Below are 288,358 nucleotides of genomic sequence, written 5' to 3'. Positions count from 1 at the left end.
TAAGATTCTTATCTTAACTCCACGTGCGGCAATTATTGGATGCAAGAACAGGGTTGCCACCCTGGCCTGGAAGAATTTACTAAATCTGAGCGGAAAAGTTTACTAAATCGAATCGGTTTTTACTAAAAGCTCAAAAAAAAATTTTTGTGCGTGCGGCTGCCGCAGCACGCACAAAAATTTTGATGTACTACTGGATATGCTTCATATTCCAGATGCGGTGTATCCAAGACGGCAAACAAATGTCTGGAATCTTAGATTCTGGAAATCCTGCTGGTGAAGCCCGGCTTTAAATTTATCAATGGTCTTCAGGTCATAAAATTCAAATATATTGAAAAATTAAAAAACAATCAACGAATAAAAACTGCTTTAACTCATATTCACAAAGCAACTCAGGCAATGAAATGCTTAGAATCTCAGATGTTTTTGAAACTGACAGCTTTTGAAATACTCCCCCAAGTTTCCGTTTTTAGGTTTTAAATCTAAACCCTTCAAATTTGCATTTTTATGAGGAAATTTTCCAGTTTTAAACATTAATTGGGCTGGTCTTTAAATAAGGGATAAGCTGCTTACAAAGATTTCGGGCAAATTTTAAAGCAATTAATTTAGGATTTTTTTTAAACTGATTTTTTCGGCTTCTCTCATTTATATTCAAGGGAATCAAAAACCAATATAATCTATGTCACTTCAAAACGGAAATGATGTAATCAGCTCCAAGTTTAGTTGCAAAAATATATAAATTGAAAATTACGCCTCAAATTTCAGTAAGGCTGCCAAGAAAAAGAAAACTAATACGACATACAATAATTAGTTTAAAAAAATAACATTTTTCCAATAGTCTCCAGGTCAGACAAACCCTACAGATCGAAAAGCAAAAAGCAAAATATGTAGTCAAATTTAAAAAAAAGTCGCACTTAAAAATTTTTAATCGTCCTCGGCGTCATCCGAATTTAAAGTATCCATTAGTGTTAAATTCTGACTGAAGGGGTCTACTTGTTTCCATTTCTTGATAGCCCGAGTCAAATTTCTGGGGATCACCCAGTCATGTACTCCACTTGAAGACCTGAGAACAAGTTGCTTCGTTTTCATAAGGGACGAAACACTCGAAACATTTAGCATATTCTGGTTTTTAGTTTTGATGACCGACAAAATCAAGAACTGTCTCTCTGCTCCAGCACTTGAATGGGGCAAGCTGCAGAGAGTCAGAAAGAATTTGGGCAGGTATGGAAAAAGTTCGTTTCCAGCAGCGTCTTTAAAAAGGGACAAGGCTAACTAACAAACGTGACAGCTGTTATGAGAGTCTGGGAAAATTTTCTGAAAACAAATTAAGCCGGCATGCCAGGCCTGGTTTTAAATAGTTTGCCTTTCAAAGTGAGTATCAAGAAGAAGCCGAAAGAAAAGTAGAGATTTTTAAGCGCTAAGGTTGACACGAAATCGAAAAAATGAGAGTAATAGTAGCCATAATGTCTAACGTAATTGAAATCAGATTTTTTAATGAATGGACCCTGGTTTTTTCCCCTGAATTCATGGAAAATAACAAAAGTTTTGTTAACTACAAATCATGACTTTTAACTAGATTTCGGGAAATTTACTAGATCCTCTAAATTTACCAGATTATTTTTGTACTAGATCTAGTAAAATCCTACTGACGGTGGCAACCCTGTGCAAGAATCTTTCTCTGCGGTGAAAAACGTAAACGTGTTTGTATCTATCTGTGTGTGAGAAATTTTTATATTCTTATTCTTATCACTGATAAGCGAAGATCACCCAGTGATTTTCGGTACGAAATACTTGGTAATGAAGAGGAGAGAGACAGACATTTAACTGAAATGTGATGGAGAAGCCTTCAATTTTTTTCAGTTGTTTAGTTCGACTATTTTCTGTTGTTGCAATAATTTGTAGGCTCATAGACGATAAGTCAGTCAAGCGGTTTACAATTTTGAATTCAATTTTTATGTTTTATTAGTTGAGGGTTGACTTCAATTCAAAAAAGAAAAGAGCAAGAAAACCTAAGAGTGTGTTTTTGCGCCAATATGTTAATATCTGCTACTATGTTAACCAGTCACTGGGCCAGTGAGTGCTTAACTACGCGTCTTTTCATTGATTTACGTGACTGGAGCTCTTGAAGCCCAGTGACTGAAAATTTCACTGGTGACATCACACAACGACTCAGCAACGCAAAAACATCCACTAAGCTCACTGGTGTCCCACAAGAAGGTCTAGTGACTGGGCCAGTGACGCAAAATGACCAGTGACTGGGCCAGTGATGCGCTCTTACATTTCCGTTCATATTTTTCATATTTTTTCTTTGAACTCTTGGCAATGGACAAATGAATAGTCATACATAACCATCATACTAAAAACAAAATTGATACAAAGCTTCCATTATCTTTTGTCCTATGCAATCATTAGCAAAATCACAATCTAATTTCACTTTTTTTTCTTACTTAAGTTTATGTTACATCATTACATAAATTGAATTTGGACGCACTTCCTCATTTTAGTTATTTCATTCCCACTAATTTTTGATTGTAAATGTGCTTTCACGCTGATACTCTAAATGCTCTTGTTTTATTATAAAGGTGCTTTCATATTGATACTTAAAATGCTAGTTGACTGTTCCTATGCCCTTGTCTTTGGAGACATCTTATAGAAAAATTTACTATGAGTGGCGAGAGTTCTCGTGAAACTTATTCAATTCAGGTTGTGATAAACAGATTAGATGATATAGCTGTTTTATTGTTTTCCCACTAATTTTTGCCAAATAACTTATTTGAAAAATTTAGTGTCTGAACCACTATTAGTTGTGTTTATCATAGGGTCATCCATAGCTACGATCTATGTTCGTGGCATTAACTTCAGCATTTTCGAAAAAAGAAAAGTTTCAAGCACCTGAATGCACTGTAATAATCCAGATAATCCATTTTATGGAAAAACTGGTTGAAAAACTTTCAATGTAGACGAGTATTGATGTCCCTTTTTTAAGTTTATCAAAAGAAAAAAAACTGAAGGTTTTTCCTCTTTTCTTTTTCCGTTCCTTTTTCACGCTATGAACAATGACTTCTCAGAAAAAAAGAGAAGAAAGTACTCTGTGGAACGAGTTCCCATTTTATACAGTAAGCACCATTTGCGTTTTAGCGGATTTTAGGAGGGGGGCTGAAAGGCTGACAAGATTGGAAGTGCTGCACAAATCTGGAAATCAGCACCGATTAAGTAAAATCAAAATTTCTTTTTTATAGTTGATAGATGGCATTAGATCCGACATTTCATGGATGTGGGAAACCACGCCGGGGGGATCCCAAGTGGATTGGCCAATATTTTCAATTAGACAAGCTTGTTGAGATGAGCGCGAGCGACGCGAAGCGTCGCGAGCGGCAAATTTTCGGAAAATGACACTTTTTATACAAAATTGACACTATTTTGCTAACCAAAGGGGCACCAAAAAACCGCCTGGGCGGCAACCCTGGACAAGAATGAAAACGCATCTTTGGTTTTACCGCCAAATCCAGAAACTGAATTCACATGTGTCTTTGTTTATCTCTTTTGTTTGTCAGAGAAAAAATCAGCATATCTTATTTCTATTTGCTTTAAAGATTATCCCAGGCAAATAAAATGGGACTTACAGATGACTACGAAAATGAGACTATGCTTCACAAATACACTGAATTATGTGCAGACCTCAATATGGACAAAATGACAACTGAGGAAGCCTGGCAAAGTTTTGAAAACATTTCACAAAATTACACTCTTGAGGTAAATTTAGTATCAATTCTAGTTTTTCAGCTAGTCTAAGTGACCGACTGCTTACCCTTAGTAGGTTATATTAAGTATTTATATGCTAGGCTATGACAACAGCAATGGTAAGCAGAATCTTGTCATTGGTAGGCTAACCTATGCTGTAACATAGGCTAGGTTGATGTAGCCTAAGGAACTGATTAACAGCACCCAAAAAGGGGGTAAACTTACAGTATATTCCCTGGCTAGAACAGAAATCAAATAGATAAAATAGTCCTAGCCTATGTTTGGTTCCCTGTTCAATGCTCTTTTTAAACATAGGGTAAGATAGCCTACCTAATATTTAGCCAGCTAATCTACTCTTTAACAGCTAATTCATTGCAAAATCTCTATCATAGCCTACTACCTAGAAAGTGGGGTAAATATTTACCAAATCATATTAGCCTAGGCTATTGACTTACAAATAAAGTGAATATACAATTTGATGCCTTTTTTATGCTCTTTACAAATATACTAATCATTTTTGTTGGAAATAAATTTTACCCCCACCCCAAATTTACCAATTCAGGGTATATAGGCTATTTGCACATTGGGGGGGGGGGGTTAATTTGATTTCTGATGTAAATAGGAGGTAAGTTCAAACTTTACCCCTACCCCCTAATGTGCAAATATATAGCCTACCCTGAATTGGTATATAGGGGTGGGGGTTAAATTCATTTCTGACAAAAATGAGTATTATATTTGGAAAGAGCATAAAAAGGCATTGAGTGGTATATTCACTTTATTTGTAAGTCAATAATATGATTTGGTAAATAGCCTATTTACCAAAAGTAGATTGTTTCACCATTGAATAGGCCTATGTCAAAATTTTCTTAACAAGTAGGGCTAGGCTCTGTGATTTGCTTGAATATTTTAACTAGGCTATAGCCTATACAACACTCACAATTTCAAATATACTGATAGAAAACAGTGAGCCTAATCATGGCCAAATATTTAAAGCTTGAACCTAATCTTAGAAAATATTGTCCAATCTTTGCCACAGGTTCTTAGAGTTATAGCCTAACAACATATCCTAATCCCAAACTCAGTCAACCTTGGGTAGATTTAATCTAAGAAAAGTATTGTAAAGCAGAATAATTGTATTTAAATAGGCTAGATTGTAGAGTCAACTTTTTTCCAAATTCAAATGTTTGAAAGCCAGATTTTTTCCAAGATTTTAGTCAGTCAATCCCAACTGGCCTAGTTATAACCATAAGGGAATCATATCTATCTAACCCTATACACATATGGTCCAAGATTAGGAGCCTACTCTGTATGTATAGGAAATACTTTTTAATCTGAATATCTGGCCAAGAAAAGGCACTGGCTGTGTACTAGGAGTCTTACCCTTGGCTAGGACTAGGCTAACCAGCCTTAGCAACTTTAATATTTTTCCAGTATATTTAGCTTACTAACACAACAGTCTTAAGCTCTCAGTAGTAACCAATGATAATTGTCTAAATCTTCACTTTCTTACATGGGTGTAGGGAGGGGGTGGCTGCCCCCCCCCCTAGACCTTCAAATTTACATTAGATATGGCTGAAAAAGCAGATGGTTGGCAAAGAAGTTGATAAAAGGCCCTCCATCACACTATCAACTGCCCCCCCCTTAGACAATATGCTGCCTATGCCCATACTTTCTTAGCCTAGCTTTTATTTAGGGAGGAAAATTCCTTATTAGCAACCTTGAATTCAATTTCATTGGTTATTCCATGCTTTATATACAGCAAAACAAGGTTTGTTGACCTCAGCTGGCTCATACTTGATTAGAGGTAACTCTTAATTACTCTAGTTTCAACTTTGAAAAACTTATCTTGCAGTTGGCTACACTTATTCCAATAGCCAAAAACAATACCAACATGATCACCATGTTAGGAATACCAATATTAACACTCTATTGCTAGATCAACTTGAAAGGTCCAAGTAGGCTAGTCATCCATCAAAACTGCTGTCTGGTCTTGAGAAACATAGGTGAACTTGCAAAGCCATCTTCTCTTGATTTGCAGCTTGTCTTTGATTACTTCCATGTGTGCTGGTCCTTTACTTTCTTCCACTTTGAACCCTGGATTTGTATTGGGATTAGTGGGTGGTTATAATATCTCAGCAGAGATTTTGGTCAAATTCTAGACAAGCTACTTTTTGATATCTTGGAAAGGGGTTAGGTTAGGATAATGAAACTTTCAATAAAGAATCCTGGGCCAAAAACATACTCTGGGAAGGTATTGGCAAGTTACTCCTCTGATTTTTATCTTGGAAAGTGGTTTTGTTAGGAAAGATGAAACTTTCAGGGATGGACCTACTGACTAAAACATATCTTGGGAAGGTATTTTGAAGTACCTATCTCTCCTCCTTGTAGAGGGCGCTGACCTTTAAAGATCTTTGTTTTATAAAAGTGAGACCTTGCAAAACTGAACTATAAGAAAACTGTTTTCAGCCTCACAACTTTGCTCAGTCCCAATTTATAAGGTTTGAAAGGCCTGTAAATACATTTCCTAAATTTAGAAAAAAAACTATTAATATGGCTTTAAATTTTACTCAAATAACAAGAATTGCATTTTCAGAACTAAAACCAGAAAAAAAGAAACCAAAATTTCTTCTATGTCATGTTGTTTTGCTAAAATTCCAATAGGCATAGACCTGTCAAGTAGACACATTTCCAAGACTTAGAAATTAGAAAAGGGTTAACATAGTAGCTTGGCAATACCTTCCTGGAGTATGTTTTTGGCCCTGGATTCATTACTGAAAGTTTTATTTTCCTAACCTAACCACTTTCCAAGATAGCAAAAAGTAACTTGTCTAGAATTTTACCTAAATTTTCAGTTCTCACTTTCTTTTTCTCTGGTTTTATTTTTGAAAACACAATTCCTGTTATTTGAGTAAAATTTTAAACCATATTAATATTTTTTTTCTAAATTCAGGAAATGTATATTGCAGATCTTTGAAACCTCATAAATGTGATTGAGCAAAGCTGAAAATGTTTTTCTTGTACTTTATCTTAAGAGAAAATATATTTTGCAAGGTCTTGCTTGTGTAACACAAATATTCTTAAAGGTCAGTGTCCTCTAGAGAGAGAATGAGAGGTAGATACTTCAAAATACCTTCCCAGGACATACTTTTCTCTACATCCATCCCTGAAAGTTTTGTTATCCCTGAATAGCATTAAGTAGCTTGTCAAAACTTTTTCTCAGATTTATCACTGCAAAATTTGGTCAGGAGAGCTTGATGATTCCACTGTAGCACATTCAACTTAGGTACAAAACCATTTTCATTTCTCAATCCAGACCATGCTATACCACCATGTTTCTAATGGATGTTTTGATGTCTACACAAATTGGGGCTCAATCTTCTGTTGTCATAATATACTTTAGAATTGGTACTCCACTCTTTTTTGTTGTCTTCTCTCTGTGCTACCTCCAGGAAAGAGATGTCTGGGGCAGCCCCCCCCCCCCCTTCGGTCTACATAAAGGATTTTAACTCTGTCAATCAGTTTCCCTCCAACTTCATAGGTGAGCTCACAATTGCTCTTGGTTGCCAGTGACCAAAAAAGTATCTCAAACTTAAAGGCAATAAGTATCTATTTTAACTTGGTTGTGTGAATCAGGCCCTTATGGTGATTATTTGTCTCTGAAATTTGGTGTTTTTCTGGTATTCATTTGGTGAAAGTTTTCTCTTTTTTTTTTTGCTAAAAAAAGGAAACAAACCAGCCATGGTCATTCAACATATACAAAGATTGCATAGTCAGTTTCGGAATGCAGGGTAAAAGATTGAAGTTTTTTTTTTATTGCCCTTTAAGGGATGCTGTCAGCTGGACATGATGGTGCTAGTGCATCCAATTTCACCTTTCTGATTCTTCTAGCATTGATAGATTCCAACAATTTGATGAGATATGCATTGCAAAATAAAATGTCCATCAGATGACTTAGTACTGGGACTATATGAGCATCAAACCATGTTTGTAGCACCTAAGCAACTAAGGATATTACTTGGGGATATTACCCTCTTTTTAAATAGGAAGGGTCACAGTACACATATCTAGACAGTACAATCATCTCCTATTCCAACCGTGGCCTTGGGAAGGCATAGAGGTTTTGAGAAATGAAACTCAGAGAGGAAAGAAACTAACAAAATGAAAAATAAAATAAAAAAAGGTGAAAAAACGAGGATTTTGTCAGCCAGTGGCGAACCATCAAGAAGAAGAAATAAGCAAATATTTCGACAAGGACCTCTGCCATGTCGTCCTCAGTGTTAAACAAAAACGAAAATCTAACCTTTCAAAGTTTACCCAACAAAGACAGAAAAGAACAGGTCTAAGAATTTATTTAAGAGGTTTTGGGCCCAACTCATTTTAATTTCAGCTCATTTTGGGTTGGACTCGGTTATTTATTGTAACTTCTGTTCGTTTTGGGTTTCATTTATTTCTTGATGCTGATTTGTGGTAGTTTTGCCCTTGGTAGATTATTTGATTTTATTTTTGCTCATTTTTGGTTTAATGGAGTTCTTTAATTTTCTTTCAAGAACTTATTTTGTGGAAAAAGTTGTTTTAATTAAATTCTGTTCATTTTATATTGACATAGTCTTTTCAGGGAAAAAGAAAATAATACTTTAATTCTTTTCGTTTTTTATGACTTTATAGTTTGGCCTGCTATTTGTATGCTGAAGAAAAATTTTCAGCAATTTTTAAAACATACACCCTTTTAAAAATCTGGACACAAATAATATTGTTTAATTTAGTTTCATACTTCCTCTAGTTGACCTGTAATGGAAAACTTGATATTATTCACAAAAAAATCTGTTTATTTTTTTTGATAGCTTGGATACACTTATGCTATTTTGATCTGTTTAAATTTTAAGAGCAGAAGTAGCCCCAAAAGTTTGAACATAATACCCTCAGACATTCTTGTGATACTGCTGAGATGCTTTATTGGGGATTAGCATTAACACAGTGAATTTTGATTTAATATTAAGGTAACATTTAGTTTTTAAATGTGATGGGCAAATGGGATGGTGGGTGTGGGAGGGGGATTAGCCTTTCTATTTTCAATCAAATGAGTCCTTTTCGAAGTTCCTACAACAACTCTTTTGATACAAAGTGCCATGGTTTTTTTGATTTTCAATTGAATGAGCCCTTTTTGAAGTTTCTACAACAATGCTTTCTATAAAAAACCTTATATGCCACCAGGGCATAAATTACAATCCTTGCCCTGAGGGCTGTGGGAGGGGGGGGGGGTTATCATCCTCAAAAACCTAGTTTCCAGAACTTTCAACTACGTTGAACAAAATGGCTATCTCAAAATTATGATTGGAAGTGTTTGGGGAAAAGTTGGGTGTGAGAGGAGGATTACTTGCCCTCCAATCACTTTCAACTATTAAAAAGGGCACTAGCCCTTTGAATTTTCAATCGAATGAGCCTTTTTTGAAGCTTCTATGACAACGCTTTCTATAAAAAACCTTATATGCCCCTAGGGCATAACTTAGAACCCTTGCCCTGAGGGCTGTGGGGGAGTGTCCTCAAAATATAATTTCTATCTGGAAATCGACTATGCTGAACAAAATGGCTATCTCAAAATTTTATTGGATGTGTTTCAGGAAATGGTGGGTGGGGAAAGGGTGTTAGTCACCTTCCAATCTCTTTCGACTATTAAAAAGGGCACAAGCCACTCCAATTTCCAATTGAATGAACCCTTTTTGAAGTTTCTACAACAACTTCTTTGATACGAAATGCACTGGTCTAAAGGAAAAAAAATAATAAGTAATACTTTGTGCCAACATTGTTCTTATATGCCCCAGGGCATAACTTACAACCCTTGCCCTGAGGGTTGTGGGGCACTGTCCTCCTAAAAAACATAATTTATATCTGGAAATCAACGATGCTGAACAAAATGGCTATCTCAAAATTTTGATTGGATTTGTATTGGGAACTGGTGGGCGTGGTAGGGGTGCTAGTTGCCTTCCAATCACTTTCGGCTATTAAAAAGGGCACAAGCCACTCCAATTCCCAATTGAATGAGCCCTTTCCGAAGTTTCTATGGCAACTCCTTCGATACGAAGTGCCCTGGTCTAAGACCAAAAATAAATAATACATTATGCCAACATTGTTCTTTACTTAGGCAGTGCCATTGCGCTGCCTATGATGTGTATTTGAATTGTCTGTTAAAAATAGATAAAAAAGAACAAAATCAAATTAGAAGAAAAGTTACCAAATGTATAACAGGGAAAAAGTATCACATGTCAAAGAGGAGCTAATCCCTCTCCCCCTCTTGATAAGTTTACTATGAGATATAATCTGTCTCTGCTTAAGACATAAGATGAAAACATAAAATGCAAGAAGAATTTTAGGCATAACCCCTACATTTTCTCCATCACTTCATGTTTAAATAAATGTAAGGTCATATCCTAATAATTTTGACAGGGAGTGGTCAAGGGAGGTAATTCCTGGTAATTTCTGCTTGTTTAAGCTCATCAGTTTCAGTATTCACTTGTTAAGTGGGGCTGCCACGGCGTCAATAAACTTAATAAAACTGTCAACAAAGTTGTTAAGCTGTTTTCCTCACATAACTTTGTTGACTTTATTGCAGTCGGAAAGAAGTTAAACTTTATTTAACTTTTTCAAGAAAGTCCGCTAAGTTCAACCAATAGCAGAAGATGTGTGGAAAGTTTCAAATAAACAAAATACAAATTAGTTTCTAGAAATATCATTGTGTAAACTTGTTTAAATATTTAGCTTGGTTAAAGAAACAAAAAATGATTTCATTTACTATTAAAAGAAAAAAATGCCTAAAAAGAGGGTTTTCTCAGCTTCATGTATGACTACTTCAGTTACTTTCTTTGAAAAATTGCTGTTAAGTCAAAAAGATGAAATGCTTGTGTGAGTGGGACAAACTTAATTGTTTGTACTTTCATCACAAACTTTATTGACGCCATGGGAGCCTCGCATTAGTAGTAGAAAAGAGTCTGTTCCAGAAAAAGATTCTGGGTGTTGGTTTTCAATAGAAAAAGTTTACAAAAACTTTATCAACATATGCAGCCAAAGTGTTACGGGGAGGGCTATCAAGAGGATATACGATGAGAAGGAGAGAGGGTTCGACCCCTTCCAAAGAAAGTCGAATTTCAGGGCCAAAATTATAGATTTCTCTTTGATGGGCTGGGGGGGGGGGCTTATTGGCAAAATCTTGGAAGAAGATTTTTGTTTGGATGTGCCATACAATATATATATATATATTTTTTTTTTTCAGTATTTTACAGTCATTGGAACAGAAAGAAATTTTAGCCTAATGTTTTCTACCTCTTTTAAAAGAAAAGTTTGTGTCATCTTGGCTTATTTCCAGTCCTTGTATTTTCTAGGGCAATAAAATGCACTGGCTATGTTGTGCTCTGTATGTAGCCTGTAGAAGAAGTCACGTGCCTGCTGTTGGTCAGCGTGGTCTTATTGAAGGGAACTGCGTCAGTCTTACTAGATTGCTTAGAATGTGCAATTTATCGTAAGTTTTTTTTTGTGTTATAACCTCTGATTGTTTAAAACCCATATAATTGGTTTATTGAACAAACTTGCTTGATGATTTTTGGAGTGGGAGGGGGGAAAACTTTAAAATTCCACTCAATATTATTCACCCAAAACAAAGCAGTTGACATGGGAAAACATGTCAATTGCAGATTTTAGCGATAATTATTAGCAATAAATGTCTGTTTGTATGTAGAAACACAATTTGCTTGGTGGAAATTGTTTGTTTTATTGGAAAAAAATCAGCTTACAGCTATGTTCAGAATAAATTTTGTATCAACGTTGTGGTTTGGCAAAAAAAAAAAAAACTCTGGATATTGTTCAGTCTTATGAAATTGTAGAAGATTTAAATTTTCTGATTTTCTCACTGCAGATTTGTCAATACTTGTATGCCTTTTTTACCATTGACTCATAGTGTATAACTAGCCAAAAAATATTTTTTTTTGTAAACCAGAGAAAAAAAATTTGTTGCCTTCACTCTAAAACAAAGTTCCAAGTCTCCTTACCCCTCCCCCCTCCAAGGAAAGAAAATCCTGAAATTGTCAACTCATTCCTTTGCCAGGAAATTATCAATCACTTTTGCGCATTGGTATCTCTTCTCCTTTTTTGTCAAACGTACTTTTTTGTATTTTTACCACTCCTTATTAAATTGTCTCATAGATTCCTCCCCCCTTAAGGTTCAAACTTGTGTGCCAAAGAATTTACAAAATATGACATGAGCAAATTCCAAAATATAGCCATTATTTAATTTGTATAAAGTGTAATGTGGTACATTGAATTTGAAATTATAGTTGGCCTATTAGTCGTAGGTGTATAAGTTTTCCTTAATTTTTAGGATCATTCAGTTTTTCGAAAAAGCCAAAAAATGGGCAGATATGGCAAATTTGCCTGAAGAATTTCGCAATCGATTGGACAAAGTGGAACGGAATTTTGCAGTTGCCCATATTTTATACAAAAAATATGAAGCTCTATTTGCGGAAATATTTACCATGCCTTTAGACAGTGGAACACGAAGTCATAGGTCACGAAAACAAAAGTAAGTTCAAATAGGATAAATATGTAGAAGCTATGTGAATGAATAAATGTTTTATTAACCAATGTAGCTTAACCTAGCACAAGCACGCTGCAAATGCAATCGAATCTACACTGCAACAATTATAAATAAATCTGTCATGATGAACCTTAACAATCAAACAGTTCGTGGTAACGAGGTGTAAGTATGGAACGACGGCTCAATAGTAACCGAAATTCTTAAAAAATGGAATTTAATATCAATACATAAATCAAAAGAATCAGCTTATCTTGGTTACTCCAAATGTATAAGTTTCATCAAGTTTGGCGTTACTCATCAAAAGTTACGAACCAGAGAAAAATTGCCTGATTTGTTAAATAGGGGGAAACATCTCCTAAAATGCAAGGAATCTTGATGAAAATCCCACGGTCAGATTTAGGGTACCTGAGAATCTACTATTGAAGTTTCAAGCTCCTATATACAAAAATGTGGAATTTTGATATTTTTGCCATAAGTCAGAGCTCGGATGCATGTTTATTTGTCTTTTTTTTTTCAGGGGTGATCGTGTTGAAATAATGGTCCTAGAAAATCGAGAAAGGGCGCATTCGAACGGAAATTGGAAGTTCTAGTGTCCTTTTTAAGTGACAAAATGGTTGGAGGGCAAATGACCCTTACCCATCCCATTTATTTCCCTAAGTTATCTGATCAAAATTTTGGGATAACCATTTTGTTTAGTATAATTGAAAGATCAAACAACTATGTCTTTAAGGGTTAAATGATGCCCAACAGTCCGTGGGAAGAGGGCTGTAAGATATGAAATTTATCCATTGTTTACATATAGTATTTGTTGTTGTGGAGTATACAGACATTTTTCGGTAGGAGGGGTATTTTGTGCTTGGGGTGGATTTCAATTGGGAGAATCTTCCTTGGAGAGGGAAATTTTCCAGGAAAAATTTTACACTGGGGGAATTTGACAGAATTTCCACACGAAATTCTTTTTAGTTGTCGTATTTTCTCTTTGACAACTCAATTTTACGTGATGTTCCAGAATATTATAAAGATGTTCCGGAGGCAATACTTGGGGGTATTTTCCGCGTGTTTTGATTTCCAGAAAAAAAAACTCCACGGAAGGGGACATTTCTCGATTGATCAAGAAACCGATTAGATATTGAAGTCTTTTTCAAATGAAAGTATGCTAAGAATAATTTTTCAAGTTGAATCGTCCACAAGAAATTTTACAGGAATGGTGGGGGGGGGGTGTCAGCGAGGATGGAACTGTCTGGAGGTAACCTGACGGGGGGGGGGGGTGTACTTCACGTCGGATGAAATTTCCAAAGAGGAGTTTCCCATGAGGGGGGTATATTTTATGGAGGATGAGCCAGATTTACCTGCATTATTTGAAGAACGAACAGAAATTAAATGAAAACAAAACAAAAAACAACAAGTTTTTTAACTGAAAGTAAGGAGCATATTAAAACTTAAAGCGAACAGAAACTATTCCGTATATGAAGGGTTGCCTCCTCCTCAATACCTTGCTCTTTTCGCTAAAGTTTGACTGTTTGTCCCATATTTTTTAAGAACGGCTTTTGGAATATTAGAATAGGAAGCTATTTTTTTTTAAATTGCTAACAACTTTAAAAAAAAACTGTTAACAGTTTTAAAGCTATAGAAGATAAAAGGTCAATGTGGAAATCTTAATGCTTGATTTAGCTAATTTTATTCACTAAATTTTTCATGAAATTTGATTTAGTGGTGTGAAATTACGTATCTGCTATTGTGAAGGATGGGCAGGGGTGTAGCAGATGCCTAAGAACCGCATTTTCAATTCCCAAAATGTCCATTTTTCCATGATCCTTCAGATAAATAGAGAAAGAGGTATGGGGAGGGGAGACGGAGTTAATCTCTCATTTTCCTTCATTTAGACTAAGCCTGAATAAGTGTACTGCGGGGGGATGTCTTCCTTCTTATTATAGAAAAAATTGTGACATTCATAGCTTCGTTTGACTAAACTTATTTCATTGTCTTTCATAAAATTTTAAACAGTGATGCGCAAATGCATATCAACTATTAAGAAGGAGGGTGGTGGGTTATTTTGAAGATAAGGGAGGGGGGCAGATACGTCAGTGAGTCGATTTGAGGGCCTAGTTATTCTAATTCTCATTGAGCTTTCATATAAATACAGAATAAATTTCGGGAAAGGGTGGAGGTGTGGTAGATATTGATATCTAATCTCTCTTGTTTTCATTGAATGTTTTTAGTCTACGCCATTATTATTGATGCTAGGAGGGAGGGTAATAGTACCCCTCTTATTGCGATAATTTTTTTCTATGTAGCATAAATATTACATTTACCTGTCTGCCGGCACAGAGGTAGAAAAGGCGAGGTAGAGCATCATAAGCCTTGCCTTCAAATTTCTTGTGGGACAAGGACTACCAGGAATTTGGTTTTCAGCGATTTTATATGGTAACGTTTTTCTTTTCCTGTTTATGTATAATGTTTCAATGTCTGTAGCATTTGTATACAGTGTAGATTATTAAAATCAGAGAACCCTGTTGTAGAAGCCGCGATGGCTTCAGTCCCATAGAAGATCAAAAGTCACGCAGAATTTCCATCCATATGAACAATAATACCCTTTTCTATCCGCCCGAAATTCTGTAGTAAAAGTATCATTAAGGAATTATTCCACAAAACTGCTGTTCACCAAACACTTTGACTAAACATTCAAACTTTGTCGGAAATTATAATTACCATCTAACATTTTAATTCTGAAGCAGAAAACTGAAAAAGTGGGACGCTACCGATCAGTTTACAATTACCGATATGTACAGTTTATCAGCAAGATACCACGGGTCTATAGGGCCGTTACTCCGCATGATATCTTGGTTAGGCCTGGCTATGATTCGAAAAATGATCGGAAATTAAATTAAAAAAAAACAAGATTTTTCAGCTGAAAGGTAGGAGCAATATTAATACTTAAAACAAATTGAAATTATTCTGTATAGAATGGAATTGTCCCCTCCTCAACCCCTCGCTCTTTACGCTAAAGTTTGAATTTTTCCCCCAATTCTTTTAGAACGGCTGAAACACTAAGACCGTCGAATTCGAATTTGAAGCTTTTATTAAAGCAATAATAATTTTTAGTATAACGAGCAAGGGGTTAAGTGGTGTCCTTTAATTTTATTTGCCCTTCCCCCTAGATTATGAAAAGTCCCTTTTTTGAAGGAATTTTCAACTGTAAAATACGTTTTTTTTTATGTTTTCATTGTAAAAATTGAAAATGACAAATCCCCCCTCCAGATTTTGAAAAATACCCCCCCCCCCCCAGTTTTTGTGAATTGATACCACAGTATTTAGTGTAAAAAAGGGGAGATGAAAGGGAAGAATAAAAAAACGAACAGGTGTTGAAAACGAAAAAACAAACTCGTGTTGAAAAGCTTTGTTAGAAAAAGAAAAAGTTAATCTTGAATGTTTGGAAATTTTTTTGGAACCAATTTATTAGTTTCTAATGTATATTAATGTATTGGAAACTACTGCCTGAGTTTAGTTTTTAAAGTTTCATGATTTGGTTAGTTTTACCTTCATAAAAAAGCTAAATTTAATATATTTACATTGATGGAATTCTTTTTGTCAACCATGGTTAGCTATCTATACACAATTTCTAGGATTCCTGAACAAAAACTTCCTTGTAAAAATAACCAGTCTTTAAAAAAGTTCCAAAAAGTCAAAACAGATTTTCAGTTTTTGACTCTCCTTAATTATTCTTTTTGTGTAGCATACCGGCCTGATCTATTTTTGTCACATCAGGGGAAATAAGAATTAGTCTGATATTTAACTCGTGCAACATTGGAATACATTCATTATGTGTGTATTTGTCATAAACTGCTGTGGCCTTACTACCATTAGTCTAAATTGTCATTTATTTGGTTCACAGGCTTATTTGTGTATGTGTGTGTGTATTTGTGTAGGCATGTTTGTGTATTTGTCATAAAATACTTTGGACTTACTACAATTGGTCTAAACTGTCATTTGTTTGGTTTACAGGCTTATTTGTCTATGTGTGTGTTTGTGTAGGTGTATGTTTGTGTAGGCGTATGTATTTTTCATAAACTACTGTGGCCTTACTACCATTGGTCTAAATTGTCATTTGTTTGGTTTACAGGCTTATTTGTGTATGTGGGTGTATTTGTGCAGGAGTGTTAGTGTGTTTGTCATAACGATAAAATAAAAGTTTAAAATAGGGATAAAATATTTTTTAATAGACAGTGTATAGAAATTCACAAAAATACCAGATATTTCGGTCACATATACAGTGACCGTCATTAGTAATAAAACAGTTTTACTACTTATGACGGTCACTGTAAATGTGACCGAAATATCTTGTATTTTTTGTGAATTTTCTTTACACTGTCTATTAAAAAGGATTTAATACCTATTTTGAACTTTTATTTTATCGTCATGGAAAGGCAGTGTGGTCTCCGAAATTATATATTTGTCATAAGTAATAATAATAATTTATTTATAACCCACTTCACAAACAATATGATAAAAAGTGGAGTAAAGAGAAATAAAAAAGAAAAATAAACACACACAGCACTTAAAGTAAAATAAACAAATAAAAAGAACATTCGGTTAAACAAACGAATAATAATATTATATTTCTTACCACTTACTAAAGGGAAAAAAGTGAATTACCAGGAAAGAAAACAAAAAACTACAAATGAGCAAATAATACACAAAAAAGAAACAACAAATTAGCTAAACAGGCGGATAAGACGATGGTTAGGACCAAGACGGATTGGTGCATCATCAATTAAATTTGAACTTAATTTTTCCACTGAATGAACAATATCTGTGTCCTGATTAATGTGGACTAATTAACCTCCGGTTCCGGAATGATCGTGGTAAATAAAGTAAAAACTTGCAATAGCGATAGTAATCCGTCTTGGCCCTTTTTACGTCACCTTTGTACAGAAGCATATATACAACAGAGTAAAACAACACGGAATGGTCGCAAAAACTCGAGTACAGCTTTGTTAGCACTTTTCGCCGGAAATGCCCATGATTTCCACCAATTTTAGTGTATCCCAGTTTAAGCTTATTCTTAAAATCACGAATTGTCTGAAACCGAAAAGAACGTAGTGAATTGCAGACAGTGATCCCGGGCCATCGAAAAGAGGTGACTTGAGGTATAGAAAAAGAGCTACAATTCAAAGGATGAGACGAACTAATCCCACTAAAAATAAGATATTCATATTTATCAACATTAAGGAATAACCCAATACTTGCAAATGCAGCGGCAACGGATCGGGCAGAACGCGTTAAACCAAACTCAGTTCGGCTAATAAGAAGCAAGTCGTCAGCATAAGGTAAGTATGATACGTATGTGAATCCCCCAAGGCAAGAACTACGTATACCAGACAAAACACGTTCAATAGAAGCAATAAAAATATGGGAGAGAGAACTACCCCCTGCCTAACTCCACACTTAACTGGTATATGTCCAAAAGAATCCCCACTTCCTGACTTTAATCTTAGATATGAATTTGAATACCAAAACTTTAGAACAAGAATCACAGACGCATTCACACCGAGTTGACTAAGAGCATAGAAAGCTTGGGCATGGCAAATACTATCGAATGCTTTAGATATATCAAGGGTACAAAAATTAAGACTATAACTATTTCGAGTGGCTTCCTTAATAAGTTGCGCTAAAACGCTGTGAGCATGTTTACAACTCAACCTGACCTGAATCCAAACTGGTTAGCCTCATAATTTGCAAATTCATCAATGTGTGGAAGCAATACATACTCAAATAATATACTTAGAGTACAAGCGACAGTAATCGGCCTATACGAATTAAATGAATGTACATCTTTTCCTGTTTTTAGTATAGAAGTAACGCTTCCACATAAAAATGAATCAGGGACAATAGACCGAGAAAGGCACGTTTGAAATAATAACCTAAGATGCGATACAAGTTCAGTGGAACGCGGATCAAGATGAGCCGCACAAATACTATCAAGGTCACAAGCCTTTGACTTCAACCGTCGAAAAGATTTCAAAATATTAGATTTTTCAACAGAAATAATGTCTTTGGCTCACCCTATTAGGAAGAACCTTTGCCAGTAAAGCAGAAAAACGGCTATGGACAGCATAATTAATCCCGGAAAAGAAGCGAGTATAGTGATTAATCCACGACAATCTTGGAATAATATCAATGGAGAAAGAATCTTCGAGTTTTGACGCATTCAGCACACTTTTCCACTGTTTACCATTAGACGTGAATTCAGTGCCCAAAAACCGAACTGCACGAAGATGACGCTTATAAGCCGATTTTGTTTTCTGCTGTATGCTAAAAACTTGCCCAATAGAAGGTCTATCGCAAGCAATCTACAACTTTAACCAAAACTTGGCTTGTTTCTTAACTTTCTTAAGTTCCGGATCACACTTCCAAAAAGTCTTGCGGGTGTTAATTCGCACGCGAATAAACGGAACAGCTATTGCTTCAGCTTGTATAATTGAAGAGATAATATTTCTATAGTAAACATTTAGATGACCACGGACATCACTGACAAAATAAGCGGCACCAAGAAGATCGAAAGGCACAGATATAATGGATAGCAGCAAAGCGAGCGCCGAAAGATAGTGACCCATTTGCATTACCCCAATCACGTTTGCAAGTCCATTTTTGAGGTTTAGGAGGAGCATTGAAGCTGATTGTAGAGCTAATAGATAGATCAAAAACAAGAGGGAGGTGGTCATAGTCTCTCTCCTCATTGTTGACATGAACATCAGAGGAATGAAGAAGGTGCAAACACACACAATGTTCTGAATCAGAAACTGCACCACTATTATGGATATATGAGAAGCTGCAATCTTTATTTATAATCCTATGCACAGCTGTTAGAGCATTTAGCAGGGTCTCAGAACGACTAAATGGTAAGTGAATGTTGCAATTCAGATCACCAGCAAGTAACCATGAGTAGCCAAGAGATTAGATGCCACTAATTAGACCTTGTAGCTTATCACAAGTCTTGGTATAGCTCGAGAACGACTGTACCGACTTTTTATCATGCGGCAGGTAAGCATTTATTAGCACAGTGTCACAAAGTCTTACAGGTAGAAAGTGCTCAGATGAGTGGTAGCACACCAGGGATAAATCTGCAAGAGTCCGTCTGATATAACTCGCGAGATCACCAGAAGGCCTACCCTGAGTCCGTCTGGCGTTGGTACTAAACACAATGTGATCACGATTCCTTCGCAAAAATTTCACGCTACAGGCAGGAAGCAAATGTTCCTGCAGGAGAAGGACATCAAGACGGCTCAACGTTTCTTCCAGGCTTGGCACTTTATCGTTAGTCCCGTTAATATTAAACGAACACACAGAGATTTTGCGACAGTTCATCTATGAAGGCGCCCAGTAACGTTCTTAGCAAGAGCTTGGAGACGGGGACAGTGAAAACTAAATGCCATATGATCACCTCCGCAGTTTGCACATTTTATAGGATTTGTACAAGGGGTTTCCTTGCAGTACTCATGAGGACCGGAGCATCTGGAGCATTTATGGGAGGTACCGGGACAGTTAGCAATTAGATGCTCAGGAGACTGGCATTTTCTACAGCAACTTGGGATTTTCTTAGATTAGATTTTCTTAGATTAGACGGATCAGCTCATATTCAACTTTCAGTTCCAATCTAAGAGCCGAAATAAGAGATCCTTGATCACTAAAAGCATTCTTGACTCACCGTGAATTGCCAGTCCGGGTGGTTTCAATAACCCCAGAACAGTTCTTGAACACAGATAAATCAAACGAGTCGCCAATCCCTTTCGCGGTTCCGTAAAACTTCTTTTCCACAACCTTCACGTCCGATCCGCGCAAAACCAAACGGGCTGAATCGCAAAAGCCACTTGCCACGATACTGTCAATATTCACTATTATTCTGTCCCCCGAGTCGCGAATAAACTCAACACATTCATGTCCGGCAATTTTATCAGTCACAGCTTTTCGTTTCGACGGATTGTCAAGATCACGCGGTGTCTTCGTGATAACGATTGTCGCTTTATTCGTTTCAACTGGAACAGGAGCACCATCGTCCATTGGTAACCTAGACAAATGTAGATCATAAGCTGTCACCTTGTCTTTAATTTGCAACAAAGTCTATTGAAGAGTATTAATTTTTGCCGTGAGCCTAGAATAGGCTACTGCAGGTAAAGATGGAACCTCTGTGGGGAACGTATCACGAAAACGAGCAGGATAGGATTATACCCAGTTTTCATTCTCTGAATCAGTTCTAGCATGTCTTTCAGGTGATTCATTGGAGCATTTGGTCCAGTACGTTTAGGACAAGCCTCCGAAATCAAAAGCTTTTCCCACAGCAATTTCTTCCCTTTCGCAATATTGGTCAGCTCAAAAAAGTCTACAGCTGATTTCAAAATAACTGCATCTTCTGCTCCTCTCTCTAAAATACTTTGGACTTCGTACAATTGGTCTAAACTGTCATTTGTTTGGTTTACAGGCTTATTTGTCTATGTTTGTATTTGTGTAGATATATGTGTGTGTGTATTTCTGTAGGCTTATGTGTGTATTTGTCATAAACTACTTTGGCCTTACAACCGTTGGTCTAAATTGTCATTGTTTGATTTACAGGCGCCCACCGTGCACTTCTACGGAATTGTTTGACTTTACATGGACATTATTTTCATTGGTGAGAGCCTCATACCCCAGTGTGAGTGACGATTTGGTAAACTCTTTTCACCTCCTGTTATGCACTTTGGATTTATTGTTGTCAAATGTCATTGTTTTGGATAGAAGAGATCTTTTGAATCCAAATTTTCCAGGTAAGATTATTGTATAAATAGTAGTCAAGTATAATTTCTAACAGAGGTCTCACCTTTGGAATAAAGACTTCTTTTATATTTGTTGGCTTCAAATACATGGTAAAAAGATTTTCGAAGTAACTATTTTACCTATTTATCTGGTGTTTAATTCATCTTAAGCGATAAAAAAAGGCCTATTAAGTTCACTGTCTGATTTTTTGGAACTCAGAAGCTAACATTTAAAGTTATTTTTTATTATTGTTATTATTATTGCAGATATTAGTGTATGTTTGCCAAATATAAAATTTTTAAAAGAAAATATATTTATGTTTGTTGAAATAAAGCTACCTTGTATTTTTTTTTTTTTTAACTCAGTGACATAACTTAGCTAGAGTTTATATAGAGCCAATATTTCATTTTTTATACTCTTTTTGATGGTCATGCTAGTAATGTCTAATTGAAATATTTTGGAATTTCCTCTGTTACAAACAAGGTCTCTAAAAGTGCTGAAATTTCAATCAATTTCTAACAATCAATGAATTGAAAAAAAGAAAGAAAGTTGCTGCTTAAAGCCCTTTATTTTAAGGAATTAGCCTATATTTTCATTGAAAAAAAACATTGTGTAATAATGTTAAGGCTGGTAAGGATAATAGACTTTGATTTCAGGGTCCAAAGATGCAAAAGTCATGCTCTCATTTTTTCTCATCATAGTCACTTCAGGCTACCATCATCCCCAATGTCAGGTTACTTTAAAAAGGTCAGGAAAATAGATTAAAACATTATCTGAGAGACCTTTCTAATTTAAGTGGTCTATCTTTCTATTTTAGACAGTCTATCTCACTAACGTTTTGGTTCGGGAAAAGCCTGTTTTTGACGCTAGGGTCACTACAGTTTTTCCTGTAAATTACCTGACACTCTTTTGTATGGCTGGCTTTATTGGTGTTGGTAAACTATATATCTCTACTTAGGATTTGAATATAAGTTGGATCCACTAATCGTGGAAGCCACAAAAACACGTTGCCATGATTGGAGCCAACAATAGAATATCTTTTGGTTAAAGTCTGTAGAACATAATCTCATTTCCCTTGCATACCAGATTCAATTCAAAGAGCCATACTAAAGCATAAAACGATCAGAAAAAAATTCTATAGTAGTTCAATCGGAAGCAATCACGAATTACTATGTATGAATAAATGAAGCCCAGAGTGAGCAGAAAAAGGAATAACTCAGCGATTTTCACTATTATATCCCATTTTATTTTAGTTTCTTTTTTTAATTATTCTTGCTTATGTATTATTTTAATTTACATTCAAATTATATCCATATCGTAGATTGCATTTGGTTAATATTAAATATGTTTATACATTATTTTTTTTATATATATTTGTTTTATTTATACTAATACTATTGCTGGCATTTCACCTCATAATCGGACCACCTGAGGCCAACACAGCTATACACGGTCCTCCTCTGTCCTCGTCTATTCAAAACTTTTCTCATTACACCCGCCCACAAAGTTCACATTTCCTTCAAATCTTCCTTTCCCGCATCTTCCCACCCCAGACGAGGAAGACCTGCTTTCCGTTTAGCCCTAAATGGTCGGCCGAAAAGGACAATCTTTGGCAATCTGTCATCCTTCATCCGCACAATATGCCCTAGCCACCTCGGCCTTTTTTTCATTATAGCCCTAGAAAACGGTATTGAACCACAATTTTTGTACAATCTGTTGTTTGGAATACGATCAGTCAGCCGGGTACCCGGAACAATCCGTAAGCAGTTTCTCTGGAAAACATCTAGAGAATCTTCATCCGTTTTTCGAAGCGCCCATGCTTCAGAGCGATTTTTGACCACTGTCATCACTATAGCTTCTAATATTCTAATCTTGTTTTGCAAACTTATCTTCCTATTCGTCCAAACTTTTTATTAACTGTGAAAAAACACCCTGAATTTATTATATATGCGCCCTACTCGCCTCCGCAGTTATACCACTCCTGCCCCTTCATTTGTTTATTAATATTTTTCGTAATATCTTATTAACGGTACCGTTGTAAATGATTGGAACAGGTCATAGTAATCTTTCTTAGTATTACGCTAAAAACTTAACATAACATCACGCTGGCTATCTTCTGGAATTACATTTTCGAGTTTGTTTTTTTTTTCGGGAAATTTTCCCAAACATTTTGAAAACACATCCCTCTCGATTTTTAGTTTTAGTGAGGGGAAAGGAGAAATCATAAGCAGTGCTTAAATACAGAATGTTTTGATTTTGAATTGAAAATAATGAACAGTTTTTCAAAAAAATCTGAATCTCTTGCTCAAAAACTTCTGTAAATATTCGGATAAAAAGAAAAGCTCCTACTCAGCCTATTTGAGGATCGGACTTTCAGGATTTTGTCTAACTGAAAAAGGATGGTACTTGATCTTATGACGGGGAAGGTATATAAGTGAAGATATTGCAAAGAAAATATAGATAATAAGAACTTTATTTAGTCTTCAAATTTGTGACATTCATTTTATGGTTTTTGCAATAATACAGCGTCTTTATTTTTTTGTAACATCTGTAAATTCGTCGCTAATAGTATTTGCTATTACAACCGTATCACTAAAACAGAAGTTTCCCCTTATTCAGAGACTAGGTAATCTAATTTGGAAGAAATTTGTTCTTATTTTCTGTACATAAGCAATTCGTCAATGATTTGAATTCCGTTCATCAAAATTCCGTTCATCAAAAGTGATTGTCGGTAATATGCACAGAGACAAGTCAATTCGATGGATAAATTGACGGGGGAATATTTTAATTGAACCTAAATTTAGATCCCTATTAATTGCATTGATTTCAAAATTAGGAGATGAATTCTTTCTTCTTGTTCTTCCCCTCGGTTTTATTTGAGATTATTTTTATTCTTCAGTTTAGCAAGATTCGCAGCCCTATCAATGCTTTATGTGCGACCAGTCTTTGCATTGAGCACTTTTCCGTATTAAACAGTTGAAACAACTTGACAAAAGTTCCAATTAAGAAACAAATGTTTTCCAGAAATACAAAGGCAGTCGACAGCCTTGAGGTGTTTTCTTATATGTAACGGTTGGAGCAAACGCAAAAGGGGATAAAAGTAGCTAAGGTGTTTAATCATAAAGTAGGATAGTTCAAGGTATGTGTTATTGTTACCTGTAGGACCGGTGTGGGTGTTTTTTTTTTTTTTTTTTTTTTTTTTTTTTTTTTTTTTTTTTTTTTTTTATATGCTAAAACAGACGAACTGTGCGAAATTTATATAAAATGGCTGGGGAAGCGGGTTAAGATTGTTTAGATCTGAAAATATCAGGTCAGGGGACCGGGTGAAGGCCATCCACCCCTCTCCTACGTCTATGCGTACGTGCCACGCCATAAAGTGCCAGAAATAAATACGTACTATTATCTCTCTTTGTTTTCAGGTTTACCATCTAGCTTCAACAAACCGTATTATACCCCACCTATTGACGCAGTTTGTAATATTGCCATCCTTTGTGGAATGACAGATGGTATAGTGGTTGAAGCCAAATCAATTAAGGAACATTTCTTATATCCTAAAGTGAAAGAGTTCTATGAAAAAGGGGTAAGATATACTCGGAATAACACATTTCTTTTGATTAGGGGAAAAAAGAAATAAATTATGTTTTCCAATTCAAGAAATTTTCGTAAGTTTGAAAAATGTCATTAAGTAATTATGTTCATTTTTTAGTGCTTTCGGGCTTTTTTATGTTAATCTTGCTAAATGGTGGATCTAGAGCAAAATCTGAGGGGGGGGGGGTGTTTGGCAATGTGACAAGGGTGCCAACAATTAACCAATTTGACTAGTTTATTAAAAAAAGTGAAATAATGAAAAAGGACACGGAATGAGGGCACCAAAAAATATTTTGGAGGGCCTTGGGTTCCCCAGGCCCCTCCGCCAGTGCCCTGTTAAATGGCTAGACACTTTCTAATTCATAGAGAAATGTAACATTCAAAAAAGAAAAACACATTTTCTGTTTTTCCTTGTAAAACTAAGTGTTTTTGTTACTATTATTACTTCCAGTATTATTTTGAATTGCAAGACCCTTATTTTTTTATTTTCTAAGTTTTAAGGGAATCCAAATTTTCAGAAAATCTGGAATTTTTTTTTAAGAGATATCACTTTATTTACATACATATTTACAAACTTCCTGAAGCCTGGTCATCTAGGCTTGTCAGGCACTATCTCCTTTCAACTTAACATCCTCACATCTTAAAAAAAAAAAAAAAAAAGACGAGACACTTCTTGCTCACTCGGTTCTCCGACAGGTACCGTTTATATTCACTACCAATCCTCATACTCTTTGGCACTACTTGAGAAAAAAAAAGAAAAACATTAATCAGAATCATAACAACCAACACAATGATGACCCCTTAGCAACCTAGGGAAATCGAGTATAACCGTCTGGTCAAGAATCTCACCTAGTGGTCTTTCCCCTGTTAACGGAAGCTGGTGTCTGAGTGAGAAACCAGACCGAGTCGATGGTTTCCTTGATTGTTGAATCATACCTGTGTTACGAGGACCGTATTGATGACGTTCAGAAACAGAAAAAAAGATATTATCCAGGCAATCCGGTACTACCTTATTCAAAATATAAAACATTAACTGTTCTCTATAGAACTTAAATAGACCAGAAGTCGGTAGTATATGTAAATTATTATACAGAACCCTTACCGAAGAACGAGAATCATTATCAGAAAGAATCCTGATGGCCCCATTCTGGAGAACACGTATCTGCCTAAGATGTGCAATGAATGTGGACGACCACACTGAACAACAGTAAAGTAAATAGAAAAATAAATAAGACGCAGTATTCTAACAGGAAAGAAATGCTTTAATTTACGCATCATTCCAACATTACGGGCCACTTTAGAAGATGCACACTGTATATGTTCTACAAACGAGAGGGTCTCATCCAGAATAACTCCCAGGTATTTCACCGTACTTGTCCGAGATATCTGGGACGGACCAGCATTCAGGGCTGTTGACCATGGATAGTAATTCTTAGATCTCCCATAAATAATCCAGTTAGATTTATTAAAATTGATAGCCAGTTTGTTCGATGTCATCCATCGTTCAGTATTATGCAGGTCACCTTCTAACAATCCGACCAACTCTTGCTCCGTACGAGTAATAATCTTGAGATTTGTTTCATCTGCGAACAATACAAGGACCTTCATTGGTCCTCCAAAATCTGAACTTAGGTCATTTGTTAGGCCAGACACTGCGTTGCGTAGGTCGTTAATATAAACATCGAACAGCAGTGGACCGAGCGGGGATCCTTGAGGAACACTGCACTGGATTGGGTAACGGCTAGACGCGATACCTCCTATTTCCACAAATATTGACCTATCCGCTAGATAAGATTCAAATATCTTAACACATTACCACTGACACCACAATTTCTAAGCTTCCCTAACAAAATCTGGTGGTCAACGGTATCGAAAACTTTCAGTATATCAAAAAATAATGTAGCCACCTTCATGTGAGCATCTAATCCATCGTTTACCTTTGACACCATAAACTGAAGAGCATGTTCCGTCGAATAAGCCTTGCGGAATTCAAATTGATTGCTAAAATAAAATTATTCTTGCATAAAAAAGAATTCAACCTACAATACAGCAACTTTTCCATTATACGAGAAAGGACCGGCAAAAGGGAAATTGGCCGATAATTGAAATAATCCTGTTTATCACTACCTTTGTGAATAGGTTTTACCTTAGCTATTTTAAAACAAGATGGGAAAACACCAACCCTGAAACAACTATTAACTAGCTCAACAACTTTGGAAGTGATTCTGGCAACACTTGTTTAATAACTTTTAACTGACAAAAAATCGGCACCGGACGCCGATATTTTCATTTCTTTAATTACTTTTTCAGCTTCGGAATATGTAACTTTACTCAACCAAAGGGTTATTTCACTCACTGGGGGAAGGTATTCTTTGAAAGGTTCACCATCCGGTACATCTCGTTCAGTCATTCCTCTCGATCCAACACGAATATTCATAAAATGTTCCGCCATATTCAAAAAATGAATATGCCATATTCATTGGTACAAAAAACTTCAAAATGCGTTTAACTGCGTTTTTGTTATGCTTTTACGAGTCAAAATTTTTCTTGAGAGGGGGGGGGGGGTTAAAAAACCGGTACCCGCCTTCCTGGATACGGCCTTGGGGATTAGTGACATGAAAACATGATATAGATTTGACAATTAAGTCATTGCGGATTTCGCGGTAATAAAGTTTAAAACTAAATTTGTTTAAATGGCTACAAATAATAGTGGACAATATTGTAAGTGAATCTGTGGATGGAAATATTAGGCTTTGTTTATTTTTTAAAAATGCACATTGAATCAACAATTACCAAATTCTATGGTAAAATGAATCAATTTTTTTTTGTGATGGCTCGCTGGCAATAGTTCTTGATTTCTAAATGTTCATAGAGCCAGTTCGTAATTCCTTAGTTGTTTATTTCTATACTTGTTTCAGAAAATTCGACTGGACCCAACAGCGTTTATTGGATTGCTTGAGCAGGTTAACTTTGACATGAATTACAAGAACATTGGCAAGATGTATGAAGAATACGTGCTTTCAGAAGGGGATTTTGACGAAAGGGTCTTCCTCGGCGAGAAAGACATGTCTTCAGACTTGTTCACACCAAGTAAACAGACTTTTGACTCGGTCAGTGAGGAAAGCCAAAGACTTATCGCTAAAAAGAATTTGTCGCACCAGTTTGAAAATGTAAGTATTATTCAGGTTAGGAGTTGTGGATCTGGTAATTTTGAGGACTCTGAAGTTGGAATTGTCAAGTTATTTCCGGTGACTAAGCAAGAGCTCGGTAATTTTTTTACCGACTCCACATCCCTGACTTTGGTGCTGTTATCCAATATTATATAATATTCCCGCAATATTTTTTGTTTCAGAATAAATTTAAAAGTGAAAGAAAACAGAAATAAAATAATAGGCGATAAAAAGAAAAAAATTAAAAAATAGACTAAGACTACAAATATTAGAAAAATTGACTACAAGGAAAAATATATGGTCTTCCTGAGCAACTTGTCTTTGATAAAAATTATCGTATTAGTATTGTTGTTAATACATTATTTTTAGCTGATAAATGCAAATTGTATTGTCTATAGTATGGAGTGTAATATTTATTTTCAAAAACATGTTATGCGAACTACTGTCAAATATGTGTTGCAATTGGGATCATATGTCACTCTTGATTTTATTTTTTTTTTTTTTATGATTAAATAATATTTCTTGGAATCTTACTGAAAATAATGGTTGTGTTACTTTACAAGATGTGGACGGCTTCCCGACGAAATAAAGCCAAAAAAAAGAGTTTGATTGATTTGGTCATTATTTGGTCTTGTCAAAGGCTATACATGATAGAGGACTTGTTTTCTTTATTATTTGGTAACCTAACCTGTAACCTGACTTGTCAGTAAATATCAAGGATACATGTAATGTGGAATAAGTCTTTTGTCTGTAGGATTTTCTTGAAATAGAACTGATTTGTAGCCCCCATACTGTTTTGAATACTTTAAAGATTATTTGTCAACGACCTATTCCTTATTTCATCTTTTTCTTCTTCTTTTTGTTCGTCGAGGACATCAATATAAATGCGGGTGGGCATATACTTTCTTTATATTGTAGGCAGTGGAAACAAGATTGAAGTTGCTCATATTTGACATTGTATTCTTTAAATGTCTCTTTTCTTCTTGACATTGTTCTTGCTTAATCAGTTTTATGTTTCGTTCTAGTTCCATCCTCAGTCCTTGGTTCCCCCGACTCCGTTGACAGGACGATATTATTTGAAGTCAAAAGAGCCGAGCTTTGATGATACACCTGTTTCAACTGCCACGCACTGTGTTAGTCGTCTTCAAGCATTACTTGCTGGAAGAAAAGCAGAACCCAGTGACACTCTATTAGCTATATTGCAGTAAGTAGGGCTTGTGTTTAAGTTTAATTATGTTTAAGGGCTTGTGAGATTTCTGACAAGTCCTTAAACATAATTTGCCTCCCCTACATCCCAAAAATCACTACAAATTTTTAAAAAGTTTGCACAAAAAATAATCTGTATGTAGTATTCACAAATAAATTTAAAATCATGAATTTTCTAAATTCTGGTAAAGATAAAACCCCAGTTACTCGCGAAAGAGGGGTCTATCAAATACCATGCGATTGTGGCAAATATTATGTAGGTAGAATTCACCAGAATTTAGAAAAGCGCATACAACAGCATAAAGATGATATAGTCATAGTTCTAACTTCTAATATTTCCACTGTTTCATTTGATTCTGCATTAGGGAGCCATATTTTTGAAAATCCTAGCCACAATATACTTTTTGATTAATCCGCCCTTATTAGCAATGACCTAGGCATAATGCAGGTAGTCCGAGAATCAATTGAAATCAGACTTAAGATTAATAATAATATTTCCTTAAATAGGGTTTGGGGGATTATACAATAAATGCTCTATACACAAATTTAATTAAAAATGATCTTACAAAATGTTTTAAAAAACCAATAGACATTAACACAGAACCGGTCACAAAAAGACCTTTGAGCTTAGCTGCCAAAAAGGCTGGATTAGCAATAAGAATGTGTTTTTAAATTATTTTTCTTTCATCACAGTGAATCGCTTTTTTTAACTCACTTTTTATCAGTCCTGGCTGAACTTCGCTGAATTGAGGATGCTGGGGCTATTATGAAAAACTTTTAATTTTTGGTTTTATTGGTCGCATGTTGTTGTGAGTCTTTTTTCTTTTATATATTTTTGTCTTGCTAAGGACGGCCCTTGGACATAGGACCGAAATATTTTCAAATTATCTCCACCGTCTCGCAAAAAGATTTCCCTATAGTTCTTCGTGCTTTTGTTGTTTGACATTGAACGTAGAAAATGACAATCAGCCGCCCACTACTACACGCCGAAAACCTTAGACGTTTGATGCCATCAAAAGTAAGCACAGCACATGTACTTTTCTATATCCGAAAATCAAAGTATAATCACCTACGGAACAAGTACTGACAAAACTCTCCAAAAGTGACCCCGCGTACCTCAGCGCCTCTAGACAAAAAATGCTGGACGCTGTACTTCTTAATAGCTCCGAGCCAAAGTACTTTGCTACGAGCCAATAAATTATGCTAGAGCGTGATTCAGGCGACGAGTGACCGGGAAAGTTGTATTGAATTGTGTAACTACGGCATTTAGTTGCCAGGTTCGCATAGGTATGGAATCGTCTCCGGAGACGCGGACAAAGGGTCACTTTTTTGTGTGGAGAGAATAGGTTTTGTCAGTACTTGTTCCGTAGGTGATTATACTTTGCCGAAAATCAACCGCGCAGTAAGAAATAAAAATCTACAAAACGAACTGTTTCACGGATATTCATTAACAGCAATAAATAGCACACAGTCTTAATATAAGTAAAACCAAAGCAAAGTACATCGCCCAATAAACAATGCAACAAACGATTCCAGAAAAACGATGGCCCAGAGACATGAGTTGCAAGTTGGCATTAAGCAGAAAAAAAAACAAATAAAGAAATTCTTACAGTATTCTTCAATTAAAGCATTGCTAGAATATTCTTCACTGTAGAAGCAGTCACAGAATTTGATTAATATAATTTAAGAAAGTAATTAAAAGAGTAACGAGAAGTGAAATGTTTGGTAAATCAGAAAATGACAATTGGTGCCTTAAATTGGCTTTCTGATGCTGATTAAATAAAAAAAACAAGTTTTTTGAACTGAAAGTAAGGAGCAAGTTTTTCGGCACTTTAAAAAAAAGTTACTTATTGTTTTGATTGAACGACCTTTTTGTTTCAGGAGTCGCTTTTGAAGAATTGAGACAAAATTTAAACTTTAGCGTAAAGAGCGAGGCGTTGAGGAGGGGACAGTCTCTTTCATATACGTATATTTATTACTAATAAAAACGTTCGTAAATAAAATTAAACAAGTTTCGAGAAAGCCATTTACGATCACCCCTGGGGAAAACAAAAAAATAAATAAACACGCATCTGTGATCTTTCTTCTGGCAAAAATTACAAAATTATATATTTTTGCAGGTAGGAGCTTGAAACCTCTAGAGTAGGGTTCTTTGATGCGCTGAATCTGATGGTGTGATTTTCATTAAAATCATATGACTTCTAGGAGTCTTTCTCCCTTTTTTCAAAAATTTGACAAATTTTCTCAGGCTCGTAGCTTTTGATGGGTTAGACTAAACTTAATGAAACTTATATATTTGGAATCAACATAACAATAAGTGCGTTTTTTAGAGTTTTGGTTACTATTGAGCCGGGTCGCTCCTTACTTACAGTTCGTTACCATAAACTGTTTGAAATTGATCTTAGACTGAGTCCAAAACTTGGTTGGTGGTTTTTGAGCCCTGTATTAGACTGATATCGACATTGTTAAACTTTTAGTTTTGGGTTCAGTCTAGGACAGACAGTTTCTTAAGGCAAATTAAGTCAGATTTTGTTAATACCGGTGAATGCTAATCTCTAGAAAGACTGGAATTCAAATCCGTTTATAATAGAGATTTAACTGGTTTCCAGAAGCAAACGTAGCTAATACTAAAGTTCAATTGAACTGGTCTCCAGAAGTAAGGCTAACTAATTAAACTAGCCTCCATAAAATGCTGGTTGGCTTCAATTTAAACAAGCTTGAGATTAAAAATTGTGAAATTGGCTATTATTGACATGCAATATTGGCATATAAAATGCTGTTTGGCTTCAATTTAAAAAAAGCTTGAGATGGAAAATTGTGAAATTGGCTATTATTGACATGCAATATTGGCATATAAAATGTTGTTTGGCTTCAATTTAAACAAGCTTGAGATGGAAAATTGTGAAATTGGCCATTATTGACATGCAATATTGGCATATAAAATGCTGGTTGGCTCCAATTTAAGAAAAGCGTGAGATGGAAAATTTTGAAATTGGCTATTATTTGCATATAAAATGCTGGTAGGCTTCAATTTGCAAAAGCTGAGATAAAAAATAGTGATATTTGTTTGTTTCTAAATTTAAACAAATATTAAGATAAGGCTACTTCCAATCTGAAAGTTTGCATGTGATTCATGCCTGCGATTTAAACAATATAGAGTAAAAATTTAATCCTTCTGTCTATTTTATATTATTGTATCGCCATTCCTAATTCCTCTTTTTACAGAATCTGGGGTTTTTAGACGTGCCTTATGCTGCCAGGCATCACAATTCGTTTATTCTTTTTCTTTTGTAAGTTTTTTTTGCATATTATGTATTTTATAGTCAGTCTAGCGGTAATGGTGTTTAAGCTCACCTCAGCTATGGAATTCAGGCCTTAGGATGTGACTTTCAAGCATTAATTTAACTGGACCTGTGCCAAATCCGTCATTTTTGTCAGCATTTCCATTGTGTTTGAACAATCGGGGAGACATTAGACAATATTTAGTAGTCAATCGACATTAATCCTTAATACGAAAGTCACAATCCCTTAGAAACCCTGAGTACCATAAATGGGTCTGTTGTCAAAAATGGATATCAGAATATTTTCTTCTTTATAAATTTCTTGTTGTAAATCACATTTATTCCTGGGTAGAAAAGTCAAACCATCTTATATAGTAACAGCTAATATTTCGACCTTACAACTGTGACTTTAGTAGCAACTTCACCACTGGGAATAAAACTAAATACACTTAGGAGTGGTACTCGGTATCGGTTTAACATGTTTTCTGAGTGTCGATAAATAAGAGTATTGGTTCGTATGATAAGGGATTAGAGCAAAGTAACTTCTACATAAGGCACCATACGACAAGTAGTGTTTCAATCTTCGTGTTAAACCATACCACGGCCCTATCCGGGTGGGTTGGTGGGTTTGACCCCCCCCTCCCTCTCGAAATGTTTGTCTGACTCGTAAAAAATGTAACAAAAATAAACATAAACATATTTTTGATGCGGTTTTTGTACAATTCGGCTAAAATCGGATCACAAAGATGTGTCTTCATACAAAAACAACAAACTGTTTGTCGGTTTTTAGTCCGTTTATCCGTCTATAGTTGCAAGTACATGCTTTATGACGGTTCATCCGTTTGGGTTGGCATTTTGCAAGTTCGAAAAATTTCTTCTGTTTTGAATTTTGAAAAAAAATTTGGAAGCTCCTGCGGATATATTATATCTATTTAACTCTTATAGTATAGAAACATCTTTTTAACAAATTAATTATTATATAATGCCAAAAGTAAGAGTAAACATAACCATTTTTCCTTGATCGAATTAGACAGGAATAATTCAACGTTGTTCCTGCCCCCGTCACCCTTCAGTAATCAGCGTCTGAACAAAGACGCTGCTATAAGAACTTAGGCTAATAGTTTTTGTATGCTTCCAGGAATTGCTCATTAGACTTGAAACACTCAATTATGTACCGAATATCGGAGCTGGGTGAGCGTTTTGTTGCCAAATATATCGAAGGCGAGGATATGACAAGTGCTCAAAGCGTTATGATTGCACAACAGAGAAGACAGCTGGCAGAAACCTTGTATTATAGAGCATTGGAATCTATATGCGAGGAAGAAAGCAAAAGAATTGATGAAAGGAATCTTGGGGTAAGCTGTTAGTTTCTTTCCTCTTGTTTTATTTTTAAGTATTGTCATGGACTCCTCCCTAACTTCTTCAAAAAAATATATCTTTTAAATTCTGAACTACGAAAGGAATCTTATGTTTCTTTTTCTCTCAGAAACAAATTGGATATTTTCATTCATAAAAATAAAACCATAAGACCAGATTCTAATCCAGTTATATGTTGTGGCTTGATATTGAATTTCCTACTTATTAACATGACCACCTCCTATGCCTAGAGAGTTAGTTCTCTCCTTCCTTCTCGTTTTTCCCTCGATCTTTTTTTTTCAATTTGTTTAATCCTTTTATTTTGATTGGCATGGTTTTTTTTTTTTTTTTTTTTTTTTTTTTTTTTTTTTTTTTAGTGCTTCTATTTAATGTAATGCTTATTCTTCCTCTCTAACAGGCCAAAGAGACTTTGTGGGAGCTTAAAGCTATGAAATTTTTTTCTCTATTTTCTTTAAACAAATTGACTTATTTTTATGGGCTATTATACCTCAAAGAATCTTGGGATTAAGTGCTTAGTCTTTATCTGCTGAGTGCATTTTCAGAGGCGTATTTACTTCATAAGAGGGAGTAGGGACAAGGCAAAGTGTTTCAGTATCTCTAGCTCAAAGATTATCGACCTTATATGTTATTTATCCAAATGGAGCTGTACTATCTGATTGTACTGTACAACTTTTATCGATACATTCTTATCTAAATTTTTAAATTGTAATTGTCCTGGTGACAAGATATATGTAAAGGCGAAGTGCTCTCTTGTGAAGTCATTGTTCAGTTGTCCCAGGTAAATGAAACTTTCAGCCATGGGTATGTGACCCAAGCTAGAGCATTAAATGGCATTTCTAAGTTCCTGTCTTCATCCTTCTCTGCTTGTAACGCATGAAGAATTCTATGAAGACGGATATTAGCTTTGAAAAATAATTTGGCTTACTGTCTGCCTTTTCTGGACCATTGGCCTTGGTCCTGATTCCCAGGATTTGTGCTGGATTTCAACCAAACTGGTCTTCTTTTTTTGCATGAAGCATAGCCGCGATTCCTAGGATTTGAGCTGGACTTTAACCAAACTTGCCTTTTTTTTTATTGCATGAAGCATGGTCGTGATTCCCAGCATTTGAGCTGGGTTTCAACCAAACTGGTCTTCTTTTTTTGCATTAAGCATAGCCGCGATTCCTAGGATTTGAGCTGGACTTTAACCAAACTTGCCTTTGTTTTTAGTGCATTAAGCATGGGCGTGATTCCCAGGATTTGTGCTGGATTTAAACCAAACTGGTCTTCTTTTTTTGAATGAAGAATAGCCGCGATTCATAGGCTTTGAGCTGGACTTTAACCAAACTTGCCTTTTTTTTTATTGCATGAAGCATGGTCGTGATTCCCAGGATTTGAGCTGGAATTCAACCAAACTGGTCTTTTTTTTTGCATGAAGCATAGCCGCGATTCCTAGGATTTGAGCTGGACTTTAACCAAACTTGCCTTTTTTTATTGCATGAAGCATGGTCGTGATTCCCAGGATTTGAGCTGGATTTCACCCAAACTGGTCTTCTTTTTTTGCATGAAGCATAGCCGCGATTCCTAGGATTTGAGCTGGACTTTAACCAAACTTGCCTTTTTTTTTTATTGCATGAAGCATGGTCGTGATTCCCAGGATTTGACCTGGATTTCAACCAAACTGGTCTTCTTTTTTTGCATGAAGCATAGCCGCGAGTCCTAGGATTTGAGCTGTACTTTAACCAAACTTGCCTTTTTTTTTTTTGCATGAAGCATGGTCGTGATTCCCAGCATTTGAGCTGGGTTTCAACCAAACTGGTCTTCTTTTTTTGCATGAAGCATAGCCGCGATTCCTAGGATTTGAGCTGGACTTTAACCAAACTTGCCTTTTTTTTATTGCATGAAGCATGGTCGTGATTCCCAGAATTTGAGCTGGGTCTCAACCGAACTGGTCTTCTTTTTTTGCATGAAGCATAGCCGCGATTCCTAGGATTTGAGCTGGACTTTAACCAAACTTGCCTTTGTTTTTATTGCATGAAGCATGGTCGTGATTCCCAGGATTTGAGCTGGATTTCAACCAAACTGGTCTTCTTTTTTTGCATGAAGCATAGCCGCGATTCCTAGGATTTGAGCTGGACTTTAACCAAACTTGCCTTTTTTTTATTGCATGAAGCATGGTCGTGATTCCCAGCATTTGAGCTGGATTTCAACCAAACTGGTCTTTTTTTTTTTTGCATGAAGCATAGCCGCGATTCCTAGGATTTGAGCTGGACTTTAACCAAACTTGCCTTTTTTTTTTATTGCATGAAGCATGGTCGTGATTCCCAGCATTTGAGCTGGATTTCACCCAAACTGTTCTTCTTTTTTTGCATGAAGCATAGCCGCGATTCCTAGGATTTGAGCTGGACTTTAACCAAACTTGCCTTTTTTTTTTATTGCATGAAGCATGGTCGTGATTCCCAGCATTTGAGCTGGGTTTCAACCAAACTGGTCTTCTTTTTTTGCATGAAGCATAGCCGCGATTCCTAGGATTTGAACTGGACTTTAACCAAACTTGCCTTTTTTTTTTATTGCATGAAGCATGGTCGTGATTCCCAGCATTTGAGCTGGGTTTCAACCAAACTGGTCTTCTTTTTTTGCATGAAGCATAGCCGCGATTCCTAGGATTTGAGCTGGACTTTAACCAAACTTGCCTTTTTTTTTATTGCATGAAGCATGGTCATGATTCCCAGGATTTGAGCTGGATTTCAACCATACTGGTCTTCTTTTTTTGCATGAAGCATAGCCGCGTTTCCTAGGATTTGAGCTGGACTTTAACCAAACTTGCCTTTTTTTTATTGCATGAAGCATGGTCGTGATTCCCAGCATTTGAGCTGGTTCTCAACCGAACTGGTCTTCTTTTTTTGCATGAAGCATAGCCGCGATTCCTAGGATTTGAGCTGGACTTTAACCAAACTTGCCTTTGTTTTTATTGCATGAAGCATGGGCGTGATTCCCAGGATTTTAGCTGGTTTTCACCCAAACTGTTCTTCTTTTTTTGCATGAAGCATAGCCGCGATTCCTAGGATTTGAGCTGGACTTTAACCAAACTTGCCATTTTTTTTATTGCATGAAGCATGGGCGTGATTCCCAGCATTAGAGCTGGGTTTCAACCAAACTGGTCTTCTTTTTTTGCATGAAGAATAGACGCGAGTCCTAGGATTTGAGCTGGACTTTAACCAAACTTGCATTTTTTTATTGCATGAAGCATGGTCGTGATTCCCAGGATTTGAGCTGGGTTTCAACCAAACTGGTCTTCTTTTTTTGCATGAAGCATAGCCGCGATTCCTAGGATTTGAGCTGGACTTTAACCAAACTTGCCTTTTTTTTATTGCATGAAGCATGGTCGTGATTCCCAGGATTTGAGCTGGTTTTCAACCAAACTGGTCTTCTTTTTTTGCATGAAGCATAGCCGCGATTCCTAGGATTTGAGCTGGACTTTAACCAAACTTGCCTTTTTTTTTATTGCATGAAGCATGGTCGTGATTCCCAGGATTTCACCTGGGTTTCAACCAAACTGTTCTTCTTTTTTTGCATGAAGCATAGCCGCGATTCCTAGGATTTGAGCTGGACTTTAACCAAACTTGCCTTTTTTTTTTATTGCATGAAGCATGGTCGTGATTCCCAGTATTTGAGCTGGATTTCAACCAAACTGGTCTTCTTTTTTTGCATGAAGCATAGCCGCGATTCCTAGGATTTGAGCTGGACTTTAACCAAACTTGCCTTTTTTTTATTGCATGAAGCATGGTCGTGATTACCAGCATTTGAGCTGGGTTTCAACCGAACTGTTCTTCTTTTTTTGCATGAAGCATAGCCGCGAATCCTAGGATTTGAGCTGGACTTTAACCAAACTTGCCTTTTTTTATTGCATGAAGCATGGTCGTGATTCCCAGGATTTGAGCTGGTTTTCAACCAAACTGGTCTTCTTTTTTTGCATGAAGCATAGCCGCGATTCCTAGGATTTGAGCTGGACTTTAACCAAACTTGCCTTTTTTTTTATTGCATGAAGCATGGTCGTGATTCCCAGGATTTGAGCTGGGTTTCAACCAAACTGGTCTTCTTTTTTTGCATGAAGCATAGCCGCGATTCCTAGGATTTGAGCTGGACTTTAACCAAACTTGCTTTTTTTTATTGCATGAAGCATGGTCGTGATTCCCAGCATTTAAGCTGGGTTTCAAGCACATTTGCCCTTATTTTTTGCATGAAGCATGATCGCGAGTGCCAGGATTTGTGCTGGATTTCAACCAAACTTGGCTTCTTTTTTTGCATGAAGCATGGTCGCGATTTCTAGGATTTGAGCTGGATTTCGAACCAAACTTGCCTTTCTCTTTTCGAAAGTTAAGATTGTGCGGAGACGTAGTCTTTTTCGTTATGTTGGGAATTTGAAGCTACCTGTTTTCACAGAATCTTCTGGGCCTAACAAGCAAGGAAAGTGTAAATGTAAGAAATGTAAAGAATTCGCTAGGTTGTACTTTGTGTTGTACATTAACTTGAAATTTGGTTTACGCAGCACAAATAATTTCCCACGAAGAGGTTCGAATGCATTGTTCTTGGGGTTGCGGTGGTGGTGGCGGGGCCTTGAAAACATTATTACGGTATTAATTTTGCCGTAGATCCATTGCCGACAGTTTCGTTTATCAAGGGCGAGTAGAACGACACTTATTTGGAATAAATCATCCTTCTCTTATCATACTTATTTTTGTTTTCTCTTTATTTTTTAACGTTTGCAGATATGCTCATCTGCTATGGGTATGATGATGTCTTTTGAATAATAGAGAATGAAAACATTTTCTTTTGCAATCACTAGTTTAGACATGCAGAAAAGCAGGCCTGCATGTCCAAAAAAAACTTTAATGGCTTTTGTAAGTAGAAAATAAGTCTAGCTAAACATTTTCTTTCTCTCCTTTTACGTTCATTTTAAGCTGATTCTTTCCTAACGACTACGTAACGAGCCATGTGTCAGGCTATTGGACAGCCCAGAAGAGTATTATTTAGTTATGTATGCTGTAAATGCTTTGTTCAATAGAATAAACCTACCAATTATTTAAATATAAAATAAAAAAGAAATCGATGAGAATACTTTTGTGATATTCTGCTCCTTTCTTCAGTGAAGTAATCAGTGGTTTGATGAAAGATGCTTTCAGCTGTGACAGAGGTCGGTGCCAATTTTGACAAGCGAAAAGCACCAAGTAACGCTACTATGTTGATTCTGACTCGTATCTCTTATTGAAAGCAAAATCATCGGTTTCAGAATTAATAGTAAGCATGGAATAGAACATGTATCTAGTCTACGTGTACTTAAACCTAACATACCCTACAGTCAAATTTCATAAGGCAAAAACGACCCAGTGGCGTTCCTAAGGGCCCATTCAACCTGATATTTTATAATATCAAAATTTAGCTAGGGCTACTTTGAGCCAATAAGATTTTTCGTAGAATTTCCTGATTGGCTGAAAAATTTGGATTGGCTCAAATCAGCGCTAACTAAATCTCGGTTTTAGTAAAATCTCATTGTGATTGGGACTTCGGTGAATTCCAGCTGGCAAATCTGAGCTACTGGCCTCCTGAAGCGTAAGAGATGGACCTACGTTGTCACGTCCTTCGTGTACCAAGGGACTGCCTCCCAACCACAGTATATGAATGGCACCCTAAGGGGAGGTGCAAAAGAGGTTGACAAGACACAACCTGCAATGGTAATATGACTGGGACCAGATATGTGTCGAGCTGTCTCTTTAACCACAGCGGGAGGATATTGCGGTTTTAGCTTAGTTCGTAGATGTCTGGCAAGACTGTAGACGCCCTGTGCGTCATTCGTGGTTCTGGGAATGTAAGGCAAGGTCAAGTCTGGTTAGAAACGGAGTTTGTGAGGTCTTCCTCGAAAATCTGTATAAAAAAGGAGATAAACGGAACTAAATTTCTTCATTTAGACGTAAATGAAGAAGTATTAACACTTTGTTATTCACATTAATATGCTAAAAGTGGAATATTCAGGAAAATATTAGTCATTTAAATTTTAAGTAATTTTGTATAGTTGATATAAATTGATGTTCAAATCTGGAGTATATCTGAAATAATAGGAAACATTTGTCTAAAATTTGAATTAAAAAATACGTATCGAAATGTGTGCAGATTACCCTATGTTTAACAGACTTCATTTTTTTAGGCTGTTTTAACGCAAGACTTAATTCATCGAAATTTGTTCGCCTGTTGTCTAGATATAGTTTTATTTTCTTACAATACAACCAAAACGTTTCCTTGGATATTGCATGCTTTACAGCTTGAGGCGTATGGTTTTTATCGGATCATTGAAGTGTTAATCAGAGCTGAAGACCAGTTGTCAAGGGATATTGTGAAACATTTGAATCATGTAAGTATTATTAGGTGTATTTTTTGGACTCTGAATCCCACGGACCAGTTCTGTCGTAGGTGAAACCACACTTTTCTTGCACAGCATTTACTCGGTCAGTGTGGAAAGAAAATTTCGTTTAACCAAGGAGAAAACTTAAGATCTCACAAGTCTGGTGTCGAAATAACGCTCTTATTGTAATTACTTGGCCAGTGTGAAAAGAAAACTTCGTTCCAGCTAGGGGAAAACTAAGACCTCCGAACTCTGGCGTCCAATCAACGCACTTATTACTATTACTCGGCCAATATGGAAAGAAAATTTCCTTTAAACTAAAGGAAAACTAAGACCTCAGGATGGCGTCAAAACAACGCACTCATTACTATTAATCGGCCAGTTTGGAAAGAAAATTTCGTTTAACCTAGGGGAGAACTAAGACCTCGGAATGGCCTCGAAACAATGCACTCATTACTATTACTCGCCCAGTTTGGAAACAAAATTTTGTTTAAACCTAGCGAAGAACTAAGACCTTGGAAGTCTGTCGTCCAAAGAACGAACTTATAACTCATACCCGGCCACTTTCGGAAGAAAATTTCGTTTAGCCTGGGGGAAAACTAAGATCTCAGGATAACATCGAAACAACGCACTTATTACTATTACTCGGCCATTGTGGAAATAAAATTTCTTTTAACCTAGGGGAAAACTAAGATCTCGGAATAATGTCGAAACAACGCACTTATTACTATTACTTGGCCATTTTGGAAATAAAATTTCGTTTAGCCTAGGGGAAAACTAAGACCTCAGGATAACATCGAAACAACACATTTATTACTATTTGTGGAAATAAAAAAAATTTTTGACCTAGGGGAAAACTAAGATCTCGGAATAATGTCGAAACAACGCACTTATTACTATTACTCGGCCAGAGTAGAAAGAAAATTTTGTTTAACCTAGGGGAGAACTAAGACCTCGGAAGTCTGTCGTCCAAAACAACGAACTTATAACTAATGCCCGGCCACTTTCGGAAGAAAATTTCGTTTAGCCTAGGGGTAAACTAAGACCTCAGGATAACATCGAAACAACACACTTATTACTATTACTCGGCCATTGTGGAAATAAAAAATGTTTTGACCTAGGGGAAAACTAAAACCTCGGAATAATGTCGAAACAACGCACTTATTACTATTACTCCGGCCATTGTGGAAATAAAATTTCGTTTAGCCTAAGGGAAGGCTAAGACCTCAGGATAACATCGAAACAACACACTTTTTACTATTACTCGGCCATTGTGGAAATAAAAAATTTTTTGTCCTAGGGGAAAACTAAGACCTCGGAATAATGTCGAAACAACGCACTTATTACTATTACTCGGCGAGAGTAGAAAGAAAATTTTGTTTAACCTGTGGGAGAACTAAGACCTCGGAAGTTTGTCGTCCAAACAACGAACTTATAACTAATACCCGGCCACTTTCGGAAGAAAATTTCGTTTAGCGTGGGGGAAAACTAAGATCTCAGGATAACATCGAAACAACGCACTTATTACTATTTCTCGGCCATTGTGGAAATAAAATTTCTTTTAACCTAGGGGAAAACTAAGATCTCCGAATAATGTCGAAACAACGCACTTATTACTATTACTCGGCCATTGTGGAAATAAAATTTCGTTTAGCCTAGGGGAAAACTAAGACCTCAGGGTAACATCGACACAAAGCACTTATTACTATTACTCGGCCATTGTGGAAATAAAAAATTTTTTGAGCTGGGGGAAAACTAAGACCTTGGAATAATGTCCCAACAATGCACTTATTACTATTACTCGGCCAGAGTAGAAAGAAAATTTTTTTTAACCTAGGGGAGAACTAAGACCTCGGAAGTCTGTCGTCCAAACAACGAACTTATAACTAATACCCGGCCACTTTCGGAAGAAAATTTCGTTTAGCCTAGGGGAAACTAAGACCTCAGGATAACATCGAAACAACACACTTATTACTATTACTCGGCCATTGTGGAAATAAAAAAATTTTTGACCTAGGGGAAAACTAAGACCTCGGAATAATGTCGACACAAAGCACTTATTACTATTACTCGGCCATTGTTGAAAAAAAATTTCGTTTAGCCTAGGGGAAAACTAAGACCTCTGGATAACATCGAAACAACACACTTATTAATATTACTCGGCCATTGTGGAAATAAAAAATTTTTTGACCTTGGGGAAAACTAAGTCCTCGGAATAATGTCGAAACAACGCACTTATTACTATTACTCGGCCAGAGTAGAAAGAAAATTTTGTTTAACCTAGGGGAGAACTAAGACCTCGGAAGTCTGTCGTCCAAACAACGAACTTATAACTAAGACCCGGCCACTTTCGGAAGAAAATTTCGTTTAGCCTAGGGGAAACTAAGACCTCAGGATAACATCGAAACAACACACTTATTACTATTACTCGGCCATTGTGGAAATAAAAAAAATTTTGACCTAGGGGAAAACTAAGACCTCGGAATAATGTCGAAACAACGCACTTATTACTATTACTCGGCCATTGTGGAAATAAAATTTCGTTTAGCCTAGGGGAAAACGAAGACCTCAGGATAACATCGAAACAACACACTTATTACTATTACTCGGCCATTGTGGAAATAAAAATTTTTTTGACCTAGGGGAAAACTAAGACCTCGGAATAATGTCGAAACAACGCACTTATTACTATTACTCGGCCAGAGTAGAAAGAAAATTTTGTTTAACCTAGGAGAGAACTAAGACCTCGGAAGTCTGTCGTCCAAACAACGAACTTATAACTAATACCCGGCCACTTTCGGAAGAAAATTTCGTTTAGCCTAGGGGAAAACTAAGACATCAGGATAACATCGAAACAACACACTTATTACTATTTCTCGGCCATTGTGGATATAAAAAATTTTTTGACCTAGGGGAAAACTAAGACCTCGGAATAATGTCGAAACAACGCACTTATTACTATTATTCGGATAGAGTAGAAAGAAAATTCTGTTTAACCTAGGGGAGAACTAAGACCTCGGAAGTCTGTCGTCCAAAACAACGAACTTATAACTAATCCCCGGCCACTTTCGGAAGAAAATTTCGTTTAGCCTAGGGGAAAACTAAGACCTCAGGATAACATCGAAACAACACACTTATTACTATTACTCGGCCATTGTGGAAATAAAAAATGTTTTGACCTAGGGGAAAACTAAAACCTCGGAATAATGTCGAAACAACGCACTTATTACTATTACTCGGCCATTGTGGAAATAAAATTTCGTTTAGCCTAGGGGAAGGCTAAGACCTCAGGGTAACATCGAAACAACACACTTTTTACTATTACTCGGCCATTGTGGAAATAAAAAATTTTTTGTCCTAGGGGAAAACTAAGACCTCAGAATAATGTCGAAACAACGCACTTATTACTATTACTCGGCGAGAGTAGAAAGAAAATTTTGTTTAACCTGTGGGAGAACTAAGACCTCGGAAGTTTGTCGTCCAAACAACGAACTTATAACTAATACCCGGCCACTTTCGGAAGAAAATTTCGTTTAGCCTTGGGGAAACTAAGACCTCAGGATAACATCGAAACAATACACTTATTACTATTACTCGGCCATTGTGGAAATAAAAAAATTTTTGACCTAGGGGAAAACTAAGACCTCGGAATAATGTCGAAACAACGCACTTATTACTATTGCTCGGCCATTGTGGAAATAAAATTTCGTTTAGCCTAGGGGAAAACTAAGACCTCAGGATAACATCGAAACAACACACTTATTACTATTACTCGGCCATTGTGGAAATAAAAATTTTTTGACCTAGGGGAAAACTAAGACCTCGGAATAATGTCGAAACAACGCACTTATTACTATTACTCGGCCAGAGTAGAAATAAAATTTTGTTTAACCTAGGAGAGAACTAAGACCTCGGAAGTCTGTCGTCCAAACAACGAACTTATAACTAATACCCGGCCACTTTCGGAAGAAAATTTCGTTTAGCCTAGGGGAAACTAAGACCTCAGGATAACATCGAAACAACACACTTATTACTATTACTCGGCCATTGTGGAAATAAAAAAAATTTTGACCGAGGGGAAAACTAAGACCTCGGAATAATGTCGAAACAACGCACTTATTACTATTACTCGGCCATTGTGGAAAGAAAATTTAGTTTAGCCTATGGGAAAACTAAGACCTCAGGATAACATCGAAACAACACACTTATTACTATTACTCGGCCATTGTGGATATAAAAAAATTTTTTACCTAGGGGAAAACTAAGACCTCTGAATAATGTCGAAACAACGCACTTATTACTATAACTCGGCCATTGTGGAAATAAAATTTCGTTTAGCCTAGGGGAAAACTAAGACTTCAGGGTAACATCGACACAAAGCACTTATTACTATTACTCGGCCATTGTGGAAATAAAAATTTTTTTTGACCTGGGGGAAAACTAAGACCTTGGAATAATGTCCAAACAACGCACTTATTACTATTACTCGGCCAGAGTAGAAATAAAATTTTGTTTAACCTAGGGGAGAACTAAGACCTCGGAAGTCTGTCGTCCAAACAACGAACTTATAACTAATACCCGGCCACTTTCGGAATAAAATTTCGTTTAGCCTAGGGGAAACTAAGACCTCAGGATAACATCGAAACAACACACTTATTACTATTACTCGGCCATTGTGGAAATAAAAAAAATTTTGACCTAGGGGAAAACTAAGACCTCGGAATAATGTCCAAACAACGCACTTATTACTATTACTCGGCCAGAGTAGAAAGAAAATTTTGTTTAACCTAGGGGAGAACTAACACCTCGGAAGTCTGTCGTCCAAACAACGAACTTATAACTAATACCCGGCCACTTTCGGAAGAAAATTTTGTTTAGCCTAGGGGAAAACTAAGACATCAGGATAACATCGAAACAACACACTTATTACTATTACTCGGCCATTGTGGATATAAAAAATTTTTTGACCTAGGGGAAAACTAAGACCTCGGAATAATGTCGAAACAACGCACTTATTACTATTACTCGGCCATTGTGGAAATAAAATTTCGTTTAGCCTAGGGGAAAACTAAGACTTCAGGGTAACATCGACACAAAGCACTTATTACTATTACTCGGCCATTGTGGAAATAAAAAAATTTTTGACCTAGGGGAAAACTAAGACCTTGGAATAATGTCAAAACAACGCACTTATTACTATTACTCGGCCAGAGAAGAAAGAAAATTTTGTTTAACCTAGGGGAGAACTAAGACCTCGGAAGTCTGTCGTCCAAACAACGAACTTATAACTAATACCCGGCCACTTTCGGAAGAAAATTTCTTTTAGCATTGGGGAAACTAAGACCTCAGGATAACATCGAAACAATACACTTATTACTATTACTCGGCCATTGTGGAAATAAAAAAAATTTTGACCTAGGGGAAAACTAAGACCTCGGAATAATGTCGAAACAACGCACTTATTACTATTACTCGGCCAGAGTAGAAAGAAAATTTTGTTTAACCTAGGGGAGAACTAAGACCTCGGAAGTCTGTCGTCCAAAACAACGAACTTATAATTAATGCCCGGCCACTTTCGGAAGAAAATTTCGTTTAGCCTAGGGGAAAACTAAGACCTCAGGATAACATCGAAACAACACACTTATTACTATTACTCGGCCATTGTGGAAATAAAAAATGTTTTGACCTAGGGGAAAACTAAAAACTCGGAATAATGTCGAAACAACGCACTTATTACTATTACTCGGCCATTGTGGAAATAAAATTTCGTTTAGCCTAAGGGAAGGCTAAGACCTCAGGATAACATCGAAACAACACACTTTTTACTATTACTCGGCCATTGTGGAAATAAAAATTTTTTGTCCTAGGGGAAAACTAAGACCTCGGAATAATGTCGAAACAACGCACTTATTACTATTACTCGGCGAGAGTAGAAAGAAAATTTTGTTTAACCTGTGGGAGAACTAAGACCTCGGAAGTTTGTCGTCCAAACAACGAACTTATAACTAATACCCGGCCACTTTCGGAAGAAAATTTCGTTTAGCGTGGGGGAAAACTAAGATCTCAGGATAACATCGAAACAACGCACTTATTACTATTACTCGGCCATTGTGGAAATAAAATTTCTTTTAACCTAGGGGAAAACTAAGATCTCCGAATAATGTCGAAACAACGCACTTATTACTATTACTCGGCCATTGTGGAAATAAAATTTCGTTTAGCCTAGGGGAAAACTAAGACCTCAGGTTAACATCGACACAAAGCACTTATTACTATTACTCGGCCATTGTGGAAATAAAAAATTTTTTGACCTTGGGGAATACTAAGACCTTGGAATAATGTCCAAACAACGCACTTATTACTATTACTCGGCCAGAGTAGAAAGAAAATTTTGTTTAACCTCGGGGAGAACTAACACCTCGGAAGTCTGTCGTCCAAACAACAAACTTATAACTAATACCCGGCCACTTTCGGAAGAAAATTTCGTTTAGCCTAGGGGAAACTAAGACCTCAGGATAACATCGAAACAACACACTTATTACTATTACTCGGCCATTGTGGAAATAAAAAAAATTTTGACCTAGGGGAAGAAAATTTCGTTTAGCCTAGGGGAAACTAAGACCTCAGGATAACATCGAAACAACACACTTATTACTATTACTCGGCCATTGTGGAAATAAAAAAAATTTTGACCTAGGGGAAAACTAAGACCTTGGAATAATGTCCAAACAACGCACTTATTACTATTACTCGGCCAGAGTAGAAAGAAAATTTTGTTTAACCTGTGAGAGAACTAAGACCTCGGAAGTTTGTCGTCCAAACAACGAACTTATAACTAATACCCGGCCACTTTCGGAAGAAAATTTCGTTTAGCCTAGGGGAAACTAAGACCTCAGGATAACATCGAAACAACACACTTATTACTATTACTCGGCCATTGTGGAAATAACAAATTTTTTGACCTAGGGGAAAACTAAGACCTCTGAATAATGTCGAAACAACGCACTTATTACTATTGCTCGGCCATTGTGGAAATAAAATTTCTTTTAGCCTAGGGGAAAACTAAGACCTCAGGATAACATCGAAACAACACACTTATTACTATTACTCGGCCATTGTGGAAATAAAAAATTTTTTTACCTAGGGGAAAACTAAGACATCGGAATAATGTCGAAACAACTCACTTATTACTATTACTCGGCCAGAGTAGAAAGAAAATTTTGTTTAACCTAGGAGAGAACTAACACCTCGGAAGTCTGTCGTCCAAACAACGAACTTATAACTAATACCCGGCCACTTTCGGAAGAAAATTTCGTTTAGCCTAGGGGAAAACTAAGACCTCAGGATAACATCGAAACAACACACTTATTACTATTTCTCGGCCATTGTGGATATAAAAAATTTTTTGACCTAGGGGAAAACTAAGACCTCGGAATAATGTCGAAACAACGCACTTATTACTATTATTCGGATAGAGTAGAAAGAAAATTCTGTTTAACCTAGGGGAGAACTAAGACCTCGGAAGTCTGTCGTCCAAAACAACGAACTTATAACTAATGCCCGGCCACTTTCGGAAGAAAATTTCGTTTAGCCTAGGGGAAACTAAGACCTCAGGATAACATCGAAACAACACACTTATTACTATTACTCGGCCATTGTGGAAATAAAAAATGTTTTGACCTAGGGGAAAACTAAAACCTCGGAATAATGTCGAAACAACGCACTTATTACTATTACTCCGGCCATTGTGGAAATAAAATTTCGTTTAGCCTAGGGGAAGGCTAAGACCTCAGGATAACATCGAAACAACACACTTTTTACTATTACTCGGCCATTGTGGAAATAAAAAATTTTTTGTCCTAGGGGAAAACTAAGACCTCGGAATAATGTCGAAACAACGCACTTATTACTATTACTCGGCGAGAGTAGAAAGAAAATTTTGTTTAACCTGTGGGAGAACTAAGACCTCGGAAGTTTGTCGTCCAAACAACGAACTTATAACTAATACCCGGCCACTTTCGGAAGAAAATTTCGTTTAGCGTGGGGGAAAACTAAGATCTCAGGATAATATCGAAACAACGCACTTATTACTATTACTCGGCCATTGTGGAAATAAAATTTCTTTTAACCTAGGGGAAAACTAAAACCTCGGAATAATGTCGAAACAACGCACTTATTACTATTACTCGGCCATTGTGGAAATAAAATTTCGTTTAGCCTAGGGGAAAACTAAGACTTCAGGGTAACATCGACACAAAGCACTTATTACTATTACTCGGCCATTGTGGAAATAAAAAATTTTTTGACCTGGGGGAAAACTAAGACCTTGGAATAATGTCCAAACAACGCACTTATTACTATTACTCGGCCAGAGTAGAAAGAAAATTTTGTTTAACCTAGGGGAGAACTAAGACCTCGGAAGTCTGTCGTCCAAACAACGAACTTATAACTAATACCCGGGCACTTTCGGAAGAAAATTTCGTTTAGCCTAGGGGAAACTAAGACCTCAGGATAACATCGAAACAACACACTTATTACTATTACTCGGCCATTGTGGAAATAACAAAAATTTTGACCTAGGGGAAAACTAAGACCTCGGAATAATGTCGAAACAACGCACTTATTACTATTACTCGGCCAGTGTGGAAATAAAATTTAGTTTAGCCTAGGGGATAACTAAGACCTCAGGATAACATCGAAACAACACACTTATTACTATTACTCGGCCATTGTGGAAATAAAAATTTTTTTGACCTAGGGGAAAACTAAGTCCTCGGAATAATGTCGAAACAACGCACTTATTACTATTACTCGGCCAGAGTAGAAATAAAATTTTGTTTAACCTAGGGGAGAACTAAGACCTCGGAAGTCTGTCGTCCAAACAACAAACTTATAACTAATACCCGGCCACTTTCGGAAGAAAATTTCGTTTAGCCTAGGGGAAACTAAGACCTCAGGATAACATCGAAACAATACACTTATTATTAGTACTCGGCCATTGTGGAAATAACAAATATTTTACATAGGGGAAAACTAAGACCTTGGAATAATGTCGAAACAACGCACTTATTACTATTGCTCGGCCATTGTGGAAATAAAATTTTGTTTAGCCTAGGGGAAAACTAAGACCTCAGGATAACATCGAAACAACACACTTATTACTATTACTCGGCCATTGTGGAAATAAAAAATTTTTTGACCTAAGGGAAAACTAAGACCTCGGAATAATGTCGAAACAACGCACTTATTACTATTACTCGGCCAGAGTAGAAAGAAAATTTTGTTTAACCTAGGGGAGAACTAAGACCTCGGAAGTCTGTCGTCCAAACAACGAACTTATAACTAATACCCGGCTACTTTCGGAAGAAAATTTCGTTTAGCCTAGGGGAAAACTAAGACCTCAGGATAACATCGAAACAATACACTTATTACTATTACTCGGCCATTGTGGAAATAAAAATTTTTTTGACCTAGGGGAAAACTAAGACCTCGGGATAATGTCGAAACAACGCACTTATTACTATTACTTGGCCAGAGTAGAAAGAAAATTTTGTTTAACCTAGGAGAGGACTAAGACCTCGGAAGTCTGTCGTCCAAACACCGAACTTATAACTAATACCCGGCCACTTTCGGAAGAAAATTTCGTTTAGCCTAGGGGAAAACTAAGACCTCAGGATAACATCGAAACAACACACTTATTACTATTTCTCGGCCATTGTGGATATAAAAAAATTTTTGACCTAGGGGAAAACTAAGACCTCGGAATAATGTCGAAACAACGCACTTATTACTATTATTCGGATAGAGTAGAAAGAAAATTCTGTTTAACCTAGGGGAGAACTAAGACCTCGGAAGTCTGTCGTCCAAACAATGCACTTATTACTATTACTCTGCCAGTATGAAAAGAAAATTTCGTATAACCTAAGGGAAAACTAAGACCTCAGGATAACATCGAAACAACACACTTATTACTATTACTCGGCCATTGTGGAAATAACAAAATTTTTGACCTAGGGGAAAGACCTCAGAATGGCGTCGAAACGACGCACCCATTCCTATTACTCAGCCAGTGTGGAAAGAAAATTTCGTTTAACCTAGAGTAGAACCTCGAAAGTTTGTCGTCCATACAGAGCACTTATTACTAATACTGGGGCACTTTCGGAAGAAAATTCCGTGTAGCCTAGTTGAAAACTACGACCTCAGAATAACGTCCAAACAACGCACTTATTACTAATACTCGGCCACTTTCGGAAGAAAATTTCGTTGAACCTAGGGGAAAGCTGAGACTTCAGAAGTCTGGTGTCCAAACAACGCACTTAATTACTATATGGTGTGATCAAAATTCGAATCGATGAAGTCCACTTTCAATATATTTTGTAGATTTTAGTATTAGGATGTATGTTTTCTCTTTACGCTGCTTCTTCATAGAGAAATTCTCTAAAAATAAAGATTTGATGTTATAGATTGTAAAAAAAATGCCATCGAGTATTAAATACTTCGTTCAGAAGCATATTAGATCGGTTAAGATTTTATTTAAATCTCTCTGTCACTAGCTATAACTGGCTGCGTTTGGCATTTTCTGCTAGAACGTAGTTAAGTTTATTTTTTATACTCAAGCACATTAGTTTACACTAAAAAAAACTCGGAAATCTCTTCCACCAAATGAATCATACGTTTAAAGAAATAGGAGCCATGAATTTTCTTTTGGAATTTTCACCGTTGTTGGTTTAATGGACATCGTAGGCTTGGCTTCTGAACGGCTCTTATGATTAGTAAATTATCAATTTTACAACATTGTAAAAAACTTTGAAGGACAAGTACACTGCCGTGTTCAGCTTAAAAGACGAATCTTCATTTACTTTTGGTCGCTCTTTTTGCACATTAGGATGTTGAGAAGCTACCCCACCGTTTCCCTATGTTGAAGAGTCATGTTCATTACAAACTCCCAAAAGTATTAACTGGTGAAGTGTCTGAATGTTAGTAATAAAGAGTTCAAAAATACAAAGCACAAGGCTTTAAAAAAAATCTAAATTTAGTGAAAAAGAAAATACTTGTTTCATTAATATTTTTAAATTAAGTAATATATTCTTAGTAATATTATTTAAATTATCAATATATTCATGTAAGAATTGAATAGTAAAATTTTATGACGACGCTGTAGGCAATAGTTAAGAAGATAGTTACATCAACTGCGAAGACTATTGGTCTGAGTTCCAGAAACTGTTTATTAATTAGAGGTTTAACAAATAATATCAATATTTGTAAGTTACTATTGGTCTGAGTTCCAGAAACTGTTCATTAATTAGAGGTTTAACAAATAATATCAATATTTGTAAGTTTTCCAAAGTGATTAGGGTACACTATTGGGCTTGAGAAAAAGAAGTGATCTTTTGCAATTATTATAGTCCTATTAGCTGTTCGTAATGTCAACAATGTTGAGCCCCAACTATTCTTAATATACAATTACCTCTCATACTTTATGGTACTTATCGAAAACAAAAACAGACGGATGTAGCTAAGACCATGATTTACGATCTAGCTAAATATACGTTATAGGGTATCTTTTATATATCTACAAAGATAAAGTTATAATTAAATGTAATGCACCCGTTGGGGGTGGGGGGTTGGTGGTGATGAAGCCTGGTCAATAATCAAAATGTGAACGTGTTTTTCCTTTTTAGAAAAGTAATTTTTTTTTCCTTTTCTCAAGAGCAGCAACAATGTAGGTTTCTGCTGATGAGTAAAGATGAAATTATATGCTGTTGCCGACGAAAAAAGAAAAGAAAACCGGGCACTGTCCTATTAGCTGAGAGCCATGTGATATATTGTATAGGGAAGATGCTAAAGAAACTAGTCAAACTGGTTCTTTAAACAAAGAATTCCTATCCCGAAGATTGCAAGCAGTGGTTTCTCGCTGCGTTTGCAATATTTAAACTTTGTTTTTTTGGGGTTTAGGGGGGGAAAAGGTACGTAGGTTAGGTTTGGTTAGGTTACGTATTTCATATGAGCTATTCTTTCCCCTCCCCTCCTAATGTGCAAATATATAGCCGAAATCTGTTTCTAAAATATTATATTTTCATCATATTTTGTTTTATTTCATTGTCATTAACCAAACTTCACTTCTCGCGTGGCTCCCTGCTAATCGAACAGTACAGAAAACCTTATACGACAATTGACTATGGCTGTGAACTCTAGCTCTGTCACAATCATATGATGTCTAACGGTGGGGATTAAATAGGAACTTTCAAGGAAAGTTCTTTTGAAAGATGAGCAAGGGGACTTTTAAATCTGTGTTTGGGGGGAAGGGGCTAGAATTTTTCTGCTTTCCTTATACAAGAGTATACTCTATGGGATTTTGGACTTGTCAACTCTGAGGGCTTATGGTCTGAATTATTAAAGAGGCGTCAAAAAGCCGGTCTTTTTATAGTCCGGTTTAAGCCAGTTTAGGGTTTGTGAGAGAAGTGGGGCTTTTGGGCAAAAAAAAAAAAAATGAAATTGAAACTTCAATTTCAATTGAAGTTTCAAATGGATTTTCATTCGTTAAATACGTTGCTTAATAAGGAATCTTTTGGGCAGTCAAATCGTATGACGTTGTACAACGTCCTATGAAGTTGCTAAATAAGTGCCTGATCAAACGGCCTGGCCCGCCAGCAGCAAATAAAAAACACAAACGAAACAACGCTTACAACTATCAATGACATTGAACTTGTGAGCATAGTCACTAGTGACAGTAGCTACTGTTTTAAATAAGTTTTGTACGCTGATGAAATCTAAAAGTGCTCAAGGGATTCATGAAATAAGAATTCATTTTTTCTTTCACGGAAAATGAGAGTGGGTCGAATTCATAAAAATGGCAAAAATGACAATTTTATGAAAGTATGGAACGGAGAGGAAACATCTTGACTTTGGATGTTGGGCTTGAGACCTCCCTTCTCTGATGAGAGGCTTGTTAACTTATTTGTTCTAGCTAAATTCAACTTAGAGATAGGTGACAGATCCAAATATTTTTCTTCAATGTACTTTACCGATAGGAGAAATCCAGAACTGTCAAGCCAAAACGAATTTTAAGGTCTAGAATAAAGTTTATTGTCTGTAATTAATTTTCATGATATTTACTAGATTGAAGAGATGGTGCTAGAGTCAATGGCTTGGAAATGGGAGAGTCCTCTTTGGGATTCAATAAAGACCAGTCGACTTCCAATTCCTCATTGCGAACAAGTGTCACCCCGAACTTTAATAAGGGCACCCGAGGAGCCGAATATCAGAAATGACACCAATTTGCTGAACATGCAGTTGCTGACCATGTCTCCTAATGTAGCTAGACATCCAGTTGTAAAATTGGATGAACAAGGTACTTTTCTTCTTTTTTAAAGCAGACCAAGTACGTCCAAGCAAAATATATCACGATAAAAGTAATATATAAAAATGGAAAGATTTGTTAAATATAGACTTCAAAGCCAAAGAACTTTTCCAAGCGGGATATAAACTTTTTTTGTAGTTTTGCAGGGATTGTTTTTTTTCTGGGGGGGGGGGGGGGTCGAAACTTCTCCTATGTATATTTACTTGTGTTGTTGGATATTGTTTTATTTTTTGGACTTTTAAGCGTTTCAACAAACTTCATTTATTTAAATGAGGGCAGTTGATTTCAAATTTCTTATTTTGGTCAAATGTCATTACTATGGCTACTCAAAGAGCCTTTTCTATGCTGTTCAAATTGGATGATTTAATTTTCTAGTTAGATTCTTCTTTTTAACATAAAACTTTTGACTTAAAGTATTCTCAGGTGCTGTCAATAGCTGTATGTTTGAACTGTCTCCGGAATCCACAATAACTAGATAGCCAAAAAGTCCTTTTTTTGCAACCATTGTCCTTCATTCGTTAAATGTACCCTAACTATCTTAACCCTTTTTATTCTTTGCTCTGATCGAGGCATTGGTTTACATTTTACATAGGTTTGATATACAATCGCTCAAAAGAGTACGGTGGTGCCAATTGGGGGGTGGAGTGGAGGGTGTATGTGGGACGTTTGCCCCCCCCCCTCCTACTAGATTTACAAATACAATTCATATTTTCATTGAAAAAAAAAAATTATTTTGATGTTTTAATTTTAAAAATCGAGAATAAAACAAAATTGCCCCTCCTCCTAGATTGTGAAAAACATTTCGCCCTTTCCCCCAATATTGTCGCGAATTGGTTCCACTGAAAGAGTGTTTACCATATTAGGACCTTAAAGGCATTCAAATTAGGACCTTGTAGGTCGACTTTTTGGAACAAACAAAAACTAATTTAGGGCTTTTCACCTGGACTAGCATATACATAATGCTGTACAAAAAATGAATATTTTGATCATTATCTCTTCGATTTGAATGCTAATAGAACAGAGTAGAGGACTTGTGAAGAAATGCCCACAACATGAGTATTTATTTGATTTAAACGACCGACAGGGTTATTGCTTGAGGCGATATCCGTTCAATTAAATTTCAGGATTTTGTCAAGATTGCACCCTTTGTCGCAGCTTAAAAACTGCATATGAAAAAACTCTTGGCTGAATTTCGACTAAGATGTCAAGTAAGAGGACGTGTTCGGCACTCAAAGACCGCGAAATCCTACTCAAGTTGCGGAACTGCTCACGCTTTAGAATCATGACCTTGTCCTTTAATATCCTAAGGTTTTAATGTTTATCTTTCTATTTTCACAACTTTTCCCCTGCACAAAACGAAAAACACCCTGTAAAAATTACAGTAAAGATGTCCTTGATTCTTAGAACAGTCTATTTTTTATTTTGCCTATAGAAGAACTATAAATGTATTATGCCTGATTCTATTAATTTTCGTTTATTCATACTTCTTTCCATTATTTGCTTAAGGTGCGAATGCACTGGACCGAAAGAGGGACAACGCCAAAAATAGAAACACTTCTGCTGGGGCGAGCAGCACGTTAAAAACTGTTGGTGATGAAAATGAGGGTAAACGACCTGCTTCTCTTGCACTTTTCTTTAGAAAGGTAAGAACAATCTTAAGCATCATTTGTCCTACAGTTTGTGTTTGTTCTGTTAAGATTTTTAAAAAATTGATCATGTCTACCTCTACTTTTTTTTTTTTTTTTTTTTTTTTTTACTAATTAAATTTATGTATTCGTAGGTTTTTTTATATTCTTTTGACTAAGTCTGAGAAACGTCCGAAAACTTCATCAACGATACTCCATCACATACATTGTGCTTAAACATTTAAGCTGAGACCAAGAAATCCTGGTTTATTTGCCCACTAGCTAAATGGTCCCTTCATTAAAATTAATTAAAACAAAAAAAACTTTCCGACAAATAAGTTTTTCGAATAAAAGTAAAGGACATTTTAAACTTAAGCTCAGGAGATACAAATACCTGTTAAAATTCAAACTCAAAACGACCAGAAATTACTATTAAAGAATAAATGAAACTTAAAACGAACAGAAATTAAATAAACAATCAATGCGAACAAACATACAATATATATTTATGTAAATGAATAAATAAATCTTAAAACGAATGAAACTTAAATTGAATATGCAAATCAAGCTTGAAACGAACAAAAATCACTACAAACAAGTGTTTGGGTATCGCCTCCTTCTCTCACTGCAAAAGTCTAAAACCTACTGCGTCATTGGCGCTTTATTGAAAACCAATTTCAGTTTGATGTTGTTTATACTTTCCAAGACTGTTCAAGACGCATATAGTTTTCAGTAAAGCGCCAATGACGAAGTAGGTTTTAGACTTTTAGAGTGAGAGAAGTTTTTACGAGCATCCCTTCCAAAACAGCTATATATGCCCCCAGGCATAACTTACAACCCCTAACCTGAGCCCTGAAGGATTGTGTCGACCTCGGAGTTTCGTTATATGATCTTTGAACCATTTTGAAGAAAATGGCTCTCTCAAAGTTCTTATCGGATGGATTTGAGGAAAATAGGGCATGGAGAGGGGGGGGGTAGTTGCCCTCCGATATCTTTTGAATCTTAAAAATCTCTCTAGATCTTTTTATTTGCAATCAAATGAGTCCTCTTCAAAGTTAAGGAGAGAATTCCTTCCCAAAGAGCCTTATATGACCCCAATGTATTGGTTGAAACTCCTACCTCCGGGCACTGAGGGGATGTGTTGACCCTGGAGTTTTCATTATATGATCTTTGAATATTTTTTTTTTAAAAACGGCTATCTCAAAGTTCTTATCGGACGTGTTTGAGGAAAAAAGGGCATGGAGGGGGGGGGGCTAGTTGTCTTCCGATTTCTTTTGACTCGTTAAAATTGACATAGAACTTTCAATTTCCAATCAAAAGAGCCCTTTCCGAAGCTTATGCGAGCATCCCTTCCATAAGAACCATATATGCCCCCAGAGCAATACTTACAACGCTTGCCCCGGGCCCCGGGGGGTTGCGTCGACACAGGAGTTTTTCTATCTGACCTTTGAACTATTTTTAAAGAAATGGCCATACGTAAAGGAGTATTTGCTATACGATCTTTGAACTATATTTAAATAAATGGCTACCTCAAATTTTTTACCAGATGTATTTGGGGAAAAGGGCTTGGGGGAGGGGGGGGGGCTAGTGACCCTCAGACCACTTTTGATTCTTATAAACGGAACTAGAACTCTCGACTTCCAATTGGGTGAGCGCCCTTTGAAGTTTATACGACGACCCCTTCTATATGAAGTGCCTCTGGGAAAAAAATAAATGGAGTTAGGGAGGAGGCTAGCTGCCCTCCGATCACTTTTGACTCTTAAAAAGTGAATTACAACTTTCAATTTCCAATCAATTGAGCCCTCTGAAGTTTATACTCCGAATTTTCAACTACGTTGAACAAAGTGGCTATCTCAAAATTTTGATTGGATGTGTTTTGGGAAAAGGTAGGCGTGAGAGGGGGTTATTTGCCCACCAATCACTTTCGACTATTGAAAAGGGCACTAGTCCTTTGAATTTTCAATCGAATGAGCCCTTTTTGAAGTTTCTACAACAAAGTTTTCTATAAAAAAACCTTATATGCCCCCAGGGGATAACTTACAACCCTTGCAATGAGGGATGTGGGAGGAGTAATAGAAAAGATAGTAATAGAAGTTCTATAGTAATATAGAAAAGATAATTTCTATTTGGAAATCAACTACGTAGAGCAAAATGGCTATCTCAAAATTTTGATTGGATGGGTTTGGGGAAATGGTGGGCGTGGAAGGGGTCTTAGTTGCCTTCAAATCACTTTCGAATATCTCTAGCTTTCGACTAGCTCTAGCCTAATCTTGCAGTCTAATCTGGGGGGAGGGGATAAAACTGTCACTATAAAATTCTAAAGGGTCTTAACCTGGGACAAATGTCTGAAAAGCGTGGAATGTAGTATTGATTAATGAGAAGAATGGGACATGTAAAAAAAATTGAATCCTTTACTTTCTGTTACAATTGTGTACTACCCAATATGCTAATGCAAAACTCATTAGTTATGCTAAGGATAAAAAACTTTACTTAAATTTCAAAATATAATAAAAGGCAGCACGTATAAATGAAGACCAAACCAGGTTTATTCAAAGCTCTTTAGTAACAGCTAACATATCTTGGCAGATGCACCAAGTCTTAACGTTAAGTCTTAGTTCATAAACGTTCTGAGAAATTCCGTGTTTCGGCCGTGTTAAGATAAAGGTGTTTGAAACGCCAAAACATGTACTTGATCCACTTTCATACTATACTTTTCACATATCGCGTTAGAAATTTAGACTAAGAATGAGTTCCTCTTTTATTTATTCGTTGCCTTTTTTAGGTAAACGAATGAAAAAAAGAAGTCCAAGCTACAAGCAGATATAAATTTAAATAAAATAAATATGAATAAACTTGTATATAACTAAAAATGGGACGTAAACATACTGTACAGAAAAAGTAGTCTAAGCAACAAGCAGAAATCGATATAGATAAAGTAAATATCAATAAAACAATAAAAATAAAATAATATATACATAAAAGCAGTAGTTACGCCGCAGCATTTGTACTTATTGTGTATTACCATTTTGGCATCAACGATTCCATGCGACCCATCGCCAAGCAAAAGGAAAATGAAGGAGATAAGTGAAATAAACTCAAATAATGTTTGTATGCATAATTTTTGCAGCTATACTTAGGGTTTTACTCCAAAATATACTGTACATTTCGTACATTTTCTGTACTTTTTGTTTTTATGGCAATGTAAGGACTCTCGGTGAAACCGAGGGGGCAGATGACAATTTGATTTTCAGTATGATCGAGTTGAGTAACTCATTGTATAAGTGTAGTATAGTCTTTGATTTGTTTATTTCAGTTTTACAATTTGGCGGCCGTACGGATTGAAGAGCTTTGCAATTGGTTGAAATTAAGCAAAGACGTGGCAGTTAAAATATGGACCTGTTTTGAACATGTAATTGTCAGATACCACGGTATGATGCGTGATCGCCATCTAGATCAAATTCTTATGTGTACCATATATGTTATTTGTAAGGTTAGTATTAGTTTCATAACGTTTTGTTTTTGGCCTAGGGAGAATATCTGTACTAATTCAGGGTAAAAAAAAAAAAAAAATGAAGGCCTTGAGTGGACATTTAGAAAAATATTATCTCTTTAATTTTTTAAGTCTTTCCACGCTCTTATTTAGCAGGAGATGGTAGAAGTAATGTCTGTCGACATAACTGCAATTGTAATAAAATATACACTGTGTCAACCAGGAAGTTACAAGGGCTTGTTTTAAACATTCAGGATCGTTTTCATTTGTCAGATTCAATATAAGAAGGCACCTCCGAGAGCAGAATTCAGGGCAATGTTCCAGAATTTTTTTTTCCATCTTGACTAGCCACAACAACAGCAGCATCCTCTCTTGCTATATATACATCAGAAAACTTTTCGTTTTTCCTTAAATTTTTCTCACATGGGAGAATTTTTCGCGTTAGAGATTGTCATATTCTCCCGTCAATTTTTTTCAAATGTCTCGCCTTTTTGTCGCCGGACTTGAGGCGAAAAAAATGTAAAAAATATGTAACACCGGAATGGATTGATCTTTGCTTTTCCTGGAGATATGGGACCTATGACTACTACGACTATTAATGCTACGATTACTATCACAATGGCTACTACTGCGACTGTTGCTATTATCCAGGAGGATGATAGCAGGATGTATCAAGGGGAATACGGGGGGGGGGGGGGGTTTAAACCCCTCTCCTCCCCGAAATTTTTGTTCAATTAATAAAAACTTGACAAATTGCATATAAAAATCCTAAAAAGGCTTATCTGTCTTGGCTTTTTTACAATTAGCCATGTCTTGATGCCTGCAAAATACTATATGTTAATTCAAAATTTAAAAAGTCAAGTAATTTGCAGGCATCAAGACATGGCTAATTGTAGAAAAAGCGAAGACAGATAGTCCGAGTTATTGGGAGGCAAATCTGGGATAAGCCCTTTTTAGCATTGTATAAAAATAATGTCATTTCATTTGTTTATACGTTTTGTGAGTTTTTTTTACGTATCCCCCCCCCCCGAACAAAAATCCTGGACACGCCCTTGCCTGTAGTAGTTGCCTTCGTTAAAATTCTTTCCACTTAGATTAGTGGGGGGTTTTTCGGGGGGGGGGGGGAGATCTGCTTGTGAAGCTCAAGAGGACATTTCAGGTCTCAACTGGACTTGTTCCTTTTTGTAAAAATCGTAAATCGTTTGGGCATTATTTTAAATTACTAAGAAATTGTAGTTAAGTATGGTAGGTAGGCTCATCAAAATGTTGATTGCTCAAAAATTTAGTCGATTTGCTAATTACAACAGTTTTAATAGGATGATTGAGATTGGGATGTCTGTTCACAAAAACATTTTTTTAAGGTGTCGAAGCTTGACGTAAGTTTTACAGAAATAATGCGATGCTACAGGTCTCAACCTCACTCATCCTCCCATGTGTACAGATCGGTGTTATTGAGTAGTAGAGAACGTCCGGGAAGTGGTGCTAGGGCAACTTCGACGAGTCCAAATCAAGGGGAAGGCAATGAAGACAGTAATACCAGCACTGGTCCAAGAGGTAAGAAAGTTATCCTTTTGTTTTCATAGTAATATAACGACTGACGGGTTCTTGTTCAATCATGGTTATTACAAATATCTCACTATTTAACTTCCCCTTCCCCCCTCCATTTATCCCAATCACCTATGTGTTACGAAACTTATTCTTTTCATAGTAAGTTAATGCTCCATAATAAGGTGATCGATGTGAATGTTCTACATGACCTGATTCTGATGGAGCACAGTCATGTGCTTCCAGGTAACCTACTTTTTTCTGGCTATTGCCTGCAATTACTGAATTTTCACCAAACTAAAGTATTCGGTTTTTTTCATGTGCTATCATTTTGATAATTGATAATTGAAAGGCGTTTAGACACGTAACAAAAACTCACATAAACAAATGGTTGATGCGTTTTTCAAATGTTGTTTCCCCCCCCCCCAAAAAAAAAAGAAGTGCTTAACAGTTCTTGGTTCTATTTAATGGTTTATTTAAGCCTCCCGTATCTTATTTAGCTCTCAAGATGCTTGGACATTTCTAATTTTACCAAAAATGTGTTGTATTCCCTTTTGGCATTCGTAAAAATAAATTAGAAAAAAGGAACTGTTTGTATTAAAATTGCTTTCTTTTGTATCCAATAAAACCTTTTTGTAAAAACGACTGCATAATAATTGTGTAAAATGTGAAGTATTTTTTTTTTTTTTTTCGCTCTCTTGTAAAACTTGAGTTCGGTAACATTGTGCATTTTGAATTACCGCAGAGAAAGTGTCAATTACGAGCTACAACACAATAAGAAAAGTACATGGGCGCTAGTTGTTGGTAGTTTGGAAGCTGTTTATGTTCTGTTCATATAACGTGTTGGCTCGGTTTCTCAAGGATATTCTAGCTTAAAAATCTATCTGTCTTCCAGGATCCAATCTCACCTAGTCCTATAATAATTTTTTTGGGGGGAGGGGAGGTTAAGCCACCGAGAAATATAAATATAAAAGTACGATCGTGGGTTGCATCAGAACAAGTGCATTGTTTTCAAAAATATTGTATTGATCCCATGGACAAGGAGTCGGCCAGAAAAATTAAACATTTATTCATGAAACAAACTTCAACATGTTCAATTAAATGCGCATACAAATGCATAAGTATAGATTTATAAATTGAATAAGCATGTATCAATAAGCTAATGAGATAATTAGGTTTTATTTAAAAAATAAATCATTTGGCTCAAACTATATTTATGATAAGTCTTCAAGCGACCGACTCTATTTTTTCTCTTGGGGGGGGGGGCAGTAAAAGGCTGAGAAATGACGATTTAGTGATTACTGTTAGCTCTTTCCAACTTGGACACTGTCGCTTTTGTAATGTGCGTGGCGTTTTCTACTCTGGTTTTTGCGTCAAATACGCTCTTATTTAGAATCTCTTAACTTTTAAAAGCTTATAATTGGCCGCTCAGTTTTCAATTTTCTAAGGAAATATAAGTAAAACAAAAAGTAAAATAATATTTTTCATTTTTTAATTATTTTTATTTAATAAATAATATAATATTATTACAATAAGAAATATAAGTAAACCCGGGTTCTTTAGCCTAACCGAATTCTTTCTTTAGCCTTATTCTCTCTTGCGAGAAGGAAGTCTCCTTCCCTATTCTCTATGCGTTCATGAACGACTGTTTTTTAAAGCTGTCTTCAGCTGCTGAAGTAAAGAACACAAACAATAAAAAAAAAAAAAGAACACAAACAATATAAAACAATTACAAAATCTCTTCATTGACACTACTGCTAGAGGAGGGACAGCCCCTCGTGCGACAGCTTTGTTTTGAAATTGTCAATCAGTTTTTGAAAGGCCTGACATGGTTTGTAACTTCGCAAAAAAAAGATTAACGTCTGAATCCCGTGCCCACAACGGGGAATTTCAACAAATACTTTGCGAGACAAAAGTAGTTTATTTTGAAGCATTCTCCAGAAAGGTGCAACATACAGAATATGCGGCAGCGCAGTCCCGTTGCATAATGTTGCTAAACTCATACGATTAAAACGGAGTTTGTGTGCCAAAGTGCTACCATATGACGCCGAAATTTGCTTTTGTAGGTGGGCAACTATGAACGAGCGGGTAGCTCGCGTGGAAAACCCGACGGGGAGGCCCAAATAAGGTGTCCATATATAATGCTTCTCTGGTTATGAGAGGCATGTTTTTAATGATAGCTAGGGAGCACCAGAGAACTAATTGCTTAATTCTTTGGTGTGCTAAAAATCTGAAAATTCTTATCACTCAAGAAGTCTCTGATGTTTGTTTTTGCTTTTTGTTCTTTTTTCTTTAAAGAAGTGGAAACTTGTTTGATAGCTTTGTCAAAATGGCATGACAAAATGACTTGATTTGTCAATAAGGATTAGTCATTTTATTCGGCTTTATTGTTGCTTTTTCTTTTACTTATGTCTTATTAGCTGAAATAGTCTCATGTATTGGGTGATATATTTTTTGTTTTATTTGGTATTTGCTAATTCGTATTTACATTCGTTTATTTAAATAGCTTTAATAGCACTAAAACAAGAACGTTAATTATGCTACTATAGAATTACAAACAATACATGAAAAAGGATCTCTTCTTAAATTCACTGAGAAATAGGGCACAAAAAAGTTTGCAAATCTACTCGTACGGTACTTGACGGTTTGTAGTTTTTCTGATGATTGTTAAGTCTGCTGACGGTGCGGAAGACGGCACTTAACGGATTGTAGTTTTCTGATGATTGGTAAGTCTGTTGCTGGTGCGGAAGACGGCACTTGACGGATTGTAGTTTTTCTGATGATTGGTAAGTCTGCTGATGGTGCTGAAGACGGCATTTGACGGATTGTAGTTTTTCTGATGATTGGTAAGTCTGCTGACGGTGCCGAAGGTGGGAAAATAGATAGACGTTTCTCATTTGCCTATATCGCTTTTCTGAACTTCATTATTATCCTAGTGTTCAATAAGCTCATTCCAATTGGTTTTGTAATTGTTGGTGTTCAATTGTCAATTGCAATTATTGGGTAGCATTCAAAAGAGCTTATCTAAACCTATTTTATCAATTAATAGTTTACTGTGCTTCAGAGCTGAATAAGGTGCAATTCCTCTTTTTACAGATAAAAAATTCTTGGATAATTATCTTACTTGTATAAGCTATCAATATTTTCGGTTAGTTTCAAAGTTTCTATGGATTTGCTGCATTTTTTGAATTTTTTATTTATTTATTTATTTTGTTAGAAATTCATTTTATTGTTCAAATTGCGCTCAATTACGCCTATTCGCAGTGGCGGTTCTAGGCCTGGGCAGGGGGGAGGGGGGATCTGCCAGTCCAACTTTTCTGACATCTGGCTCTAAATTCCTTTTATTTATATACCTCGGTATACCTGGGTATTACCTTACCCCCCCCCCAGATTATGAGGTCAAAAACCGCTACTGCTTATTCGATTAGCTATTGTAATAAGCTCTGGTGAACGTAGGATAAATCGTGTCTTCGATCGAACAAAGTGGACAAGTTTAAGAACTCTAGGGCACTTTCAAAGTTGCTATATCGGGCATATAAAGATTTATTAATGACTCTCAATATCTATTCCTTCGGGTACTTCGTAAAGGAAATTACTATCAAGGTGATGTTACTGGTGTTGATTATATTTTTCAAAGTTGACCACATTGTATTTATCAACATTGAAGGGAAGAGCCATACATCAGCCCTACCTCTAAGATTGTCGGAATCATTCTAGATAGATTGGTTCCTTTTGACAAGGGCTGCTCTTCGCTTAACAAGCTATTACTACAAATCCTTTGATCCAAGGCTCGCTTAAATGGAGGAGGGATGCATATGACTCCCTCCTTCAACCCCTGATATTCAGATCTAATGTTTGATTTGAATGTATCGTCCTCCGATTCTTTTTGTTTTAGTAGCTCGTTTTGAGCACATTTCTATTTCCGCTGAGAAATAAACTAAGTTTGGGGACCTCAAATGCGTCAATAATACTCGAGGATAGGCCTGAAATTTGTCGTATACGCAAGTAAGAGCTAACTATCTGAGAAGCCCGTATTGCGAATGTCAAATTATGGATTTAGCGGTGGTCCCAAGGCCGTATCCCGGAAGGGTGGGGGTTAGCGGTTTTGACCCCCCCCCCCCCCCCTGCCCCACGAAAAGTTTGTCCGACTCGTAAAAACGTAACAAAAATGAATATAAATGAATTTTTTATTTCGTTTTTAATTTTTTTTTGTACCCCCCCCCCCAGAAAAAGCCTGGATACAACCGTGAGGGGTCCTTTCGTATAATATTGTCGACATGCAGCTTAAATAAGCAATCGCTTGAAAATGTTGTGGCTAGTTTTGTTGCAGAGGAGATTGTTGGAAACGACAGATTTGGGGTCATCATATCTCCCTTGAATGGATTAAGTCGTAGAACTTTTGATTTTTGTTCATTCACTTGTAGACTATTTAATTTACACTGGTTGATGATGTCCATGGAGAGTATTGGTTCCATCTGCTGCTCCGGTGCTGTAATCTCAACTGTATACTTGAGAATTACAGACAAGTCGTTTACAAGCTTAACACGCTTCTCAAACTCTAATTGGGTTATGAATTAGGTTTGGGTTAGTAACGGTAATGAATAAAAGAGCAGTTATTGTCGTTCCTCGGGGACAGCCGCAGATTAGTTCTCACCTCTCAGAGCAGCTGTCTTGGGCGAACAATGGGTAGACTGATTGCCGTTTATCTCGCAGAAATTGTCTCACGAATAGTAACTTGTGTTTTTTAGCTCCCATCTCTTTGAGATTTGTCAGTGTGGCTAAATGTTCAAGCCCTTTCTTGATGCTGGATAATAGTATAAGGTTGTGTCCTCTTTAAAGAACATGTCTGTTATGGTTTCAGTAATGAAAACATGCTCTTTCCTTTTTTGGATCTTGTTCTAATTTTTAAATTATTCTTCTCATTCTAATCTGCAATTAAAATTGTCTTGTATTAAAAACCTTTTACTGCTATTTCTCATTTTATTTTCTAGTGTCTATGATTTTTTTTCGATCTTGTACTTTAAATAAATAATTATTAATTTAGATAATATAGCAGGGGTGCGTTCATCAAGTACAATTCCCTTTGCGCCATCTGGTTCTTGCCCTCCGACTCCAACGCAGATGGCAGGAACAGCTACAGTCTACCCGGGTGAAGAAAGAGGAGACCTGATTAAGTTCTATAACACTGTTTATGTCAAATTAGTTCAAGACTACGCGGTGAAATTTTCTACACCTGGCCCAAATTCGAAGGTGAGCAGTTTTTGCTAAGACCTTTTTCGGTTTGAAAACTTTTCATTTTTATGTTAGCCAGATATTTTGTATAGTAAAAAAAAAAAATTGCAGATTCAAGAGCTTGGGCAGTTTCCTGTACTTTTTATTGCTATTTGTTAAGTAAACTAGGGGAAATGTTTTCTTTTTCCTTTTTTTTTGAAATATTAGCTAGATATTCGTTATACTTAAAGAAGAAAAAAAAATATCGTGGTTACCAGAGCTAAGATACAATCACTTTACTTCTTATTGATATTGTTCAGGAAACTAGAAAAAAAATTTCTATTTTTTAGAATTTTTCAGGGATTTTCGCATGTTAGATTTTAATTTTTCTCCATTTCAAAATAATCGAAAAAATATTTGATTTTTTAACAGTAACCGGTAGCGAGCTACAAACAGGAGATTGTTTTAAGAAATCTCTGAGAAATCTTGTGGAATTTGAAAATTTTTTGACTAAGGAAACATTTCTCGCCATGGGACATAACGGAGTAGAAGACATAATGAGGAAATTTCAGAATTTTCTGTCTCTTTCTATTCAGTTTGAAAAGCCTGTCATTTTTACGTTAACTAGACATTTGTTATGGTAAAAAAAATAATAATAATAATAATTGTTTCGCGGATACCGAAGCTAAAACAGTGTCGCCTTGCTTTTTATTCACATTATTTAGGAAACTAGAAAAAAAAATGATTTCTAGCTCTTTTTTTTTAATTGTGCAGGATATTTTGGAAAATAGATTTTTATCTCCGTAACAGAAAAAAAATAATTGATTTTCTGTTATTAACCAGTACCGAGCTACAGATTAGAAATTGATTGAAGGAAACTAAAAAAGAAAGCCTGAGAAATGTTGACTAAAATACACTGTGCGCTGCGAGACATTACGAATCTGCATAATTGATAGATAATTGGTATGTTAAATAAGTGAATCTTTCCCTTACTCCTTTCCCCTACCTATTTTGCTAATCCTTTTGTAAAGTTTATTTACTAATTATGCACGTTCTACTTGTATAGCCCATCTTTATCTTATTACTTAAAAACTTTTATCCTCTGCATTACCAAAAAATTAATAACCCATCCCAATAAATTGTCTCTTCCTTGCTATTTATACCATTTTACTTGTTTATCCCTTCTTTCGGTCTTTGCTATTCAGTTTAATTCCTTTATTAATTCTGCTAGTTTTTTTTTTTTTTTTTTTTTTTTTTTTTTTTTTTTTTTTTTTTGACCCATCTTAAAATATTTATTTTTACTGCTGAATTAATATTAATGAAATATTAAATAAGTCCATCTGGGCTTTTGGTAGTCTTCTTACCTAATATTGTGAAGTAGTGGACATAGCACAAAGACTGATTGTGCTCTTCTTCCTCTTTGGTATTTCTTTTTGAAAGCTTTTCACTATCTGAGCTGGATATTTTGTTTGCCTTTCCTCTTGGAGTAGCTCTTCTAAAAAAGGCTATTTTGTACGTGTTTGTTGTCTTTTTTAGAAATAAAATAATAATAAATAAAATGGCTTTTTTTTATAGAATTTTAGAATGAACAGGCTTGATTTGAGCCAAAATTTAAATTTGCATTTTTAGTTTATTTTATTGTAATATCGCAATGACGTTCCCTTTAATAAATCTACACAATAGTCTCGGAGATGAAGTTCTAAAATTGATTCATCTCTTGTTGCAACTTTAGAATGGGGAACTGCTTTTTGTTCTTCTGGTTTCGCTTTCTGGTTATAACGAAAATTTAAAGTTCGGTGTTGAATTTTTTGTACCGGAATATCGTAGTTACATTCTTTCAGCATGCCTTTAGAACTTGTGTGATAAGAATTTGGATTCTATTTCTATAAAAGCTCAGAAATGGACAAAGGATAAAGATCCTCTAGAGTCATTGATGGTGCATAGGGCGTCGACAGGTTAGTGTTGACGTTTCAGTCGTTGGGTCTTTTTTACGGTGACAGTTATAAAGCATGTTGCTCAACCTTGTGGCAGCGGGAATTACCAACCAAGGCATCAATCCATTGTGCTACCACAGATTAGCTTGGGAATGTGGAGTTTGGACTTTTAAAACTAAAAAAAATGAAGAGTATTAATTTGGATTCAAATGTCTTATTAGAATATAGTTTTATAATTTTGCTTCATAGTCTGATTGGACCTGTCGATATTTGCATACATTTAGGGCTAGGCGTTTATCTCCTTCCCCCTCCCGCGGCTGGTTGGTCTCCGATCACTTTCGGCTTATAAAAAAAAAGTCTAGAACTTTCGATTTCTGATCGAATGAGCATCCTCTAAAGTTTCTTCGACCATTAGGCGGAGGTTGGGATGATCAAACATTTGCATATAAGGGCTGTAAACCTCTACAATGGTTTCCTCTGGTTTTATTACAGTTAGGCAGGGAGGAAGATACACCGAAAGGTGTATTTTAATGCCAAAATATTCCAACTTTCATTGAGCCTTCAGATAAATACATAATTAGTTCTAAGGGGGAGGTGAGGGAAGGGTGGAGTTAGAAATTGATATACAATCCCCAGGCGATATCCAAAACTTGTTTGGAGGAGAGGGGTACAAAAAAAAAAAAAAAAAATGTGAAATAAATATTTAATCCTTCTTGGTTTCTATGAACGTTTCTGGTCTGACCTGCCATTATGAAATTAAAGAGTAGTAGGGGACTACCCCTTCCTTATCCCCATTTCCACCTCATGCTCACAGAAACTTCGAAGGGTGCTCAGGACGTAGTCGGAAGCAATTTTGGGCCCTCTTCCAAGGCGAGTTCTAAGCCTATCTCCAAGAAGAAAAGCTCTATTAATTTCTCTTTATTAGTATCACCGTTGAAAAATTCCTAAACAATTTCGAATCCAACCCGAGGTCTCGTATTGCCACGAGGCCTGCAGTAAGTCAGCTTGGGAATGAGGAGCTTGTTGTTTTGTTGTTGTTTTTTTCTAAAACTCGAAAAAGTGGAAAGTATTAGTTTTTATTCAAAGGGCATATCAAAATATATTTTAGTTCTTATGTTACAAAACACAATTTTTTACTATTATTTTGCTTCGATGTCTGATTGGAGCTGTCAATATTGGCATAAATTTAGCCTTTTTAAATTTTTTTATCCTTTTAATTAAACTTTTGTCTTTATATATTTCAGTCTGAAGTAAGTTTCTCACCTCTTCCAAGGCGGGTTCTAAGCCTATCTCCAAGAAGAAAAGTTTCTATGAATTTCTCTTTGTTCGTATCACCATTGAAAAATTCGAAAACAATCAACCTTGCTGATCAAAAGCCCATGGTCTACAATTTTAATAGGAGTCCTTCAAAGGTGAGGCCACTTTTTTCGTTTGTTCTGTACATCTAAATTTGTCGGTTCTGTGACATATGATCACAGTTCACGGTTCGGTGACATATGATCATAGTTCACGGTTCTGTGACATATGATCACGGTGTCACGGTTCTGTGACTTACGACAAATGATGACATATGTGACATCTGATCGAAAATATTCTAAGATTTAAAGTTGTTGGTTGTAGCACATTTATACTAGTGTATATTACTTTAAGGTTCATGACTTTTATAAGATTTAAGGTTAACGAGGTGAAACCTCTTTGGCGAGGGGTACTTTTTTAATGAAAAATGTTTAATGAAAAAAATGACTTTGTTTTTTTTTTGGATGCAACCCAACGATCTTTTAATTTTTGTTTGAAAAAAATACGTATTGAGAGCGCTGTAGAAAATTACTCAGGTGGCATGTTCAATTTATCTGACAAATACAAAACATTTGATTCGTCAGACAAATAGTGTTTTTTAGTATGGCCCCGAACGATTTCGGTTTATTCTTAGATGTATATACTCACAGGAATAACCGTTACAGATGAGCATTAATACTCCAAGAGAGAACAAACTTTTTTTTTGTCACCAAATTCTAACTCATTTATTGGAAGCCATTTAAAACGCACCTGAAATCATTATCCGTACTAGCAGGCTTAAGGAATAGCATCAATTTTTTTTATTGTTCATCTTTTCCTTTTTTTACATGTTTCTTAGTTTTTTCAGTGTTTGCTTTTCTGCCTGAGAACATAAAAATTCTGTATATAGCTTACACTAAGCTATTGGTAAAAAAAACTGATGATAAATCTTTCTTTTTAACTTTTCATTTTTTATCTTATGGGCTTGTAAATATTTTTGAACTTACTATGCTCTGCCTACAGTCTTAATTTTTGTGATATGGGTCACACGAATTCTATCACGTGACCGTGTTACGTTGTCGGTTCCGTTGTGCTGCGTTGTCCTTCTTGTAACTAGCTAGTCCATTTGTGGAGTTAATTTCTTTCTTTTGTTATTTTTTCTTGATTATCCTGAAAACTCAAATAAAGTAGGAATAGATCGACTCATATAGCTTATAAGCGTTCTTTTTTATAAATGAACAAATAGTTAATTTCATATTAAACTGCAATTGCAGTAGATTAATTAGCTGAAATGATCATTTTCAAAGGATGCAGTTTCTTGAGATGCGAGAGCCATTTGATTAACTCCTGCCGATGGGAAAAAAGAATTGCCATTGATTTATGCTTGTGATCATACAGATTTCCATTCTTTGCACGATTCGGGTATTTACTAAGAAGATTCCACATTTTCTACTAAATTAAAATGTATATTAACTCACTGTACAAAATAAATGTAAATAGTGGAGTAGCACACGCAAAAGAAAGAATAACATAAATAATTACTAATAGAAAATCCTATGGAGCCGCGATGGTCAAGTCTTTTGTGGAAGCACTTTTTCTACCTGCCAGCTATTTCTAAGTGGCTATCTCGCATTTTTTTTTATCCAATACTGCGAGGGGTGCGTATGAGGGGGGCTGGTTGTCTTCTGATCATTTTCAACCCCCCTCCCTAAAAGGGCACTAGAATTTTCGATATCCGATTGAATGAAGCCCTTCCAGGTTTCAACAAACATCGATTTTGGACGAAACAACGATCATATGTATTTATCTGCCCATTTTATTTTAATTAGGTCCCTAGAAGAAGTCTCTAAAATACCTGGGAGCAATGGTGTGTCCCCACGAAAAAAACTAATCTTTAAATTCTCCAAACTTTGACAATTACTCGTAAAATGTTTCAGATATCCCTCCATACTCCCCAAAAAGGGGGCAGTGTCTCCTACGTAATGGCATTCAATTTTCTCGCACCTGCGACCAACACTTAAGCGCCCTCGACGATAGGTTCAGTCTCGAGTAACACGTGTCTCCATACACCACTTAAATCTGCTTATAAAACCTTAGGGTGCTTGACATCTCAAGACTAGTAAGCCAAACCTGAATCTCCTGTAAAGTACATTAACTGCAGAGACTAATTGTCTCACCACAGCGGTCATCACAACTCGTTACCATAATGGGCAACTGGTGGGACTTTAGTCATGAAAATGTACTTATGTTTGTTCATGTTCTTAATTCCCATTATGTGTTTTTGTCGGAGTAGAGCACATGCTGCTGCCTTTAAACGAGAATTCACAAATTTAATGTGTCCGATCCAGTTTCCATCCCAGCTCGAATTCCAAGTACTTATATATGGGGACTACTTTTACTGACTTAGCTTTGTAAGTAAATGAGTAATAATGGTCTCCGTCCGGCTTCCTACTATGGAAGATGACAATCTCTGTCTCGCATGCGTTTAGCTTCAATTTATTGAATTCTAAGTAAGCTTCAGCTAAATTCAGGAGAGTTTGGAGCCCCTTGACTGACTTGGCCATTCAAGCTACGTTAATAACGAACAGTAAAGTATTAAAAAAGGGTATTTGCTAGTGGGACAACCGGAGCCCTTCTCTGTTCAAGGAACTGCCAAATCATTAATACACAAAGGGAAGAGCTTTAGCGACAGCGTACCTCCTCGAAGGATTCCTCTGAAAGTTCTGAATGGCCTAGGTACACCTTGTTGGTCAATGATAGCTACTGATAAAGTAATCTCATACATACTAATTAACAATCTAATAAATGACATTAGTAGCTCAGTCTTAACAAGGGAACGAAATAAAGTAAGCCTATCAATGCCATCGAACAATTTTTCGATGTCGAAGAAGGCAACATAAAGCTTACCTTTTCCCCTGCAATATTTTGCTATTAGAGCTTGGACTTTAAAAACGCGATCTGTAGTTGAAAGGGCTGTCCGACATCCACTTTGCATCTCGCTGATAATGTTACTCTTATCTAACCAGCACCCTAATCTAACATCTAAAACCCTTTCCAAGAATTTACTAATAGTTGGCATTAGGCTAATTGGGCGATAATTACTATGCATCATGCGGTCACCCTTTTTAAATAACGCTTTAAAACCGATGTATTCCACGGTGACGGCCATCTGTACGAAACCAAGATCGCATTAAACAAACTTAAGAGAACTGGCTATAGGGGCCCGATTAGTTTCTCATAAATACTAGAGGCGATTCTGTCAGTAGGGATAAGATCCTCCATGGTGACTCTTGATACGTTGCTTCAATTCTTTCACTGATATCTCTTGTATTAAATGCTAAGAATGCTCTGGGAGGGGGAATTCACTACCAACTGAATCAATTGACTCGCTATACACATGCGGATAAATGAATGGAGCAGCTAAGTCTTTATAACCATATGAGGTGCTTGAATTACTTGGCTTCATTCAATTCACTATTTACTTAAGAAGACTAGTGGGGTTAATGTTTTGTCTTGAGCCGTAACAACTTACTATAATCTAAAAAGTATTTCCGATTTTTTCCCCTGAAGATTTCAGTTATTTTTGTTATTTAAAGTCATGTGGATGGTGTATAAAAAGGGAAGGGTGTGCACCAGAAAAGGTCCTTAGGCGGTTGAGAGATAGCGAGTAAGAAAGTGAGGGCAAAATAGGAAAGAGAGAGAGAGAGAAAGAAAGAAAATGCTATCTCTCTTCTTTCTCTCTCTTTATCTCTGTCTTTCCCACCATCTCTCCTCTGCCCCTCCCCTAACCTCGCTCTGTTTATCAGCCCCTCATTTTTCTTCTTCCTCCTCTCTCTTTTCGAACACCCATTACTTTTTCTCTCGTTTTTTTCTTTCACTCTTCTCCCTCTTGTCTCTTTTCTCCCTCCTTTCTCTCCTGTCACTCCTCTCTCACCCCTTTTCTCTCACCACCTTTCCCCTCCCTTCCACTCTCTCCTTTGTCCTCCCCCTCTTCTCCCTCTTCTCTCCCCATCTCCCTCTGTCGCTTTCTCCATTCCTTCTAGTTTTTTTTGGAGGGAAAGAGATGGCGAAATCCCATAAATGGCAGCTGGTATGGAAACTGTAAAGAGATACGAAAACAGTATATATTTTGGAGTGTTAGCCAAGATTGGCTATTCAAAGTTTTCATAATTTGATGCTCTCTCTTTCTCTCTCTGTCTCTCCCTCTCTCTCTTTCTTTCTTTCTCTCTCTCTCTCTCTCTCTCTCTCTCTCTCTTATCTCTCTCTTATCTCTCTCTCTCCTATTTTGCCCTCACTTTTTTTTCTTGCTATCTTTTTTTCTCTTATTCACTCACTTACAGCGACTAGGTATCTTACATTTTGTAGTTCTAGTTATTCCTACGTTGTCCTTAGGATAAGCATCTGCTTTTTTGTTTTTATTCAGTATGAATAGCTTACCTAATTAGATTTAAAATTCTATTTAAGATCTTTTTGCAGGACCTGTCGGAGATAAACGCTTTTATCTTAAGTGGAAAACGGACATTACCTGACCCAAAGAACCCACCTGCAAGAAAATTTATGGGCGTCCCGGATGGAAGCGCTGCTAGGAAAATTTCTTTTCAGTGAAGTGAGACTTGGTAACCTAAGTATTCCAAATAAGATTCACAGAATATGAGGCTGCAAAATAATGGTTACCTCGAATGATTAGCAGCTCGCGTCGAGGTGAGCCGCCTCGAATTGTGGTTCGTGATACGATGTAAAATCTTTTATACTAAATATCTTTGACTGAACTTAATATTCCGTTTGTTACTTGATTTCTCTCCTTTTTTGAACCTGAGAGTGTGATACTTTCTCTGTTACTTTTTTTTCAAGTGCTACATTCTGTGATTGTCCACTTAATGGTTTGTTTGATTGTTGTAATTGAGTTTGTGATTAGTATCAAAGGGAACTTGGATATGAGCCGTTCAGATGCCAAATCCATCAAGTGCAATTTTTATATGCTTTGAGATTATAGCGTCAAAGAACCTCATTGACTCTTGGTCAGTTCAGCTTCGGAACGATTCATTAATGTATCCTTTGGAAAATTTAGTGTCGTATAATATTTATCCAATGCCATAGTTTTTGAAAGATATGAGTCTTTCCTTTCATGTTATTAAATCTTAGCTGAGGAAAATATATCTGGTTTAATCTTTTTCTTTAATGCCCAGGCCGCACTATAGTCAAACGTATCGACAAACATAAACTACGCACGCCAACAATGACAATTATGTAATCCGTTCGTAAATCCTCGAATTGAACGATATTCAACGCATAAGGGTAAAATTTTTAATTGACACATTAGTTATAATTTCAGGCATAATTTTATAATTTCAGGCATAAGAAAAGATGGAATATCGAAACAGCAATTTTCGTATCCAGAAGATGAGTAGAGGCGAAAGATACAAATATATAATATTAGCAGGTAAAAGTTCCTTGTGGCACTTTTCCGCTTCTGTTGGACAAGCGTGACGTTAAAATCAAGAAAAAAATATGTCATTCATAAATATTGACTTTTATCGACAGGCAAGGTCGTATCCAGGATTTTGGTTTACGGGGGTGGGGGTACAGAAAAATACTTTAAAAACGCCCCGAGAATTTGTTTATATTCAATTTTGTTGCGTTTTTACGAGTCGGACAAGTGTTTGTCCGACTTTGGGGGGGGGGGGGCCTGGATACGGCCTTGTCGACAGGTGTCACTACGGTGTATCTGGAGCATAATAGAAAAAAAATGAAAATGGATCTATGTATTCTAATGCAGTTAATTGAATATGATTTTATATATGGAATATAATTTTAAAATTAAACTATCTTGACTTTTTCACTGAATATAGTGTTCAGTAATCCCGATCAAGCGTTAGTTTATGTTATTGAACTGGCTATCTCCGAAGGTAATTCATTATAGCAGAATCATAAAAAGAAAGTTTTTCTTCTAGGATCATTCAAAAGGTGTTAAGTTACATCACATGAATTACGCAAAACTTCCTGCTCCAGCTATTTATGCAAAAAAATAGAAAGAAAATAGTTTTTGGAATAACCTAAATATTTGTTGTGTGTCAGACAGAAAACAGATCGAAATCTAATTTTGGTGGGAAAGCTCGTTGTGTTTTGTGTACTACCACGGCTGATAAATCATGTCAATATTTATTATTATTATTGTTACCAATATGGGTCTCCTAAAAATTTCTATCCTGATAAAATATAATTGTTTATTGTGTGTGTTTTTTCTTGTCAAATATTAAGAAAAAAATCAAAGATTTGTATTTGTGTTTTCTCATGCTTGGATTATTTTTTTATTTATTCTTTATATAGATAGTTCTGTTTCAGAACTGATAATGTCAGTTTTGTGGCATATCCGAAATGATTTTGCCTCAGCATGATATTCTTACATAGCATCAATAAATCAAATTCACTGAATTTTTTCTTTCTTTATTGCTCTCTACTTTGGCTGAAAGATTATCATGTAAGTCATAGCAAATTAATTATTATTTTTTCTCTTGTCTTGCAGAATAGTTTTTCAATATCAGGGGGGGGGGGTAAATCTGTTTTTTTATTCCTTCAGTGAAAATACCAAAAAGGGCATTTTTCCAATCAAAATACATTCCAGCAAGGTATTTTTCAAAGGCTTGGGTGGTTGGGGGAGGCAACAAATTCTTCAGGGAGGGAAGAGGCCCCATTGTCCACCTGATTGACGCCACTCTTCTTACATGATTGTAACTCAGACTTAAGGATTCAATAAGAAACGCTGATATTTCCTTATAGTAAACGTTATTTAATGGAACTAAGGACTTTCTGCTACAAAATATAAATTTTAGATTTTGGTTTGTTACTTCATCTGTAAATATTTCCTGAAAAAAGGTAGATGTATACCATTTCTTAATATTTAGTTTTCATGACAAATATTCCTACAAATTGTGTTTCCCGTGAAGATTCAGCAAATGAAGATCTCAAAGATCATGTTAAACCAATTGCCAGAAATATTATTTTGACAATCAAGGTAATAATATGTAACGTAAGATAATAGTGTATAATAAAATAAGAACAAAATAAGATAATGATGCAAAGGTGAATCCAGAGCATTTTTTTGGGGCGGGGGGATGTGACAAGGGCGCCTCTCGCCCCCCCCCTCCCCCTGGCTGAATGATGCTGCCTTATTTTTATATTTTTGTTCTGAGGTTTCTATTATATAGCATTAAAAGTGCCAATTAGACGAGGTTTGCCCCCCCCCTGGAATTCAGCTTATGGGCGCCCATGCCTCTGCACCCTATTCTGCAGTGGCAGCTAATCTGCACCTTGACTGTGAAAGATCCTCGAAGATTTTTATGAAGGACTCGAATTAATCTTCAAGGACATTAACTGAATTAATGTCTTGTGTAACTCCATTACTTCTGCTCTCTTGACTTTTTTGTAGGAATAGGATAAATCTTTCATAAGAAATGATATGTATGACAGAATTTATCAAGCCTTGTTCAGTACCCAGACTGTAGTAGTTTGGCATTCAACACATCTGTTCATGAGATTGAAATCCGAGCGAGGGCTGCTGAGGATTGCCGACGTCAGCTTTATAGCCTCTTATGAAGAATCAACTTATAGTTGGAAGTTGAACTATAATGAATTCAAACGTTAAAAATTTTTTTTTTTTTTTGGAGAAACAACTTTCCAAGGAGAAAAACTTCGTTCACCGGTAATTCAGGGACGAGAACTAATATATACGTTTATCTTAGTAAATTTTTACAGAAGAAATAAATTTTGGGGAATTTAAAAAGAGGTTAAAACACCTCGACAATGATTGTGGATTGAAATGGGAACCACAATGGTCGCAACCCTAACCTGAACTTTTGAGGTCTCGTACTTCGAACACAAGTAAAATTGCTGTTTCGTATGGGTAGCAGTGTTGTCTCCTTATTTTCGCCAGACTTAGCATACACAAGGTCGTAGTGACATGTCTAACGACTCATATAAAAGATACTACTGATATTCATTCTATAAATTAGCATTTATAGCATCAGAGTAAAATGAAATCTTTATCACAAGATACTACTGACATATATTGTGGTGTCATTTCCGAAAGTGTAATGCCCTCATAGTAGATGACGTTATACTACAGGGTGCCATCTTGCTAAAGCGCCTCTATATATGGAAGTAATAATTTGGGTTAAATGTGTAAAGACAATAGCTTCAAAAACACTATGGCTGTAATTGGCTCTTTACTAGGTTTAAGGCAAGAAAAAGCTGAAGGCATTTTCATTTGTATTGTGTTCGAAAACGTCTCCATCGCAGATTTTAGGGCATTCTGGGGTTGACTTCTCCATCACAGTTCTTAGTTTATTTGGCTTTTGATGGGTATTATCCCTCGGTTGCTTATCCTTTTTTTTTCAAATCAAACACGTAAAATCAGTTATTTCTAGATTCACAGAGAAATTTGCTACGTATCTATATCAACTTAAATTTTCCATTTGAATTAATTTACCAGCCCAAGCAGTTTTAACAATTAATGTTCGTCATTTTTCGTATTCAGTTACATTAGAGTGCCTAAATCTTGAAATCCAACGCTGCAACATGGTTTATTTTTATATATATATATATATATATATATATATATATATATATATATATATATGTAGCCTTTAAACCAGAGCTTTCATAAAATACAAGTTTATTGTACTTTTTCGTATGAATTAATGTCCAAAAGAGACAATAAAGTTGGGGTTAAGACGTAAACGACGAACCTATTCAACAAAATTTTGAGATAGCAAAGACCAATCATCTATAATTTTACTTTTTCTTTAATTAATTTATTTTAATTATTTATTTTTAACTTAACTGAACAAAAAGTTTCGAGCGTCGAGCATTTGCTTTGATAGCCGTGAAAAAGGCTGTTTGGTAGTAAGGATAAGCTATTGCGGAAATTACTTTTTAGCTGGTTTCTTAGACACTGGCTTTTAGATGCCGCTATTCCGCTAGTATACTACCATAATTTGATGTTAAAATCAAGCCAAAATACATATTATTCATCAAAAGTCCCTTTTTTATCACGTGATGTGCCTTGGGCATAGATAAGGTATAGTTGACAAAGCCACATAGACTTTGGGTTAAAACACAAAGAGCCAATTCAAAACCATCAAATTTGACTTATGTAAATTAGCCGATTAAAAGATAACGTCTATAGATAGATAAATCTTTAAGGCCTGCCGTTTCTTTTCTTTTTTTTAAGAAATAAATTGTTTGCTTTCACATTTATCTAGTAACAACGGGCAAGAATTGGTTGGAGGCGGGATAGATCGTTTCCTCAAAATCAATAAATTATACCCCCAAAAAATCGAGGTGCTCGGAAAACGAAAAAAAAAAAATTAAGAGCCAATTGAGTACCATTTAATGCGACTAAACTAAGTTAGTAGAATATTAGGTAGTCTTTATAGCTAAATAAATTTTGGAGGCTTGTATATGAAAAAAAAAGGAATGTAAAGAAAGTGGAGAAAGCATTAAAATATGAACTAAGGAGGTGTGAAGTGGAAGCTATGGATAAAATTGTCGAGGATCTGGAAGATGCAGCTAGACGGCATAATAGTAAAATATTGTTCTGGCATGTTAATAAATTGAGAGGGAGTAGTCAATCCAGACTTGTCCCAGTTAAAGATAGGAATGGGGCCACAATTAGCGATAAGGAAAGAATTGAAGAGATGGGCAGAACATTTTGAGAATTTGCTAAACCGAGATAGAGTTGCAGGAAAATATATAGAGGAAAATAAAAAATTTTGTGATACCTTGGATGTGAAGGAATATTTTTTTGTGAGGAAAAATTAGCGACAGTACTAAAAAGATTAAAAAAATAATAAGGCTCCAGGTGCTGATAGGGTGGTAAATGAGTTTTTTAAATATTGTGGCTCTGAGGTTAGAAATAAGTTACTGAAGATTATGAATACGATTTTTGAAAAAGGCGAAGTACCTAACGATTTTAGGAAAACCTTAATTAAGCCACTTTATAAGAAAGGTGATAAGAGTGAGGGTCGTAATTATCGAGGCATTAGTCTGGTCTCTGTAGGTAGCAAATTACTTGGTAATATGATACTTTTTAGACTGAGAGATGCCTTAGACAAAGTTTTAAGAGAAGAACATTGCAGTTTTAGAAAAGGTAGAGGATGCGTCGATCAAATTTTCACTCTTAGGCTAATAATTGAGAAGTGCCTGAATTGCCAAACACCTTTGGTTCTCAGTTTTATAGATTATGAGCAAGCGTTCAATTCTGTTGATAGAAGAGCTTTAGTAAAGGCTTTATCCTTGTGTGGTATACCAGACAAATACATTAAAGTGATTAGTGCTATGTACGAGAATAACAGTGCTGCGGTTAAGGTAGGAAATGAGGTTAGCAGCTGGTTTTGTATTAAATCAGGAGCTCAATAGGGTTGTGTTCTATCCCCATTTATATGGATTATTTTGATGGACTTTGTCTTAAGGAGCACAGGAAAGGCAATGGGAGACCACGGAATTAAATGGGGAGGAAAAAGTCTCCTGGACTTAGATTTTGCTGATGATTTAAGCATCCTAGAAGAAAGTTTGAGCGAAATGAATGAACTTATAGAGACTTTGCTGTTTCAGGTGATGAAACACTTTTAAAAATCTAAATCCGGAGTGCTAAGTTATAAAGACTGGGAATAAGCAAAAATGAGAAAGAGATACTGGACAACAAGTAGACTCTTCAAGAAGATAGTTTTAACCCCCTAGGCTGCGGCACTGACAAGGGCGGCGGTAGTAGGTAAGATGTTAAAGGTAGAATAGCCAAGACCCAGGTTTTTATTTTCACAGTTGAAAAACGTTAGGAGGAATAGGAGATAAGTATGCAAACCAAGATTAGAATATTGGAAGGTACAGTGATGACAGTGGTCAAATATTGCTCTGAAGCATGGGCGCTTCGAAAAGCGGATGAAGATTTGCTAGATGTTTTCCAGAGAAATTGCTTAAGGTTGTTCTGGGTACCCGGCTGACTGATCGTATTTCAAACAATAGGCTGTACGAAAAATGTAGTTCAATAGGGCCCGCTCTCTAGGGCATAATGAAAGAAAGGTTGAGGTGGCTAGGGCACGTTGTGCGGATGAAGGATGACAGATTGCCGAAGATTATTCTTTTCGGCCAATGGCTATCGCTAAACGGAAAGCAGGCCGTCCTCGTCTGGGGTGGGAGGACGTCATAAAGAAAGATTTAAAGGAAATGGGAGCTTCGTGGGAGGGTGTAAAAAGGGAGGCTTTGAATGTTCAGGCGGCTTGGTGCTGCGGTGAGTTAATAGTAGTTGTAGTAGTGCAGGCATTATTTGGGGAAAGGAGGGTAGTTCAACTTGAAGTAACTTTGTAAATCAATAGATTGCAAATTTTAAAAATAACTTTGATAAATAAATACAAAATAGCTTTTTAATGTTGTTTCAAAAGAAAAGAGTAAATTGTCTAAGAGATGCATGCATAAAAATAGTTTTTTTTTTTTTTGCATGTTTTGGTCTAGAAAAAACTGCTTTGATAAGGATAAACGATAAACTTATATATATATGCATTTAGAAAAAAACTGCACATCTGGACTGCTTTTATTGCTTCCAGTTTCCCGTCCTATTTTTCCTGAAAAGGGATAGACTGAAAGCGGTATTACCACACGAGGCAATAATGGGCCCTGAAGAGTGAGCATCCAGAGATGAGACATTTTTGCTTGTAGTTGCATCCCATACAAGTTGTCCTTTTTTGTCATATCAGAAGTCAGTTAAGGAGAACTTGCTATAGAGCAATACAAAATTAATTCTGGCTTATATGATAAGTCAGCGAAAAACTATGATGCTCAAATAAGATGTGTTCCGCGCAGTGCACAAAGCACAGCACGTGGCAAATTTTTGGGAGGTAGTATTTTTTATGCCGTGGTATTATTTTTAATAGACCTTGAGTAGTACCGCTAATTTCTGTTCTAATTTCCAAGTGTCTTTGTATTTCAATGCTATCTCTACCAAAAAGCTAGTTGTTTCTTCAAAAGCATGTAAACAGCTGATTTTTTTTCCAGAACTAGGGATTTTACCCTGAATGCATCTGTTTTTTTATATAGCTCATAAATTCAAGCAAATCAAATCTAATTATTATATCTAATCTAATTATATAATAGAATCTAATCTAAATATATCTAAGAAGCTAACTATTGAAAGATTCGTGGATCTCTTAATAAAAACTTTACCGAAAGCCAAGGAAACCAAAAACTATTCTCTTTGTTTTCTCGTCTTGGCCAAAATAGTAACCGAAACTCTAAAAGAGGGAGTTTTTACAACAATTGAAACATCAAATAAATCGTGAAATTTATCAAAAGCAACGAACCTTAGAAAATTTACCTGATTTTCGAAAAAGAAGGAAATGCCCCTAAAAAACGCGATCTTAATGAAAATCACACCATCAGATTGAGCATATCAGAGAACCGTACTGTAGAAGTTTGAAGCTCCTGCTTACAAAAATGTGGAATTTTGTATTTTTGCCAGAACAAAGATCACGGAAGCGTGTTTATTTGTTTTTTTTTTCAAGAATGATCGTATCGAACCAATGGTCTTAGAAGATCAGGAGAGGGCTAATTCAAACGGAAATTAAAAGTTTTAGTGCCCTTTTTAAGTAAGGCCCCCTCCTCCCTTACAAGCACAAGGGGGTATGTAGTCATTTTGAAGCCTTATGTTTTGGTTACATGCAGCTTATTAAACTCGAATTTGATGAGAAGCGTTATGATGAAACCATTGCATGACAAAAATAGAAAATTATTCTTTATTTCGGAATGTTTTGCTTATCACATTTAAAGTGTTGTATAAAACTTTTGTAGCTCACATGTAAAAAAGGTTTGAAGAATAGAATGTTTTCGTTTACTATAAAATATTATAGAAAGAATCTAGAGGAAAACTAGCTTTTCTCGTGCTACCACTTCACCCTTTCAAAAAAAGGAGAGAATGCGAATCGATGTTCTGATTACAGGCCGATTACTGTTTCGTGCCAGATTAGCAATGTTTTTGAGTTAGTTTTATTAAAGTATTTGTAGTCTTGTAACCAAGGCCTGAATCAAATTGGGTTCCGCAAGGGTCTAAGCATGGATGTTGCTCATACCCTCCTTTCAGGAATAATATCCTTTTGTAAGCAATGGGATAGAGTGTATACACTTGCATTAGATTTTGCGGCGGAGTATGATTCAATTATCCATTCTTGGGCTATGACTGCACTTCTGAAGAATAATGTCCCACTACCAGTAGTTTTGGTTTTAAAAAAGTTGTATGGCTCCTCTCGTATTCGTATTAAGTGGAAGAATCAGTTTAGTGATTATAATGTTAAGTTATGTAGGGGGCTGAGACAAGGAAGCATTATTTCTCCTTTGATTTTCAATATTACTGTTTCGGGGCTATTTGATCAAATTCAGTTGACTTTTATTTATGGTAAAGGTTATGTTCTGTCGTGGATTGCTTCCGCAGATGATTTACTCCTTTTGAGTCGATCGCTTCAGTCACTTCAACAAAATGTAGATTTTTTAACAAAGGTTTTTAGTGAGCATGGACTTCGTTTTCGCCCTGAAAAGTGTCAGTTTTTAATTCTTGGTCCTAACGCTAATGATCTCGTTAATTCAGAAATTTCTGTCCGTATTTATGATAGTATTTTAAAACCTTTGGAATCTTTTTTATATCTTGGTGTACCTTATGGACCAGCTTTAGCTCTATGCCGTGCTTCTATTTCTAAAGCAGTTAAAAGTAGAATAGCGTCTAGTTTCGGGGCTGTAATTTGTCTTCGCGATCTTCTATCTCGGAAATCACTGGCTCGGGTCTATAATACAGTCGCTTTGCCTCAAATTTTATTTTTTTCATCGCTTCTCCCGTTTTTTAGAATTAGTAATATTGCGCATGTAAAAACCACATTTTTCAATTTTGCTAAGTTCCTTTGCCGCTTTTCTAAATCTGAATCAAATACTTTTTTAATGAATGCATATAAAAGAAAAACCCTGTTGATGTTTTGGAGAAAAAGCAAAGGAATTTTTTATCCAAATTAAATGTTTTTTTCTCATAATTTATATAGAGCTGAGCACAATGCTTAATTTATTTTATTTTATTTAATTTTTGAATGAAGTGTTAATTTTTGAAGCGTTAATTTTTTATCTATTGAATAAAGTGCTAATTTGTGTGGTAGTTTCGATTCAAAACCTTTGAGTATTTGCTGTTACATAGTTTAAAATAATTTTATGTCCTGTTGATTAGCGGTTATTATTTTTTTTTTTACTCTTCGTATTCGGAGGAAATAAAAAGTTTGAATTGAATTGAATATAAAGCCAAAGAAAATACTTACCGTCTGTGATACTTGTTAATTCAAAGTTTTCTGTTAATAATTCAATTTTTGCTGTATTTAGTTATTGTTAACATGACTCACTTATATAAATTTAAACCAAAATCTTCAATTTTCTATTTCAAGCTACCCTTAAGAATAAAATACAAAACGATAAGTAGCTCACCTTTCCAGACTCCTCAAGCCACCAAAAACAAATTCCAAAAAATTACTAACTTTGTTCAACTTATCAACAGGGGAAAAGGGAACAACTCCTCTCCAAACACGCCATACAAAAGGGTGGGGTACAGATATATGTACAAGCACATACATATACATATACCAATATATACATACATATTTGTACACATACTACTACATATTAACAAATTACATCTTCATTAAGCATTCTTTAACTTTATTTTTTAGTGTAGATAGGGGAAGAGATAGATTACAATTTTTACCAAACCCATTTTATACTGTAACTAAACTATTTCTTAGTGAAAAACGCGATCTCTCGGATTTCATTAGCGGCTGACGGACCATCCGATGCCTCCTGGACTGTCGACGTGAACCACCACATCCAATACCTGTAACAGCTCAGATTCATAAAAGTACACAGGGAATGCCTTCGTACGATACTGAACAATAAAAAGAACTGACTCAAAAATTAAAAACTGGTTAACTGGTAAGATATTCAGTACAACATATAGCTCTGAGTACATGATTTGTTTGGTAACGAAACAGGAGACGCAACATATTCTTTCAGAACTAGTAATCCTTTATTATTTTGTCTCTGGAGTGGAAGTAAGTGGCTCCTAAAAGTATTGGAATAAACAAGTGGGCATTAATTAAGGTAAGAATGTACTAAGCTAAAATAGACTTTGCTTTCAAAGGGGAATAAGCTGTTATTATTTTGTAGGTTCACCGACTAACATTACCAAAGACTCAAGGGGCCTATATTGACGGCATGGAGACACCTATCCTGTCACCACCGACCCAATTCCGTGACCGTCTCTGTTTCAGTACGGGCCCCGAGGAAAATGAACCGGAGGGGGGTTAAGCGGGGGTGTGAACCACGTTAGTGTAGCTTCCTACAACTTTTCTTTAGATACTCTCATAGCTGGTCTCGGTCTTGCTGCAGACTCAGGATACTCCGGAGTTTGGCAGTTCCCTACACTCCGGAGAGTAGTACTCGCATTACATACAGGCGGAAATGAAGACACTATAACTGGACTTGCATTATTTTCTGGGTGTTTTCTTCAGAGTGGGTGGGTAGTATTTTTAATAAGGTAGATAGTTACAATGAAAAAGGGAGTGGTTCAGTGGTATTATTTTTCGAAAGCATAGAAGTAAATGTTACAAAATTTAAAAAGAATTTGTCTCAAGAGGCTAGGGGGGGGCTGTAAAATGTAATTCAGATTTGAGGGGTTTTCAAGACGTACAACAATTTTGTTTTGAGATGGGGCTAGAGTGCTTCAAATACGCATTTCTCATTGCAGCTCCTAAACCACTGCAAAAGTATGTCAGTAAGAGACTATTGGATGGTATGGCAGTTAGACGGTATGGTACGGGACAGAGTCTCCTAAAGTAGACTTTAACTGTTGAAAGAGGGCAATATCCTGTAACATTAGAGGGGATAGATTTTCTTGAGAGGGTGAGTGAGCATTTAAAGACTGGCGTTACAGTTTTAGAGCTAGACACAGTTCGTAAAGATAAAAATAGGGTAATATATTCAGTGAGGGCTCCCTCCATAGATTCGGTGAAACACTGGGTATGGCTTCGTAACGAGCCTGCTAGTGAACCTGATTCAGTTGAACATTTTTTACCTATTACAAATATTATTCGGGTTTAATAACAAGGGAAAGACCATACTTCACGTGAATATTGTCCAATTTGTATATCAGGTTTCCATACCGAGTTAAATTTTTAAAAAAAACTTGAGGCACTGTAAGCGTCATGGGTACCAATCCGCTGAGTCAGTTTCTGGTGACAATGCCATATTGCGATTCAAGAATTTTTGGAGTTCGCTCTTGCAGAGCGACAAAGTTGTTTTAGACATCGAAGCTAAACTCGCGGATGTGTACGATCCATTGAAATAGAACCGTGTTAAAGAACTTGAAGCCATTGCCATCTCTTATATCCACGCTCAGAGAGATGCTACTAATATCATGCAATTGGTTGAGGTATTTGAGACATTGCGTGGGTAAGATCGTGTGGGCGCAGCAATGGTTGCACTTATTAAAAGAGCCAATAAGTAAGTTTTGCGGCTGCGCAACGTAAATCATCCATTGCGTCTATTACCAGTGGATAAGTTGGTTATTTAAAATAAAGAAATGTGTTGGGTTTGCAAGGGGAAATGGCTGCTCTTAGAATTCAATGGAAAACAATTGATAATGGTAATACTTACTTGAATGAAATCTGTTTTTCAAATTCTTACTTTTTCTGCCCAAATTCCTAAGTCAATTACTTCAAGTAAAGAAAAGCAACAATTTTAATAGTTTCCGCCTGCTTAAACAGCGCTTCGTCGATGACAAAATGTATGATTTATTACCGTGTAAGGGTATATGCCAGCACGGGTACTACAACCCCGCCTTGAAACTACGTGAGGAAAAATTGCCACCCATCCAAACGTTTTATAATTCACTTCACGTAATGAAAATGCAATTGTAAATGCACCACTGCCGACTTCTAATTTGCTAAGAAAGTTTGGACCAAGGGAGGGTGTAGAAATGGGGAGGATTATTCTAAAATGTACCTAGCAAGTGATCTATTGACGTTGTTCAATATTGAATGAAAAAACACAAACAAAATTAATGACAAATTTGGGTTGGATTTGGGGTATTATTTTTCAACTCCTCATTTGGTGATGGATTTAATTCTTAAAATCAGCAAAGAGAAAATTGGACTGATCACCGACGTGAATCGAGCTTGTTTTTAGAGAGATCAATGAAGGGAGGGAATTTTTTCATGGAGATCGTATCATGGAAACTTGCCCTATGGGACAACGCACCGGTGAAAAGTCGGATGCGGTTTGTTTAAATATGTACTCCCTTTATCTGTCGGTACCGTCTAGCTGTTCGTTACCGTATGAGAATTACAAGTTACTGGACAATCCTTGTGATTCAGGTTTCTCCGACATTGTCACTGCTGAGGAGAATTGACCGCAAGGATAGTTTTTTTTAGATTGATGGTGAAATACCAGTGGGACTTCATGATTTGGATTTTGTTTTCCCGTGCATAAGCAGACCGGTGCCTAGGGATTCGCTGAGTACCGAAAATACTTCTTTGGTAGAGGATGGGGGTATGCACTGGACACCTTCAAATTAAAGGCGTATTGCCGACCTTCAACCGAAACAGAATATTTTTGTACACTACGTTATTTTGCGGTGGATTCTGGACAACGGTTTCAAGGTCAGAAAGATTCATAGAGCCCACCAGTTCGATCAGAAGCCATATATGAAGACGTTTATTGACACCTTTGTCAGTAAACCTTTTGAGGCAAAAACTAAGGTTGAAAAAGAAATCTTTAAACTCATTTTAAATTCATCGTTTGGTAAGATGTGCGAAAGTGTGCACCATAGGAGTCGTTGTAAAGGTATAACCCAAAAGAATGTGCTCGAATCCTTGCTGACGTGAATCTCACATCGTTCACGATCATAGACTCCAATATGGTGCTTTTACATAAGAAAAAGAAGCGTAGTATTAAATAGAAATATTGCCACATGCAGCGTCATTTTAGAAATTCACAAGAAACTCATGTTGGAATTTTATTACAATGTATGTGAGCTCCAATGGCCGGGGGAGGGGCAAGTTCAAGTTTATTAAGGGGATACAGACTCATTTTTTCTAAGAGTTAAAACTGAAAGTTTATTTGAAGATTTGGAAAATGGTGAGCAAATTAGCATTTGAATGGGCTACACCAACTGGTATAAGTCCATTTGCCCGGAGCTAGTGAAGCGCCAAGCCCCAAATAAGTCCGATATTTTTAAAGTCCAAGACGGAGAGTGACTTGATTTCCAATGGTGTGCTTGCAGGTTAGAAGGTGTACTGTGTGCAAATGCACAATGAGGAAATAAAAAAAGTCTGCAATGGGGTGACTAAAAACTATGTAAAGGAAAATTTCGACATAAATGTTTATAAAAACAGAGTAGAAAATAATTTATTCCAAGAGCGAAGGTCATGGCGATTTGCTCTTTAAAGTTGACGAAATACACAGGTAGAGTTGAGAAAAATGCCATGTCAGCCTAATTGGACAAAGTATATGTAGGCGGGGATAGTGTGAAGGTACTACCACACGGACATTACTTAACTTCAGATCCAGATGTATATGTAGAGTATACGCAACGCCTCGGTCAGGAGAAAATAGAATTGTTGGTGGAAGGAGGGTCCGTTAACTCTCCACCTCAACAGTGTTTTTTATATGTAGTGTTTTTATATATAGCGTTTTTATTTTTTTGCGCAAGGTGAAATCATTGTTGTTGTTCTTCTTTTAATTTACCAGTGTTTTATTTCTATATCTCTAATTAAAAATTATTTGATATTTATACAATTAATTTTCATGCACCCCGTGTCCGTCGCCGGCCCAGTCCGGCCCGGGGCACAGCCTTCGACCGCCATGCCTTCTGTTCGCAATCTGTAGCCTGCAATTGCAGCGCCTGTCGCCCCGCCCTCGGGCTGGGATCCTTTTGTATGTGTATTTTTAATGTTCAAGCGTTTTTAAGTTACTATTTATTAGTGGTTTTTAATATTGTTGATTATTGCTTATGAACATGTTTTAAAAGTATTTGCAGTGCTATTATTTACATTAAAAAAAATATGTATTTAATTTCTTATCTTCTTGAACATAGGTATTTATTCAACTGATAATGGTTAGGTTCGGTTAGTTTTATTTTGACAGCGAGAAGAGAAATATGTATCAAACAGATCGTGGTAACGAACTGTAAGTAAAGAGCGACCCGGCTCAATGGTAACTGAAACTCTAAAAAACGGAATTTTGATACCAATAGATACATCAAAAGAATGAGATTTTAATTCTGATTTCAAATATATAAGTCTCATCAAGTTTAAGCTTACCCATCAAAGTTACGCGCCTGAGAAAATTTGGCTGATTTTCGAAAAAAGGGAGAAAGACCCCCTAAAATGCACTTTTAACGAAAATAATTCGAAATCGTTATAAAATGAAATTTTTAATGTAATTGAACCAAACTCGTGGTTAATTATTGATGAGCTAGCTGAATCTATTGAAGAAGGTCTCTGGAGACCGTTCTTGCTACAATTATTCACGGTCCGATCTCATAATAAAAGATTTTCTGTAACTGTTGTTCTCCACAATCTCTTTCATCAGAGCAAATGTATGAGAACACTTGCTTTGAATTGTACTTACTATATCACCTACATGGTTGTACGTGATTCTAGTTCCCTCATGACTTTAAACAAACAGATATATCCAGGTGAACCGAAATTTATACTCTCGGAATACAATCAGGATACAAATACACCCTATGGTTGCATTCTATTGGATCTCAATCAAAACACACCCGAAGAGTTACGTGTACTCTCATATATTTTTAACAATGAAATTACCATATATCTACCAGTGAACAGTACAGAAGTTCTTTAGTTGTCATCATGACACTGAAGAAACTACATGAAAACAGACATTTATTTGCCGTCCGTTAATTCAAAACTGCGGTTTAGGCAGGCTAAACTCAAACATGGCATTGTCAATGAATTCAATTATCTCCTATCCAAAATTTGTTTAAATTTTATTGAAGGCAATGTTCAACTGCAAGAAGTAGTTAAGCAACGGATCAAGCAACGTCTTTCTTTTTTACGTGCCCTAGCTTGCAAAAATAAGAGAAATCATTTTAAAAGAAAATAGATTTTTCAAGCGGGCGGTAGCTTCGTTTCACTGTTACGGCCAATAATCGCGGGACTTGTAAACAGTATTCCCTAGACATGGGTTAAACCCTACAAATTAGCTCCAATAGAACTCGCCCTTTCCGCAAAAGATCATTTTGAAGATAATCCTAATATACTTATTAACAATGAGACAATTGCCGACGATGAAAAACTAATTTGGCTGCATAATGCCCTTCGACGTGTCGATAGGCATAAACCTTACCGTGAAAGACCACTCAAACTAAATGTCATTAATCACACCCAGTCTCAGAATTCACCACCACAACCAAATCAGCGTATCATGCATACACCATCATATTCAGCGTATCACAGAACCCTACTGTAGAGGTTTCAAGCTCCTATCTACAAAAATGTGGAATTTTTCATTTTTTGCGAGAAGAAAGATCACGGATGCGTGTTTATTTGTTTTTTTCCCAGAGGTAATCGTATTGACCCAGTGGTCCTAGAATATCGTAGGAGGGCTCATTGGAACGTAAATTAAACGTCCTAGTGCCCTTTTTAAGTGACTAAAAAAACGAAGGGCAACTAGGCCCCCTCCTACGCTCATTTTTTCTCAACGTCACCCAATTAAAATTTTTAGATCGCCATTTTGTTCAGAATAGTCGAAAATCTAATAAATATGTGTTTTAGGATGACTTAATCCCCCACAGTTCCAAGGGGAAGGGCTACAAGTTATGAACTTTACCCATTGCTTGCATATTGTATTGGTTATTGGGAAGTATACAGACATTTTCAGGAAGGATTTTTTCCTGGTTTGGGGGGTGGGAGGAGAGTGTTAATCGGGAGAATCTTTTCGTGGAGGATGTTTCTTAGGGGTAAGGGACATTTCTATGAAGGGGGCGCCGGATTTCCAAGCATTATTTTAAAAACGATCAGAAATTAAATAAAAAAACAAGTTTTTTCAACTGAAAGTAATAAGAAACATTAGAACTTAAAACGAACAGAAATTATTACGTATATGAGGGGGTTCTCCCCCAAGTCAATACCTCACTCTTTACGCTACAGTTTTTTTAGTGCTGTCAAAAGAGCAAAAATTTTTAATTTTTAACGTAAAGAGCGTGGTATTGACTAATGGGACAACCTTCTCATATACGTAATAACACATACGTAATAATTAAAAACAAGTAATACGACTCAACAGTAATCGAAACTTTTAAAAACGGAAGTTTGATGTCAATAAATGTATCAAAAGAATGGGCTTATAATGCTGATTCTAAATATATAAATTTTATTAAGCTTAGTATTACTCATCAAAGACTACGAGCCTGAGAAAATTTACCGGATTTTTTAAAGAGGGGTGAAACATCCTCTACAAGTGACAGAATTTCAATGAAAATCACACCGTCAGATTCACCGTATCAGAAAACCCTATTACGTAGGTTTCAAGCTCATATCTGCAAAAATCTGCAACTTTGTATTTTTTGCCAGAAGAAAAATAATCGAATATAGAAGTTCGTTACGTAAATTAATTTTTAAATTACGTCAGAACCAAATTTAGAGACGGCCATTTAGTAAAAGAAAAGTAAAATTTTTATGCAAATCTTGTTTACTTATTCAATGACGGTGAGCGAAAAGAAAAGCTCCATTAACTAAAAAATGATCAGAAATTAAATAAAATACAAGTTTTTTAAACTGAAAGTAAGGAGCGACATTTAAATTTAAAACGAACAGAAATTATTCTGTATATGAAAGGGGATGTCCCCTCCTCACCGCCTCGCTCGTTACGCTAAAGTTTGACTCTGTCTCACAACTTTATTTTTTAAAACAATAAAAAACTTTAGCGTAAAGAGCGAGGCGTTGAGTTGGGGACAGCCCCTTTCATATGCGGAATAATTTCTGTTCGTTTTAAGTTTTAATATCGCTCCTTACTTCCAGTTTAAAAAACATGTTTTTTTATTTAACCAATTTAAAACTCCTTTCAGATCATTTCTTGTCGTGCCATCAACGTCTGGCGAAAAAGTACTTTTAACGAAAATAATTCGAAATGGTTATAAAATGAAAATTTTAATGTAATTGAACCAAACTCGTTTTGATTATTGATGAGCTAGCTGAATCTATTGAAGAAGGTCTCTGGAGACCGTTCTTGTTACAATTATTCACAGTCCGATCTCATCATGAAAGATTTTCCGTAACTGTTGTTCTCCAAAATCTCTTTCATCAGAGCAAATGTATGAGAACACTTGCTTTGAATTATACTTACTATATCACCTACAGGGTTTTACGTGATTCCAGTTCCTCATGACTTTAAACAAACAGATATATCCAGATGAACCGAAATTTATACTCTCGGAATACAATCAGGATACAAATACACCCTATGGTTGCATTCTATTGGATCGGATCTCAATCAAAAAACACCCGAAGAGTCACGTGTACTCTCATATATTTTGACAATGAAATTACCGTAAATCTACCAGTGAACAGTACAGAAGTTCTTTAGTTGTCATCATGACACTGAAGAAACTACATGAAAACAGACATTTATTTGCCGTCCGTTAATTCAAAACTGTGGTTTAGGCAGGCTAAACTCAAACATGACATTGTCAATGAATTCAATTATCTCCTATCCAAACTTTGTTTAAATTTTATTGAAGGCAATGTTCAACTGCAAGAAGTAATTAAGCAACGGATCAAGCAACGTCTTTCTTTTTTACGTGCCCTAGCTTGCAAAAATAAGAGAAATCATTTTAAAGAAAATAGCTTTTTCAAGCGGGCGGTAGCTTCGTTTCACTGTTACTGCGAATAATCGCGGGACTTGTAATCAGTATTCCCTAGACATGGGTTAAACCCTACAAATTGGCTCCAATAGAACTCGCCCTTTCCCCAAAAGATCACTTTGAAGATAATCTTAATAAACTTATTAACAATGAGACAATTGCCGACGATGAAAAACTAATTTGGCTGCATAATGCCCTTCGACGTGTCGATAGGCATGAACCCTAACGTGAAAGACCACTCAAACTAAATGTCATTAATCACACCCAGTCTCAGAATTCACCACCACAACCAAATCAGCGTATCATGCATACACCATCATATTCAGCGTATCACAGAACCCTACTGTAGAGGTTTCAAGCTCCTATCTACAAAAATGTGGAATTTTTCATTTTTTGCCAGAAGAAAGATCACGGATGCGTGTTTATTTGTTTTTTTCCCAGAGGTAATCGTATTGACCCAGTGGTCCTAGAATATCGTAGGAGGGCTCATTGGAACGTAAATTAAACGTCCTAGTGCCCTTTTTAAGCGACCAAAAAAATGAAGGTCAACTAGGCCCCCTCCCACGCTCATTTTTTTCTCAACGTCACCCAATTAAAATTTTTAGATAGCCATTTTGTTCAAAATAATCGAAAATCTAATAAATATGTGTTTTAGGATGACTTAATCCTCCACAGTTCCCAGGGGAAGGGCTGCAAGTTATGAACTTTACCCATTGCTTGCATATTGTATTGGTTATCGGGAAGTATACAGACATTTTCAGGAAGCATTTTTTCTGGTTGGGGGGCGGGAGGAGGGGGTTACTCGGGAGAATCTTTCTGTGGAGGATGTTTCTTAGGGGTAAGGGACATTTTTATGAAGGGGGTGCCGGATTTCCAAGCATTATTTAAAAAACTATCAGAAATTAAATAAAAAAAACAAGTTTTTTCAACTGAAAGTAATAAGAAACATTAGAACTTAAAACGAACAGAAATTATTACGTATATGAGGGGGTTCTCCCCCAAGTCAATACCTCACTCTTTACACTACAGTTTTTTAGTGCTTTCAAAAGAGCAAAATTTTTTAATTTTTAACGTAAAGAGCGTGGTATTGACTAATGGGACAACCTTTTCATATTCGTAATAACACATACGTAATAATTAAAAACAAGGAGTACGACTCAACAGTAATCGAAACTTTTAAAAACGGAATTTTGATGTCAATAAATGTATCAAAAGAATGGGCTTATAATGCTGATTCTAAATATATAAATTTTATCAATTTTAGTATTACTCATCAAAGGCTACGAGCCTGAGAAAATTTACCGGATTTTTTAAAGAGGGGGCAACATCCCCTACAAGTGACAGAATTTCAATGAAAATCACACCGTCAGATTCAGCGTATCAGAAAACCCTATTACGTAGGTTTCAAGCTCATATCTGCAAAAATCTGCAACTTTGTATTTTTTGCCAGAAGAAAAATAATCGAATATAGAAGTTCGTTACGTAAATTAATTTTTAAATTACGTCAGAGCCAAATTTAGAGACGGCCATTTAGTAAAAGAAAAGTAAAATTTTTATGCAAAATTTGTTTACTTATTCAATGACGGTGAGCGAAAAGAAAAGCTGCATTAACTAAAAAATGATCAGAAATTAAATAAAAAACAAGTTTTTATAAATCAAAGTAAGAAGCAACATTAAAACTCTAAACAAACAGAAATTGTTATGTATACGAAAAGGGGATGTCCCCTCCTCAACGCCTCGCTCTGTAGGCTAAAGTTTGACTCTGTCTCACAACTTTATTTTTTAACGCAATAAAAAACTTTAGCGTAAAGAGCGAGGCATTGAGGAGGGGACAGCCCCTTTCATATGCGGAATAATTTCTGTTCGTTTTAAGTTTTAATATCGCTCCTTACTTCCAGTTTAAAAAACATGTTTTTTTATTTAACCAATTTAAAACTCCTTTCAGATCATTTCTTGCCGTGCTATCAACGTCTGGCGAAAAAGCACTTTTAACGAAAATAATTCAAAATGGTTATAAAATGAAAATTTTAATGTAATTGAACCAAACTCGTTTTGATTATTGATGAGCTAGCTGAATCTATTGAAGAAGGTCTCTGGAGACCGTTCTTGTTACAATTATTCACGGTCCGATCTCATCATGAGAAGATTTTCCGTAACCGTTGTTCTCCACAATCTCTTTCATCAGAGCAAATGTATGAGAACACTTGCTTTGAATTGTACTTACTATATCACCTACAGGGTTTTACGTGATTCCAGTTCCTCATGACTTTAAACAAACAGATATATCCAGATGAACCGAAATTTATACTCTCGGAATACAATCAGGATACAAATACACCCTATGGTTGCATTCTATTGGATCTCAATAAAAAAACACCTGAAGAGTCACGTGTACTCTCATATATTTTTGACAATAAAATTACCGTATATCTACCAGTGAACAGTACAGAAGTTCTTTAGATGTCATCATGACACTGAAGAAACTACACGAAAACAGACATTTATTTGCCGTCCGTTAATTCGAAACTGCGGTTTGTTTTTTACGTGCCCTAGCTTGCAAAAATAAGAGAAATCATTTTAAAAGAAAATGGCTTTTTCAAGCGGGCGGTAGCTTCGTTTCACTGTTACTGCCAATAATCGCGGGACGTGTAAAAAGTATTCCCTAGACATGGGTTAAACCCTATAAATTAGCTCCAATAGAACTCGCCCTTTCCCCAAAAGATCACTTTGAAGATAATCTTAATAAACTTATTACCAATGAGACAATTGCCGACGATGAAAAACTAATTTGGCTGCATAATGCCCTTCGACGTGTCGATAGGCATAAACCCTACCGTGAAAGAACACTCAAACTAAATGTCATTAATCACACCCAGCCTCAGAATTCACCACCACAACCACCACCAACATCAAAACAAGAAGAAGATTTGTCTAAAGTCTTAGCAAGTATTGCAGACTTATTACCTCAATCATGTCGTTCCCAATGTAAGAGACCCTTGACCTATCTCGCCGAAAATGAACATTTACAAATTGATGACATAAAGAATGAAGTTATAGTCAATGGTAAGATCTACAATCTAGTTGATTTTGTGTCAGATTTGATTACAAATAGTAAAAGACTTGAATCATTTGAAAGTCATTTGTATAAATTTTTAAATTCATCAAACTTCCCAAAAAGTCTTATTTGGAATAAACATATTTTAAATATATTAAGGGAATATGGTCAAATATCAAAAGATGCTTTTAAATCATCTTTATAAAATACTAGCGCACAAATTGATGAGGATCATTCGCAATTCAAAGGTACCAAACTCAGTCGTCTTTACATCAGTGCACCACCTGTCAGTATGTAAAAGGGTAGCGGACACTTCACAAGACGTTTACGTTGAAAATGGCTCAAGTTTTGAAACGTATATAGGAAAATATCAGTGAAGCGGAAAGTTTAAGTTCCCCCACTACACATATACTCGACTCACCGGACTTGAAAAGAAGCTAGCAATAGGGTATCTACAGAGTGAACCAACTTGCACCCTTCATCGAAACTAGAGAGTTCGCGGTATTCATTATCGAAAAACTAAAGCATTTTTCTCATTGTATATATTGCAAGCAGATCTTTTGACTCTGAGCAAAATTCAAAGGCGTCATAATAGTCCATACCCGGAAATTTTACTTGCAATCAGTGTTTTTAGTCGCTATGCATTTTCCGTTCCATTGCGCTCACAGACAGAAGATGAAGTTGCTAAAGCCCTTGGATCTATCTTTGAACAAGATTGTTATAGAAAAATGCAAACATATCGAGCTAGTGAATTTGTTATTTCACATGTAAAAAATGTTTTTTTGAAATATAGTACAATGCTCTATCATCGTCATAGTCCAATAAAGGCAGCATCAGCTGAACGTTTGATAAGAACTATTTAACTTTTTATCTCGAGATATTGTACTTTGAAAAATACTGCTATTATTCATGATTTAGATTAAATCATGTTGATTTACAATCAACACCTTCATCAATCCCTGTCCAATTTTAGTCCCCTTGAAGTTTATTATGACAGTAACCATACACTTGACATTTCTCTGGAACAATATTCCAATGAAAGGCAAGTCAAAAAGAAAAAATTCAATGCTGTTGATACAGTTCGAATCAATCGATCTAGTAATATTTTTGAAAGGCGGAATTACTTGTGTTACATTGAACTTTTTACAGTATTAACAGTCTTAGACACTAACCCTGTAACGTATCGTCTACGTGAAATGAAAGATGAAGAGATTCTTGGAGGTTCTTATGACTATGAATTACAGAAGGTTAAAACAATGGAATGTATCAAATTGAAAAGATATTAAACAGACGAACTTGCAAGGGTAATATACAGTTGCTTGTTCGTTGTCTAGGATACCACTCTGATTTTGATTCTTGGATTGCCGCTGAAAATTTTCACAATACCTAATGATTTCCATGCGACATTCATGTCCAATGTCTCTGATCCCCTCTATGATGATTTGAATAAAACAAGCGATTTTTGGACAAAACTCTTCCCACCGTCAAATTTGAAGTATGGGAAATTTCCCATACTTCGTCAAATTTGACGGAAAGTATGAAATTGCTCCTGTTGATTGTATTCTCAAAAGCACATATAATATCTTTAGAAAAGATCCTTTGAATGACACAAAAGTTAGACCAAACGATTGACCAGTGTATGGTGAGGAAGAGGAATGGATAAAATCACTTAACTCTGATTTATATCCGCACCTCACCCTAAAAGACAAAGAATATGGTAGTATGAATGATTTGTGTCGTGCAATCAATAAAAAAATCTCTGATCGAAAGAATGATACCTTCCACTTTAACTATTCAATGGAACATGGTAAGGTTTACATTAGCTCTCCCATCGAGAATGAAACGGTTCATTTCAATGATAATCTGAGGTATGTTCATGGTTTTAAGCGGAAATTAATCAATGGTAAAAGTGCTGGAACCATTAGTGGGACGGAAAGTTATATTTTTGCAGACTATTCACCCGGCTTCTCGTCGGACAATTAGGTATTTCTATATACGTTTTTTGTTGAGACATCGAGAGTCGGCAATACAAATGTCCCCCTCCTACGTGTTCTTGAACGAAAAATCACTAACGAACACATTCATCACTACAATATAAATCACCTTCAATGTATTCCAGTAAACACTTCTTATTTAGAGCTCTGACAGTTAACAATAAGAACTGAATTGGGTGATCCTTTAGCAATAAAAAAGTTTTGGCTGTGATTACATGTCTTTTTCGACCCATTCAGCGAGATGGGAAATAGAAAAAGTACTTTTTTTCCTGATATGGATGGCTATGTTGATACTCTTAGACCACAACCATTGGGTCATGGAATGAACTATTACAGTTGTCGTTCGTGAATATCTTGCTACGGCCTTGGCAATTGGTTTACTAAGTTGTTTTGCTCTGCATCACCCCTAGATAAAAATATATATTGCACCGGTTGCCGCGGATTTTGTGTCCTCTGCACTACATGATTGGGGCTCTGGGAAGGATTTTAAAGAAAATGTTTAGACCAGGTTCTTCCTCCCAAAAAATTAGAACTATGAAGATACCAGTCTCTGAAAAATAAACTGAAATCACGTTTCGGGTTTTTTCCATTCACACCAGTGTAATTGTTTTCCAATGCCAGTCTCTGAAAAATAAAATTAAATCACTTTTAGGGTTTTTTCCATTCATACTAGTGAAATTATTTTCCCATTGATTGCATTTATCGTATTGACAATCGGGGCAAATGAAACCTCTAGTGTGAGAGTCACAAACATATTCAAGACAGGATATATAGTCTTTAATTTGCACTGCATATCTTCTCTGCAATTTACTTGGATTGTATAATATACACTTTTCGTCATAGTCATCAACAATAGTACAACTCTCACAGGACCAGTTGCCCAATGTATACAAACATAATCGACATGTGTAAAACATTTTTTCACTGTTGACTGTCTGACTTCCAAAAAGAAACTGACTTGGGATCGATAAAATAAAAGTTTCTTTTACGTTTCGGAGGAGCAGTAATCGAGTGGCGTCACAAAACCAATTTGACTTATTTCTCGTTTGGATAGGGCCTATGTAGTGTTCAAAAGCAAATCCATAGTATTCTTTTGTTTTGTTTCAATTAGTATGTCAATAAATTGAGCAAATGCATCTGGCCCGCGAAATAAAAGTTTCAAACAATAGTCCAAAAATGAAGAATTATTTTTCATTTTATCGTCAAGTATTCTTTGAGAGATTATTTTCCTTTGAACAGATACTCTTGGAAATGACCATTAAGAGTCAAGCATTTTTCCAAAGTCACAAGATTTCTCATGATTTTTTGTTTCTCAAATCCAACCATTTTCAGTCTTGACATTCTCACTGCAAATCATAGACTAACAAACAATGAATATTCTTCCTACCTTTTCATTCCTGGTAAAATATCCAACATGGAAAAGATTTTCAAAAATTTAATAGTAACAAACTCACTCCTTTTTATATATTGATTCAGACCAATGTCTTCAATATTTTTCACTAATGCATTTAATCCGTCCTGTAATGTTTGTGTATGCATTATATTCATTTTTACAACAAAACATAGCTATTCTTCCAACTTGAATTTGCCCAATGATTTCACACATCTGGCAAGTATTTCATCCCATTCTAAGGTTAGCCGACAGCCCCTTGTAATTTCTACTGCTGCATTAGGTACTCTTGGTTTCATTTCACCACTGCTAGCGCCTTCAAGTTCCAAAAGAGTAAAAGCATCCATTACTAAATATATTCCAAGAACAATCTCTACAATGTTGATGCACTGAACTCTTTTTCAATACTTAGGTAAGCGGACCGTTAGATCTTCCAAGTCACGCGAGATTACGTCATCCTCAAAATAGGTGAACAATAACACTCCCTATAGTATTACGTAACAAACAGGTGTACATAATCAATACCAACGTCCTGACGAAAATCAATAACACCTGTTGGTTGCTAGGGGAACGGAACCGGTTGCTATGCCTGCCAGGCCTGGGACCCCCTCACTACTAAGGGGTAAGTTTCACAGAAGGAAGATTTCGGGCATGATTTGAAAAATGACCTGAAATTAAACAAAACAAACAAGTTTTTGTCCAAATGAAAGTAAGGAGAATTTTCCAGGGGGAAGTGTCCGGGGGGAATTTTTAATGGGTCGGATATTGTTTGGGGGAATTTTCCACGGGAGAAATTTTCCATGGGGGAATTTTCCATGGGAGGAACGTTCAGAGGGAGGAGTTTTTCACAGAGACGGGGGGTTTCAGGCACGATTTTTAAAATCGACAAGAAATTAAACAAAATACATGTTTTTTTAATGAAAGCAAGGAGAATTTTCCAAGGGGACTTTTCCGGGAGGGGGGAGAGACAATTTTACGCAGGAGAAATTTCCATGGGTAAATTTTTTTGCTGGAGAAACCTTTTTTGGGGAGGGGAGATTTTCCACGGAGGATGTAGGCTAATTTCCTGGAAAGATTCAAAAAACGATCAAAAATTAAATAAAGAAAAATAATTTTTTTTCAACTAAGGAGTATTAAAACTTAAAACGAACAGAAATTGGAATAAAAAGGTTCTTTAAAGCAATAGAAAACTTTTGCCTAAGGAGTGAGGGATTGAGGAGGGGGCAGGCTCTCTCATATACGGAATAATTTCTAATCATTTTAAATTTTAATTTTTTTCTTTACTTTCAGTTGAAAAAATAGTGATCTTTTATTTAATACAGCTAGGGCTTTTCATTATTTCATTAATATTTGTGTCATTTTGCGACGTGGAAATTCTTATTTAGGATATTCATCTTGTAAAATTTTCAGGAACGCCAATTGTTGGAGGGATTGGGGCGAATTGCCATCTATTTGTTTAAAAAAATGATTATCTATCAATCGGATTCATTTTATCAGAAACTATTCTATCTTCAGAATCTTAAGCTATAATGAAAGAAAGGTTAAAACACTAGTAGAGATGCCTTATTGACTCCGAACATAACCACGTGGTTTATGGATTTTGTCAGTGAGAATTTGAAAAACAGGAACTTTGTCACATTTATGGATGGTTTTATGGACTTTGTCAGTGAGAATGAAAAAACAGGAACTTTGTCACATTTATGTCTGTTTTCATGGATAGTTATGTGTGTTGGTCGATTTATTTTATGTTTTTATGGTCTTTGTCAGGGAGAATGGAAAAACAGGAACTTTGTCATTTTCGTGTATTATTGAGTCTAAAGGGGGTCAAGGATAATCGATCTGTTTTTTCCAAGCCAACTGTCTTTTCTGTTCAGCCTAGAGTTGGAAGTCAGAGTGAAAAGACTGAAAAATGAATAAATTTGAGAAAGAGAGAATTAGATCAAATCTAGTGTTTATGGAAAAACATTTGATTTTGGATGATGATTTTCTCGCCATTTGGAATAATCCCCATTAGACTATTGTATGAAACTTTTAAAATGTGACTCAAGTGCTTATAGTCATTTTATTGATATATTAATTAGAACAAAGAAGAATCCTATTGTGGATATACATTCATTGCCCATGTAGATGATTCCTCATTCGAATGAGGTAACGTCACAAAGGTACTCCTCTCCCCTTCCTTCTCGTTGAATTTATTGAGCGAATACGTTCAGTTTCGTTTTAGCTGTGAGAGAGTTGACATCGGAAACCAAAATGTTCTATATATGTCCATTGTGCATGTACACTCTTGGCAGTTGGACTCGATGCGAGAATTGTACAATTATTGATGACTATAATTAAAAGTGTAAATTATATTACCCTTGCAAATTACATAGAGGCTATGCATTACAAATTAAAGGATGTAATTCATGTCTTGAAGAGGTGTGTGACTCTCATCCTAGCGGGCACCTCTGCTCCCATTGTCAAAATGATAAATGTGATCAGTAGGAGAATACTTACCCCGCTATGATTGGAAAGAATCCTAAACGTAATTTCAGTTTATTTCTACGAGATTGGTATCGTCGTGGATTTAAATTATTCTGGGATGAGTAATCTGGTCTACGATTCAACTGTTGGGGTAACAAGACAATTTGGTTTCTACGTCATCGTTGTGAAGACACTGCCTATTATGACTATAAACCTAGCGATTTTTATTTGGCAGTTACCGAATGTGATTCACCACTTGAAAACACAGTATGTGATATTGCTTCAAATAGACAGATTGAAACTCGTGAATTTCATAATATGAATAAAAATAGTATCATTTACTATACAAAGAGGTATGACAAGAGTGAAGTTACATTGTACTGCAGAATATGTGACCCCGACTTTGCAGTCAATCAAGATCAATGTATAGTGAATCCAAATGATTTACCGGAATTAGTGGTTCACGATAGTTGCCTATACACCGATGAAGAAATCTAAAAGTGAAGATTTAAAGACATTGTTGTATATATACATTTTATTAATAAACAAATCCACAAACATTTTTTAAGCACTTTATTCTTAGGGCACTGAAATCAATATAAAATATACTTGTAAGTATATTTTCCACTAGAAAGTCATTCAGACACGAATTGTCAACATAAATGCGGAGAAACTGCTTGTAGGCGTAGCCCCAGCATTGGAACACGAAAAAGAGTAGTGCATGAAAAGCACGGCTCTTAATCGTTATATGCTGTACCCTCTTTCGATTTTGAATAATAATTTTCCCACTGCTCTCACTATAGTTGCTGACGTGAGTCGTGTAGACTGTATAGGTTAGGACAAGAAGATCAAAAAATTCGATCGTCTTCTTTGTTTGATAGATGCACAGCCAATGACCCGTCAGCAGAGTCAACGGACTGCTATTAACAATAATTAAGGAATTGTTCATACCTTGAATTTTTCCTAGATAGTCTGAGGGTGGACAATAGGATTTGAACTGGGACATGTAGGGATCCATATTAAATACACTGATTATTTGACTGGTGTTCATGGCGCCAAGTCTAGTAGAACACTGCCTTCGGGAGTGATTTTCCGATAGGTTTCATATTGATTTAGTGAGATTAGGGCAACACTCTCAGCCAATGGGTTGGCAAATGTACACTCTAAACGCACAGTCCCCGTACGCACTATACTCATATCCTGTGTACCAGACAAATCAAATACAATGTTACCATGTGTTTTAGCAAACATATCTTCGGTTATACCATTTTCAAATAGTTGCGAATCATGATCTAGGGTTTGCATGGTCAACTCATACAATGTTCTATAGGATTTATCAAAAGATAGATTGTAGAGTGGGATATCGTTTACTTTGAACACAAGAGATGAAAGTCCAAACATTTCGAATTTATATGGGCATCCAGTCCATGATCCTATTTCACTAGTACTTTTTACAAACGCCAATGCAAGTTTTGTGGGGATTTCACCATTGATAAAGGATGAATCGGTGAAGGTACGTGACCCCATGGCAATATGACGCTGATTGGTGATTGTATGAGGAACAAGTAGTTTAATATTATTTCCATTGGCTCTCAGTTTTTCCACGACCAAAGCAACAGAACTCATAACCTGCTGTTTGCGTACATGAAGTATTGCTAAGGTGAGGGAGAGACTTACATCGGGATTGGCAGCAAGTTCCTTTCTCAATATGAAATTGGATGGTGCAAGCGTCAATTTTATATCCACTTTAACATTGGGCGGCAGCCATTGGGGTATATTAAATATTTCATGATATATTTTTCCAACTAGATGTAATTCACTAGTTGTAGCATTTTTAAGCGCATCTGTACTATCAGTATTAGTAATATATTCATATCCATTGGAGGCGCCTCTCAATTCTTTGCATGACTTTGGTGTCATCAGCATGAATTGGATATAGCTTGCATAGTTGGAGAGATTGTTGCTTGTGCTCACCAGCGTGCCATTGATGTAGACACTAATTTGACGAAATAAATTATGTAATATGCAATTTTCATAGGGTATCCCATTGGCCTGGAGCGGCATTGTATTATCGGATTTCCGCACTTTCATTTGCAAATCTATAAATGTGGACGATAAATCCATAAAGTAGTCTTCAGTGGAATAAATTTGAAAGTGGATGTTATCGGAGAGGGGTTGTAGTGGATAGAATGCTCATAGTATCCATGCTTCACACTCACATCAACAATTTTGGCATTGAATAGATTCAATGAGGCGGTGATTAAATGTTGAGAATCCTTATACGGAAGGTAGGACACCTTAAGAGAAGAAATCAAGTTTCGATCCAACAATTTTCTTCCTGGAGCTTCTTTTTGCGCTACGTATTAGGTTTTTCCTTAGATTGTGTTGTAAGCGGGGTGAATTCTTTTGTTTCTATCTTGGTTGGAGACGGACGAGGGATGAATTGATTCTTGGCGTTTCTAAACCTTTACCGTTCTGTTTTAATTTCTTGCCAAGGGTTCGTGCGCAAGACCTCAGGTTTTCAGCAGCACTTTTTTTAAAATCCTTGCCAGAGCCCCAATCGTATAGTGTAGAGGATGCAAAATCTGTCGCAGCCGGTACAAGATATTTTCTAGCATATGGTAGTGAAGAGCGAAACAGCTTAGCAAACCAACTGCCAAGACCATAGCCAGACATTGACGAGTGACCATTGTAATAGTCCAGTCCATTACCCTATTTTCTTGGACCAAGAGCATTAACATAACAGTCAATATCAGGACAAATGAATACCCCTTTTTTATTAGACATCTTTCTGTTGAACGAAGGGACGAAAATGATATGTAATAACAGCCAAACCTTTTGAAATTGCTATTGGTTCACCCATTTCAGTTCTTAGTGTTAACTGACAGAGTTCCAAATAGGAAGTGTTTACGGGGATATACTGAAGATGCTTTAGATTGTAGTGATGAATATGTTCTTGATTGGTTTTTCGTTCAAGAACTCGTAGAAGAGGAACATTTGAATTACCGACCCGAGATGTTTCCACAAATGAAGCGTAGAGAAATATAAAAGTGTCTGTGGAGAAGGCAGGTGGATAGTCAGCAAAAATTAAATTAGTGTTTCCGGCACTTTTACCATTGATTATATTGAGCTTAAAGCCAAGAAGATCCTTTAGGTTATCATTGAGAATAACCTTTTCGTTGGCAATAGGTGGACTAATGTAGATCTTACCCTCTTCCATAGAATAGTTGAAATGAAAAGCTCTTTTTTTACTGGCGGAAATTCTTTTATTAAAAGAACGACATAAATCATTCATACAGGTGAGTTCCTCGTAGGGTAATTCAATATATGGATAATCCAACCAATTGATTTTTTGAATTTGTTCTTGATCACCTGGTGGTGGCGGCCAATCAAAGGGTCTAATTTTTATTTCATATTTACGATCCTTTCTCAGGATGTCATAGGTATTTTTGAGAATACAATCGACAAGAGCCACTTCATACTTTCCGTCGAATTTGATGGTGGGGGAGAGTTTCGTCCAAAAATCACTTGTTTTATTCAGATCATTGTAGAGAGGATCAGAAACATTGGACATGAAAGTTACATAGACATCATTGGGCATTGTTAATATCTTAAGAACTGACCCAAGAATCAAAATCCGAGTTGTATCCTAGCCAGCGAACAAGCAACGGTCTCTTGTCCCTACGAGTACGACTCTTTAATATCTTTTCAATTTGATAAATTTTACTAGTGTTTCTAACTTTTTGCAGCTCTAATTCATAAGAACTGCCAAGAATCTCATCATCTTTGTTGTCTCGCAGTCGATATGTCGTGGGTTCAGTGTCCAGAATTTTGGATACTTTAAAATGTTCAGTGCTCCATAAATAAGTCCCCTTTGGTAAAATATCGGTAGTTTTATTAATTTGAACAGTATTACCAACATTGAATTTCTTCTTCTTTTTCTTCTGATTACCATTTAAGCATTGCTTTAGAAAAGCCTTAAATTTAATCTCACTGTAATGGAACTCCCGATGGCTAGAGTTGGACAGAGATCGATGTGGTCGATGGTTGTATATCTGCATGATTTTATCTAAATCATGAATAAAAGTAAGCGTATTTTCTAATGTACAATATCTTGAAATTAATAGACGAATCATTCTTATTGATCGTTCGGCCAATGCAGCTTTTATCGGGCTATGATAATGATAAAATGTTGTAATTTATTTCAAAAGAACCCTTTGCAATTGAGGATTGACAAGCTCACTACCACGATCCGTTTGAATTTTTCTATACGAATCCTGTTCAAGAATACTTTCAATGGCCCGAGCAACTTCAACACCACTCTTTGATCGTAGTGGAATGGCATTGGCATAGCGACTAAATATACTAATTGCCATCAGAATATATTTGTAGGGTGCATTGTGACGCCGTTGAACTGCATCTAAAGTTAAAAGATCCATTTGCATTATATGCAGAGGAAAAAAGCCTTTAGTTTGTCGATATTGTTTATTGCGAAGCCTGTGATTCCGATGCAGTGTGTAACTCGGTTCATTTTGTAGATAGTCTTGTACACTTTTAGTGTGAACACCAGTGACTTCGGAAAGAGTGGTGAGGGAACTTAAACTCCCAGCCAACCCAATATTTTCATAAACACCTTTCAGAACTTCATCCATTTTGAACGTAAACACGTAGTGTAATGTCCACTCCCCTTTTGCACACTGGAGGACGAATCAATTCGTCTTCGCTTTTGACTAGTAGCCACAGGTGTTGTAAAACAAGTGCTGATAGTATTTTCAAATATTGAATCTTCTTCTTTTTTAAATGGCGTTGTTGTTGGAGGACTATATTCTCTTAGTTTTTTTAGAATTTGCTTATTGCCAATAAGACTTTTGAGAAAGTTTGACACACTTAGAAAGGTGTATAGATTATCGTCAAAGGATAAAAGCCCTTTACGATTCCTTACCATATCACAAATTAAATCAACTAGATTATAACTTTTTCCCTGAATTAAAATTCGTTTCCCGGTGCTATCGAATTGAACTAGATCATCAGTTTACATAATGAGATAAGATAATACTCTTTTATTCTTTTCCCGATAGGTCAATGGCAATAGATTTACAATTTTCAAAACAATCGAATACAATTCCTTATACTTTGATCGTGCAGAATTTTGAAGAGATGTCTCATGTTTAGAGGGATCGGCGGGTCTCTCACGATATGGTCTATGTTTGTCCATACGACGCAATGCATCTTGGAGTAAAAGCAGTTTTTTGTCATCGGCAATATTCACGTCATTAATGAATTTGCTTAGATTGTCTTCAAAATGTTCAACGGGTGAGAGGACAAGTTCAAATGGTGTCAATTTATAGGGTTTTGCCATTCTCTAGAGAAAACTGTTTACAAGTCCTGCAATTATTGGCAGTAAAAGTGTGAAAAGGCTACCACCTGCTTGAAGGAGCCGTTTTCTTTTAAATTTGTTTCCCTTGTTTTTACAGGCCAAGGCACGTACAGTGGAACGATGTTGCTTTGTCTGTTGTCTAACACCTTCTGGTAGTTGAACATTGCCCTCAGTTAAATTTAAACAAAGTTCAGATACTACATTAATGAAATCATTGTCGACACCCTATTTGAGTATGGCCTTCCTAAGCAAGGGTTTTGAAGTGCTTAAAACGGAAAATAAATGCCGTTGTTCATGTAGTTTCTTCAGTGTCATAATGGCAACTAATAGCCTTTTCTACTGTTCACTAGACGATATACTGTAATTTCATTGTCGAAAATGTCGGTGACTACAGAAAGATCCTCGGGCGTACTCTTATTAAGATTCAGCAAAATGTAACCGTAAGGCTTGCTTGTCACCTATGTGTACAATTACAACATAATTTTTGGAGCGCCGGGTTATATCTTTTTATTGAGATTTATGAGCGAGCTAGAATCACGAACGACTCGATAGATAATATAGATAGTACAATTCAAAGCAAGGGTTCACATACATTTGCTCTGATGAAACAGATTGTGTAGAACTAGGGTTATGGAAATGTGTTCATGATGAGATCGGACAGTGAACAATTGCAGCATTTCCTTTGAAAACTGCTCAATGGATTCAGCTAAATCATGACTAATTAGTCATGATTTCGGTTCAATACTATTGAGAACATCAAATCCTTTTATGGATTGTATTTATATGGTTGTGGCACTAGCATTTATTTTATCATATGAATCCTGACAAATACTCTAGCAATAGTAGTTTTTTTTCGGCTTTTCCAAAAACATTTTATCGCAATTTTGAATTATTCTAGCTAAAAGTGTTGTTTTCCCCGACATTGAGGGCCCACACAGAAACGATCTGAATGGTGTTTTAAATTGATACATGCTGTTGACAACAGTTGGACTATGACCAACTGTAAACCATATGTGTCCAATGAATAAGTAGTAATTTTCCCATAGATCTATCTATTCAAGAACAAAACAATATTTCATGGCAACATTTATTACAGCAATATGATCACTTGTTCAACATGAACAATGACAACACTTGTTCAACGTGAAAACTCTATTCGTTCAACATGAACAATGATAACACTTTATAAATAAACACTTATTGTCTTTAAACACTTTTTTCCATCTACAGCACTTTTTGTACAACACTTTTTTGTACAACAATTTTCTATACAAAACTTTTTGTACATCAACCCCTTTATGTACAAAAAAAAAACACTTTTTGTACAACACTTTTCTATACAACAACAAAATACACTTGGAACTAGCATAGTTGAACATTACAGTGAATGTAAAGGTATGGTCCCCCCACCCCCAGAGATCCGGCCGCGGGAAGGGCCCCCCACCCCCCGGGAGCCACGATGGAAAAACACTCGTTGTCGTCACTGCTACAGGTTAGGTTGAGTCAAGTGGGTTAAGGTGGTTAAGGTAGTGAGTTTGGGTTAGTTAATTCATGAACAGGTTGGGCGGTGAGTTAATTTATGAGAGGTTGAGTGGTGGTGGTTAGTGCTTGGGTTAGATTAGTTTATCCAGACCAGGTTGATTACGATAGTCTACGCATTCAACTCGGTCTGAAATACGATAGTGACCATGAGGCAGGACACTCACACCATTCACGAGCACATAGACCTTTTCAGATATACACGACATTGCATTTTTTTCCACTCTCACAGTATAATTTCTATACTGTAGAGAGCGAATCGCAAGCACTTGTGCTCTTGGCACTAGGTTACTTTCTACACAGTCTCTGTACACGCTCATACTGAAATTACTTTTTACAAAGTGCATACGCACTCATATACATTTATTCTTTTCATAACCTCTCTTTGTCTCAACGCAATCTGCTTTTGGATCCGGAACCACTCCCCGGGATATCAAATCATTCACTATCTTTGAGTTTAATTGTAATTATTGGTTTTGGGCTTGAAGTTTTACCAAGTCGGGGTAGAGGGATGATTTCCAGTTGGTAAAATCCATCCGCGAGCTGATGTGCACCCCATTTTGCAAATCACCCAATAAATCTTTACTCCCATTTACCTTTAGCAGCAAAGAATCTGTATCCCCATAGTAAACTTGAACCTCCCCCTCCCGTGGCCATTGCACCTTGCACACATTGTAAAAGAACGACAACATGAGCTTTTTTGAAATTTCTAGTACTGAACTACCTCCTGCAAATTTCCTCCTACATTTCGCTTTTTCCTGTGTAGACGAACCATGCCGGCCTCTATGCTCGTGAATGATGTAAAATTGGGATCGACAATAATTCGCGCACACTCTACAGGGTCAGTCACGACGTCGCAGCGAGATCTGTTGTGTACGCTTTCACACATTTTGCCAAACGCTGAATTTAGAATGAGCTTGTACAATTCCTTCTCTACCTTGGAGTTTGCCCTAGAACGTTTATCGACAAAAGTATCGATAAACGTTTTCAAATAAGGGTTCTGATTGAACTGCAGGACCCTATGTATTTTGGTGACTTTGAAACCATTGTTCACAATCCAGTGCAAAAGCATATGGTGAACAACGATATTCTCCTTAGGGTCCAAATCAGCAATCAGTTTCTGTTTAGAGGGAGTCTAATGCATCCCCATATCCTCAACCTATGATCGATTGTAGGGGCACAACGAGTCCCTGGTCACTGGTTGATTGATACAGGGTAAAGCAAAATCTTTGACAGAGTTGTGAAGTGTCCGCGGACTGTGACCTTCAATTTAAAAGAATCAACCATTTGGCCCGTTGTTCTCGACGGTGTTAATGTCGGGGAACTCACAAGGATTCTCAAGCCATTGATAGTTCCAACACGGCAAAGAGTAGTGAGACATTGCCGAGGGGTATAACGAGTTCATGTCCAAGAACACTGCATTTGACTTTACACCGGTGCTTTGTCCACTCGGATCGGTTGATAAGACGCGGCCCCCATGAAAAACATACCCTCCCCGAATTGAACGCTCTAAAAAAAGGTGTTGATCTACATCTGTGATTAGGCCTAGGTCCTCCCTACTAATTTTTTAAATTAAATCCATCACTAACGGGGGTGTAGGAAAAAAATATCATATACATAACCCGAACTCTGAATAGATCTTGTCTGTATTCTTACAGACTATATCCAATAGAGTTAGAACGTCACTGGCCATGTACAGTCTAAAATACTCCCACCCATTTTTACAATCCCCCTTACCCCACACCTTCTGGGCAAACTAATAATCCTAGGTTCTGTATTCACTATTGGTAAGTGAATAGTAAAAAGGTTCAATTGGAGGTAGTGTCTCCTCGCTTAATTGTGTACTGGAGCAATAGTAAATATATGAATATACACCATTACTGGTTAATAAGTCATACATTTCAATGTCAGGAAAGTGCTGTTTAAGCAAGGGAAAGCTATCAAAATTGTCGCTTTTCTGCACTTGAATTAGTTGACTTAAGGACTTGGGAAAAAAACTAAAAGAATCTAAAAACCTGATTTTATTCCAGCACGTACACCCATTATCCACGACCGGCCATTTCAGCTAGAGAAGCAATAACGTCTCGGTTAATTTTGGGATAATGATATAGGTAAATGAATTATTTAACCCTGGACTATGTACTCCCTATCACGCTCTGTGCCTACGTGCAAGGGTCGGTCAATTAAATTTTAGGACATAGTTTGAATTGTGAATAAAAACAGGGATAAAAAACTGCTGTCTAGCATTTAAGTTAAATGATTGATGTGCTACCCCCCTAAAATTACTGCCCCCCGATGATATTTCCTGCCACATGTGATCATGGTCTCTGACTTTCCCCCTCCCCCCTCTTTTCCCTTGAGTCCCCTTATCCTCCTGTACAAACTCCCCCTTACAAACCCAACATATTTTTTGATTTTTAATCGCGAGACGATCCTCTGCAGACAGCACCATTGGATAATGCGTATTTCTAAAACTAGAAATAGCGCCATTAGCCGTGCCAATTAGTTTAGTCAGTGCCTTGACCTTGCACTCGTTCTCATCCAGTGTCTCAACTATTTCTAACAACCGCATGGTGTTAGAACTATCTCTTTGTGCATGTGCATAAGACACTGCACTGGCCTGGTGTTCTTTGATACGGTTTGGATTTTGTGGGTCATTCGCCTCCACCAGCTTAGCTTCGCAGTCTAAAGATATTTTGTTGCATTGGAGAAGGGTGTTCTGGAAATTTTTAAAACGTAGAATGGCCCTATCCCCTGAAACCGTTTCCACTCTCTGATATCCGTGCCGTCTACAGTGTCTCATATGATTTCGCAACTTTAGTTCAGTCCAAAATCTAGAGAGACATGTTGGACAGTAGAAACGGGTAACCTTATTCTTACCCTCCTCCAGAACTCAACTTATGTCAGTGATAGGGTTAAAATGACCGATTGCATTCGGTTGACTAGGTGGTGTGTATAGCAACCAAACCCAGTGTTTAACCAAATCAACTGACAGGACCCTTACAGGGAATACCACCCCCTTCTTTATAGAGCGAGCTCCATCTTTAAATTCTGTTTCGTATTGTACCACAGTAACGCCAATATTTAAATGGGCATTAACCCTTTCAAAAATGTCAATAGATCTTAGCGTTACTGGGTATTTTCCTTCTAAGCAAGAAAAATCTACAACTGGGAAATCGGACCCGTCCTTCCCATGTACAGCCCAGTAATCTAAATTCTTTTTGGTAGCGTCACGAGCTAGTCGCTCGAATGCTGATATGAGGAAAGCATACCTGAAACATTTTTGATCTGTTTCATAACAAATCCGCTGGACACCTTGACAACCTACTAGATCTGGATTATAATTTAAAACTATATCCCTTTCCCAACCCCCTCTTAAAATAAAATCTTTCTTAAATTTACATATATTTACGCTTAAATTTTCAATAAATAAAACTACAGACCCACTCCCATTTTCATTATAGTTCTCGAGATGTGCTATAATTTGCCCTACACACTAACTAAAAACACCCTCAAAATTGTCTAAATTTGGATAAATTACGCGCATCTCGGAATGTATATAATGATAGTAAACCTCGCTTTTCCCCTCATTTAAATAAAAAACCTTTAAAACAATAGAAACCTTAATTGAATCCCTACCCCCCACAACTGAATTTGTTTCTCCAGTAGTGCACGAATTTTATCTGAATATGCATTCACTATTTGTACAGGATCAAAATAAAATCTCACTCCAATACATTCCTTAAGGAGATCCCCACACGTCGTAGTAAAAGAAACTATATTATTCAGTATTGTATTGGTTAATTAAAAATCTGGAGCATATGTACCCCCTTCCCCCAGTTGTTTAAAAAGATTTGGACTCTGCTCCAATTCATTCGCTTGAAGTGGATGTGGGTAATCAGTGGGAGGAGGGTTCCCTGTGAAATCCTCTAAAATTGTATAAGGTTCGGGCTCAAGTCCCCAGTTCAGCTGTACTAGGTTCTACATTAAAAAAATCATTTAAAGACTCACCAATATTAAAAGATACTTCAATTGAGTTATCCAATGTTTCCTTGTCTTGAAACTCCATTGTCTCTTCCCCCTCTTCTTCACTGGACGGTGAATATGAGACCAATACACCAACCTATAAATGAAAAATAGCGTATTTTCAAATCATCCCTACTGTTAAAATTATTATTGCATAGTAACATTGGGTTAATTCAACTTAAGATAATCTAAGATATGACAAAGAAGTTTTTTTTTCGCGGCACATCCTGCGGCACTTTCCTGGCCCTCGGCGCATCCCTGCAGCGCTTCTCGGGCCCGCAGCGCTTCATGCAGCGCCTCCCATACCTCGTCCCACTCCCCTTTACATACTGTCTCATCAAAAATTAAAATATTTCTAAGTCCCGCGTAAGTAGTTCAGGCTGTAACAGTCAACTTGCTTTCCCCTTCATAAAATCTTGGCATGATAGAAATATTCAGTGTAAATTAGAATGCTAATATATAGAAGATGGAATGATCTCTCTTAAAACTATGTAAATGGAATAGAGTTTCAAAGACGGTGAGTATTAGCAGTAATTGACTGCGCTTTTTAAGTGACCAAAAAGATTCGAGGGCAACTAGGCTCCCCCCTTTTCAGCAATTTCATAAATAGCAATTATTATTTTTGGTGGTATAACTTGTTTCGCTCTTACATGGAATTCCAATTTCCTAATTTTGCAAACAATTCACAGCTAATTTTCTTTGCCAAACAATAGAATTATGTTAAAAGCATTGAAAGCCTAGACTTGGTGGCCTAACCGTCGCTAATGATAAAACAGAACAGGAAAAGGGGTGACAGATCTATTTATATGCTTGTGCGGAGCTTTAAGCCAAAGATTAAAGCAAGATAATATTCAATTGTGAACGGAATAGCATTTTGAGTTTCAATGGTATCTAAGGTATATGTGAAGCAAAAGCAACAGAAAAAAGAGCGGTTTCTTTGCAAAAAATTATATTTAGATATGTAATAGGGGCTCATATCTCACTGCGATAAGTTTATATTGGGATTAAAAAGGACAAAAACATTGGAAGAAATAGATAGGTAGGAAAAAAATACTCACATTTGCATAATTCGTCTGGGCTTGGGTGCCCGAAGGACCAGGTAGTGTGTGTTGGATGGTAACCTCCTGACCTAACGTCGATGGGGCAGCTATTAGAGGTCCAAGCAGAGCGGATGTGCAAGCGATGTCGTTAATATCTTGTGTAGCTGGGCCAGCAATATCATATGACTGTGCAGCCGGGACATCTTCTGAGGCCCTTGAAAAAGCTTGCGTAGGTGGGGCTTTGGCAGTGTAGCTATTCGCCCACTCTCTCTTTGGTTTTCTGAGAGGTTGCATTGGGTCAAGTAGCGTGAAGCTAGAGAGTTTTGCCCAGCGACCATATTGCATGACAGTAGCCTTCGCAGGAGGCGCATTATTGACCCTCGCTTTCTTAGCGGGTGGCGGCGAGGAGCATTCTTCGCTATTTGCGCTAGCCATAGGTCTCATCGATGTAGGGGCCGCAAATTCCTCATGATTTGCCTTAAAGAAGAGAAGAAAAAATCAAATCAAAATAATTTCTCCCTTTTTACAGAAAGAAAGTTATTAACCATAATTTTGTTTAGAAAAGTATTTATCTCAATTTAGTAAAGCAAAAAACCCATATTCTCTCCCCCTAAATTTAGGAAAATTAAGCCATCCTATGTCTAACCTCTCATTGAGTTAATCGTGAGTTTTATTTAAGCGCAATGTAGATCAACAAAGAATGTATCTTACTACCTTTTATTCAAATGTTATAGCTAAAATCACTAAATGACGAAGAAGCAATTAAGGTAAGAAAAAATTATCTTTTCTATTTTGTCACTATTAAAGGTGCTAACCCCCTCCCCCAACAAAACTCCTGGATTCGCGCCCGGGAATATAAAAGAAACTTTATTGAAAGCTTGAAAAAAATTAAAAACATGCCTAGAGACGCAACGAATATATTTACACATTAGTTTTCTTGTCAATGGGTGTACATGTCTACACACAGAATCCCCCCTTACTTTTAATGCGAAGAAATAGTTAGTTTTTACTTTACAATGATGGCGGTAGAATTGAAGGCATTGACCTCCCCCTTTTACATAATTTACTTTACAACGAAGCTATTAGAAGCGATGTATTGCCTCCCTCCCTTTTACGTAATGTCCTAAATATATTGTTAGCAATTATTTTGTTTAGAATGCATTTCACCGGTTCTCCGGCAAATATAAGGTTAAGAATCCACATTCTAATTTTGCTTAAAATCGTTTTAATTTGATCAAAAGTATCCTTTTGGATCTGAGAAACCTTTGGGCTAGACCGATACCGTGAACACACCGGAAGAGGGGTGACAAAGTAATTATAACCTTGCGGAAATGTATAGTCAAGTTAGCGGCTTAATAACAATAGCGACGGATGTCACAGAGAAAGGGTAAATTTATCGAAAAGGTATTTCTTTTGCGGTGGTTAGGTTTTGAGTGTAAAAGAATATATTTACGTTTTGCATTGAGTATAAAGATTGTATGGTGGTTAGGTTTGTTGGAGGGGGGGGGTTTGAGGGTAAAGGAATATATTTACGTTTTGCATTGAGTATAAAGATTGTATGGTTTGTTGTGGGGGGGGGGGTTTGAGGGTAAAGGAATATATTTACGTTTTGCATTGAGTATAAAGATTGTATGGTGGGTAGGTTTGTTGGGGGGGGGGGGGGGTTTGAGGGTAAAGGAATATATTTACGTTTTGCATTGAGTATAAAGATTGTATGGTGGTTAGGTTTGTTGGAGGGGGGGGGGGTTTGAGGGTAAAGGAATATATTTACGTTTTGCATTGAGTATAAAGATTGTATGGTGGTTAGGTTTGTTGGGGGGGTTTGAGGGTAAAGGAATATATTTACGTTTTACATTGAGTATAAAGATTGTATGGTGGTTAGGTTTGTTGGAGGGGGGGGTTGAGGGTAAAAGAATATATTTACGTTTTGCATTGAGTATAAAGATTGTATGGTTTGTTGTGGGGGGGGGGGGTTTGAGGGTAAAGGAATATATTTACGTTTTGCATTGAGTATAAAGATTGTATGGTGGGTAGGTTTGTTGGGGGGGGGGGGGTTTGAGGGTAAAGGAATATATTTACGGTTTAGCTCAATATACTGGAGGGTGTCCATGGAAAACAATTTTATTTGAAAATAAAAATGCACTTACATGGTAAATTGTGGCTGCCAAGGCCTCTAGCTCATCAATTATGTCAATTGTTCTATCCATTGTGTGACAATACTTTCTGATAATTGAATCACATTGCATGCCCGTTATATGCGAAATCTCAAGGTCAAATTGTTATGTAAACAAAGTCCTCCGATTGGCTGAGAAGGAAACACGTGATCTAACTGTTACCTTGGAAACTCATAACATTGGGCTTGAACAACAATAACAAATATTGTTTTCCGGAAACTCATAATATCTGCCTTGAACAACAACAAGAAGGGAGTGACATAGTTCCTGTTTTTCCCTTCTCACTGACAAAGATCATAAAAACATCAAATAAATCGACCAACACACATAACCATCCATGAAAACAGACATAAATGTGAAAAAGTTCCTGTTTTTTCATTCTCACTGACAAAGTCCATAAAACCATCCATAAATGTGACAAAATTCCTGTTTTTCAAATTCTCACTGACAAAAACCATAAAACATGCATAAATTATGTCCTGTCCGGACCTCCTGAGGCATCTCTACTAACGCTTAGGCCACGATTCACAGGCGAAGGATAATACTGCTGCTGCTTCTATTACTTCTAACAACAACTCGTTGAAGTTCCAAGTCGCCTCGAAACAATTGTATATGCTCCTTTTTCACCCAAATCTATTCAAGGCTTCAAGACGATCGGCGGTAGTTAAACAAAAGGGAGCCTATTACTACTTCGACTAATAACTCAATGCAGTATGAAGCCGCCCAAGACCGACGCAGATGGCCATGCTCACGCTCCCCAAAATCTATTAACTATCTACCCCCTTCACCCTTTACCCCCTCCCATGAAGCTCCGATCTCTCATTGAAACACATCCCCTCCAAATGCCAGAGCATGATATGGAATTTTTTTCAGTCTGTCCTAATGTTTGCAGAACAACGGTGGACCGAAGAAAGAGCGGTCAAAATTTCAGCCTGAGATTTCAATATATATAGATTTGGTTACAAACTCAAAAAAAAAAATAAGAACAAATTCTTGTCTTTTGATTACTTTAATTACTCCTTCCCATGAAGTTTCAATTTCCTGTAAATCGTTCGTTACTACCTAAATCGTTCGTTACTGGCTAGCATCCCAGCCAGTTCGGGGACGCAATCTGACCCCATTTCCATTCCATTTTTGATGTCATATGGCCGTTAACGATATATATATATATATATATATATATATATATATATATATATATATATATATATATATATATATATATATATATATATATATATATATATATATATATATATATATATATATATATATATATATATATATATATATATATATATATATATATATATATATATATTATATATATATATATATATATATATATATATATATATATATATATATATATATATATATATATATATATATATATATTTATATAAATATGTATATATATATATATATATATATATATATATATATATATAATTTCTTAGACCACACTGCTTTTCCATTTACGAAAAATTAAGCCAGACAAATGGGTTTTAATTTTGATAAAGCAGTGAATAAATGCAATAAAATAAACACTTAATTAAAAAAACACATTCCGTATATTTCGGCCCCACGTCCGGGAGTCTTTCTCAACGAAAAAAAAGGGAGAAAATGAAAAAAAATGTTCTTTTTTAAAACTTAACTTACATCAAAATAAAACATACTAAACACACGAAGAAAAAGAAAAAAAAACAAAAGAAAAGATATATAAATAAATAAGTATGAATTAAAACTCACATATTAATTAGCACTCCCTTGCACTGGCGTATAAACAAAATCGAATGTCGATAATGATACACTCGTCTCCTCACAGTATATAAAAGGAAGTCTTTCAAAAAATGAAGAATATGTTTATACTTAAACCAAAACAATAAAGTTTAGCTAACCCCCAGCCCATAACCCCTAATTTAATCTCACAAGTTCATCAACTAATTTATGAATTATAAATTGAACGGATTCGTTTGGTTGCAATATATGTATACATATTAATATATATATATATATATATATATATATATATATATATATATATATATATATATATATATATATATATATATATATATATATATATATATATATATATATATATATATATATATATATAAGTTAGTTAATCATCTAAAGAAAATGACAAAGAACAACACAAAAAAGGGAGAGAAAAAAGAACAAAACAAAAAACAAATGGATAAAACTCACATCTTAACTAATTTCCTAAGTACGGCAAAACTGTAATCACAGAAACGACACCAAAATCTCTATCTTTCCTCTATAAGATCAGATTAGCAAACGGGATCTATCAAAAATAATATACTATATTTATAATTTTGATAGATCCAAATTTACGTTTTCTTAGCAGAAAATATGACTCTGCAATGGCACAATCTCTCATGTTACTTGAAGAGGCACTGGATATTATTTCCGCTCAAAATGGGCCCTATTCAAATTTTCTACGGCCACTGTATCGTTACTAACGTCCATCGGGAAAAAAATCGGAAAGAGGAGAAACGTCAGTGCTACCAGTGCAACCAAGTGGTGATCCTCGTTCAGAATGAGGGACTGTAAGTCTCCTGTTCTTGGGTGTTCGACAATCATAAAACTAATTATTTACTTTTCAAATAAATCCACCGTTGTTTTTGAGGGGTTTCAGTCTCTTTTTCAAAATTTCTGAACATCTGAATTTGAAAGTTAAATCAATGCAATAGCTATTATTGTTGAATAGCCTTTCAACAATAATTTTTTCTCATTTGACAGTCGTTTCGTTAGTGCGTTTTTAAACCGCTGGTTACTATGGGCTGTGGTTCGCTCCTTACTAGGTTGCAGCTGTTACTGCACCTATGGTTTCCGCTTTGGATCTTAGAGAATTTTTCCTTCTCATCAATCCGAGAGATCACCCAGTTTAATCGTATAGTGTACGTCTCAAAACATAGCTTATTCTGTCAGCTTGACACAATTTAACTGCACTTTACCACTTTGCGCCACGCGAGGCTTCCTTCAAACACGCCTTGTTCACGCCACCCAATCTGCACAATTTTCAGAACTGGGTAACCCCTCGAATGATTGCCTCCGCATAGGAATATAAATTTTCTACAACATTAGGTACATGAAAGTCTGCCATTGCGGTAGCATAAAGCTAATTTCTCTTGGATTACGTCAATAATGCAAAAACAAGGTTATGACCCATTCTTTTCGTATGTATAACCTGCTTAATTCCATATTACTAGCGCTCCTGTGGCAGCTATTAGGGAGACTCGCGCAGGCTTCTCCGTTATCTTTCCCTGTATTGATCTGACAAGCAAATTCTACAATCCTATCTTTTCGTAGTCTCTGCTTATGCTAAAACTAGTTTAGTACCACGCCTTTTATTTAGTTTAGGAATTATTGTTGGCTACTCAGTTTTTATGTGTTAAGTCTTGGCAAAATTTGACTTGGTGGACTTATATTTTTCATACAAGGTAAATTTCGCAAATTTTACCCTTTAGGGCTAATACACGCAGGAACTAAAAACTCTGTCTATATTCTAAATCACGACTACTTATCACATGTAATGCAAAAAATCAGCCAGCCATTCATTATAATACCCGAGCCACATCATAGTGGCACATCTATCGATAAGAAAGCCATGTTTTATTAGCCAAGTTTAATGGCATGGGGTTTTTTCTTGATTTTGGGGTTTTTCTTTGATTATATTCCAGACGCGAAAAATTAAAGTTGCAAGAAATTTGTTTAAAAATAATGCACCAACACTTATTTGTTTCCAACTATTCTCTGCTAACGCTACGTTCTGTGTTAGGGGATGTTGACAAGATCAAAACATTAAGTTTCACGCAATATGCCGGATGCACATAGGTATTTCGTCCCGTTCACATTAGAATTGAAAACACAATTTATTTACTTCACATAGATTTTACTTTCACGTTTCACTTAAGCTTCCGTAACTTCTGCCTTGACCACATCATAGTCTCATCTGTTGATAAAAAAAAAGAAAAGAAAAAAGAAAACAAAAATGAATGGCATGGTATTTTTCTTGATTTTGCCGCCACCCTTGTATTTCAGGAACAAAAACATATACTAATAATACGTTGTTTTTTTACTTTTGTCAGATTCCTGTCAAAGATAGAAAAACTGCTGATCTGAATTTCCATCTTCTCTAGTTTTAAAAATTATGCCTTAAATCCGGGCTCTGATTGGTCAATAAAGAATTTTATGCTTGAAAGTTGAATGATGTTCACCTCGAGAAATTACAGGAAACATAAACAGGAAACATAATTGGCGCTGTAGTCGCGCGTAATTTTGATTTTATTGATAAGTGTGACCATAATGTGGCCTTGGTATTAGGCTAATTAGGAAGATGAAATTTTTCCACTTATGTCCGGACCGCATCATAGTCAAATCTGTCGCTAAAAAAAAATAAAAATTCCATGAATGACGTGGCATTTTTCTTGATTTTACCGTCACGCTTGTATTTAAAAAGCGGAAAATTAAAATTGCAAGAAATTAGTTTAAAGAGTTTGTACCACTGTATATAGATATAACACAGTACGATCATTCCTTATGTCAACCATTATAAAAACCTGGACCAAGATGCAAGTGCTCCGGGGAACATTTAAACAGCTAGAAACATAAGCGACATTAATCTGTCATTTTTCACATAGACTTTTTCACGGGTAGACAAGTCAGATTTCTCTTGAACCCGAAACTTGACTTCAGCATTGTACACTGGCTAATGACAGATTAAACGGGAGGAACTCTTTGTACACGCCGAGGATGTAAGTTGTGACGTTTTGACGTTTCAAGTTGTGACGTTTCAGCTTCAGTCAATATTATAGACTATTGTAAGTAGGGGGCATCAATTGACATTGAAAAAAATGTAGGGGGTGGGGGGGGGGTAAATATTTACTGAATCGTAAAATTTATTTTTGGAATAGTAAAAATAGTACTTACTTTTTCACATGGACTTTTTCACGGGTAGACAGGTCAGATTTCTCTTGAACCCGAAATTTGTCTTCAGCATTGTACACTGGCTAAAGACAGATTAAATGGGAGGAACTCTTTGTACACGCCGAGGATGTAGTCCAAAAATCACTGACCCGTGATCTTACTGTAATGTTATTTATATACAGTGGTTTGTACCAACACTAATTTGTGTCCCACTGTTCTCTACTAATACTAATGCCCGTGTCACATCATAGTCACATCTATCGATAAAGAAAGCCATATATTATGAATGATAAGGCAATTTTCTTGATTTTAGCTTGTATTTAAGAAGAAAAAAATCACAATTGCAAGAAATTAGTTTAAAGAGTTTGCTCCAACAGTAATTTGTGTCCAACTGTTCTCTACTAATACTAGGTTTTCTTAACTTTAGTCAGATTCCTCTCCCAGATAGAAAAACCGCTGTTCTATGTTTCCATCTTTTCTAGTTTCAAAAAGTATGCCTTAAACGTTGACTCTGATTGGTCAGTCAAGAAATTTATGCTGGAAAGTTAAACAATGTTCAACTCGAGAAATTACGAATGGCAAACTTAATTGGCGCTGTTCTCTAATAATGCTAATTCTTCTTAGCTTTTGCCAGATTCCTCTCCCAGATAGAAAAACCACTGTTATAAGTTTCCATCTTTTCAATTTCAAAAAGTATGCCTAAAGCGTTGACTCTGATTGGTCAGTCAAGAAATTTATGCTTGAAAGTTGAACAATGTTCAACTCAAGAAATTACGAACGGCGAACGTAATTGGCGCTGTAGTCGTGCGTAATTTTGATTTTATCGACAAGTGTGACTATAATATGGCACGGGCACTAATCACTTGAGAAATTTATTATAGCCTATACTTAAAATATGGCATCAATTGAAAAACAGATTGTCAATTTTATTAAAAATAGGCCATATAAGTTCAATCCAAAGAACGAAAATTAAAAGAACACTTTCCAAGATGGTCACCTCACATAGAATTTTGCCGTTGTTACTATGTGATTCTAGAAATGTGGCCTTTTAATGTCTCGTCTATACGTCTATAGAATAGTTAAATTGAAAATTTTGTTTGCGAGTCCAAAGTATGAGCTTAATTATTTGATAAGTATAAGATAATACACCAGTTACTGGCTGGCTTCTTTTTCTCTGATACCTTATTGTATTTTATTTTTATTATTATTGTTAATGGAAACCTACAGTAAGATGCTAAAAGTTTTTCAGGAAATTTTAAGTGGTTACTCGTAGGTGCTCTATCGAAAAACAACAGAGGCCACATTCTGCAACAGTTTTTGGTAAGGTTTTACAAATTATGAGGAGTTTTACCAAGTTTCAGGATAGAATAAATAGAAAAACTAGGAAAAATTTGACCTTTTATGTGTCTCCTTGAATTTTTATAGACTATAGGTAAAACTAACAAAGCTTTATTTAATGACAACATTGTATTTTTAGGAGCCAGTGATTGGTACATTATCAAATTGTAACATTAAGTAGTAGTTTAGACTTTTTCAATTGTTGGAAGTGAAAGTTGTGACGTTTCAGTCAATATTATAGACTATTGTAAGTAGGGGGCATCAATTGACATTGAAAAAAATGTAGGGGGGGTGGGTAAATATTTACTAAATCGTAAAATTTATTTTTGGAATAGTAAAAATAGTACTTATTTTTTAATGTGAGCGGAAAAATTTCAATGTGAGGAGATCCAAATAAAATCCCATAACTCATGTTATTTAACTTCGGCTACTTAGGACAATGTGCATCCGGCATTAAATTTTAACTTTCAGGGCTCGCTGAACAGTGCTTGGACATTCAGGTAATACTGATAGAGATGGTACATTAAATCCTAAGAAACTATTCGGATACAGGTTATCAGTGGCGTACATCTGCAATATCTTAGGAGTGGCTAAGGGTCATAAAATTCAATAAAAAAATACTACGGTATGTGCATCTCGGTTGTCAGAAGGGCTTAACTGAAATATCCTAGGAATAGCTAATGGCATTTAGATGAAACTTTCAGAGAATGTAAGGGGGTGTTGAAATAAATCTAAAGCCACTATATAGAATTATTATATGAGAACCGACTATTTTAATTCTTACGTCATATACAGTTAAACACTAGAGTTAATATAATATTCATTATATTAACCAAAACCAAAACTTTGGCAATCAAAAACGAAAAGAAATTAATTACAAAAAAAAACTGTTCCGAAAACAATTTTTTCAAAGAAAAGTAGAGCCATTTTAAACTTAAGACCAGTAGAAATTAATTCCTATGATAATTCAAACTCAAAATGAGCAGAAGTTACTATTAAAGAATAAATGAAACCGAAAACGGACAGAAATCAAAATAAACGATCATAGAAGACATAGAAATAACAGGTAATAGCTGAAATAACTGATATAGATCAATAAATAAATCTTAAAGCGAGTATAAGTTAAATTGAATATTCAAGTCAAACTTAAAACGAACAAAAATTAATACAAACAAGAATTTGGCTATTACCCTTTTTCCCCTTCCTTAACTGCAAATGTCTTAAGCTTTTTTCGTCATCTGTGCTTTACAGAAAACGAAGTATATTACAAATATTTCGTTTCATATTTACAACATTGAAAAACAAAAAAATAAATTACGGTGAAATAAAATTGGGATTTTTGATTTTCCAGGAATTAGTATCATTATATATTAAATATTCAGTTTATTTTCATTTGTTTTCCAGTCATCTTGATTATTATAGTGATTGTAAGGTATCTTGTGGTGTGCCACCAGTGCCACTATTGGCCTCCACTCGAGTATGGTATCGTGTTTGAGCGGTCCACAGTCTCTCGTTGACTAATCTTTCTCCAATATATGTAAATCTAATGGGCTGCCAGGAACTGTCCTGAAGCCACTAATTTAAGTCCTCTGGTACTCCGGTGTCCCAATAAACTCTAACGCGTCCTAACACAAAAATTGTAAAAGTATCATCAACTAGATGCTAAACTAGGGATCTACCCAATAACCTGCTATATTACCCGGTACTTGTAATGTAATTTAAACAAAAGAACAATTTTACACAATATGCTTGGCATAACAAACTTATTGACAAATTGTATGGATGCGAGGTTATATAGGCCTGCAATAGGTTGTTTTAATACGAAAATCAGTTCTTTCAAAGGAAAATCTCGAAAATTTTACGGATTCCCGTGAAAGAATTGATTCACAGATATCTATTTGAATGCTATTAAGACAATTCGTCGTAATGGAAGTCATAATACTATACTTGATAGTCCTGATATAAGTATGTGAAATTTTAGCCAAGAGTACCTACGCCACTGCAGATGTGGGCGTTTCTAATAGACAACAATCTCAACATGAATAATTGAACAGATTTCCTTTTGACAGATCACCAGAAGCCTGTACCATCTTAGCCTTATGGCAAAATGGGTTGTGTCCATAACTGAACATTCCCTGAAAGTAGTCACAAGTAAAAGTAGTACCAGTTACATGCAGTCCTAAGATATTACAGATACACCTTATTGATAATGAATATGATTCGAATCATATTCGACCAATCGAATACGATTCGATTGGTGCATCTATTAAACTTGGTGAATTTACCGTTAAGCCAGTGTCTTCGTTAACTTATTTGGGCCTTCCTGTGGGGGCTTCCGTGCTAAAAGCTACCCGCTCGCTCATAGTTAGTCACCTGCAAAAGCGTATTTTGGCGTCAAATGGCAAAATTGTGGCAAATAAACTGCGTTTTAATCGCATGATTTTACCTAGGTTGTATAACGCAACTGCGCTGCCGCATATTCTGTATATGCGAAAAGTTATGTTACGAAAGTAGCAACATAACTACTTTCGTTATGCAAAGTACCTGTTGAGACTACCTTTGTGGACGCGTAACTCATATATTAGCCTTCATTATAAAGTTACAGAACCATGTCAAGCGGTTAGAAAACAGATCGACAATTTTAACGCAAGGCTGTCGCACGAGTGGTCCTCCCTCCTGCGGCAGTAGTGTCGATGTAGTGCTTTTAAGAATTTGTTCTGTATTGTTTGTTTTTGTTTTCTTTTTTCTTTCTTTTTGTATTATGGTGTATTCCGTCTTTTTGCTTTTTTGTAGTGACGGGTTAGAAATTAAATAAATAAATAAATTGGATGCGGATAGTATCGTTTGATTTAGCTCGGCATACCCCTCAACATTCCCCGAAATTTCAACTCAGTGCTCCTAGTCTTCTAGAATATACCCAGGATACAACATTCCCCCCCCCCCCTTTCCTAATGATAAATCCTGAAAAATGAACCAATTGGAAATATAGACAATCCTTGCCCCGGAGGCTGTGTGGGTATGGTAACCCCCGGAGGTGGAGCTATTAGACCTAGTGACTATTCTGAATAAAATGTTGTTTTTTTAGTATTTCTGTCAGTGTAAAGGGGAGCATATAAAAGGGCAAGAGGAGGGGGCTGATTGCCCCCCTTTTTTTCAACTTTCTTCTCAACATGATTTTAAAGTTCAAACTCAAAAACCTTAACCATTCCTTAGATATTGCTATTGTACCCATTAGACAGCCCTCCTGAATATTGTTTGCTTTGATTTGGTTTGACATCCCCCTCAACATCTTCTGGAGCTTTTACATTAAGTTTACTAAGATTTCTTTGGGGAGATTGCAGCTAAAAAGGGCATGGAACACTGGTTGCCCTAAGACCATTGTCGAACATCCCTTTCAACATGTCCTGAAAGTTAAACTTAATAGCTGTTCAGGAAATATTGCATATACACTTTTTTGAAAAACTATATGCAAGTAGAATGGCCCCTATTGATCCCACGAGAACCACGTGGTTTATGGTTTTCTCAGTGAGAATGAAAAAACAGGAACTTTCTCACATTTATGGATGTCAACAGCAATTCATGTATGTTTTAGGGTTTTTGTCAGTGAGAATGAAAAAACAGGAACTTTCTCACATTTATGGATGTTAACAGCAGTTTATGTCTGTTTTATGGTTTTTGTCAGTGAGAATGAAAAAACAGGAACTTTCTCACATTTATGGATGTCAACAACAATTTATGTCTGTTTTATGGTTTTTGTCAGTGAGAATGAAAAAACAGGAACTTTCTCATTTTAATGGATGTCATCAGCAATTCATGTCTGTTTTATGGTTGTTGTCAGTGAGAATGAAAAAACATGAACTTTCTCACATTTATGGATGTCAACAGAAATCTATGTTGTTTGGCTAGCCTAACCTGAGAAATTGATTTACATAATCGGAGGGGCAATTATTGGTTCACGAAAGGGGAATTAAGAAACAAACATGGCTTCATTGTTGTTTGGCTAACCTAACCTGAGAAATTGTTTTACATAATCGGCGGGGGAATGTATTGATTCACGAAGGGGGAATTAAGAAACAAACATGGCTTCTTTGATCTTTAGGCGAACCTAACCTGAGAAATTGATTTACATAATCTGCGGGGGAATTATTGGTTCACGAAAGGGGAATTAGGAAACAAACATTATGGCTTCTTTAATCTTAGGTCTGAGGGATAAACGTTCTTTAGGTCAGAGAGAAAAATTAATATTCTATTTTTAAATATGGCTTCATTGATCTTTAGTGTCAGGAATTAGAAATGACATCACTTGTTATCTTGGAATTATGCGGGAGTCTAAAGAGATAGAAATTCTATTTTTAAATACGGCTTCACTGAGCTTTAAGTCGGAGAGATAAATTATTCTAACGAAACCTTAATAGTGTAGCTAGGAACATTTATGAGATGAAGAGATTAACGTAGGAAAGGGTTTCCTAGAAATTTGAAATGGGACAGCGCAAGGATGCCAAAAACAAAAGGAACACACAGAAATTACTTTTAGTGGGATTATTTGGGTGAAATGGTTTTAATCATTTTAGGGAATTATTTCGGCGAAACAGTTAGAGACATTTTAAAAGATGATTTTAGAAAAGCTTTTAGAAGAGGTTTTGAGTGTGGTCGTTATAGTAAACAAGTTCTATTTGAACAGCGTCGTGAGGTCCTCTACCCCAACCCCAAAGGGCCCCGATAGCCCTACCCCCACCCCAAGGACTCCAATCGCCAAACCCCACTCCCGAAGAGACCCCCCGGTCATCAAAGGCCCCCCCAGCCCCTGAAAGGCCCGCCCCGGGCCCCGGCGTTCGGTGGTATTTGTTGTGTGTAACCGCGGATTTGGGGTGGATGGTTTGCGACTTTTGACCTTTCTGAGCTGGATTTCTTAGCCTTTCATAGGTGTGTGTTGTCAGAAAATTATGATTTGGGATGTGTAGTTTGCTATTTGGACTTTTCAGAGCTATGATTCTTAGTCTCTCATAGATGTTTGTTGTCTGAAACTTCTAGTTTGGGATGAGTAGTTTGCTATTTCAGACTTTTATGAGCTAGGGTTTCCTAGAATATCGTAGGTGAATGTTGTCAGAAAATTATGATTTGGGATATGTAAATTACTATTTCGGGCTTTTCTGAGCTAGATTTCTTAGTCCCTCATAGGTGTTTGTTGTCTAAAACCTATAGTTTGGGATGAGTAGTTTGCTATTTTTGACCTTTCTGAGCTAGGTTTCATAGCCTTTCATAGGTATGTGTTGTCAGAAACTTATGATTTGGAATATGTAAATTACTATTTTGACTTTTCTGAGCTAGATTTATCAGCCATTCATAGGTGTTTGTTGTCTGAAACCTATAGCTTGGGATAATTAGTTTGCTTTTAGACTGTTAAGAGCTGGAATTCTTTGACTGTTTTAGATACGTGTTGACTTAAAATTATTATTTGTGATATGTAAATTAATATTTAGGGCTTTTCTAAGCTAGATTTCTTAGTCTTTCGTTGGTGTGTGTTGTCTGAAACCTATGATTTGGGATTTGTAGTTTTGCTTTTTGGACTTTTCAGAGCTAGGATTCTTAGTCCCTCATAGGTGTTTGTTGTCAGAAACCTATAGTTTGGGATGAGTAGTTTGCTATTTCAGGCTTTTCTGAGCTAAGGTTTCTTAGTATTTCGTAGGTGTGTGTTGTCTGAAACTTATGACTTGAGGTGTCTAATTTTCTATTTCATGCCTTTCTGAGCTAAGGTTTCATAGTATTTCGTAGGTGAATGTTGTCTGAAACTTATGATTTGTGATATGTATATTACTTTTTCTGGATTTTATAAGTTAGATTTCTTAGTATTTCGTTGTTGTTTGTTGTCTGAAACCTATGATTTTGGATATAATGTTCTTAGACTTTCGTTGGTGTGTGTTGTCTGAAACCTATGATTTGGGATTTGTAGTTTGCTTTTCGGACTTTTCAGAGCTAGGATTCACAGTCCCTCATAGGTGTTTGTTGACTGAAACCTATAGTTTGGGATGAGTAGTTTGCTATTTCAGGCTTTTCTGAGCTAAGGTTTCTTAGTATTTCGTAGGTGTGTGTTGTCTGAAACTTATGATTTGAGGTGTGTAATTTGCTATTTCAGGCTTTTCTAGGCTAAGGTTTCATAGTATTTCGTAGGTGAATGTTGTCTGAAACTTATAATTTGGGATATGTAAATTACTATTTCGGGCTTTTCTAAGCTAGATTTCTTAGTCTTTCGTTGATGTGTGTTATCTGAAACCAATGATTTGGAGTGGGTGGGTTGCTATTTTTGACCTTTCTGAGCTGGATTTCATAGCCTTTCATAGGTATGTGTTGCCTGAAACCTATGATTTGGGATGGTTAATTTGCTATTTTTGACTTTTCTGGGCTAGGTTTCTTAGCCTTTCATAGGTGTGTGCTGTCAGAAAATTATGAGTTGGGATTTGTAGTTTTGCTTTTTAGACTTTTCTGAGCTAGGATTCTTAGTCCCTCATAGGTGTTTGTTGTCTGAATACCTATAGTTTGGGATGAATAGTTTGCTATTTCAGGCTTTTCTGAGCTAAGGTTTCTTAGTATTTCATAGGTGTGTGTTGTCTGAAACTTATGATTTGAGGTATGCAATTTGCTATTTCCGACTTTTCATAGCCAGATTTCTTAGTCTTTCGTAGGTGTGTGGTGTCTGAAACCTATGATTTGGGATGTGTGGGTTGCTATTTTTGACTTTTGTGAGCTGGATTTCTTAGCCTTTCGTAGGTGTGTGTTGACTGAAACCTATGATTTGGGAATGAGTGGTTTGCTATTTTTGACTTTTTTAAGCTAGATTTTATAGCATTTAATAGGTGTGTGCTTTCAGAAAATTATGACTTAGGAAGTGTAATTTTCATTTTGGACTTTTTAGAGCTAGGATTCTTAGTCCCTCATAGGTGTTTGTTGTCTGAAACTTCTAGTTTGGGATGATTAGTTGGCTATTTCAGGCTTTTCTGAGCTATGGTTTCTTAGTATTTCGTAGGTGAAGCTTCCACGTCAGTTTTAAGTTCACCAAGACATAAAAAATTTAAAGTTCAGTTTTAAATTTTTCCATAGAAGATAGGAAAAGTTATACTATGATTATGATTATTTTCCATGAAGATAGAAAGTTTCACTTTAATTCTAAATTTTCTTAAATTCAGTTCCGACTTTTCTCAAAGAGATGAAAAAATTTAAAGTTCGGCTCCAAATATTTTCCACGTCAGTTTTAAGTTCACCAAGACATAAAAAATTTAAAGTTCACTTCTAAATTTTTCCACGGAAGATAGGGAAAGTTATACTATGATTATGATTATTTTCCATGAAGATAAAAAGTTTCACTTTAATTCTAAATTTTCTTAAATCTTAAAATGACATGAAATATGCTTACGGCTTTACCAATCGTACTCTGTGCTTGTTCATAGACACGACGCAGCTTTCCCACTGATACTTTATGGCAGGTTATCGACACTACCGAGTTTATTGCATGCATTAAATCAGTATTTTTTATGCAGTGGAAGGATCAACACACAATTCATATCTGTAAAAAGTGAAGATGAATTATTCGACGATAGTATGTGCAAATGAAAAAATCGTCGTCGTGTTGAATGATGACAAGGAGAAATACCTGAACTATGAAATGAGTGAAAGTGGAGATCTTATTGGCAATATATGCATACTTTGTCATGACAGTGAGGAGTTAAATTCCTTTGGTGTACCCAAGAATTTCCATCATGCAAGCGGTGGATATGCGAGAGTAACATTACCAGAGCAATTAGTAGTCAAAGAGAATGCCAACTTAAAAATAATAGTTGATGAAGAGGGACAACTTCTAGCTAATGGTTCTGGTAGCATGTTAGCAGTTGATAGATCTTATCGGAATCATTCCGGTGTTACCATTCGAAGGAGAGCAAAAGGACAAAGAAGACATGCATACAGCTGCATCAACATCATAAATCATATCAAGTCAATGTGCTAAAACTGTTATCTATGTAAAAATAATGTGAAAATAGACAGTGAAATCGCAGGCAGAATAAAAAGGACATTAGTAGACAATATCATCAATGAATATAAAGATGAATTGACGGAAAGTGAAGCGCAAGTGTACTAATAATGTATAATAATGTATTTAACATATTTTTATATTAATATTCTACATGTCGTTATTTCATTAAAAATATCTAATGCATTATTTTGTTAAGTGTTCATTATTTTTAGGGTATGCAAGAACGTCAAACGTTCAGAATATCTATTAAAAAGGTCAGAGATGTAAGAACAATAATTTTAGAGATAATGATACTACTAGCAGGCTCAATTTTTCATAGAAGATAGAAAAGTTCAAGTTCTCTTCTGAATTTTACCAAAGAACACAATTCAATTCTAATTTCACCAGAGAAAATAAAAAGCTTACACTTCAGTTTTAAGTTCGCCAAGACATAAAAAATTTAAAGTTCACTTCTAAATTTTTCCGTAGAAGATAGGAAAAGTTATACTATGATAGTGATTATTTTCCATGAAGATAAAAAGTATCACTTTAATTCTAAATTTTCTTAAATTCAATTCCGACCTTTCTCAAAGAATTAAATTTAAAGTTCTATTCCAAATATTTTCCCGGAACAAGAAAAGTCCCAAGACATAAAAAATTTAAAGTTCACTTCTAAATTTTTCCGTAGAAGATAGGAAAAGTTATACTATGATTGTGATTATTTTCTATGAAGATAAAAAATTTCACTTTAATTCTAAATTTTCTTAAATTCAGTTCCGACTTTTCTCAAAGAGCTGAAAAACTTTAAAGTTCAATTTAGGTTAGGTTAGCCTACGTACACGCGCGTACGTAGGCTAACCTAACCTAACCTAACTTAACCTAACCTAACTTAAGCTAGCCTAACCTAACCTAATTTAATCTTTTTAGCATGTTTAAGTTAGGTTAGGTTAGCTTATCATGAGTGTTCATGATAAGTTAACCTAACCTAACTTAAACATGTAGAGATGTTTCTAATTATTTATTAATATTTATTTATACCTAACCTAACCAAGTGTTTTTGATGGTTAGATGAATGAACTGAATTTAAGAAAAATTTGAAATAAAGTGAAATTTTTTATCTTTATGGAAAATAATCACAATCATAGCATAGTCATTCCTATCTTTTATGGAAAAATTTAGAAATGAACTTTAAATTTTTTATGTCTTTGAGAAATTAGGAATTGAAATGGAAGCTTTTTCATTTTCATTGGTAAATTTCAAAATTGAGCTAACTTTTTTTCTCTTCTCTAAGAAAATTCAGAGGAGAACTTGTACATTTTGAACTTCTTCGAGAAAACTTAGAATTAAAGTGGAGCTCCATATCTTGATGAAGAATGTTCACAATCAAAGTATAACTTTTCCTATCTTCTATGAAAAATTTAGAACAATATTTAAAATTTTGTCATCTCTTTGAGAAAAATCTGAATTGAAGTGGAAAGTTTTATATCATTTTAGGAAAACAGAATTGATCAAAAACTTATTTCATTTTCATTGTGAAAATTCAGAATCGAAGTTGAACTTTTCTTTTTCCGGGAAAATATTTGGAACAGAACTTCAAATTTTTTCATCTCTTTGAGAAAGGTCGGAATTGTATTTAAGAAAATTTAGAATTAAAGTGAAACTTTTTATCTTCATGGAAAATAATCACAAACAAGGTATAACTTTTCCTATCTTCTATGTAAAAATTTAGAATTGAACTTTAAATTTTTATGTCTTGGTGAACTTAAAAGTGATATGGAAACTTTTTATTTTCTCTGGAGAAATTAGAAATGAATTATGTTCTTTGGTAAAATTCAGAAGAGAACAAGAACTTTTCTATCTTCTATGAAAAATTTGGAACAGTATTTTAAATTTTTTCATCTGTTTGAGAAAAATCTAAACTGAAGTGGAAAATTTTTATATTATTTTGGGAAAATAGAAATGATCAAAAGCTTGTTTCATTTTCATTGAGAAAATTCAGAATCGAAGTTGAACTTTTCTTCACTTCTTTGAGAAAATTTAAAATTGAAGTGAAACTTTTAATCTTCATAGAAAATAATCACAATCATAGTATAACGTTTCCTATCTTCTATGTAGAAATTTAGAATTGAACTTTAAATTTTTTATGTCATGGCGAACTTAAAACTGAAGTGGCAGCTTTTTATTTTCTATGGAGGAATTAGAATTGAATTGTGTTCATTGGTAAAATTCAGAAGACAACTTGAACAGTCATGATCATATTATAAAATATGAATTATTAAAAGAAAAAATTTTGAACAGAACTTTAATTTATTTTCATTTATGTTTGAAAAGTCGAATCTCAATTTAAGAAAATATTGAATTAAAGTGAACATTTTTTATCCTCATGTACAATAACCATTCTCATAGTAAAACTTTTCATATCTTCACCGGAAAAATTCAGAAAAGAACTTTAAATTTTTTTATGTCTTGGTGAACTTAAAACTGAAGTGTAAGCTTTTTATTTTCTCTGGAGAAATTAGAATTGAATTGTGTTTGTTGGTAAAATTCAGAAGAGAACTTGAACTTTTCTATCTTCTATGAAAAATTTTGGAATAGCATTTTAAATTTTTTTCATCTCTTCGAGAAAAATCTGAACTGAAGTGGAAATTTTTTATATTATTTTGGGGAAATAGAATTGATCAATATCTCATTTCATTTCAATGAGAAAATTCAGAATCGAAGTTGAACTTTTTTTCTTCCGAGAAAATATATTGAACGGAACTTTAAATTTTTTCATCTCTTTCAGAAAGGTCAGAACTGAATTTAAGAAAATTTAGAGTTAAAGTGAAACTTTTTATCTTCATAGAAAATAATCACAATCAAAGTATAGCTTTTCCTATCTTCTAAGGAAAAATTTAGAACTGAACTTTAAATTTTTTATGTCTTGGTGAACTTAAAACTGAAGTGGAAGCTTTTTATTTTCTCTGGAGAAATTAGAATTGAATTGTGTTCTTTGGTAAAATTCAGATTAGAACTTGAAATTTTCTATCTTCTAAGAAAAATTTGGAACAATATTTGAAATTTTTTCATCTCTTTGAGAAAAATCTGAATTGAAGTGGAAAATTTTCTATTATTTTGGGAATATAGACTTGCTCAATAACTTATTTCATTTTCATTGAGAAAATTCAGAATCGAAGTTGAACTTTTATTCTTCCGGGGAAGTATTTGGAACAGAACTTTAAATTTTTTCATCTCTTTGAGAATGGTCAGAATTGAATTTAAGAAAATTTAGAATTAAAGTGAAATTTTTTATCTTCATAGAAAATAATCATAATCATAGTATAACTTTTCCTATCTTCTCCGGAAAAATTTAGAAGTGAACTTTAAATTTTTTATGTCTTGGGACTTTTCTTGTTCCGGGAAAATATTTGGAATAGAACTTTAAATTTAACTCTTTGAGAAAGGTCGGAACTGAATTTAAGAAAATTTAGAATTAAAGTGAAAATTTTTATATTTATTGAAAATAATCACTATCATAGTATAACTTTTCCTATCTTCTACGGAAAAATTTAGAAGTGAACTTTAAATTTTTTATGTCTTGGCAAATTTAAAACAGAAGTTTAAGCTTTTTATTTTCTCTGGTGAAATTAGAATTGAATTGTGTTCTTTGGTAAAATTCAGAAGAGAACTTGAACTTTTCTATCTTCTAAAAAAAATTGAGCCTGCTAGTAGTATCATTATCTCTAAAATTATTTTTCTAACATCTCTGACCTTTTTAATAGATATTCTGAACGTTTAACGTTCTAGCATACCCTAAAAATAATGAACACTTAACAAAATAATGCATTAGATATTTTTAATGAAATAACGACATGTAGAATATTAATATAAAAATATGTTAAATACATTATTATACATTATTAGTACACTAGCGCTTCACTTTCCGTCAATTCATCTCTATATTCATTGATGATATTGTCTGCTAATGTCCTTTTTATTCTGCCCGCGATTTCACTGTCTATTGTCACATTATTTTTACATAGATAGCAGTTTTGGCACATTGACATGATATGATTTATGATGTTGATGCAGCTGTAAGCATGTCTTCTTTTACCTTTTGCTTTCATTCGAATGCTAACACCGGAAAGATTGCGATAATATCTATCAACGGCTAACATGCTACCAGAACCATTAGCTAGAAGTTGTCCCTCTTCATCAACTATTATTTTTAAGTTGGCATTCTCTTTGACTACTAATTTCTCTGGTAATGTTACTCTCGCATATCCACCACTTGCATGATGGAAATTCTTGGGTACACCAAAGGAATTTAACTCCTCACTGTCATGACAACGTATGCATACATTCCCAATAAGATCTCCACTTGCACTCGTTTCAGAGTTCAGGTATTTCTCCTTGTCAGCATTCAACACGACGATGATTTTTTCATGTGCACATACTTTCGTCAAATAATTCATCTTGACTTTTTACAGATATGAATTGTGTGTTGATCCGTCCACTGCGTAAAAAATACTGATTTAATGCATGCAATAAACTCGGTAGTATCGATAACCTGCCATAGTGTATCAGTGGAAAAGCCGCGTCGTGTCTATGAACAAGCACAGAGTACGATTGGTAGAGCCGTAAGCATATTTCATGTCATTTTAAGATTTAAGAAAATTTAGAATTAAAGTGAAACTTTTTATCTTCATGGAAAATAATCATAATCATAGTATAACTTTTCCTATCTTCTGTGGAAAAATTTAGAATTGAACTTTAAATTTTTATGTCTTGGTGAACTTAAAACTGACGTGGAAAATATTCGGAGCCGAACTTTAAATTTTTCATTTCTTTGAGAAAAGTCGGAACTTAATTTAAGAAAATTTAGAATTATAGTAAAACTTTTCATCTGAATAGGCAATAGTCCAAATTGTTTCAAAGCTTTTTCTACCTTCTATGGAAAAATTTTGAACTGAACCTTAAATTTCTTATGGTTTGGTGAACTTAAAACTGACGTAGAAGCTTCACCTATGAAATACTAAGAAACCTTAGCTCAGAAAAGCCTGAAATAGCCAACTACTCATCCCAAACTAGAAGTTTCAGACAACAAACACCTATGAGGGACTAAAAATCCTACCTCTGAAAATTCCAAAATGCAAACTACACCTCCCAAATCATAATTTTCTGAAGGCACACACTTATGAAATTCTAAGAAATCCAGCTCAGAAAAGTCAAAAATAGCAAACCACTCATTCCCAAATCATAGGTTTCAGTCAACACACACCTATGAAAGGCTAAGAAATCCAGCTCAGAAAAGTCAAAAATAGCAACCCAAAAATCCCAAATCATAGGTTTCAGACACCACATACCTACGAAAGACTAAGAAATCTGGTTATGAAAAGTCGGAAATAGCAAATTGCATACCTCAAATCATAAGTTTCAGACAACACACACCTTTGAAATACTAAGAAACCTTAGCTCAGAAAAGCCTGAAATAGCAAACTATTCATCCCAAACTATAGGTTTCAGACAACAAACACCTATGAGGGACTTAGAATCCTAGCTCTGAAAAGTCGAAAAATCAAACTACAAATCCCAAATCATAATTTTCTGACAGCACACACCTATGAAAGGCTAAGAAACCTAGCTCAGAAAAGTCAAAAATAGCAAATTAACCATCCCAAATCATAGGTTTCAGGCAACACATACCTATGAAAGGCTAAGAAATCCAGCTCAGAAAGGTCAAAAATAGCAACCCACCCATCCCAAATCATTGGTTTCAGACAACACACATGAACGAATTACTAAGAAATCTAGGTTAGAAAAGCCCGAAATAGTAATTTACATATCCCAAATCATAAGTTTCAGACAACATTCACCTACGAAATACTATGAAACCTTAGCTTAGAAAAGCCTGAAATAGCAAATTACACACCTCAAATCATAAGTTTCAGACAACAAACACCTATGAGGGACTGTAAATCCTAGCTCTGAAAAGTCCAAAAAGCAAACTACAAATCCCAAATCATAGGTTTCAGACAACACACACCAACGAAAGACTAAGAACCTTATATCCCAAATCATAGGTTTCAGTCAACACACACCCACGAAAGACTAGGAGATTTAACTTAGAAAAGCCCGAAATAGTAATTTACATATCCAAAATCATAAGTTTCAGACAACATTCACCTACGAAATACTATGAAACCTTAGCTCAGAAAGGCCTGAAATAGCAAATTAGACACCTCAAGTCATAAGTTTCAGACAACACACACCTACGAAATACTAAGAAACCTTAGCTCAGAAAAGCTTAAAATAGCAAACTACTCATCCCAAACTATAGGTTTCAGACAACAAACACCTATGAGGGACTAAGAATCCTAGCTCTGAAAAGCCCAAAAAGCAAATCTACAAATCCCAAATCATAGGTTTCAGACAACACACACCAACGAAAGACTAAGAAATCTAGCTTAGAAAAGCCCGAAATAGTAATTTACATATCCCAAATCATAAGTTTCAGTCAACACACACCTGCGAAAGGCTAAGAAATCCAGCTCTGAAAAGTCCAAAAGCAAACTACTCATCCCAAACTATAGGTTTCAGACAACAAACACCTTTGACAGGCTAAGAAATCTAGCTCAGAAAAGTCAAAAATAGTAATTTACATATCCCAAATCATAAGTTTCTGACAACACACACCTATGAAAGGCTAAGAAACCTAGCTCAGAAAAGTCAAAAATAGCAAACTACTCATCCCAAACTATAGGTTTCAGACAACAAACACCTATGAGGGACTAAGAAATCTAGCTCAGAAAAGCCCGAAATAGTAATTTAAATATCCAAAATCATTATTTTATGACAACATTCACCTAAGATATACTATGAATGCCTAGCTCATAAATGTCTTAAATAGCAAACTACTCATCCCAAACTAGAAGTTTCAGACAACAAACACCTATGAGAGACTAAGAATTCTAGCTCTGAAAAGTCCAAATAGCAAACTACACATCCCAAATCATAATTTTCTGACAACACACACCTATGAAAGGCTAAGAAATCCAGCTCAGAAAAGTCAAAAATAGCAAACCATCCACCCCAAATCATAGGTTTCAGACAACATACATCAACGAACGACGGGGCCCGGGGAGGGCCTTTGAGGGTCGGGGGGGGGGCTTTGGGGACCGGGGGGTTCCTTCGGGATTGGGGTTTGGGGATCGGAGCCCTTTGGGTCGGGGTAGGGCGATCGGGGCCCTTTGGGGTTGGGGTAGAGGACCTCACGACACTGTTCAAATAGAACTTGTTTACTATAACGACCACACTCAAAACCTCTTCTAAAAGCTTTTCTAAAATCATCTTTTAAAATGTCTCTAACTGTTTCGCCGAAATAATTCCTTAAAATGTTTAAAACCGTTTCACCCAAATAATCCCCTAAAAGTAATTTCTGTGGTTTCCTTTTGTTTTTGGCATCCCTGCGCTGTCACATTTCAAATTTCTAGGAAACCCTTTCCTACGTTAATCTCTTCATCTCATAAATGTTCCTAGCTACACTATTAAGGTTTAGTTAGAATATCAATTTATCTCTCCGACTTAAAGCTCAGTGAAGCCGTATTTAAAAATAGAATTTCTATCTCTTTAGACTCCCGCATAATTCCAAGATAACAAGTGATGTCATTTCTAATTCCTGACACTACAGATCAATGAAGCCCTATTTAAAAATAGAATATTAATTTTTCTCTCTGACCTAAAGAGCGTTTATCCCTCAGACCTAAGATTAAAGAAGCTATTATATTTGTTTCTTAATTCTCCTTCCGTAAACCAATACATTCCCCTGCAGATTATGTAAATCAATTTCTCAGGTTAGGTTTGCCTAAAGATCAAAGAAGCCATGTTTGTTTCTTAATTCCCCCTTCGTGAATCAATACATTCCCCCGCCGATTATGTAAATCAATTTCTCAGGTTAGGTTAGCCAAACAACAATGAAGCCATCTTTGTTTCTTAATTCCCCTTTCGTGAACCAATGATTCCCCCTCCGATTATGTAAATCAATTTCTCAGGTTAGGCTAGCCAAACAACATAAATTTCTGTTGACATCCATAAATGTGAGAAAGTTCCTGTTTTTTCATTCTCACTGACAACAACCATAAAACAGACATAAATTGCTGATGACATCAATTAAAAGGAAAAAGTTCCTGTTTTTTAATTCTCACTGACAAAAACCATAAAACAGACATAAATTGCTGTTGACATCCATAAATGTGAGAAAGTTCCTGTATTTTCATTCTCACTGACAAAAACCATAAAACGGATATAAATTGCTGTTAACATCCATAAATGTGAGAAAATTCCTGTTTTTTCATTGTCACTGACAAAAACCATAAAACAGACATGAATTGCTGTTGACATCCATAAATGTGAGAAAGTTCCTGTTTTTTCATTCTCACTGAGAAAACCATAAACCACGTGGTTCTCGTGGGATCAATAGGGGCCATTCTAGTTATGCACATAGTATGTTTATATTTAGTTAGACATGCCCCTAAACATTCCCCGAAGCTTCGCCTTAATGCATATAACCTTTTCGAACAAAATCCGAATCAAAGACTCCCCCTCTTCTTAACGACAAATCCTGTAATTAAAAAAGAGAAAATTGTATAATTTACAATTCTTCTCCTGGGGGCTTTGGGAGGAATTGCATCCCCGAAGGCATAGCTACTAAATCTTTTGCCTATTTTGAATAATATCGCTTTTTCGAAATTTTTATCAGTGTTGAAGGGAGGGCCATCCAAAAAGGGCAAGGGGGATCTTGTACCCCTTCCAATCAATTTTAAACATCCCGCTCAACATACTCTCTAAGCTTCAACTTGATACCCACAGCCGTTTCTTAGATATTGCGGATACAATCTTATTACAAATAGCATGCACATAGGATGTCTTCATTGTGTTTGGTACTCCTCTCCAAAACTTTAGAGGGCAATGTCATCCCATAGGCATAGTTATTTGACCTTTAGACTATTTTGAACGAGATGGTTATTTCAAAATTTTGACCGAACGTTTTTGGAGTTGAACAAAATGGCTAATTGAAAATTTTGATCGGGCCCGTTTGGAGAAAAAAAGGCATGGGGTAGCTGGTTGTCCTCCGATTGCTTTTGACTCTTGAAAATGGCACTAGAACTTTCAATTCCAAATCGAATGAGCCCACTCCAAATTTTATACAACCACCCCTTCTATAAAAGCCTTCCTCCAAAGGTTATACAACAACCCCTTCCATGCAAACCTTATATGTTAACAATGGGCAACTTACATAGCTTACAACCGTTAACCCGGTGTGTGGAGGGGTTTGGTCAACCCCGGAGGCATAGTTAACCTTTTGACTATTTTGAACAAAATGGCCATATCAAAATTTCAATCCGAGTCATTGGGAAAAAGAGATCGTGGTGATAGGGGGTTAATTCCCCTATAATCACTTTTAACTCTTTAAAAGGCCACTAAAACTTCCGATTTCTAATGAAAGGAGCCCCCTCTGAGGTTTTTACGACAACCCCTTCCATATGAAGTCCCTCTGGAAAAAATAAACAACCAAACGTTGAAGCCTTATGGTTCTTTACTATAGTCAACACTAAATCGTTGTCTCTGATGACACATTTTACAAAAGGCTTAGTTAAATATGTTAGCTGGTTTATTCTCTGCTTTAAGTGTTGCGAGACGTTCGTAGCAACAGCTCTGATCCATAACACATGCTAAAAAAAATTTGGCAACGATAGTCAGTCTAATCAGATGAACTATCAACCCCAAAGAAGGAGCGGAAAGATATATGACATATTTCTGCTTAGCGACTTCCCTTGAACACACTAGCAGTCTAAATAAAGCGGTCATTTTGAGAAATCCCAGTTTTAAAGTTTACTTTGATTCAGGGATGTCAATTGACGAAAATAAAAAGGCTGGTGGGGGGGGATGTTTTTTTATTCTAGGAAGGTAATTTTGATAATTTTTCGATTCTATTTAATGAAAATACGAAAAAAGATATTTTTCAATGAAAACATCTTAAAGAGGCATTTTTAAAATTTAGGGTTTAATAAAAACTATAGGGGGATTGTCCCTCATCCCAGCTGACGAGTATGCTTTGAATAAATAAATGATTTTTAGAGCACTGTATGTTTGCAGTTCAACTTTTAGGGAAGGTCAGACGATTTTTTGGGTGGGGAGAGAGGGGACGTGAAGCTTATAAAATATATTTACGAGCCATGGTTTTCCAAGGCATCTAGGACTTTGGATTAAACTTCAGGCGCGATTACACCCCTAGTTTTCCTTAGTTTGCAGGAAAATATTTGTGTTGCAGAGCACCACACCTGCTTCCTATATTTTGCTTCTTTTGTCTTTTATTTTCGTGATGAATAGTTTTATCTTGGGAATAGTAAGCAATGGTGCTCAAAATTAAATTCAAGGTAAGGATCATGAAATGGAAAAGAATTCTAATTTTGAATTTAAAAATATTTAATAGTTTTACAGAAAAGGGTAGATTTTTGGTGCTAGGCCAACAGCAAGTGTTTGTTTGTTTGTTTGTTTATTTGATTAAATCAACATAACAAAAAACATATACCCCCAACAGAGAGCAAAGCTCGTAAAATTGGGTAAAAAACAAAAAAAAAAAAAAAAAAAAAACATTTTCTCATCATAACAAAAAATAGAAAGAAAAAAAAAACCTTGTTAAATAAAAAAACAAAAAACATAACAAACATAAAGAAAACAAACGCTGGACAAGTGAGGCACGGAAGGCTATCCCAACATGGGTAACAAATATAAACAAAAAAAAATAATAATAATAATAAAAAAATTTAAAAAAATTTCTATTCCACCATCACAGGTCAATACATAATTTTAATATTTTCTTCCTTAGAACTGATATTTGCCGAAATGATGCCTCAATTTGAATTCTATCTTTCAGCCTATATTTATTTGAAATAAATGGTATTTGGTATCTAATTGAAAATCTAGATCTTTCACAATTAACAAAGGGAATTCGATATGTTCCAGAACACCTAAGAGCCGAAGGAGGGGGCAGAATCAACAGAGATTTTTCATAAAAATAACTACTAGGATCTTGTATTTTAAAATGCCATATTGATATATTAAGTTCTCTTATATGTTTCAGATCTAATAAATTCAAGAAAAGAAATAATGTTTCATTTTCCGATGCATCTCTAAGTTTTGATGGACGATGTAAAAAATTTTCAAGTATTCTCACTGCTTTATTTTGAAGGATCTGTAGGGGTTTTATATGCGTCCAAAAAGTATTTAAATAAATAATTGTGCAATAATTTAAATAAGGAGCAATCAAAGAATGATAAATTATTTTTAAAATTGAAAATGGAAAAACATGTTGCAAACGATACATAGACCCAATATTTTGCGAAAGTTTCACCCTTAAATGATCAATATGAGTTTGAAATGACAAAAGGGGATCAATAAAAACTCCTAAATAACGATACGATTGAACTCTACGTATTTTATGCTCACCAACTTGAAGCTCCTGACATGAAATTTTTTTAGTAGCACGTTTTGAATGACCAAAAACCATAAATTCAGTCTTCTTAAAATTCGGTACTAAATAATTAGAAACAAACCATCGATTAACTGAACTAACAGTGTTAAACAAATTTTGAATTAATGTAGATGAATCCTTCGCTTTAACAGAAACAGCTGTGTCATATGCAAATAAAATTGCAAGACCATTATTTCCCTGCAAACATCGTGGAAGATCATTAATATACATCAAAAATAAACGCGGACCTAATACCGATCCTTGTGGGACACCAATATCTTCAAGATCATTTAAACTAGACAAATGTCCATCAACATCTACCAAGATTTTACGTCCATAAAGGTATGATCTTATTATATCTAGTCCTTTCCCTCTTATACCGGAATTTTCCATTTTATCAAAAAGAATTTCATGGTTTAAAGTGTCAAATGCTTTTTTAACATCATAAAAAACAGTAGATACATGATAATTACTATCTAAGCAGTCATTTTTTTCTAATACAATAGCTGCAACTGCTTGTTCCGTCGAATGGCCTGCCCTAAATCCAAACTGATATTTTGTAAAAAAATTTATTTTATCTAGATAATTAGTAATCCTTCCTTTTAAAATTTTTTAAAATACTTTAGACAATGGTGATAAAATTGCAATAGGACGATAATTATTTGTATCAGATTTATCTCCTTTTTTATGCAATGGTATTACACGTGCAATTTTCCATCTTTTAGGAAATGTACCTGAGAAAATACATAAATTTAAAATATGAAGCAATGGTTCAAAAATTACACCTGCAATATTTTTTAGCAAATTAGTTGAAAGTTCATCATATTCCAATGAATTACCATTTTTTAAATTCTTAATGACCTTTTGAAATTCTGCAAAAGTAACCTGGGCCATAAATATGCTCGTATATTCAGTGGGCGGTAGATATTTTTTATGCGACCTTGGGGAAGAAAGGTCAACTTCTCCTGAAACAACAGATGATCCAATACTATCAAAATATTCACTAAACTTCTTAGCAACAGCTTGTGGTCCTCTAAATTCTTTACCATTAATATCAAATAACACTTCAGGGTGTAACAACTTTTTATTTCTTCCAATTTTATCATTAATCAAACTCCAAGTTTTTCTAGTGGAATCTGACTTTTGAAAAGACTTTTCATAATAATGTTTTTCACTTACTCTCATGATCCTTACCAGCATATTCTTATAATTTTTAAAACGCGTTATATTTATTTCCGTGGGATATTTTATTCTAATTTTATATAAGCAATTTTTCTCATTAATAGATCTCAAAAGTGATTCATTTATCCAAGGTTTTTTTGGGGTAAGTTTCTTTCCTCTCGGGCTCTTATATGGGCAAAAAAGATCAAGCTTTTCATTCATAATATAATAAAATTTATCTAATGATTGGTTCGGATCCTTCTCATCAATTACAGGACTCCAATCAACATCACCAAGCCCTTCTTTTAACCTTAACACATTTTTATGTGAAAAATCTCTACGCTTGGTTTGATTTTTTTATTATGCGGGAAATTTATAAGAAAATCAGACATAATTATACAGTGGTCAGATGAATCATCAGGAATAATAAATGTATTAACAGCACTATAAGGTGAAAAAATATTATCAATAAGTGAAAATGATGTATCAGCTATTCTAGAGGGCACAAAACATACGGGGTTTAGTCCATAAGATAGTGGGCCCTCCAAAAACTGCAAAATATTTCTATCTATTCTATTCTGATCTGCAGATAGGAGTTTCATTAAATCAATATTAAAATCACCCATAACTAAATAAGGAGTATTAAGACTAGCTAATTTATCCAACATACTTTCAAAATGATTTTTAAATTCTATCTGGCTGGATGACGGAGTACGGTAAATAACTGCAATTAAAAACTTCCGATTATTTGGAAAAGAGCATTCAACTACACAAGATTCAAAAATCATTTCAATATTCATTGGCAAAAAATCAATCCTTATACGTGCTGGTATGCAATTTTTAATCAAAACACCTAGACCCCCTTGTTTTTGTCTTTTCCGACCGATGTGAAAAAATTGGTAATCTTTTACATGTATATTTTCAATTAAAAGATCATCTAAAAAAGTTTCACATAGGCCTAATATATCTGTATCTGAATCCGACAAAAAAGTTTCAATCACATCCTGCGCAGTCCTCCAACCCCGGCAATTCCAAAACGACATCCTACTTGTATTTACATTTTTTCTTACCAGCTCATTCATAAATATATATTGATTTTTTGGGATATCAAAATTACTAGAAGTATCTTCATCATCACCAGCTACAATAGTTTGAAAAATTGACTGAAATGAAAGAAAATTCCGCTCAAATTCTTTTAACCTTGATGATGGAATTTCACGATTGTCTCTATCCATTATCAAATATTAATCCCACGTTAAGAGAAACCACACCATGCCCCAAAAGACCAGCAAACCATAATAAAAAATAACAATTAAAAAAACAAAAAAAAATAATCTCCATTCCAAGTCATTTTCCCTCAGTACGAATAATCTGCGCAAATTTTAATTTAAACTCTATGTGGATCTAAACAAAAAAAAAAGGAAAGAAAAAAAAAATAATAATAATAATAAACCTTATATAAACTAAACATAAAAAAAAACACTTTCAATTTAAATTTTTTAATTCATATTACTTGGGCACATGAACTATTACTGCAACCCACGACATTACGACATTTGAACATCGACAGGGAATATAACAGGCACTTCCCTTCGGGCGATGGAAAAATTTTTATGAAAATTGTCAATCTCCGGTATGGCATCATTGAATGTGTATTTGGTAATCGAGCCGTCTGGTCTTTTCACTAGCAGATTCGGCTGAAACCCCTTCGATATCCAGGCATCACATCCATGATCTTTTCGTAATTTGTCACGTTTCACTAGAAGCAGCTTTCGCACTTTACGGATTTCAGTTGGGACATCATCACTGATGAGCAGGTTGCTGTTGTTTCCAGGGAATGTCTTATCCTTCAGCTTGCTAGCGTTCTTCAATATGGCAAACTTATCGTCTTTTTTATTCAGTGTCACCTTCAAAAATTTACGGTTGCTATCATAATGAGTAACTGTGAAATTTACTTCGGGCATTTCCAGGATAACTACCTCTGTGAATAGAACTTGAGCGTGGTTATTATCCTTACAAGCTGCGTTCCATATGATGACATTATTTTCTAGCTTTGCAGCTTCCATTCTCACAACCCGAAACATATAATCTTCATTTTTCCTTCTTAATTCCATTATTTCATCCGTGCAAGTTTTTATTTGCATTTTGAGGCTAGAGGTTTCATTCTCAATCTTTCCAATTTTCGATTCAGTATTGTTTATCTTATTCGTTTGTAGCGATTGTTCTTTTTCCAAGTTATCCACCCTTGCGGTAAGAGTTCCTAATTGATTGTTGATATTGTCCAACTTATTTCCATTTTCTTTCACAACATCAAGAATTTTCTTAAAATCAGCAGCTAGTATCGATATTTCCGGTTTCGAGCTAGAACTGAGTCCTGAGGTGTCAAATGAACTGTCCATGCCTTCTTGCTTAGCATTTTTCCTTTTACGTCCCATCTAATCACAAATATATCAATAATCCTTGATATATTATTGTCACATAAATTCACGCCACACAGAGGTCTTAACTACATCTTATTCTGACGAGAGCATTGAATGATGAATAATAATCTTTATTATTGCTAAACTGGAATACCTCACTTGGATATCTTATGAAATTAACTCAATTTAACAAAGTCAAAAGTTCAATTGTGTTGCAGCAGTTTTATTCGGCTTCGCAGAAAAAAAAATTCGGGGGCAATACTTCAATTTTTGTCACCATCAATTGAACATTGTAGCTGTTTTCCCATCAAAACTTAAAAATAGAATATTTAGAAAAAATTTCTTAAAAAAAACAACACAAAACCAAAAATAAATGATGACATATTTCTTAAGATGGTTTCAAACTATTCTCAATACCCATCTTATTCTGTGTTTTTTGACATCCAATTGATGACGTTAGTTTCAAAAGCCGAAAAAAAAAATGTCTAGTACAATCCACGTTGCTTTTTTTTTTTTTTTAATTGAAGCATATATTCGCAAAGCCTACGTTACTTTATCCCAAAATGTAAGAATCATTAATAACTTATAAACATTTGTTTGTGAAAACAACCAGATTCTGTATATATCAGAGACTGCCACCTGGACAGTTTTACCAATGATTACCAAACCACCTCATTATTTTCAATTATAATTTGTATAATCATTTTTATGAAGTCAAATAGTCCTGCTTTAAAATAAATTGGAAACGAATATAAAGATTGACCAATTTGCATAAGCACGTACTTCCTAGTCCCTGAGGAGGAGCAAGCTGTTCATTCTTATATACAATTACCTCTTTGAGTTAGGAAAAACCCTCGAACAGTTACTTAAGGCCTGCTAGCACCTGAACTGTAAAGTTTAATGGTCTAAAATTTCTTGGTTAGGGTCTCCTTAGCAGTGCATGCCCTAGTACCAAATTTCAAGTAGATTTGGACCCTACCTGGAAATCAATCAACTCTGTTCCGTTTACCAAACAATACTTGTCGTACAGATTTCAAGCAGATCCGAGGTCAAAGATAGGAAACAATCTTCATTCTCACGTCCTGTTTGTCCAAGTTACTTACACGATGAGTTTCAACGTTATCAGTAAAAAAACGATAATGATAACTAACATGCCTATCTCCGTCGCAAAGCTGACGATGGTGGTTGGTCTTGAAGGTAAAAAAAAAAAAGGTAAAGAGTACGGCATTGGAATTTACAGTCCCTACCGATGGTCCCGATCTCCGTTTCTTTGCCCTTCAGCCAGGAAGTGCAATGGGGGGCTCGAGGCCAACCATCCTGTGCTTTCGCATACCCTTCCTGTTTACCTTCTCCAGATTTCTAAGGGTACCCACTTAGAGCTGGGTCAACTCTGGCTGAGCTTATAGAGTCACGCCACTGACCCCCTTCCCAAACCAAATGATTGGGTACACTAGGATTCGAACCCTCGCCCTCTCGGTCTTGAAGGATTCAGTGACCTTTGATCATATAAAGGCAAATTCTTACAGTGAAAGTGAAAATGTCTTCGAGGGACCGTGGGCCCATTTTGTGCCTAAAATCATAAAAGTTGAAAATCATTGCACACTCTCCATTCAAATCAGTTGTGACATATTTACATCTCCACTTGAAAGTTTAATATTGGAGGCGAGCTGAAGGGTTAGGTGGGCCCCACTGGCTCTCCATGTATATAGATTGAAAATTCTTGCGTGAATCATTTCCAAAACAGGAGTAACAAACTCAATGTTCTGCTAAAAAGTTGGTACTACAAAGGTTGACAATTGCCTTTGATCCATCGTGCATGGTGGTCTGCAGGATTTGTTCACACGCGCCTACAGAAGACCGTGAGGGAACAGCTATTGGCTTTCGTCTCCACAACGTTACAACTTTTAATGACAAAATCATAGTCTTTATATATCACAACACAATTGGGACTAAGTGTACAGTAGAAGACGTTTTTAGGTACACATTTCGAATATATTTTTTAGGGGCTGTCCTTCAAAGGCATCTTAAAGCAATTACATCTTATTTCACTACCTTACGCTTAGGTATTTTTGTATCCGTCAGAGAAGAGATGGGAAATTTTGCTGAACGATTGACGGATTATATCAACGTCCTTCGACTGTGCTCGATACCTGTAATTAAGGGGAGATGCTAGGAGGGTAGGCCAAACTTCAAAGAGACTATTCCTGTATATCTTGGACGTAAAAGCATGAACAGTGCTTACATAACAATGCAGACTATAGAAGAAAATAGGGGGGAGAAGGCTAAATGCAAGCTTTTAGGCACAAGTCTTTAAGGATTGTCCTCTATTTTGACCATTGTGTTCCTTGGAAAAAATTGTCCTGTACCTAAGACCAATCCGTCCTTGGTCGGATCCAAATAGGCATAACTAGGATATAAGCAAATATTTTTGAATAAGCTTCTTTGAGATCCAAAAACCACTTATGACTGGAATATATTCTTGGTCTTGGTGATTGGGACCATTCCAATTGCTCCCCCATTGAAGCCAGACGGTCCCATATCCTCAAAAAGCAACACATGGAGATAACTGTTACAAGTGTGGGTGAGATCAAGTAACCTCTTCTGTTAAATGTTCCAGTGAAAAGAATTTAGGGACCTACCTCATTCTGCAAAGTACAGAATTGGTCTGGGCTCCAAAAATTCGCAATATCATGGTTGCAGGGGTAGCTGCAACCTAGTAAAGAGCGAACAGCAGCCTATAGTAACCAAAAGTTAAAACACACGTTTAGAAAAAAAGCTACCCAGTGAAAACCAATTGCCATCTGACACTGACTAAGGAATGGTGATTTTTATTTCCGTTCGTATTAAAAATAAAAGTTTATTGCAAAAAGAAATTTATGGTAATTTCAAAAAAAGCCTGAAACCCCTCAAAATGGCGTCAAATCAAAACGAAAAGTGTACCATTGGAATCAGCATAGTTGAAAACCTTGTTCAGTGAAATTACAGTCCCCAACCTTGAACAACAAGAAAAATAACTTTTTTGCATGGGTAGCACTGATCTGTCTCCCGTTTTTTTCTTTTTTTTTTTCATTTTTTTCTAGGGCTAGCGGTTTACCAGAACATCATAGAGAGATGCTTAATAGCTCGTTCAAAAGCTATCTTTCAAATCTACGTTCTTTTCAAAAATTCCACTTTCTGCAAGTGGCATGTGGCTCAAACATGGACAATTATGTGCCGTTTATCTAGGGGTGGGGCTAGAAGGCTACAAGAGACAGATGTTTAATAGCTCACATAAAAGCTATTTCTCATATCTACGTTTTATTTATAAATTCCACCACCTGCAAGTGCTAAATGGCACTAAAATGGCTCTGTTGATGCCATGTCTCAAGTGGAAAAGCTAGGTGCTAGTGGCTTGCCAGAACTTCTTAGAGAGATGATTAATGGCTTATTTGAAAGCTATTGCTCATATCTACGTACTTTTAATCAGTTTTGCCATCCGTAATTGCCAAATAGCACAAAAATTGGCACTTTTGGAGCCATGTCTCAAGTGGAAAAGCTGGGGCTAGTGGGCAACCAGTACTTTTTAGAGTGACGTTTAATGGCTGATTTGAAAGCTGTTGCTCATATCTACATGATGTTTATCAATTCTACCATCCGTAAGTGTAATATAGAACTAAAAATAATACTTTTTATGTCACTTCTTAAGTAGGAAAGCTTGGAAGTATAAAACGAAATCATTATTTTAATAATTATGATCTGAAGCCGTAACTGGAGGTTTGCAAGAACACCTCTCGTATGTTCCTCCTCCAAGTACGCTTAATAAGTTACGCAATTAAGGCAAAAGCACTAATATATCGAATCACATTATTAGATTCATTGCTCTGTTGGTAAAGCGTTCGACTTCGAAATTGAGTGTCTTGCGTTCGATTCCTGCTTGGGTGTTTTTTCAGTTATGCTTTTCTCCCTTCTATACGATCATTTTCAGATAATTTCACTGTTTTTTTTGTTTTGTTTTTTTAAATATGATGCCCTCATTTTTTAAAGCATGTACCAGGAAGGTATTTGGTCAAGCATTTTGATTCAAAAGGGAAAAGAGGTCATCCAGGTCATGGTTTGCAACGACATTCTGAGTAGATCTCTAAATCCATATCCCAACAAATGGCATAATTTTGTCAAAATCCTGGGGGGGGGTCAAAGTTGGAGCCAATTTTTCTAAATAAAGCGAAAATGACAGAGAAAACTGAAAAACTCGCCATATAGTAATAAAAGAGGTAAAGATGTAATAAAATAACGGACCTGCTTCAGTGGAGGCTTGAATTATGCACGCTTATCTTACTTTTGACAACATTTTTGGAGAAACTAAATTTCAGCTGGGAGGGGGTGGGGTCGGGAGGAAAACTAAGGTCTGGGGTGGGAAGTTCCCCCTCTGCCCCATAGCAAAGTACGCCCTTGACCCCAACCCCTTGCCACTAAGTGGCTGGAGTTTTGTAGGCATGTGGTTTTGGAACCACTCAATTTTGTATGTTAAAAGAAGGATTACTTATTGTTATACTTACTTATTCAAATTATTAACTTGACAATTCCACTGTAATATCCTTTCCATATAAAAACAGATAAATAAGACAAATAAAAACAGTTCTGTAGGAGAATTCAGGTAATTATTCCCAGAATTTTTTAAATGAAAACAAACTTAGTTTGTAATACCATTTATCGTACCTACACAAGAAATGATCTTTTTCTGAAATTTCTATTCACTTCTGAGTAATAGGTGGCTTTTTATTTAGGGACAGGTCAAATAAATTTCTAAGCCTAAAGGCACATTTCTGTTGAGCTAGCAAAATTTTCCACAATTATGTCGATATACAAACCTCTCCGCTCAGTTAACATTTTGTGTCGAAGCTACTCGCCTGGAAGTACTTTCTTAAATGTGACTAAAATTAATTTTTTTTAAACAAAGAATTAAAGATCTATTTCTTCTTTTTTAATTTTTTTTTTAGAAAAAGAAATGACACAATGTTGTAATTTTTTGTCCCCACTCTAAAGTTATTTTTTCCTTCAATTCTTCGGACGGCTTCATAGTTCAGCTCCTTAATAAGGGTTGAGGTGCCAATTGAAACTTGATAAGGGTTGAGGTGCCAATTGAAGTATTCAATTGAAACTAAGAACTAACATTAAAACTTAAAGCAAACAGAAATTGTTCCGTATAAATAGAAAATGTCATAGCAGTGTTGTTTCTAAATTAAATTTTAATCAAAGACAGGCATAGATTAATTAAAAAAAAAAAAGATTTTCGAGGGAAGTAAAGAGCGAAGTTGAAACTTAAAACGAACAAAAATTGCTAATTCACAGCCCATCTAACATATATCAATAAAACTAAAGCAAATAAATAAACTGGCGATATTTTCATATGTTTGTAGGATTACAGAAAACTAGCGCTTTACTGAAAATACAAAAGCTAAGTATAAAAAAAACAAGAATATTGATTCAGGAGTCAAAAGTAAATACGTAGCCTCACAACAACAAACTAATCTATAACGCTTTTCATTGTCCTACAGGAGCTGTGATATCAATAACTTTCATTATACAATTAAAATTATCTTAAAAACCTAAGCATAAAAATCATAAGTTTAAAGTCGTTACACAGCATATAAAATAATGGATTAATTTATCAGGTAACATCTTGGTCTCACCTAGTATTACTCAAAATGAACAACATATCAACTGTAATGTGAACTCTGCAAATCCACCTATTTCTCTCCATAAAATGGACTATTTTCAGTTGTGACACGAATTCTAAAGCGAGTTTATAGTCCTAATACATAAGATTCTTTCACTTCAAACTTGTCTACAAAATAATCACGAAAAGTCCTTTTCAGATCCAAAACGACAGTCAATCTTTGAACTGAGCTCATAGTGCAAAAATGATGCCAAACTTAACGAAAAAAATAAATAAACAATTTAAAAATGCTTTACTTTTTAACTTGTAAAATTGTCCTTAAAAGTCTTACTTTTACCGTACCAAAAACTCATATATTCTTTTGTGTTTTCAGTAAAGCGCCAGTTTTCTGTAATCCTACAAACATAAGGAAATATCACCAGTTGATTTATTCGTACTAGTTTTATTCATGTATGTTAGATAAGCTCTGGAGTAATAATTTTTGTTCGTTTTAAGTTTCAACTTCGCTCTTTACTTCCCTCGGAAAAACTTTGGTTTTTTCAAAATTAATACATCTTAAAACTATCCATAAAACATTTTAGTTCCTCAAACACAAGGATGCTTCCTAAGGTCTTATTTAGGGAGAGTGTTTCGGGTTTTAAAGTGTTTTTTGTAACCTCCCCCGTCGAAAAGTACCCCTCAGAAAAATCCTGAATACGCTTTTGGTGCTTCTCACACCTTTTGTTTTTAACAACACACTTCTCTTTTTTATTTTGATTTATTATTTTATTTTATTTGTATTGTTTTTTTTAATCATTAACTAATGATCATAGGCAGCGCAATAATGTTGCCTAAGTAAACAGTGACCTGGGTACAATGTATTATTTATTATTATTATTTTTCCGACCATGGCACCTCGTATAGAAGGATCTATCATAGAAACTTCGAAAGGGGCTCATTCGATTAGAAATTGAAAGTTCTAGTGCCCTCTCTAATAGTCACAAGTGATTGGACCAGACCCTGCCCACCTCAATCCCATCATTTCCCAAAACACATCTATTCAAAACCTTGAGATTTCTATTTTGTTCAGCGTGGTTAAAAGCACCCCTTAGGGCAAGGGTTCTAAGTTGTGCCCCAGGGGCAAATAATATTTTTATGGAAGGGATGGTCGTATAAATTCGTATTGGGCTCATTGGATTGGAAATCAGACGTTCTAGTGCCCATTTTAAGAGTCAAAGTGATCAGACGGCAAATAGCCCCTCACGTCTTTTTTTCGCTAAAGGCATCCAATAGAAATTTTGAGAGAGCCATTTGTTCAAAATAGTCCAAAGATCGCATAACACGGCCTTTGGGAAACAATCCCCCAGAGTCTGGGAGCAAAGGTTGTAAGTTATGCCCCGCGGGCATATAAGGTTTTTCATTGAAGTGGTTAATCCAAATTCATGTTTTTTTCAGTAAAGCCCCAATTATGTTCTGTCGTGAAAAGGCATGGGGTTTCTCATCCCTTTCTAGCAACATTTTTTTAGTGATTTAAAACATTTAAATTAAAGCTAACATCATTTGGAACTATTAAATAATTTTCAGATCAATTTCATAACAGTTTATGCTTTTTCTTGAAAATGTTGACCAAATTCCTTATTTGTGGAAAGTTCCACTATCGCTTTCTCAACAACGTTTTTACTTGTTATTGAAATTATCCACGCATATTAACTACCAATTTTGGTAGGAAAGGGAAAATGGCCACAACTGCTTTACAATCCTAGCCAATGAATCTTTTAAACGAACGAATAGTTTTTCAGAATTTCATTCACGCACCTTCTTTTCTGGATCGGATCCGTCAATAGGTTTGTAAGTGGGCAATTTATAAGGGTTTTCGGTTTTTCTCTATAGGGAAATTACAATTCGATAGACGTTTAATGGATCCCGCAAACAATTTAAATTATCTTAAGGTTCTTACGTGGATTTCTGTACAAATCCTGCTAGTGGTGCTGAATCCTGGATTAGAAGTGGGCTAGAGGTAACCATACAGAATAACTGTTAGTAGCTTTAGAAACTTTGTACAAAGAAGCTATCCGATTCAAAATTTTGAACAAAATAAGGTCTAAAGCAAGGCTACATTGTTTATAGGCCTAACTGGTCTTAATTGATAATGCGAATTTTGAGAAGCAATGTCAGGATCCAGTATAAAATTTATGTAAAATTAGAGTCGAGCTACTTTTTCTATCTTGGAAAGGGGTTAGGTTTGGAAAATAGATCTTTCAGCAATGACTCCAGGAAGGTAGCCTATTGCCAAGCTGAATGCCCTTCTGATTTATAAGTTTTATAAATTGTCCTACTTGGCAAGTCCATACTTATTGGAATTATGACAAAACAACATTAGGCTATACTTTCAATTTCTTTTTCTCTGGTTTTAGTTTTGAAAATGTGACTCCTGTTAGCCTAGGCTATTGAGAAGAACTTTAAGCCATATCAACAGCTTTTTTTAATATAGGAAATTTATGGTAAAATTCTACTTTAGCTGCTTTTAGCTATCTTGGAAAGGGGTTAGGTTAGGAAAATGAAACTTTCAGGGATAGGTCTACAGGGTAGCCTAAAGTATGTCATGGGAAGGTATTTTGAAGTATCTTCCTCCGCTCTTTCTCCCTCTGGAGGGTCCTGACCTTTAAAAATCTGTGTGTTATCAATGTGAAACCTTGCTAAATAGATCTTCTGCTTAAATGAAGTGCAACAAAATTGTTTTCAGCTTCACAACTTTGCTTAACCTCAATTTATAAGGTTTTTAAGGTATGCAAATACATTTCCTAAATTTTGAAAAAAACATTAATATGGCTTAAAATTCTACTCAAATAAAAGGAATTGCATTTTCAGAACTAAAGCAAGAGAAGAAGAAACTGATAACTGAAAATTAAGGTAAAAAGGTTGTTTTGTCAAAATTTCAATAGGTATAGACCTGTCATATAGGCAAATTTCAGGACCCTCTATAGGGAGAAGGATTGGAAGTAGGTACTTCAAAATACCTTCCCAGGACATACTTTAGCCTGTAGACCCATCCCTGAAAGTTTCAGTTTCCTAACCTAACTGCTTTCCAAGATAGCCAAAAGTAGCTAAATTTAAATTTTACCAAAGTATGTCCTGGTAAGGTATTTTGAAGTACCTTCCTCCACTCTTTCTCCCTCTAAAGGGTCCTGACCTTTGATGACCTTTAAAAATCTGTTTGTTATCAAAGTGAAACCTTTCAAAATAGATCTTCTGCTAAAATGAAGTACAACAAAATTGTTTTCAGCTTCACAACTTTGCATAGTCCCAATTTTTAAGGTTTTAAAGATAGGCTATGCAAATACATTCCTAAATTTTGAAAAAAAAACATTGATATGGCTTAAAATTCTACTTAAATTAAAGGAATTGCATTTCAGAACTAAAGCCAGAGAAAAAGAAGCAATAATTGAAAATTAAGGTAAAAAGTTGTTTTGTAAAATTTTTAATAGTTATAGACCTGTCAAGTAGGCAAATTTCAGGACCCTCTAGAGAGAGAAGGAGTGGAGGTAGGTACTTCAAAACACCTTCCCAGGATATACTTTAGCCTGTAGACCCATCCCTGAAAGTTTTGTTTTCCTAACCTAAGTGCTTTCCAAGATAGCCATTAGTAGCCAAAGTAGAATTTTACCAAATTTATTTATAGATCTTTGAAACCTCATAAATTGGGGTTAAGCAAAGTTAAAAATACATTTCTTGTACCCTTGGCTACTTCATTTAGCCTAAGCAGAAGATATATTTACAAGGTTTTGCTTTTATAACACAAAGATTTTTAAAGATAAGCAAAGGTCAATGCCCTCAACAGGGAGAAGGAGCAGAGGCAGGTACTTCAAGATATCTTCCTGGGATAAACTTTAGTTTGTAGATCCATCCCTGAAAGTTTAGTTTTCCTAATCCAACTCCTTTCTGTGCAAAAAGTAGCTTGTCTAGAATTTTACCATGAATTCAAAATCTGTAGTAGCCTAGGCTATGCCATGGGAAAGTATTTTAGTTTCTATCTTAGCATACTGCTTTCCTATTCCTAAGGTTGTTTGGCAGTGTTCTTATGTATGCCCTTGGTGAATATGTAGAGTGGTAAATTTGCAGTTTAGAACATAATTTAGCTAGAGTGAAAGTTAATGTATTGCCTGATGCCCTGTTTGGTACCTATCTCTTATATCTACCATACTCAAGTTCTTGGTCTGTCAGAACCAGTTTCTTTCCATAGTTTCTTTCAGCTTTACATGAGAGAGTGTATATACACTATATTGTAGGTATAAATTAATGAAATATTTTAGTTAGTATTTTGGTTAGGTTAGAAACTGTTTAATATGATGCATTCTGAGGTGCCTGATTTGCATAATTCTCTGGTGTAGTTTTCATGATTTTGTTACTAAAGTATAAAGTGATTTGTCCTATCGCTAGCAAGTGTGATTTAAGGTAATTTTAAGGTAAAGTATTTTATTTTCATGATACTGAGGTATATTTCATTAGTATTAACTTGAGTGTTGTGGGTATAAGAGATAAGCACTCCTTTATTTTGTGCACTCAAAATTCAGTAATTGCTACTGGGGAAAATTAAATTTTGAGACTTTAAAGGGCTCAAAATGCCCATAGTAATCAAAAGTTCAAAAACATATTTCTGAAAAAAAATTGGCTTGTGAGAAACATAGCAATTTGTAACTGATTCTGGAATGGTAATTATGAGAAGCATATTTGACAGATTCTCAATTGGGAGCTTAACTTTGGCAGCTTCTTGGGGTGGCCTCTTGTGTGATCATGGCTGGCTATTGCTGGTAATGAAGATGGCAGAGTTTTCCTTTTGAAGTTTGTAAGTCAGCATCATACTGCTATGCAAATGTCTGTTGACAAGGGTAGGTGGCTTGAGTTGTTTGAGGCAGTCCTCATATGAAGCTGATTTTAGGCTCTTCATGCACTTCATTGCTTGCCTCTGAATATTTTCAATGAGCCTTGCATCTTGCATTTACGCAGCAGCTCATTTGCGGGATGATTGGAGGCTGTTAACGGACGCCCTGTGTGCCTCTGGAGGTACAGGAGGAACTAAGGTCTAAGGTAAGGTCTTGCATCTTGCAAATAAGAAGGACCAGCAAGGCACATGCCAAAGTTGAGAATTGGTCTAACAAGAGCTTTATCCAGTTTTAAGAATATTGTTGCCTCTTGGTCACTTATCATCCATTTCAATTGGTCAAGAATAGAATTGCTTGGGAAACAACATGCTGAATTTGCTGTGGAACCTCAACTTGTTGTCAGTGATGACACCAAGATCCTTTTCTTCTTCTCTACTCTTGAGATGCTCCCTTATTTTAGTGATGGGATTGAAAATTGAGTAGGTAGACATAGGGTACAAGGTAAAAATATAACATTTGGTTCTACTGGAGAAGCCAGTCTTGAGTCCAAATCCTGTAGCCTGTATGTATTGCATTGTATGTTCTGTGGGTTTGCAATGCCAAAAAGTTTGACATCATCAGCAAACAAATGAAATGCATAAATGTCATTGATGTACATTAGGAAAAGGGTTGGGCCTATTACAGTTCCCTTTGTTACTCTACTCATTACTATGGTCTCATCTCATCAGAGTAGATTAGCTGACCACCCATCTCAAATAAATGGACTTTCTGCTTGCAGTTGGTAAGGAAATTCATAAGACAGTCTATCATGGCTGAATTGATGCTGGCAGCTGGTAATTTGGAGTGCAGCCAACTATGAAGTACCTTGTTAAAGGTCTTAGCAAAGGCTAGCAGCAGGTCAACTGGATGTTCTTGGTCAATCATATTTGTAAATACTTAGTATGATTCCAATAGGTTCATTTTGATTGATCTTCCTGACTGGGATTCTTGGGCAACAAGATCTTGGTGGTTAAATGTTCAAGAATTGAGTCATTGACTATGTATCCAATTACCTTAACAACTGCTGCAGTTGGGCTAATAGGTCAATAATTCTGAGACTTGATGTGATTACCTTTTTTTAATACTGGCATTACATTGGCTACTTTCCAGTCTACTGGTAGCTTTCTAGAGGTAAATGCTGTATGGAAGATTCTTGTGGGGGGGGGGGGGGTCAGCTATCACTTTTGCGATTTCTTTTAGTAGTCTGGGATGTATATTATGGGGTCCTGGTGACTTGTTAGCATCTAACTTCTGTAAATGTTTAAGGACATCTGTAAATGTTGCTGTGGTACTTTCTAGTGGAGTTTTTATATTGCATGTTGGTGGGGAAGGTAAAGAACCATCAGGTTCAGTGTTGAAAACTGAGACATATTGTAGATTCAGTAAGTTAGCAAGCTTGTTTGTGTCTGTAAATCTCCATCTTGCTCTGTTATCAGTTTTTTGATACATCATCTATTGTGGTCTTGGCTAGAGATGTACTGCCAAAACTTCCTTGGCTTCATCAACAAGTTTGGATTTGAAGCTTGTGTACCCAAAAAATTGATGTAAACCAACATAATTAGCATAGTTTTAAATGTATTCCTGGGCTACATCTGTCCCTATATAGCTTGGGATGCCATTGTCATGGTAGCACCAATATATTTGGAATCAGTGTCAAATTCAGAATTACTTATCTTTGGTTTTAGTTCAGATGAGGTCATGCACAAGAGTATTGTCAGAACTTGCAGAGAAGATATTTCTATACCTGTTTTGACTTGAAAAAACTAGCTTTTGAAAAGACAATGATCGAATGATTTGGTTAGAATTTTAAGACATATTGGGAGGATTCTGGGATTCAAATTTAACAAGTTTTCAAAGATTATTTAAAACCTTATAAATCAGGATTTAGCAAAGACATGAAACTCAGTATAGTTTCCTTTGACTTCAATTGTGCTCTATATCTATTTCTGAAAGGTTTACTTTTATAATACAAAGATTGTCCAAATTCCTGAGAGGGTAGTGGGCTTTAGAGGGCAAAAGATTTAGGTAGATACTTTAAAGAGCATAATTTTGCCTCTGGATTCATTCCTAAAATTTTCATTCACCAAACTCAATGAGGACTAATTGGTAAGATACCCAAAAACCCCTCATCCTTACCTCATACCAAAAATGTGGTAAATTTAGGGGTGTGTATTATTTGCCTGCTTACCATGAACCACTGCTTGGTACCCCAAAAAGGACTAACTATCATTACTGAAGCTGGTGGACACAAGATTCATCCTATCACTAGTAAGTGCAATTTAAGGTAAAAGGTGAACATGTCATTCTATGCACCATTTAGTAGCTCTTTCGAAGTACAGTATACTGATCACTACTGTTGCAAGTTCCATTTTCAACTCTAAAAGGGGCTCTAAACTTTTTGGTCACACATTGTTCCACTTCTTTTTTATAGTTTGGCCACCCAATCTCCTCTGTAAATAACAAGTGAGATCTTGGAGTCACCATTGATAATGAACTAAAATTCAGTACCCATGCAAAAAAGTCTGCTGTTGGTGCTAGTTCTACTTGGGGGCTCATTAAGCATACCCTTCCACTTGTTCCCTTAAAGTCTTCAGTCTTCTGTATACAAGTCTCTGTAATAAGAGACTTTTTCATCCCAAGTTTGAAGTTAGAATGTCTCTAACCCCCCCCCCCCATATTTTCAAAAATACATAAAAGTTTTGGAAGATGTGCAAAGACCTATCAGCAAAGTGATATCTGCCATGCAGGAGCTTTCCTACCCTGCAAGACAAGCTAAGCTGAAACTCCCAACACTTGTATGCAGGAGAAATAGAGGTGATACCATTCTAACCTATAGGCTAAGTTAATGAAGGCAGCTGAAACTTGTTAAGCAGTCTACCCCATCCAGAGTCTGCACTCAGTTCTTTTCCTCAAGAATCATCAACAGTATAAATCATCTATCTGAAGATACAGTTACTGTAGAACCTGGTGACATTCTCAAACAAAGGCTGGACACTGAGTGGTCCTTGAGGGAGTGTAAACTCAATTGGGAAGCTACTGATCATCCAGCAGCACCTGGTTGCTAAAATACAATTTAAAACAACTTCAAACATCAACTCTGGACCTTCACATGGAAAAATCCTTGGATTGCTCCAATCTGCAATTTAAGGTAGAACTATGACAAAAATCTACCATTTGAGTCAATATTTAAGATTCAATTATTCCAAGTGTAATTTTAATATGAAATTGCCTAATCTTTCAGTTTCTTCAAATATTAGATATTGCTCCCCTTTGTTCTTTGTGCTGAAAAATACTATTCATTGTCAATTTTGTCAAACAAAAGTAATTTGTAATATGGCTCATATTTTAGTAAGACATGCTCCATTTTTCTTTTGTTCCTTTTTTTTTATTTAGTGTTGTTGTGACAAGTTTGTTATGAAATGTTTATGATGCAGCAGTTGGCTTAATAATTGGCTGTTTGTGAATTTTCAGGTTTAAAAGATACAGCAAAAAAAAATCTCTAAACTTTATCATGGATAATTGAGTTAAATTTTATTTTCATCAGAAATATAACTAGAAAGACATACAACAAATGATTTTGACCCTGAGGCAGTTCAATAAAAGGTGCCTAAGAAACACCTTCAATGAGTGTAAAGTCCCTTAAATCTCACTTCTTCAGAGAGCCAATCTGGTCACCCTCAAGGAAAGGAGAATAAAATTTTTTGTGTGTTTAACCAACAGTGACCTCCAGAACCCCCAGACAAATTCCCGTTTCCCTAATCAATTTTCCCCCCTTTGACCTCCCATCCCTTGTTCTGCTTTAACAAAAAAACCTTACCTTGATAAGATTTCCCTCTGAATATATAGAAAAACTTTTATCTTGTGCATAGCTGATATGTTAAGAAACTGAATCATCTCCTCCCCTTCTTACTTTACAATTGTTTATTGCTTATTTTGTAAGTTTTGAGCTTTCGTTTTAGTTTATTTTTTAATTAACTTGGGTTTTGCATTATAGTTTTTAGTCACTAGATACATTATTCTTGTTTTTTGTTTGGCTTATTCCCTTTTAACTCTGCAAGTTTTAATTGTTTTGTCTTTTTATTACAACTTTTTGACATTTAGTAATCTTTTTTTTCCTGGCTATTATATTTGCTCTTTTTTTTATTTTTTACTCTAAAATATAAATATGGCCCATCTTGGCTTGTCATAGCCATTTTGCAGAGATAAAACTTTGTCTTTCCACTCTAAAGAGCTGTATATTTCTATTTTTTTTTCTTTTGCCTCTTGGCTTTATTTTTTTCAAAGACAACAATTTACATTTTGTTGTATTCTACAATTTTGTTGATTCTCAGCACAAGTTAATTCCAAGAGTAATATAATATACCAGAGGAGACAGACACATTCCTACCTTGAATATTATTAGTTTATAAAATAATTTGTAAAAGTATGCTTTCTAGTCAGAGGGCTATGATAAAGAATCATCTTTTGTACTAGTCATGGCCAATGCCTAGCCACATCCTGTTGAGTGGATATGTTTTTGTAGATTTGATTTGTAATGGAACTGCAATTATAGTATAAAGCTTTGAGTTTTAGGTTGGCTAATTCCATAACCTTCCCCTCCTCCCTTCTTGCATACCTTGAGGGTGCATAATACTTACCTTTCAATGATTTTGCAAACTTCTTTTTTGTCTTAGAGAGCTATATGATCCACTCAAAGAGATCCATTATCTAATTCTTTTGATACCAAGAATGGAAAATTCATATTCCAACAAGAGGTCACAAAGCAATGTATTTATGCTGTTACAAAGAGTTTATAAAAAAGAAGCAAAAATAAGCCCTTCAACCTTGGAAGACTCAGTTTGCAACCTTGTATGGTATACCAGACAAATACATTAAAGTGATTAGTGCTATGTACAAGAATAACACTGCTGCAATTAAGGTATGAAATGAGGTTAGCAGCTGATTTTTCATTAAATCAGGAGTTGAGCTGGGTTGTGTTCTATCCCCCTTTATATGGATTATTTTGATGGACTTTGTCTTAAGGAGCACAGGAAAGGCAATGGGAAGCCACAGAATCAAATGGGGAGGAAAAAGTCTCATGGACTTAGATTATGATGACGATTTAAGCATTCTAGATGAAAGTGCGAGCAAAATGAATGAACTTTTAGAGGTTTTGCGAGTTCATGGTGCTAGAAGAGGTTTGAAAATTAATGTTAAGAAGACTAAGTTACTAAGGCTAGGAATAAGTGAAGATGAAAAGGTGACATTGGGTAATAAAAACATTGATCAAGTGGGCAGCTTCAATTACCTTGGTAGTATTATTAGTAATGATGGTGGGAACCGTGAAGATGTTAAAAGTAGAATAGCTAAGACTCAGGGTGTTTTTTCACAGTTAAGAAAGGTTTGGAAGAATAGGAAGATAAGTCTGCAAACCAATATTAGAATATTACTTCTTCTCAGCAGCAACTTTATAAGAAATTTAAAATAAATTTTCTTGTGAATTATTATCCCTTCTAATCAGCAGCTGTACCGAACCAATCCTGCTCAACTCATCTTCAGGGCTTTACTGTGGTGTTTCTCCTCCCCTTAATATTGTGCAGATGGTTTGATATAATTATATTTTCCCTTCTTGTTTTAGTTTTTTTTTTTTTTGTTTAAATATTTGTAAAATAGGTAATTTTTAGAATTCCTCCAAAAAAAAATTTCCCCCACATCCCACCACAAAAGCCAGTGAAAGTGCCATAGTGAAATATACCCATCTTGGCTGGTCAAGCACACTATCTCAAAGTTCAAATGATAGCTCCAATTCTGAGAATAGGACAATGATAAGTGTAGTGGCTAATTTAACCATAACTGATGCTAATGGGTTTCAAGAGGTCCTCTCTAGAAGCTCTAAAAAAAGGAAAAAAATCTCCCCAATCAAAAGCATTTCCCCTCCTCTGCCCAAGATTCTCCCTCCAAAAACTTAGGAATTTACCTTAAAATTACTCCTACTACCCCCTTTGAAATAAAAATGATCACTTCAATAAGAGTTGCAATTTTTAAATTGCTAAAATCAATGTTCTCTCTTAATATTAACCGTGATGGATCTCTGCTAATAGCTGTAGAAGATCAGAAATCAGCAGACACAATAATTAACCTAAAATCCCTTCTGAATACCCCAATTATTGCATCTAATTGGAACCCAAAACAATCAGCAACAAAAATTGTAGTTTATTATGTTCCCCCAGAGATATCCACTCAGGAGTTAAAAGAAGGCCTCTCAGATAGGGCTGGAATCACAATCCCAGTTGAGGATGATACCCAACTTGGCAAACCTAACTCTAATGGCCTAAAAACTAGTAGATCCTTCTTATTCACACTGATTGGAAAAAGTAATATCCCAGAGAAATTATTCCTATTTGGGCAAATCAAACCACACAAGGAATACAAACCTAAGCCTATCCAGTGTCAGAAGTGTCTCAAACTGGGACACACAACAAATAAATGCAATGAAATTCTCCGAGAGTGTAGCAATTGTAAAGCTTTCCATCCTAAAGAGTTGACAACTTGCAACAACACTCAGCCTACATGCATCAATTGCAAAGGCCCACATGAATCTACAAATAAATCACTATGCCCTGCATACAAGAAAAGAGCTCTAACACTCCAAATATCAACAGAGAAGGCCATCCCATACCCCTTTGCAGCAATGGAAGCAAATGATGCCCAACAATACCAAATAAAGCCTGTAATGAAACCAACCAAAACCCCCAAGTCAAACACCCCCAATGCATCAAGCTATTCCCTAGCTCACATCTATCTATAGCTTACCCCGTATAAAACACTATCCTCTAAACCAACTTTCTCGCGTCCCTTTCACAAGGAATCACTAAGTAAACTAGTATCATTGTCCAGTCAGGCGAGGTCCGCCTGGCCCCCCCTCTCAAGAAGAAAAAAAAACCGGAGATACTACCATGAATTAATCAATTAACCGACAAATAGAGTGCACAACCAAAAATACAATCCACAAATATACGCATATTCATTTCAAACTGTAATGAAGTTCCAGACATGAACATAAATCAACTACAGAAAACAAAAATTATCGCAGAATTGGCAAACATCTCCATCCCTGATGATATGCTCATTCAAGCAAAAAAAGATCTTGCTTTACTTTTAACAAAGCTGAACATTGATACACAGTCATATGAAGAAAAAATCAACAACACAACATATATCAATGCTCCATTGGAATGTAAGATCACTCACAGAAAATAAGTTAAATGAACTAATATCTTTTATGAATAATAATTCCATTAATATTGCTTGCCTCCAGGAAACTCATTTAACCCAAAATCAACAAATTAGGTCTCTGGGATGTACTATCCTCAGAAAGGATAGATCTTCAGAGAGAAAAGGAGGTGGGGTAGCTTTATTAGTTCAAAATAATATAAAATTGTGTGGCATCAATTTTCCAGATTTCGCAAATGATGTTGATGCAATTGGTATCAGCGTTTGGCTGAATAATTTTATAACCTACATAATAAGCTTTTATAACCCTAATGGCCAAACTACAGATGCCATGGATTTCTTTAATTATATAAATAATTCTAATATGTTAGAAAATATCATTATTTGTGGAGATTTCAATGCCCACAGCCTATTGTTGGGGAATAAACCAGCAAATAAAGGTGGGAAATTCATTGAGCATATGACTTCAAATAATAATGAATTAGCTGTTGCTACCCCTCCAAACCTGAATACATATTTCAACCCCAAAAGTGGCAGATTCTCCACAATGACCTACAAATTGTGTCATTAAATTTGTTGAATAAAATTTACATAAATAAAATTGATAGTCTATGTACTGACCACTTTGCTATAGTTTGCTCCCTAAATGAACCTGCTGAAACTCTATCTCATACCTCCAAATATATCAACACTAAAGCAAATTGGTCTATGTTTCAAAATAAACTAAATGATGAAATTACAAGTTTCACCAAAAATTCATGCATTTCAAACACAACAGTTGACACACATGCTGAAGTCTTGACATCTTTACTAATAAATACAGCTAATCATGCTATCCCCAGGACAACACCTAAGAAAACATTCCCTAAACAAATTCCTAAAACATGGTGGACAAATGAGTGCCTAAATAAATGGAGAATAAAAAAGGCAGCTAGGACAGTTTTCATAAAAAAAGCATCACCTACTACATATTTAAAAAAATTACAAGCAAAATCTAATCTAAAAAGGAATATAATAGATGCTAAATATAATTACTGGAATAGTTTTGCAAACAATCTCTCCAGAGAAAAACATGAGCCAATTATACATAAAGTCATAAGCCACATCTGTGGGAAACAGACTTCCCCCAACACACTCCTGTATGAGCTTATACATAATAATACCCATTATGACAATGATAATGAAAAAGCTAACCTATTTGCAACTCTTTTTGTTAATAAGCTAACATCAAATAATCAAAACAAACTGTCCCCAATTCCTATGAACCCAAGTTACCAACCACGCCCAGGATCCGAGTACATAACTAATCCATTTTCTATCCAGGAATTGAATAATGCAATACATCATATTAGGACCAAAACTAGCGGCAGCTATGACAATATACACCCTACATGGATAAAGAATCTCACACCTTCATACAAACAAGAACTGTAAAATTGTTATAATTACGCTTGGGCATCTTCTATGTTCCCCAATATATGGAAATGTTCCTCCCTCCTACCAATCCTAAAGAAAAATAAACCCAAAGATAACCCTGAGTCTTATAGGCCCATAATGATTACTCCTGTGATGGGGAAAATAATGGAGAAAATGATCTATCACAGATCTCTATCAATGATCTATCACTCCTCTGGTTTGTTGAAAAAAATAATATGATCCCTCACACTCAAACTGGATTCAGGAAACACCACTCCTCAACAGATGCTTTCATTTTGCTAACAAATGCAATAAATGAATCTTTCTCAAAAAATAATGTCATAGTTGCAGCTTTCCTATATTTTGAAGGGGCATTTGACAATTTGAACCACCAAGTCCCTTTAAACAAACTTTCGAACCTCGGATTACCCCCTAAACTAATATCTATTATTAGATCCTTCATAGAAGTGCAACGTTTCATCATTTGTGTTTGTTCGGCCTCTTCACCCCGAAAGAAAATAACCAAAGACCTACCTCAGGGAGCAGTCCTCAGTTGCCTCCTATTTGCCCTATATCTCTGGGACATGAACCTACCCCACACGAATCTACAATATGCTGATGATCTGGTGCTATGGTCATCTGGAAACACCTTCAGATAGCACGGTAAAATCTGCAAAAGTCACTTTTCCAGTTTGAAAAATTCTCTCAACATTCAGATTTACCCATTGCACCCACCAAGTCAAAAATAATCCAATTTCACCGGAAGCAAAACCATGTTAATGCAAAACTAACTCTAAATAAAACGACTATTCCAGAAGATAATCATATTAATTACCTAGGTCTCCTGCTTGACCAAAAACTTAATTTCCACCTCCACATTTCAAACACAATAAAAAAATGCTATAGAAAAACAAATATACTAAAAAGACTTCTTTCCACACCCTGGGGCTATAAGGAGAAAACCTTACTCCAGTTTTATAAATCACATATAAGACCCCATATTATTGACTATGGGTTCATCGTCTATGGTGCATGTGCAAAGACCCAGATGCAAAAAATTGAAACAACACAAAATGATATAATACGTCTCATATTTGGTCTTAGGAAACACACAAGCACCAAGTTTCTGCTTATGGAGAGTGGATTAGCAACAATAAGGGAGAGACGTAGGTTTCTCTTGACAAAACATCTTTCAAAAATTGAATCAAACAGCTCACACATACTGCATAATTGGTTAAGAAATCCAGCCATGTATAGAGGCATTGCAGATGAGTATGCCAATATTCAGAAGAAGTTCCCCATACCAGCAAAGTCTATTGCACCCATTCCCCCAATCCCCCCCATGGAATTGGTCAAGTCCCATAATAAATAATGAGTTCTCAAAGTGGAATAAAGATTTAACCCCCATTGCTTTTGTCCAGAAGAAATTTGCAGAACTTAATACACTTACCTATAAAAATCACTTCCAATTATTTATTGATGGGTCAGAAATGAATGAGAAGGTTGCAAGTGGTGTTTTCCTTCCTCACCTGAAAATTGCAATGGGCGAGAGATTATATAATAATTTATCTATAATGTCTGCTGAGTTAAATGCCATAATCATGGCATTAGAACACCTTAAGGAAAACCAACCTTTGATTGCAAATTCAAATAATATTATCATATATTTTGACTCTCTATCAAGCCTTGAGTTGCTGGCCTCAGCTCCTCAATATGAGTTGGACATTGACACTTATCATTGTCTCAGTATTATAGATAATCTTGCTTCAAGTGGCATAAAAACTTATTTTCAGAACATTCCTAGCCATTCTGGCATAAGTGGTAATCATCAGGTCGATGAAATAGCAAAAAATGCTATAAATATTGACCAGCCAAGTGGGAGACCAATCCCAATTAGAGATTTTTACCAATGGAGGCTATGAAATATTAATTTTAATAAGATTAATCCTATCCTTTCCCCCTTTCTCAATAAGTATCTTTCTAAAATTTATCATAGAATTCGTTCTGGAACAAATGGACTAAATTTCCTTACATTTTCATATAAGTTTTCTAATTCAAGTGGTTCAATTCCCCTGTCCCCTCTTTACAGGCATTGTAATATGAATAATGAAACAATTGACCATTGCCTATTTGAATGTAATATGCTGACGTCTGCACAACATACCTTGCTTTGTAAACTTTTAAAATGCTTCTAACACCACAAAACCTCACTATCAGCCAAGAGCCTAGCCAACTATACCTGCACACTGAGCACAAAAATTGATATCTATCATCTTATATTTGAACTCCTTGAGTCGAAAGATCTACTGAAAGATATTTGAGAATATCTAATAAATAAGAGACAACCAAGCCAGTAGCTCTGTAGCCCACAGAGTGAAGCAAAAGGAAAAGGGCTAAATAGTATCAACTGAAAAGCCCGCCTGCTGTGAAATAGAAGAAGAAGAAGAATATTAGAAGCTACAGTGATGACAGTGGTCAAATATGGCTCTGAAGCATGGGCGCTTCGAAAAGCGGATGAAGATTTGCTAGATGTTCTCCAGAGAAATTGCTTAAGGATTGTTCTGGGTACCCAGCTGACTGACCGTATTTCAAACAATAGGCTGTTAAAAAAATGTGGTTCAATACTCCTCTCTAGGACTATAATGAAAAAAAGGTTGAGGTGGCTAGGGCACATTCTGCAGATGAAGGATGACAGATTTCCAAAGATTGTTCTTCTTGGCCAACCCTCTAGGGCTAAATGGAAAGCAGGTTGTCCTTGTCTGGGATGGGAGGACGTCATAATTTTTTTTAAAAGAAATGGGAACTTCGTGGGAGGGTGTAAAAAGGGAGGCTTTGAATAGATTGGGGTGGAGGAGGAGCGTGCGTGGCTGTGTTGGCCTCAGGCAGCTTGGTACTGCAGTGAGTTGTTAGTAGTAGTAGTAGTAGTAGTAATGATGAAAGAAGAAAATCAAGAATATTAAGTTGACACAATGATTTCATTTGTTAGCATTGTATATATGGTATTGAAGTTTTACAAACAACAGAAACAAAACCAAACCCAAATGAACATTTCGATTTTGGTAAAATAATGGAAATAAAATTAAACACAATGAAAATTCCCAATATCTATCACAGTATAGTTTTTTTAGCCTATATGCGAAAGGCAGAATTTTCCTAATAATTTCTTATTCTCTTCCATAGGTAGCTTATCAATACAAAAATATTCAAAACTGGTTATTATTGGTTAATCAAAGACACACAAAGGGGAATGAGATGCTCATACAAGTGGCATGTAGAATATTAGGATCTCTACAATTGTTTCTCCAATGTTTTTTAATTTTCATATAATTTGCCTTCCTTGAAGAAGTGTCCCCTCTGAGATAAAATCCTGCTGGCATGCCTGGGCACTGTTGTTATTTAAACATTAAAAAAACAAAAACAGATTCAATGTTTGATCAGGATATATCAGAAAAAAAAATGACTCAACAGACATGTTATTATAGTAAAACTGAATAAAGGTTCTGTGCTAAATTTATTGTCAAATAATAGAGTTCATAGTGATTATTCTCTTATTATTCAACTGACCTGTTTTATGCTAAGGACAGCTATTAAAATGTGCTATAGTATGTAGCTTTCTTCTATCCTGTCTTAGAAATTTTAAATGGTAGCATATTCAAAAGAAAAAGTGTAGCATAAAAAGATACAGATTTAGCAAAATATGTAGCATAAAAAAATAAATACCCCTATAGTGCATACAAAAGGTTGCTAATATTAAATAATTTGTTAGACCATGCTGCAGAATTTAACTAATGAAAATATAGAGAGGAAACAGGGATAATATGTAAACAAAGCAGTGGAACAAAAACACTTTTAATAATAAAAATCCGGATATTTCAACTCCACTTTTGGGAGCCTTTATCAATAGAAAAAAAATGAATTAAGCTAAATTAAACACAAAATATAAAGAAAAAGAAAATAAAAAACAAATAAATAAAACACATCTTAATAACTTCCAAATATCACTGAACCAATCATTACTGCTGTAGTTGTAGTAGCAGCCGTAGTAGTAGTAGCAGTAGTAGTACTACTAGTAGTAGTAGCATGCAAATATTGCCTTTTTGGCCAATTGATAATCTCCCTCATCATTCATTCTGAAAGTTCCAACTTAACAACCTTAGTTACACAGTTTTGACAACCTGTATGCATATAATGTGTCTTGATTTAGGTTGACACTCCTCTTAACATTCTCTGAAAGCTTCACCTGAATGTCCTTGGTGTTTTTGAACACTAAAGGTCAAACATGGCCTCTCTCCCAATTACAAATACTATTTGTAAACAGTGTACGAATTGAATAGCTTACAGCCCTTGCCTTGAGGGATGTAGGGGTGGGCAGGATTGACATCCCAAGTGACATAGTCTATGGACCTGTCAACTATATTGAACAAAATGGATATCTCAAAATTTTGATTGGATGTGTTTGTAGAATTAATGGGCGTGGGAGGGTGGCTGGTTGCCCTTCAATCACTTTTGACTTTTAAAAGGGGCCCTAGAAGTTTCAAGTCCTAATCAAATGAGCTCTTTTCGAAGTTTCCGTGACAACTCCTTCTATACGATGTGTGTTGATGAAAAGGAAAGAAAAAAATACATTGTGCCCACATAGCTCTTTACTAAGGCTGCGCTGCCTGTGATTAAAGCACTGTACAAAGTCTCCAAAAAAGAACTCATGGCTGTATTGTCATAAGCTCTGCTATCTCTGTCAAAATGATAAGTGTTTACAGTCCATAAACTGGCTTGCATTTCTGAGAGTGAATCATTCCTCCAGTGAGTTTGTTTTAATTTCAATCCAACTTTCCATCTGAAACACTATGAGAATCTGGGGACCAGAACAACCCCATGTGACTAGGGAGTTTAAACTTATTGTCTGAAAGCGAATTCAGGAGGTGGAATCATGTGCAATCAAATAATTCGTCTGTTTTTCCTCAGCAATGCAACACTTACTTGATGGGTTTGCCTTTAAATCCTGACCAAATTTATGCCACAACAATGGATTGATTTACAACCCACTATCAATTTCCAGAAAGATTTTACATCACCACATTAGAGGACCCAGGGTTGTCAGTTTCTCAATCAAACATTTCAAGACCAATCGATTGCAAGAGATGGACTAATTCGATGGACACCATGTTTACTAAATATAATTCCCTTGGAATTCGTTTTATAGGACTATGTAAAGGATGCTGTATATTAAACAAAGACATAGGAGATCACTAAATTGAAGCAATGGATTTGCAGTGGCATTGCCACCATTGACGGGTCTAACCTAGAGCAAACATGGCAAGAAACTGAGTGTTGTCTTGATGTGCTTTAAAGGTCCCCACAAAGAGGGCTATTATGTATATTTAAAAATAAGTTTATAAATGCTGACTGAAATAAAATATAACTAAGATGTAGAAGAAGAAGTTGTGAAAGTTTTATTTATTTTATTTCCCTCAAATCGAAGAATATATAAGACACATAAATGGAATTACAAAATTACTTCAACTATTGAAACAAAGCAACAAGTTACAATAGACCTAAAAACATAACTGAATGAAATACTTCAAATAAATAAAAGGATTAAAATATGAAACAAGATTTAAATTATAGAAAAAAAGAAAAGATTATGCATAGAGAGAATATTTTCAGGCTTACAATAACGCTTATCCATCTTAACCATAGATAATTCCAATGGCTCTTTTATTTTAAATATCAAAACTAATTCAGTTTTAATAAAAAAAAATTGAAAAACCAAGTAAAAATCAACAATATTTGAAATAGCAAACGCAAATTGAAGAAAAACTATAGATCTTAAAATCTCGAAAAAGAAGGGATGGATAGAGAACATAAGGGAGGGTAACTGCATCAAAAAATAACTTAAAACATCACAACAATAGATACCATGTAGCTGTATTATTGAACTAGATGCCTTCCTAATTTTTTCTTAAATATTTAAAATTAACATTGACTTCAAATCTCAAGCTGAACCACAATAAGGTGATACCAGATAAACAACAATATTAGAATCCGGAGATGAAATAGTTCTGTCGCAAATTAGTTCAGCTCGTGTATTAAAATTGAAGTTTTTTTTTACTAGGTTGCCCTTGCTCGTGCAACCATGATGGAAAAGTATTGACACTTTTTAACACTAATAGAAAGGCATCTATCTTTAAGCCTACTAGAAAAGAAAATAAAGTACTTAATTAGACTAGCTTTAGAACGACTCAATTAATTAATATCATCAGCATATGCAATAAAAGACACATGGCGTCCCCAATAGATAAGGGCTATAGATAGTAAACAGAGAACTAAAATCTTGGTCACCTCACTGATTCCAGTAGGCTTTCCCAATAGGCAAAGCTCAGACAGATTGAAGAATCTCAGTCATCCATTCACCTACAAGTTCAGTGGACATTGTTGGTCATTAGTCAACCCAAAAATATTGGTCACCCCATTGTGATTCCAGTGGGCTTTCCCAGTAGACAAAGCCCATACAATATGAAAAATCTTGTTTACCCACATGCTGCAAGTCCATTGGACATAGTCAGTCTTGATTTTTTGAATCGTATTTTGGTCTCCAATTACTTTCAAAAAGCTCACAGAACTGATAGAGTATCTCAATTACCTTTTCTGTATTCCTGTCTGCCTTAGCTCTGCCTTAGGATGATAGACTGTCATAAAGAAGTGAAATTATTCATTTTTTTGCAACTCTGAAAAAGTTATGTGAGCTTTGCTTCTCACAGAGACAATCTGCCTGGGTTTTACTCTAATTAGACTTTCAAGTCTATTATCACTTTCACCAAATTTACCACTTTGACCGGACCAGCCTAATATATACTAAAAATAAAAGGGGATAAAACTTCATGTCCAACAACATTTGGATTAGAATAAGAATCAGAAGTAGGTGCAGCAAATTTTATTCTAAACCCCAAATACCAGGATCTAAGAACTCTAACCACAGAAAGGAGTGTCCCATCCCCAGTAACAGCTGAAAGAGCGGAAGCATACGAAATATTGTCAAAGGCTCCTTTTATATCAATTAAAATTGTATAATGCGAGGAGCCAGTAGACCTTGACTCATTAACTGTCGTTTCAAATCTTGCATGGGTATGGTCACGCAGCCCATTCCCATTTTGAAGCCTACTTGATTAAGACTAACATCCAAATATTCAAAAAGATCTTTTATACACAATTCAAAAAGCATGTCAGTTATAGATCCCTTCGTTATTGGTCTATAAGAATCACAAGGTCGAGGATATCTTTTACCAGATTTTGGGATGGGAGTTACTACTCCAGTCCTAAAAGATGGAGGCATTACCAGACTTGTGGTTAAGATTTTAAAAAAGGTCAAAAGAAGTCGGAGCAAACTTCACTTGATTTGAGAGGATCCCATCATCGTCTTTAGAATGTTGTGGTTTTAATTTGTGGCTTGCACCTGGCAAGGAATCAAACGAAATAGAAAAATCATGCAAATTGAAAGAACTATTCAAAATTTGAGCATCATACAAAAGTCGATTAGGATCGTGACACGAATTCGAAAAGTCACTGAAATGAGCTTCCTAATCAACAAGTGAAGGTCCATTCTTTTTAGAAGGCTCATTAATTCTTTCTGTTAAACACAGATATTTCCGTAGTTTTTTAATTCACATTATCCACTGGCGATGCATGCATTAGGAAAATATTATTATGATGACGAAGCTTTAAGTGGGAAATCGCTTATAAGTTAGTTATGAGACTAACTGACCAAAATTGATGTGAAAGCACTTTAGAATTTCAATTTGTCTAATAGGTTAAGAAAGATTCAAGGTGTACTTTTTTCCGTTCATTTTCAACATGTTTAGCTTATAAAAAGCTTACAGTTTCTTTTTTCTCTTAATTGAAAAATGGCAGACCATATGGGGAAAAATGAGAATGTGGAATTTCTAAAGACTGTAACCAAAAACCAACAAAGCTAGGATTAAAATAAAGGCGTCTATAAAATAACATTTGATGTAGTACTACTACTAAGATAGAAATAAGATTTTATTGTTGTTATTGAAACTAGTTTAAAAGGGGAATACTTCAACAAGATTGCCTTGCTATCTTAGTAAATAGTTGATTTATGTGAACAGAACTTACATAAATGGACCCAAAGCTTGAATTATCCCCAGGAAGACTTAAAGTGTCTGTTTTTATCTCTTCTCTTTCCGAAAGCTGCTGGCTTCTGAGGAACTTTGTTTAATAAAAGTGAAAAAAAAGGAAGTAGATTTAGCGCACAAATAAGGTCCAAGAAAAATATTTCTCGACTCGTACCTTTGATAAATTCTGATTTATAAGGTATTGAAAAAGGTATGAAAATGTTTCTTAAATAAAAAAAAAAAAAATCCTTGTATGCTTTAAAATCCTGCTATCTGACTCACCAACCGCTACCTATGAAACAGTGAGGATTCAAATTAGTTCTTAAGCTTTGGAATAATGATGCAATGGCAAAATATTTTTGCAACTATTTTTAGTTTTTTGTAGCTCTGTTTCAGAAGAAATGTAGACCAAATCTTTTCAAGGGTTACTAAGGAATAACCTTAATCCACTCTGTCTTGTTGAAGAGGAGGTAGCAATAAAATAAAAACCATAGTTGCCAATTTTCCTAATACCCCTAGTTATCAAGATGAATTGGCTGCGTCACCAGTATCTGTCTACCCCAGTCTTGAACTTTACTATGGTTGTGTCTGCAGATGCAGTTTCTTTTTCTTTTTTTTTCAGATGAGCTGTTCCCCACTTATAGTAATTTAGTTGAGAAGATAATAAGAGTAACTTTGTAGACCTGGTTTGCTGTTGAAGCTTCTTACTGGCGTTGATTCGTAGTATTATTAAATAGGGTGATTGGGGGAGGGGAGGTTTGAAGAGTTTACTTTGGCTTTTCAGTACTGAGAGTTAAACTGTTATAAGCAAAATTCATAGGATTGGGTTCTTTGGTGTTTTGGCATTTTAGTGACTTATTTGAACATTCTCGAACAAATTGCTGTCACTAACGAGTTAGAGCTTATGTAATGGGCACGCTATGTTGTAGGTTAAGGGGGGGGGGACAAAAAATGCTTATAATTTTGTTCATTATTGCTGGTTTTCTGACGCAAATGACTGATCTGACAAAACCTAAGACCCATAACTTTTGGCTCCTGTACTTATTAATCATTACTCCAAGGTGTCACTCACAATTAATACTTTCTAGAATTCATAATTTTAGATTTATGGTAGGAATACGGTAAGCATGCCGAGGGTTATTTTGACTCAAATTTAAGGCCTTTTATTTTCCTGGATTAAATTCAAGTTCTCCGGTAGTAGTTCAAGCTTACCAAGTAGTTGCCTATAGACACAGTAAGTTGAAATCAAGCCAGAGCATGATTTTAGTTACCGAATCTGGATCAAATGCTTCAATTCATCAGCAAAGAGCCAAATGATTTATTTATTTTGAACAGTTAGTTTCATGTTGAACTAACATGTCAGTTCACATTTCAGTAACATTTTATTGTCAGTAATATTGTCTGTAACATGTCAGGAACATTTTATTTTGAACAGTCAGTTCATGAACTGAATTGATTGTTCTTTCCAAATTGTGTAAATTCAGTGGTTTACCTTTGTCTTCTTTTTTTAGCAACTGTCCCAATTATTAAAGTTTCCCCGGATGGAAGAAGTGCATGTTGAGAGACCCAAACAGGTTAGATTTTTTTCTTTTTATTTTGGTCCAGGATTACCGGAGTTTTTATGAAGTCACATTAAATGATCCTACATAAATATTTTACTCAACTAACTAAGAGTTTTTTGTAACAATAAAGAAACAAAAAATCACTTCTGTAAAAAGGACTATTTTTTATTCAAAAAGTAACAGACAGATAATGTCAACTACGAGGAAATATTGACAACAGCAACAGCAAGGCAAGATTTAGATCGTCACCCAAGGGCCACATCTATCTTCTTGAAAAACAATTCTACTTTCTGGCACCATTTCACTTTCTGTTCTGTCATTAATAATACGCCACCCCTCTATGTAGGTAGGGTTATTATATCTTGGGTTTCATACTTGTTTTTCATGACCTATAATGAATAAGATTTCAAGCAGTTAAGTCGCATAATGCAAATTTGACTTTGATACAGAATATAGGGGAATGATTAGATTGTGTTGCAGGAAGCATTTAAACCATAAAAGAGCGTATCCAGGATTTTTGTTCGGGGTGGGATTTAAAAAAAAAAATCTTCGAAAACGCATCAAAAGTTTTTTTATATGCATTTTTGGATACCTTTGTCTTATAGCCACCACACTCAAGATCTTTTATCGCGAACATGAGACAATAGCCGGTCTTTATAGTCTTTATACCAGACAATATTAGCTTCGGGTCAGTGGGAAACTACATTGTCGCTATGTTTTAATTAAATATTTTGTTGGTATTTTGGTTAGGTTAGTTTAGGTTTAATATAATGTGGTTTGGGTGGCCCCCCTTCCATAGTTGTTTGTTGTAGTTATCATAATTTTGTTGATAAAGTATTATATTTTCGTCATATTTTGTTTATTTCATTAGCATTAGTCAAACTTTACTTCTCGACAGAACTTGAGTGTGGTGGCTATAACACACAAGTACCCGTTTTATTATGTGTTTACGAGTCGAACAAAAATTTTTGGGGGGCGGGGGCTCAAACTCTGTAACCTTCCCGCCTGTATATGGCCCTGAAACCACAAGAACCTTGATTAAGATTGAGCTTGTATCTTTATGGCTGGTTTATTTTTCGTATAATCTGAGTAATTCCAATGGTTGCCATGAGACTAGAAATTGTCCCAATGCTGACAAGCCTAATAACGTAACTTTTCCAAAATGCTTTAATCGAGGAAATAAATGTGTTTATGAAATAGTAAAGATTATTGTTAATAATTATAATAATAATAAAGATTATTAAAAATATGTGGTAAACGTTTGTCAATTTCAGACAAATCAGTGCATATCTTTAAATTCCTAGAAATATCTAGATAAGGTTAAACGCCTGTCAGAACCGATCATTCCAGACTAAACCATAAATCAATGCCTTCACTTAGATTAATTAAAAAAAAAAATTCCTAAAAATATGTTTTTAAAATAAAAGTAATGGCCATTTTAAACTTAAGCACAGAAGATACAAATACCTTTTAAAATTAAAACTCAAAACGACCAGAAATTATTATTAAAGAATAAATGAAACCCAAAAACGAACAGAAATTAAATAAACAATCATAGCAAAAGCATACAACAAGTTGTAATATAAGTGAATAAATAGATCTAAAAGCGAGTTAAACTTAGATTGAATATGAATATCAAGCTTAAAACGAAAAAAATATTTTCCTATTGTATAAATGAAACTTAAAACGAACATAAATTAAACAAACAATCAATGCAAACAAACATACAATAGATATTAATGTAAATAAATCTTAAAACGAGTGAAACTTAAATTGAATATGAAAATCAAGCTTGAAACCAACAAAAATCACCACAAACAAGAGTTTGGGTTTGACCTCCTTCTCTAAATGTAAAAGTCTAAAACCGACTGGCTAATTGGCGCTTTACTGAAAAACAATTTTATTACAAATATTTTTTGTTGTACTTAATATTGAAAATAAACATTAAAATTATAGTAGAATTTGGAACTGATAAGCTCTCAGCAATTAATATCATTATACATCAAATATTCAGTTTAACTTATTAGCTCTTTCTAAAGTTGTTAAAGACGAATATAGTTTCCCTACAAATAAGTGTTTGGATTGTGCCTCCTTTCCTAACTGTAAATAAAAACCAAAAGCCTACTTCGTCATTGGCACTGAACTGAAAACGGATTATATTAAAATTAGTTTACTTTACAGTTCTTACAGCATTGAAAATAAAAATACAATTACAGTGAAATAAATTCTTGAACTGATTGATCTTTCAACGATTAATATCATTATACATCAAATATTCAATTTGATGTTGTTTATACTTTCCAAGACTGGTCAAGGCGCATATAGTTTTCAATAAAGCGCCAATGACGCAGTAGGTATTCGACTTTTACAGTGAGAGAAGGAGGTCATACCCAAACTCTTGTTTGTGGTGATGTTTGTTGATTTCAAGCTTGATTTGCATATTCAATTTAATTTTCACTCGTTTTAAGATTTATTTACATGAATATCTATTGTATGTTTGTTTGCATTGATTGTTTATTTAATTTCTATTCGCTTCAAGTTTCATTGATACTTAAATAGGAAAATATCTTTTTTCGTTTTATGCTTGATATTCATATTCAATCTAAGCAATACTCACTTGAAGATCTATTTATTCATTTATATTATTACTTGTTGTGTGTTTTTGCTATGATTGTTTATTTAATTTCTGTTCGTTTTGGGTTTCATTTTTTCTTTAATGGTATTTTCTGGTCGTTTTGAGTTTGAATTTTAAAAGGTATTTGTATCTGCTGAGCTTAAGTTTAAAATGGCCTTTACTTTTCTTTGAAAAACCTATTTTTCGGAAAGTTTTTTTAATTAATTTTTGTTCGTTTTTTATTGCAAAAAATTTCAAGTTTTTAAAAATTCCTTATTTCAAAATCAAACTTAAAAAAAAAATCAAATATTCATCAAAGTATCAAAACTGATATCAAAGCAACAATATCAAAGTGAAAAAAAGGGTTTGTGTCAACTCGTAGCTTTTATTATTTTATCTTTGAACTATTTTTAACAAAATTGCTGTCTCAAAATTTTTATCGGATGGGTTTGGGGTAAAAGGGCGTGGGAGGAGTTCATTAAGCTTTGGTCTCCTTTGAATCTTTAAAAGTGAACTATAACTTTATATTTTCAACCAAAAGAGCCATCTCTGAAGTTTATACGAGTATCCCTTCTATAAGGACCATATATATCCCCAGAGTATAACTTGCAACGCCTATCCCTGGGCCCTAGTGGGTTTGGTCGACCCTGGAGTTTTAATATCTGATGGTTGAACTATTTTTAACAAAATGGTCATCTGAAACTTTTATCGGATGGGTTTATCCATCCGATACATCCAAAGGTGTGAAGGGCGGGAGGGGCCAGTTGCCCTCTGATCTTTTTTCACTCTGAGGTAATGAACTACAACTTTTAATTTCCATTCAAATGAACCCTCTCCGAGGGCTATGCAAATATGTCTACTACATGAACTATGTTTACACCCCGATCATTATTTACAGAACCTATCCCGGCCCTGGGGGGGGGGTTGTGTCATCGCAGGAGTTTTTCTTCTCTGACCTTAGTACTATCTTTAACAGACAGACCATACCTACAGGAGTTTTTGTTATATGATCTTTGAACTATTTTTAACAAAGTGGCTACCTCAAATTTTTATCAGATGTATTTGGGAAATAGGGGCTTGGGGGAGCTTAGTTGCCCCCTGATCACTTTTGACTCTCTAAAAGGGCACTAGTACTTTCGATTCCCAATCAGATAATCGGACTTCGAAGTTTCTATGACGACCCCTTCCACGTAATGTGCCTCTGGGAAAAAAATGAAGGGAGTGTGGGGGGAGGCTAGCTGTCTTTGGTTCACTCTTGACTCAAAAACGGTGAATTACAAATTTCAGTTTAAAATCAAATGAGCCTTCAGGGGAGTTTTTACGAGCATCCCTTCCATAACAACCATATATGCCCCAAGGGCGTAACTTAAAACACCTACCCCCGGGCCCTGGAGGGCGGTGTCGATACCAGAGTTTTTGCTTATCAGAACTTTGAACTATTTTTAACAAAACGTCTGATTCAGCATTGGTATTTGCGGCATGGAGAATGTGGAGGAGGGAGGGGGGCTCGTTGCTCCCTGACCACTTCTGGATCTTTGAAAGTAAACAAGAACGCTCAGTTTACAATGAAATTAATCCTGTCTAAATCTAAAACGAGACTCCCTTCCATAAGAACTGCATATGCCCTTAGAGCATTACTCATAACGCCTGCCTCCGGGCGCTGGCGGGTTCCGTCAACACAGGAATTTTTGGTCTGACCTTTGAACTATTTTTAATGAAATGGCTATTATAAAAATTTTATCGGATTGGCTTGGGGAAAAAAGGGTGTGTGGGGGAGGGGGGGCTAGTTGACGTCGGATATCTTTTGACTCTTAAAAATTGAACTAGAAATTTCAATTTCCAATCAAATGAGCCCCCTCTGAAGTTTATATGAGCATCCCTTTCATAAGAACCATATACGCCCCCAGGACAACACTTACAACGCCTATCCCCCAGGCTCTGGGGGGCATTTTTGTTATCTAATTTTTGAACAATTTCCAAAACACTGGCTATCTTAAACTTTGTAGTGGACGGGCTTGGGGAGAAAAGAGCGTGGGGGGGGGGGCTAGTTTAACTCTCATGACTCTTAAAAAGTGAACTAGAACTTTCAATGTCCAATCAAATGAGCCCTCTATGAAGTTTAATAGCTTCCCTTTCATAAGAACCAAACTTGCCCTTAGGGCATAACTTGGAACGCCTTGCCCTGTGCCCTGGGGGGTTCTATTGGCACCGATTTTTTTCTTATACAACTTTTGAAATATTTTTAACAAAACGTCTATCTCAAAATTGTCATCTTATGGGTTTTGAAAAAGAAGGCGTGGGGAGGGGGCTAGCTGCCCTCGGATCTCTTTTGACTATTAAAAAGTGAGCTCGAACGTTCAATATCCAATCAAATGAGCCCTCTCTGAAGTTTATACGAGCATCCCTTTCATACGAACAATATATGCCCCAGGGCATCACTTACAACGCCTGCCCCCGGGCCCTGGGGGGTTATGACGACACCTTAGTTTTTGTTATTTGACTTATGAGAAAATTTTAACTTAATGGTTGTCTCAAAATTTTTATTGGATGTATTTGGGGGAAACGGGGCATGGGGAGGGACTATTTGCCCTCCAATCCCTTTTGACTCAAAAAACTGAACTAGAAATTTCAATTTCCAGTCAAATGAGCCATCTCTGAATTTTTTACGAGTATCCCTTCAATAAGAACCATATATTCCCCCAGGGCATAACTTACAACACCTGCCCTCGGGCCCTGGGGGGCTGTGTTGACCCCTGAGTTTTTGTTATACGGTCTTTGTACTATTTTTAAAATAAAACTATCTCAAAATTCCTATCGGATGGTTTTGAGGAAAAAAGGGCGTGAAAGGGAGGGGGGGTAGGTGCCCTACAATCTCTTTTGACTCTTAAAAAGTGAACTGGAAATTTCAATTTCCAATCAAATGATCCCCCTTTGAAGTTAATACGAGCATCCCTTCCATAAGACCCATATATGCCCCCAGGGCATAATTTACAACGCCTGCCCCCGGGCCCTGGTGGGTTGTGTCGACAGCGGAATTTTGTTATGTGATCTTTGAACTATTTTTAACAGAATAGCTATCTTAAAATTTTTATTGGATGCATTTGGGAAACAAGGGTTTTGGGGGGGAAGCTGGCTACCCTCCAATATCGTTTGACGCTTAAAAAGTGAACTAGAACTTTCAATTTCCAATCAAATGAGCCGTCTCTGAAGTTTATACGATCATTCTTTCTACAAGAACCATAGATGCCCCCAGGGCATAACTTATAACTCTTGCCCCTAAAGACTGTGGGGGGAGTGTCCTGAAGACTGGGGAAAATGGAGTGTGGGGGGACGCTAGCTGTCCTCCAATCACTTTTGACTCTTAAAAAGTGAATTACAACTTTCAATTTCCATTCAAATGATCCCTCTTTGAAGTTAATACGGGCATCCCTTCCATAAGACCCATATATGCCCCCAGGGTATAACTTGCAACGCCTGCCCTCGGGCCCTGGTGGGTTGTTTCGACACCGGAATTTTTGTTGCATGATTTTTGAACTATTTTTAACAAAATAGCTATCTTAAAATTTTTATTGGATGCATTTGGGAAAAAGGGTTTGGGGGGGCGGTGGTTAATCTTTGATATCCTGCGGCACTTAAAAAGCGAAGCAGAACTTTCAAACTTCAACCAAAGAAGCCCTCTCTGAAGTTTATACGATCATTCTTTCCATAAGAACTATATATGCCCCCAGGGCCTAACTTATAACCCTTGCCCCTGATGACTCTAGGGGGGGGAGTGTCCTGCTCAAACATATAATTTCCAGAACTTTCAACTATGTTGAACAAAATGGCTAGATCAAAATTTTGATTGGCTGTGTTTGGGGAAATGGTGGGCGTGGAATGGGTGTCAGTTGCCTTAAAATCGCTTTGGACTATTAAAAACGGAACTAGCCATTTAAATTTCCAATCGAATGATTCCTTTCTGAAGTTTCTACGACACTGTTGTCTATACAAATCCTTATATGCCCCCAGGGCATAACTTACAACCCTTGCCCTAAGGGCTGTGGGGGAGTTCTGAACTATTTTTATCAAAATGGCTACCTAAAATTTTTTATCAGATGTATTTGGGGAAAAAGGGCTTGGGTGGGGGGGGGGGTTGGCAGTTGCCCTCTGATCACTTTTGACTCTTAAAAAGGGCACTAGAACTCTCGATATCCAATCGAATGAGTCCATTTTGAAGTTTATACGACGACCCCTTCTATATGAAGTGCCTCTGGGGAAAAAATTAAATGGAGTATGGGGGGAGGCTAGCTGCCCTCCAATCACTTTTGACTCTTAAAAAGTGAATTACAACTTTCAATTTCCAATCAAATGAGCCCTCTAGGAATTTTATAGCGAGCATCCCTTCCATAATAACCATATATGCCCCCAGAGCATAACTTACAACGCTTACCCCCGGGCCCTGGGGGGCTGTGTCGACGCCAGAGTTTTTGTTATTAGAACTTTGAACTATTTTTAACAAAATGTCTATCAAAATTTTTATCTGATGCATTTAGGGCGTGGAGGAGGGGGGAGGGGGCTAGTTGCCCTCCGATCTCTTTTGACTCTTAAAAAGTGAACAAGAACTTTCAATTTCCAATCACCTGAGTCCTCATCGAAGTTAAAACGAACATCCATTCAATATAAGCTACAGATATTGCAATGGTATTAGTTATAATGCCTGTCTCCAGGCTCTGACGGTTTCTATTAACACAGCAATTTTTCTTATCTCACATTTTAACTATTTTTAATGAAATGGATATTATAAAAATCTTATGAGATGGGCTTGGGGAAAAAGGGTGTGTGTGTGGGGGGGGGGGGGGCTAGTTGCCCTCGGAAATCTTTTGAGTCGTAAAAATTGAACTAGAACTTTCAATTTCCAATCAAATGAGCCCCCTCTGAAGTTTATACGAGCATCCCTTTTATAAAAACCATATACGCCCCCAGGACAACACTTATAACGCCTATCCCCACGGGCTCTGGGGGGCGTTTTGTTTATCTAATTTTTGAACAATTTCCAAAAAACAGGCTATATCAAAATTTGTAGCGGACGGGTTTGGGGAAAAAAGAGCCTGGGGGGGTCCTAGTTTAACTCTCTTGACTCTTAAAAAGTGAACTAGAATTTTCAATTTCCAATCAAAAGAGCCGTCTTTGAAGTTTATACGAGCATTCCTTTCATAAGAACCATACATGCCTGCAGGGCATAACTTAGAATGCGTTCCCCTGGGCCCTGGGGGGTTCTATTGAAACCGGATTTTTTTCTTATCCGACCTTTGGACTATCTTTAACAAAATGTCTATCTCAAAATTTTTATCAGATAGGTTTTGAAAAAGAAGGCTTGGGGAGGGGGAGGGGGCTAGCTGTCCTCGGATCTCTTTTGACTGTTAAAAAGTGAGTTCATACTTTCAATCTCCAATCAAATGATCTCTCTCTGAAGTTTATACGAGCATTTTTGTCATACAAACAATATATACCCCTGAGCATAAATTACAACACTCGTCCTCGGGCCCTAGGGGGTTGTGACGACACCAGAGTTTTGTTATCTTACTTTTGAGAAATTTTTAACACAATGACTATCTCAAAATTTTTATTGGATTCATTTGGAGAAAAAGGCGTGGGGGGGGGGGGCTAGTTGCCGTCCAATCTCTTTAACTCAAAAAACAACTAGAAAATTAAATTTAGAATCAAATGAGCCATCTCTGAATTTTTTAAGAGCATCCCTTCAATAAGAACCATATATTCCCCCAGGGCATAACTTAGAACACCTGCCCTCGGGCCCCGGGGAGCTGTGTTGACCCCTGAGTTTTCGTTATATGGTCTTTGAAATATTTAAAAAAAAGTTATCTCAAGGTTTTTATCGGATGGGTTTGAGGGAAAAAAGGCGGAGGGGGGGGGCTAGGTGCTCTGTAACCTCTTGTCATTCTGCAAAAACGAAATAGAGCTTCCAGTTTCGAATCAAACGATACCTCTTTCAATCTATTACCACCATCCCTTTTATAAGACCCTAATATACCCCTAGAACATAACTTACACCGCCTGCCTCCGGGCTCTGGGGGGTTGTGTTAACACCGGACTTTTTGTTATATGCTCTGTGAACTATTTTTAACAAAATAGTTATCTTAAAATTTTTATTGGATGCATTTGGGAAAAAATGTTTTTTTTTGGGGGGGGGTGGTTACCCTCCAATATCTTTTGACGCTTAAAAATTGAACTAGAATTTTCAATTTCCAATCAAATGAGCCCTCTCTGAAGTTTATACGAGCAATCCTTCCATAAGAACCATATATGTCCCCAGGGCATAACTTATAACCCTTGCCCCTGAAGACTGTGGGGGGAGTTTCCTGCTCAATCATATAATTTTCAGAATTTTCAACTATGTTGAACAAAATGGCTATATCAAAATTTTTATTGGATGTGTTTGGGGAAATGGTGGGCGTGGAAGGGGTGTCAGTTGCCTTAGAATCACTTACGACTATTAAAAAGGGAACTAGCCATTTAAATTCCCAATCGAATGAGTCCTTTCTGAATTTTATATGACATCGTTGTCTATACAAAACTTTCTATGCCCCCAGGGTATAACTTAAAACCCTTGCCTTGAGGGTTGTGGGAGAATGTCCTCCTCAAAAATATATTTTCTATCTGGAAATCAACTACGCTGAACAAAATGGCTATCTCAAAATTTTAATTGGATGTGTGTTGGGGGAATGATGGGCGTGGGGGGGGGCTAGTTGCCCTTCAATCACTTTCGACTATTAAAAAGGGCACTAGCCCTTTGAATTCCCAATCGAATGAGCCTTTTTGAAGTTTCTACGACAACGCCTTCTATAAAAACCTTATATGCACCCAGGGTATAACTTAAAACCCTTGCCCTGAGGGTTGTGGAGGAGTATTCTCTTCAAAGACATATTTTTTTATCTATAAATAAACTACGTTGAACAAAATGGCTATCTCAAAATTATGATTGGATGTGGTTGGGGAAATGATGGGCGTGGGAGGGGGGCTAGTTGCCCTCAAATCACTTTTGACTATTAAAAAGGGCACTAGCCCTTTCAATTTTCAATTGAATGAGCATTTTTAGAAGATTATACGACAATGTCTACTATAAAAACCTTATATGCCCCCAGGGCATAACTTAAAACCCTTGCCCTGAGGGTTCTGGGGGAGTGTCCTCCTCAATAATATATTTTCTCTCTGGAAATCAACAACGCTAAATAATATGGCTATCTCGATATTTTGATTGGATGTGTTTGGGGGAATGATGGGCGTTGGGGGGGGGGCTAGTTGCCCTCCAATCACTTTAGACTATTAAAAAGGGTACTAGAACTCTCGATTTCCAATCGAATGAGCCCCCTTTGAAGTTTCTACGACGATCCCTTCCATATGAAGGGCCTCTGGGAAGAAAACAAATAATAATCATAAAACATTGAAGCCGTATGGCCTTTATTATAGGCAACGCTATAGCGTTGCCTCTGATATTATACTGGTTCTGGTTCTATTTTATACGAATTAGCACAATTAACAAAGGAACTTCAGATTTTTGCAAGGGCATGTGGTGTCTCCCTTGTACCTCGTAAGGTTTTTGTGATGGAAGTAAAGAGTAAAGGTAAATTACTGCTTTTTAGTATATGCAACATATATCTATAAATCTAGCTCGATTAAACCAACTCATGATATTTCCATATAATTGTAGAAGTTTTGAAAAAACTAGCCTTTTGCTGTAAATTCAAAATGTCTGTTTTGTGATACATGATTTCTGTTGAGTAGAACCACAATGCGCTTTATGACGTTTCTTACAGCAGAAAAATAAAGTATCTGGGACGTTTTTTTATAATTCGAATTTGGTCAGTCTCATACAACTTGTAGATTACTAATTTGTAACAAGTCGGAAGTGAAGGTTTCTGTGTAATGTTAAAGATTATAGACAAGCCTCAGAAACTCATATCATAGCTTTAAATTTTCTGTACTATAGGCAGAATTAACAGGATTTCTGGAGTTTCTAGTGTGGTTTATTAGTTCTTGATTTGATTAATATTAATTTGAATTTCCGTAATTAAAACTTTATATTACTAGCTATTTATAATACGACTGGTGTCACCAATGATGTGCCTTTCAAATCAGTCTCTGCTTGTGTTAAAACTTTCCAGTTGTGAAAAACAAAGTCCCTTCTTTTTTGCTTGAATTTTGTAGAGAATCTGAATTGTATACTAAAAATTATCGATATTATTGCTGATGAAAGATTATTGTGAGCCTTATAAATTAATATTTTATTTTCTGCAGGGTTCTTATGGAATTTAATGCTCCTAAGACAACATGACTGACCGTATCTCAAACAGTAGGCTGTACAAAAAGTGTGGTTCAATCCCGCGTCCATGGGCTCAAAGATTGTCCTTGTTGGCGAACCGTCTAGGGCCAATCGGAAAACAGTTTGACCCTGGTTGGGGTGGGAGTATGTCATAATGAAGATTTAAGGGAAATAGGAACTTCCTGGGAGGGTGTAAAGATAGAGGCTTTGAATAGATTAGGATGGAGGAGGAGCGTGCGTAGCTATGTTGTCTTCAGGCGGCTTGGTGCTACAGTGAGTTGATAGTAGTAGTAGAACATCATCCAGTTTTTTTGTGTTTTTTTTTCGTGGGTTCGGTTTTTTCAGTTAAGCGTTAGTTTTCAAAGAATCTTTAAATGCAGGAAAATATCACGAGTTGGTTTATTTTAACAAGTTTTGTAGATATGCGTTGTATATACTTCGAAGCAGTAATTTTTGTTCGGTTTGTGTTTCAATTCAGGTCTAATTCCACCAGAAATTTTTTTTTCTTCGAAGAACTTTCGTTCATCATGTCTGGTTTGATTGTATCTCTAACTCAGAAGTTAGTCGGTTCAAAGATAAGAATGTGGGATGATATTTGTATGTTTTTCGTTTTCAGTCTGAATGACATCGCCATACTAAATGTATAAGCTGATACGAATTGCACAAGCAAAAAACCTTAACTCAAATGTTAGCAGAACTAGCCCTTAATTCATGTATGTTATAAATAATCTTTTTGTGTCGTCCAAAGGAAAAAGTATGTCTTTTTCCTCTTTTACAAATGCTAGAAGGCTTGATCTTAACGCCTCTGTTTTTCTCTCCCCTCGACTTCCAAAGTTATTGATTGTCTCTAGTTCCACTGTAAACCTGACTCGACAAAAATATTGGCTGTAAATTACACATAACTTTCACCCTCGACTGTTTGGAAAACACTAAATACATTTGTGTATCTTTCCCTATGCCCGACCGAAATAAGTGAAATAAAAGTTTAAACCTTTAGTTAAGACAGTGAAAAAAATGCATGCCGACCGAAAGTAGTCCAGGTATTCCGATTTTACACCAGGAAATCTTCTTCAATTGGAATCTACTATTACTACCATTAACAACTCACTGCAGCACCAAGCCGCCTGAGGCCAACACAGCTGCGCACGCTACTCCCCCTACTCCCTAATTCCAGTTTATTTAAAGCCTCCCTCTTTACACCCTCCCAAGAAGTCCCAATTCTCTTTAAATCCTCTCTTACGACATCCTCCCACCCAATTTAGGGGCGACATGCTTTTCACTTGGCACTAGATAGTTGGCTGAAAAGGATGATCTTTTGCAATCTGTCATCCTTCATCCGCAAAACATGTCCCAAAAGTCTCAACCATTCTCTGATTATAGGCCTAGAAAGTGAAATAGTACCACATTTTTATGCTATGACGTCGGATAAAAAGGGGAGAATAGGGCAGAAAAGAAATATATCTTAAGAAAAACAAAATGCATGCATCACAAACACTGATAAAAGTAAATAGAATGTTTTGTCATCTATTTTTTTTTCTTTGTATAATCATACAGTTCCCCAATATTAAATGAATTATTGAATATGTAAAATAGCCCTTTCTATGTGTCTGTCTTTTTATCTTTCTTAACACTGAATAAACAACTAAACTGTTTTTTTTTGTTTTTCTCTCTCTGCATTCCCGGTCACAGATCCTTGTGGGGGGGGGATGTTGGATGTTTTTTGGATTAATACATCTTATCTAATCTAGAAACCTGTCATATTTATTGAAAGATTTTGGAATGATGAATATTGCTGCGGGCTAAACAATTTTCATAAAAAAAAATCGTGAAAAAGTCAAAGATGATGTCATGCTTATTTTAGACCCGTTCTGCCTACCATGGTGATAGAAGTGAGCTCGAAGAGGTGGAAGAACACAAACTTTATTTTTTTCCAGACTGCCAGTCAAGGGCTTATCCAAGATTTTGGTTGGGGGGGGGTATTTTTCGGAGGATTTACAAAAAAATTACAAAACGCATCAAAAATTTGTTCATGTGCATTTTTGTTACTTTTTTACGAATCAGGCAAACATTTTAGAGGAGGGGGGGGGGGGTTAAAACCCGGTAACTTCCTCCCCCCCCCCTTGGATGCGGCCTTTTTTCCGGTCAACCCAGCTAGTAAGTATATGGTGCCACGGTCTTATGAAATACCATGTAATTTTGGAATATTGTGTGATGCTAGAATATTCAAATTTGAATTTTCGACTTCAACAAAATAAAGTAAAATCTTCATTAGAACATAAGAACAAGACCAGAAACTATGTTTTAGCTGTTTCCGGACATTCTTTCGACATCCTTCACTACAATGAGGCATCGAGCACAGAAATGTCTGATGATTTTTTTTTTTTTTTTTTTTTTTTTTCACCAAAGTTTCTGATGAATAAAAAAAGCCAAAAATGTTATCTATAAAGATTTGAGCATAAAGAGGCGTGAAGGAGATTTTAGAGAAACTCCTATTTATAAAGGTTTAATTAAAAACATACACAACTTCTTATAATGCTCAAATTAACAATGTTGACTTTGAAATGGGAAATTTTAATATGAAAAGCTTTGGCTTGAGGAGAGGAGGAAAAAACAAAATTTTAGTTTTTCTAAAAAAAAAAAATTCTCCACAAATTGTTGTCAGTTAAATTTTATGCCCTGTTTTTCTTGCTGTCTATATCCCGGATCATCGGGATTCAGTCTTGTAAGCAGTTTTAAATGTAAAGGTACTTTGAAGTTTGTTTTATGGCGCTGCCATCCTCAAAGTTCACTAATGGCTTACCACATTTGGTCACTGACTTATTTTTTTTTTCTCTTTCTTGAAGGTCTAAACCATGGGAAACCAATTAGGGCTGAAACTAAAGTTATTCTTCAAAGGAAGAAACAAAATCAACGCCACCTACCAAAATTCTAAAGCTGCCTTTGTTTCCCCTTTTTTCCAAACTTAAAATTCTAATGCTACCTATGCTCTGCTTGTTATGTAAGGGTCATTTTCTGTAAGAAACAAAGACCCTATTATTAGTTCTTTAGGGTGTAGCTTGTTATTAACCTACAGTCGAGCAAACCCAAGTTGTTTATCATTATTGTAACATTTGTGTTTTATAACTGAACTGCTTTTTAATTTTCGTGGCGATATTCTTTTATGCACACTGTCCAAGGGGCTGCCCATTATATTTCGTAAGACATCAGCAATACTAAATATTCACTCTTGCCATAGCTCATGTGCCCTCAAGGTATCTTGGGTGTCTCCGGTCTGTACAAAGGGATCTAGTGTGTAATCTTTTGGGTACGTATCATGTTTCGTTTTCCTTTTCAGTTTTCACCATTTTTAATTAAAGTGGAGGCATTTTCATTTTCTCTTAATTATTATTTTGATTATACTTTACAGAATTGTAACATCGTAGCTCCATTGTGTCAATCTGTGACTAAGCCAATCTAGTGCTTATTGTTAACGGTGATGCTTGTGACTCGTGCTCTGTTTCAAACTGTTGTTTCTACTCTCTTGTACATCAGAGCCTATGAGAAGTTCTTGCCATTCAATCAGTTCAGGATCGGAATCAGATTTAGAATCCGACTATGAAAATGTTAAGCTACCAAGATCGTCCTTGCACGATTTGCGGAGGCAGAGTGCTGGGCATAATGTTTCCGGCGAAATGAGGTGATTTGAGCTTTGCATGAAAAACCTATGAGAGAGAGAGAAATAGTCGGTGCTGTCTTTGGACGTCGGATTTCGAATGCATTCGCCCTTTCGTAGGTTGAACCAAGTTTTCTTCCCAGTTCCGTCGGATGAATATTCTGCAGTATCCGGTAAGAAAACTGTGTTTCCACCTGCGGGAGATCTAAAGAATAAGGAATCAGGCGTCCAAAGAACATACAGTGCGTTGCACGACATTCAATATCAATGCATTACGGCGGTTGCAACTCCTAATAACGAGATAATACCAAACTTAAAATTAATATTAGTTTGTAATGTACTTATTAAGTATTGAACTCCCAAGAATTACTCCCTTGTTTAAGAAGTGGCAACAAGGTAAGTTTTAATTAACCATCAGTTGCTTATTTGACAAAAGATTTAATTGAACGTAAAGCATATATATAACGTAGGTGGAATAAAGCTACATCGAGCAACAGCTATTTCTTCCTGGTGGGGCGCACCACAAACATAAAATTGAGACACCATTACCATAAATGGTTTGATGGATATGTGAAATACTTATGCACTTAGAATCTATTCCAAGAGAAAGCAGAAATATGAAAGGTTGACCAAAGTTAAAAAAAAATCCACCCTTACTTTGCAGTAAAATTTTTATGTATGTCAGTATTTATTATATCGTAATAAAAAAGAGCTAATGACGTGAAGATCGCACGTTCACAAGTTTCGTTTTGGAAGGGGGAGTCCGGAAAACACGAAAAATTGGTGAATTACATGGGAAAATGATAGATCATTGAGATAATCAGAACAATCTTGAGATATTAAGGGAAGGGGGTACGGACCCACTTCCCCTGTGTTCGTGGTTAATGTGAAAAAATGTTGAGTTAAAGATACCTATACTTGACGATGCTCACTGATCTTTGTCAAAGGTGTTTTTAAGATAATAATGCCTATGTACCATTAAGGGTTTTGGCCAAATCCATTCATTTTATTATTTTCACAAGCCTTTGCTCTTAAGATTTCTAACATTTCATCATTTCATTTAGATAAGTTCATCAAATAATGAAATTGCTAAGTGCAACTTAAAACAAAAATCACCTTGTAAGGTACACAACAGAACAACTATAAATATATATTGTTTATCATATTGTCTCCTAATAAGACGAGACATATTGTCTGAAATAAACCATGCAACCTATACAAATACAATAGCACTGATCCCCATTGAGCCTTTCTAGGAATAAGTTACATTGTCCAAATTGTTATGCAAGCAAATTGTTGGTCTTTTCTTTGAAAATCGATAAATCAGTATGCTGTTGGCCCACCCCGCCCTACCGAAACTAAATTCCGCGTAAGCGTTATTAGAGTTGGTTCCATTATCAGCATCAAAACAGCTAATTAAAAATATATAGAAAGCCATGCTTACTAGAAATACTGGCAGGATTCCATATAATCAGAGGAATAATGACTCAATAAAATTGTGCAGATCATGAGCACATCGGATATAAGATTCCCGATCTAAATAAATTTCAATTCATGTACAAAAAAAGAAATATTTGGAAATCTCTTGCTAAAGTAATAATTATAAAACGAGTTCTGAATCACGTGTACCGCAACATCTGTAAATGGTGGGAATATTCAAATTGAAGTAAAATATCCTGTAATGTTTCAATAGAGTTCTGTATTCTATATGTGTTTGTTTGTTTTGTGTTTGAACATGAAGAATGTGTTTAAGGACTTTCAGACATGGAGATAGGTAATTTGGTTTTACCTATGGAGATAGGTAATTTGGTTTTAAAAAGGTAGCCTACTCATTATTTAACGGATTTTCCCTTTCTTAGTTGGGGGTATTAACAATTACTCTTAAAGAGCTTTAGTCAAAATTCACTGTCCACCAAGCGCCTTTTATTGGGATGGCATGCAACTAACTGTTGTATTTATGTCAAGTTACGAAAAGATAATTCTCTGTCCAAAAAAGTTTTTCGCATGAAGAAAAGATATGAGCCACATAAAGTAATTGAATTTAAAATTTTGAGGCTTGAATTAGAATTTGGTTCTACGTTTGAAGTTGACAAAGCTTTTTTGCATTCATGCAGGTATAGCTGGAGTATCTTGAAAATACATGATTTTATTTCAAAACATTCCCGAGTCCAATTGAATTGTTTCTTTTCAACTTTTATTGGAAAGGTTTAATAGTTGTACCATAAAGAAGCCTTAACTTGTTTACTTCTCTTACAAAATTGTAACCTACTTTCGGTGTTTATGCCATACCTACATACGTGATAGCCAAGATTTGTGAATGGTCTCTGGTTTTCTTTAATTTTTATTGGTACACTTGTACTATAGAAAAGGAAAGTTTAAATTCCAAGAAATTGGTTTGAAAAGCTTTAAGCTTCATTGTTTTGTTCCAAACTATCATCAAGTTTAATTTTACCCATCAAAAGTTACGCGCCTGAGAAAATTTGGCTGATTTTGGAAAAAAGGGGGAAAGACCCCCTAAATCTATAGAACCTTAATGAAAATCTTACCATCATTTTCAGCGTATCAGAGAACCATACTGTAAAGGTTTCAAGCTCCTATCTACAAAAATGTGGAATTTTCCATTTTTTGCCAGAAGAAAGATCACGGATGCGAGTTTATTTATTTTTTTTTTTTTTTTTTTTTTTTTTTTTCCAGCGGTAATCATATTGACCCAGTGGTCCTAGAATATTGTAGGAGGGCTCAACGGAACGGAAATTAAAAGTTCTAGTGCCCTTTTTAAGTGACAAAAAAAATGGAGGGCAACTAGGCCCCCTCCCACGCTCATTTTTTTCTCAAAGTCACCCAATTAAAATTTTGAGATAGCCATTTTTGTTCAGCATAGTCGAAAATCTCATAAATATTTTTTTTAGGATGACTTAATCCCCCACAGTTCCCTGGAGAAGGGCTGCAAGTTATGAACTTTGCCCATTGCTTACGTATTGTATTGGTTATTGGGAAGTATACAGACATTTTCTGGAAGGATTTTTTCTGGGGGGGGGGGCTGGAGGAGGGGGTTACTCGGTAGAATCTTTCCGTGGAGGATGTTTCTTTGGGGTAAGGGACATTTCTATGAAGGGGGCACCGGATTTCCAAGCATTATTTAAAAAACGATCAGAAATTAAATTTAAAAAAAACAAGTTTTTTCAACTGAAAGTGAGAAGCAACATTAGAACTTAAAACGAACAGAAATTATTACGTATATGAGGGGGTTCTCCCCAAGTCAATACCTCGCTCTTTACGCTAGAGTTTTTTTTAGTGCTTTCAAAAGAGCTATCTATTCTAATTAAACGGCCTTTGTGATTCAGGGGTTTGTGAATTAATTTTTTTTTAACTTTTAACGTAAAAGCGGGGTATTGACTAAGGAGAGTAACCCCCTCATATGCGGAATAACGTATATGTAATAAAAAAAAACAAGCGACACGGCTCAATAGTAATCGAAACTTTAAAAAACTGAATTTTAATGTCAATAAATATATCAAAAGAATGGGCTTATAATGCTGATTCTAAATATATAAATTTTATTAAGTTTAGTATTACTCATCAAAGGCTACGAGCCTGAGAAAATTTACCTGATTTTTAAAAGAGGGAGGAAACATCCCCTATAAGTGAAAGAATTTTAATGAAAACCACACCGTCAGATTCAGCTTATCAGAAAACCCTATTACATAGATTTCAATCTCATATCTGCAAAAATCTGCAACTTTGTATTTTTTGCCAGAAGAAAAATGTACGAATATAGAAGTTCGTTACGTAAGTTAACTTGTAAATTACGTCAGAACCAAATTTAGAGACAGCCATTTAGCAAAAGAAAAGTAAAATTTATGCAAATGTTGTTTACTTCTTCAATGACGGTGAGCCAAAATCAAAGCTGCATTAATTCAAAAACATAAATAAATTAAATAAAAAAACAAGTTTTTTAAACATAAAGTAAGGAGCGAAATTAAAACTTAAAACAAACAGAAATTATTCTATATATGAAAGGGACTGTCCCCTCCTCAACACCTTGCTTTTTAAGCTAAAGTATGACTCTTTCTCACAACTTTATTTTTTAAACAATAAAAAACTTTAGCGTAAAGAGCGAGGTGTTGAGGAGGGGACAGCCCCTTTCATATACGGAATAATTTCTATTCGTTTAAGTTTTAATGTCGCTCCTTACTTTCAGTTTAAAAAACTTGTTTTTTTATTTTTGTAACTTTGGCCGGTCCCTTCTTACAGATAGGAAAACTGTAATTACAAACTTTTATATCTTGTCCAGGTCAGATTATGGTCATAATTGACGATTTCACGATTAGTGTTCAGATTTAAGGCATAATTTTTTGAAACTAGAAAAGCTTCAAAAGCATACCATTAGTAGAGAATAGTTGGAGTAAATATTGTGTTGACACAAGTTTTTCAATATAATTTTCTTGCCATTTGTTTTTTTCCACCTCTGTAATACAAGTGAGACGTTAAAATAAAGAAAACCAATGTCATTCATGAATCTTGACTTTCTTATACATTTGTTTATGTCATGGCTCTGCTAAAAACATAAAATGAGATAAATTATTCTCATTCATGAGCCCTATTGAGCCCTAGTAATAGTGCTCAATTTGTTTTATCTACGAATATGACTAATGCGGCCCGGAGTATAGTTCTGCTCGCCAAGCTTCAGGAGTCTCTGTCTTGAAAGTAATGCTTGTTTTAATAATCACTGATTAATTGATATTTGACATTAGAGGATGACATCGAAAAAATAGAAATTTTTTGTATCATACAGGGCCTGTGCCCCATGTCGGGAATCACGGCCATAGATAGTAAATTTGCTAAAACCCAGTTTTGAAGTGAATGCTTTCAGTTTTGGAATACCGAGCTTGGTTTGAAATCTTAAGAAATGGCGCCGTGAAGCCTGATGTAGTAAATTACATGTTTGTTGGGGAGTTTGCATCAAATTGTTGAAATCCTTCTCGCGACTTTCTGCTAAGCGTAAAAATTGATGTTCTGTAAGACTTGCTGAAGAACGAGCTATATGGGGGTGATTCGAGGGAGTACAGAAATCGCCTTTTATTGTGATATCTTTATGCCTTGGTTGCTTTTTGTGAGAAGGACCGAATCCAGAAGATATGTTTATGGGTATTTTCTCTTTTTTTTTTCGCTGCTCGGCCCAAGTGATGGACGACATGTTGAATATAATAGGTAAGTGATTTTGTTTTTTTACTTACGTTTTTACTCACTAATTTTGGTACAGGGGCTGCAAAAGTTTTGATTTGGTCAGATAGTAAATAGGATGCCTAATGGGCATTGGAAAGCTTATACTATTTTGAATACGAGCCTGACCTTGGGGCATGGCCAATTATATGAAACGGTTATTCTCAACCCAAAGATTACATTTTCATAACTTATAAAGAACAGTAAAAGTAAGGTATTGAGGGTTTTCATGTAGGCATTTTGTCTATGATTTAAGAACGAAAAAACTCGAAAGTGTCAAAAATTGTTATTTCAATTGGTATTTTCCAGATAAAGTTATATCAGGTAATTCTTCAGCTAGGGGTACACGTGCAGAAATGACTTGATCAAAGTCCTTGTGGCTTTCGCCTACTCTTTATGAATTAAACTTAAAAAATGAAGTCAAGGGTTATAATAAGTCAAACTTAAAACAAATAAAAAATAATATGAATGAAATCCGTAATAGAATTTACGGAAATTACGATAGATGAGGAAGTCAAGCTAACATCAATCAGAAATCGTCAAAAGTAAGAGCGGATCACTTGCCACTCTCCTTCAAACCCCACACAGAAAATTTTGGCAAAGAAATACATATTCTTGGGCTTTTGACCCCCTCCTCCCTACAAAAAGATAAACCGACTTCCCCACTTTAACCTAGTGTCCAACCACATTATGCAATATTGTAAATAAGTGAATAAACATCAAATGGATCGACTCGGTCAGACGAAGTTTGCTAAGAATTTTCAATAATAACCGTTTTTGTTTTTTTTAAGGATTACATATATGCTCACGAAGAACGCGCCACCATGCAGCAATATGGCCTCCAGATAGGCCGAAACTAGGAATTTATATTGCAAACCGTTAGCTGCGGTATCTCGTAACCGTCGACCTCTTTGTTGAGGTAAAATTTGTATTGTCTTTTAAATAAGTCCTCCGACAATATACACCTACTGCACTTGAACTACTTAAATGTGATCATTGTATTTGGGGGTATTGTTTTAAAACTATGCAATATTGTTCTAAAATTACAACACTTTGCTTGCAAACTTTTCTATGCTAAAACCTCGACTTGCAGCTTTTTACTTGTTGAATTTTACATATTTAGAATTACCAGTTAACTATGGTTTGCCATTTAAAGCATTTTTATGAAATGTTTGATTTGTTCCATATATGTATGATACTCAAGTTCTCCTCTTAGAAGAGTGTTTTTGTCTTGGGGTTGGTATTTGATTGCCTCTTTTCTAGGCTCATGAATACCTGTTCTAGGATTATCGATTGCTGGGTGGAAGCGGCTTTTGAAGATTCTAATATTTTGTTTGAACTGGCGATGATTATTATAATAAGTAGCCTACTAGATATGTGTGCAGTAGGCACTTTTGTCATGATTGATGTTATTCAGAAATTTATTGAAATTTAATTTACATTGAACAAAATATCTGAATAGAATAACTCTTTACAACTATTTATAATTTGAGTAATTTGTTTTGTAGTTTGAAGACATGAAATTCTTCTTTTTAATCGATTTGATTTTGTTTATTTTCTTTGAAGTCGGCATTCGAACACACGTAAACACTTTGCACGATCTGCGTTGCAGTACACGAATAGCTTGGACAGAAATAAATCCGGCGATGAGATGCTTACTGGTACAGCCTCAACAATGATGCAACCCCTTGTTACATTAGCTCCTATGGTGCTGCATCCGCAAATGACTCAAGGTCCTATCGGACATTGCGTTTCAGCATTAATGGAGATGCCCACGTGCCCTGCGCTATGTGAGCTGAGGGCCCAAATACAGGAATTGTCAAGGTTTTTCTTTTATCTTCTTTCTTCTACGCTTATGGTGTTGCCAGAAATGGGGTTTAGCGGGACTCAAGTTTCGGGAAGGGGGCTTAGATAAGGCGAGGAATTTACCAATTATTTGATTTTATCTCCAACATGTCATTTTGTGTAAGAAAAAAATATTGATGGTTGGTGATTCGGGAAACAAAAGGGCTTAATCTTATCGAACTAAGGGGCTTCTAAATTGTTATAATTTTGGTTGTGTTCATTGTATTAATTAATTAAAAGTTTCTGTAACGGAAACATCTGTTATCCTCGATCAAACAAGTTTACTTATATAAGTTAAAGTAATGACATCAAGCATATTCTGAGTATAACTGTAAGCAGATGAATTAAATGTCATAAACAAAATATCTAAAGAAATGGATGAATTTTGGAGGTTTGTAGAGTTCACGCTGCAATAATAGGTTTAAAAATTAGTTTTAAAAAGACTAAGTTACCCGAAATTACGAATAAAGGAGTTGGAGAGGTGGGTGTGGTTAATGGCAAAAGGATTAGCTAATTGACAATATGAAACAAATGGACAGCTTTGCTTACTGAGGTGGTATTATGAGGCTGGAAGGTGGAATCAATGAAGATACGAAGTAAGATAGAAAAGGTAGAGCTTTTCGTTTTTGTTAAGAAGGGTGATTAGAAGGAAAAATGGATGCTACAAGTCACAGGAATAACGTTTTTTAAGCATGATTAAGACAGCTAGTTCACGTTTTACGGATGAATCGTTGGCTACTAAACTTTAGAGTATTTGAGAACCAATCTGAGGCGAAGCCAAACGCAAGATAGTGTTCTCGTATAGAGTGAAAAGTAGCAGTAGGGAAAAGTTAGCTGTACTTGGGATTTCATGGGAGGTATTAAAGAGGGAAAATAAATGGAATGGGGGAAGAAGAGAGCGTATGTAGGTATGTTGACCCCAGGTGGCCTTTTGCTGTGATATGTTATTAGCAGCAGCAGTATGACTGCTATTAATGTTAAAATAGTTCATTGTTCAAAACCTTTTTTTTTTGCTAATGTCCTGAACAAACAGGCTAAAAAGATTATTTACAAACAGGCCTAATATGGATTTAGGCCCACTCTTGCGTGTACATTTTGTCTGCCATAACATGGATGTTTCTTATAGATTTCGTCGTTCTGAAGTACTGCCGTTATTTATGGGAGCCGTGTGACTTCTCATAGTAATCTTTACATCCCAACTACGTAAACGAGCCATGCTTAATTGATTGATTCAGTCTGAAAATGATTCTTGAAATGCTTAGATCTAAGTTTTGGATTTTTCTAAAACGAAAAAAATTGTCAGTAAATGAAACTTTTTGGGCTAAAATTTCTTTAAAAAAAACGTGTAGTAGATGTAAAACGTCGCTTCAAATTGTTCTTAAGGTCCCTACGACAAGTCTCAACCTCCCCCCCCCCCACGCTTCTTTGGGTGTTGGTTTGGTTCGGGTTGATCTTCGTTGGATTAGGGACGATGAGAATAAAATATCCCTCTTTAACCATAGCTAAATCTTCGACACCTGAATTGTATTAAATGTTCAGGTTTAGGGCAAAATTAAGATCTTACCCCTTCATAAAAGTTTGATAATTCATTCATAACACATAAATAAAAAAAAAATGAGGGTGACAGGACTAGGACAAAGATTCATCTAAGTATACCGAAAAATCTGTTAAAATTATTATAAATTTTATATTATATTTCAAAAATAAACCTTTTTATTATTGGTTTTGATGATTAATTCGTCAGTGTTGCTTGTGGACAGGATAGAACATTGTATATAAATATAAGACAGTATGATCATTCCCTATCTCAACCATTATAAAAACCCGGACCGAGATGCAAGTGCTCCGGAGAACATTTAAACAACTATAAACATAAACGACATTCAATTTTTTCACGGATAGACCAGTCAGATTTCAAACAGTTCGTGGTAACGAACTGTAAGTAAGGAGCAACCCGGCTCAATGGTAACCAAAACTGTAGAAAACGGATTTTAATACTGATTTCAAATATATAAGTTTCATCAAGTTTAGTCCTACCTATCAAAAGTTACGCGCCTCAGAAAATTCGGCTGATTTTCGAAAAAAGGGGGAAAGACCCCCTAAAAGTTATGAAAATCACACCATCATATTCAGCGTATCAGAGAACCATACTGCGGAGGTTTCAAGCTCCTATCTACAAAAATGTGCAATTTTGTATTTTTTGTCAGAAAAAAGATCACGGATGCGTGTTTATTTTATTTTTTTTTTTCCAGGGGGATCGTATTGACCCAGTGGTCCTAGAATATCGTGGGAGGGCTCTTTCGAACGGAAATTAAAAGCTCTAGTGCCCTTTTTAAGTGAAAAAAAATGGAGGGCAACTAGGCCCCCTCCCACGCTTATTTTTTTCCCAAAGTCACCCGATCAAGATTTTGAGATAGCCATTTTGTTTAGCATGGTTGAAAATATGATAAAAATGTCTTTTAAGATGACTAAATCCCCCGAAGTCCCCAGGGGGAGGGCTGAAAGTTATGAACTTTACCCAATGTATTGGTTATTGGGAAGTATACATACATTTTCAGAGGGGATTTTTTCTGGTTGTGGGGGGAGGGGAGTGGATCAGGGGTTATGTGGGAGGATCTTACCATGAAGGAAGTTTTCATGGGAGAAGAGACATTGCTATGAAGGGGCGACGGATTTCCCAGCATTATTTAAATAAAGATCAGAAATTATATATAAAAAAAAAAAAGTTTTTTAACTGAAAGTAAGGAGCAACATCAAAACTTAAAATGAACAGAAAACATTACGTATATGATTGGGTTCATCCCCTAGTCAATACCTCGCTCTTTAAGCCAAAGATTATTTAGTACTTTCATAAGAGCTATTTATTCTAATTAACGGAATTTGTGATTAAGGGGTCATTTTTAAGGAATTGGAACAAAATTCAAACTTTAGCTTAAAGAGCAAGGTATTGACTAGGGGGCGAACCCTCTAATATACGTATTAAAAATATAAGAATATAGAGGTTCGTTACGTAAGTTAATTTGTAAGTTACGTATATTTATTACTAATAAAAACGTTCGTAAATAAAATTAAACAGGTTTCGAGAAAGCCATTTAACCAAATAAAAGTAAAATTAATATTCAATTTTTTTTTTTATTTTTCATGTACGGTGAGCCAAAATCAAAACCTGCATTAATTCAAAAACGTTCAAAAATTAAATAAAAAAAACAAGTTTTTTTAACTGAAAGTAAGGAACGACGTTAAAACTTAAAACGAACAGAAATTATTCTGTATATGAAAGGGGCTGTCCCCTCCTCAACGCCTCGCTCTTTACGCTTAAGTTTGACTTTCTCACAACTCTATTTTTTTTTATACAATGGCAAACTTTAGCGTAAAGAGCGAGGCGTTGAGGAGGGGACAGCTCTTTTATATACGGAATAATTTCTGTTCGTTTTAAGTTTTAACTTCGTTCCTTACTTTCAGTTAAAAAAACTTGTTTTTTTTATTTAATCTCTTGAAGGCGAAACTTGGCTTCAACGTTGTAACACTAAATTTTAAAGAATCTAATTTTAAATTAATTTATTTTAATACATATATAAAAACTGGTAATTAATAGTGCAATGTTATTATTAGATGTTTTTAGAAATTACAGGTAGTTTGCCAAGTCTCGAGTTGGTTTCAAAGGCTTTTTGAGAAAGTGTCTGCCAAAATACGTGTTCCAGGGTAATTGGACCGCTGATGGCAGATCAAATGAGAGCACCATTATTCAGTGACTGACAAATTTACACTGACCCGCTAATGACAGAGTAAATGGGAGGAGCTGTTTGTATGCCGAGGATGTAGGGCCAAAAATCAATAAGCTTTGATCTTACTGTTATGTTATTTATTTACAGTGGGATAGAATAAGGAGTTTATTTTATTGTTGAAGATAGTAAAATTTAAACAACAGGAAAGATTTTTTTTTCATCTCAGTCTGTTCAAAGCTTTTGCTTTAGCTTAATTTAAGAAAATTGCCAAAGGTTGCACGGAATTTCCAAAGGAATATCACCCCCACCTAATCTGAAACTGACCTTTCAGTACAACTCTGTTTCACTTCAGTTCATAATCACTCCCAGAATTGGCTTTGTGAAATTTATTCGAGAAATTTCGATTTCTTTATCTCTGAGGGAATTTTCGTAAGATCTTTATTATGTTCATCTAGAAGATTCCAGAATTTTATTAGTTCTTATAGACTGTAGAGCCCTTAATTTTATGGCTCATAAACTCCAGTGTCCTCTCATTAAGTTTCATCCGGAAATTGACTTTACTTCCTTTCATTCCCTTTATGGCAGTCTATATAGTTTTGTCTCAGAGGGAAGTAAAGGGCGAAATTAAAGTGGTAGTATCGGTGAATCTTAGAACTAAGGGAATTTCTCAAAAAATTTTTGCCTTATGCGTTAGTCCAAATACCCAAAACCTATATTTGTCACCAACTTCTAATCTATTGTTAAAAAGTTTTTTTTTTGTCATCGTAGAGAAATGTGATACTGGAATTAAGTTATATTCAAATATCATAAAAAGTCTATTATTTTCCATATCCAGATTTAGGTAGAATGGAGCGAAGAGTGAAGTACCCCCCCCCCCCATAGAAATCTCCTTGTCCCCGAGACAAATCCTAGACACTGACTCTAAGATAACAAACCCCTTCCCTCTAAAAAGAAAGACCTACCTTGAAGACTCTAAAAAGAAAGACTCTAAAAAGAAAGACAAACCCCTTCCCTCTAAAAAGAAAGACCTACCTTGAAGACTCTAAAAAGAAAGACTCTAAAAAGAAAGACAAACCCCTTCCCTCTAAAAAGAAAGACCTACCTTGAAGACTCTAAAAAGAAAGACTCTAAAAAGAAAGACAAACCCCTTCCCTCTAAAAAGAAAGATGTACCTTGACTTGTACCTTGACTTGATTTATTGACAAAATAAAAAACAATGCAAACACTTATTGCCGTACTACCAACATGCCAGAGGCTATAAGCGGCCAATACGGGGATTTGAGAAATCAATCATTTTATAAAAGTATTGACAAAATATCATCAAAGAAAAATATCCCTTTTCTAATATCATTAAGCAGGAAAACTAAACGAACAAAAACTAAATAACAAAAATGTAAGAATTTTTTCATCTATTCAAAAAGATATTTTTAAGTATTTTTTTTTTTTTTTAGAACAAGATTATCGAAATCAATTCTTCGATATATTTGGGCAATATAGGAGCTTTCCACATATTCCGTATATGAAAGGAAATAAGTCACTTCACAGAATTATTGCATATACCTTGTTCACAAAACATTAAACGGGAAAACTAAACAAACAACTTTAATCTACTCAATAAGATATTTTATAATATTTTTTTAGGAACGAGCTTAGAGAAATTGATTCCTTTATATAGTTGGGCAACATGTTCCACACCTCTGCACCAACATGTCGTAATGACAGTGCACCTCTATGGCTGTGGCGCATTTCTGATATGAATGAATTATTTTCAGTTGACGTTGTTGGGTATGAATGATATTCTGAAGCCGTTTGAAATATATTAAGTTGTCTTAGTCCAAGTGGTGCTAAAAAAGTAATACACGAGTAAACCAACTTGCAACTTGGAGCATAGATATTTTAGAAACATTCAGCACTTTTGCCAGGCGGACTGAATCACTTGTAGAGTATTTATATGAAAATAGAGATTTTACTATCCGATTTTGTTTTACTTGGATTTTACGAGCATTATAATTAAATGAATTAGACTAAAGAGCGCATCCATACTCTAAATATGAAGAAACGAGAGTATAATATAAAGTTGTAAGTGCTTCATGAGGAATAAAGTGCTTTAGTATATTTAGAATACCTGTCCCTCGGGAAATTTCAATGGAAATGGCCCTCACATGATCTTTCCATGTATCATTTCATCAATAATCATTCCCAGGTAATCGAAATTGGTTACCCTTTCAATCATTACATTTCCAAGTGAAAGTATCTTATTTGTTTCAAAATGTTGTATATTTGAAAATATCATATATTTTGTTTTCGAAGTATTTAATGACAGATGATTCACTCGCAAATAACTAGACAATTGAGCTAAAGTGGTCTCCATAATAGCAAACAAACTGTCTACTGTATATGACTTAAACAACATTATTGTGTCATCAGCACATGTTATTAGTATACAATTAGTTATAAATCCTTTCATATCCGAAACATATATTAAGAAAAGTAGGGGCCATAGGATCAAACCTTGGGGAACCCCACATTTTATTTTTCTTTCTAATGATGTTGATGATCTGACAACTACAGTCTGCATTCCATCTTCCAAATACGATTTTATTCATTTTACCATCCAAACCGGAAAATGTATTTTATTCATTTTTGTTATTAATGTCTCGTGATTAACAGTATCGAAACTTTTCGAAAGATCCACAAAAATTGCCGACGTCATGAATCCAAAATCCAAAAATCCTTTATCTTTATAATAAAATGATATACAGCATGTGTAGTGGAATGACCTTTACGAAAACCATATTGGCTAGACGATAAAATTCCATTTTTCATTTATAAATTTTGTCATTTTTTCATGCAATACCTTTTCAAATAGTTTAGAGAATACCGATTAAATTGAAATGGGCCTGTAATTATTAATTTGGCATTTATCTCCATTCTTATGTATAGGTATTATCTGACTTTTTTCAGTTGTTTGGGAACAACTCCTTTTTTAAATGAAATTTTAAGCAGAATAAGAAAAACACGACAAATAACCAAGAAAATTGATTTTAATGCTCTTTTTGGTTTTCTGTCAACTCTCGGGGATTTGGAGGGACCAAGCGATGTAAATGCTTTTTGTAACTCATGCATTTGTATCATATCATCTTGAGTGAAAACTGAGTTAACTGTATCAAGCACGTTAATGTCTTCAGTTGTTTCAATTTGTCTAGTATTATTATTAATTTGCCGAGATATACTTGAACAAACATCTGAAAAATAAGTAAAAATTCATTAGCAATGTCCGCGTCCTCTTTTAACGGAACCCCATCTAGAGATGTAATAACATTTAGAATTTCTTCTTTTAGTTGTTTCTTATGAGGTGAAAGTATCACATTTATTATTTTGCATGTTGCTCATATATTATTCTTATTTAATTCAAAAACTAAATAATAATAATTATTTCTTTTTAATTCTCGTTTCTTTTTGATCACAGTAGCCCGGTATTCCTTATAAAGTTTATCATTTTCAAAGGAAGGGAATTTTCTTTATGTAGAGGCTATCTCTCAATTTTATCATATGGACCGGGGAGCCTGATCCGGAACTGAAAGCCGAGGAATGGGGATGGAAGAATAAAGATGACTTCTTGTATCCATTAACAATTGACCTCCCACCAGCCTTGCGTATGCTCCTAAAGATCGTGAAGTGCTCCTGTCGTGTACAGTGTAGTTCAGCGAGGTGTAGCTGCTTTAAAAACGGCTTAGTTTGTACTTCAGCATGCAGAACCTGCAAGGGAACAATGTGTTCCAACTCCCCAAAACTCGACAGCAACAATGATGAAGAGAACCTAGAACCCTAGTCGTTAATCCATTCCAAATGAAGAAGTTGTGAAACTAGTCGGAATCTGATTCTCTATTTTGTATTTTTTATAAGATTGATTCTAGTTAATAGACTGTGAAGATTAGACACTATGGGTTGACCCTAAATAGTATACGAAGAGTGTTTTAAGTGTGATTTACGATACTGACCACTGAAAACCAGTTCGGTTTGTAATTCACTTTCCCTAATTATTTTCTAAAAAGATGTAGATCATTCTTTAATGATTAAGATTTTTTTCTGGTTCAGTGAACAACCTATTTGATTCTACTTTCGGTCTCAGGTCGTGATTCTACTTCAGAACCACAATTCCATTCAAGAAATCGGGCTACAACGAAAATTGGATTTTTTAGGCGAAAAAATACAGTTACTTTTTGTATAGTGCTTCTTACGCTAAATCCGACTTCGTTTTCGGTCTCGCCATGTTATTTTGGGTTAGAATCATACTTCAGTTCAAGAAAAACCGATATCCACGAAAATTACGATTTTTATTCGAATAACGGAAAAAAATAACATTAAAAGCCAAAAAACGGTTATTTTGCATCGACTCAGAATATGCGAAAATGGATATGTTGTTCAGTTTTTTTTTTCTCTACAAGATGGTGTAAAAATCATTTCTGTTGCAATTTGTTTCGGGTCGACCTCTTTTTGGAGCTCATTTTCCTGTACTAATATTTTTTATCTCAACTGTAAACCAAAGGGGTTCCAGACAGACGGGTTTTCTAGAATCATGTGGTTTGGCCTTGCAACATGAATCCATGCCTTGAAGAATTTTATCCATAAATAAGGAATATGCACTTGCCATGTCATTTGTTCCATATACCTCTTCCCAATCTATCTTTGTAAGAAAGATTTTTAGTTTCTCGCAATTTCTAGTAGAAAAATTATAAGTATTTCCACGAGGGTTATGGCTGGTTGTCCTTAAACTGCATCCATTATCAAATTCTTTCTTGTTTAGACTTAATACAACATAATTTAAAAATGATCTGAACCTGGAGAAACAAGCACTCCCGAAAATTTTAATCGCTCCATATTAAACCATATTTGAGCCATATTTGACCATATTTGAGCTATGTAAAACCATATTTGGGGCAAAAATATATTATCAATTAACGTAGCACTAAACGAAGTTACAAAGGCTGGGGTAGTAATCAAAGGTAAAAAATCAGCTGATAACATATCAGTCAGAAATTCTAATTCCCAACATTACTCAATTCAAGTAAATTAAAGTTGAAATCTCCAACTACAACAGATGGCACCCTAAAGGATCCAACTTATTACTTAAATTTTCTATAGATGCTAATGACTCTGCTACTGGGGAACTCAGAGGTCTATATACAACTGCAAGTAATATCTCTCCACCATCTTTGCACAATTACATGACAAGGGATTCAAGTAGCCCTTCATGCCAAATAGATACTTCATCTAATATCCACACAGAAAAATCACTTCGTACATAAGCGCCTAAGCCACCTTTTCGTGTGCTACTACGATTACGGGAATGGAAAGAATTCCCTTGAATTTCAAAAAAAGATATAGGAGATACATCAGCTATAAAAGTCTCTGTCAGGCGTATTATGTCAAAACATAGACTGTCCATAGCTGTTTCTAGTCCCTGAACATTGTAATTGGCAATTGTTAGCGTATTGGGAAATTTTGTCACGCGGATATCCCTGGATTTCACGTATTTGGTTTCTTGGGATTTAACACTCCAATATAAATGCATCATGCACCTCATTGCACAGACTGGGAATGTTCAAACTTGATAGGTCAAAAAACTGCAACCCTTGTTGTTTAAGTCTGTCCATTTTTAATTGTAAAGCAGCATTATAATCAGAACCTTATATCCTATCATGTTGACATCAGGAACCGCAAAAGATCAGGGTAGTAATAGTACTTGGGTCAAATTTTGAACTAGCATAACATTTTCACTTATCTTCACGATAGAGAACGTCGTAAGGCGACATGGACCTCGCCGGATGGAAAAACCCGTAATCTTATTGATTACGTGGTCGTCTCTAGACGATGGAAATCGTCTGTGCTAGATACTATCACCCTGGCAGGTGGCGATTTCGACAGCGACCATTCCCTGGTCATATCTGCACTAAAGATACGTCTGAAATCTTACGCAAAGCTGAATAAGAGACCCGCTCGTTTCAACACACATCTTCTCAAAGACCCTCAAACTCGCCATACCTACATCGATGAACTGTCTACTCTAATATCGGACCTTCTTTCCAATATTCCTATAACTATATCTAAAGAAGATGTCGATAAACTGGTCACAGACTGCTCTAAGATCATCAGCAAAGTAGCGATGTCCACCTTAGGAACCAAAAAGGGTGATAAAAAGCCTTGGATAACCAACGAAATTATTTTATTATGTGCTGAGAAGCGAAAACACAATAACAAGTCAGACAGAGAGAGCAGGGACAGATATAAGCAGTTGAACCGTGCTGTAGAACCATTCACCCGTAGAGCCCATCGCACCTACACTAAAGACAAATGCGAACGGTGTGAGTCTGATTTTAATAAAGGCGACTCATACTTCATGTATAAGAGAGTTCGTGAGCTAACAAGCAAGAAAAGTCTCAGTTCTTGTGCACTGCTAGATAAAAACGGCTCCCAGATACAAAGCACAGAAGGTATCCGATCGAGATGGATGGAGCATTTCAAAGAAAAGCTTAATCCTGATATCCTTCCAAACCCTCCTGTCCTGGACCTGTTTCCCGTTACTGTCTCAGACCCCAGCCCACCTCCTCTCCGTTCTGAGGTCGTGGATGCCATCGAAGCGCTGAAGACTTTCAAGGCCCCAGGCCCGGACAGAATACAGGCAGAACTGCTGAAAGTTCGATGTGAATCGCTTATAGATCTTTTCCACAAGACTGTATCCGCTGTCTGGTAAGAGGGTCCTTTCCCAACCTCTTGGTGCAAAGCCACAATTGTTCCACTGCGCATGACGGGGTCAAAGGCGATATGTGATAATTACCGTCCTATTAGCCCTGACAAGTCAAACTGCCAAGATCTTCACCCGAAATATACTCCAACGGATCAAAGCCGTGCTATCCTTAGTCATCCAAGAATACCAAGCCGGTTTTCGCCCTGGTAGATCGTCCGTTGACCAAATTTTCACTTTTCGCCAAATTTTAGAGAAATATCTGAAATTCGGTCGCGACCTGTATCAGCTCTTCGCCGACTTGAAGCAACCATTTGACCTTATTTGGAGAAGTGGCCAAGGATATATGCTGCTCCATTACGAAATCCTACAAAACCTAGTATATCTTATCAAAGAAATGTACTCCAAATTTAGGATTCGTGTGATGACTAGTGAAGGTCTCACTGACAGCTTCTAGACTTCCGCAGGTGTCCTTCAAGGATGCCTCTTGTCTCCAGAGCTGTTCAACCTTTTCCTCACAACAGTCTTATCCCTGGTGGAAACAACTTGCAGCGCAGATATAGGGGGTGGTCAGACAGATGAGCTATCCAACGCTGACGATATCGACGAAAGGGCTGAAATACCCGAGGATCTAAGAGCCGTTGCTAACAACATCCTCAAAGCCCAATAGTCCTCTTGTAACGGCCATAAATGTATCACAAACAAAGGCTACGTGGTGCTCACGAAAGCCGCAGGATACAGTTAAGCCAGACCTGAAACTTAATGGAGAGAGTATCCAGTGGTTCGTCGACGAGTTCCCTTACCTTGGTAGTTTGATCATCAGCGTAAACAGTTTATCAAAAGACACTAAAAGACGTCTCGCCCTCGCGAGTCCCAGTTCCAGAGCCCTTATGCCAATATGGCAAAGCAAGGATTTGTCTTTGCAGCTTAAGACACGACTTCTCAATACCATGGTCATCCCCATCGTAATCTAATCATGTGAAACATGGACGCTGAAGGTAAAGGACAACCATCGACATGCAGCCTCTAACACTAAATGACTTCAAAGCATCGCCAGGATCCCTTACTTGATAAATCCAAAATGTTGAAATTCTCGAGTGCTTTAAAGTGTAACGAGTAATTATTGTGGTGATCTAGCTCCAGCAACTTCGATGGCTGAGTCACGTTCAACGAATGAGTTGGTTCCGTCTCCCGAAAATCACCTTTGAAGGCCAAATTCACGGTTCTCGTCCTCGTGGTCGCCCCCCCAAAAAGGTGGAAGGGTAACTTTGCACCTCACCGCCTCTTGTACTTTCTTTGCCTAGCAGAAGACCGTGAATCATACAAAAGGCACATCCACGCCATTACGAAGAAAGAGGCCCCAACACGACCTTCAAGGACGGATGGGACTTAAGCTAAGCTATCTTCACGAAAACACGGCCTTGGGTAGTCCAAGCATTTCTGGTTCCAACAGTATCGTTTGAGGCCTGTAGAATTGCTTGACGTCGCTTTGTTAAACTTTCTGTTACGGAAGTACGCGTGTTGCAAAGTTTTGACCGGTTTTGTATTATTTCCCTGATAAGTAAGAGGATTTTGAAGGTTACTTGGACCGGAGGAATATGACCACCATTTGGCTTACCAAGCATTTTAACATCGGCCACATCAGATATTCCTATTTGAGCCCCAAGTTCAGTCTGAGCTAGCTTTACTTTCGAAAGTTCTAAAGCGCTGATTGAGTTTCTCGTAGATTGTATCTCGCTTCTAAGAGTTTCCATGTTAACCCTTATTTCAGGTTGTAAACCCAGAGTTACAAAAGTCTCTTTGTAACAATCCGGACTGTTAGCATCATCTGTCATAGTACGTTTTATAGACTGATGTTTGTTTGCAGCACAAGCCGTTTTATTTGTTTCGAAATCATGTTATCTGTCAAAACACTAGCGGTTTTTTTATCACCATACGTGAATGCCAAATATTTCTTACCAGACGTCAATTCACTTAATATTCGAACAGGCCACCAAGGAAATCCATATGAACGTGCGAACGCAAGATCACCTTCTTTCATTTCCCAAATTGCCTCGACCAAAGCCACCAGACCAAAAATTCACTTTAGGCACAGTTTTTTTTCCCTTTTTTGTAGTTTTCTTTCTATCTCTCTTTTTCCTTCAAAATCGTCAATCAAAGTTCAAGTGAAGTCCTTTATTAGCTTATCCGTTTATCGAGCAAACCAGTCAGACAAGTTTTACTTAAAACTGCCAACTATAAAAGATAATCCGACTGTGAATAAAAAACTCGGAATAAATTATACCCTTGCTGAAAGTATGCTGTTATGCAATAGTTTAATGCGAAACCAATCCAATTATTTATCCAATAGTGATATCCAATTTAGTCAAGATGTTTGCACATTGAACTCTGACTTTCGGCTCATTCACCGTGATTTGGTTTTATCTAATGTATTTTGACCTACAGGTCAGTGGAAACGTGCACAAGAGAAGTAGTTGATGTACGTCGAGAAGTTGGTACACTACGACATGAAGTCTCCTCCGTTCAAGGAGTAAAAGATGATTTAGATGACATTAGAGAAAATATTGAGAGGCTTGAAGAACAAACTCGAAAAAGGAAACTCAGATTATTAGAACAGGTCCTTTTGTCTTGAAAATCCTTTGTCGCATGATATATATCTGTTTATTTTGTCGGTTTATTATTGTTTTGTAACATAGTTGTTCCCAAACGAAACGTTGTGATCTAACATCTTCCTAATTTCAAATTGGGGGAGGGGGTGAGTCGCATTTCCATGGAATGAGCTTTGCTTCAAACTTGAATGGAAAAGAGCTCTAAGAATTACAGTATTTTGCTTAATAATGTGTTATAGCACAGTACATACATATAAACTATGAATGAAACTATGGGTTTGGGTCCTAATCATGACCAGCCTCTATAATAGTCTACATAAGAGGCAGGGCGAAGCCTACCTCAGAGTCTCTCTTTGAACCTGGGAAGACAATGTCATATATTTCAGTGAAAATTGTTTATTTAAAATCAATTCATCCCATTTCTATTTCTTGGAATATGTAAATTTATTATTACTATTTTTTATTGCTCATCGTAGAAGAGAAGAAAGGAAGGTTGGAATATATTATCCACTAGAAGAACAATTGCAGGGGCCCAGAAGAATTTATTGAGCTACAATACGATTGGGTTATGAACAAACAAAACTGGTTTTTCAGTTTAAAATGCCTCCCTGAAATTATTCCCAAATACGTTCCAGTTCAGTTCAGTTTCAGTTCAATATGGGTTTTAATTCAAAAAAATATATATAAAAATACACTTAACTTAGTTCCTTGTGCATTGTAATAATTGCACACTCTAAATACAGCGTGGCCTCCTGTCCTCTTCAATTTCCACCCCGAACCGCCATCAAATAACGATAAATTTAACACAACTTCTCCTCCATTCACACCCCTTGAAGTATCAAACTAAAATATGATAATTAATAATAATATCGAAAAATTATAAACAGAATAATAATAAAATAAATCTAGTAAATAAATATTTAATCTTTTAGATATTTTTTCACATTCTTTTTAAAGGAGCCGAGAGACCCTCAGCTCTTGCGGAATAGTGCATTCCACTCTCTAGCACACGCAATTCTAGGAGAAAATTCCGACCTAGCTGTCGGTGTCGGGGGTATGTAAATATCTGATGAAGATCGTGTATTTAAACTATGGATTTGTGATGCTAGTGTGAATAAGCCTCTAAATGGTGATGGGAGTGTTCCTAAAAATTACATAATTAAGTGATAGCCCATTAATAGATTTGTGTGATAATTAATGTTTTATTCTATCTTTGAGGCGTGCCATTTTCAGTCTGAAAGCTTAAGGGCTATAGATGTAGTCCGTAAGGGCGATACACATGGCTCATCAAAAGCCTACGCTTGCGAATGATATGTTGTTTGTTTTTTTTTTAAGAAAAGATAGTCTGTTATAGGAAAACATTCTAAATTTGTAAAAAATAGGTGATCCAACCAACGAAGTAGCTTGTAATGCCAATTCATCAAAAGCAGTAGCGGCTCCAGAATTATCACCCTAACTTTTGTTACGCGTAAATTGTTCAAGGTTTCCTTTTTGTTAACTCTGCTCCTCGGGAGTCTTTATTTTCTATTAATATCTTTTCCTCTTCATTCCATTTTATTTTCATCTTTGGATGTTTTTTTTATTTTTATTTTGTTATTGCATGATATTTATCTCTTTAAATTAGCTTGTTAAATTTTGTCCTTTTTATGATATGCTCGCTTTTTAAGAAGCACTTCAATCAGTTTCTACTGCTTGTCACTACAATTCTGTTTCTTTTTTTTTTTTAATTTATATAATTTTTGTCGACATAAAGTAGAATGGGCCTGTGATCACTATTTTGAATTTTTTTATTTTATTTTATTTTTTTTTTGGGGGGGGGGGGGTGTAGGGTCTCATATCTCTAGAGATTTGACAGCCATTGTTTGGGTAAAATCTCTTATGTTGATATGATTTTCATATTCTTCGAGGGAGGTGGTCAAGGGAGCCATTGTTTAAATAAAATCTCGTATACTGATGTGATTATATGCTTAGGGAGAGGTGGTAAGACCGTATTACAGGAGGGAACGGACCGTATTTCAAACAGTAGACTGTACGAAAAGTGTGGTTCAATCCCGCTTTCTAGGGTTATAATGAGAGAAAGGTTCAGATGGCTAGGGCACGTTCTGTGGATGAAGATGACAGATTGCAAAGATTGTTCTTTTCGGCCAACCGTCTAGGGCTAAACGGAAAGCAGGTCGTCCGCCGTTGGGGTGGGAGGATGTCATGAAAAATATTTAAGGGAAATGGGAACTTCCTAAGAGGGTGTAAAGAGGGAAGCTTTGAATAGATTGGGATGGAGGAGGAGCGTGCGGAGTCTTATTGGCCTCAGCGGCTTTGTGCTGCAGTGAGTTTTTAGTAGTAGTAGCAGTAGGTTGCAAAAAATAATACCTCGTCCCATTAGTTATGCATCCAAAAATCTCTTCGCAACTTCTTCAGTATGTGTTAAAGGTGATTGCATGGGCGCCCATAAGCTGAATTTTAAAAGGGGGAGCTTACCTGGTCTAATCGGGACTTTCAATGCTGTATAATAGAAATCGTAAAACAAAAATATAAAATATAAGGTGGCATCATTCAGCCAGGGGGGGGGGGGGGGGGCCCCCACCCCCATATGGATGCACATGGGTGATTATGATTTATTCTCCAAAATTAAATTGATTTATATAATCGGTCTGTAGATCTTCAATTTTTTTTGCAACTGTTTATGTTTGATTTTGTTTATAAATTATTTTTTATTTACAGCATAAAATATGGGCATGGAATAAACACGTGAACGTACAGATGCAGCGCCGTTATTTTTTCTTTAAATAATTCTTCCCAGGATAGTGCTTGGCCGAAACAACACGAGTTATAGTAATACTGTCTAAAGACGTTTTCACTGTTTTTATTTCTTAAAGGTAATTCCTCTACTATAAACGAGTCAAGTTTTTCATTTAGCCCATGTGGTTTGTTTACAGTTGACAAGTATAACAAAGAGTATTATGGATCAAGTCCATAGTGTATGATGCACAGTGTGGTTCATTCACCAGCAAGATATCTTTACATTCATTGGTGTATGGTAAGGACAGATAATATATTAAAAACTTTGCTAGGCAAGACTTGGAAATATATCAGTAAAAATATAAAAAATCTGAGACCTCTATAACTTAATGAGTGTGACACAACCTACATTCCTGGGCTAGTATAAATGCGCAGACTCTAATAAAAACATGAAATGTGTCTTGACTTTAACCTGGCGAAAATTCTGCCAAGATTCTTGCACTGACAAACTTATAACTTTTTCGCATGCTGACCAAAAGTCTGTGTTGCACAGGTATTGATCTCCTGATTCCATGCCCTAGGCCGGTAGTGTAATGTGTGGTTGGGAGCAAATCCTCTGACATTTTCTTTGTTTTTCCCCCAGATTTTTCCAGGCACCCAATAGAGGTGGGTCAAACTCAGATGAGCTTAAAGAGTCACACCATTGACCCCCGTTCCAAACAATATAACCAGCGTCACCAGGACTCGAACTTGCACAAGAATGCAAAAGAATCGACGATTCTTGCACACAAGTGATAAATACGATATATTTTAATCTTTTCGGTATTTAACAAAGGTGATTGTCGCATGAACATTTTATGTCAAAAAAAAGCTTTTTTAATCCGGATTTTGCATTTGTTTGCTTCTTAGGATTTTATATTTCTTTTTGCTCTGTATTTTGATTATTGGTAGTACTTTAATTGTCTGAGTGAAGCAGAATTCTATTAATGTATGTATTTTTTGCCTAATATCTGTTAAGTTTATGCTTAGTGACTTTTAAGTTTTTTAAGTTTGTTCTGTATTTGTTAAAGATAATTGTTGCTAAATATTTATTTCCTGAAATGAATGTATTTTATTTTATTGGTTTGCTTCTTATGTCTAACGGTTTCTTTTTCCTAATAATTGGAGTGATATTAAATTTTTCCAGCTTAACATTAGGTTTGTGAATGTTACCAGGTTCCGCAAACAAATTCTTTTTTGTTTGCTTGTTATCTGTGCAATATTCGTCAAAGATGTTGATCGAATGAAATCCATTTCTCAAAGAAATTTTTTCGTATTTTTGGTTTGCTAAATATTTCTTAAGTGTTCAAATCTCCCTTATTGAAATTGTTGTAACTGAGTTTTTTTGTGTTCATTTTGTATCTGAATCCTGTGAGTTTTAACTGTTTTTTTTTTGCTAACAAATGGGGACATTTATTAAACTGAAAAGCAACATCAGTATTAACAGCCACCCCGAGATGTAAAAAACTTGTCCGAGTCGGTGGAATAAATACACTGAAAAATACACCCCAAGAAGTAAAAAACTATGCATCCCAAGAAGTGAAAAACTTGTCCCAGGGGTGCCAAAAATACGCAAAAAAATGCACCCCAAGAGTAAAAAACTATGCACCCCAAGAAGTAAAAAACTCGTCCGAGGGGGTGGCAAAAATACACAAAAAAAATAATGCAGGAGCAAATAAATTATAAAACAACTAATACAAATTGCATCCTAATCGGCACCACAAACCTTACAACAACAAAACCAAAATCATATCCCAAGAGGCCATAATAAGCTATTTAATTATTTATTTACTTCCCCCCCCCCCCTAAAAAAAACAACTAAAATTCATATTTACAAAAAAGGATTTCTTTAATTTCACTCTTAAACGAAGAATTATGACTATTATTTTTGATAATAGTCAAATAGTCATTTTAGGGTTTATTGGATCGAAATTGGGAATTCGCCTCATCTGGATTTGAGATAAACATTTTTCAGAAATAATTCTTATCTCATCTGAAGGGTGGTAATTTATTTTTAACATAGGTGATTTTATTTTCTTTAAAGCTACTAAGTGTCCACCTACTAGACGTTAAGCTGGTGTTTAATGACTTTTAAATAGCTTTTTTCCCTTCAGTTTTTAGAGTATGTATTAAAGATGATTGTTGCATGATACTTATATCTTGAAATAAATGTTTTCGATAAGTACATCTCTGTTTGAATGTCCGCTTCTTAGGTTTCCCTTTTGTCTTCGTTTTTACCTTTGTTTTGCCGTAGTTTTACCTTGTTTTACCTTTGTTTTCTTTATGAATGGATTCCTTTGTCGGTGATACAGATTGACATGTAGCGCAAGTATGAAGTATATTGTGCTTAAAAGAAGAAGAGTTTGTCATTACCTGATGTTTAGTTCGTAAGCCGTACCTGACAGCTCTTTGGTGTCACTCCTTCTTTGTCTTTTAAGGACGACTTAGAACATAGGAAGACTTGAAAGGGCTGACACCCCCCCCTCTACCGATCTTTTCTTAGTATTTTGCATTGTTCATGAATGATTAGTGCTACTGTATTGGAGTATTTCAGATTAAAATCAAATCATTTAAATTAAAATCAAGCCGTGGCTATTTGGAGAAAAGGCCAACACAGATAGTCTGAGTGAGAGACAAAGCTGGTATAAGCCTTTTTCAGAATTGTATAAAAATGGATATAGAAAGGGGCAAATCAATGTTAGGAACATCAGGGAGCTCTTGAGTGATCAGCCCCCTTACTCTTTAGAGACTTAAATTCGTAAAATATCGATCTAACAAGTGAGAGTGTCTGATCATAGTAGGGCAATGTTAAATTGTGAGCTGGGACAAGATTACCTTTTACCCCCCACCCTCTAATAGAGAGAAATCGGGCAATAAAAATTGTTATGGTTGCTACTTTTCTTTAATTTCTCCGTGGCTCCATAATAATCATAGATTCAATGATGCGTCGTTTATACACTTCTCAATTGGATGATATGAGATCAAGCCCCTATGAGGTAAAGTTGATACTCGGATTTAAACCAGAGAAATAATTTTTTTACTATTAAGACTAATCGAGATAATTGTTAAAGTTCCTGAATCAGCATCAAATAGAAATTTTTTCTCAAAAGCCAGGTTTTTTTTTAAACATTTTCTGATTTTTGATTACCACGGGCTGCGGATCGTCCTTTACTAGGTGGAACCACGGGCAATAATAACCGAAAATTGAAAAACGCTTTTAAAAGGGAAACTGGCTTCCGAGAAAATATTGCCATTTGTAGCTGATTCAGGATTATCATCTCGATTATTCTTAATACAAAAATTGTATCTAAAAAACAATGATGATATCCTGAAACCCCCCCCCCCCAAAAAAATGTCAGATCACGACTAGTGCAAATAATACTACACGCTGCCTTTAATAGCTCAAGATAAGCTTGAGCCATTGGCCTTTTAAGTATTTTTCATTTTTACTAATGCTAAATTGAAGTCCCTGAGGACGTGATTACACAGGCCCACACAATTGAACTGTTTGAGTTTGAAGTTCAAATGGTTTGGTAAAACTTCTTGGGTTAAAGACATACTTATTGCGTTTATAAATATTTTTTCTACATAATTACTAATTGTTTTATACTTGACTCGTTTCTTTTTAGGGTCTCACCTGCTTTTTGGCATATTCCATTTTCTCTGCTGTTCTTGGTATGTTTCAGTTTGGATATAATACAGGTGTCATCAACGCTCCCCAGTCTGTAAGTTTCTTGGATATTTTTTGTGTTTCCTTATTTTTTTATACCATCATTTTTTTTCAGCAAATCTAATCGTTTTTTCACAAAAAACGAAGGTTTTTCACAAAAAGTAAGGAGCGAATTCAAAACTTACAATGAGCAGAAAATAGCTTATATCTAACGTCAAACTGAAAAATAACAGGAATTATTATGAATGAAAACGGAAATGATGACGAACATAAATTCCAAGGAACAAGCAAGTCCAACTTTAAACAAATAGAAAATTTATTAAAAAGTGGTGTTTTAACCCTCCCCCAATCATTATGTAGAGCTTAGATAATTTCGGAGACCACACTGCCTTTCCATGACGATAAATAAAAGTTCAAATAGGGATAAAATCCTTTTAATAGACAGTGAAATAGAAATTCACAAAAATACCAGATATTTCGGTCACATATACAGTGACCGTCATCAGTAGTAAAACTTTTACTAGTCACATATACAGTGACCGTCATCTGACCGTCATCAGAGTTTTACTACTGATGACGGTCACTGTATATGTGACCGAAATATCTGGTATTTTTGTGAATTTCTATTTCACTGTCTATTAAAAGGATTTTATCCCTATTTGAACTTTTATTTATCGTTATGTAGAGCTTGAGTGTCATTAGTGCGTTGCTGTATTTGTATGCATTTGAATGGTGTTTTCTAAAAAGAAAAATGATCATAATGCATTAAACTTATAAGTATTAGATCGAAGCAAAACTTTTTGGGAATAAAACTTGTAAAACTGACAAATATGCTGATATCTACAAAACGTTTTAGGGGTTTGAGCTGCATTTTTTATACAAAATATTAGATAAAATTCTTCTATTGGATGACCTACTTCATTATTTATTGTAATATTTGCTTGCTTTAGGTTTGTCAACTTTATGCCCGTTGTTAGTTTTAACTTCGCTGTCATTTTTTTGGAAAAACTTAATTTTAATTAATTTCTCTCGGCGTTTGAGCTGACGTAATTTTTCTATGTAATTGCCGCAGTTTATTACCGCTGTTAGTTTCCTTCCCTACACCAAATTTACTTAAGCTATCCCTATTTGTACCAACCTGGGAAACACAGTCCCCATTTAAAAATGCAATTTTTTCTACCCGGGACCATATCTAATTATTCCTATAAATTTTTGCAAATTTATATGAGCCACTACTTCTCCGTCAGTCGGTTCAACCGGGGTATATACCACTATGACTCGAAACCTTGCTTGCAGTTTCCGGTCGTGAAGTGAGCAACTAGATTGGGGTGTAAAATGAGCGGACATAGATGTATTGGACTCAGATGCTATGGTTTGGTGGTAAGTTGTTAGTAGTAGCTAGGAGAAAATGAAATGTGAGTAGTTATACTAGGAGTAAGCGCGGTAAATATAGTCATTATAGTAATAATCCTGGTAGAAATAGTCGCTTTGAGAGCAATCGGGATATGACTCGTCTGTAAAAGTATTTGTATTCGTGGTAGTTACAATAATCAAGAGAAGAGATGTCTTAGGAGACTTCATGGTCAGAATAGTTATGCTAGGAATAAGCATTGTGGAAACAGTCGGACTGGGGGTAGTTTCGGTAGAGATTCTGTTGAACCAAATTCCCGTGGCAGTTGTGATTGCTTTAAGAATGGCCTAGACATGAAAAGTCGGGACAGGAGATTGTAAATATAGTCGTAGCAACTCTGGATAGTCTGTACAAGTAATAAAGGTTTGTATTAATAGGCTGGATAGTTAAATCTGCTAAGCTAAATCTCCTCTAATTTCCAATAGCTTTCTTTTAATTTGTTTTAATATGCTTATTGACTTTTCTCTAAATAATTATAATTTATTTTCTCTAAAATAATTCGAAATTATTTGTGAAACATGTAGGTTACATAATGTGTTTGGGCTAGCGACGTCTAAATCGATGAAAATTACTGAGCCATGATGAGTTTGGGCCAATCCTACCCTGTTTGGCAGCACCTTATTTTATTGCCTATTTTAAGGTCACACGGAAACTTTTTCTACCAAAGGAAAATTAAGCTGAGGCTTATCTTAAAAAATGACCTGCCATAGGCTGAGAAATGCCATCCTAGATTGAAATAATTTATAAATAAGAATTTTATGCAGTAAGAGTGCCTACATCTCACTGTAAAAAAAGAAATGCCTTATTAATTCAGTGGAAATTTTCCTAAAAAAAAAAAAAAAAAATGCGGGTACAAAGTGGCAAAATTAATGTAATAATTTTACTGTGAAATGGAGAATTTAAACAACGAATTTATTACCCTTAAAGTGTTTTAATGTTTTACTTGTTTTAGAATTGTCAATTTACACATATAACCGGATAGCAAAATACGTACAAATATTTACAAAAGCTTACGTGGGTTTCCAAAAAATGTCAAAATTTAAGCTCTGACAAAAGATGACAAATTTACAAAATGAAACGATTAATTGACGTCGCCATCTGAATTTCCGTGTGAACGTCTGATTGAAAAAAGAATCTTTCTGAAGTTTTCTTAGAATCCTTGAAAATTCTATGAAAAAAATGATACTTATCTTAAAAAGAATACCTTAGTACATTTTTACCAGTCCGTAAACAGTTTCGATTATTTTAGATACTGCTTCGGTGACCGGAAACCTGCGTATGTCAACTTTGATTTGAAGCGCAAGCAGACGTAACATTTACCTACACACAAAAAAATTCACCTGATGGTGTGAAATCAGGCTGACGAAGAGAAATTCGACTCTTGTTAGAACCATTCTTTAGATGATTGAAAGTTTTTTTTGTTTTTTTTTTGTCTTGTGAACTTTAATTTTTGAATTTCGTCAAGAAAAAAGCAGACTCCTTTGGATGCTCATCTAAAAACGAACGCATTTTGTGCATTTTTACTAAATTTAAAGTTTATTTCGAAGAAAAAAAACTTCTATGGATGCTTCTATAAAAATACTTTTAGCTCATTTTTGCTAGTTCGTGAAGAGTTAACTTTTGATTATGTTTTAAACACAACTTTGCTGACTCGAAAAACAGGCCGTGAACTTTGATTTGAATCAGAAACTTAAAATTCGCTCACACGAAAACAAATCCATCATTTAGCGGTGTGACACTAGGTTTCCGAAGTAAAATCCTCTCCTGTTAGAATTTGTTTTTAGACTACAGGATGCTGTTTTCCTTATGATTTCCTTACGACTACAGGATTTTTTTCACATAGGTGATAGAAGAATTTATTGTGGAAGCATATACAAAACGGTATGGGGGGATCAAAGAAGAGGTGAGAAACAGAGCAACTGTGATTTATGCCATAGCCGTGGCTATTTTCGCCGTTGGAGGAATGATTGGAGGATTTGGAGGCGGAATTCTTGCTAATAAACTGGGAAGGTAATAGTCTAGCTATGACGCTTTTAACCTCTTCTTTTTATTCTTTTCTTTCTTTCTGTTATTGACACAACAACCTATGTCAACCACGGTGACTAAGCGGATTTCCAATAATTTGACTGTTGACCTTAACGTTCGACTTGATATGAACAGAATTCTTTGTTTGCTGTCATTATGTAAAAGTGAAATGAAAAAGGATTTTCAGAAGACCCTGGTAATGTGGATAAACTTTACAAATTTAGATGTTTGGGGAAAACAAGAGAATCCTTTTCAGCCATAAATCCACCCCTTGCACAAAAATTTTGAGCCAATCACTAATAGCAGCTGGTAGACCGTTCAGCGTCCTGGCACAAGTGAACATTTTTAAAAAGCATTTGTGAGTGTATGTAATTTGAATGTACTGTTATTATTAAAACCAATCTGAATTGAAAAAAAATTAATTGGTTCTGTACTATCACACACACAAAAAAAATAATAACAAATCTATCTTCTTTTTTTCCTACAAAAAATGCAAAATTCCAGAATTTGGTAATTAGGAACTTGAAACCTCTACGATAAGGTTTTACGGTAGGATTTTCATTAAGGTAGCTTGACTTTTTAGGGATGTTTCCCGCCTTTTTTGAAAACGAGGCAAATTTTCTCTGGCTTGTATTTTTTGACGGTTCAAATATTTGCTAAAAGTTTATTTTATATTGAAAACAAGTAAATCATATTAAAATCCCCTGTTTGAAGTATTTCTACTTTAATTTGCTAATTTGTCTCCGCTATTATGCCTACTTTGCTTTTGTACTGCCTTCTAGAAACTGACTAGGTGCTGGTAATTTTTTCTCTTTTTTGGAATTTAGTTGTATCTTATTACACCTATCTATCTTCTACCTATCTATCTATGTATCTTATTATCACCTATCTTATTACATGTAATCTGTTGCTTGGATCTTCTATTAATATCTTTATTATATGTCGTGCATGATTTTCTTCTTTTTTTTGTAACAACTCTTCAATGAATGTAACTACAGCGGACCACAAATCATCCCTGTTATTTCCAAAAAGATTTTGTGTTTGATTCTCTTGCCTCTTTACGGCTTTTGCTTTTTTGATTTTTCTACGGCTGCTGCTTGACATTGATTCTCTTGGCTCGATGCGATCACTTGTAAAAAAACAAACAAAAAAAAAACAAAAAAAACAAACAAAAAAACGAATAAACACGCTTCTGTTATCTTTCTTCTAAAAAAAAAAGCAAAATCAGGTGCTTGAAAACACTGCGAAAACGGTTCATTGATATGCTCAAAATAATGTTACAATTTCCTTGAAAAGCACGTAATCTGTTGTGGTATTCTATTCCTTTTTCAACAATTTAGTAAGCTTTCCCAGGCTCTTAACTTTTGATAAGTACTTGTAAACTTAATGATTTTTATATATTCATTACCGATTTTTGTCTAAAAAAGCTGTTTTTTCATATGAACGTTGTGATCAAATTCCGTTTTTAGAGTTTTGGTTTCTATTAGTCCGTGTCGCTCCTTACTTGCAGTTCGTTACCGCGTGGTGAGCGGTAACGAACAATTTGTCAAAATAAATGGGGACTGTTTCTAGCTTTTAAAAGACTATGCAGTGTATATATAAAAAAAAACTATAGTCTTAACCTCACTTTTTAAACTATTAAATAAAAAAAAAACTAGTTTTTTTTAACTGAAATTAAGGAGCGACATTAAAACGAACAGAAATTATTCCGTATATAAAAGGGGCTGTCCCCTCCTCAACGCCTCGCTCTTTACGCTAAAGTTTTTTATTGTTTTAAAAAATAGTGTTGTGAGAAAGAGTCAAACTTCGTTACCGCTTTTGATGTGTGGTGTATGATGCTTTCTAATAGCTCTTCAATTTTCGTTACTACAGCTAAACACAAATCACCCCTGTTATTTCAAAAAGGATTTTGTGTTTGATTCTCTCGGCTTTCTAATATCACTTAAGGATTCTTTGATCTCTATCATTGTTTTCCGATTTTGGTCAGTCCTCGCCTTTTCTCATTAGTGGGTATTGGGATTCAATTTTGTCGTTTCTGAGACCAAAGGATTTTCGGTCATCGATCAAAGTAATTGATATAAAAGTAATTGCTATCTATCTCCTAAATCCCTTGGTGTCAGAAAAGACGAGATCGAGTCTAATAGATTCCAAGAATGAGAAGTATGAAATAAGGCTATATAGAATATATTTATTCTTGTGGAAAAGATGAGTAGCAAATAGGACACACCAGTGGTGTCAATTTTTTTTGGGGGGAGGGGTGCATTGCCCACTTCAAAAAAAAGATTTCCCTCTCTAGATTCTGAAAACCACATTTTTTTTGGAGTCCTTTTTGAAAATGGCCGTTTTTATTTACTTTTATTGAATAAATAAAAAAACTGCCCCAACCTTATATTTTAAAAAACACATTTATGCCCTCCTGCCCTAATTTTGTGAATTTACTCCTTGGGGACTCATGCTGAATAAGGAAGCTCCCGAGTCTTGTTTGAGCTGGGGAACAGTATGGTTAATAAATAGATACTAGAAGTATATTTGCACGTTTTATGATTAGAAAGTGCAGCGTCTGAGTCATAGGGCTATACGATGTATCAGTCGATGCTCCTGTAGAGCCGAGTGACAGAGGCAGTAATTGTGACTCAGACGAATTTTATACGTAAATATGTAAGATCCTCATCTAAGATGTGGTGTTTTTATTGTGAAGCTTGAATGCACATGTTGGTAAAACTAGTATTAAATAACATCTTTGCTTAGGTTGTTTTGATATGTAAAGGGAAACAGCAATGCTGATAAACTCCATAATTTTGTACCAACATTAACACAGTTGTAATCCATACGGTATTTGATCATAAGATGTTCCATAAATTAACTCTGCTCGCGTGACGGTAAGACTGCTAATATTACTGCTTATGTGATTGTGTCAGTTAATGTTTTTCTTATCTGTGACCGTAACTTGAAGACTGGCATGATTGGTACGGGGCACTAGGTTATATAGGAGTGCTGTAATTGGTACCAAAAGTAAAGGCTGCTATCTACTAGTTTCCAGAGTTAACTTAAAGATGGAATTAAGGTTAATATTTTAAAAAGTGAGGTTAAGACTATAGTCTGTTTTTATATATACACTGCAGTCCTTTAAAAGCTAGAAACAGTTCCCGTTTATTTTGAAAAATTGTAGAAAAAAGGGGGAAAATGTTATTCAAGTAACAACAATTACTCAAAAATATTTTTCAAAATCAAGGCAAACTATTAAATTTGGTTTGGAGTAACTGCTTACCAGGTAGATGTGGGATTGACAGACTTCCGAAGGAGATGTTGTCCATGTAGATGCAGTTGAATCAGCTTTGTCTATAACCTCAGCTGAAAGTGACTGAAAGGGGTTAAGTGGGCTTTGTTGTGCCTGAAATGACTCAGTAGCGTAGCTCAATCAAGTCGTTTTTGAGAACCTCTTATAGGTTTGATATTAAATCGACCACTTGAATGTTACTATTTTTTTCTTTTTACATGCTTTAACTTCTGTCCAAATATATTTTATTGTTCATTTGTCATATATTTTATAGAAAAAGAGGTTTGCTGCTCAACAATTTAATGGGTATTGCTGGTGCCTGTTTGATGGGATTTTGCAAGTATCCCAACTCCTATGAAATGCTCATCATCGGCCGTTTTATTATTGGATTTTATTGTGGTATTTATCTTATTTTCCTTTTTCCGTAAGTTTTACTTTTTATTCTTATTCTATAGTAACTTATTCTTCTTTAATAAATTTGGTAATTTTAGAAGCGAAAAAAATTATTGGAACGGATTTTAGTAAAACAAATTTGAAAAAGGCAAACCCTGAAAAATCGACTACCTATAATTTAGAAAATGGCGAATAACGAAAATATGATTAACCAGTAAAAGTGGAGCAGTTTTTTTTTTGTTTTGTTTTTTCTCAGAGAGTAGTTGTTTTTGGTGTCCTTTCAAGCTTAGTTTTTGGTGTGGGAATGATGGATGTTTTCTTTTGATTTATGTTAAATTATTGTACTGCTACTAGACAAAGAAGGTTTGAGGAATGAACCTAAAGCCCAAATTATGGCCCGGGTAATTGTTTCCAAGTACCTGTCCCTACCCGTTCTCCCTTCAAACATATTATAATTCATGAACTTGGAATTTTTTTGTGTCGGAATGGATCTACAGCCCAAAATAGGGCATGGAAGGTCTTTCAAAGATTTTACCTCCACCACTTCCCTACTGATAAGGCTTGAAAGATTCTGTAAACATAGGTTCTAACTTCGCAAAACATCTAAATTAGAAACTTTCAAGTTTCGAACGATTTTCTCGGAGAATCCAGCACAACTTAGGTTTCATTTTGTCTTTAACGAGAGGAAATAATTGTGGTATGTTGATTATAAGAATAAAAATGTGTGCTCATGGTGGAAAATTATCTAAATATCTCTACAAATATCAACCATCAATATCTACATATACCTAAAATATGTAGAAAGGCTCCCATAATCAGAATAAGCAAATAAAGAGGATTGTTTTTGTGGATTTATTTGTTTTTGACTTTTTAGGGCGCAACCGATACAGAATTACAGATAAATCAGTAAGCAAAATATCAATCGGTTTTTATTGTTAGTTCTAGTCGAAGTTGACTTTAGCGTAATTTTCCATTCTCGTATCTTTTTTTAAGTCGAAATTAATTCTAGTGGTTTAAGTCAAAATTAATTCTAGTGCTCTAGCGTTAAAGGGTTTGTCTTCTGCTTCGTTTTTATTATAAATGCATCACCCTCGTTTATTATCCTTTTTTTTTCTTTTTTTCTTTTTTTTTTTTATACATGGTTTTTCTTTTAGGTTTAAATACTTCCCTTGTACCAATGTATATATCAGAGATTGCACCCTTAACACTGAGAGGTGGACTCGGAACAGTTAATCAATTAGGAGTTACTATTGGCTTACTCGTGTCGCAAGTATTGGGTATCCAGCAACTCCTTGGCAACCCTGAAGGATGGCATCTTCTTCTCGGTACACCCATACTTTTCTTAATCAATTTCTATCCTTATTTCTCTCTTTTTTTTATCTCCCTTTCTCTCCCTCCCTCTTTCTCTCTCTCTCTCTCTCTCTCTCTCTCTCTCTCTCTCTCTCTCTCTCTCTCTCTCTCTCTCTCTCTCTCTCTCTCTTTCCAATTCGTCTGTCCTTCTCTAATAGCCTCTTTATTCGTTCAGTCCTCCAATTCAAGCCCTTCTGTATTCTTTCTTCTTTATACGTTTCTCATCCTCTTATTCTACTTTCTTTTTCTTTTTTTCTCTACTCCATACAATAGGCGCTTAAGTAAGCATTAAACAGTCTTGTACGACCATGCAGGTTCTATATAATATATGTAGACAAAGAGAGGAACAGCATTAAAGATAGGGGGAAAATACAAAAAAGTGTAATTAGCATGTTTTTCGCCCCAGAAGCTGTCTCGAAACATTCTTCTTCATTGCTTTGTTTTTGTTTCCTTGCCGTAATAAAATATATTGCTGTTTTTTTCCCTTTTCTCTGGATTTGTTAAGCAAAAATAGAGTTGAACCATAGACAGGCTTTTCAAATTGAACCTTAACTGTGTATCTACATGAGGAAAAAAGTCTATAAAATAAATATTCATAGTTTCGCTTCTCTTATGATTTTCTGAACCACCCAGAAGTGGTGTTGCGCCAAATTGGTGGTCGGTTCAATCGTAATTTCCAAATAAAAATTAAAAAGAAAATGTTAATTCTATTATAAACTTAATTGTAAACGGTATAAACTAGGTTGTTCGTGTGCATTCCTTATTCTAAGGTTATAGGGCCTTTTGTTGTGCTTTCGGATTTCCATGGGTTGACTGGGTCTTTCAAAATCACAAATAATTACGGTGATTATGTTCACCGGTTTTCTGCGTCGCAGTTCTTTCAACCTTTCGATATAAAGCAACTTAGCGGTTTCTTCAAAACTAAGCCTATCACTATTAACTAGCCCTTTTCAGCTATTCGTCAGATTGCTTTAAAATGAAGTTCTTGTTGGCTCTTCCTATCGGCCGCACAACGAGGATACAAAGGATCAGAAATTGTGAAGTTAAGTTATGTACATATTCTAATTAAAAATTGTGTGATTTCTTGTTTAACGAGGTCTCTTTGGCTTTATTTTTCCGATCAATTAATTCATTTTAAGGTCGTTAGCAGGTTGGAGGGGGCGTTTTCCCACTCCCCAAAAATCAAAAATTTTCCCCAAATTATGAAATAAAATTTGTTATTTTATTATCCCTTCCGTACTCATTTTTCTAGGTTTCTATGCCTAGTCTCCTCCACTAGCTCAGGTCTTCAGTCCCTTTTTGCACTGATGGTACAAATGTTACTTTAATTATAAAATTAATTGAATCGTGTATGATGCCGGGGCCCAAAAATAAACCATATATGTTGACTACCCGTTCAAGAATACCCGACAGAGACGTTTCTTCCGTCTCTTTATTGCAAGAAATTGGAGAAATATGATGATCGAAGGAGGAAATTCAGCAAAAATGGTAAAATCTGACTGTCACTTGTGGTATTAAAATAATAATAATAAAAAAATTCTGATTTATTCGTTAAACTTTCATACAGGGAAGAAGCCTATAATTCAAAAAAGAAAAACATTAATTCTTTGTTTAATTTTGCAAAATAGAAACGAGAAATATAAACAAAAGTAACTAATATTATTAATGAAATGAAAACTATTCCACCGGGTCTGATCTTGTGTCTTTGAGGATTATAAAGCTCATTTAGCCATATATTTTATCTTAGTCTGTAGAAATGGTCAATGGCTGTTTCAAAGATGGTACATTTCTAAGTTCATTAAAAAGGCCAGGATAGGGCTTTCGTTTAAAGGTGGCGATCCTGATGATTATTGTAACTACGGGCAATATCTCTCTTACCAATATTGTCTAGAATTTTGAAAAAAAATAATTTATAACATGATGAAACGATTTTAGTAAATATGAATTACTTTTACTAGAAACAATGTGTTTTTAGATAAGGTTATTCAGCTGAACTGGCGGTGCAGTGACTAACAATTTATATAAATGATGGACTGGACAGTAAACTGAAGACTGCAACCGTGTTTCAAGGCATTTTGACAGCTTTTGATATTGTGGATCATCAAATTTTATTGAGTAAGCTTGATAACAGCGGGGTTAGAGGAAGGGGTTAAAGTTGATAGCCTCGTGTTTGTCAAAGAGGTATTAATTTTTAAAATTTGATGTTAAACAATCAACTTTTTATAATCTTAAGTGTAGGGTTCCCCAGGGGTCTTCTCTTGGACCATTATTCTTCGCTGTTTGCATTAATGATATTGGTTGGTGCTGTCTAGTGTCTGCAATGAGTTCAATGGTAAAATTGTAGCCTCTAAACATAGTAAAGCGCTAGTATTATTTGCGGATGATACCTATTTTGTTGTAGATGGTAGGTCTGAAAAACAGTTTTTGGATATATTATCTGTAGACATAGCAAATATTGAAAGTGGTCGCGTGTCAGCAAATTAAGATTCAATTGTAAAACGTCAGCCTTTCATTTGGCCTATACAAGGCCAAATATCGGGCTCCTTTATATTGCTTTGTCAAGGATCTCTTTACTTTTATAACTAAAGTTCCTTTACTCGGAAAAAAGTAAAACTCTACCTACTAAATATTAGAACACTGCAAAAAAGGTGCTAACACAGGAATTCATTTCGTTGGTTGGGCTTATTTCAAGGCATTGGGACTGCAAAAAATGACGCTTACACAGGAATTCAATGTTGGTTGGGTTTATTTCAAGGCATTGGGACTGTCAAAAAGAGCAAAAAGACTAATTATATTGAGGGTTATGAGAATCTGTGCAGGAATTGTGATAAAATAAAGAGCGCTAAGAGGCTTTTTGTTTCCACCCTGCCCCGGAGACACATCTGGTCTTTGGGTACTTGTGTTTCATTTAAGTATTCATGCCATTCAGCTTTAATTATAGTTACGAGGGAAAAATAAAAACAGCAAAAAAAATGTTTTATCAGCTGTGAGGGGTCCTGGGCAGGTACAATTGCAATTTTCTACTCTCTAAGAAAGCATTTAATCTTTTTTTGATAGAAAGCCTAATTCAGGTCTAGAAATCTGCCATAACCGCTTAGCCTTTCTGAATACATTTATGAATAAAATCAAAACTTTGGAGGGTTTTCGTGGATAAGAAAACTGTATCGTAAATTGAAGAACAATTGAACATTTTGATATTTTGCTGTTTTAAAAGGTGTACTTTTGAATTGTTGTGTAATTAGCATACTAGAAAATCACTAGTCTGCTTTCTTTTTTTTTACTCTTGCTCTTCGATTTTGTTCATTTGGCATATTTAATTGATTATTTAAGCATAAGAAGTATATCGTATGTTGGAAATTAGCTCATCTAAGAATTTTATTCTTGTTGCCTTAAGAGTATTTTGTTTTGGTTCATCAGTGATCTAATCATTAAAATAAACCTTTTTCCTTTCAGGAATCACGTTATGTCCTGCTATACTTCAATTGGTGCTATTTTCCTTTTGCCCCGAATCTCCCAGACATCTGTTGATTACTAAGAACAGAGAAGAGGAGGCCAGGAAAGGTACATCTTAGAAAATATTGGAAAGTGTGTATTGCAAATAATTCAAACCAATTTTAAAAAGGCAAAAGCTTATTTGAAAATATCAGTTTTTGTATTCTTTGACACAAAACGGTGAGGGGGGAGGGAGTAGGTTAACTGATAACTAAAAATAGAGAAGAGGAGGTCAAGAAAGGCACATCTTGGAAAGTATTGGAAATATATATATTGAATGCAGTTCAAACTAATTTTAAAAGGCGAAAGCTAGTTTGAGATTATCAGTTTTTTTTGTATGCTTTCACATTACTGCTTTCAATAGTATTGTAAAGTTTTTTTTGGCATAGGTTTATTTGAAATTATTAGTAATTTCATAAAAAAAATACTGATAATATGCTTTGACAAAAACACGGCCAAGGGGAAGGGGAGGTGGTTGGATCCTGGGCCACTAGATTCAGGCTCGTCTTGAACCTCATTATGATTATTTAGTAAAGAAAATCTTTTAAGAATGCTTAAAATTGTGGCTGATTCTAAGCTGTTCAGCTTTAAATAAAGATAGTTTGACTTACTGCCTTGAAGTAATAATAATATTTATTTATGCCCTCTATACATACATGAATGCACACAAAGAAGTATATGAGAAATGAAAAGAAAACTGAAAACCACAAAATAGCACTCCCGAGGAAAAGGACAATAATAAATGGCTCATAATACTCATAGTAGCTCATGAATAGGTGATAAATAGCTCGATAATAAATAGCTCATAATACTCATAGCAGCTCATGAATAGGTAATAAATAGCTCGATAATAAATAGCTCATAATACTCATAGCAGCTCATGAATAGGTAATAAATAGCTCATAATACTCATAGCAGCTCATGAATAGGTAATAAATAGCTCGATAATAAATAGCTCATAATACTCATAGCAGCTCATGAATAGGTAATAAATAGCTCGATAATAAATAGCTCATAAACGCTTATAATAAATAGCTCAGTTTTATTAAGGCTATCACGATTATTAAGGCTATCAAATTATTTATCCATTAAAGAAGACATTTAAGGAGAAAATCGATTATATTTTCTCTAAATCCCCGAGCAAATCGATGATTGATCCAGGAAATCGGAAATTGATCCATTTTTGCAGTGATATCAAATATTCCATATTTTGGGGTAATTTAACTATTTCTGAAGTATGTACCATTTAAAAGCACGGGTGCTGGAAATTTTGAAAATTTATAATCTCGATAAAAACAATGTTGCTATGTAGTCAAACAGTTCGTGGTAACGAACTGTAAGTAAGGAGCGACCCGGCTCAATAGTAACCGAAACTCTAAAAACGGAGTTTTGATACCAGTAGATATATCAAAAGAATCGAATTTTTATGCTGCTTTAAAATACGTAAGTTTCATTAAGTTTAGTCTTACCCCTCAAAGGTTACAAGCCTGAAAAAATTTACCTGATTTTCGAAAAAAGAGGGAAACACCCTTTAAAAGTCATATAATCTTTATGAAAATCACACCATCAGATTCAGCGTATCAGAGAACCCTACTGTAGAGGTTTCAAGCGCCTATCTGAAAAAATGTAGAATTTTGTATTCTTTGTCCGAACAAAGATCACGAATGCGTGTTTATTTGTTTTTTTTTTTTGTTGGTGGTTTTTTTCCAGGGGGGATCGTATTGACCCAGTGGTCCTAAAATATCGTGAGAGGACTCATTCGAACGGAAATTAAAAGTTCTAGTACCCTTTTTAAATGACCAAAAAATTGGAGGGCAACTAGGCCCCCTCCCGCGTCCCTTTTTTCTAAAATGGTCCGATCAAAATTTTGAGAAAGCCATTTTGTTCAACGTAGTTGAAAGGCCAAATAACTATGCAATTGGAGATATCAGCCCCCCCCCCCCAAAGCCCGTGGGGAAAGGTCTTTAAGTTTCAAAATTTGCCAATTGTTTACGTATAGTATTTGTTATTGGGAAGTATGCATATATTTTTCGGGGGGGGGGAGAGATTTTCTGCTGGTGGGATTTTTCACGGGGATAATTTTCCATGGCAAGGTAGTTTCCAAGTGGGAAATTTTACACTAGAGGAATTTGCCAGAATTCCTATACGAAATTCTTCTTACGTCTTGCTTTCTCCTTGCCGCCTCAATTTTACGCGTGGAGATGTTAAGGGTAATTGTCCGGGGCTAATTTTCACCAGGATTAAATTGTCTAGAGACTAAATCTGTGGGGAGGAGGGATTAATCCGTGGATGTGTAGCCAGATTTCTTGGCATTACTTAAAAACGATCAGAAATTAAATAAATAAAAAAAAAACAGGTTTTTTCAACTGAAAGTAAGGAGCAACATTAAAACTTAAAACGAACAAAAATTTTTACGTTTATAAGGGGGGTTGCTCCTTCTCAATACCTCGCTCTTCACGCTAAAGTTTGAATTGTATCCCAATTCTTTAAGAATGACTCCTGAAACGCTGATCGTTCAATTAGAACAATAAGAAGCTTTTTTTTTAAAATACTGAAAAACCTTAGCGTAAAGAGCGAGGTGTTGAGGAGGAGCAACCCCCTCATATACGTAATAATTTCTGTTCCTTTTAAGTTTTAATGTTGTTCCTTACTTTCAGTTGTAAAATTGACCCGAAGTAGTTGTTATCAGTGAACCATCCGAAAAGTAGTTTTGAACCAAAATTTGTGAAAAAATGATCTAGAATTTGATTTTTCCTAATCTAAAATGCGCGTTATTGTTGTAATATATGTAAATCATACTTTCTCATAAAAATAGGTGGTTCTTAAATGAATTTAATGCATTTAATCTAGGAATAAACTATGTGTTGTGACATGTTTGTGACCATGTGACCATGTTTGTGACTAGCTTTGTTTAACCTGACCATGTTTTGTGACAAAAATAAATATTTCAGCTATTACTTTATATTCACCAAAAAAACTAGTTTAAGAATTTAAGAACGATTATGAAAATCCATCCATTTTTGTAAAATCTGTTGTTCTAAAAAAGAAAAATGTTTCTATATTGACCACAAACTATCTTCGATGCATACAGGCAGAGACGGCCTTACTGATGCGCGGGTGCCTTGTGCAGCCGATGGGGCCTGACGTCGTGGTGCCACGGTAACTAGCCAAAAACGTCACTCTAAGGGCTATAGGCACCAAGCTCAACAATCGTCTGACAACTCTTCTTTCCCCCAAGAGAGGTATCTCCTGTCACAGGATTCTCCCTGTTATCAACTAACCTATCTCACTCTAGGCTAATAAAAGAAGTCAAATTAGTAAGAATAAGCTTACTTCTTATGAAATCAAAGTGTATTAAAGGACTGAACTAAAAACGCATCTGCAGACAAAAGGTAAAAATCTCTCGGGATACGTCCATGTGGCCCAGACTTCCTAGAATGCGACGTAGAAGATTTCCATACAAAATAAATCACCCTTTTCACCCCCCGTCAAACCAGGCGTTTCAAGGCCTTTGCCACCCCAAAGGCTGGCACTGGGTACAAGTGCTTTATTCAGTGTTTTAGATAAGATAAGATAAGATATTTATTTCAAAAAGATCACTATCACAAGCCCACAAAGGGCCGAATTCGGACTTTGGAGTCGACAATATAAATGATTGCACTAAAACTGGCAAAAATGAAACAACAACAACGAAATGGAAAAATCATAATGAACAATCATTTAACAGTCAATAATTAAAACTGTAAAAAGTCAATTAAAAAGTTAAAAAGATAAAAACTGATCAAACTAAACTTAGACAAATACGAATCGGAAAAAGAATTATAACGGACATAAAAAAAAGGAAGGGGGGGGGGGACTACGCGAAGAGACGCAGGAAAAAAAAAGAGCGAGACATAAAGGAATATGAATTAAAAGGGACAAAAAAAAAGTGTCAATAATCCAACTACAGTAAATCAATAAAAGAGTTAAAAAATAAAAACTGGTCAAGAAGGGGGGGGACAAAAAAAAAGTAAAGAAAAGAAACTATTGGGACATTTTATTCATTTTTCCTGTAATAAAGGGGACAAAAGTTCTTTCATATCTCGAAGTAACGCAGCGAATGGGGGACAAAAAAGGGATGGGCTCAGAAACAGCTCGAGGTGGCCGTAATCTGGATGGGGAGTGACGTTTGGGGAAAATACTTGCCGTCCGAGGGTTTGTTATGGCATTTTTTGCAAAATGGAGGCACAAATTATTTCTTCGTCTCTCGAGGGTCTCTAGGTTTGAAATATTTAACAAATACAAATACGGTATCTTTTCCGGCAAAGAGTCATTGCATGTAAGTCTGCATCTTCCTGTAAAAGGTGGGTCCAGAAGGGTGAAGCCTAACTGAAATCTTTGGAGATCCAATTTGCATGAATGAGTAGAGACCCCTAGGAATTTTAGAAAAGGGAGCTATTGGATTCTGAAACTAACATAAAAACTAAAACGAAGAATAAAATCTGAAAAATAACCGAAAAAAGGTGCTGAGGCTGAGGTTGAGAGTATGTAGAACACCAATAAGATAACATTTATTCAAAAATTGAACGTATAAAGCAGACTTATAGGATTTTTTTTAGAGGAGGAGGGGAGGGGGGTACAAAAAACTTCACAAAATGCTTCAAACATTTGTTTATATGGATTGGTGTTACTTGTTAACGAGTCAAACAAATATTTTGGGGGTATGTCAAACCCTGTAAACCCCCTCCCCCTCCCCCTGGATATGTTCTCGCTGAAAATAATAAAATATCCTCAGTCTAAGACACTTCCATAAGTATACATCTCCACATTTATTTGGAAAATTTTGATGAGCAATACTAATTTATTGATTAGTTGGTATAATTTTTAATTATTTGTGCTTTATGAAGATGGAATTTTAATCTCGCTTTCCTTGGAATAGCAGTTGAGAGTGTTCTTGGTTTGGACCAATCAGCTAGAGACAATTTAGATTGAGATAACGGACCAATTCAAGTTTTTCTTTTGCATTTCTTTAATTTTTTAACCAGCTATTATTTTTCCATTGTTTTCTTTCATTTCCTCTTTTTACGAATGGCGATATTTAGACTTGATGAATTAGGAAATAACACTTAAGTATGCTAATTATATATTTGTGGCACGTTAAGACGGTTTCCCAGTTAGGGTTGCCACCACCAATGAACTATATTCTAATTCCGCGATCTTTTGGTGATTTGAGAAATTGGATAAATTTTTAAAAAGTTTCCATGCTGTGGATGCTTGAGTTGTGTTTACCCCGTTGATTCGAAACTAATTAAATTAAAGGATTGACTAACTCTTTAGAAATTATGCACCCTAAGTATCCTCTGTGTGTTTTATTAACAATGAAATATACCCCTTTTCGTATTTTTTAATTTTCGTTTTATTTTAGATTTCTCTAGTAAGTTATGTTCCCGGATATGGTAGTGTCACCCCTTTTAAGTCGTGCTTGTCTCCTGCTGTTTGGGATTGCATTTAGTGGAGTTCTTGATATGTCTTGTTATTCCAAGAAGCCTCAAATTATTTTTATTCTTGTTTTCTATTAGGTGATTTTTGCGAAATTTTGGCGATTTTTGTTCTTGTTCCTGGTAACAATCCTAGGTGGCTCTTAGTTTGCAAAAAACAGTTGTTTTACCAAGAAAATTAGGATTTTCCCCATTTTTTAATTAGAGGAACGTTAGCAATGACCGTTTTTTCTGTTCTGTTTTTCATTAATGTAAGTCCTGCTCGGTCAGAAATGATTTTCTCTTTGATTTGTACTGGCAATGACTAAACTTTACACGTGTGTCTGAACTTACCATAAAAAAACGTTACCATAAAAACGGCAATGACTAAACTTTACACGTGTGTCTGAACTTACCATAAAAAAACGTTACCATAAAAACGGCAATGACTAAACTTTACACGTGTGTCTGAACTTACCATAAAAAAACGTTACCATAAAAACGGCAATGACTAAACTTTACACGTGTGTCTGAACTTACCATAAAAAAACGTTATTAATGATAATGTTTACTTTAAGCGCTAATGCGATTGCGTGCAAGTCATCATATTGAAGCTGATATAGAAGAGATGAAAGCAGAAGAGCGAGCTGAACAAGCTGAAGCCCGTACAACCCTGTGTCAGCTCATAAGAACCACTTCACTACGAAACCCACTTGTCATCGCCATCGTTATGCAACTATCTCAGCAGCTGTCGGGAATCAATGCGGTAAATTTACATTTTATTCTGTCCCTTCTCTCAGTCTATGTTAATGTTAGCGTAGAAGAAGTGATCTAGGTACTAAGTATTTATATAGTCCCTAAATTTCGCTGAATCTTTTTGCTCTTTTGTGCTCCCAAGTTGAGCGAAAACATCATGTGATTTTGAGCTTTAGTTTATACTAAACCCGTTTACGGCCTGCTGGGCTAGTCGCCATCGAATGTCCTAATTTACCGAGTTAACTAATATAACTAATCAGGAATAAATTCTATATAATTTTTGAAGGAACTTCAGTTATAACTGGCAGCTGAATAAATTACGCCAGACATAGCTTTAACCCAACACTGCTGATTTCATTAAAGATTTGGACACTTGGAATCTCGGTAGAAGCTTGAAAAAGGTTTTAAAACAAATCCAACTTCTTCGTTTTTACCCCCCCCCCTTCAGTACTGAAGAAAGGATTTGTAAAATTATCCCCTTATGGCTAACATAATCCTCCCTACATCTTCTTGTACCGGTAAATGGGACTGTACCAAGTGTAGGATCGTCTAATTGCGGGTTGGAATATTAGTTGTCTGTGTATAGACTCAAAAGATAAGAAAAAACTAAATAACTAAGAAAGTAGATGACGGCTATTATTTGTAGGGTAATTTGCTTTTAGAAATCTAAATGTTTTGACTTTCTTAAAAAAAAAAAAAAAAAAAAAAAAAAAAAAAAAAACTAATTTGAATTCTTTAAGAAAGTCTTCTTATACATTTTTGTGTGATATTTATTTCCTCAACCATCAAAATTGTGTCTGAAGTACAAATAGCTCTATGTTTATGCACTGGCGAAAATGTAATATTGACGTTTCTTTATATATGTATTCAAAAGAGTTTTTTCTTTCTCTGAGAAGATTTTTGGGAAGATTAAGAGGTTATCACTTTAATCAGAGACGATGGGGGTTACCGGGTATGCCCCCTCCCTCGAAATTTTGTCCGGCTCACGAAAACGTAACAAAATGCATATAAACAAATTTTTGATGTGGTTTTTTAGGTTTTTGTGTCCCTCCCTCCCTCCGAAACAAAATCCTGGATAAATTTGATCAGAAATACCAGAATAGATTCCTCACAGTGACATCGCCTAGTGATTTAAAGGAATCAAGAAAGGTATAAGAATCAATGTTGAAAAGATCCAACAGTTGATGTTCACGGCGCTCAAGTCTTTTTTGATAAAATGTTTCTCAAGTATATTTTGGCATCGCGAATCTAATTCCTCCTTTTGTACACATTATATCAATACAGTTAGTGTAACATCATATTTAGTTGGGAATCTATTCCAAATTATAAAAGCACTAATGCGGTTTAGACAATATGACATCATGTTCGGTATAGACATCATACCAGCTTGACAATTATGGTGTCATTTTCTTAATTAAGAAAAATTGAGCAGACAATGTCAATCATTTCAAGAAAATATCTCTTACGCAAAATATGTTAATTTTTAAAAGTTTAGTATTTGGGATTCCTGTCTCATGTGCTAGAATATCAGCTTGGTGGGCAATTAAGAAATACAGGGAGTCCAAACCAGGTGAATGTCCAAGAGAAGGTACAGAAGTACAGGACTCGGAACCCAGCAAGAACAGTGAACCAAAACCAGCTAAGACTGTTACTGCTGGAGCCTCAAAGGAGCCAATTCAAATGGGGCAAGATATCAAATTTGATAAGACTACCCTAATTCACAACAGCAGGGATGATGGCGGAAGTAGTAAGAACTCTGAAAGCATTTCACCTACTATAGAACAAACAAAGAACGAAGGCGATAGTGACACACGTAAAGAAAAAGAAACTCCAGTAAAAGAGGCTCTAGATCCTGCTGCAGGTGCAGCTAAGATTACAATGAAGGAAACACCTATATCTCTTTTTTTCTTGAAATGCGCAGGCTCCGTCTGCAAGACTGCAGCCTCTGTTTGCAAGAGCTTAACATCTTTCTTTGAGACTGCAGTCTCATACAGTCTTGGTGAACTAAGTAATATAGAAAAAAAAACTACAGGGCAAGAGAATTTAGATGAACAGGAGGGAGAAGCTATTTCTCATCATAATATCAGTGATGACGGTGCAAGTAGTAAGAACTGTGAAAGCATTCCACCTGATGTAGAACAAAAAAAATAACGAAGACGATAGTGACACAAGTAAATAAAGGGAACTCCGGTAAAAGAGGCTCTAGATTTTGTTGCATGGGTAGCTAGGTTTAAAATGAAGGAAAAATCAATATCTTATTTTTTCTGGAAATTTGCAGGCTCTGTCTGCAAGAGTGCAGGCTCTGTTTGCAAGAACACAACATCTTGCTTGGAGACTGCAGCCTCATACAGTCTAGGTGTTTAATAAAGAAATTGAGATGTTTAATAACGGAATTGAGATGTTCAATAACGAAATTAATATGTTCGATAACGAAACTGAGATGTTCATTAACGAAATTGAGATGTTCAATGACGAAATTAAAATGTTCAATGACGAAATTGAGATGTTCAATGACGAAATTGAGATGTTCAATGACAGAATTGAGATGTCCAATGACGAAATTGAGATGTTCAGTAACGAAACTGAGGTGTTCAATTACGAAATTGAGATGTTAAATAAGTTCAAAGGTGTCAAGGGGTAGCAATTGTATATATTTGGTTATGTTGTTTTCTTTTTATTCTTCTTTGATTTTATATTCTCCATCCTTATTGTGTAGTTTTGTTTTAAATTCATTCTTCTCCACGTTGAGGACGCCTTAGTTGATACAGGCGAAATATTCATGTAATTATCCTCCTTTTTCTTTCGAATGGCCACAGAGCCTTTGTTGTTTAAGAATTATTTGTAATATGCCTGAAGTCTGAAGACATTAAATGGAAACATAGCCTTTGTTGTTTAAGAATTAGTTGTAATATGCCTGAAGTCTGAAGACATTAAATGGAAACAAGGTCAAGTGGCTTGGCTTGTTGTTGCTATAACAGAAACTCTTATATCTTTATAGCGCCTCGACTGTTACGGAAATGTAGCAGCACATGCACTAATCAAACAGTTCGTGGTAACGAACTGTAAGTAAGGAGCGACCCGGCTCAATGGTAACCGAAACTCTAAAAAACGGAATTTTGATACCAATAGATACATCAAAAGAATCAGATTTTAATTCTGATTTCAAATATATAAGTTTAATCAAGTTTAATCTTACCCATCAAAATTTACGCACATGAGAAAATTTGGCTTATTTTCGGAAAAAGGGGGAAAGACCCCCTAAAAGTTATAGAATCTTAATGGAATTATAGAATCTCACCATCATATTCAGCGTATCAGAGAATCCGACTGTAGAGGTTTCAAGTTCCTATTTACAAAAATATTGACTTTAGCATTTTTTGCCAGAAGAAAGATCACGGATGCGTGTTTATTTGTTGTTGTTTTTTTTTCAGGGGTGATCGTACCTACCCAGTGGTCCTAGAATATCGTAGGAGGGCTCATTAGAACGAAAATTAAAAGTTCTTGTGCCCTTTTTTAAGTGACCAAAAAAATGGAGGGCAAATAGGCCCCTTCCCATCCTCATTTTTTTCCCAAAGTAACCCGATCGAAATTTCGAGATAGCCATTCTGCTCAGTATGGTCAAAAATCTAATAACTTTGTTTTATAAGATGACTTAATCCCCCAAAGTTCCCGGGGGAAGAGCTGTAAGATATGAACTTTGCCCATTGTTTAATTATTGTATTGGTTATTAGGAAGTATACAGACATTTTCAGGAAGGATTTTTTTTCTGGTGGGGGGGGGGCTGGAGGAGGGGGCTACTCGGGAGAATCTTTCCGTTGAGGATGTTTCTTTGGGGTAAGGGACATTTCTATGAAGGGGGCGCCGGATTTCCAAGCATTATTTAAAAAACGATCAGAAATTAAATTTAAAAAAAAACAAGTTTTTTCAACTGAAAGTAAGAAGCAATATTAGAACTTAAAACGAACAGAAATTATTACGTATATTAGGGGGTTCTCCCCCAAGTCAATACCTCGCTCTTTACGCTACAGTTTTTTTTTGTGCTTTCAAAAGAGATATCTATCCTAATTAAACGGCCTTTGTGTTTCAGGGGTTTGTGAATTAAATTTTGTTTTAACTTTTAACGTAAAGAGCGTGGTATTGACTAAGGGGAGAACCCCCTCATATACGTAATCACATATACGTAATAAAAAAAAAACAAGCGATACGGATCAATAGTAATTGAAACTTTTAAAAACGGAATTTTGATGTCAATAAATGTATCAAAAGAATGGGCTTATAATGCTGATTCTAAATATATAAATTTTATTAAGTTTAGTATTCCTCATCAAAGGCTACGAGCCTGAGAAAATTTACCTGATTTTTTAAAGAGGGGGAAACATCCCCTACAAGTGAAAGAATTTTAATGAGAATCACACCGTCAGTTTCAGCGTATCAGAAAACCCTATTACATGGGTTTCAAGCTCATATCTGCAAAAATCTGCAACTTTGTATTTTTTGCCAGAAGAAAAATATACGAATATAGAAGTTCGTTACGTAAGTTAATTTGTAAATTACGTCAGAACTAAATTTAGAGACAGCCATTTAGCTAAAGAAAAGCAAAATTTCTTTGCAAATTTTGTTTACTTATTCAATGCGGATGGTGAGACAAAATAAAAGCTGCATTAACTAAAAAACGATAAGAAATTAAATAAAAAAACATGTTTTTTAAACTGAAAGGAAGGAGCGACATTAAAACTTAAAACGAACAGAAATTATTCCGTATATGAAAGGGGCTGTCCCCTCCTCAACGCCTCGCTCTTTACGCTAAAGTTTGACTCTGTCTCACAACTTTATTTTTTAAAACAATAAAAAACTTTAGCGTAAAGAGCGAGGTGTTGAGGAGGGGACAGCCCCTTTCATGTACGGAATAATTTCTGTTCGTTTTAAGTTTTAATGTCGCTCCTTACTTTCAGTTTAAAAAACTTGTTTTTTTTTATTTTTAAAATCTTAAGGGTCATTGCTGTGATATTACAATTTCAACCGGGATGGTGCATTTGTGCTCTTTAAATATCAAAAAGGACTTGACCAGCTCTGAAAACGAACCTTGGATTGGTTAGGGTTTCCAAGAACATCCTTAGAAGGGAAATATTCGTTTTCTATGAATCCCCATGCCCCTAAAAATAAATTCCATCGTACTTGTCTGTATTTGCCATATATAAACGCAACTTTTATAATTTACTTTTAATTTCAGGTTTTCTACTATTCTACTGTTTTATTTAAAAATGCTGGTTTATCAGAAGAGGCTGCTAAGTATGCTACAACTGGTATAGGTTAGTTCTTTTTATATAATTTGTGAATTCTGATTAAAACTAGACATTGAGAGCAGAGCCGTTCAAAGGGGGTGGGGGTGCCCGGGGTAAGCTGCCCCGGTGCTGAAACTGGGGGGTTGCCCACTTTGATCAAGTTTTTCATTTCGATTTGTTTTTTCGTTGCTTATATTAAATTCGGAAGGAGGGTGCTGCAATTAATCTTCTCCCGAGTGCCACCAACCCTAGGAACGGCTCTGATTGAGAGGCAAATGCTAAGCCTCTTCCTTTTAAAACTTTGAGCCTTAAAGGACCCACTTGGTAGGTTTAGAAGTTTTTTAGTTGTCATGGTTGTAGCTGTAGCGGGAATCTATTAAAGAACAAGTCACGGCCCATAGTAACCAAAAATTAAAAATATGTTAAAAATCACTGGCTAGAGAGAAAAATTGTCATTTAGTCGTTTGTTTTACTAGTAAAATATTATTTTGAAGAACCAATTTATGAGAATTTAAATTCAAATTTAAGAAAGATTTGTGCTCAATTCAGCTAAATTAATGCTAGAATGGAGTTTGTCAACAGTATGTAAATTTGATAAAAAAAAAAAATCATAATTATAAGTAAAATTATAAATAAGTTATACTTAAAAAAAAAACTATACATATAATAATGAATAAATATGTTTGATAAATAAACTTGATTAGTAAGTTTGAAAATTAACTTGAGGACTGAAAATTTCAAGAACTTAAAACCAACTCTTTTTAATTGGGCTTCAGTTTTTAATGCTTTTATTCTTTAATAGGGCCCAAATTTCTAGTTCTTCATAAAATCGACTGCGTAGATTCCGAGGGCTTTTTATAGTTAGGGAGAGTCTGATGGAAAATAAGTGAATTTTTGAATTTAGCTCCATGTGCCGTTAGGAACTTTTAACTTTTCACAAAAGCTTGACAAGTGTATTTACAACTTCCTTCTAACTGTACGAAATTGAGTGACATAATTTTTATGACCATTTATTAATTTTCTAATTGTATAACTTTATTAGAAGAGATTTTCTTTGTCTTGAAATAAACTGTTTTGATGTTATAACTTCTCTTCTTAAAATTTATCTAGTGTCAGATACGAGCTGATTGGTCAGGTCCCATTTTTGGGCCTTCAGACTACGGACTAAAAGAATGATTTTTTTTTCATTATAAATGACAGAAACCTGCTACATGATGGAGTATGAAGAAAAAGAGAAAACACTAATTTGCGACTGTTTTGTTGAAACAATAGTCAGCCCCCAAGACGACGAATGTGTTTTCTGTCTCAATCAGATTCTGTTTCCTTATGCCTGAGAAGTCAGGAGACTTTGTCCGATTCTTCGGTCAATTCCGGCTAATTTGGCCTATTCAAAAAATCCTCATTAAGGATTTTTGGCATTGTTCGAAGGGTAGACTAACCCAATTTCTTCTCTAAGCGATTAAAGGGTTAAAGATCATTTTTTATTTATTTTTGGTTTTATGCCTTAGTGTACTTTAATCTTTTCTCTTTCATGTACTTTGCGCAGTTATTTTTCAAGGCCTGTTAAGCTGCTGTTATCCTTATTCTTGTTTTTTCCGTAAATCGTTGCTTTGTTGAAGTGTTAATGCAACTTTATTTTCTTCTCTTTTATCCTTTTGAGGGTAATAAATAAATTAAGGCCTTATCAATTAATTAGTAAATGAAATAAATTAATTAAGTAAATAAATAAAAAAATAATTAATATTTAATAAAGAAATTTATTTAAGGCTTGGATGCCAGGAAATGAAAAAATTGAGGAGTCTGGTGTTTTAGCATAAAAATGAGGCCTTGGGTTAGTTGTTGACCAAAACACGAGGTCAACAACCCATATTTTTACAAGAAAATTGGCTTTAATCGGTAGCCATCCTGTATTTCCAAGATAACATAACAGGTGTCGCTTCTTCACTATTTAAGTGTATTCTTTACCCTGTTGCAAGCATCATACTATATACTGTTCTATTTTACTTATTTTAGGCGTTATTATGGTAACCATGACACTGATATCAATTCCCCTTATGGACAAAGCTGGCAGAAGAACTTTGCACCTTTGGGGCCTTGGAGGGATGTTTATATTTTCTATTTTTATTACAATTTCTTTGCTAGTTAAGGTGAGAAAACACCCGTTTTGTCTAGCTTCATTAACTAGCTCCCAATTCAAACAATGAATTGGAAAGACAGATATATATTCTTCCAAATCGTCTAAATGATTTTAGGCATTGTACTTATATCGCTTTGTAGTAACAGAAAGAAGAATTTAGCCTTTTAAGGGATTTTAAATATAACTAGCCTAAATGTATTTTTCGCCCTTTGAATCTTATACGTCAGCTGAGTGGTGCTTAATATTCTCTATTTGTAGGGCGGACATTGTGTCCTTATTGAATTAAGAACTGAACTAGGACAAATTTTGCTATTGAAGAGTCTGTCAGGCAACATTTTACGTGGATTTGATAATGCGATATCGCCAAATAGCTTTCGAGAAATTTTATAGAAGTTTCTATCCAAGAGGTTTCGATCCATGAGTATCTATCAGTGCAGAAATATTCAATGCCAAGTTTACTGAATAATGATAAGTCAGCTGTTTTTGGGACAAGATGGAATTTAGGGGAAATTTTAATGTGAATGGTAATTAATTGAAAACTTTAAATGATTTTCCATACCTAGAGTGTAAGGTCTCATCAAATTGTAGAGGCCATAGCCATGTTGTTATCAGAGGCAACACTATAGCGTTGCCTATAGTAAAGGCCATACAGCTCCAATGTTTTATTTTTTTTTTCCCAGAGGCACTTCATATGGAAGGGGGCGTCGCATAAACTTCAGAGGGGGATCATTCGATTGAAAATCGGAAGTTCTAGTGCCCTTTTTAAGAGTCAAAAGTGATCGGAGGGCAACCTGGCCCCCCCTGCACTCTTTACCCAAATGCATCCGAAAGTTTTTTGAGATAGCCATTTTGTTAAAAATAGTTCAAAGATCAAATAACAAAGCTCTGGTGTTGACACAACCCCCCCAGGGCCCGGGGGCAGGCGTTGTAAGTTATGCCCTGGGGGCATATATGGTTCTTATGGCAGAGATGCTTGTATATACTTCAAATAGGGCTCTCCGCGCACTTGTTTTCTCAAACCCATCCGATAAGAACTTTGAGATAGCCATTTTTTTTTTTTTTTTTAAAGTTCAAACATCATATAACAAAAATCAGGTGGTCGACACAACCTCCCAGAGCCCGGGGACAGGCGTTGTAAGTTATGCCCTGGGGCCATATATGGTTCTTATGGAAGGAATGATCGTATAAACTTCAGAGAGGGCTCATTTGATGGGAAAATGAAAGTTCTAGTTCATTTTTAAGAGTCCAAAGAGATCGAACGGTAACCAGCCAGCCCCTTACGCCCTTGTTTTCCCATATGCATCTAAAAGAAATTTTGAGATGGCCATTTTTTTTAAAATAGTTCAAAGATCATATAACAAAACTCCGGTGTCGATATAACCTCCCACGGCCTAGGGGCAAGCGTTGTAAGCTATGCCCTGGGGGCATATATGGTTCTTATAGAAGGGATGCTTGTATAAACTTCAGAGAGGGCTCATTTGATTGGAAATAGAAAGTTCTACTTCACTTTTTAAGAGTCAAAAGAGATCGGAGGGTAACTAGCCCCCCCCCCCCCTCCTCCTCCACGGACGTTTTTCCTCAAACCCATCCGATAAGAACTTTGAGATATTTAAAAATAGTTCAACCATCATATAACAAAAATCAGGTGTCAATACAACCCCCCAGGGGCAGGCGTCGTAAGTTATGCCCTGAGGCCATATATGGTTCTTATGGAAGGGATGCTCGTAAAAGCTTCAGAGAGGGCTAATTTGATTCGAAATTGAAAGCTGTAGTTCAGTTTTTGAGATTCAAAAGAGATTGGAGGCAACCAGCCCCCCCCCCCCACAACTCTTTTTCCCCAAATGCATCTGATAAAATTTTGAGATTGCCATTTTATTAAAAATAGTACAAAAGTCAGAAAAACAAAACTCAGGTGTCGACACAGCCCTCCAGGGCCCGGGGGCAGGCGTTGTAAGTTATGCCCTGGGTTGTATATGGTTCTTATGAAAGGGATGCTCGTATAAACTTCATAGAGGGCTCATTTGATTAGAAATTGAAAGTTCGATTTCAATTTTTAAGAGTCGACAGAGATCCGGGGGCAACTAGCCCCCCTCTCCTACGCCTTTTTTCCCAAACCATTTGATGAAAATTTTGAGATAGTCACTTTATTAAAAATTTTCAAAGTTCGGATAAGAAAACCCCGGGGTCAAAAACTCCGGTGTCCCCCAAGGGCAGGCGTTCTAAGTTATGCCCTGAGGGCATGTATGGTCCTTATGAAAGGGATGCTTGTATAAACTTCATAGAGTGCTCATCTCATTGAATATTGAATGTTCTAGTTCATTACTATATAGTCAAGAGATCGGAGGGCAAATAGCCCCGCCCCACGCCTTTTTTCCCCAAACCCACCCGCTACAAATTTTGAGATAGCCATTTTTTTAAATAGTTCAAAAATTAGATAATAAAATCTCCGGTGTCGACACAACCCTGCAGGGCCCGGGAAGTAGACGTTGTAAGTGTTGTCCTGGGGGCGTATATGGTTCTTATGAAAGGGATGCTCGTATAAACTTCAGAGAAGGTTCATTTGATTGGAAATTGAAAGTTCTAGCTTACTTTTTAAGAGTCAAAAAATATCCGAGGGCAGCTACCCCTCTCCCCACACACCCTTTTTCCTCCAAACCAATCCGATAAAATTTTGAGATAGCCATTTCGTTAAAAATAGTTTGAAGGTAAGATAAGGAAATCTCCTGTTTGGACGCAACCCCCCAGGGCCCGGGAACATGCGTTGTAAGTAATGTTCTTGGGGCATATATGGTTCTTATGGAAGGGATGCTCGTATAAACTTCGGAGAGGGCTCATTTGATTGGATATTGAAAGTTCTCGTTCACTTTTTAAGAGTCAAAAGAGATCGGAGGGCAACTATCCCCCCCCCCTCCAATCCCTATTTTCCTCAAACCCATCCGATAAGAACTTTGAGAGACCCATTTTTTCAAAATGGTTCAAAGATCATATAACGAAAACTCCGGGGTCAACACAATCCTTCAGGGCCCGGGAGATAGGCGTTGTAAGTTATGCCCGGGGGCATATATAGCTACTATGGAAGGGATGCTCGTGTAGACTTCATAGAGGGCTCATTTGATGGGAAATTAAAAGTTCTAGTTCAGCTTTTAAGAGTCAAAACAGATCACAGGGCAACTATTCCCCCCGCCCCTTTTTCCCCCAAATGTATCCGATAAAAATTTGAGATAGCCATTTTGTTAAAAATAGTTCAAAAATCAGATAACAAAAACTCCGGTGTCGACACAGTCACTTAGGGCCCGGGGGTAGGTATTGCAAATTATCCTCTGGGGGCATATATGGTTCTTATGGAAGGGATGCTCGTATAAACTTCAGAGAGGGCTCATTTGAATGAAAATTGAAAGTTCTAGTTCAATTTTTAAGAGTCAAAAGATATCGGAGGGCAACCTCTGCGCCCTTTTTTCACCAAATCCATCCGATACAAATTTTGAGACAGCCAGTTTTTAAAATTGTTCAAAGGTCAGATAACAAAAACTCTAGGGTCGACACAACCCCCCAGGGCCCGGCGGGCAGGCGTTGTAAGTTATGTGCTGGTGCCATATATGGTTCTCATGAAAGGGATGCTCGTATAAACTTCAAAGAGGGCTCATTTGATTGGAATTTTTTTGAGGTGACCATTTCGTTACAAATAGTTCAAATATCAGATATTAAAACTCCGGCGTCAACAAAAACCCCCAGGACCCGGTGACAGGCGTTGTAAGTTATGCTCTGGGGGCATATATGGTTCTTATAGAAGGGATGCTCGTATAAACTTCAGAGAGGGCTCATTTGATTGAAAATGGAAAGTTCTAGTTTATTTTTAAAGATTAAAAAAAGATTGAAGGGTAATTAGCTCCCCCCCCCCAAACCCATCCGATGAAAATTTTGAATATTTTGTTTTGTACTTAATATTGAAAATAAACATTAAAATTTTTTACTGATGAGCTTATAGCAATTAATATCATTATACATCAAATATTCAGTTTAATTTATTAGTTCTTGCTAAAACTGTTCAAGACGAATATAGTTTCAATACAAGCAAGAGTTCGGATACTGCCCCCTTCCTTAACTGTAAAAACCTAAAGCCTACTACGTCATTGGCGCTTCACTGAAAACGATATATATTACAAATATTTTTCAAGTTCTTACAGCATTGAAAATGAAAATGAAATTACAGTGAAATGAAATCTTGAACTGATGGATCTTTGACAATTAATATCATTATATATCAAATATTCAATTTGATTTTGTTTATTCTTTCCAAGACTGTTCAATACACATAGTTTTCAGTAAAGCGCCAATCACACAGTAGGTTTTAGACTTTTACAGTGAGAGAAGGAATACCCAAGCTCTTGTTTGTAGTGATTTTTGTTAGTTTCAAGCTTGATTTGCATATTCAATTGAAGTTTCACTCGGTTTAAGATTTATTTATTCATTTAAATTAGTATCTATTGTATGTTTGTTTGCATTGATTATTATTTAATTTCTGTTTGTTTTGGTTTCTATTTTTGCTTCAATAGCAAAATATTTGATTTTGTTTCAAGCTTGATTTGCATACTCAATTTAAGCATTACTCGCTTTAAGATTTATTTATTCATTTATATTATTACTTGTTGTATGTGTTTTTGCTAGGATTGTTCATTTAATTTCTGTCCGTTTTGGGTTTAACTTATTATTTAATAGTAATTTTTGATCGTATTGAGTTTGAGTTTTAACAGGTATTTGGATCTGCTGATCTTAATTTTAAAATGGCCTTTATTTTTCTTTGAAAAACTTTTTTTTTTTCGGAAATTTTTTTTTTAATTAATTTCAAGAAATAGAGGACTAAGGGGCGATATGGTATGTATTAAGTAGTATTTTAAGAAATATAAGCCTAAATTATATTAACTTAATGAAGAAGATTTTCAATAGTAAGTGAAGACCAGCGTTTAGTTAGGCCTGGGTATTTCAAATTTGGGTATTTCAAAAGGGGAACAATTTAGAGAGGATTCAATTAAGTTTTTTTAAAGAAATTATTAGGCCTGGGTTTAATGCGTTAGTTTTATGGAGCGATTTGGGGCTGATTTGCGGAAGAGTGAATAGATTAGTTAGAATGGTTAGGAAACTACAACTACAAAAACATTAAAAAAAACACAAGAAACACCAATCTAATCTTAAGGAACTAAGATTAGATTAGTGTTTCTTGTGTTTTTTTTATGTTTTTTAGTTTTAGTTTAGTGTATAGAGTGAAATACCCTGTTTTGTTTACTCACGAATAAATACATACTTACATGGTTAGGAACTGGGAGAAGGTAAGGCCTAATAAGGAGCAACTAAATTGGATAATATCTGCAAGAGAGATATAGTATAAACTTTTAATATAGTTCCTGAGGATTCCGGCTAATGTAGTACAATCATCGATGAGACCTTTCTAGGCTTGAAGTAACCATCATTTTTATTATGTAATTGGCACATTTGGCACATTAATGTTTATTATTATACAATTTGCACATTTTGAGGTGTCTTTTTTTTAGAGTGCGAAGGGATAATGGCCTTAACACCATTATGTTGAATTGTAATTGACTACTTTTGCAATTTGTAAACTTATGCTAATTTTAAAATTTGTAGCTCTCAAACGTCATATGAGTGAGGGAGTTTTGAATTGAAGAACTTACACAAAGGTATAAAGTTAATGCATACCGGTACGGCACTAACTATAGAACATCAACTTTTTTATACCTATTGATATTAACTTATCAGCTAGTAAATATTAGAACTGCTCAGAATTATTAAGACGAGAATACTTTGTCTATTTTCGGTGACTCTTACGTTTAATCTTTAAATAGAACTATTTGGTCAATCTACTTGTCTTGTAAAATATGCAATTTGATTGACTTCTTTTCTTCTGATTTTTATTTTTTATTCTAGACTTTTGAACAGTTTCGTACTTGAAAGTAGTTGAACGTGCAAGAATTTTACTTAGCGTCAAAGCCCTTGATTGAGTCTTATCTTTGCACTTTAACAAGAATATTTGCAAAAAATAAGGATTAAAATCAAAACAAACGAAAATTGAACTTGATCGGTATCTAACATTAAACAATTTTTTAGAAGCCAGTTTGAAGAGTTACTTGCAAAAATTTATGTGTATTCCCCATACCCAGGGGCCTAGTTCCAGCATTTTTATTGGGGGGGGGGAGAGGGGTTCATATCCGGATAGTCAAGGGGCATTGGCTATATGATAGTTTTCTTCTCCGAATTATTGGGGGAAGCTGTTCCCCCATTGCCCTTCTCCCTCAAAAAAGCGACGCTCCTGACCATTCCTTTGCACATGAAAAAGAACAGTAAAACTGCTGCAAATTTCCTTGCCGAATGAAAAATGTATACAAATTGAAAGAAGTAATATTTTTTTTTCATTTTTCTCAATGTTTGTTTTATCAATGTTCGTTGTCAAATTGCAAAAGATATGTTTCATGTCGTGGATTACAACTAAATGAAGCCGCTAATATGTTGGCGACTACATTTACTACGCCCCCGATATAACTCGAAATCATGAGAGATATTTCAGTAAATGTCCCTAATTTGTTTTGGTCTTGGTGTCCCAATAATAGTAGAAATGTGTATATTTGTATATATCTCTATTACTTTTTATTTGACTTGTTGTAATTTTTTTTAGGAGCTGATACAATGGGTGACCTACTTGTCGGTGGTTTCTGTTCTATTGTTTGTTGTTTTCTTTGCTGTAGGACCTGGGTCCATACCCTGGATGATTACAGCTGAACTCTTTTCCCAGGGACCAAGGCCTGCTGCTATGTCTTTAGCTGTTCTTGTCAATTGGATGGCCAATTTTCTTGTAGGAATAGGATTTCCAGCTTTAAATGTAGGTTTACACACAAATAAATTACCAATTTTTTTCATACAAAGCATAGGCTATTATACAAAAATGTAAGAAAGTTTCAGGCTCTACTCCAAAAAATGGTAGCTTTCTTACTAGCCAAAATGGTATTCTGAGTCAGATTTGGGCGATTTTTAATGCTACTTTTTTGTGCTTTGGAATTTTCTATTAAAGTTGTTGGCCTTTGGAAACTTTCTATTTCCTGGGATTAATTCAAAGTGAGAAACAATATTCCGTTCCAATTCATAACCAACTAAGGATAGCCTGCTCTACTTTCTTTCCTTCGTGCTTTCTTTTCTTAGTACGAGGACAAAATAATTGCAAGAAAATGCGCTTGGTCGCTAATGAAATTGTTCCAAATGTTCTATCACCAATAATATTTAGTGTTTAAGTGTTTCATCACTAATATTTTAGTGTTCCAATACCAATAATAAGTATCTCATCACCAGTAATATTTTTAATAAGAATCTTTACTTGAAATAAGTCAATTAGAAACCGGGGTGTCAACTCACCAAACCATAAAAGGAATGCCAAGATACATAATGCCGTCCTATACTCCCGACTTTTAGTGTCTTTTATCTTTCCTGGCTAATTATTATCCTATCACAAGCATTTTTTTTTCTAATTAGGGTGGTTTTTAAAAAGCTATGCTGTTTCATTAAAATATTAGTATTTATATATATTAGTTTATATATATTACGTTTTATAAAATATTATTATATATATTAGTCTTTATAAAATATTAGTCTTTGTGAGTGTTGCATTATGCGATGACTATGATCAGACAACCTTGAAAAATATAGTTCCCTTTTCTGTGTAAAAATCTTAGTTTTTAATTTTTCTTCTTTTTTATTCCTGGATATCTGAATTTCCAACCAATAGAAAATATTTTTCGAAAATTTTCTTAGACTTTTCTTTTACGGAGCTTCAATTTCTAATCAAAAAAGATTTTTAGAGAAGAATAAGAAGTAAGAAGTATAAGAAAAAGTGAAGTATAAAGTATAAGGTAAAGTATAAAGTAAAAAGTATAAAAATAGATTTTTAGAGAAGAATAAGAAGAATAGGAAGTCATATGCTTAGAAAAAACGAGATTTTAGGCCCAAATGTCCGCCGTTTAACGTATAGGGGATTCTCTTTTCCTTCTTTGTAAAGGTGTTTAAAGTCTGATGCCTCAAAAATATGTTTTGAGGTAAACCGGATTCTCTATAAAGATGTCTTGTATGGTCACCTCTATAGTCAACAAATAAGTGAAAACGGATTTTCGAAGACACAAGAAAGGCACAAAAAAGAGAAAAAAGTAGAATAAAGTTTATCCTCTAATATTTCGGTCACATATTCACAGGTTGTTCTCAGTGATTCTCTCAAGAAGATTCTAAGAGGAAAAGGGAACCAGTAGCATTTTGCGTTGCCAAGTTTATATTAAAATAATAGTTTTATTATTTTTGATTTATTCTTTATTTTAATTTTCCTGTACATTGTGGCAAAGGTAAAAGGACTACTTTTGCAAAAAGTGAACAATAGTTATGGTTTTTACTTTTTTTGATTAGACTATTTTCTGCATACTAACCTAGTTCTAATTTTATATTACAATAAAAATATCATATTCAATAATATTAATTTTATATTCAATGAAATACAAACATACTCAATAAATATAATCTATATAACCTATTTTATATTCAATAAAAAAATTTGAAAGTAAAAGATTCTATTCTATTAGTGTTCTTTTGTCCCTTTGGTTATTTGTTTTGTGTATTTCCTTTTTACTTTTTTTTGTCAATTGAATAGTTATTATTATTAGTGCCGCAAAAAATAGCTACGCCACTTATTATTCTAATTAAAATTATTCTTCTGATTAATATTATTATAGGCTGGATTGAGCAGCTATGTCTTCCTTCCATTCAGTATTCTTTTGGCATTTTTCTGGGTGTTCACTTATCGTAAAGTACCGGAAACCAGAAATAAAACTTTCGAAGAGATTGCTGCAATATTCAAAAGTCGTGAAGATCGGTAAGTTTGGTTCACTATTGCTTTTCATAGTGACAATTAATGTAAATCTTAAGAGAATTCATTGTCCGTCTTCATGACACATTCTATTAAAACATTCTTGCTTTTTTTTCTGTCATTTTCTTATACTTTTTTCTTTTCCGGTGTTATGGAGAGTTTTGACTGAATTAAATTAGGTACTTTTACAATGAAAATTTAGCTACGGGAAACGAGCTTTTTGGATCTTTTCTAAGATTCCTTGGTAGGCAGGATGACCTCCTCTCTTGGACTTGGACCTCCCTCACTCCTCAAGAATCTTATGATTTTACCCAAGCTTTTCGTCTAATTTTCCTTTTATTTTCTTTTTTTTATAATTAAAATTTACATCAACCATCTGTACAAAATATGAATTCTAGCTATGACTTATGAATTGTTTATTCTAGAGGAGAATAAATAAGGAAATCAATTTGCACTAGCAAAAAAAAACTCACAAGTTTAATAACTTTTGAACTACGGCAATACTTCCATGACGCTTATGGAATTTGTGTACAAGCTGGTCAATTGTTAAATAAATATCAAACACACCGTATCCATTGGATATCTACCGGTGACAAGTCCAAAGCAGCGTTGCCAACACTTTGAAGTAAACTCTACCAGTTTTGCGACTAAAACTCTACCGCAAAAGATTAGTTTTTACCATCTGTTGTACTTTCAAAAGAGCTATCTATTCTAATTAAACGGCCTTTGGGATTCAGGATTTGTGATTCAAACCAAATTCGTACTTTAGCGTAAAGAGCGAGGTATTGACTAGGGGGTGAACTCCCTCATATACGTAATTATTTCTGTTCGGTTTAAGTTTTAATGTTGCTCCTTACTTTCAGTTGAAAAAACTATGTTCTCTGCAATTTTGACCTGTTATATTAATGATAATAATCAATTATTAGTTATTTTTTTCGTCTCAAAACACTGAATAACAAAAAATGAGTACACTCTTATCACTGTAAGCGCAAAACCGCTTATGTTCTTATGCCCTTTTACTGAATATCTGGGTCTGTTGTTTTCAGCAATATCAGGCTGAAAGTAATAACATACAATTAGATAATAGACTCTTAAATTTAATTCGGTGTCAATGTCATGAATTATCCCTGTTATAACACGTTTTGAGTACTGGCCATTGAGCTTTTCTGTCAAAATAACAATATCTATTGTAATAATTATATTGTAATAAAAACAACTTAAAAACAAAATATTCGATATAATACTTTATATTTTAATACACTTTTATATAGAAAATATATTAATAATATTTATGTCATTTAATCAAGGAACAATTATTTGTGGCGTGTTGACTCAGATAAGGGGAACACTGATCGAACTAGACTCCAAAAATGATTTTTCCACACCAAATTTACATAAGAGCTGGGAATAAAAAAACAAAAACTCTGATTTTTCACCCCACCAATCATAGCCTAATGTCGAGAACTAGTACTACGACGGCACTTATTTTGAAATTCAAGCCCCAGAACCTTATTATATAGATCAAAACTGTTCCTTTCATTTCTTTTTTTTTTAAATACTATAGAGTAAATGAGAATTAGTTTTGTCGGGATTATCTTAAATTGGCCATGGCCTAAATTGGCTTAATCATTTGGCCATGGAGCCATGAGGAAGGGGGGTGCGTTTTTGTGTAAATGTATTTTCCAAGAGATAAACTTTGACATTCTGGTGAGAATTTGAATTCTTCAATATAATAATAAAATAAATTAAGTAAATGACGAGAATGAAATTACAGAAATTCCTGAAACATGCGAATATATGTGTAAATTTTAAATAGAACAGAAAATTGAAATAATGACACCACCTTGCCTATATTTTTCGGTATTAAGGAGCTATGGGGGCTGTTGACTATTATCCCTAATTACAAGACTGCATAGTATCGCGTGATTATCAAAATTTATTCCTATAAAAGATTCATTTTACATCTTGCCATCACCTGGGAGAATATTATGATGATGCTAGCGTTGTACAGTTTTTTTCTGCATGCATGGGCGATTATTTCCCTATATATGTTTGACTGGACTGAGGAATATATTTGCTAATGGGAGGGGGGTAATAGTCAAACTCTTGGGGCAGAGTAATGGACAACAGTTGGTAATTAAAGCAACATTTTGGTGTTCATATTGCCATGAGTGTAAACAGGTCCGACCTTTGGAAGGAGATGGAACACAAGATGACGTATTTTTTACGTAACATTAACTCTGATTCTTAAGTCAAAATATCCTAATTTAGCTAACGATTTTTAATCGAGTTGCATCTCCTTTTTAGTGATATGTCCTTCAAGTTTCTGCTTTATCTCTGTCCGTGTCTCTCTGCTTCCCCCCCCCTCTCTCTCTCTCTCTCTCTTTCTCTCTCTTTCTCTCTCTTTCTCTTTTTTGTTTTTCTGTAATCCACCTATATATTGATAGATGCTCTTTTTAATTGCGCAACAAAGGCGGACATTGCGGCAAACATGGTAATATATATTGAATGCTGTAGATTAATTGATGTCATTTCTATATGTGTTGCTTTCCTTAGGCATGTCTCTAGTGAGATTCGTAGGCAAGCATTTACAAATGTCTGAATGAAGAGTCAAAAATCCAATTGGCTTAGAAACTCCAATTCAGGCTCAGACGAATGTTTTAAGTTAATATTCTCCCAGTCTGTTTTTTTAAGTCTGTTTTTTAAGGAAATCAGTCAAATCAAGTAAATTCAAGCTTTGAAAACTAAAGCAAAGAAATAGAGTGATTTATTAATCTATGTATAGACATTTCGTTTTTCGACAGCCTCCACAAACTGTAATTTTTGTCTATGTTGTTTGTTGGGAGATAAATTTCAATGTTGATTAATTACATTCTCGCATCAAATTTCTAAAAGAGTGTGTTAACAGTGTATACTCTTTGTACTCTTCCTTGGCTTTTTTGCTTGAAGGCATATTTTACGAAAATTAAGAACTTAAAATTCGGATGTCTGGAAAACAATATGCCGCTCTTTATGAAATCAGGCCTAGTCATGGACCAATTTACTGTATACCAAGCAGCTCGACACTCCAAAATCATAACCTGTTTTCTGGAATTAATAATTTTTGGACAATATCGATTTAAAACGACGAGATTGAACATAAAATAATAACAAATGCTGTATGTTCTTACAAGATAAAAAGAAGGAAGATATTTAGTGGTTTCGGAGATTTCACATAGAAGCTCCCCAACTCTCCAAAATCATAGCAAGTTCCCTGGAAATAAGCAAGTTCTGAGCAATTTCGTTTCGAAACTACGAGTTCGTATATAAAATGATTGCAAATAATGTGTATTATACCATTGATGATGAATATGATATGATGATGATGAATAAGAATGATGATGATGATATGATGAATAAGAAAGAAGACGCATAGTGGTCTCACTGATTTGACCAATTGACAGAGTCAGAGAAACTACCACAGATAGTAAACTAAAAGCCTTTTTTTTGTAGCGAATCCGTTCTGATTTGGCGCGGCCCTTCTATGGGTCAAACAATCAAATGAGAAAAGATAAATTATTATTGTACTTGACGTCATGCGACATGATATCATGCTAAAATGCCCGTGTATAGGGTGAATAACTTTAGTTACATTTTTGGAGACGGTACTTTCAAAAAACATTATGCTTATCATGAGAGAACCCTATATTAAAGCTTTCAAGTTCCCATCTGAAAAAATGTTGAATTTCGTATTATTATTTTTTTGTCAGAAGAAAGAGCCAGTATAATTATATATACTGACCTTTAAATAAACTCAGGTTTGACTGAAAACTTAGCTTTTTACAGAATAGAAAATATTTCTGTCAATAATTATATCCTCAACAAAGTGTTAGAACCTGACTGATTGATAAATAGAAACTTATCATTGCTCCAGATTAAACAGCATGATAGCATAAATGCTAAGGTGATGGCAGCAAGACAAGCTTGATAATTATTGCGTAAGGAGTTTAGTAAAGAAAAATATAAAGACATGTTGTTCTTCTAAATTTTTAAAATGGACATATGGACGGTATTTGACATTGTAACGGTAGAAGTCGTAAGAGCGAGGTTGCCGACAGTTCTTCAAGTAGCAGCAGTAGAAGTGGGCATAAAAGCACTGTAAATAGGCAAAATTTGAGAAAAACAATTGTGCAAAGAGACTGGTAAATATCATATTGGATTTGTGTCGAAACGACAAAAAAAAGGGAAAAGTTGGCAAATAATGGAAGAAGCCGTAGTAGTAAAATAAGTAACAGTTCTTCCGAATGTTACAGCAGGAACGGTGAAGACTGTAATGGGAATGAGACAAGCGGCAGTTTGCCATCTACCGATGGTACCGTTCACAAAAACTGCTGTAAAAGTAGGGAAAATAGCGGAGAATGCAGAAATAAATCAAACAGTTCGTGGTAACGAAGTGTAAGTAAGGAGCGACCCGGCTCAATAGTAACCGAAACTCTAAAAAACGGAATTTTGATACCAAAAGATATATAAAAAGAATTGGCTTTTTATGCTGATTCCAAATATATATATTTGAATAAGTTTAATCTTACCCAAATTAAAAAATTGGAGTGCAACTAGGCCCCCTCCCCCGCCCCTTTTTCCCCAAAATCGTCATCCAAATTTTGAGATAGCCATTTTGTTTATCATAGTTAAAAGGCCCGATAAATGTGCCTTTGAGCATGACCCCCCCCCCCCACAGCCCCAGGGGAAAGGTCTTTAAGTTATAATATTTGCACACTGTTTACCATAGTATTTTTATTGGGATGTAGGCATACATTTTCGGGTGGGGGAGGCGACAAATTTTCTGCTGTTTTTGTCCCCGGGAGCATTTTCCACGAAGTGGGAAGTTTCCAGGGATTAAGAGACCCAGGGGAACATTTACACTGGGCGGAATTTGCTAGATTTACTATACAAAATTCTTATATATGTCTTGCTTTCGCTTTTCAGTCTCAATATCACGCACGGATTAGTTGAGACTAATTGTATGGGGCAATTTGCACCGGGATTGAATTGTCTAGAGCATATTTCTGTGGGGAGGGGGTTTCTCCGTGGAGGTAGGGTCAGATTTCCTGGCATTATTTAAAAAAGATCAGAAATTAAATAAACAAAAAAAAACAAGTTTTTTTTTAACTGAAAGTAAGGAGCAACATTAAAACAACGAACAGAAATGATTACGCATATAAAGGGGGTTGCCCCCTCCTCAACACCTCGCTCCTTACGCTAAAGTTTGAATGTTGTCCCGATCCTTTAATAATGAATCCTGAAACACAAGGGTCGTGTAATTAGAACAATAAGACGCTTTTTAAAATCACTAAAAACTCGAGAGCAAAGAGTGAGATGTTTAGGAGGGGACAAATCCCTTCATTTACGTAGTAATTTCTGTTCGTTTTAAATTTTAGTGTTGCTCCCTGCTTTCGGTTGAAAAACTTGTTTTTTAATTTAATACATTAAAAAGGGTGGAAGGAATCCTGGCTACATGGATTTTTCACAATCCTGTAGATCAAGCTCACTTTCTTTTAGTAGTGTTAGTTTGCATAATTTGCTTCTAACACAAATAGTGTTAGAAGACAAACAGCCGAAAGAAGAATGCTGGGAACCATCGTTTAGTAGATTCATCATCATCGTATAGTAGCAACAGTAAAAGTAGCCGTAAAAGCAGGATAAGTAGTAAAAGCCCTGCGAAATAAAGAGCCTCTGGGATTTCTGCTGGATCACTAAGAAATGAAAACAGGAGAACAGAGAAGAAGAAAAAAATAATAACGGAAACAAAACAATTGAAAGGATCTCAAAAAAGTGGTTCGACTTGGGACACATTTTATGAGTCACTTAACGCTTTAAATGGAACTGTTATAGCCGCTTTCCAGCCACTGCTAATCATGTTTCAACAAGCAGAAACATGTTTATCTTCAGAACGGAGAAGTTAAATGGATAACGGTAAAAAGAAAAAAATCCAGAAAGAAAACGAAAAAAATAAGGACAAAATGAAACGTAAGAAAAAAAAGATCAAAAATATGAAAAGAAATATAGCTCGGTACGAGACTCTAGAACTCGTGAAAAGCAAACTGAACTCATGACTGATTCATAAAGAAAATGGGCAGAAGAAATCGAAAAAATAAAAAGAAATACCAGGCAGAAAAAGAAAAAAAATAAGGACAAAAGCGAATTTAAGAAACGAAAAAAAAGGATAAAAAACCTGAGAGCAAATTCAGCACGATACTAGACTCTCTAGAACCCACGAGAATCAGATTCAGTTTCATAGACTACTGATTCAGAAAGAATATGGACAAAAAAAAAATTGAAAAGGCTAAAAATTTCTTGCATGCATGAAATAAATGGAAAATATACAAACAAAAGGAAATTCTCAAGAATATTCGTTTGATTAAATCAACAATACGAAAAAGTCAAACAAAACAATTGAAAGATTCTAAAGAGAGAAGGAAATTCCCATCACAGGCTAAAAAAAATTAATTTTTTGCTGATTCACTCTTTTGACAACCTGCATGCACATGTGTATTTTGATTTAGTTTAGCATTCCCTGAAGTTCCACCTTAATTGCAGACCCAGGATCAAATATGACCCCCTTTCCCTATAGCAAAACCTACAGTTAAGCAATGGGCAACTCGTACAACTTACAGTCCTTGCCCTGAGGGCTGACGAGGTCATTATATCCCCGGAGGCATATTTATTGGACCTTTCAACTATTTTGAAAAATGGATATCTCAAATTTGATCAGAATTCTTTGGTGGGGGCAGAAATAGGGGCGGGGGGGGGGGGCCTGGTTGACCTACATTCACTTTTGATTTCTTAAAATGGGCAGTAGAACTTTCGATATCCAATGAAATAAGTATTTTCCAAAGTTTCCACAATTTTTTCCATAGGAATTGGCCTTGGAAAAAAGTTCTGTATGGCTAAAATATGATTTTATTCAGTTTTGGGTGGCAGGGTAGCTTCAGTCCTGGACCTATTCAGATTTTCATTTTGTATAATTTGAAAGCCCCTCCTCATCTACATTAAAAATACTGCTGAATAATTGTACAAAAATATGGCTGATTAAAAATTTTGACTATATGTTCAATTTTGCCCAACATTTAAATTGTAATCCAGAATTCTAGTTCTTATGTAGTAAAGCTGAAAACAAATTCAAAAACATTTCTTTAATTAATTTATATAAAAACAAGCCAGTTAATAAACTAACAGAAATTAATTTTAAATAGTATATATTACAAAAAAAAGTTTTCCAAAGAAATGTAAAGTCATATTAGAACCTAAAACGAGCATAAATAAAGTCATATAATAATTCCACTTTCAAATAACCAGAAATTCCTGCGATTGAATGAATGAACTCTAAAAAAACGACCAGAAATTAAAATGAAGAGTCACATCAGCCTTAAAAAAAAACATTTACTTCTATATATTTCCTGTTTGATTATTTGGAGTTGCTAATGTATAATTTTCATGCAATTCTAGGCCCTGCATCAGCTGAGGCCTTATTACCAAGTACCCGTATTACCAAGCAGAGATCAATCCCCCCCCCCCGTGCTTCCACAGGGTTAACATACTGCTATGGATGAATTGATAAAATCTGTATCGAACAGAAATTAAAATGAATAATAAATTAAATTTTAATGAACAGAAATTACCACAAATAATAGCAGACCATTTTCTAACACCTTAATTCCTCCAAAATCTAGAGCGTCATTTTCCCTTCACTGAAAATAAAATGTATTTTGAAAGTTTTTTTTTATATTATTATAACCCTGAAACTACAAAAATGAAGATATCTCCAAAAATTGATATCATTATATTTTAAGCTTCTAATCCAGTTTCGTTGGCATAAAATGCTGTAAATTTTTATCCATAATTTCTTTATTTTAAACACATTCCTTTCAAAAGTATAAAAATTTATTGGTAAATCAAATATTAATTCGTCAATTCGAAATATTGTTTCAATTTGCTAATAGATGCTTCGGAAATTATCAATTTTTGTTCTAAAACTTTAATTTAACCATCAATTTTCCGATTGTTTGAATGAAACAGAATCAGAAGGGAATATTTTAACCAAAACAAAGGGCTTTTAGAATAATAAAAATAATTGAGAATCATAAATGTAATTTTCTGATATTCAGGGTGGCACCCCCACTCTTCATTTTGATACTATTTGTTGGTTTGAAGTTTGACTTGATTATACACTCCAATATCTCTTCGTTTTGGTTTGACGTATTCATCTAGATCTATCATCTATTTATGTTTCATTTATTTACAAGGGCCGAAGGGTCGAGCAGGTGGAGGGGGGTGACAAAAGTCAGCAAAATTGCTTTTCTATTTGCTATTCCTTTCAAATAAGCCCTTAAACATCTATCTATGGTGTTTCAGCGCCCCACGAGCGGCGAAGAAAAGAAAAAGAGTAGTCACCACTGCTTTCCATGTGAATAAATGATTTTCCTTATTGGTCAAGATAAGGGTCTATAATTCTCTTAATCGTCTATGGTAATTCTAACGATGCAGTTTTGATTTCGATCCCAACCATTTATGAGGGATTTCAGGCTATTTTTCGGAATTCAATTCCCATAAATTCATCGGTCAGGATGAGGTTCTGTAATTCTTCTAATTCTCTTGATCCTCTATGGTGATTCTAACGATGCAGTTTTCATTTCGATCCACAACAATTTTTGAGGGATTTCAGACTATTTTTTTGAATTCCCAAAGATTTCTTACCGCGGTCAAGATGAGGCTCTGTAATTCTTCTAATTCTTCTAATCGTCTATGTTGATTCTAACGGTGCAGTTTTCTTTTCGTTTCACAACCAGTTTTGAGGGATTTCAGGCTATTTGTTGGAATTCCCATAAATTCGTTTCCGCGGTCAAGATGAGGGTCTGTAAATCTTCTAATTCTCCTAATCCTTTATGGTGAGTCTAACGATCCCGTTTTATTTCGATCCACAACCATTTTCGAGGGGTTTCAGGATATTTTCTGGATTTCCCATAGATTTGTTTCCGCGGTCAAGATGAGGGTCTATAGTTCTTCTAATTCTCCTAATCGTCTATGATGATTCTAACGAGGCAGTTTTCATTTCGATCCACAACCATTTTTTAGGGGTTTCAGACTCTGTTTTGGAATTTCCACAAATTTTTTGCCGCAGTCAAGACGAGGGTCTGTTTCTTCTAACTCTTCTAATCGTCTATGGTGATTCTAACGATGCAGTTTTCATTTCAATCCACAACCATTTTTGAGGGATTTCAGGCTAGTTTTCTGAATTCCCTAAATTTGTTTCCGCGGTCAAGATGAGCTTCTGTAATTCTTCTAATTCTCCTAATCGTCTATGGTGATTCTAACGATGCAGTTTTCATTTCAATCCACAACCATTTTTGAGGGATTTCAGGCTAGTTTTCTGAATTCCCTAAATTTGTTTCCGCGGTCAAGATGAGCTTCTGTAATTCTTCTAATTCTCCTAATCGTCTATGGTGATTCTAACGATGCAGTTTTCATTTCGAGCCACAGCCATTTTTGATGGATTTTAGGCTATTTTTCGGAATTCCCAAAAATTCGTTTCCGCGGTCAAGATGAGCTTCTGTAATTCTTCTAGTTCTAATTCTCCTAATCGTCTATGGTGATTCTAACGATGCAGTTTTCATTTCAGTCCACAGCCATTTTTGAGGGGTTTCAGGCTCTGTTTTGGAATTACCAAAAATTATTTTCTGCTGTCAAGATGAGCTTCTGTAATTCTTCTAGTTCTAATTCTCCTAATCATTTATGGTGACTCTAACGATGTAGTTTTCATTTCGATCCACAGCCATTTTTGAGGGGCTTCAGGCTCTGTTTTAGAATTTCCATAAATCTGTTTCCGCGGTCAAGATGAGGATCTGTAATTCTTCTAACTTTTCTAATAGTCTATGGTTAGTATTACGTTGCAGTTTTGATTTCGATCCCCAACCATTTTTGAGGGGTTTCAGGCTCTGTTTTGGAATTTCCATAAATGTGTTTCCGCGGTCAAGATGAGGGTCTTGAATTCTTCTAACTCTTCTAATCGTCTATGGTGATTTTAACGATGCAGTTTTCTTTTCGATCCCCAATCATTTTTGAGGGGTTTCCGACTCTGTTTTGGAATTCCCATAAATTCGTTTCCGCGGTCAAGATGAGGGTCTGTAAATCTTCTAATTCTCCTAATCCTTTATGGTGAGTCTAACGATCCCGTTTTATTTCGATCCACAACCATTTTCGAGGGGTTTCAGGATATTTTCTGGATTTCCCATAGATTTGTTTCCGCGGTCAAGATGAGGGTCTGTAGTTCTTCTAATTCTCCTAATCGTCTATGATGATTCTAACGAGGCAGTTTTCATTTCGATCCACAACCATTTTTTAGGGGTTTCAGACTCTGTTTTGGAATTTCCACAAATTTTTTTCCGCAGTCAAGACGAGGGTCTGTTTCTTCTAACTCTCCTAATCGTCTATGGTGATTCTAACGATGCAGTTTTCATTTCAATCCACAACCATTTTTGAGGGATTTCAGGCTAGTTTTCTGAATTCCCTAAATTTGTTTCCGCGGTCAAGATGAGCTTCTGTAATTCTTCTAATTCTCCTAATCGTCTATGGTGATTCTAACGATGCAGTTTTCATTTCAATCCACAACCATTTTTGAGGGATTTTAGGCTATTTTTCGGAATTCCCAAAAATTCGTTTCAGCGGTCAAGATGAGCTTCTGTAATTCTTCTAGTTCTAATTCTCCTAATCGTCTATGGTGACTCTAACGATGCAGTTTTCATTTCAGTCCACAGCCATTTTTGAGGGGTTTCAGGCTATGTTTTGGAATTACCAAAAATTATTTTCTGCTGTCAAGATGAGCTTCTGTAATTCTTCTAGTTCTAATTCTCCTACTCGTTTATTGTGACTCTAACGATGTAGTTTTCATTTCGATCCACAGCCATTTTTGAGGGGCTTCAGGCTCTGTTTTAGAATTTCCATAAATCTGTTTCCGCGGTCAAGATGAGGATCTGTAATTCTTCTAACTTTTCTAATAGTCTATGGTGAGTATTACGTTGCAGTTTTGATTTCGATCCCCAACCATTTTTGAGGGGTTTCAGGCTCTGTTTTGGAATTTCCATAAATGTGTTTCCGCGGTCAAGATGAGGGTCTTGAATTCTTCTAACTCTTCTAATCGTCTATGGTGATTTTAACGATGCAGTTTTCTTTTCGATCCCCAATCATTTTTGAGGGGTTTCCGACTCTGTTTTGGAATTTCCATAAATTTGTTTCCGCGGTCAAGATGAGGGTCTTGAATTCTTCTAACTCTTCTAATCGTCTATGGTGATTCTAACGATGCAGTTTTCATTTCGATCCCCAACCATTTTTAAGGGATTTCAGGCTATTCTTGGAATTCTCATTGATTCATTTCGGCGGTCAAGATGGGGCTCTGTAATTCTTCTAATTCGCCTAATCGTCTATGGTGATTCTAAAAATCCAGTTTTCATTTCAATTCATAGCCATTTTTGAGGGGTTTCAGGTTATTTTCTGGAATTCCCATAAATTTGTTTCCGCGGTCAATATGAGCATCTGTAATTCTTCTAATTCTCCTAATCGTCTATGGTGATTCTAACGATGCAGTTTCCATTTTCATCCACAACGATTTTTGAGGGGTTTAGGCACTGTTTTGGGATTTCCATAAATTTGTTTCCGCGGTCAAGATGAAGGTCTGTAATTCTTCTAATTCTCCTAGTCGCCTTTGGTGATTTTAACGGTGCAGTTTTTATTTCGATCCACAACCATGTCTGAGGGATTTCAGCCGTTTTTGTGGAATTTCCATAAATGTGTTTCTGCGGTCAAGATAGGGGTCTGTAATTCTTCTAATTCTCCTAATTGTCTACGGTGATTTTGACGATACAGTTTTCATTTCGATCCACAACCTCTTTTGAGGGGCTTCAGGCCATTCTTTGGAATTCTCATTAAATCGTTTCCGCGGTCAAGATGAGGGTCTGCAATTTTCTATTTCTTCTAATCGTCCATGGTGATTCTAACGGTGCAGTTTTCATTTCGATCCACAACCATTTTGAAGGGCTTCAGGCATTTTTTTGAATTCCCATCAATTTGTTTCCGCAGTAAACGTTTACCCAGTAAGATTAGCCGAAGGTCTTTAATTAGTATTTTGTATGTGTACTTTTCACTTGGCCCTTGCACAAAAATAGTTTATTTTCTATTTTGTTAAGCTTTAAAATAGGTATCCTAGTAACAGAATTTACTTAGCTGGAAGTAGTATCCAAAAGTAATAGTAAAAGAATCATTTAAAAATGCTAAAATTTATATATGTCTCCCGCGCGACCAATAAGCATATTTGGCTTGTAAAATCAAAACAAATTTCTTACTTTTAGTTGTCATCCTTTGCTCTTAATCTATTCTATAGATTACAGAAGAATGGGTAATCCGTTAATGTATCCTTATCGATTCATTCCGATTCAAAGATTAATTTTTTCCATCGTCCATATGCCACAGTATTATCAAACTAGAAATTTTCAAAATTCACATTATCATTACTGTTGTTAATTAATATGGGTGAGTTGTTGATACATCGGTGACTGCAGGCATATACACAGAAGTCCATTTTTGGGGCAGTGAAATGGTTTTGACGAAAATAAAATTCAGAAAGGCACATAACATTTCCAGGGACTATGCAGAAAATATTGAAAATTATGAATGAAAATGTGAAAATCTCTTGACTTTCAGAGAAGGGGTGCGTGGTCCTGGACACCCCCCCCCTCTCCCCCTCGTCTACATGCTTTTCGTGTTACTAAATCAAATATGGATAATAAAACAAGAATAAATTACTTAAGGAGGCCGAAGCAAAAGAAATTGTATTAACATAAACCTACAAGTTAAATTCATTATAAAAGTATGCAGTAAAATAAGAATAATAATTATAGTTATGTATATTTTCTTTCTTTTTTCTGTAAACTGCATAATCCGACTTCTTAGGATTGGTGTAAATTATTATATAGTTGGTTTAGACATTAGATTCTTCTTGTGTTGACGAAATATTCGCTTTTCAGCCATTTTTCTTCATCGTTGATTACTGTAACCCTTGTCTATATCATTAGTCATAGGGATGTCAATACGATTTGGGTATTGGTCGTTATGTTATGTCGTTATGTCGTTAAATTTATGGTCGTGGGGGCTTTTCCATAACTCTTGGTCCGAATTACAAAATACGAAGGTTCAAGACTAGAGATCGAGCGGTTTGTGTGCAGGGGTTTCTACAAAGAAGATCAATAATTTCACTTTTTTCTTTTTTTTAAATCGATAGTAAAACTATTTCTTCTCATGCGTATTCCAAATATTTACGCTTTACTAAGTTTCAAGAAGAAAACTTGGCTTCCAAATCCTTAGAATACCTTGTCTTTTGTTGTTGTTTTTTGTTTTTGTGTGAAACAAGAAGGTATTTGAGCCATCCAAACTCTGTACATTGTAGGCTAGAGCATGTTTAATTCTTGATTTCAGATATTTTTCCGCTTCCAATGCATTGATTTTGTACGTCTTAAAAGAGTCTTTTTCTTTATAAAACAATACTGGTAAAAAAAATTCTTGCAGATATCTTTTTGAGGTACCTTAAAAAGGGCTTCTCTAGAAAAAAAAATAGTAATAATAAAAAGAATGTTACCACCTATTTTATTTATTTTTATTTTTATTGTTGTTTAAGGTAGACTTATTGTACGCTTAGATTAACCTGCATTGCACTACCAAACTTAGTAACTAAAATTATTTTTTTCTCTTTTTTAGTTTGTGTTGTTCTCGTTTTTTTTGTTTTTTTTATTTTGTTTTTTTTTCTCACGCCCGGATTAATAATGTATTTTATTTTGCTGGTGTTTTCCTGTTATGTTTACTATTTTCTTATCTTTTTTAAGTTTTCTTTGTGTTTTTCTTTATCTTAGTGTTTCTATTGGATAATTCTAGAAAAATCTGTTTTTTCTAAAAATAGAGAAAAAAAATCAATAGCAAGCCCCGGTTTTTTGGTGTAATAACTTTTGAGAAGGCTTTAAAAAACTGAAATCCTTTACAAATAAGGTACATGAATAAGTTGCATTAGGGTTTAGTTTTGCCAAAAAAAGAAGAAAAAATAATGATAATAATGAAGACCCTGAAGTTTCCAGTAAATATTTGAATACAAACGTTTGCTCAAAACGAATTGGCTCCTTGTACATTTTGACGTTAGCAGCCTTAGTAGCGTTATTCTCGTTAAAATCTGCGTTATTCTCAATTTCTTACTATTCGACGTTCGATGTTATGACGTCAACATTAACTAATTTGTTGAACTTTTTTGCTTTTGCATTAAATTTTATTGGATTTTTAATTTATTATTGCAGAAAGATTTTTGGTGATAAGCCCAGTGGATCAGACACAGAAGAATCTCCTATGTGAACTCGTGCCTATATACTGCTTTGGTTTTTCCGTTTTGTACTGCCTTTATGTTGTAATATGAAACCTTTGTTAGTTATTTTTAGGAATTTGAGAGTTTTAAGTCCCTTTTGTTGGGACTCAGATTTTTGCAATAGGACTGAAAAAGTTACAAAAATTTTTACTTTAAATTTTAAAATTTCCTACTGGTCTACAAAATGGCTCGAGAGACGCATGTCTGCACACAAAGCCGCATAATATTTAACATTTGCAAAAAAAGAAAAAAAAAGGTTCTTCGTTTTGCTTGTTTTGCTTCTTTTTTCCTTTTCTTGTATTCCATAATTTTATTTTACTTTTTGTGTTTTTTTTATGTTTTATGAGCTTTTTAAATTTATTATTACAGAAAAACTTTCGGCGATAAGCCCAGCGAATCAGACTCAGAAGAATCTCCTATGTAAATTCGTGCCTGTGTTCTTACTTTATATGTTTTGATTTTTCTTTTTGTACTACCTTTATGTATGATATGAAACCTTTGTTTGTTTATCTTTAGAACCTTAAAAGTTTTAAGTCAGAAACGGCAAATTCTTGGAACTAAGAAACAGTTCTCAGAAATGATCCCTTGGAGGAACCTAAGGATAAGAAATGGCCAAATCAGTAATACTTTGTCGCTGAATCTCATCCTCTTTTAAATTACTAATAAGCTCAATTAACTTATTTTAATAACAATTTTAGTCATAAGAAAAATTTTTGAGTTATTTCCGTTTGAACTTAGTTAGAATTGTTTGCTTGCAGTGTTTTTTACTGTTTTAGAGTATTTGCCTGTGGTTGAAAGATCCTTGTCTAAATTTTTCGAAAAACCTTAGTTAGTGCTTTATAGTTATTAAAGCTCAAATTACAGTCATAATAATCTTTCTTTCCTTAATTATTTTCTGACTAGTTACAATTATGGATGACATATTAATTGATTTGTTTAAATTATGTTCATTAATTTTTGGAATCCCGGGTGTATGGGCATTTAAGGACTGCTGTAGCATACAGTAAAACTGCTATTCGTGAGCATGAATAGAATAGACTTGTCTACAGGGGTGTCGTTTGGGGGACAGGGTCCCCCCCCAAATAATCTGGAGAATTTTTTTATATAGCCTATGCTTCTTGACTCCGAATATGGTCTCCTCTTGCCCCCCCCCCCTTATAATAGTTCCCTGACAGCCAGTACTACCCCTCAATATGCCCTCCTGCATTCTCTAAACAAAGCTGGCAGATACTGCCTACAAAAACTGGACTGCATTAATTTATGAAACGTGAATGTCTAGAAATTTATACTTGATTGTCTAGAAATTTTAGTGACAAAAATATATAATATGCTTTGGATTTTTATAATTGAAACGAAAATATATTAAAAACATGTATAATGAGATATAATGAAATTCTTTTCTTGTCCTTATAGTATTTGTAATGACATAAAAAGGGTTGTTGGACCCATTACTTTCTTCGTTAATAGTTCGCTGACAGCCAGTACTACCCCTCAATATCCCCTCCTGCATTCTCTAAACAAAGCTGGCAGATACTGCCTACAAAAATTGGACTGCATTAATTTATGAAACGTGAATGTCTAGAAATTTTTCAAAATGAACAAATTTAAATAATAGTGACAAAAATATATAATATGCTTTGGATTTTTATAATTGAAACAAAAATATATTAAAAACATGTATAATGAGATAGTAAAAATAAGGAACTTTTTAATTCAGTTTTCTTATTTGGGGTTTGGGAGAACAGTTTGGGCACATAGAATCCTGTTCCTGTCTTTTTGTGTAAGTTAAAAAATAGAGGCGTTGACGTAGTGCAGGAAACCGAGTACTGTCACCTTTCATTCATCTGGTCCACTGCGCTGGATGTTTACCCCATCTATTTATTCTTCCGAATTGAAATCTGATAACAGAATATAGCGATTTTTTCAATTTTTAGAACAGGAGAAACAGAGGAAGATACAGAACTTTTGAAATCTCTTTCCTGTTGGACGTAGATACTAGCTTATGTAATGTTAGTACTTGGTTGCGGCTGCTGAGAGCCGGTGAAATCTGTTGTTACCCTCCGCAAAATGTGGAGCAAAAAGAACAAGTCTGACCCTGTCATTGGACTCGCCGTGTCAAGAAAAGGATGGAGAGGCTAGGCTCACCTTTAACTGAAAATAAATTTTTTGTGTAGATAATAGGTTCGGCAGACGAGAGCTGATTTGACGAGAAAATAGAAAAACTGAAAAAAGCGTTTGAGCTGAATTTACTAGAAAAAGCTTCCATTTGGTTGTACATACAAGGTTTAAGATCTTTAAGATAAGGTGAAAATTGTTTTGATATTATAAGCTGTAATTTCCATTCATTTGCAATATTCAGAAAATCGGATATAACGCGTTTGAGTAAAACCGAAATGCCTTCATATTTTGAAAACTAGATAATCTACATGAAAACGGATTAGATCATTCGGTTACTCGTGCTAATTTCAAGGTAGTGGGCTCTTAATCAAATTTCAACGAAAAGTCAAATTATACCTGCAGAATGTCAAGACATACCGATAAACAGATTTAAGCGGGGCTGAAATTTCCGCTTAAAAAAAAGTTGCTTCAAAATTGCCTTAGCCAAACTATTTGGGTCTAAATCAAATAGTAAAGCAACATTTTATTACGAAATATTCCTATTTTGAATGAACCATTCTTCATGGAAAGACCAAGTGACTTTTTTTTAGCCCTAACCCCCTCTTTCAGCGTACGAGTCTGGGGAGAAGAACTTTAACCGTCAGTAAAAAATAACGAGAAAAACAAAGTGAAAACCATTGGACTGTAAACACAGCATGAAACTTATTGAAAATTATAAATAAAAAATTGCAGTAACTTCTCTTTACGGTTGAGTCCATTTACTTTTGAGTCACCCTTTGCTCCTGGAAAGCCAAAGGACAAATGAATCAAACTTATTCAAAATTGTGATTTCACACATTTACGAGGGATAAGTGTTTGAAGTCTCAAATAGTGCACATGCAAAACTAAATTCGGTTTTTGGTTTTAGAAAGTTGTCCCGATTATTTGTGACCAGAGGCAAATACATAACTATATAATATTTATAACTTTTGCAGCTAAAACAGGTTGCTTTATTTTGTATTCATAGCTGTTTCCCACAGTGTAATTCGCTTTTGAGCTGTTGGCGTGGAGAAAACGCTTCTGTCTTTCTAATCCTGCAGTACGTTAAGTGATTTCAGTCTTACTTTAGGATGGCCCAGATGCAGCATTTAAGTACTTTGGCCCCTCCTTCTGCCCAAGAGAATACTGCATTGTTGGCAGAGGAAAAATTTCCCAAGGACGGACCTCGTAAGACTCTATAAAACCCAGGCATGCCTCTTCTTATTTGAAATTGTTGCTTAAAAACCTGTTTTGATTTTGCTGGCCAACTTTTTATTTTGAATTGTCATGTTCTTTTTTTAAATAAACAGAACCACAAAGTTAGTGACACAATTCCTAACTTGAAGGGTATCAAGTCCTTTTAAAGAGCTTGAATATTCTATTGGTTGATAACATACCTTAACAACCGCTTTTCGGTACAACCCTCAGCAGAGTGCCATTATTTTTATTTTGTACTGAGTGCTATATTATCAAGCCGCCATGGTATGGTAACTAAGGGTCAACCTTTGTCAATAGGAACCAACACTAAAAAACAAAGTTTGATAATGATATAAAAGTTAAAATAGCACAGTCACAAGCTACATATAATAGTCACATACTGTTGGCTCGTCAGTATAGTATTCAACCGAAATAACTTATTTACAGAACATTATTATCTGAAACCAGGGGCGGATCCAGGATTTTTGTAGGGGGGAGGGGGGGGGCAAAATAGGTTGATCCGATAAAAAAAAAAAAATTTGGCGGGGGGGGGGCGCAAAGAGGTTTATCCGATAAAATTGCGTTAGGAGCAAGTTTAATTAACGCAAACTTGAGTTAATTATGTAAATTACACTACTTTAGGCTATGCAAGGGGGGGGGCGCCCCCATGGATCTGCCACTGCCTGCAACACTAAATGAATTTAATTAAGAAAAATAGATGCGTGAATCAGGAGAGATAACGGGTTATTTCCCATTATCTGCTTGTGTTGTACCACTCGACGAACGAGGGTATAAAAGATTATCTATACCTGTTATGGGTAGACACAACAGGGCAGAAAACAGGACTTTCCTTTTGGCATTTACAATAATTTTGGGAGTGGGTGGGAATGTAATGTGGGAAAAAAATTCTAGAAAATCGATTATCAAAAAGTCCAAATCTTCTGCATAAAGCATCTCTGTACAATCATGTAAAACTCACAACTTTAAAATTAACTGTCACTATTTATTATCACAAGAACATCTGCATAACTTCAGAAAACGAAGAGCAAGGGGGAAGAAATTTAGACGAAAACTACAGTTCAAAATGTCCCTAATTCTACACTGAAAATTGCAACCCCTCAAAAATCTATATTGTTTTCCCCAAGATGAATGATCACGGATGCGTGTTTATCACTTCTTTTACGAGGGATGGTTGTACTGATGTTAGTAGAATATTATGCTGGGGATCATTCAAAAGGAAATTTTAATCTCTGGTATTATTACCCTTTTACGTTACAAAAGAGATTGTTATAGAAAGGTGCCGACTTCTGCTGTTTCTCGCAGCAAAAGAACAGTGTTGGGCCAGCAAGAGCAGAAATTCTATGGAGCAAATATTCTACGAGGGCTGGTCACTTTAGAGCTCTTGATTTGTCATCTGCTTAACCCCCAGCTTCAAAGAAAATATTGCCGCACGATGGTTTGTTCCCTCAACGTATAGATATATGCACTCTAAAAAAAAATCAATGACAATAATTGTACAATATTTATGCGGTGTTACTGACAGTCGGTTATAGATTAAACAAAATTGCAGATCAACCACAAGGAAGGAAACTATTGGATTATTTTAGGGGAGGGGGGTGAAAGGGTGCCTGAAACCTCAAAAAAAAATTTAGACTCGAATTCCCAAAATTACCGAGAAAACATCTTCAGATCAACATGTAACGGGACTTGTCTCCTTAGTTCCCTTTATTCGGATGAGTATATTTAGATAGACATACAAGGCAGATGCAAAGGGAGAGACGACTTCTCTCTTATTGAAGAAATACAATGTTTACATATAGTACTGGTTATTGGGAAGTATACAGAAGTTTTCAGGGGGGATTTTTTCTGAAAGAGGGGGGGCCGGTGGTTACGTGGGAGGATTTTTCCATGCAGGAAGTTTTCATGGGGGAAAAGACATTGCTATGAAGGGGGCGCCGGATTTTCCAGCATTATTTAAAAAACGATCAGAAATTAAATTTTAAAAAACAAGTTTTTCAACTGAAACTAAGGAGCAAAATCAAAACTTAAAACTAACAGAAAATATTAAGTGTGCGATTTGGACCACCCCCAAGTCATTACCTCGCTCTTTACGCTAAAGTTTTTTTGTACTGTCATAAGAGCTATTTATTGCTGATTTAGGAATGGCAACGATTATTTCCATTTATCATAGATATAAAAGTCTGCTGCGGAAACAATTATAGCCAAATCACTGTGCTTACGCTAAAGTGCAACGTAAAAATTGCACTTCTATTTAGCTCTAACCCCATCTAACCTGCACAAAGAGGTGGAAGGGATGAGGACTTCTCCCGGACATATTACATGTCCCAAGAGCAATCTCCTTTGATATATTTCAAAATGGTGGTCTGAAGACTGGAACCCCTCCCCACCCTCTGCCCATTTTTTGGGAGTACACTTCTTTCAGGTTTGATTACTATTTTCGAAGAATAATGGTATAAAAGTTAAACTTTGATACAAAATAAAGGTTTGAAGGAGGCAATTTCTCACCTCGTGTTTAGAGTTGTCTTGGTTAATTTTTTTTGTCAAACAAGTGGTGACGTCGAAACTTAAAACGGACAAGAATTAAAAATCGCGTATGAGGGGGGAGGGGGGCTGAGATCCATCTAAAATTCCCGTTCTTTACGCTAAATTCTCAACGTTTTGTTGTCAGTCATGCTCTTAACAAGTATAATTTGAACTTCAGCGTAAATGGATTATTATCTCTTCAGTGTATAGAGATATACAGAGATACTTGTCTTTCAATTGAAAAAACATGTGTTTTTTTACATACATGAAAAAGAAAACAGATACAAAAATTAACACACAAAACGTGATGAAATAGTTAATATATAAGCTCATGATTACATCACTTGTAGGAAAACTAAAAGTGAATAAACTCATTTGACCTCGGATTATTTATGGTGTGTTCTAAAAGTAAAAATACAAACATAGGTGGATACTATCCCTGAGGAGGGAAGAGGGATTTTTCCATGGGCAGGCGAGGGGAGGGGGTCAAAATGTAAAAATTATCTTAGGCAATTGCTTTTCAATTTGGGAGGTAGAGGTCCGTTGAGGCTGCCAAGCTTTCTCTTCTTGATATACTTTAATTCACCCTTTCCTTCGTATTGTTTTATTTGCTATACTGTGTGTATTTATTTTCTGTTTTTATATATTTCTTGTGCTTAATAAATTTATAAATTGGTGACCACCTGCTTTTATTTTCTCTTGTTTCACTGTGCTAAGCTAGAAACACAAACTATTTTGAGGAAAATGATATCATTGCTTTTTTATTATAAGAAAAAATGAACCTTGTTTATATTCTTGAAAAAAGTCTGCATTGGTGCAGTAGCAGGTGTGGTAAGCAGTTGGGGGAAGGGTGCTACGAAACATAAAATGTGGCCTAGCCGAGATGTATCTTTGGTTCTTCAGGTCTGACTTCAGTCGATCTATTTTTAAATAGATGACAAAAGTGCAGCAGCGAAAAGATCATATTTATCGCTTCAAAATAACTCCTCAAAGCTTTTTAAATTTTTTGGCTGCAATTTATTTTTCCTTTTATGTTAGTTTTCGAGGTGAAGCATGTTTTAAAAAATGTTCTGTTTTATATTTTTATTTTACCCCATATTCTTTCGTAAATCTTGTATTCAATTTTTGCCCTTCATACTATAAATTTGTTTTATAGTTAAGTTGACGTAAAATGCCTATTGTCAAGGCCGTACCCAGGGGGGGGGGTAGGAGGTTTGCCCCCCCCCCCAAAAAAAAAAATATATTTGTCCGACCCGTAAAGACGTAACAAAAATGATAATAAAAAAAAAAATTATAATGCGTTTTTATGATAGTTTTTTGTACCCTCCCCCCCCCCCAAAAAAAAAAAATCCGTTTGTGATAGTTTTGTTTTTCTCTGAATTACGAAGATAAAACCAGTGTTACTGACGCTTGAATTGTGTCGGATAGTGAAAACCATGGTTCCAACCAAAACACGTCTGAGTTTAGCTAATTGCTCCACTTACTAATAGTGAATTGTTATCATAGCAATCGAACGATTTTCATTAATAAATTAAACTAAATCAGCCCCAAGAGATCCATCTTTTATAACTTGTTGTTGTTGTTGTTTGGGGTTTGACGCATTCGACCAATCCGTCATACGTGTTCGTATCATTCGGTTATTCTGTGCCTTCTGTAAACAATAGCTTGCCTGGGTGTCACTTTAGTCGACATTCATTGAGCCAGATAAGGTGTCACTTTTTGTGCTATTGGTTGGGGGTTATTCACCTGCAGCAAATGCCTGCGTTGAAAAACGGGAATCAGACTAATTCAGCTGTGCTTTGTCATAAAACAATTAAAACACATTTACAACACAATTAAAATAAATAATGCAAATATACATCATTCCTGTCACTTACGCCTAATATAAAAAACAAAGCTTATAAAACATAGATAAAAAAAAAAAAAAAAAAAATAAACCAAGTGTGATGACTCTAAAATGAGCTAATATAGGGGTAAAAAAAAAATATCTTAAAAAGAATGAACCAGAACAGAGCGCATTGTAAATGCCTTAAATGCCTTCTCACAGCAATTCCGTAGTATTTCCCTCTCCTTTTCATACTTTTTACAGTTGAAGATGATGTGATGTATGTCTTCATACACTCCACATGTGTCGCAGTTGGGGTAAGGGGTCATTGTCCAATGGAATAGTGTTGTTTTTCTCTTTACATGGCCAGATCTAAGACGAAAGAGACAAGTTGAAAGGATGCGAGATGAGAGGTACATTTCTTTTGACGGCTGCTTGTAATCATAGATATCCAGGAGCTGAGTATGGAAAGAACGGAGCCAAGCCTCTTCTTCCTCCAAAAGTTTTGAACTGATTGAAGACAGGAATTCAGGACCAGTAATAGGGATTTGAGTGATCAGACCAAGATGGGAGACTTGTTTTGCAGCCTGGTCTGCTAATTTATTTCCTGTTATACCACAGTGTGCTGGAACCCATATAAATAGGACTGATATACACTTTTTTGCAAGTTTTGTAGCCAAATTTTCAAATAAACATGGCAACATTTCTTGTTTGGTGTTGCTGGTGTGAAAGGTAATCCAGAGCTGACAGTGAATCAGTGCAGACATTATACTTTTGATGTTTGGTCTCTGTTTGGCTTGATATGGCTTGAAGAGAAAACTTAATTGCCATAAGTTCTGCAGAGAAAATTTTCAGGTAGGAAAAAGACAGGCTCTGGGAGGGTATAACTACTGCTCAGTTTCACTTTATTTTTATCTTTGAGCCGTCTGTATAAATTTGGACGTAGTCCTGATATCCTGCTAACTTTCCTAGAAATATGATTTTCATCAGGACTTTGGAGAGGACATTGTTTTTTCAAATAATGGTCTTAGGAATGAACAGGTCCCCAGTTCCTTTGGAGGTACTAGCAGACTCATCTTTCACGTTTAGAAACAGCCTGCCCTTCACTATGAACTCCTACATGCCTGGAAGGCAAAGGAATCTCTGAAAAGAGGACAACCCTGTTCGTTTGTAGTGGCTAATGATTCCTTTGTAGATAATGTGGTTCTTGAGTCTTATCTTCTTTGCAAAATATCTTACAAGGAGATATCTTCTTCTGGAGTGAAGGGACTAGACCCCCACTTCACAGTACATAGCTGCAATAGGAGTTGATTTTAGGCAACCAAGGGCTCTTCGTATGATTGCATGGAGGGTAGTGTCAAGTTTCTTCAGGAGACATTTCTTAGCAGATCCATATGTAAATGATCCATAGTCTATTTTATAACTTATATTAATCTTTAGTAAGTAAACGGTTTCTTACACTTCAGGGGATGCTTATTTTCAGATAGAGGGAAATTTACAATGGCACAAAAATAAACTCGGTATGTTCAATGTCACAAATATATCGGAATATTTTCAGGTAAAAGGAAATTTGAAAAAAAAACCCTCAAAAATAGACACGGTATATAAAATGTCAGAAGACATTTTCAGTTAGAGGAAATTAGGAAAAACACGAAAGTAGACATGGTATATAAAACGTCATAAATGTCAGAAAATTTTCTGGTTGATGAAAATTTGAAAAAAAAAACACAAAAATAGCAACAGTAAGTAAAATGTCACAAGATATTTTCAGGTAGAGGAGAATTTGGTAAAACACTAAAGTAGATGCGGAACCTAAAACGTCAAGAAATGTTCAGGTTGAGGAAAATTTGCAAAAAAAAACCCCACAAAAATAGACACAGTATGTGAAAAGTCACACGCAATTTTCAGGTAGATGGAAACTTTGAAAACACATAGCAGACACGGTATGTAAAACATCATAAATGTCAAGAAATTTTCAAGATGAGGAAAATTTTAAAAAAAAAACCACAAAAATAGCAACATTAAGTAAAATGTCACAAGATATTTTCAGGTAGAGGAAAATTTGGTAAAACACTAAAGTAGATGCGGAACGTAAAACGTCAAGAAATGTTCAGGTTGAGGAAAATTTGCAAAAAAAAACCCCACAAAAATAGACACAGTATGGGAAAATTCACACGCAATTTTCAGGGAGATGGAAACTTTGAAAACACATAGCAGACACGGTATGTAAAACATCATAAATGTCAAGAAATTTTCAAGATGAGGAAAATTTGAAGAAAAAAAAACACAAAAATAGCAACAGTAAGTAAAATGTCACAAGATATTTTCAGGTAGAGGAAAATTTGGTAAAACACTAAAGTAGATGCGGAACGTAAAACGTCAGGAAATGTTCAGGTTGAGGAAAATTTGCAAAAAAAAACCCCACAAAAATAGACACAGTATGTGAAAAGTCACACGCAATTTTCAGGTAGATGGAAACTTTGAAAACACAAAGAAGACACGGTATGTAAAACATCATAAATGTCAAGAAATTTTCAAGATGAGGAAAATTTGAAAAAAAAAACACAAAAATAGCAACAGTAAGTAAAATGTCACAAGATATTTTCAGGTAGAGGAAAATTTGGTAAAACACTAAAGTAGATGCGGAACGTAAAACGTCAAGAAATGTTCAGGTTGAGTAAAATTTGCAAAAAAAAACCCCACAAAAATAGACACAGTATGTGAAAAGTCACACGCAATTTTCAGGTAGATGGAAACTTTGAAAACACAAAGAAGACACGGTATGTAAAACATAATAAATGTCAATAAATTTTCAAGATGAGTAAAATTTTAAAAAAAAAACACAAAAATAGCAACAGTAAGTAAAATGTCACAAGATATTTTCAGGTAGAGGAAAATTTGGTAAAACACTAAAGTAGATGCGGAACGTAAAACGTCAAGAAATGTTCAGGTTGAGGAAAATTTGCAAAAAAAAACCCCACAAAAATAGACACAGTATGGGAAAAGTCACACGCAATTTTCAGGTAGATGGAAACTTTGAAAACACAAAGCAGACACGGTATGTAAAACATCATAAATGTCAAGAAATTTTCAAGATGAGGAAAATTTGAAAAAAAAAAAAATAGAGAGGGTATGTAAAATATAAAATATCACATTGCTAGCCTGAGTGGAGTCGTTTAGGTTCCACAAACAACCTAACCACATGTCGGGGGTTATAGAACATTTTAAATGTATGTATTATCCTTATTTCATCTAGAACGGACTACCTTGGTGAATTATTTTATTTTATTTCCTTCATTCATCTTTTTACCTAATTCGGAAATTGAGTAGGCCAAATTGCTGCATTTGCCGACCGAGAAGAAAATTCCGGTAGGTCGAAATTTCTGTGGTTTCCTTGTCAGTATTTTTGTATTCTTTCGTTTATCTTACTGTCATATTGATATTATTATTCACATATATTGAAATAGTGAGTCAGCAAAACCGCAGTAAGTAAAAACTCATTTTTTTTTACTGAGTAACCTTAAAAATTAGGGGACCCCCCTCCCATACGTAGCCTCTACGGGTTCTGATGACGTCGCTAAGCTACTACCTACTTTCAATTCTATGGATGAAAACCGTTCATGATATCGGTTCAAGTTAGGTAACAAGCTTTTACCTTTCATTTAGAAAGTTGGTAGTGGGAGGGATTTTAGAGGGGCCAAAAGTCTAATTTGGTCTTCGGATTACACAGATTGAAAATACATAATTCCAGTTTAAACAAGGTGAATATTCCCTACCTTTCTTTAAAAGTTTGCAATTGGGTTTAAAGGGACTGAAGCCTACTCTGGTCCTCCAATCATACGAATTGAATGTCTTTGCAAGAGTCTGTCTTAAATAAGGCGGATTATATCCACCTTTCCACAACAAAATTAATTTCTACTAAATAAGTTTAGCCCCATCGGACCACGGAAAGTGGGTGAAATTTTGGTTCAATAATAAGCTGAATAAGACAAATAGAACGGTATTCTACCTTTTGCGTTATTAGTGCTATTCGTCTAAGAGAAATCATCACTATCTTTATTCGCTAGACCCTTTCAAGGAATATTTCACAATAATATAACATGGCGAAATTTAAAATTTTCGTTAACAAAGAAACTTGGTATGTAATCCGGATAGAAAAGAGGGTGTACCCGTTTTTAGGATTGAAATGAAATATCAGAGGCAATGCTCTAGCATTACCTATAGTGAAGAGCCATAAGGTTTAAATGTATTATATTTTTATTTCCCCGAGAGTTACTAAATATGGAAGGGGTGGTCGTATAAAATTCGAAAGGGGCTCGTTTGGTTGGAAATTGAAAATTCTATTGCTCTTTTTAACAATCAAAACTTATCGGAGGGTGACCATTCCCCCTCCCTTATCCCCCCCCCAATGACGACCGTTCAAAATTGTGTTAGCAATTTTGTTCAAAATCGTCTAAGGGTCAAATAACTTTACCTCCTGGATTGATATAAATCCCAAAGCCCTCCGGGGCAAGGGCTGTAAGTGATGCAAGTTGCCCTTGTTTATATATTAATTAAAAAAACTTTTTCCAAAAAATAAGTACTACTGCTATTAAAGCTAAGACTACTACTATTAACTGTACTGTTACTACTATATTTACTGGTGCTACTACTACAACTAATAAACCTAAGGGTATTAAGGCGAAAATTTTGGGCATTATTGTAACTATATTGAAATACATCGAAACACACTTTGCCCATGTAGGTTGTCAAGAGGACGTATCATTAATGCTTCAGGACCGGTTGATGGTATTAAGTTTAAAGTTTCATCGTGTGTTGAAGGGGATGTTGAAAAAAGCTACTAATGCTACTACAACATTTGCTACGCATAATTACTGAACAGTTCAACAATGCTGAGAAAATTGATGTATCAAAACTTTGTTTTGATTTTTTTATGGGAAATGATGGGCGTGGGGGGGGGGTTTCTCTCAAATCACTTTGATTCTTAAAAAGGGCACTTTAACTTCCAATTTAAATCAAATGAGACCCATCTGAATTTAAAAATTCATTCAAAATGAATTAAAAAGGTTTTTACCCATTCCATAAAAACCTTATATACCCCAGGACATAACTTAAAGCCCTTACCCCAGGGCTCTGGGGCGGGGGGGGGTGTGCCAACCCGGGAAGAATTGTTATACCGTATGTTCTTTGGACTACTTTAAACAAAATTGCCATCGCACAATTTCAATCAGATGCATTTGGTGAAAAGAGGAGTATTTGGTTGAAGGGGGTGCTTTTTGACCTCCATCGAGATTGACTCTTGAAAAGGAACCAGAAGAATCAGTTACAACCAAATGATCTACATTTAAAGCGTATACAGCCATCTCTTCCTTAAGTACCCTAATAACCCCAGGGGCATAACTTACAACCTTCACCCTCAGGCTCTGGTGGTTAGTATCAACCACAAAAGCCTTGTTATATAATATTGGGACTATTTTGAATAAAAGAACTGTCTCAAAATACCTATTGGATACATCTCAGGAACACACGACGTGTTTGTGTGTGTGGGGGTGGGGTAGTTGCGCTCTGATTACTTTGATTCTTAAAAAGGGCATTAGAACTTATGATTACCAATCGAATGAGTCCCCTTCAAAGCATATATGACCACCCTTTTTATAAGAACCTTATATGCCCCAAGGGCATAGCTTACAACCCTGTCCCTGAGAGCTGTGGGGGGGAGGGTGTCTTCCTCACAGACATGAAGGTTCCGAAACCTTCAACTACGATTAATAAAATTATTATCTCCCAATTTTGATTGTAGGTGTTAAGGCGAATTTTGGGTGCGGAGGGTGGGGGGGGAGGAACTGTTTGGTCTCCAATCACTTTGACTCTTAAAAAGGGCATTATAGCCTCCAATTTCAAATCAAATAAGCCCTATCTGATGTTTATACGGCCGTCCATCCAATAAAAACCTTGTATGCCCTCATAAAACAACTTACAACCCTATTTCCAGGGCGCTGGGGGGTTGTCTCATTCCTAGAGACGTTATTATATGTTCTTTAGACGATTTTGAAAAAATCGCCATCTCATAATTTCAATGAGATGCGTTTGGTGAAAGGAGGGGTTGTAGCAGAGGGGGGGGGGCTAAATGCCGTTCATCACTTTTGACGCTTTAAAAAAAACTAGAACTTCCAATTTTCAACCAAATGAGCCTCTTCTAGAGTTAAACAACCATCCCTTCCATAAAGACCTTAAATACCCTCTGGGCTTACTTAGACTATTTTGAATCGAATTGATATCGCAAAATTTCTATTAGATGCATTTCGGGACAATATGATTGTGTCTGGGGGGAGGGGTAGCTGCCCTCCGATCACTTTGACTCTTAAAAAGAACACTAGACCGTCTGATTACCAATCCAACGAACGCTTTTTGAAGTTTTTACGACAGCGTTTTCTATAAAAAAAAACCTTATATATCCCCAGGGCATAACTTTCAACCTTAGCACAGGCGGTTAGGGGGGGGGTTGTCATGTTCAAAGACATAATTTCCGGACCCTTCAACTACGTTCAACAAAATGGCTATATTAAAATGTTGATCGGAAGTGTTTTGGGAATTGATGGGTGTGGGGGGGGGGGTTGGAATTCGCCCTCCGATCGCTTTTCGTTATTAATAAGGGCACTAGCCTTCTCAATTCCCAATTGAATGAGCCCTTTTTAAGTTTCTACAACAACACTTTCTATAAAAAAAAAACCTTATATGCCCCAGGGCATAACTCACAACCTTTGTCCTGGGGGCTGTGGGGGGTTTGTCATCCTCAAAGACATAATTTACCAGACCTTTCAACTACGTTGAACAAAATGGCTATCTCAAAATTTTGATCGGATGTCTTCGGGGAAAGGGTGGGCGTGAAAGGGGGTTAGTTGCCTTCCAATCACTTTCGAATATTAAAAAGGGCACTAGCCGTTTCAATTTCTGATCGATTGAGCCCTTTTTGAAGTTTCTACGACAAAGCTTTCTATAAAAACCTTATATGCTCCCAGGGCAAACTTACAACCCTTGCCCTGAGGGCTGTGAGGGGGAGGGAGGAGGTGTCATCCTCAAAGACATAATTTCCAGACCTTTCTACTATGTTGAACAAAATGGTGGGCGTCAGAGTGGGGTTAGTTGCCCTTCAATTACTTTTGACTATGAAAAAGGGCACTAGCCCTTTAAATTTCCAATCGAATGAGCCCTATTTGAAGTTTATACGACAACACGTTCTATAAGAACCTTATATGCTCCCAGGGCATGACTTAGAACCCTTGCTCTGATGACCATGGGGGGTTGTCATCCTCGAAGACCTAATTTCCAGACTTTTCAGCAACGTTGAACAAAGTGGCTATCTCAAAATTTGATTGGATGTGTTTAGGGAAATCGTGAGCGTGAGAGGGGGGTCAGTTGTCCTCCAATTGTTTTCGACTATTAAAAAGGGCACTGGCCCTTTCAATTTCTGATTGAATGGGCCGTGGGGGGTTATCATTCTCAAAGACCTAATTCCCAGAACTTTGAACTACATTGAACAAAATGGCTATCTCAAAATTTTGATTGGATGTGCTCGAGGAAATGGTGGGCATGAGAGGGGGATTAGTTGCCCTCCAATCACTTTCGACAATTAAAAAGTGCACTGTCCATTACAATTTCTAATCGAATGAGCCCTTTTTGAAGTTTCTATGACAAAGCTTTCTATAAAAACCTTATATGCCCCCAGGGCATAATTTACAACCCTTGCCCTGAGGGCTTCGGGGGAAGTGTCATCCTCAAAAACATAATTTCCGGACCTTTCAACTACGTTGATCAAAATGGCTGTTTCAAAATTTTGATTGGATGTATTTGGGGAAATGGTGGGCGTGAGAGGGGGGTTAGTTGCCCTCCAATCACTTTCGACTATTAAAAAGGGCACTGTCCCTTATAATTTCCAATCGAATGAGCCCTTTTTGTAGTTTCTATGACAAAGCTTTCTATAAAAACCTTATATGCCCCCAGGGCATAATTTACAACCCTTGCCCTGAGGGCTTCGGGGGAAGTGTCATCCTCAAAGACATAATTTACGGACCTTTCAACAACGTTGATCAAAATGCCTGTATCAAAATTTTGATTGGATGTATTTGGGGAAATGGTGGGCGTGAGGGGGGGGGTAGTTGCCCTTAATTGCTTTCTACTATTAAAAAGGGCACTAGCCCTTTCAATTTCCGATCGAGTGGGTGTTTCGGGAGAGTTAAATAGTATTGAAAGGTAAGAAAAGAGTAGGAAGAGTGAATGAGTTTGGTTTATGATGAAAGATTGTGTGATGCTGCTCAAGCCACAATAGTGGCTTAATAAAACGTCACACGTTCTTACCATTTTCAACGTTTGGTTGATAATGTTATTTAAAAACGGTGGTAAGTGCCAGTTAAGGATGAGGTAATTATTAGTTAAAAATAAAACCAATCTCATCTCATCTCATCTATAAACACCTTATATGACCCCCAGGGCATAACTTACAACCCTTCCCCAGAGGGTTGTGAGGGGGTTGTCATCCTCAAGGACGTAATCTCCAGAATTTTCAACTACTCTAAATCTCTAACTTTCAACTACTAGAAATCTCAAAATTTTGATTGAATGTGTTTGGGGAAATGGTGGTCGTGAGAGGGGGGTTAGTTGCCCTTCAATCACTTTCGACTATTAAAAAAGGCACAAGTCCTTCCAATTTCCAATCGAAAAACCTTTTTCGAAGTTTCTACGACAACTCTTTTTATCCAAAGTGCCCTGGTCTAAAAGATAAAAAAATAATACATTGTGCCAACATCGGTCTTTATCAGCGCTATTGCTCTTCCTCTGATTTAGATTTTTTTATTGGGAAAAGCGGGCATGTTTGATCCGGGGTCTTCAAAAAGGCTTAAGGTATTAAGGTGATACTTTAAGAATTTTTGTCACCGAGTACCTAACATCAAACAAGAAGCAGATTCTTGACTTGGCTAAGAGTAAGCTTTGAAACAGAAATTTTTGGTCAAATAACGGGACGATTCTTGGAAAAAACTCGGAGGGAGAGATCCGTAAAATTCGAGCTTTGGCTGAAGTGGTTCGTTGGCCGAATCTGACCATATAATTTTGTGTTGTGTAAATTGTCCTGTTGAATTACTTGTATGCTTGTTTTCCCTTTTGTATTTTATAGCCAAATTTTCAGTTCCTTTCACGTTTTTTTTTCTTTTCTTGTCTCTTTGATTTTCCTTCTTCTCTCTGCCTATCAGTATTTTTTTTTTTTTTTTTTTTTTTTTTTTTTTTTTTTGTCGTAAAGGTAGTCACCCTCTTCAATGACTCCCTCTTCAGTGGGAGAGATCCGTAAAATTCGAGCTATGGCTGAAGTGGTTCGTTTGCCGAATCTGACCATATAATTTTGTGTTGTGTAAATTGTGTTGTTGAATTACTTGTATGCTTGTTTTTCCTTTTGTATTTTATAGCCAAATCTTCAGTTCCTTTCACGTTTTTTTCTTTTCTTCTCTCTTTCATTTTCCTTCTTCTTTCTGCCTATCAGTATGTTTTTGTTTTTTTTTGTTGTTTTTTTTTGTTTTGTTTTTTGTCGTAAAGGTAGTCACCCTTTTCAATGAGTGCAAATATATGTTACGACAGTTTAAATGAATTTTAAAAGAAACAGTTTATTTTTGAAAGCCAAGCTCATGACACATTTGCGGGGAATGATGAATACATCAATAACTTTTTGTTGAATTGTCACCCAAGTAATTATCTTAATACGAATAACCTTTATGAGTATTAAAATCCTGCGATTGCAGAAAGAGCGATCGTTTTCTGGAATTGTCAAGGTCTAAGAACGGCATATTCTTCTTTATGTGAGATTTTAAGTTCGCAAGATAAGAAACCGTGTATTGTAGGCCTTTGTGAGACATTTGTTTCTAGGAAGTCACTGTCATGGGATTTTTCTTTCCCAGGATATATTTGCGAGCGAAGAGAACGGACAACCATGGAGCGGGGTGGTCTAGGCCTTTTGATTAATGAAGGTACCCAATATTGGGTTAGGGATGAACTTTCCCTGTGGCTTGAAGGTAGGATCGTAATTTACAAAAATCCGTCATGTGATATTAGTTTTTTTCTTGATGAATTTGAACCATTGTTAGATAAAATTAATAATGAAAATAAAAACAAGTTTATGATGGGAGATTTTAATATAGATTTACTAAAAAGAGCGAATAGCTCAGATTTTTTTAATATGATGGTGTCACATGATAGTTTTCCTCTTGTGACTATTCCAACTCGGATTTCGCATCTCTCGACATCTTTAATTGATAATTTTTTCGTTAATGGTGGATTGCTTCGAAGATCCCAAGCAGATGTGGTTGTGTCCGACGGCTCGGATCATCTTCTTTTAATAAGTAAAATAAAGCTGAATCAGTCAAATGAAAATAAACGAAATGAAAGGGCTTCGTTTTACCGTGAAATGAATAATAAAAACCTAAAGAGTTTTGCAAATATGATGGATGAAACCAATTTCTCGCGTGTAATAAAGGAAAAGTGTCCAAATACTGCATATGACCTATTCAGTGAGATAGTGACGAATGTAATGAATGAAACATGTCCCTTGCGAAGAATAAACCCTAATATAAATTTTCCTAAGAAACCATGGATAACAAAAGCTATTCTAGTTTCAATAAAGCAGAAAAACAAACTTTATGTGAATTATTTAAAGGATCATTCAGATGATAGTTTTATAAAATTCAAGAGATTTCGGAATATTTTAAATTCAGTAAAACGGAATGCTCAGAAACTTTATTTCCAAAATGAATTTCATGAAAATCAAGGGAATATGAAAAATACATGGGAAACAATATATAAACTTTTGAGTAAATTTCATAGTAAGGAGGAGGTGAGAGTCATGGAGACAACAGGAGGTCGTCTTATTGATTCTCAAGACATATCTGAATTTCTATCTGGTTATTATGCAAATGAAGGGACAAGACTCTGAGATCAAGCGCGGGCTAAGCTACGCACATCTGCGAGTTTTGGATCGGTCATTCAAGGACAGCCTGCAAGTCAGAATTCCTTTGAGTTTGCAAGATATTCCGAACGGGAAGTGGCACGATTCTTGGCTACGATGAAGTCAAGCTCTAGCGGGATGGACGAGTTTTCCCTGAAACTCGTAAAGGCCGCAAAAAACGAGGGTCTTACCTGTGTTGACGCACCTCATAAACCTTTCTCTAGATCTTGGAGTCTTCCCGGAAGCACTAAAGATTTCAAGAGGGGTTCCTCTTCCTAAAAGAGGGAAAAAAGATGACCCATTGAATCGAAGACCTATATCTATTCTCCCATTTTTCTCTAAGTTATATGAGAAAGTGGTACATGCCCAGTTAAGTTATTATATTGAAAAGAATAAAATTCTAATGGAAAATCAATTTGGGTTCAGAAAAGGGCTATCTACGGATATAGCAGTTCTGAAATTGGTTGATTGGATCAGTGATGCATTTGAAGCTGGTCTCATACCCGCAGCTGTGTTTTTGGATATGAAAAAAAGCGTTCAATACGGTGGACCACTCAGAGCTTATTCAAGCTCTTGACTCGTTTGAAAGGTTCAAGTCTGGAGTGGTTTTCATCGTATCTACACAATCGGTATCAGATAGTTCAGAATGGGTTATTTTTATCTTCAAAAAAGATAGTAGAGTGTGGGGTCCCACAAGGGTCAATCTTGGGACCTCTACTTTTCATTACTTTCATTGATCGAGTGAAACACTACCTGTCAGAGGCTGGTGTCATCCTGTTTGCAGATGACACTTTGCTCTTTCTGGCAGCGCCTTCACTTGATGTTTTATATAATAAAATTCATAATGCAATTATATAATTATATAATATATACAATTATATAATACAATTATATAATAAAAATTCATAGTTTCTGAATTTCTAACTTTTTCTCAGCGAAATATGTTAACCCTAAACTTTTCTAAAACTCTTTTCATGATATTTTCTAGACTTTCGTCTAGTGCTGGAAATGACCATATCACGGTTCAAGAAAATGTGATAAAGAGAGTGGCAACAACGAAGTATTTGGGGTTTTTAATTGATGAAAACCTGTCGTGCAAAAACCATTCAAGTGCAATAGCTGAAAAATTAAGCAGAGGCCTTGGGGTGCAGCGGCGGATCCAGGGGGGCCGGGGGGGGGGACCTGGGCCCCCCCCCAAGATTTTCTGGCGCCCTCTCATCCATCGTGCAAACGACCCATTTTTGTGAATGATTCAACTAAGGCCGACGCTAAAAAAAAAAAAATCGGATACGCCGTCATTTTTTACTTTCTTTTTATCACATTATCTAAAGTTCAAATCCGACACTGCACGAATCATGATTATTGGGTTTATTTTTGGGACGTGCTAAACGAGCAAAACATTTTGTGAATGCTTACGAGAAACGCAAGTCTTTGGGGAGTTGCGTGGGTGGTTAGATCCAACCGGCGGGAGGCTAGGCGCGAGCGACCCTGCCACTGCCTTCGGAGTATTTTTGCTCCGTGTGTTAGACCAGTTAGACGGAAACGCATTTAAAATGGATCGGAAAAAAAATCAGGGCATGAATATAGAACAGAGAAGAAACAAAGAATGATGGCGAAAAGCCGTAAAGGATCGAGGGACATCTCTGATTATTTTGCCAAGAAAGATCAGATTAAAGGTAAGCTTTTAAAGATAGAACAATAAGGAAGGAGTGTCGTTTAAAGTGGGTATCAACACTTCTAATTTCTAGCTTTAGCCCATTGTCGGATAGCTTTCCTGATAAGGCTCATTCGTCAAGCTTCATCGCGTACCAGCTGCTTTTGTTGTTATATATTTCATACGGTCCCTCTTGTACAGTGTTCTTAGTATGCAATTTGTCCGAAGCGTTTGACCTGATTTTTACCAGCCCACTCGTCTCGCCTGACGGTTATGATATTGGCTTAAAGCAGTATTTTTACCGACACACTGTGTCAGCTCTGAAATTATCTTTCAAATTCTTGCAGTTAAAGCTCTCTCTTTAGCCTTGTAAACTTCGGTGATAATTGTTTCGGGTTTCAGCTCTTGAAAAATATTTGTTAGCATATGAGCGAAATCAGTTGTCTTCTGGCGAAATTATGTTTTTTATGAACGAAAGGTGGAAGCCGAAGAACCAATCTGATCTTCCAGTCTCGACACAAAAGAGAAAAGGTGGCGAAGTCAAGCGTCGCTTGAATACCGAACATCTTGCCCGGTATCCTTGGCTCGCAGTGAGTCGTCATCCAGACCACGAAGGCCTTTGGTGCAGTGTTTGTGTTTTGATGAGGACCAACGAAAGCGGAGGAGGATGGTCGGCTTTATCTGGAGGCGGCGGAGGGCAAAAAATGGGAAAGTTGGTCTTGAAACCGCTAAAAGACTATTCAAAACTTACCGGGAAAGATGGTGCGCTGACAAACCATGCTGAAGCACAGTTTCACAAAAACTGCCAGGAAAAAGCTGCCGCGCTGCTAACAACGTTTCAGCGCGGTAGTCAAGATCAAGATATCAGGAATGCTCTGGACTGTGAAAGGGTCAAGCAAATACAGCAGAACCGTGCACTCTTGAGAAGCGTTGTTGAAACTGTCAAGCTTTGCGGGGCACAGAATATCCCCCTTCGTGGCCACCGTGATGATGGCAAACTTGATATCCAACACTCTGATGTCATTACAGCAGTAAACGACGGGAATTTCCGCCACCTACTTCGGTATCGGATTCAGAGTGGAGACTCGCAACTTAAAAATTTACTTGAAAATGCACCGAGCAACGCCAAATATACGAGTAAACAGATCCAGACTGAACTGATTGGAACAATTGGGGAAATGATAAAAACCGAAGTAGTGAGAAAAGCAAACAAAGCAACGGTTTGGTGTCTTCTTGCGGACGAGTCAACAGACAGGCAGACCAGGGAGCTGATGGTCATTGTTTGTCGTTATGTGTGTAAAACCGAGCAGGGATACGTGATTCGAGAAGATCCTTTTGCAATTGTCGATGCCTTTCAAACCCTGTCAAGACTCGCTGGAGATGAGGAAAGTGACGACGGTAGAAGCATCGAAGAGAAGCTAGACGGCAAGAGCCTCGGGAAGCTGCTGTTGAGTGAGGTCAGGAAGTCAAATCTGGATTTGTCAAAGTGCGTTGGTCAAGGATACGACAAAGCTGCTAGCATGGCAAGCTTGACAAATGGTGCTGCTGCTGAAGTTAAACGCCAGTGGGAACTGGCAGATTACTTCCACTGTGTGAGCCATGCCACAAATCTCTCATGTTCAAAGATAGTTTCAGTTCCCATTCTGCGCAATGCCCAAGACGTTGTTCGAGACACAATTTCTCACTTCAGCTCAAGTGCCAAGAGAACAAGACTTCTAAAAAGCATCTTATCGCGGACAAAGCTAAAACAGAGACACTCGTCAGTCTTTGTACCACGAGATTTGTAGAGAGACACGAAGCAATCAGCAGGTTTTGGGACTCCCTTCCGTCGATCGTTTCTGCTCTGCAGGAGATGGAAGGATGGCACGATCGAGAGGCAAGTAGCAGAGCTTATGCATTACGATCCTGCATTGAAAAATCAGATACACTCGTAGGACTGGTTTGCCTGAATTCGTTTTCGTCGATCATGAAACCTTTGGCCGAGTCACTACAACAGAAGGATGGTGACCTCGTGAGAGCCTTGTCCCTCATTAGCAGCGTGAAGGCAATGCTGGAAGATATGCGATCACATGCCGAAACCAAATTCAGACTGCTTTACGAAGATCTTCTGAAAATGGCCGAAAAGATTGATGCTACCATCAAGGTAACGCAGCCACGCATAGCTTCACGTTCTACATACCGGGCAGAGGTACCCAAGATGGATCCAGAAAGTCATTATAGGATGGCGGCATTTATTCCAGCCCTGGACGCCATGCTGCTTGATTTTACGGAGCGGTTCAGCTGCCATTTTACGAATGCTGCAAAACTTTCAGCTTTGATCCCGGCTGTGGTTAATGGCAAACGCTGGGAGGACGCTCAGCCAGGGTACGAAAAGTACAAGGAGCTGCTCGTGGGTACGGAGATAGACGTTAAAACCGAGTTCGAGATTTGGAACAAGTATTGGTCTAAGGAAACCGTGCAAAAACCGAAAACAGCTATTTCAGCGCTGAACAGTTGTCAGGAAAATGTATTTCCCAACATTTTCGCATTGTTGACAATTCTCGCGACGCTTCCTGTGTCAACCTGTGAAGCAGAACGAATGTTTTCAAAGGTTGACAGGACATGTTCATCAATACGAAGCACGATGACTGAAGAGAGGTTGGAGGGTCTACTACTCATGCAGACTTACAGAGACGAACTGCCGAAAACAGACGATGCTATCGATATGTTCGCTCTCAGAAAAGCTCGCCGATTGAGTTTAGTTGTGTAGTGTGGTACTGTTTTTATTTTCTTTTGCTACGTTTTACCTTTATGAGCATATTTGGCAGTGTTTTCATATAAATAAAGAGCTATCAAATTAGTCCTGTATAATCAGTTTTTGGCGCCCTGTGTCCGGCGCGGCCCCCCCCAAGATTTTCCTCTAGATCCGCCGGTGTTGGGGTGATGCGAAGAATTAAAAATCTAGTCCCAAAAAAGATCCTGAAAATGATTTATTTTTCTATATTTTACCCATACATTAGCTACGGATGCTCTATATGGGCAAGTAATTTTGTAACATGTTTCAAAAGAGTACAAAAACTTCAGAACAGAGCTGTAAAATTATTATCTGAATTTGATGATTCTGATGAGGTTCCTGCTCATGAGGATTTTAAAAAGAATAAGTTAATGGATGTATCCCTAATTCGAGATTACCAAGTCACGATTTTGTCGTATAAAAATTTGAATCAGCTGCTCACCCCTGCTTTTGAAAATCTTTTTACTTTTAATAGAGACTGTCATGATCATATTACAAGACAAGGTGATTACTTAACTAATGAGTTTAGGAGCACCATTCGTGCATCTTTTGTGATTCACCATTATGATCCCCATGTTTGGAATATATTGCCCGAGTGTGTGAAAAATGCACCTAGTCTTTCAGCTTTCAAGTCACGGGCAAAGTAGTTTCTTTTATCTCGTGAGTGAATTTGGTGTTAAGCCCACTCCAGGTTGTCATTATATTTAAGATATTTACCCGATTTACTTTGCTTTTTTTTTGCTTTTTTTCTCTCTACTTCTTGTCTTTTCCTCTTTCTCTCTTTTTTCCTTTATCCCTTCATCATATAATTTTCTTTTGTGTTGAGTAGCAAGGTATGAATGTTGTTTTAATTAGATGAGAGTGATAACCTCGCTTGCCCTTTCAAGCTTATTGCCTTTCTTGGCAAGCGAAAGGCGAATAGTGTTTGTTTTCTTTATTAATAAATGTATATCTCATAAAAAAAATGAAAATGTTGGCAAGCATGTCTAACAAAAAACGCACCATATGCATGCTGGTTGTCAAAAGAGCGTATCAGCAAAATCTAAGGGACGGCTGATGGTATTAAGTAGAAACTATCAGGGTTTTTGAAGGGGATGTTGTAGCGTGATTGAAGGGCAGCCAGCCCCCCTGTCTTTTTAGACACCCCCACCCCTCAATACCGACCGAAATTTCGAAAGTCATTTTGTTCAAATTAGTCAAAAGCTATAATGACTATGCCTCGAGGGACAACCCTCGAGGAAGGATTTTGAATTATGTAATTCCCCATTGTCTACATACAGTATTTATGATTAGGAAGAGGAGAATGTTTGATTCTGGGTATGTCTGAAAAGGCTAAGAATGTTAAGGTGAATCTTTCTGGGTATGTTGAAAAGTCGCTAAAGGGCAACCATCCCCCTTCCTTGCCTTTTTCAACTGCCCTCCCCCCAAAGACGCCCGGTTGAAATTTGAAATATCCATCTTGTTCAAAATAGTCCTAAAATCATATGAATATGCCTCCAGGAATGAGAGAACTCCTCCCCAACCCCAGGGTCAAAGGATGTAAGCTATGATAGTTGCCGGTTGTTAATATGCGGTGTATAATGTTGGGAAAAGGGGGAATGTTTGATCCTGGGTCTCCGGAAAAACTTATGTTAACTTCCGGGAAATTTTACGGGTGATGCATGTTGAGGGCAGGCTGATGCAGAGATGAATGTCCCACAAGTAGCGCTGACGTTCCGTGAAATGCAATTAATTTCAGTAATAATCCTTAGTACATTTATGTCAATTCTTTTTTTGGAGCTGTATAAAAGAAATATATGGAAAAGCTAAAATGACGAGAAGTCAGCATGGTATTGTAAATAGAAGCAATTCCACATTTATGGGTTAGATGGCGAATCCAAAACATAAAGAAGAGGACATTATTAGCACTTATTAAGCGTTTCAATTACAAATAAGATAATTTGGAAAATATTTGGAGTTTCGATTAAGAATTGGAAGCAAAAATTGAAACAATTCAATGATAGCTGAAGCAGTTCTCCCCTCCCCTAATCCCTACCAACTTTCATGATCTAGCTAAAGCCGATTTGACCTATCTAGTTATAGTACAAACATTATTACAAAAATTACTAAGTCTTATTTTCTTTTTCAATGATTTCATTTCTGTTCTATTCGTAAATGTAGAAGGTATATTCATATCCACTTTTGAAAGTTTCAAAAAAAGAAAATCTAGTTTAAAACTGATTGATTTGTAGGAGTAAAAGAACTTTCAATATCAGGAAAAAAACGAACTGAGCAGACGTTCCGAAACAGGAAGTATAGAACATATTTTGAATTCCAACATTAACTAGACTC

General features: G+C 35.7%; 2 protein-coding genes across 10 annotated transcripts; both read left to right on the top strand.

The window, feature by feature from the left end:
• The first annotated feature begins 3,495 nt into the window (after positions 1-3,495).
• Positions 3,496-74,208, top strand: LOC148946212 (retinoblastoma-like protein 2). Of its 2 annotated transcripts, none has more exons than XM_089098297.1 (16): positions 3,496-3,750; positions 11,112-11,248; positions 12,104-12,304; positions 20,927-21,117; positions 24,526-24,686; positions 27,613-27,864; positions 28,890-29,068; positions 33,490-33,706; positions 39,910-40,113; positions 53,224-53,455; positions 54,971-55,107; positions 58,403-58,579; positions 59,941-60,133; positions 65,178-65,374; positions 68,514-68,681; positions 73,021-74,208. In XM_089098297.1, the coding sequence occupies exons 1-16, from the start codon at positions 3,610-3,612 to the stop codon at positions 73,147-73,149; spliced, it is 2,916 nt and encodes a 971-aa protein (XP_088954423.1). In that variant the 5' UTR covers positions 3,496-3,609; the 3' UTR covers positions 73,150-74,208. The 2 variants fall into 2 exon arrangements, with proteins under 2 accessions (XP_088954423.1, XP_088954422.1); XM_089098296.1 differs by having other exon boundaries at positions 65,169-65,374.
• Positions 74,209-117,896: 43,688 nt separating this feature from the next.
• Glut1 (Glucose transporter 1) lies at positions 117,897-266,723 on the top strand. 8 transcript variants are annotated; one of them, XM_089098288.1, is made up of 18 exons: positions 117,947-118,029; positions 172,774-172,836; positions 187,162-187,431; positions 192,592-192,618; positions 194,197-194,454; positions 207,391-207,562; positions 213,959-214,054; positions 217,254-217,420; positions 220,987-221,111; positions 222,260-222,430; positions 225,909-226,016; positions 231,982-232,169; positions 237,390-237,468; positions 239,455-239,588; positions 246,264-246,467; positions 248,353-248,492; positions 250,960-250,980; positions 266,141-266,723. In XM_089098288.1, exons 3-18 carry the CDS (start codon positions 187,292-187,294, stop codon positions 266,250-266,252), a joined length of 2,142 nt encoding a protein of 713 aa, XP_088954414.1. In that variant the 5' UTR covers positions 117,947-118,029; positions 172,774-172,836; positions 187,162-187,291; the 3' UTR covers positions 266,253-266,723. The 8 variants fall into 8 exon arrangements, with proteins under 8 accessions (XP_088954421.1, XP_088954414.1, XP_088954416.1 ...); XM_089098290.1 differs by lacking the exon at positions 192,592-192,618; XM_089098289.1 differs by lacking the exon at positions 250,960-250,980.
• Positions 266,724-288,358: the final 21,635 nt, after the last annotated feature.

The sequence above is a fragment of the Artemia sp. Qi Xiang Cuo genome, chromosome 12, assembly GCF_049724085.1.
Source record: "Artemia sp. Qi Xiang Cuo chromosome 12, ASM4972408v1, whole genome shotgun sequence".
NCBI lineage: Eukaryota > Metazoa > Arthropoda > Branchiopoda > Anostraca > Artemiidae > Artemia > Artemia sp. Qi Xiang Cuo.
The sequence above is the reverse complement of the archived record's forward strand: the minus strand, read 5'-3'. Positions and strand labels throughout refer to the sequence as shown.

Excerpts from the sequence above, each read along its gene's own strand:
- LOC148946212 (XM_089098296.1), top strand. The coding sequence starts at position 3,610 with ATGGGACTTACAGATGACTACGAAAATGAGACTATGCTTCACAAATAC. Across the intron at positions 40,114-53,223 it reads TTGTGAAACATTTGAATCAT|ATTGAAGAGATGGTGCTAGA; the intron begins GTAAGTATTATT and ends GATATTTACTAG. Across the intron at positions 65,375-68,513 it reads CACCTGGCCCAAATTCGAAG|TCTGAAGTAAGTTTCTCACC; the intron begins GTGAGCAGTTTT and ends TATATATTTCAG.
- Glut1 (XM_089098288.1), top strand. The coding sequence starts at position 187,292 with ATGAGAAGTTCTTGCCATTCAATCAGTTCAGGATCGGAATCAGATTTA. Across the intron at positions 207,563-213,958 it reads AACTCAGATTATTAGAACAG|GGTCTCACCTGCTTTTTGGC; the intron begins GTCCTTTTGTCT and ends GTTTCTTTTTAG. Across the intron at positions 232,170-237,389 it reads AGCTGTCGGGAATCAATGCG|GTTTTCTACTATTCTACTGT; the intron begins GTAAATTTACAT and ends TTTTAATTTCAG.